Source organism: Suncus etruscus, chromosome 9 (genome assembly GCF_024139225.1).
Source record: "Suncus etruscus isolate mSunEtr1 chromosome 9, mSunEtr1.pri.cur, whole genome shotgun sequence".
NCBI classification, from domain to species: domain Eukaryota; kingdom Metazoa; phylum Chordata; class Mammalia; order Eulipotyphla; family Soricidae; genus Suncus; species Suncus etruscus.
In genome coordinates this window covers 31,566,712-31,799,005 of record NC_064856.1, presented here as the reverse complement: position 1 = coordinate 31,799,005, position 232,294 = coordinate 31,566,712, and the positions used below count along the sequence as shown (strand labels likewise).

Sequence of the window (232,294 nt, the reverse complement as noted above, 5' to 3'; positions counted from 1 at the left end):
TTTTCTTTTCCCATTAATTAATTTTTAAATTCTTTTTTTTTGTGTGTGTGTGTGTTTTTTTTTGTGTTTTTTTGGGTCACACCCGGCAGTGCTCAGGGGTTATTCCTGGCTCCAGGCTCAGAAATTGCTCCTGGCAGGCACGGGAGACCATATGGGACGCCGGGATTTGAACCGATGACCTTCTGCATGAAAGGCAAACGCCTGGGCCCGGAGAGATAGCACAGCGGCGTTTGCCTTGCAAGCAGCCGATCCAGGACCAAAGGTGGTTGGTTCGAATCCCGGTGTTCCATATGGTCCCCCGTGCCTGCCAGGAGCTATTTCTGAGCAGACAGCCAGGAGTAACCTTTGAGCACCGCCGAGTGTGGCCCAAAAACCAAAAACCAAAAACAAACAAACAAACAAAAAAAGAAAGGCAAACGCCTTACCTCTATGCTATCTCTCCGGCCCCTTAAATTCATTATTAATACATACATGTATTCTCTTTGCAAATGTTCTAAAATGTTGGAACCAGATTGATAGTCCAGCAGGTATGGATTTTGCCTTGCAAATAGCTAACCTAGGTTGGATCCCCAACATCCTATATGGTCCCCTAGCCCACCAGGAGTGATTCCTGAGTGCAGAGTAAGCCTTAAGCATTGCTGATTGTGGCCAACAACAACAGATATACTAAAGTTTAGTATATCAGCGACAATTTAGCTGAAGTTCCTTTGATGACCACCTTCTTGTCCAATTCGCTGCCACCACCACACCCACACACCCATGGAAACCTCAGCCCTCTGTTTGAAACATCGAACCTTTCAGAACCTTCCTTTTCCAGACATATTCACCCCCAGAACTGCCCCTGGGAGAATATGGAGCCGGGTTTCTATACTCTCTGTGTTTGGTCTGGCCACTTGCTCTAATCACATAAAAACAGACTTGTCCTAGGCCCATCTTCCTCTTTAATCCTGGGAGATACATATCTCTTCTTGGCAGAAGAGGGAGCATAACCACCAGTGCTGGAGGTTACTTTTGGAAATGCTCTATGTAGTGCTAGCTACCAAACCAGATCCAATATTTCTATGTTTTGGACATCTCCCATAGCCCTGTTCATTGGAAATTTTATGATTTGGGTCTTTACAGTTTTTCTCTTACCACAATGGCACTTGTGCCCAGGGAACTCACTGTTCATCACTGTTTTGAAAGTGACTGTGATCCAGAGCAACAGGCAATAGAGAGGCCAGTACGTCTGGCACCTTAAATGCAGGAGCCCAAGAAGCCAGTGGATTCTTCTGGGTTAACTGTGCCTGTAGGGAGAGAGGTACAAGGGAAAAGACCAGAGAGTTCAAACCCTGTCCCACCAGCTTTGGAATTGAGCAAAGCCTGTTCTAGGCATGTTCACCCACCCCGCCTGGGAGAGGGGATATGAATGATTCTGGGCCCATACTGTGAGGCCTCTCTCTGACAACAGGGAGCCCTCTAGAGAGGTGAACACTCACACTGGTGAATGTTTGGCCTGGAGCTCAGTGGTCCAGCACTTGCATTTGTTTGTTTGTAAATGAACCACACCGAGTGGCACTCAAGGGCTACTTCTAACTCAGTTCTCAGAAATCACTCCTGGTATTCTAGGGGACCATGTGGGATGCTGGGGATGAGACCCAACCTCTGGTTGCCACGTGAAAGGCAAATACCCTACCTGCTGTGCTATTGTTCTCACCTCTTGCAATTTTTGTTTTTGTTTTTTGTTTTGTTTTGTTTTTGGCATAGCTCCTGAGAGGCTCGGGGGACCACATGGGATACAGGGATTCAAACCAGGGTCTGTCCTGTGTTGACCACATGCAAGGCAAACACCTTACTGCTGTGATATAGCTCTGGCCCCTCTTGCAATTTTTTATTTTTTTAAAAAGAGCCAGGGACGGAGGGGGGGGGGAGGGGGCGGAGAGATAGCACAGTGGTAAGGCATTTGCCTTAGATGCAGAAGGACATCCCATATGGTCCCCCCAAGCCTGCCAGGAGCAATTTCTGAGCATAGAGCCAGGAGTAACTCCTCCTGAGCGCTGCCGGGTGTGACCCCCCCCTCAAAAAAAGAGCCAGAGACCAGAGGAATAGCACAGCGGTAGGGTGCTTGCTTTGCACACTGTCAATCCAGGATAGCCCTTGGTTCGATCCCCGGCATCCCATATGGTCCCCCAAGTCAGGAGCGATTTCTGAGCACATAGCCAGGGGTAAACCCGGAGTGTCACAGGATGTGGCCCAAAAAAAGCAAAAAAAAAAAAAAAAAAAAAAAAATCAAATAAAATAAGAGGCTGGAGCCGTGGCACAAGCCATAAGGCATTGCCTTGCACACGCTAGCCTAGGACTGACTGCAGTTTGATCCCCCGCATCCCATATGGTCCCCAAGCCAGGAGCGATTTTTGAGTGCATAGCCAGGAGTAACCCCTGAGCATCACTGGGTATGGCCAAAAAACCTAAATAAATAAATAAATAATAAAATAATAAATTAAAAAGAGTCAAGTGAAGGGATCAAAGTGATAGTACAATGGGTATTTCATTTGCCTTACGCACAGATTATATATGGTCTTCCAAGTTTGCCAAAAGTGAATTCCAAGTACAGAGCCAGATGTGAGCCTTGAGTGCTGCTGGATCTGGCCCCAGACCAACGACAATAGCAACAACAATAATAAAGAGCTGAGTGAGTGGAGGCTGGAATGACAGCACAGTGGTAGGGCATTTGCCTTGCACGCGGCTGACCCAGACAGACCTGGGTTTACTCTCTGGTCCCGTATGGTCCCCCAAGCCAGGAGTGCATAGCCAGGAGTAATCCCTGAGTGTTGTCACCGTGTGTGGCCCCCCCAAAAAAAAGGGAGGGCCTGGGGCCGGGTAGGTGGCGCTGGAGGTAAGGTGTCTGCCTTGCAAGCGCTAGCCAAGGAAGGACCGTGGTTCGATCCCCCGGCGTCCCATATGGTCCCCCCCAAGCCAGGGGCAATTTCTGAGCACATAGCCAGGAGTAACCCCTGAGCGTCAACCGGGTGTGGCCCAAAAACAAAAACAAAAACAAAAAAAAAAAAAAAAGGGAGGGCCTAAGAGATAGCATGGAGGCAAGGCATTTGCCTTGCATGCATTAGGTTGGTGGTTCGAATCCCGGCATCCCATATGGTCCCCTGAGCCTGCCAGGAGGGATTTGTAAGTGTGGAGCCAGGAGTAAAGCCTGGGCGCTGCCGGGTGTGACCCAAAAACCAAAAAAATAAATAAATAAATAATAATAATAATAATAATAATAATAATAATAATAATAATAATAATGCTTTACTAATGAACCAAAATGCTTTTTTTTTCCTTTGGTTTTGTTTTTATTTTGGTTTTTGGGTTGCTCCTGGCAGGGTCGGGGGACCATATGGGATGCTGGGATTCGAGCCACTGTCCTTCTGCATGCAAGGCAAACACCCTACCTCCATGCTATCTCTCCTAATGAACCAAATTGCTAACCTGAGCACTTGCTTTGCATGTGTGAGGTCCTGAGTTTGATACCCACCACCATAAAATAATGTATCTATGTTATTAAAATAATATCACAATAGGGGTTTTATTTATTTATTATATTATTATAATAACATCACAATAAAGGTTGCAGAGATAGTACAGTGAGTAGGGCATTTGTCTTGCACGTGGCCAACACAGACTCAATCTTTGGCTCAATCTCTGAGCACTTTCATGAGTGATCCCTGAGTACAAAGCTAAGAGTAAAACTTAAGCATTGCCACATGTGGTCCAAAGTCAAACAAGGGGCCGGAGTGATAGCACAGTGGTAGGGTGTTTGCCTTGCATGCAATCAATCCGTACGGAACCGGGTTTGATCCCTGGCATCCCATATGGTCCCTCGAGCCCACCAGGAGCAATTTTTGAGAGCAGAGCCAGGAATAATTAACGGCTGAGCACCACTAGGTGTGGCCCAAAACCAAAAAAAGAAAAAGTCAAACAAAATTATACATAATAAATATTGCATATATAAATATATATTACACATAAATATTACATATATAAATATTACATATATAGTTATGTTCCTTTACCCCATAGGATAACAGGTGTCCCACTTGGACTTTTCAAAGTTCATGCTGGCATCTCTACCTGGCACTAAAATAATAAACGCTTTATAAAAAAAATTGCAGTTTGTACACCAGCTGAATGTGGGGACCCAAAGCACTGAAGGGGTGACTTTCTAGGGGCTAATCCAGGCGCCATCCCAGGCTTTTCCCACTCACTCCAAGCTGACAATTAATAGGAGCCAGGAAGAAGGGCTAAGTACCAATTCCCTCTCTCCTGGCACTCCAAACATCTGAAGGCCAACCCTTTGCTAATTGCTGTCTAGACAGTTTATGGTGGCAATAAGATCAAAACCCAGAATCCTAAGGTTTGTGGTATGAATCGTGCAGACTAAACAATTGTTTTATTGCATTTACAGAGAACTTGATTTATCATGTCACCCTGTAATAAAATTCCTTCATGGTTTATCCAAAATAATTTTGCTCCTTTTACACTATTCTGTGATAACCCCACCTCTCCAGGCTGCAACAATATATCCTCAAAGTTAAACAGCTTCTTATCAGATCTCTTGTCATTGAAGCCTGGTTTCAACAGTGCCTGGCAGGGTGGTCTTTGTCACCCATTGGCAGAGTCACTTCTACCCACACCTGGACCTGTGGCAGTCTTCAGACCCCACTTGGCTAGTTTGCTAGCCACGACCTGGTGAAAGACTCCACAAGCTCTGCCAGGAGTTACTCCTGAGCACAGAGCCAGGAGTGAGCCCTGAGCACCAACAGGTGTGCCCCACCAACCAGATCCTGGATCAGATGGACCAAGCATTGGGATCTGTGGTGTGCCTTGAAGCAGCTCCACTAGCCTTGCTGGCATTTCTGCATCCCACTTCAATGCCTCAGTGCTCATCCTGGCTGGCCTCATCTCACAAATGCACAGCCATGAATGCCCCTGACACATACAAGCTCCAGGTCACACATGCACTTGATTGCCAGTGATTGGGGTTAGAGAGATAGTAGTACAACTGGTAGGGCAACTGCCTTGCACATAGCCAATCCAAGTCTGATCCTAGGAACCCCATATGGTCCTCTGAGCACCACTTGCAGTAAGATCTGAGCACTGCTAGCTGTGATTTTCTCCATACTACTCCCACAAGAAATGGTGCCAGTGATAGAGATTATGCCCAGGGCTCTGAGGCACTTGTCTTACAAGCAGTTGATCCCCAGCACTACATATGGTCTCCTGAACACTACCAGGAATCATGCCTGAGCATAGAAACAGGAATGACCACTGAGCATTCTTAGCTGTGGTCCAAACAAAGCAAAACGTAAATAAAACAAAACAAAGAACCCCGCCTCCATCAACAAGGCTTGCTCCCCTCTTTATCCTTCCTGTTTTTTTGTTTTTGTTTTTGTTTTTTACTTCTGGCTCTGCTCAGAAATTGCCCCGGCAGACTCGGGGACCATATGGAATCAAACCACCATAGGACATGGGTTGGCAGCATGCAAGACAAACACCCTACCACTGTGCAATCTCTCCAGCCCCACTTTTATCTTTCCTTTAACTTTTTTTGTTAATAATATCTTTATTTAGGGGCCGGAGAGATAGCATGGAGGTAGGGCATTTGCCTTGCATGCAGAAGAACTGTAGTTCACATCCTGGCATTTCGTATGGTCCCCTGAGCCTGCTGGAGTGATTTCTGAGCACCAGGAGTAACCCCTGAGCACTGCAGGGTGTGGACCCCCCCCCAAAAAAAAATCTTTATTTAAACACCTTGATTACAAACTTTTTTTTTCTGGTCTTTGGGTCAAACCTCGCAGCGCTCAGGGGTTATGCTCAGAAATCGCTCCTGGCAGACTCAGGGGACCACCATCCAAACGCCCTACCTCCATGCTATCTCTCCGGGCCCCATAATTACAAACTTTTTTTTTTTTTTTTTGGCTTTTGGACCTACCTGATGGGGTCACTCCTGGCTCTGCACTCAAAAGTTACTCCTGGCAGCCTCAAGGAACAATATGGGATACCAAGGATTGGACCTGGGTCAGTCACATGCAAGGCAAACACCCTACCTACTGTACTATCACACCAGCTTCCTTCCTTTAATGTCTGACAACCACCAATTGATCAGCATTCTGTCTCCCTAAATTGACTCTCTAAATTTTTTTTAGGGAGAGAATCAAGTACTGGAGAGAGAGTGCAGTGGCTAGGGCATTTGCCTTGAATGCAACTAACCAGAGTTCTATCCCCAGTATCCCATTTGGGTCCCAGAGCCCACCAGGAGTGATTCCTGAGTGCAAAGCCAGAAGTAAGCCCTGCCTTTGCTGGATGTGGCCCCAAAACAAACAAATAAGCAAAAGGAATCAGAATGTGTGATCATCTGTGACTAGCAGCACTCAGCATCCTGTTTCTAACATATCACATTATAACAGGACTCAGGTCTGCATTTCTTTCTGTGGCTGAGTCAAATTCTGGTGCTTATGTAGAAATGTTTTGGGGGCCACGCCTGATGTTGCTCAGGTACTATCCCTGGCTCTGTGCTCAGGATTGACCCCTGGTGGTGCTCTGGGGTATCATATGCAATTCTGGGGATCTAAACAGGGTTGGGTACATGCAAGGCAAGCGCCTTAACTTTTGGGAAACTATGATCAGGTGTGATATGTATACATGTACTTGTCTTTGAGCATTTGTTTTCTATTTTAATGAGCAAAGACCTCTAAGTGGAATTGCTGATTAAGTAGTAATTTTCTAGTTACCTAGCTTTTTGAGGAACCACCGAGCTATTTGAGGGTTTTGTTTGTTGTGTTTGGGATCATGCCAGGGATTACACCTAGACCTTACACACAGAAGACAAGTGCTCATGGGCTGAGTGACATTTCAGGCTCCCTCAGTTTTTTTATTTGTCTGTTTGTTTTTTGGGTTACACCCGGCAGCATTCAGGGGTTACTCCTGGCTCTATGCTCAGAAATTGCTCCTGGCAGTCTCCAGTGACCATATGGGATCCCGGGATTTGATCACTGACTTTCTGCAAGCAAGGCAAATGCCCTACCTCCATGCTATCTCTCCGCCCCTAGTTTTGTTTTGTTTTTCTCAGCACAACTTTCTGCATTCCTCTAACACTTGACAGGGTGCCAGTTCTTTCTACAGCCCTCCCACTGCTTACTGTTTTCTAGTTCTTTGGATTTAGGTAATAATGAAACAGATAATATAAAACAGGGAACAAATGGTTCTTTCCAGTTTTGCTTTGTGTTTCCCAACTGGCCAATCATCATTGGTTGTCAAGAAATTTTTTTATGGGGGCCAGAGAGATAGCATGGAGGTAGGGCGTTTGCCTTGCATGCAGAAGGACGGAGGTTGGAATCCCAGCATCCCATATGGTCCCTTGAGCCTGCCAGGAGCGATTTCTGAGCCTAGAGCCAGGGGTAACCCCTGAGTGCTGTTGGGTGTGACCCAAAAACCAAAAACAAAAAAAAGAAAGAAAGAAATTTATTTATAAATTTATGGGAGATTGTCTTTAAAAAAAAAAGTATCTTACTGTTCCGGTGGGGTGGGGTGGGCTTGAGCCACACCTTGCTTTGCTCAGAGGAACATATGAGGTGTCGGGGATTGAACTCAGGATGGCAGCCTACAAAGCAAACACTTGACCTGCTGCCCGATGGTTTCAGCTCCACCTGGTTTATACTGTGATGGGTTGTTGAGTTCTAAAAGTTCTTCATATATTCTGGAGGCCAGAGGCTTCTTGGATGGTGATTCAAAATCATTTTCTCAGACCAGAGAGATAGCACAGCGGTAAGGCGCTTGCCTTGCAAGCAGCCAATCCAGGCCCGATGGTGGTTAGATTGTGGTTAGAATCTCGGCATCCCATACGGTTCCCAGTGCCTGCCAGGAATGATTTCTGAGCACAGAGCCAGAAGTAACCCATGAGCACCATTGGGTGTGACCCAAAACCCAAAAACCAACCCCCACCGCCAAAAAAAGAATCATTTTCTCTCAATGGGGGTCATCATTTACCTTTCTTCATATTGTTTTAGATTTTTGTTTTGTTTTTTGGGGGGTAGTATACCCAGAAGTGCTGGAGAACCTCAAGGTTGTAATAGGGAGTCATGTGGTACAAGGATTGAACCAGCCTTATACACTGCAAGCATTTTACCTCTCTTCTTTCTCCCTAGCCCCCATAATGTTGTTTGAGAGGGGGAGCATTCCTGGTGGGACTCAGGGGTTTTTCCTCACTCTGTACTCAAAGGTCAATCCTGGCAGTGTTCAGGAGACTATATGTGGTAATGGGTTTGGCTGCATGCAAGGCAAATGCCTACCCCCAGTACTTTCTCTCTGCCCTCCATACTGAGTTTTTTATTTTGTTCTTATTTTAGGGGGGCACACCCAGTCATTCCTGAATACAGAGCTATGAGTAACACCCAAGCACCACCTGGTGTGGCTCAAAAACCAAAAAAAAGAGAGAGAGAGAGAGAAAATAAAGAGCATACATAAAATTGGGGGCCCCATGCTGAAAACTAGTACTTCTCCAAGTAAGGGAAGTGACAGATAACCTGCAATGCCACTAATAAAGAAAACAAGTCCCGAGACCTCAAGCACTAGGATGAATTTCCAGAGGATTCTATAGGGGAGGGGAATCAGTAATCCCCCAAGGGTACAGATTATATGATCCGACTTATGTCATGTCTTTGAAATGAAGAAAACTAGAAATACAGAAGTGAAGTAGCCTGGGGTTAAGGAGTGGGTAGGAGTGGAAATGGTGGGTGTGACATAGGGTGGGAAATACTGGAAATATTCTGTCTCTTTTTCACTCTCTGTCTCTTTGTCTCTTGTTTTTTTGTTTTTTGGTTTTTTTTTTTTTTTTTTTTGGTTTTTCGGGCCACACCCATTTGAGGCTCAGGGGTTACTCCTGGCTAAGCGCTCAGAAATTGCCCCTGGTTTGGGGGGGACCATGTGGGACGCCGGGGGGATCGAACCTCGATCCTTCCTTGGCTAGCACTTGCAAGGCAGACACCTTACCTCCAGCGCCACCTCGCCGCCCCTGTCTCTTTGTCTCTGTCTCTCTCCCTCTCTTCCTCCTCTCCTCCCACTATCTTGTCTTCTCTCTGTCCTCCCCCTCTCTCACTATCCTTTGTTCACTCTCTCTTTCTCTCCCCCCCTTTCTGCTTCCACCCTCTTTCCTCCTGTTATTCTCTCTTCTATGTTTCTCTGTCTCTATCTTTGTCTGTCTGTCTGTCTGTCTGTCTGTCTGTCTGTCTGTCTGTCGTCTGTCTGTTTTTTGAGCCATAGCTGGTGGCGTTCAGGGCTTATTCCTGGTTCTCTGCTTAGGGATCACTCAAGTTTCAGAAGTCAGGGATTAAATACAGGTCTGCCTCATGCAAGGCAAGCACCTTACCTGCTGTGCTATGGCTTCAGCTCCAAAAATAATACTCTTTTGATTGAATCAACACCCCATCTAGCTGTGATATGGAAGTGATCTATTTTTCTTTTTCTTTTTTTTTTTTTTTTGTGGTTTTTGGGTCACACCCGGCAGTGCTCAGGGGTTATTCCTGGCTCCAGGCTCAGAAATTGCTCCTGGCAGGCACGGGAGGACCATATATGGGACGCCGGGATTCGAACCGATGACCTCCTGCATGAGAGGCAAACGCCTTACCTCCATGCTATCTCTCCGGCCCCTCTATTTTTCATTTGTTTTTTTTTTTGGGGGGGGGAAGGAGGGTCACACCTGGCAGCACTCAGGGGTTACTCCTGGCTCCATGCTCAGAAATCGCTCCTGGCAGGCTCAGGGGACCATATGGGATGCCAGGATTTGAACCAATGACCTTCTGCATAAAAGGCAAACGCCTTACCTCCATGCTATCTCTCTGGCCCCTATTTTTCACTTTTTTGAAGTTGAATTTTAAAGGATGTCAACAGTAAGGGGACTAAGTGAATTACAGGGGTCTCTGCATTTCCCTACATTTATCTCAAAATGGAAGTTTAAGTAAAATACATATATTCAGGACTAAGGAACTAGTACAGGGGTAAAGGCACTTGTCTTGCAGGCAGTCAAACCAGGTTCCATCTCCAGTATCTCAAAAGCCCCCCAAGAGGGCCCGGAGAGACAGCACAGCGGCGTTTGCCTTGCAAGCAGCCAATACAGGACCAAAGGTGGTTGGTTCGAATCCCGGTGTCCCATATGGTCCCCCGTGCCTGCCAGGAGCTATTTCTGAGCAGACAGCCAGGAGGAACCCCTGAGCACTGCCAGGTGTGGCCCAAAAACCAAAAAAAAACAAAAGCCCCCCAAGAGGAAAGCGCAATTAGGGCAGAGAAAGGGCCACTATGACAATAATAATTAGAAATCCTCACTCTGGACAAGAGCTAGGAACTGAAAGAGAAAAAAGTAATGTACATGATGGTTCTTCAGTATTGCAAGCCAGGGTGTCTAAAAAGAAAAAAAATGGGCAAATAGAAAGAAGTCGGGTATCTGCAATAGAGGTAGACTGGTGTTGAGGGTGGGGGAACAGGAGGGAATCTGAGGTAACTGGTGGCAAGAAATAAATACTAGTGAAGGGATGGGTGTTGGAATGTTGTATGACTGAAACTCAATTACCAACAACTTTTTTTTTTTTTTTTGATTTTTGGGCCACACCTGGTGACGATCAGGGCTTACTACTGGCTATGCGCTCAGAAATTGCTCCTGGCTTGGGGGACCATATAGGACGCTGGAGGCTTGGTCTGTCCTAGGTCAGCATGTGCAAGGCAAATGCCCTACTGCTTGTGCCACTGCGCCAGCCCCTTACACCAGCTTTTTAACTATCTTAAGTGATTTAATTTAGAAAATAGAATACGGGCCCGGAGAGATAGCACAGCAGTGTTTGCCTTGCAAGCAGCAGATCCAGGACCAAAGGTGGTTGGTTCGAATCCGGTGTCCCATATGATCCCCCGTGCCTGCCAGGAGCTATTTCTGAGCAGACAGCCAGGAGTAACCCTGAGCACTGCCGGGTGTGGCCCTAAAACCAAAAAAAAAAAAAAAAAAAAGAATAAATAAAATAGAATTTTTTGCCACATTAAAAAAAAAAAAAAAAAAGACCTCTGAACCAAGCCAGGAGTGGTACCTGATCACAGAAGCAGAGCCTGAGCATTGCTGGGCATGGGTGGTTGTTGAAGTGTGGTCTGGTGGCCTGATATTGTCACTAATATACAAAACAGGCTATTTCCCCCCATATACATGGTAACATCTAACACATAATGGCAAGGACCTTTCCCATTTCTTATTACTGTTCACTGACTATTTGGCAGTAGTTACACAGCAGCCTACCACTGCAGAAACACAATGCCACAACAGAGGTGGCTGGCAACAACTTGGACAGTTTCTTTTAAAGGATTGATTAATGGTGGTGGGTGTTGTTGCTGTTGTTGTTGTTGTTGTTGTTATTTTGAGGGTTGGGCCACATACTAGTGTGTGCAGGGGTTATTCCTAGCTCTGTATAAATTACTCCTGGTGGTGTGCTATTACTTTGGCCCCTAGTTTGGTTGTCCTCCTTCCTTCCTTCCTTCCTTCCTTCCTTCCTTCCTTCCTTCCTTCCTTCCTTCCTTCCTTCCTTCCTTCCTTCCTTCCCTCCCTCCCTTCCCTCCCTCCCTCCCTTCCTCTTTCCTTCCTTCCTTCCTTCCTTCCTTCCCTCCCTCCCTCCCTCCCTCCCTCCCTCCCTTCCTCTTTCCTTCCTTCCTTCCTTCCTTCCTTCCTTCCTTCCCTCCCTCCCTCCCTCCCTTCCTTTCTTCCTTCCCTTCCCTCCCTCCTTCCCTCCCTCCCTCCCTCCCTCCCTCCCTTCCCTCCCTCCCTTCCTTCCTTCCTTCCTTCCTTCCTTCCTTCCTTCCTTCCTTCCTTCCTTCCTTCCTTCCTTCCTTCTTACTCAGGGTTTATTTGTGGCCTAGCTCACTGTTGAACCCATATTATTTAGGCTTTTTGTTTGTTTGTTTTTAATTTTAAGGGATACACCTAGCAGTGTTCAGGAAACACTCAAGGATCATTTCTGAATGGATTCCCGGGACCCTATGAGGTTCCCAGGAATGAACCCAGGTGGAATTGAACCTTTTTGCAAGACAAGCAGCTTAATAACTATATCTTAGGCTACATTCTTTCTTTTATATATACAATATTGCAATAAATTTGTTTGTGTATCATTTGTTCCAGGGCAGAGCTGTAGGATCAATTTCCAGCTGAATCTTAGGTCAAAATTATGCACAGTCTTTCATTTTAGTAGGTTTTTACAAGTAGTCCCTATTCCAATTGCCACCTCCAGACACCTTATTGAGAAAACCAGTTTCTCTACAAAGACAGTGTTATCAAATTTGAATAATCTGACCTTTTTCTTAAACAAAAAAAGGATATCTCTTAGTAATTTATATTTGCATTTTTTATAATGCCCTGGGTCAAGAGTCCTTTCTCCTATAATCTAGAGATTACTGATCCCATCCACAATATATTTTTGCCTTGAGGCAGGGCTCACAGCTAGCAATGCCCAGGGGTTTTTCCTGGCTCTGCGTGAAGGAATCACTCCTGGTGGTGCTCTGGGGAACATATGAGACCCGGTCAAGAGCAAGGCAAACACTGTTCTCTCTCTCTGGCCCCATCCCCACCCACAATGCTCATTTATGGGACTTTAGCTTATATTTTTGTTTATATTTCATTTTATCTCAGAGTATTTGCATAGAGTGCACTTGCATATTGGGGAAAATAGAGGAATGGTAGGAGATAGGAGATTAATTGCCACACCTGGACAGAGTCCCACAGGAGGACCACACCCTCACCTCCTCCCTCTCCCCCTCCAGGTACAATAGACAATAGACAAAATGATAATGAGAAATCAAAACTGCAGAGGTTAAAAAAGAGTAAATGGGGGCCAGAAAGATAGTCCAGGGGTATTGAAGGCTTTTGATCTCATGACCTGAGTTTCTTTCGGTCATTATATACATGGTTCCCTAAACACTATCGAGTGACTCTGAGCACAGCTGCTGTAACTGCCAAAAGATTCAAAACAAAAAGCTTAAGAATTGTGTTTTCTGTTTGTTTTTGTTTTTTGGATTTTTAGTTTTTAAGCCACACCCGGCGATACTCAGGAGTTACTCTTGGCTCTGTACTCAGAAATCGCTCCTGGCAGGACCAGAGGACCAGATGGGATGCCAGAGATTGAACCCAGGCCTGTCCTGGGTTGGCCTTCTGTAAGCCAATCACTCTACCACTGTGCTATCACTCTGACCCCTTCCCTTTTTTTTTTAAAGTTTAAGAATTGGACTGAAGGGTCAATTTCCCTAAAAGGATTGCTTTGTTTGCACTTGCATTGTCCTTATTTGTATTAATTGACTAATTTAGTTTTGAGAACCCTAATTAGAAATTGTGCTCTGGGCCCGGAGAGATAGCACAGCGGTGTTTGCCTTCCAAGCAGCTGATCCAGGACCAAAGGTGGTTGGTTCGAATCCCGGTGTCCCATATGGTCCCCCGTGCCTGCCAGGAGCTATTTCTGAGCAGACAGCCAGGAGTAACCCCTGAGCACCGCAGGGTGTGGCCCAAAAACCAAAAAGAAAAAAAAAAAAGAAAAGAAATTGTGCTCTGGGCTACTTAGGACTCTGCACTTTGTATTATTTCCAGCAATGATGTGGGGTTAGGGAATGGATCTGTGGTGCCAGGGATTAAATTTGGGGTTCCTGGGGTGAATCACATGTTCTATCTCTTTGAGCATCTCCCCAACCAGTCAGAATGTTTTTTTATTTGTTTGTTTGTTTTTTTAATTTTTTTTGTCCCTCAATTCACAATACAGACCATGCAAAGGGCCTGGATTGAGGTGTATATAGGATTCATTTACTGTACCTCCTCTTTCTATGAAGTCAGTATAAAGAACACAGCCTGTGGTAAGAATTGGGAGGCCTTATCTTTTCTTTCTTTTTTTTTTTTTTTGATTTTTTAATATATATATATATATATATATATATATATATATATATATATATATATATATATATATATATATATAAAATCCTTCACCAGTGCAACATTCCCATGACCAATATCCCAAGTGTCCTTCCTCCGCACCCCACACAGGCCTGTACTCTAGACAGGCTTTCTACTTCCCTCATTCAGTCACATTTTGTTATTATAGTTTTCAGTGTAATTATTTCTGTGACTGTACTAAACGACCCCTGTGGTGAGCTTCATGTCAGGAGCTGGACCCTCCAGTCCTTCTCTATTTTGTCTCTGAGAATCATTACACTGAAAGAAGTGAAAAACATATTTTCCCCTACACATTCCTGATGGGAGTTGTCTGTCTCTTTCTCATGCAATGCAATGTTCCCCCCTCAACCTCCCCTCTGTGTTAACTACCTGCTTGTCTTTTATCTACTGAGTTACAGGTGCTGATCCATTTGCTGGCTCCCCATGGTTTTACAGACCCTGCATTAATTGTGCTGAAGACATCTTGGAGACTTAATGTCTGGATCCCGCTCACTTGGAGACTTGAAGTCTGGACCCTACTCACACCTACCCCCAAAACCTCCGGATTCCCCCATATCAAAGCCCATTCCTGTTTCCTCTGTAAAAATAACACAGCCCACCTGAAAACTGTATAAAAACCCCTTGATTTCAGACTTTGGGGTTCGCAACCTCTGCTCTGCTCTGAGCACGTTTCGAACCTCTGATCGATCAGATTAAACTTGGAACTTGCCTGCAATTTGCTGAGCACGTGCCTTTTTCACTATTCTGTGCTGGGCAACTGGGGGGTCGGGTCGTCCGGATTTTTCATTTTTGGCGAGCCAGCCAGGAGACCCTTACACACCCCACCCGAGCCGGACGAGTGAACAAGGTCTGCTTGGTGAGTTCCCTGGGATCCCTTCTCCCTCCTCCTCCCCTTAGCTCACTCTCTAGTTCCCCGTGTGCTTTGCTCTGGGTTTATCTGTGGGAAGCGCTATTGCAAACAGACCTGATAATCGACTAAGGGGCTTAGTCGTGGAAGTGTGTGACTTTGGAATCCCAGACTGAGGTTCCCACTCGATGCGTATACCGAGTGGCAAAGGAGTTGACGAACTCCAACGCAAAGTCACATCCCTGGCCGCGCGCACCAGGGTGCCTAGGAGGCGATTTAAAGCAACGGGGAAGACGTTCCCTGGTTGCAGGAAGGAGGTCTGTCTGTGTAAAGGTTTGTCTGCGTCGTAGGTTTGCTTTCTGTCGCTATTATTGAATTTGAAACTGTTGTTGGAATATTGGCTTGCGATTTGAGTTGAATATCTGGCAATTCTGATATCGTCATTGTGTTTCTCTATTGTGAGTCCCTTGGGGCTCGTCCTTTGATTGTTGAGCCGAAAAACTTTCTGTTTAAGATCTCTCACTAACTGTATCTAAACTAACGCTACTGAGTCCGACCGCAAAAGTCCCCCGGAGCCAGGTACCCCGTCTTCTCCATAAAAGACGTGGTCCGATAGATAAATCCTGGTGAAGAATAAAGGGTCTCAGTCAAGTCTCTCCAGATAGACTTGCCCTCCAGCAAGACAAACTGAGCTCCGGTTAGGAACACATTGGTTTAAGCAATACACTTCTCCCTCAAGTGGTCGGACATTCTCTTTTTCTATGTCTTCTGTGACTAGTTCTTTCTGTCCTCTTACTTGTAACTGGACTAATCCAGCCTCATATTCTGGTACACTCATCCCAGTTTGTTGTTTTCTCTCTACGGAACACCCTACCCTTGTTTTCGTGTTCCAAATCGGACTCTGTATTGTGTTTTTTTTTTATTCCTTGTTGGTTGTTACACTGTTAGGTGTGGAAAGAGGGCTTGATATATTGCTGTGTGAAAGAGAGGCTTGGTAACAGCTGTTTGTGCATAAGGCTGGTGAGACCAGGCAGCAATGGGACAGGTACAATCCACACCACTTGCTCTTACACTAGAGCACTGGAAAGAAGTTAATAAAAGGGCAAAAAAACAGTCTTGGGTTATAAAGAAGAGAAAATGGCAGGCATTTTGCTCTTCTGAATGGCCCTCCTTTGGTGTAGGGTGGCCTAAGGAAGGCTCTTTTCATTTGCCATCGGTACGGAAAGTAAAAAGCGTTATCTACCGCGCCAAACCCGAGGGACACCCAGAACAGGAGTCCTATATTCTTGTTTGGGAAGATTTGTGTGAAAGCCCCCCGGAATGGATGCGCCCCTTTCTGTTTCCAACAGCTCCCGACAGCCTGGTCGCCTTGCCGCCTGACCCTGAGCGCTCTTCCTTACCCCCACCTACTAACCATAGCATTCTTCCCGTAAGAACCCAAGAAGGAGGCGCCCCGGAGGAGATAACGAAGCCAGCCCCTCCCGGCTCACCTCTATGCCCACCACAGTTCCCCAACATTTATCCAGATACAACTGATCTTCTTCTTTTCGAGCCCCCCCCTTACAGGCCCACAGAACGGAGATTCGCCCAGCCTGCATCCACACAACGGGAGGCACCTGTCTCCCCTGCGTCTCCCTCAACTTGCGAAAGTTCAGAGAAGCAGGGAGCAGGTCAGGGGGCGTGGCCGCTTCCCGGGTCTGCAGAGCGGGGAGCGTCTGCCCAACCTGCGTCTCCCTCAACTTGTGAAAGTTCGGAGAAGGGAAGGGCAAACGGGGGGGCGTGGTGGGTCACCCCAGCGCCTGCCTCGATCTGCGGGAATGCAGGAAGTGCAGACCAGGGGACGCTGCGGCTCACCGCAGCGCCTGCATTTGGGAGAGGGGAACCATCCACACTGTCAGCTCCCACTGCCCCTCCCCAGCCACCACCACCACTATTAACCAAGGGGCATGACCGGGCCCCTTGCCTGCCTTCTGTTTTAACAACAGACGGACAGGAATCATACTATCCACCCTCCCCCCCTGACTCAGAGGGAGGGGATGGACGCACAGGACCAGCTGCAGGGACCCGGAGCCAGCTAAGAGGACAAAGCTCTGCCCCTCTTGCAGCATCTATAATGCCACTAAGACCAGTGGTCCCCAACGTTCCTTTGCCCGATGGGCATGGTGGAAATATGCCTACCTTACAGTACTGGCCTTTTCCCTCCTCTGATTTGTACAATTGGAAGCTAAATCATCCTTCTTTTTCAGAGGACCCTACTAAATTAATCAACCTTTTTGACTCCCTAATGAACACTCATCAACCAACCTGGGATGATTGCCAACAACTGATAAAAACCCTCTTTACTACTGAGGAACAAAATAGAATCCTGGCCGCAGCACGGAAAAATGTGATTGGGAATGGTGGTTTAATCACCGACAGGCCTGATGAAATAGATGACATCTTTCCTTTGCGCAGACCTGACTGGGACCCCAACGCTCCTGGAGGTAGGGAACATCTGTCCACTTATCGCCAGACACTCATGAGAGGTCTCCGGGAAGCTGCTAGGAAACCCACAAATTTAGCCAAGGTAAAAGAAATAATACAAGGGCCAGAGGAGCCACCAGCTGTCTTCCTAGAAAGACTAATGGAGGCATATAGGCGATATACCCCATTTGACCCTGCTTCTGAGGTCCATCAGGCATCAGTAATCATGGCTTTTGTAGGACAGTCAGCAACAGATATTAGAAGGAAGTTACAGCGGCTAGAAAACATACAAGGCAAAAATTTGCAGGATGTGTTAAAAGAGGCAGAAAAGATATATGAGAAAAGAGAAACAAAAGAAGAGAGAGAAGAAAGGTTAGAAAAGGAACGTAGAGAGTGGGAAGAAGAGAGAGAAAAGCGTAAGAAGGAAGAGGAAGAGAAAGAAAGATTAGAGAGAGAGCGGAAGGAAGATCGGAGAGATTACAGGAGAACTAAGCAAATAGCAAGAGCCCTGGCCGTAGCAGTCAGTGCAGAAAGGGCAGACAGGGACCTGGGCCCACGTAAGAACCCGGGATGGGGCTCAGGCCCGCGTCGCGATTTAGGATCACGACGGAAGCCGCGCAAGCTCGAGAAGGACCAGTGTGTTCGATGTGGACAGATAGGGCACTGGGCACGGGAGTGCTCCCAACCCCCGAAACCTCGCTCAACAAAGACCCTAGCAATAGACTCCGAATGAGGGGGTCGGGGCTCCAATCCCCTCCCGGAGCTCAGGGCTAAGTTTAAAGTGGAGGGGACTCCCGTGGATTTTGAGTTAGATTCAGGAGCAGTATATTCAGTCCTGAAGAAACCACTAGGGCCATTGGCAAACAAAATAACTTTAGTACAGGGAGCAAATGGAAGCAAGTACAGACCCTGGACTACTAGTCGTACAATGGATCTGGGGAGAGGAGAAATAAAGCACTCCTTCCTGGTCATTCCAGACTGTCCTTCACCTTTAATGGGTCGAGACCTATTAACTAAATTAAGGGCACAAATTACTTTTGAGGAAACAGGCCCTGAGGTAATTTTTAGGAATCCAAAAGTCCAACCTATTGGAACATCCATTTTAACCATGAGAGCTGAAGACGAGTATAGAATATTTGAGGAAGAAATCCATACCTCCAAAACAGATCTGGACTGGTGGTTAGAAATAGCACCAGCAGCATGGGCCGAGACTGCTGGACTAGGGCTGGCAAAACTACAGGCACCAGTAGTGGTGGAATTAAAGGCAACCGCAACCCCTGTAAGAATCAGGCAATACCCCATGAGTCAAGAAGCAAAGCAGGGAATAACTCCCCACATCAGAAAGCTCTATAAGCAAGGAATTCTGGTAAAATGCCAGTCCCAATGGAATACTCCACTCCTCCCTGTCAAGAAACCTAGCTCCGGGGACTATAGACCAGTACAGGACTTGAGGGCAGTTAATGCCCGGGTGGAAGACATTCACCCTACGGTGCCCAACCCCTACAATCTGCTTAGTACCCTCAGTCCAGACAGAATTTGGTACACTGTGTTGGATTTGAAAGACGCCTTCTTCTGCTTACCCTTGCACCCAGCTAGCCAGCCGTTGTTTGCTTTCGAGTGGACAGACACGGAGGCCGGCATCTCAGGCCAGCTGACATGGACACGACTCCCGCAAGGATTTAAAAACTCCCCCACCATTTTTGATGAAGCTTTGCATCAGGACCTAAGTGCTTTTCGCGAACAACACCCACAGGTAACTCTGTTAGAGTATGTCGATGACCTGCTGATCGCTGCCGAAACCGAGGGCAGTTGCAGGCAAGCCACTCTAGATTTGCTACAAGAGCTAGCCCAGCTGGGATACCGGGCCTCTGCCAAGAAGGCCCAATTATGCAGACAGGAGGTAACGTTCCTAGGATATACCCTACGTGATGGCAAACGATGGCTGACGGAGGCTCGGAAAAAAGTAGTTGCCCAAATCCCGCCACCAACAACACGGCGACAGCTGCGTGAGTTCCTGGGAACAGCAGGGTTTTGCCGTTTATGGATTCCGGGTTTTGCCAACCTGGCAGCACCTCTATACCATCTCACAAAGGGAGATGCAGCATTTGAATGGACTCCTGATTGCCAACAAGCCTTCGATGCAATCAAGACGGCCCTGCTGTCCGCCCCAGCGCTGGCTCTACCTGATGTGAGTAAGCCATTCACTTTATTTCTGGAAGAAAGAGGCGGGGTGGCCAGAGGCGTCTTAACCCAAACACTCGGGCCGTGGAAAAGACCGGTTGCCTACTTATCAAAGAAATTGGACACAGTAGCCAGTGGCTGGCCCAAGTGCCTTAGGGCAATTGCAGCCGCGGCCCTTTTGGTAAAAGATGCTGACAAGATCTCCCTTGGGCAAAAGCTAACTATAGTAGCCCCACATGCACTGGAAAGCATCATCCGCCAGCCTCCGGACCGGTGGCTCTCAAACGCAAGAATTACACACTATCAAAGTATTCTGCTAGACAAAGACAGAATTCATATCGGAGTACCCGCCACCTTAAACCCGGCCACTCTGCTGCCTGAAGAAGAAGCAGAGCCGGTACTGCACAAATGCCAAGACATACTGGCTGAGGAAAGCAGTACCAGAAAAGATCTCCAGGACCAGCCGTTAAAGCAGTCAGATGTGATATGGTTTACAGACGGGAGCAGTTTTGTAAAAGGAGGAGAAAGAAGAGCCGGAGCAGCAGTAGTAAGCAATCATAAAGTGGTTTGGGCCCAACGGCTGCCAGATGGAACTTCTGCTCAGCGGGCAGAACTAATTGCATTAACAAAAGCTTTAAAATTAGCAAAGGGGAAGAAAGCCACCATCTACACAGATAGTCGGTATGCTTTTGGAACCGCCCACGTCCATGGCATAATTTATCAAAGACGAGGGCTGCTGACTTCAGCGGGAAAGGACATTAAAAATAAAAAGGAAATACTGGAATTATTATCTGCCCTTCAACTCCCCAAAGAACTGGCCATCGTTCACTGCCCCGGACATCAAAAAGGAAATGGAGCAGTAGCAGCAGGGAACCGAAAAGCAGATGCAGAGGCAAAGGCTGCAGCTGAGGGACTACTGCCCTGCCCCGTCGCAGGACCAAGGCCACTTCAGGAGGAGGCATTAGTATGGGTCAGAGAAGACATCCCTATACCTCCACTCAAGCCGGAGTGGAAAACTACAAAAATTGCTGAACTAGATCCGGAAGAAATAGAAGAGCCTGACCCAGAGGCAAGAAGGTTGTTGCCACTCAAGGAAGTACCTAGACAAGAGAAAACTTCAAGAATTCAAGAGTACCTAAAAACACTCCATCGCCTCACCCACCTAGGGCCCAGGAAAATGTTAGAAATTGCAAGAGACTGGCTGGGGGACACGCGCCCCGAGGAAATAAAAAGACTTGCAGAACAAGTTGTTAAGTTGTGCCAGCCATGTCAGCTGGTAAATGCCTACCCTGGAAGAATCCAAATGGGAAAACGATTAAGAGGAACACGACCTGGACAGCACTGGGAGATTGACTTCACCGAGATCAAGCCCACCAAATATGGACTGAAATACCTATTAGTTTTTGTGGACACTTTTTCCGGCTGGGTAGAAGCCTACCCCTGTAAAAATGAAACTGCGCAAATGGTATCTAAGAAAATTCTAGATGATATTTTCCCCAGGTTCGGACTTCCCCAGGTAATCGGGTCCGATAACGGACCTGCTTTCGTGGCCCAGGTAAGTCAGGGATTGGCCAGGGCTCTGGGAATCAATTGGAAGCTACATTGTGCCTATCATCCCCACAGCTCAGGACAGGTAGAGCGTATGAATAGAACTATTAAGGAGACTTTAACTAAATTATCTCTAGAGACTGGCGTAAGTGACTGGATTTCCCTCCTCCCTTCAGCCCTTTTCCGGGCTCGAAACACCCCTCTCCCCTCCCAGTGTAGTTTAACCCCTTTTGAAATCCTATATGGGGCTCCTCCCCCAGTAAAAGTTATAACTGATACTTATGAACCTTCTCTTGCTTCCTCTTCCCCCTTGGCTGCCCGACTGGCTGCTGTCACCACGCTGCAAAAGTGCATCTGGAAAAATCTTCAGCAGGCATACGAGCCCGGGGACCTGACAGTACCACACAACTACAAGCCAGGAGACTCAGTCCTCGTGCGGCGACATCGTGCTCTAACACTAGAACCCAGGTGGAAGGGACCGTATGTTGTCCTCCTCACGACCCCTACTGCAGTTAAGGTAGACGGTATTGCGGCGTGGATACACGCCTCACATTTAAAGCCAGCACCAATAGAATTTAATCAGAATGAGTGGGCAGTGGAGCGAGCAGAAAACCCGCTCAAAATCCGGCTTAAACGCCAGCAAACTGCTCCTCCTGCCTCAACTCCTGTGGTTACTTCTAATGCCCCCAGTCTTAGGGGGGTTTGATCGGCCAGTGGAACACCAAAAGCTGCTAAGGACTCTCTACGGTAACCCCTGTGACTGCCCCGGAGGTCATCAGTTCAAACCTGAGTACCGAGCTACACAGGCAGTCGACTGTGGCACTAAAACGGCCTATCTCCAGCTCAAGCCAACAGCTTCCACAGGTGAAATCAAGGCTCAGTGGGTATGTAAGCAAAAACCCCAACCCCTTCCCCCGGACACGAAAGGAACCTGCCCCCCAGGATGTGTAGAGCTAACTCAGGTACACTCACGGTGCTATAAAACCTATCAGCAGTGCGTTAAAAATGGCCAACTCTACCTGGTGGCGAAACTAACTGATACCTACAAGGGGAGCACTGGAGGTGAATGGGGTCCTGAAACTTTTAAAACTCCATACGGGGCAGCACATTGTCTAGCAAATATTGGAGATGTGGTCTGCTGGCCTCTAAAGGCCCCTTTACATATATCAGATGGGGGAGGGCCCACAGATCAAGAAAAAGAAAAGGAAGCCATAGAATGGGCCGAAAAGGAAGTTTATAACCTAATGCCAAACTGGCCCAAGCACCCCTCCCTTCAAGCTAGGGTGCTAAATGAGGATCTGGATTCAAATATACACGAGATTCTAAAGTACACTCACAAGCTCTTAAATCAAACCAACCCAAGCTTAGCGGCTGACTGCTGGCTATGCATGAAAATGAGTAACGATTGGCCATTAGCAATACCTGTGCCTAAACCAAATATAAGTAGCTTTTCAAACTGCACCTATACCAAGCCCTTTAAGGTAATCCCTCAGGAATTTGACTCCTCCACTTGCTATGTTAGAAATTACTCACTAACCATAGATTTAGGGCAAGTACCAACAACAAGGTGCTCTAACATCTCCGAAGTCTCGTTGGACTTGGGATGCCTCCCCCCAGGACAGGTCTGGGTCTGTGGAGGAAATTTGGCTTATCCAGTGTTACCCAGAAATAGCACAGGCATTTGTGCACCTGCCTTCCTGCTACCCAACATTGATGTTCTCCCAGGAACTGAACCAGTCCCTCTTCCCAGCATAGACCTCCTGGGAGGACACCGAACTCGAACTCGTAGGGCTGTAGTATTACTACCCCTGCTGGCTGCGTTAGGTGTGGTCGGAGGATTAGGAATGGGAGCTGCAGGGTTAGGAGTTTCATTGGACCGGTATAATAAGTTATCTGATCGACTGGCCTCAGACATCCGGCAGGTTTACAAGTCTATCCAGGACCTACAAGACCAGCATGACTCACTCGCCCGGGTGGTCCTGCAAAATCGGAGGGGACTAGACTTAATCCTAGCCGAGAAAGGAGGATTGTGTGTAGCTTTACAAGAAGAATGTTGCTTTTATGTTAATAAATCCGGAATAGTACGAGACAGAATAAAGAAACACCAGGAAGAATTAGCAAAGCGAAGGGAGGAACTCTATGATCAACCGTTATGGTCTCTATGGGGAGGAATCCTCCCCTACCTCCTGCCTCTACTTGGTCCACTGCTAAGTGTACTCTTAATAGTTGCAGTAGGACCCTGTATCGTAAACAGAGTTGTAACTTTTATCCGCACTCAAGTGGGGGAAGTTAAGCTAATGGTGCTAAGACAGCAATATCAGGAAGTACCCACAAAACTCTGAGTAACCACTTGCTGCACCTTGAACTTAACCCCTGAAACCAACTCCGCCCCACCTCAGCAGGAAGTAGTTACAGAAGAGACGTCTGCCCAAAATCCCTTCAATGTTCTTGGCTAGCAGTGGTTACTTCGGTTACTTCTGTGTTAATTCTAAGAATAGAATTATTAACAAGAAGGAGTGGGAAATGAAAGAAGTGAAAAACATATTTTCCCCTACACATTCCTGATGGGAGTTGTCTGTCTCTTTCTCATGCAATGCAATGTTCCCCCCTCAACCTCCCCTCTGTGTTAACTACCTGCTTGTCTTTTATCTACTGAGTTACAGGTGCTGATCCATTTGCTGGCTCCCCATGGTTTTACAGACCCTGCATTAATTGTGCTGAAGACATCTTGGAGACTTAATGTCTGGATCCCGCTCACTTGGAGACTTGAAGTCTGGACCCTACTCACACCTACCCCCAAAACCTCCGGATTCCCCCATATCAAAGCCCATTCCTGTTTCCTCTGTAAAAATAACACAGCCCACCTGAAAACTGTATAAAAACCCCTTGATTTCAGACTTTGGGGTTCGCAACCTCTGCTCTGCTCTGAGCACGTTTCGAACCTCTGATCGATCAGATTAAACTTGGAACTTGCCTGCAATTTGCTGAGCACGTGCCTTTTTCACTATTCTGTGCTGGGCAACTGGGGGGTCGGGTCGTCCGGATTTTTCAACACAAATGCTTTTCATTTTTCTCAAAACCCATAGATGAGGGAGACCATTCTGTGTTTATCTCTCTCCCTCTGACTTATTTCACTCAGCATAATAGATTCCATATACATCCATACATATACATATACATATACATGTATAGGAAAATTTCATGACTTCATCTCTTCTGATGGATAATGATGCATAATATTCCATTGTGTATATGTAACATAGTTTCTTTAACCATTCATCTATTGTGGGGCATCTAGACTATTTCCAGAGTCTGGCTATTGTGAACAACGCTGCAATGAATATAGATGTGAGAAAGGGATTTTTGTATTGTATTTTTGTGTTCCTAGGATATATCCCTAGGAGTGGTATAGCTGGATCGTATGGGAGCTCAGCTTCCAGCTTTTGGAGAAATCTCCATATCGCTTTCCACAAAAGTTGGACCAAACGGCATTCCCACCAGCAGTGAATAAGGGTTCCTTTCTCTCCACATCCCCACCAGCACTGCTTGTTCTCATTCCCAGTAGGAATGTTTTTACAGGCTATGGGGGGCAGTGGGCGCAGGGCCTGTCAGCTTAGCACATGAACCATAGAAAAGTAAAGAATTCACAAATGGAGCCAGGAAAGTTGTTAAATAGTAGAGCACATACCTTGCATGTGTGAGACCCTAGGTTCAATCCTGGCACTATGACAGGGTGGATGTTGGAGTTCATTCATGGCCACACAATGTAGCCTCAAGCTAACACATACCACAAATCTCAAATTAGTCTATTAGAGCTTTGCACCCAGAAACTAATTGGGGGGGCAGGGGAATTGTTTTGGGGCACACATGGCAGTACTCAAGATTTATGCTGAGCTCAGGGATCACTCCTGCAGGACTCAGGGAATCATAAGGGATAACTCAGATTAAACCTGGTTTGTCCATATGTGAGGACTGTTCCCCTGTAATGGGAACTCTCCAAGGGACTATTTTTTGTTTTGTTTTTTGTTTTTTTGGGTCACACCTGGCCGTGCTCAGGGGTTACTCCTGGCTCTATGCTCAGAAGTCGCTCTTGGCAGGCTCAGGAGACCATATGGGATGCCGGGATTCAAACCACTGACCTTCTGCTTGCAAAGCAAACACTTTACCTCCATGCTAGTATCTCTCTGGCCCCTCAAGGGACTATTTTTTAACAAAGTCAATGGCTATACATTTCATTTTAATTTTTAGGAAGACTTTTGAAAACATGCAAGTATTGATTCCTTTTCTTTATCTCCTAGTGTGGTCCCCATAGCCTTCCAGGCCCTGCAACCCTTTTATTAAACAAAACCGGCACATTGTATGCTAAATTATGGTATGCTTAGGCCTGAGTCCTTCACAAAAGCCCATTGTTTGGAGATTCCCTCCATAAACTGGAACTCTCAAATGCTGCTCCTTCTTACCAATTATGTTTACCTAAACCAGCAAGATTTTCTCTCTTCTCTTATCTTCTTTTTCCACCCTGCATAATTCAGATCTCTGGAAGGACAAGGGAGAAAGACAAGACCATTACCAGTAAACAATGAGGTATTTCTTTATTTTTATTTATTTTTATTTTTTTATTTTTTTGGTTTTTTTTTTTTGGGTCACACCCGGCAGTGCTCAGGGGTTATTCCTGGCTCCAAGCTCAGAAATTGCTCCTGGCAGGCACGGGGGACCATATGGGGCGCCGGGATTCGAACCGATGACCTCCTGCATGAAAGGCAAACGCCTTACCTTCATGCTATCTCTCCAGCCCCCAATGAGGTATTTCTATCTTTCAGATTTTTATTTAGTGCCTTGTACCCCTTTTGCTCAGACCCCAAATAAGGAAGAACTCACTTTATTCCTCCACCTAGGAGACTAAAAAGTTGGACTTTTGTCCCCCTTTCCTTTGTCTATGGTTCTTGTTCTCTTTCATTGCTTACTTCTATTTCTGTTCTTGGGAAACAAGAATAAAAATCCTAGTAATTCTTGTTCTACTATAATAGGATCAGTATTGTTTCATTCTCTTGTTTTTTTTTGTTTTGTTTTGTTTTGTTTTGGGCCATATCAGGGAGTACTCCTGGTTCTGCACTCAGGAATCACTCCTGGCAGGCTCAGGGAACCAGATGGGATGCTGGGGATAGAACCTGGGCTGGCCACTGGGCAAATACCCTTCCTACTGTATTATCACTCCAACCCATGTTTCATTCCCTTTTTAAAAAATGATTTTTGGGGGACGGAGAGATAGCATGGAAGTAAAGTGTTTGCCTTGCATGCAGAAGGATGATGTTCGAATCCTGGCATCCAATATGGTCTCCGGAGCTGCCAGGAGCAATTTCTGAGTGTAGAGCAGGAGTAACAAAAAAACAAACAAACAAAAAATAATTTTGGGGGGGAGGCTGAAGTGATAGCATAGCAGTAGGGCATTTGCCTTGCACGCAGCAAACTCTGCGTGAACTCCAGTTGGATTCCCTGCATCCCATATGGTTTCCTGAGGCTACCAGGAGGGACTTTTAAGCACAGAGCCAGGAGTATCCTCTGAGAGCTGCTGGGTGTGACCCTTCCCAAAAACTGAATTTTGGCTTGGGGTCTATACCCAGGGTGCTCAGTCCTCAGGGTTACTCCTCACCAGTGTTCAAGGGACATGGGAATGTTGGATATCAAACCTGGAGCTCCAGAAAAAACATTTGCTCAATCCTTCAAGTTCTCTCTAACCTTTAGTGACATTCACTTTTATTTTGGTGCAATTTGTAATGCCTTTGATGGGAACTTTAAAAAGAAAGTCTAGCCTTATAAAAGGGAAACAGAAAAGGAAATAAAGATACAGGGATCAGACAAAAGTACAGTGAGTAGGGCACTTGCTTTGTATGCAGTCAGGCTTGCTACCAGAATCCCATATGGTCACCTAAGCACAGCACAACACTGTCATAAGTGATCCCTGAGCCCCCAAACCAAAAATTAACAATAAATATATAGAACATCTCAAGGAGAGAATGGGTGAGGTTCTTTCAGGTGGAAAAAGTCCCTGTCCTTCCTATTATGTCCTTCCTACATAATTAGGTTTATAATATGGAGTTAGTTTCCAGGAGTGAGGTCTCAGGAATAAAAGGAACTCTAATCTTCTGTTTCTGTTTGTTTCTGTGAGCAAATAAAACAGCAAAGAGTGTATTGTTGTTGTTGTTGGGTGTTTTTTTTTTTTGGGGGGGGGGGTCACACCTGGCAGCCCTCAGGAGTTACTCCTTACTCTACACTCAGAAATGGCTCCTGGTAGGCTCGGGGAACCATATGGGATGTCGGGATTTGAACCACCGTCCTTCTGCATTCAAGACAAACGCTCTACCTCCATGCTATCCAAGGAGTGTATTTTTGAAGCAAAGCACTAGTACAATAGAGAGGGCATTTGCTTTGTATGTGTGGCCAACCTGGATTCAAACTCCAGCGTCCCATATGGTTCCAAAAGTGATCACCAAGTGTGTGCTACTCCCTGTACACCCACCCACCCACCCACCCACCCACACACACACACACACACACACACACACACACACTCACACACACACACACACACACACACACACACACACACACACACACACACAAAGGGGAAAAGTCTCTCTAAGTACAATGGGCAGTTCAAAGGGCTGGATATTAGCTCACTGTGGAAAGAGGAAGGATTGAGTGACCCATGATTCTCAAGACTGACTTTTCATGCCTCAACTCTAACCCCCTTAATATTTACATGGAATTTGCCCTTACAGTAAAATTTATAAAGGATTCAGGAAACATGAAAATGAGAAAGTATTCCTTGAATTCCACACACACCTCTCTACCTTTCCCCATCACAGTCACCCTCTCAGAATTAGTCACTGTGAAAATCAGGAGTGAATATAATTCCAGACCCTCTTTTGTTTGGCTTTTGTTTTGCCAATCATTTATGGATTCCTTCTTTGTGTGTTTTTATTTGGAGGCCTCATCTGACAGTGCTCAAGACTTACTCCTGGCTCTGTGCTCTGGAGTCACCCTAGTGGAGTTAAAGAGATCAGGAGGCGTCAGGGATCAACTTCAGAGTTATCTGTGTGCAATGCAAGCACTTGACCCTCATACTATTACTCCAACCCTGTCATCTGCATATTTCTAGGTGAAGATAACTAGATAAATGAATGGATGGGTGGATGGATGGATAGGTGGGTGGGTGGATGGATGGATGTATTGATGATGGATGAATGGATGGATGGACAGATGGATGGATGCATATGTGAGTGGATGGATAAGTGGGTAGGTAGATGAATGAATGGATGGATGGAGAAATGGTTGGAAATGCATGTTTAGATGGATGAATGTATGGATAGATGCGTGAATGGATGGATGGGTGGATGGAGATGCATATACATGGATATATGTATACATGGATGGATGGATGGATGGATGGATGGATGGATGGATGGACGGACGGAGGGAGGAAGGGAGGGAGGGAGGGATGGATGGATGGTAGATGGATGGGTAGCTAGGTGAGTGGATGAATGGGTGGATGGATGGAGATACATAGATTGATGAAAAGACAGGCAGAAGGATAGTGGGTAGACAATGCATGAATAGACAGATGGATGAAAGAATACACATGAGTGTTTGTATTTGTCATATAAATAATAAAGTTCATTGTAGTGCTTATTAAACTTTTACATGCTGAAGAATCAGCTGTAAATTTTGTCTCTGTGGTTGAGTAGATGACTCAATGTGCTGGAACTTGATCTCTGATGCTACATGGTCCCCCAAGTACAGCTGGTAACAATTATTGATCCTTGAGTCCAAAGTAGCCTCAGAAAACTATCAGGTATAACACTCAGGTATAAACAAATAGACTGGAGCAAAGTACAGAAAGGTAAGATGCTTATCTTGTGCATGGCTAACCCATATTCAATTCCTGGCACCACATAAGGTCCTTTGAGGAAAGGCAGGCAGGCAGGCAGGAAGGAAGGAAGGAAGGAAGGAAGGAAGGAAGGAAGGAAGGAAGGAAGGAAGGAAGGAAGGAAGGGAGGGAGGAGGGAGGGAGGGAGGGAGGGAGGGAGGGAGGGAGGGAGGGAGGGAGGGAGGGAGGGAGGAGAGAGAGGAAGGAGAGGGAGGCCCATTTCTGTAGATATGAAATAGGATCTGAGATTCTTCATCTTGATAAAAAAAAAAAACTTTCAAGTAATTCCAATGTGGCTGAGTTTGAGTGTGTTTTAGTTCTCGTATGTGCTTTTCTGTTATTTATTTGGAAGGGGTTTGGGAATCAGGTGGTTCTCCTGACTCTGAGCTCAGGAATCACTGTTGGCAGAATGCAGGGAACCTTATTGGATGCCAGGAATTGAGCCCAGGTCAGCCACATGCAAGACAAGTGCCCTCCCTGCTGTGCTATTGCTCCAGCCTCCTCAGCAACTCCAGCCCCTAGCATTTGCTTTTCATTTATTTGTTTTTTTCATCAAGGAAACCTTAACTACTTGTTGCCCAGCAACTTACTTGTGTTGTTGTTGTTTTGGAACATGCACAGTGGCGCTCAGGGGTTACTCCTGGCTCTGTGCTCAGAAATCACTCCTAGCAAACTTGGGAACCATATGGAATGCCAGGGATTGAACACAGGCGGCAGTGTGCAAGGCAAATGCCCTACCTTCTGTGCTATCATCACTCCAGCCCCCTCAGCAAGTTATTTTTGTGTGTCAAGGTCATTGGGGAAATTTATGTGGATAAGACCTTGTAGAAAGAATGAGCAGTGTGTACATATTGATACTATAAACTTTTTTTTGTTTTTTTGGGCCACACCCAGTGGCACTCAGGGGTTACTCCTGGCTCTGTGCTCAGAAATCACTCCTGGCAGGCTCGGGGGACCATATGGGATGCCAGTGATCAAACCTGGGTCCGTCCAGGGTCAGCCGCATGCAAGGTTAACGCCCTACTGCTGTGCTATCACTCTGGCCCTGATACTATAAACTTTTTTTTTAATTCTTGACATTTTTTTTTATTGTGACTGAAGATACTATAAACTTTTATGAAAGAACAATCACTTGAAGCAATCTCAACCTGGGCTGCCTCTGAGACCTTCCCACATTGATTTAATTGAACTTAAAGGCTTAGTGGTGAGTTGTCTGGGATGAAGCTCGGTGGTAGGGTCTTGGATCTTCCATGTGTGAGGTCCTAGGATCGATCCCTTGCACTGCAAAATAAGTCACAACAAATAAAGGACCAGTGGTGGTATTAGAAACAGTTTTATTTGCTAATAAAATTAAACTTCTGATGCTGGAAAAGTTGTGTCTAATTGGTTCATTATTCCACGTAGCACAGAGCACAATGAGTATTTGATTGCATACAGTCTTGTATTCAGGAGTTCTGGGTTCCATCCCAGGACCACACAGTCCTCTTAGCCAAGAGTGGCTTCTAAGCACTGGGAGGAGTGGCCCAAAAGTAAAAAAAGGAAGAGTGAGTAGGACAGATAGTACAGGTTAAACCTGGCAAACCTGTTGTTCTATCTCTCCAATGCCTGAAATAGTCTTCAAAGTAGCAAGATTTCTCCCATATATGGATCCTTTACATCATGCACAAAATTAGACATAAGTACATATGCTTGACACATCCTAAATGTGTAGGCCTAGATTAAAGGTTCTGAACACATTCATCATAATTTCATATATGTTGAACTATTAGGCAGCTATTAAAACGAATGACAGGTCAGTATAGCAATTGCCTTGCTTGTGCAAGTCCCTGGGATTGATCCCTGGCACCAATAAATTAAAAAAAATAAGTAGGGCCGGGAGAGATAGCACAGTGGTGTTTGCCTTGCAAGCAGCTGATCCAGGATCAAAGGTGGTTGGTTCGAATCCCGGTGTCCCATATGGTCCCCCGTGCCTGCCAGGAGCTATTTCTGAGCAGACAGCCAGGAGTAACCCCTGAGCATCACCGGGTGTGGCCCAAAAACCAAAAAAAAAAAAAAAAAGTAAATAGGGGTTGGAGAGATAGCACAGCAGTAGGGCATTTGCCTTGCAAACAGCTGACTTAGGACCAATGGTGTTTCAAATCCCAGCATCCCATATGGTCCCCCGTGCCTGCCAGGAGCGATTTCTGAGCACAGAGCCAGGAGTAACCCCTGAGCGCCACCGGGTGTGGCCTTAATAACCAGAAATCCAAACAGCATATCATCTACTTTTTATAATTGTTCATATAGACCTGGTTTGTTTTTTGTTTGTTTGTTTTGGGTCACACCCAGCTGTGCATAGGGCTTACTCCTGACTGCTCAGGATCATTCCTGAGGGGCCTTGGAGATCCTACAAGGTTCCAGGGATTGAACCCGTTAAGCCACATAGAAGGCAAGTATTAATACCAAAAACAAAAACAGAAAATAAATAAATAATAAAAGAATGAAGGGCCATGGCATCAGTTCAGGGCAATAGTACACAAGCCCTGCATGTTAAAGGCCCCGAGTTTGGTGCTAAGCATCCTATCACACCAGTAGATGTGCCCTTAAAATTAAGATTCAGGATCTGAAAGAAAAAAAGAAAAAAAGAGAAAAAAAAGAAAAGAAAAAAAAATTCAGGATCTGGAGAGAGTGTACAGAAAGGAAGGTGACCAGATTGGTTCAATCCCCAACACTGCAAAGGGTCCCCTGAACCCCACCAGAGTGATACCTGAGCATAGAGACAGGTATCTATAAAAGAGCCAGATAAAAACATGGCAGGTTTCCTTGTGACCCTGAAAAGTTCAGTAGGCTACCGTGAAAATGAGATGCAGCTCTGTTTTGGGGGGATACCTGCTTTCCTTCCTGAGAACCCAGATTTTTGTCCAATCCCTGTCTAGTCTAGATGCCTCACTCCACTTGCCTCCCTTGTTTCATCTGTGAAATGCAAAGAGCTTTACCTTCTCTGTAGCATAGCAGTATCAGTGCAGACTGAACTGTCTTCTAGAAACATCAAGAAACTTCTAGAACCATCATGGGCTAGAGAAGGCTTCTAAATATATTGCTTCTTTAGGCTCTTTTTGCCACCTGAAAGTCATTCAGGAATCCATAGCACTGGGATTCGGAACAAGAAAAAAATAAAGCTTGATTCCAGAGATTGCTCGAGAATTCATCTGTAGAGGGGCCGCCCCAGGTTTGTGGCTGGGTCCCCAGCTCTGAAGAAATGGAGGTGAGTTTCTGCTGAGGCCAGAGCAGCTGGAGGAGGCCAGGGCTGGGGCAGAGCTGGGCCATTCATTTCCCTTCCCAGCTGGTCCTTGTGTTTACACTACCCTGTTTAGCTTAATGCGGGGCCCCAGATTACCCCCATGCACAGCCTCAGAAATGTTTATGGAAATTCTTTATAAGCAAACGGCTTTATTTCCCTTGAGTAGCTGCAGATACAAAGCCGCGGCTTCTTTCTTTCAAGGATAGATTTAGCCACCTCGCCGCACCCCAGCCCCCACCCTGAGTGGTTCTGGCACCCCAGCCCACCCACGCTTCACGCTTCCCGAGTGGAGTGGGTAACACCCTAGGTCTCCATCGCGTCCTCCGGCATTCCTGGCCCCTGCAAGTTCATCCTGGAGTGCTCCTCTGTGCTTTGGGCTCATCTCTCTGTAGGTTGTTTTGTTCAAGTAGCTGGAGGAAGGTTGAGAAGTGACTTCTCAGACAAAACACGAATCATTTGGGATTTTGGAGGTGATTCAAAGGACTGAGCCTGGGCTTTGTTTGCAGGAGCTCAGCTCTGTCCCTGGCACCAGGGGAACAAGCTCAGAGCAACATGCAGGACTGATTGGTTCCTGAGGTCTGCCAGGTGAGACCCAGAAACAAAACAAAACTTTGAGGTTCAGAAGACAACTCAGAGGGCTGAGTGTATTACTTTGTATTTTGGGATGTCTGGATTCAGTCCCCAGCATTATGTGGTTTCCAAGCACTACTAGCACTAGTGACACAGAATTAGGAGTAACCCCTGAGAAAGCTGCGGTTACCCCAAGAAATACCCAAAGGGGTCAAATCGATAGCACAATGGGTAGGGTGCTTGTTTTGCACACATCCGATCCAGGTTTGAAAGAAAGGAAATAATTTTTTATTTGGTTTGTTTTGTTTTTTGGGGGGGCCTCATCCAGCTGTGCTCAGGGTTTACTCCAGCCTTTGTGCTCAGAATTCTCTCCTGGAAGGCTCTGGGGACCAATGGGGTGCCGGGTATTGAACCCTTGTCGGCCACATGCAAGGCAAACATTCTACCCACTGTGCTATTGCTCCGGCTCCTTCAGGAGTAATTTCTGAATGCTAAGCCAGGGGTAACCCCTGAGCACCACTGGGTGTGGCCCCAAAAACAAAAACAAAAACAAAAAAAGAAAAATAACCAGAAATCCAAACAGCATATCATCTACTTTTTATAATTGTTCATATAGACCTGGTTTGTTTTTGTTTGTTTGTTTTGGGTCACACCCAGCTGTGCATAGGGCTTACTCCTGACTGCTCAGGATCATTCCTGAGGGGCCTTGGAGATCCTACAAGGTTCCAGGGATTGAACCCGTTAGGCCATATACAAGGCAAGTGTTTTTTTTTTTTTGTTTTGTTTTTGTTTTTGTTTTTTGTTTTGGGTCACACCTGACAGCTCTTAGGGGTTACTCCTGGCTACATGCTCAGAAATTGTTCCTGGCAGGCTCGGGGAACCATATGGGATGCCGGGAATCAAACCACCGTCCTTATGCATGCAAGGCAAATGCCCTACCTCCATGCTGTCTTTCTCGTCCCAAAGGCAAATGTTGTCTGGCTGTACTATGGTCCCCAGAGAATGAGAAATGAGACACAACCTGGGAGTATTAATAGACAGGTGCTTCTCACCTATGCACTGCCTATGCGCTCAACTTGGCCTCCAGGTTTGGGTTGATGTGACTGCTGGGTGGATCCACTGGAAATCTCTCAAACCAGGGCTCCCCTGTGCAAAGCCTTAGTCCCTGCATCAGGACATTTTTGCTGAACTACTGAGGTCACTGAAAAGTAGGCCGTGGACAAGCAGCCCTGGATTATAGGATAGGCGTTTGGGGCTCTGACCTGACTCTGAGTCAGAGTCCATTTCCCACTGGGCTGGAAGCTTTAAGCTCCTGCATGACTTGATTTCCTTTTCCTTTTTTTTTTAATTGGGAGAGAGCCACATTTGGAGATTCTCAGGGGTTACTCCTGGCTCAGCACTTAGGAATCAATCCTGGCAGTGTCCTGGGGACCATATGGGAAGCCAAGGATAGAACCTGGGTCAGCTGGATGAGGGCAAATATCTGTTGTACTGTTGCTCTAGCCCCTGCATGATCTGAGTTTGCATGACAATGAGGTGGAAAGATGTGTACCTCAAAATAGATAAACTTATAAAAGCCTGGCAGATGTTCTTTTTGTTGGTTTTTCTTTGGGAGCCATACCCAGCAGTGTTCTGGCTTTACTCCTTGTTCTACACTCAGGAATCATTCCTGGAAGTGCTCATGAATCCTGTGGAATGCAGTGGTCAAACCTGGGTAAGTATAGTGCAAGGGATCGCCTTCCCACTGTACTATCTCTCCATCCCCAAATCCCAAGGTTCTGACACAGGGTAACTGAGCAGAGTAGCAGAGTTTACTAAAGGAATATTTACCAAAACCAGGTCTAGAAAATTATCAGGGCTCAGAGTATCTAGAGCTCTGAAAATGGGGAGCTCAGTGGGGTTGCATCCTCTAGACTTGAAAAGGCTCCAGGAGGGAATAGTGAGAGAGCTCTGACAAAATCTGGAGAGAGAGAAAGGCCCCCATTCCCAGGCAGGGCCTGTAGCTCTGGGTAAAACATGGCAGCGTTGGGGCTGGGAAGGTGGCGCTGGAGATAAGGTGCCTGCCTTGTAAGCGCTACCAAGGAACAGACCGCGGTTCGATCCCCCGGCGTCCCATATGGTCCCCCCAAGCCAGGGGCGATTTCTGAGCACATAGCCAGGAGTAACCCCTGAGCGTCAAACGGGTGTGGCCCAAAAACCAAAAAAAAAAAAAAAAACAACATGGCAGCGTCATGCCACCAAACTACAGTGTCAGAGGTCCCGATTCACAGCCCCTACTCCCTATTGGTTGCAACCAACAATACCTGGATGTCCCTGAATCCAGTACCTCTTGGTTCCCACAAGTCTTCCTTCTTGGTGGAAAGCAGGGAAGAGAAAGGAGAAGAAAGTTTAGGAGAACTCAAGAAACTCCAGCAGGTCAGTCTGCTCATCTCCTCAGCCATATCCTCCCCCAGTTATTTATATGACCACCCTTCTCCCAGAAGCACATAAAATATGGTGCATGCTTTTAAAACTCCAAAATGTAACAAAGCCAAGATGTCTCAGCAAATGCGCTGGACAGGCAAATCCAGCTGAGAAGCAGTGCTTAGCTGACGTCAGGACCCAAGGCACCTACCTCTTCCTGACCCACAAGAGGCCAATAAATTCATCCCCTAAGTTTCCCAGCTCTGAAGCTGCTGGCATTGCACTCGAGGATATATCTATTCCTTCATTCACTTCCTGCCAGCCAGTCTTTCTACTCTTTGAAACTCGAATTTAACCCATTAGAAAATGCGCTGCTGGGCCCGGAAAGATAGTACAGTGGCGTTTGCTTTGCAAGCAGCCGATCCAGGACCAAAGGTGGTTGGTTCGAATCCCAGTGTCCCATATGGTCCCCCATGCCTGCCAGGAGCTATTTCTGAGCAGACAGCCAGGAGTAACCCCTTAGCACCGCCGGGTGTGACCCAAAAACCAAAAAAATAAAAAATAAAAAAATAATAGCAGTAATAATAATAATAAAAATAATAATAATAGATGTAGGTCAGGGCTGGAGGGCTGGCACCACATAGTCTCTGAACACCACTAGGAGCAGCAATGGAGAATCCTGAGACCACCAGTGTGGCCTGGCTGAACCCCAGTACTGCAAGGCCCTGAGCAGCACCACATCTTCAAACCCTGGGGTTGATCCAGAGAGAATCATAGCAACGGGTCTCCCTGACCTCCTCAACATTGCTTAGAAGGGGGCCGGAGTGTTATCACAGTGGTTAGGGCATTTGTTTTGCAAATGGCTGACCCAGGTTTGATCCCCAGCATCCTATATGGTCCCCCAAGTATCACCAGGAATGACCCCAAGTGCAGAGCCAGGAGTAACTCCTCCTGAACACCACTGGGTGTGCCCCCACCCGAATCCTCAAAACAAAGCAAATAAAAAAGAACATTGTTTGGAAGATTAAATTCAGGTCATTCACATATAAGGTGAGTTCCTTGACCCTGGCTTCTGGTCCTTGAGCCCTAGTTGAAACTCCTTTTCATCAACAGCCTCACTCACAGGCATGCACTTAAGAGCTTGGGCAGGTCGCCTCATAGTGGGCCTCAGTTTAGAGACATTTTCACGAGAGACAAACATTCCAGCAAGAATGCTAGAGAGATTTTTTTGGGTTTGCTTTTGGGTCACACTCAGAGATGCTCAGTGGTGACTCCTCACTCTACACTCAGGAATCACACCTGGTAGGCTCATGGGATACTGGGAATCAAACTTAGATTAGCTGCATGCAAGGCAAGTGCCTTTCTGCTGTACTATCACTCCAACTCTACACTAGCTATTTCTTGCTAGAGACTTCCCTGGGTCTCTGCCAGCTGCTCCTATAACTCCTAAACTGTATTTTCCCCAAGTCCCTCCACCCTGGATTCTACTTTAAAAGGTGCAATAATTGGGCTGAAGAGATAGCATGGAGGTAAGGCATTTGCCTTGCACGCAGAAGGATGGTGGTTCAAATCCTGGCATTCCATATGGTCCACCGAGTCTGCCAGGAGCAATTTCTGAGTGTAAAGCCAGGAGTAACCCCTGAGCACCTGCCAGGTGTGTCCCAAAAACCAAAAAATAAATAAATAAATAAATAAAAAGGAAAGAAAAAAAAGACAAAGGGTGTATCAACTTTTGAGGAGGGCTGTGGGCCTCACCTGGTGATGCTCATGGGGCTACCACCCAACCCAGTGCTTGGGACTCCTAGTGGTGCTGCTCAGAGGACCTTGGGAGGTTGGGGATCATACCAGGATCCTCTGTCCCCCTACATATAAAGTGTGTACTTAGGCCCCTTGAGCTGGCTCTCTGGCTTTCTGGGGTGTGGTTGCTGGAAACTGAGCTGTGCTGTAAAGGTGGATCCTGGAGACTGAGCTAGGGTAGTTGCAGGGGACAGACTCTCAGCTGAGGTGTGAAGGCAACAGGAGGATGGCAGGGGAGTCCTTGGCTGCTGGTTCCTGATGGAGCATCTGCTCTCTGCCCCCTGCACGATGTGTCTCTACATGCCCAATAAGGAACTATTGGTAGGAACCTTGACCTTGCCAGTGTTTGAATGGAGAAGCCAGTGTGCAAGTAACCCCCTGTGAGGGTGCTAAGGCAGGGCCGTATAGGGGAACTCATTTTTATTTGGAGTGATAATGCCTGAAGTCATACTCCCAGCATACTCTTTGCTTATTTCCTGCACATTCATCAGTCTTGAAGGAGATTTTTCAATCTATCAAGGCAGCATATTAGCCTTCACTAGGGATGGGTTTTGATGAGCATTGCTTTTATTCACATCATCTCTCCCCACCTTGCAGACCAGTTCTCTCCCTTGTTTCTCACATTCACTCTTTCCCCTTTCTGGGTTTTTGCCACCAATTTCAGGGACAAAACAGACTCAGCTGCTAGAGTCTTCAACTCCTTCTTTCCCCAGCTCAGTTGCATGCACCCACATATTCTCTTTACTGACAGCATGGGAAAACTGTGGGTTACATAACCCCTTTCTCTGCCTCCCTGAACTCACTGTCTGGTCCCTCTGCTTTTCACTACTAATATCATCAACAACTGTTGCACTCCTTGGGATCTTCCCCTCCTCATCCAACACTTGCTGTAAGACCATCTTGAAACCCGCCTGCCAGGGCCCAGAGCCATAGCACAGCAGGGAGAGCACTTGCTTAGTACGTAGTTGACCCAGGTTTGAGCCTCAGCATCCCATGTGGTCCCAGGAGCACCACCAGGAGAAATTCCTGAGTGCCCAGGAGTATGTCTTGAACAGCATTGTGTGTGTTTCCTTACTAAGATAAAGAAAGTTAAAAAAAAAAAGTTGCCTTGTGTTAATTTGGTCATCCTGGGAAATGCCTCTGTGCTCTGAGACCTGAAATAAAACGAGGGGAGTGGTAAAAAACTTTAATTCTTTAATTGGGGTATAGGAGACATAGAGAGATGTGTATGTGTTAATAATGCGGAAGTAGGGAGATGGGTAGGGAATAGGGTTGTGTGTAGTTATATGGGGTGCAGGGGATGGGATATTTGTGTAAGTATGTGAGGGGACAGAGTGTAGGAATGAGGGGCCTGTGTTAGATAGTTGGGGGTAGGGTGTTTGCCTTGCAAGCAGCCGATCCAGGATAGACGGTGGTTCAAATGTCAGCATCCCATATGGTCCCCAGTGCCTGCCAGGAGCGATTTCTGAGCACAGAGCCAGGAATAACTCCTGAGTGCCACGGGGTGTGACCCCCCCCAAAGAAAAAGATAATTGAGGGTGTGGGAGATGGGGTATATATATATTTGGGGACATGAAGTCCAAGAATGTGTGTATAGATATTTGGGGTGGACAATGCTGTACAAGCAAACACTCTACCTGCTGTACTATCACTCCAGTCCCTATATAGGTTTACATGTTATTGGTTTCAGGGATCCACTTTTGAATTTTGGGGGGAAGGGTGTTTGGGCCATACCCAACTGAGCTCAAGGCTTACTCTTGGCTCTGTGCTTAAGGATCACTCCTAGCAATGATGGTGACCCTATGTGGTGCCAGAAATCAAACCCAGGATGGCTGTGTGCAAGTCAAGAATCTTACCCTCTATTATCTCTCTAACTCCTAAAATCACTTTTATTTATTTATTTATTTATTTGGTTTTGGGGCCACACTCTTTGTGCTCAGGGGTTACTCTAGGCTCTGAGCTTAGAAATCGCTCCTGGCAGGCTCAGGGGACCTTAATGGGATGCGGGAATTGTACCCAGGTCTTTCCGGGGTCAGCCACATGCAAGGCAAATGCCCTACTGCTGTGCTATGACTCCTGCCCCTAAACTCACTTTTTTTTTTTTTTTTGGTTTTTGGGTCACACCTAGCAGCGCTCAGAGGTTATTCCTGGCTCTACACTCAGAAATCGCTCCTGGCAGGCTCAGGGGACCATATGGGACGCCAGGATTCGAACCACCGTCCTTCTGCATGAAAGACAAACGCCTTACCTCCATGCTATCTCTCTGGCCCCATAAACTCACTTTTTTTTGTGTGTGTGTGTGCGGTTTTTGGGTCATACCCGGCAGTGCTCAGGGGTTACTCCTGGCTCCAGGCTCAGAAATTGCTCTTGGCAGGCATGGGGGACCATGTGGAACGCTGGGATTCAAACTGATGACCTTCTGCATGAAAGGCAAACGCCTTACCTCCATGCTATCTCTCCGGGCCCCAAACTCACTTTTTTTTTTTCAGTATTTTTTTGTTTGTTTGTTTGTTTTTTTGGGCCACACCCGTTTGATGCTCAGGGGTTACTCCTGGCTAAGCGCTCAGAAATTGCCCCTGGCTTGGGGGGACCATATGGGACGCCGGGGGATCAAACAACAGTCCTTCCTTGGCTAGCGCTTGCAAGGCAGACACCTTACCTCTAGTGCCACTTCACCAGTCCCCAAACTCACTTGTGTGTGTGTGTGTGTGTGTGTGTGAGTGTGTGTGTGTATGTGTGTGTGTGTGTGTGTTTGGGTCACACCTTGCAGTGTTCAGGGGTTATTCCTGGCTCCAGGCTCAGAAATTGCTCCTGGCAGGCACGGCTGGGATTCGAACCAATGACCTCCTGCATGAAAGGCAAATGCCTTACCTCCATGCTATCTCTCCGGCCCCCAAACTCACTTTTTTTTTTTTTTTTTTGGTTTTTGGGTCACAACCGGCGGTGCTCAGGGGTTACTCCTGGCTGTCTGCTCAGAAATAGCTCCTGGCAGGCACGGGGGGACCATATGGGACACCGGGAGATTCGAACCAACCACCTTTGGTCCTGGATTGGCGGCTTGCAAGGCAAACGCCGCTGTGCTATCTCTCCGGGCCCGAAACTCACTTTTTTTTTCTTTTTTTTATTTAACCAACTTTATTACATACATGACTGTATTTGGGTTTCAGTCATGTAAAGAACACCACCCATCACCAGTGCAACATTCCTGTCACCAATGTCCCAAATCTCCCTCCTCCCCACCCAACCCCCGCCTGTACTCTAGACAGGTTTTCTATTTCATTCGTACATTCTCGTACATTAGGATAGTTCAAAACGTAGTTATTTCTCTAACTAAACTCATCCCTGTTTGCGGTGAGCTTCATGAGGTGAGCTGTAACTTCCAGCTTTTTTCTCTTTTGTACCTGAAGATTATTATTGCAAAAATGTCTTTCACTTTTCTTAAAACCCATAGATGAGTGAGACCATTCTGCGTCTTTCTCTCTCTCTCTCTCTCTGACTTATTTCACTCAGCATAATAGATTTCATGTGTATAGGAAAATTTCATGACTTCATCTCTCTTGACAGCTGCATAATATTCCATTGTGTATATGTACCACAGTTTCTTTAGCCATTCATCTGTTGAAGGGTATCTTGGCTGTTTCCAGAGTCTTGCTATGGTAAATAGTGCTGCAATGAATATAGATGTAAGGAAGGGATTTTTGTATTGTATTTTTGTGTTCCTAGGGTATATTCCTAGGAGTGGGATAGCTGGATCGTATGGGAGCTCGATTTCCAGTTTTTGGAGGAATCTCCATATTGCTTTCCATAAAGGTTGAACTAGACGGCATTCCCTTTTTTAATCTCAAAATTTTCAGCATATTGCTCCAAAAAATTCCTCAAGGAATTAATGATGAATGATCAAGTAAATAATAGAACCGACTCCCAAAGGATCATGGGCATTGTGGATCTACCTGTGAAAAACCTTAGATAAAAATTCCTACTAGTGGGGCCGGAGAGATAGCATGGAGGTAAGGTGTTTGCCTTTCATGCAGAAGGTCCGTGGTTCAAATCCCGGCGTCCCATATGGTCCCCCGTTCCTGCCAGGAGCGATTTCTGAGCATAGAGCCAGGAGTAACCCCTGAGCACTGCCGGGTGTGACCCAAAAACCAAAAAAAAAAAAAAATTCCTACTAGAGTCTGGGCATGTTCACATGGTAGTGATAGATGTCTCCTGAAGACCAATGCTCTATCAGACAGGAGGCAAATCAACTCAAATGTTCTTTTTTTTTTTTTTGGTTTTTGGGCCACACCCGGTAACGCTCAGGGGTTACTCCTGGCTATGCGCTCAGAAGTTGCTCCTGGCTTGGGGGACCATATGGGACACCGGGGGATCGAACCGCGGTCCGTCCAAGGATAGCGCAGGCAAGGCAGGCACCTTACCTTTAGCGCCACCGCCCGGCCCCAACTCAAATGTTCTTAAGTCAAAGCCACAACTAGAGTTTAGTGTGCCAGGAAGAAAACAAAGAGTAAACAGAAGATGGACAATACACTTTTAAGCAGTTCTATGTGGATGTCCTTGTCTGGCTGCAGATTTAAGAAGTGAACTCTTGGATTATTGGTGATTCAATAATTTTCAAAAATATACTTGTTACTGAACTTTTTCTTTCCTTTCTTTTCCATCTCTTTAGTTTTTCTTTCAATTTTCTATTTTTTTAAATCATGTTGCTTTTAGTCTTCCTGAAACAAATGTATTATGATCAGTTATGTCAATTATGTGATGCATTTTCTTTAAATAAATAAAAAATATTAGAAAAGAAAAAAGAGGGGTTGGCGAGGTGGCGCTAGAGGTAAGGTGTCTGTCTGCCTTGCAAGCGCTAGCCAAGGAAGGACTGCGGTTCGATCCCCCGGCGTCCCATATGGTCCCCCAAGCCAGGGGCAATTTCTGAACGCTTAGCAGGAGTAACCCCTGAGCATCAAAAGGGTGTGGCCTGAAAAACCAAAAAAAAAAAGAAAGAAAAGAAAAAAGAAGTGAACTCTTGGAGCTGGATTAAAAGCACAGTGGATAGGGTGTTTATCTTGCATGCAGCTGACCTGGTTTCGATCCTCTCCTCGGCATCCTGGTTCCAACTGCAGCCTGCCAGGAGTGATTTCTGAGTGAGTAAACTTTGAGCACTGTCTGGTGTGGCCCCCAAAACAAACCAAAATAAAATAAATGAACTATGTCTTGTATGTATCTGCTCCCAATCCCAGTCCTATGCTAGGAACTTCTAGGATTGAGCCCTGAGCTCAGAGCTGGGAGTAATCCCTGAGCATCGCCAGATGTGACCCCGAAATCAATCAATTTTCAATAAATTAATAAATAAAAAGAAATTGGTGCCAGAGAGACAATACAGCAGGTAAGATTCTTGCTTTGTATATAGCTGACTCAGGATTGATCTCCTGTTCTACCTAGGATCCACTAAATCTCACCAGGAGTGATCCTTGAGTGCAGAGCCCTAAGCTATTGATGTGGCCCCTAAATCCAAATAAATAAAATGAAATAAAAATAAATCAAATCTAGGACCTTAACATTGTAAACAGAAGCAAGAAAGAAGTTTTTGGTTGCTCAGACCAACTCCCACTGTGCATAAGTTTTTCCATTTTAGCTTTTCTTCCTGGGAACCCCCTGCCCCCTCCTTCCCTCCTTCCTTTTCTTCTCCAGTGATTGCTCTGGTCTGCCCACCCTGTTTTCTTCTCCTTCCCTCCATTTCCAACCTCATCCCTTTGAACCCGACCAGACTAGGCCCATCATTTGTTTATTTGGGAGTCTGTGCTGCGGAAAGAAGTTAAAAATCTCTCTGCACATTAAAACAAAGAAAGGAACATTTTATATTCCCTTTCATGGTCAAAAGATGATCCTTTGTTCCCCAGTCACAAAATCCATTTAGGTGTTTATAGACCAGTAATCTCAACAATGACCGTCTTTGCTTTTCTCTGGGTGTCAATTAACATTCTTAATTGCCCAGTTCGAACTGTCTCACTTTTTGTGTGTTGGGTAGACTCCTCTGACAAGTTTATTTTCAATTATAATTTATATTGCAAAGATGGATAGGTATTTATGACAGTAAACTTTCCGGCCAGCCAGGCTTTTAACTCTCAAAGGTTTGTTATAATAAAGCAAGCTGGTGGCAAGAGCCACAGAAGAGCCTTCTCGGTGATATTTTTTTTTAAAGATAAACTTAACAATGGGTACTTTGGGGGAGAGGGAGAAACAGATTGGGGTCTGGTATATTGGCAAGAGTGAGAGAACTTTCTGGAAGGAACTGATAGGCAGTAGCTCAGAAATGTTTAAGAGCAGATCAAAACTGCTAAATGGGATTGAAATGAAAAGCTTTTGCAGCAGACAAAAATTGTTCAATCAATTGAACCTTTGACTTGTTTTTGAAAATCTATACATTTCTCCTGCCCAGTTACGAAATCTGGGAGGGTCCTGATAAGCATGTTTATGAGCCTACCCATTTGGCCTGATCGCTTGCACAAGAGCCCACTAAGGGAATAAGATAGTATTTAACCCAAAAAAAAACAAAAAAACAAACAAAAAAAAAAACTTGAAAGTTGTGAATTTGCAAATCACCAGCATTCAAAAAGACTCTGAACTGCAGACCTTTTAGAAGGAAATCTGAAATCTGAACGGGGCTCTCAGGCTTACTGAAAAGTTATCTACAATAATGACCAGCAACTCCTGTTACTAATATGGGCTGGTAATGTTAAATTACAAGTTCATTCACAAAGTGAAAACATAATTTCATTGACATTGAAAACACAATTGCAAAGATTTTTGTCCAGTGGCAGAAAGGCTTAGCATATCCAATTTATGGAAATAAACAGACCTCCAGAATGTATTTTTAGTAGCTCTCAATTACATAAAAGTTAAGATGCTCACCAAAAAAATATGAGGAGATTTACTAAAAAATTGCCTTTCTCAGGGCCAGAGTTGATAGTACAGCCATTAGGGCACTTGCCTTACATGCAGTCAATCTGGGCTTGATCCCCAGGCATCCTATATAGTCCCCTATGCACACTGCTAGGAGTAATTCCTAAGTGTAGGAGTAAGATGAGACTAGTGTGGCCCCCCAAAAAACAAATAAATAAAAAGAAAAAAGAAAAAGAAAATATGCTTTTCTCTCTTTTTGCATTATTTAAGTGCTTTCAAGAACGACAGCACATAGTGTGTCATCTTTGTGGCTTTTTATTTTGTTTTGGTTTATTTTGGGCGGTGACATCCAACATCTACTGACTCAGGGAATCACTGGCTGTGCTTGGAGCATCATATTGGGTGCAGGGTACAGAGCTCTGGCTGGATACAAGGCAAGCACCTTTTCCACTGGACTATCTGGCCCCAGGAGTCTCAGATCTTTGATGGTCAGGCCAGAATGTCTGGGTTCATTAGTTAGAGGTTTACAAGGTAGCTGTGGAGATGAGCGAATTGGAACTGTGATTTTTTTTTTTTTTTTTTTTTTTTTTTTGGTTTTTGGGCCACACCCTGTGATGCTCAGGGGTTACTCCTGGCTATGCGCTCAGAAGTTGCTCCTGGCTTCTTGGGGGACCATATGGGACGCCGGGGGATCGAACCGCGGTCCATCCTAGGCTAGTGCAGGCAAGGCAGGCACCTTACCGCCAGCGCCACTGCCCGGCCCCGGAACTGTGATTTAATACTTTAATTTTTTTTTTTTTTTTTTTGGTTTTTGGGCCACACCCAGTAACGCTCAGGGGTTACTCCTGGCTATGTGCTCAGAAGTTGCTCCTGGCTTGGGGGACCATATGGGACACCGGGGGATCGAACCGTGGTCCGTCCAAGGCTAGCGCAGGCAAGGCAGGCACCTTACCTTTAGCGCCACCGCCCGGCCCCAATACTTTAATTTTTTATCAGAAAGAGTTTCTACTACTACTACTGTTATTATTATTTTAAAGTATTAGGGCTAGGAAGATAGTGTGGTGATTATAAACCCATGACTTGCTTTGTGTGGGTACTGGAATTTGATTCCAAACACTACCTGTACATTCTCTCCCCAGTTCTGTGGCATTATTGAGCACTATGGCATGAACAATACCTCATCACAAGCCAGAGCATCAAACTGTTTGACCCAGTTGACCAAGTATTACCAGGAGTGATCCCTTATATAATGCTGGAAGTCAACTATCTTCTTGCAAAAAAAAAAAAATTGGAATACCCTAGTTTGATCTCCAGAACCTCATGTGGTCCCCAAAGTACTACCAGGAGTGACCCCTGACTATAGAGCCATTAGTGAGCAACTGCCAAGTGTTGCCTCAAATCCTACTCCACCCCTAGCCTGGCATCCCATATAGATCCCCCAACTCTTTGCCAGGTGTGATCCCTGAGCACAAAGTCCTTACCCCAAAACAAAACAATTAAAAACAAACCAATGATTGGGCTAGTATAGCAGTCGGGTGTTTGCTCTGTGTGAGGCCAACCTGGGTTCTATCCCTGACATCCCATAGCTCCTGAACCTGCTAGGGGTGTTTTCTGAGCGTAGAAAGCCAGGAGTAATCTAATCCCTGAGTGCCACAGGGTGTGGCCCCCAAAAACTCAAAAGATAAAATAAAATATACTGCAGGTCTCTAGGTTCAATAGCTCAAGCGCAGAGTCCCAGAGCGCAGCAGTCAGCATCATGACAGGACAGGCATTTAGAAAATTTCTTCCGCTCTTTGACCATGTATTAGTTGAAAGGAGTGAGGCTGAGACTGTAACCAAAGGAGGGATTATGCTTCCAGAAAAATCTCAAGGCGAGGTGTTGCAAGCTCCAGTGGTTCCTGTTGGTTCGGGCTCCAAAGGGAAGAGTGGAGAGATTCAGCCTGTTAGTATAAAAATTGGAGTCAGAGTTCTATCAGGCACCAAAGTGGTTCTAAATGACAAGAATTATTTCTTGTTTTGAGATGGGGACATTCTTGGAAAGTACTTAGACTGAAAATGCCATGTTTGAAATGGCATCCCATGAAGCTACCCATTCCACTGAAAGACTGAAATCTCTCATCATGTAAATAATTTCCATGTCTCTTATAATAAACTAATGATATTCAAACTAATGACATTGGTCTCTAACTTTTATTTTCAATGTACTGATATAAATACTTCTAAATAAAAAATAAAAATAATATAAACCAATAAGGAAGTCCTAATAAAGACCTTAAAATCATACTGTCCAGACACCTGACTTCTCAACCCTGGTGCTGTGGACAGTAGAGGTCAGATAATTTTTTGTTGGGACGTGGGGTAAGAGATTATCTTGTCCAGATTATTGTATGATGTTAACATTATCCTGGTCCTATCTGGGGAATCAGAAACTCCCAAAACTGCTCAAGACATTGCAAATGTTATCTTGCTAGGGTGTGAGTGATAGTAAAGGGAGTAGGGTATATGTTTTGCACAAATTGACCCAGATTCGATCCCCAGCATCTTAATGGTCCCCCAAGACTACCAAAAGTGATCTGAGTCCAGAGCCAGGAATAAGTCTTTATTTATTTATTTATTTATTTATTTATTTATTTATTTATTTATTTATTTTTGGTTTTTGGGCCACACCCAGCGGTGCTCAGGAGTAACTCCTGGCTGTCTGCTTAGAAATAGCTCCTGGCAGGCACGGGGGACCATATGGGACACCGGGATTCAGACCAACCACCTTAGGTCCTGGATCGACTGCTTGCAAGGCAAATGCCGCTGTGCTATTTCTCCGGGCCCAGGAATAAGTCTTGAGCACATCCGGATATGGCCCCAAAACAAAATAAACCAAAAAAAGAAATAATGAAAAAAAAAATAGTGTCTGGTGGGGAAAAGGCAGAGGCAGAGCCACGGGAACTCCCCCCTGTAGATTTGGGAATCTTGTTCTCTGCTGCTGGAGCATGGTCAGGACTGACCAGACACTGAACAGAAGCAGTTCCCCCACTTTCCACTCTTAGCCCACCTCATTTCCAGCAGTTATAGACTCTCATTTCTGACATCATTTGTGTTTTTCCTTTTTTTTTTTTTTTGGTTTTTTGGCCACACCCAGCGGTGCTCAGGGGTTACTCCTGGCTGTCTGCTCAGAAATAGCTCCTGGCAGGCACGGGGAAACCATATGGGACACCGGGATTCAAACCAACCACCTTTGGTCCTGGATCGGCTGCTTGCAAGGCAAACGCCGCTGTGCTATCTCTCTGGCCCGTTTTTTCTTTTTTTGTGTGTTTGTTTTTACTTTATGATCCATACCAAGTGATGCTCAGGGGTCACTCCTGGCTCTGTGTTCAGGAATCACTCCTGGTGGTGTTCAAGGGACCATATGGGATACCAGGGATTGAACCCTTGTCAGCTTTGTACAAGACAAGCGCCGGGCCCGGAGAGATAGCACAGCGGCGTTTGCCTTGCAAGCAGCCGATCCAGGACCAAAGGTGGTTGGTTCGAATCCCGGTGTCCCATATGGTCCCCCGTGCCTGCCAGGAGCTATTTCTGAGCAGACAGCCAGGAGTAACCCCTGAGCACCACAGGGTGTGGCCCCCCCCCAAAAAAAAAAAAAAAAAAGACAAGCGCCCTCCCCGTTGGCTGTACTATGACTCCGGATCAATTCCTAGTTTCCTGAACTTGCTTGAATATGTACCCTTTGTTCTTCTGTAAGATATAGTCATGGGTTTCAATATATTACTGACAACTAGGAAGACTAATTGAAGTTATAAATTATTTGATACCAATTTGGGGGATAATAAGATGGTGTCAAGAAGAGAGATCTCAAGACATGGGGAGCAGGGAGAAGGGGGAGAAACATCATTAGTTAAGTGGGAATTATTGCAATTAGCAGAATTTGCAGACATAAATCATTCTCAGGAGGGCTCTGGGCCAGGACATCGAGAAAAGTGGACATTTGGCCCTATAATAAAGCACTCTCTGTGACTTACAAGCTTTGTTTCTGGGTGATTTTAGCTCAACCTCTAAATCTCAGGAACCAGAAGCACTTCACCGGAATGAAGTCTCGGTGAAAGGTGGGTTGGTAGTCAAATCAGTGAAGAACCATGACCACCAAGGTTGATCCAACAGAGCAGCATACCTTTCCCCCCTTCCCCAAACCATAGCAGTAGTATGACCCCTCATGAGTTCATGGAGTCCTCATTTGGCCATGGCTGAGCTGACTAAAGGAGACCAACTTCACAGCCTGTGTTATTCTCTGGGAGCTAGAAAGCCTTGTGTATTTTCTATGGGCTCTTTCAAGTGCAGGGAGTCCATTAAGGAACTTTGCACAGGAGCGATAGCACTGTGGTAAGGCATTTTGCCTTGTATTCGGCCAACACAGGACAGACCCCAAGACTGCCAGAAGTGACCTCAGAGTGCAGAGCCAGGAGTAACCCCTGAGCGCCATCGGGTGTGACCCAAAAACTAAGAAAAGAAAAAAAGGACTTTGCAAAAGTCAAAAAGAAGTGTTTTTCTCCCACCCCAGAAGCCTCACTCAGTGAGTTGGCCAGTGCTCTTGATAAAATGCCTGGCTTCCTGTGGTTTCTCATTCTGTGTTCCTTTTGTTTGTTTGTTTGTTTTAGAGCCACACCTGCACTCAGAAATCACTCCTGGCAGGCTCAGGGGATCATATGGGATGCCGGAAATTGAACCCGGGTCCATCCCAGGTCTACTGCATGCAAGGCAAACACCCTACCGCTGTGCTATCACTCTGGCCCCTCATTCTGTGTTCCTGAAACTCTACTTTCATTGCACACTAGCTCCCTGATTGCTTATCTCACTGGGTCCCTGCACCCAGGGTCACTGACTCAGCTACTCGTTCCCAGGTGGTAATGGAAGAAGAGTCAGCATGGTTCACTGTTAGTGATGCTTCAGACAGTATGATGTGCCCTGATTCAGCCACATTGGAGCATTTGCCAGAATTTCCTTCCTTGCTTACTTTGAGAGAGCAGGTAAGGTCATCAGATGTCTTGACCACATTTGATTTATCCATTTACCTGTTGGTGAGCTCTTGTGAGGCTTTTGTGAATAATGCTGCTATGAACATGACTCTACAAATACCTCTTTAAGCTCCTGCTTTCAGCTTTTTTTTAAGACATAATTCATTTAGAGATGCTCTCAGTGCACTCAGTTGCGCTCAGGGCTTACTCCTGATTCTGTGCTTAGGGATCATCCCTGGTGGTGCTCAGAGGACCCTATGCAGTGCTGGGGATAGAAAGAGAATCAGCTACTGGCAAGGTAGGTGCCTCATTCACTAAACTATCTGTTTGGCACCACAACTTTGAATTCTTTTTATTAAATATTATATGTTAAACATTTCAGCTTTCCGCAGCTGCACTGTTTTACATTCCCACCAACTATAATCCCCTTCAGTACTTAAAAGTCACTCACAGTTGACTTATTTGTTTATTATTGTTATGAAGTCTTTGATCTGTGTGTGTGGGAGGAATGTTGAAAGTGCTTGTAATGAAAAGGTGATTAAATCTGGGTTTTTTTGTTTGTTTTGTTTTGGGCCACACCTTGTGGTGCTCAGGGGGTACTGGTACTCCTGGCTCTGTGCTCCTGGCAGGCTTGGGGGACCATTTGGAATGCTGGAGAATGATCCTAGATCCGTCCAGGGTTGGTTGCATGCAAGGCAACCACCCTACCACTGTGCTATCTTTTCAGCCCATAAATCTGTAATGATACTTTTTTGGGGGGAATCATACCCCAGCAGTGCTCAGAGCTTATACTTGGCTTTGCATTCAGGGATTACTGCTGGAAGTACTCAGAGGATCAAATAGGGTGTTGGGGATCAAAATAGAGTCACTGTGTGCAAAGCACACTATTTCTTCATCCCTTAATGATACTTTTTTAATTAAAGGAATATTGAATTTTAATTAAAGGAATATTAAAGAAATGAGCTGGTTGCCAGATATAGAAAACACTGACAGGTAGATCTAACTTGAGCGAAATTTGAACCGAGACTTCAAGTTTGTGGCTTTAGTAGCTATGAGCCAGGTGAAAGTAGGCAGTGGAGAGTGAAGAAAGTTCCTTGCAGAACAAAGTTGAGGTGGGCTTAAGTGAAAAGATCTTCATCTGAGCTTTACCTAAACCAGTGTCTATTACATGAAAAGTGATAAAGCTCATGCATACAGCATACGTTTGAGTTTGTTTTCCTATCAATGGAAATCAAAAAGGATTTTGATGAGGATAAAATGGAACTATGGATCTTAAATTTAATACACAGTAAGGTTTCAGCATTTCTACATAAGTGAATTTCCCTGGGTTGGATTTTCCAAAATCAGTTATTCCACCAAAGGCATTATAAAGTTTAATTAATCATCTTTTCTTACTCTAAATCTGGTCCCATCCAGATCTTTGAGTTAAGGAATATTCAAGAATCAAAGAATTTACCAGGGATTAGGTATTAGCCTTCAATTTGCCCAGCTATGATCTCCCATCCCACTAACTCTGGGTTGTTACCTTGTTACCTAGAGGTAACCTCTTGGTTGCAGCTGGAAACTTGAAAAGATTCCAGCTATAACTATGATGATCGTTCCTTAGTATGAGATCCACGGCAGATCTCCATTTGAGGAACCACTTCTTTTAGATTTGGTTTATAGAAGTTATTTCCACAGACCTTGCATTTTCCAGGATAAGCTGAATGGAACATGTTTTATTAGACCATCAATTTATTCCCATTTTGCGCTCTGGTGTATATTCAGCTGCAGTGAGATGGTGTGCATAGGGGTGTGAGAGGAAAAAGGCTGGGGTTTAGGGATGGATCAGCGAAAAGACCACTTCCATCACTGACATCTTGGAACACAGGTCCTCATTTTAAAAGGGGACAAAAACAAAATTGGGAAAACACAATGGGTATATGTATTTCATGCTGCCTATGGCACAAGCAGGGTTTAATCAATTTTCATCACCATCACATGGAGTGGTACAATTTTAGTCCCTTGATCAAAACAGAAATAGTTGCTATTAAAGCAATCACCAACAAAAGCCAGTCAATGTAACTCATATCTTAAATGAAATTCCCTTTAAGTCACTAAGAATTCTTGAGTTATGAACCTATTGTACATCCATTCAGATCTGTCAGTTACATCTCCTGCTGACTATACTCTTACACAGAAAAGGTGTTGGGAATATTAGTAGATTAATCAGCAAGGCAGCTGTTAATTGGTCTTTTGACTCAGTATGCTAATTCTCCATGGTTGCCATGTATTATTAAACTAAATACTTACCGTTCCAACTTGGGCTGTTGGTTATCAACCTATTTTTTTTCCACTGTAGGGAACTTAGGCAAACAATGCAAAACTCTTTTGAACTGTGTCACAAACTTTGGAGGTTAGCCTTCCTCCTTTCAATATGTTTTCACTAATGATCATGAATATCAGAAAGATGGTCAAACTGATTTATTTTTGCCTTGGGTTGTCCAAGTGCCCAGGTGAACTCATTCAGGAACAACCCAACCCCCAACCCCCATACTATTTGGCTTGCATTCCTGATCAACTTACAAGTAACTCTTACAAGCTGGGAACATGATGAATAATCAAGAAAATACAAATGTGAAGGAAGGGGTTATATATGCACAGTTCTTTACAATGAAGCAAATGCCAAATGAAGATAGAGCAGTCACGAAAACACAATCAGAAAAGGCTGAAGTGTTAATCATTCATTCATTTTTGGGAGCACTTGATAGAGTGGAGAGCAATTGGTGGAATACAGAGAATAAATGTATAAATGTATAAGATACACAACTTTAGAAAATTCCAAGTACCTCTGTGGCCAGATAATGCAATCATTTATTCTTTTCTATAATGAAGTCCATATTGCAAAGAATTCCAATAAGTAACAATAATGATCAGTAACAGCAATGTCATTGCTATTCCCTGGAAGATGTAAAGGCATTGTCTCAGTAATAAAATGTGATGTTATAAGACATTTATTGCTCATGAGGGAGAAATGCAATTGCTTGTTATTTTGATTTTATCACTGACGCTACTGGCTTTTAATCTGCCTTTTCTATATTTGGAATTCATTCCTTTTAAAATGTTTAAAATAAAAAACACACCCCCGGGGCCGGGAAGGTGGCGCTAGAGGTAAGGTGTCTTGCCTTACAAGCACTAGCCAAGGAACGGACCGCGGTTCGATCCCCCGGCGTCCCATATGGTCCCCCCAAGCCAGGGGCGATTTCTGAGCACATAGCCAGGAGTAACCCCTGAGCATCAAACGGGTGTGGCCCAAAAACCAAAAAAAAAAAAAAAAAAACACACCCCCAAGCCAAAAAAAAAAAAAATCAACGCTGCATTGTAACAAACCAAGCTGTGTAAATATGAATCCTGGGAGCTATTATTTACCACTTAGAGAAATTAAAATGTGGTTAGGGACTAATCTGGAATTTTTGAAACTGAAGGCTACTTTTTTTTTTTAACTTTATGCATTCTTTTAATTGCATTACATTTTTAGGGTTATTATTGGATGGTGTTTTATCAATGATCACTGGATATCATAGGCTAGGTGAAAAATTTATATATATCAAGCATAAATATAAGTTGAAGGCTACTTTTTAATAAGAATGGAGTGGAGATGAGGTAGGATGGCATAATTCCATTCTTCAGGCATCTCGAAAAAAGACACCATCAATATTTCCACCAAAAATAAAACGGGAGGGGCCAGGGCCTTTTGTTGTTTGTTTATTTGTTGTTTTTCTGGGAGATGCAAAAGCAATCCACCGTAAAGGATCATCTTTCTCCTCGCTAGCTGTGGATCTGAACTTCTAGAAGGCATTCTTTGGAGCGCACTATCCATACCCAACTCCTTTCCAAACCTTTCCAGAAGCTACTGGGGGCCACTAAGTAGACAACTATTTGGGCTTTTCTGGTTTAGGACTCAGAAAAGCGGGGCGAAGACGGTTCCCCCCTTCGGGTTTCGTCCGGGACCCAACCAATGTGAGTCCGGATGTTAATGAGTTGCGCTCCCATGATGAACACGCCTTTGTCGCCGGCCAGGCCGGACTACAAGGCCCAGCATGCCTCGCCCCTCCCTGATCAATGAGGGTTTATTTAAATGATCTCTGAGGTCTTGGACCCAGGCCAATCAGCTGTCAGGGCTCATGATAAATCGCAATGCATTATTGATAATAATAATTACTGGGACATGCGCGTTCCGGCCGAAGGGGGGTACCTTTCCCAACTCCAGGAATTTGGGACGGAGTGGGCAAATCCTCGCGGTTCTCCCGGCGCCCCCATGCACGCACCATGTCGAGGCGCAAGCAGGCGAAACCCCAACACATCAACTCCGAGGAGGACCCAGGGGTGCAGCAGCCGGCCCCGGACTCTGCAGAGACCGCCCCAGCGGCGCCGGCGGCGGGGCAGCCGGGTGAGCGGGGCCAGGGCGGGCTGGATAAGGACTTGCGGGATGGGATCCCCGGGGACTTGGGCTGGGGGAGAGCGAGCTGCTTTCCAGAGCTGAGATCTGGGGGTGCAAAAGAGGGGGGAGTCGGTGGAAGGAGCGATTCAGGCTGCGCGCCCGCGCTCCGGGGCAATTTTGCACTTTTCTCCGCGCTTCTGAGTTGGTTTTGGGGGTTTTGCGCTTAACTGATTGTGAAGTGGACCCCCCCCATTCCATTCCTGAAAGTTCCTTCTCCTGGTCCTCTAGCCCCCCTCTCTTAATTGGTTCCACTCCCCTCACCCCCACCCTGCAATTTAGGGCCCCCCTCCCTTGGCTGGCTTGTAAAAAAGAAAAAAAAGAAAGGAAAGAGACCCCGGGGGTTCCCACCTTTTTTTCCCTTCTAGCCTTAGGGGTTGTTTCTAAGCACCCCGGCTGGACCCCCCTTTGCTTGAATTAAATCTGCGCGCCACCCCAATGAGGCTGGTTGGGGGCCACCCGCGCGGCGCTGGGGCATCGGAAGTGAGCGGTGCTGGGGGCCTCCGCTGCCCTTTTCCTAGACCCACCCCGATCGGGGTCCGAGTGAATTCTCCCTCCCGGGGCGCCCGGACCCATCTGCGCCCTAACCTAACCTTTCGGGCCTGATGACCTCCAGCCATCTTTGATTTCCGACTTCCTAAAAATAACCAGCCGTGGCCTCGCCGGGGTGTGGGTGGGTGGGTGGGTGCGCTGGACCCCGGAGATCTATAGACCCCCCTTCCCTGGGCTGAATTTGGGGTGCACCAGCCTGCGCCTCACTAGGCTAGTTTTGGAGAAGTGCGCTGCTGCTCCCCACCATCCGGTGCGTGCGCTCCCGGCCGGGGTGCCCGCGGGGAGAGAGAGAGAGAGAGAGAGGTCGGGCGAGGGCGCGTCCCAGGGTGTGCTTGCAGCCCACGCTTCCGCGGGGCGCGCGGTGCCCGGGTCAAGGCGAGTTCGAGACCCCCCCAGGTCCTGCAGCCGGAGCGGGAGCGGCAGCGCAGCCAGACTCCCCTTTGGCTCCCGAGCGCTGCTGCGCCCGGGAAGTTGGGGATCGGGGTCGATCAGACCCTCTCAACCCCCTCCAACCCCCAACCCGGTCCGGCCCGCCAAATTGTCGCCCGATAAGTTGGTGGCTCCGGCGTGGGGGGAGGGGACTCGGGCTCTCCGCCTGCTTTCTAATTCTGCGGTTGTCCCAGCACGCTTGGGAGACTCAACTCATGCTTTTAGTTATTTTGGGGTCAGTGTATCCTACTACCCCCTACTTTTTTTTTCTTTTCTTTTCTTCCAGGCAGTATAATAAATTGCCTTTATTTTTTTTTAAATGTACTCGGGCCATGCATGCAATCCTCATTCTCCCCACTCTTGGCCGGAGAGGTCGGCTTGGAGGGGTGGTGGGCGTTTTTCTGGGCGCCCCAGATCCCCGGGGAATTTAAAAAAAAAAAAAAAAAGCTCTTTGTGCCCGGGGGGAGGGGGAAAGCTATGGAGAGTTTCTTCGCGGCGCCCACCTGGAACAAAAGGGTTAACCCTCCCCCCGCCGGCTTCCTCCCTCCCTCTCTCCCGAGAGGAGGGGCGAGGCGAGGCGAGGCGAGCTCCTGGCTCTGACCCCTCCCCTGATCCCGTTCTGACCTCCCCTTCCCCCCCTGCCCCCAGCATTTTGGGTGGGCGCGCATTAGGGGATTTGGGGTGGGACCTTTTGCAGCGGGGGAGAGAGCTCGGTTCACTGCACGGGGCTTGGGGGCCTTCTGAAAGGAACTAACTCGGGCTGGACTTTGGGATCTCTTCATTCACCCGCGCTGCCATAGGATCAGCCTGCCTGGCTTGGCCGTGCGCGCCCTCCAGGGTTGGGGGGCGGAGGGGGTCGCTATTGATCGCTGGGGTCGGATCCGAATGCCCGGCCGGGTTGCGCGCGGGTGCCCCCTGCAGGCCTAGCCTGGAACGGCACCATGTGCTGAGAGGCGGGTCCGGGTCCCTTTGCCAGGTACCCCGCTCGCACCTTGATGGGATGGGGTAATGGTAATGGGCAGTACTGGCTGAGCCTTGATGCTACCCCCTGGACACTTCACTGCGTTTTTGCCATCGCATCCCTAACCCGGTAACTCAGGAATTCTTGGAAAGAATCCCTCGTCCTAGAATGTGTTAGCGAGTTGCCACCGTGGAAAGGAATGTCGTTTTCCCGAGGCAGTACATTTTAGTGATTGCATTTTTCATTGCAAAATATATGTACATATATATACATATAAATATAAATACAAACGCACGCAAACACACACATATATATATATAATAGTGTGGTACAAACGACTTAGCAATTAAAAATCGGTCGTTCTTCTCTTGCAAAGCTCATTTGAGACCCACTTGTAAGGAATGTAGCATTTGAGAGGAAAATGAGATCCGGGGATCAATTAGCAGCTCAAAAAAAAAATCTGCAGGTGGGCAGAGAACTCTCCACACCAGAAAATTAGCATTTTCTCAAAAGAGTTTCAAATGCCCTTTATGCTAAACTGGATTACAAACCAACGATTAAGATTTGCCAAATTTCAAGTTAACTGCCTAGCCTCCGTAAGGAATGTGAAAGGAAGCTCATTCATGCCGTAAGGATCTGCTAGGGCGCTTTGGAAGCTTCGGTTTTAATTGAGAGAGAGGGAATCTCGTTAGTGCATTCGTTAATATAATATGGCAGAGCTGTTTTTCTGCTTTCCCAAACCTGTAGCTTTACCCCAACATCCCCTTTTGTTCTGCTAAAAATGCACAAGTCAAGATACTTGATCGTGCAAGGCTGGTCTGACTTCCTCCAGGTTGGCGGTGGGGATGTGGAGAGGAAGAACTTTTTCTCAACCCTCTAAATGAGAAGTGAGGTGGTGGTTAGTGCGATGACGACTGGGTTTTGGCTAATGTTTTGGAGTAAACCCTGTTCCAATCGGTTCTATGGTTTTCAACCCTTTGAAACTCAAGAGCTTTCTTTGAGTCTGACTTCTTCCTACAGTGGAGGTTCAGCATCTTGTTTAGATCATTTCAACTATAAGAGGCCTGCTGTGTACTGATTGGCAATGTGGTTAAGAAAAGATTTTGTCCAAAATAACTAAAGTAGTGGCTTTTTATCACTTAAGTTTTTAAGGTGCCTGTTTTTTATTTGTTTTGTTTTGGGGGCACACCTGGTGGCGGCGCTCACAGGTTACTCCTGGCTCTCCACCCCTGGCAGTCTGGGGGGGGACCATAAGGGGTGCTGGGAATCGAACCACCATCACCTCCTGAGTTGGCTGCTGTGCTATCTCTCCAGCCCATAAGGTGACTTTTGTTTTGTTTTGCACTTTTAGATTAAGAGGACTTTGGGAAGCAAACTGGAAATAAGGCATAATTGGAATTTTCTGTACCTTGGAAAAATGATGGGAAAAACATTTTAAGAATCACCCAATATGGAGGGGGCAAGAACTGTGGGTAGGGTGTTTGCCAAACATACAGGCTACCCAGGTTCAGTCTTCCGCGCCTGGGTTTATTCTCAGCCTTCCCCCCTCCAATCTCCTTGAAGCTGGAGAGAGAATACAGTAGCAGGGAGGTGCTTGCTTTGCATGCAGTGATCTGGGTTCAATTCCTGGCACCATGTATGGTGCCCTGAGCTCTAACAGGGTTGATTCTGGATCACTGACATTCAGGCATGGCTCAGAAAGAAAAAAGTTTTAAAAAATTAAAAACCGGGCCCGGAGAGATAGCACAGCGGTGTTTGCCTTGCAAGCAGCCGATCCAGGACCAAAGGTGGTTGGTTCAAATCCCGGTGTCCCATATGGTCCCCCGTGCCTGCCAGGAGCTATTTCTGAGCAGACAGCCAGGAGTAACCCCTGAGCACCGCCGGTAGTGGCCCAAAACCCAAAATAAAATAAAATAAAAAATTAAAAACCACCCTTTATTAAAATAAATTTTAATACATTGAAAATTTAAAATATGGGCCGGGCGGTGGCGCTGGAGGTAAGGTGCCTGCCTTGCCTGCGCTAGCCTAGGATGGACCGCGGTTCGATCCCCCGGCGTCCCATATGGTCCCCCAAGAAGCCAGGAGCAACTTCTGAGCGCATAGCCAGGAGTAACCCCTGAGCGTCACAGGGTGTGGCCCCCCCCCCAAAAAAAAACCAAAAAAAAAAAAAAGAAAATTTAAAATGAATTTTGAAATCTAAATCAAGACCCTCATCTCAAATTGGTTTTTTGTTTGTTTGGTTGGTTGGTTTTGTGCCACATCTATGGGATATCAGGTATTTTATCTGGGTCAGCCAGAGGCAAGGCAAGCAGCTGAACTGCTGTATTATCATTCCAGCCCCTCAAGTTGCCTTTTTTTTCCTTTTCCTTTTTTGCACCACAGCAGGTGGTCTTAGGGGTTACTCCTAGCCTGGTTCTATGCTTAGAAATCACTCCTGGGGAACCATATGGGATACTGGGGATTGAACCTGGGTTGACCATATGCAAAGCAAGTTCTCATTCCAACCCCAAATTTGCCTCTTTAAAACAATGAATTCATACCTTACTCTCACATGGTCCTCTGGAGAAGGTGAGCACAAATGCCTGCAGAGGGGGCTTCCCCATATCTGGGAAACAGCAGAGTCTGCACATCTGAGAATCTGGAAAGCCTTTAAATGTTAGATTTATTTTCCTTTTTTTAAAAAGGAAAAAAAAAACATTTAAGGGCTGGAACGATATCACAGCGGGTAGTGTTTGCATTGCTTGAGGCCAGACCCAGGTTCCATCCCCAGCATCCTATGTTATCCCTGAGCCTGCCTGGAGTAAACTGAGCACTGTCAGGTATGTGGCCCCAAACCAAAAAAAATTTATATATTTAAAAAAAAATTACTTTGGGTTTGGAACCATTCTGATGGTGCTCAGGGAGTTACTCCTGTGAGGCTGAATTGGAAGCCTGGCTGCCCATTCTGTGTTCCTGCCAGCCTGTGAGCCTCGCAAGGGTTTCTAGATTATGATTCAAGATCCTTTTATTTTGTTTGGGGGCCATGCTCAAGCATGAGTGCTCAGAAATTATTACTGTTGGTGGGGAATCATACAGGTTATGGGATCAAGCTTGGGTCAGTCATATAGTCATATACAAAGCAAATGCCTTACTCCTTGTGCCTATCTCCCAGCCTTCTGAAATATTTTAGCTCAGAAAATTTATGAATATTGGGGGGGATAAAAAAAAGAAAATTTATGAATATTTAGGTATCAGTGGCACCTAAAATTCCATCTAATTTGCCATCTCTGACTTAGATTTATTTCTCAAGTTTGGTGAATTCAAGTGTGAAAGGAAGCTGGGAAAGGGTACTTTGAACTTTTTTATACTCTTGGACATTTCATTTCCTTTTTTTTCTTAACTGCTTACCCTAGGGTGGGGGTTGGGAGTGGTAGTTACTGTGTGCTTTAGATAATCTACTCATTGTAGTTCTTTTAATATTGGAATGGGGGGAGAGAGATAAGCTGGGATCCTAAAGCCTTTCTCAAGATGACAGGTTTTTTTCTTTAAAGCATTTTCGAATCTCCTGGATCCCATTGGCCCCTATTAGATGAGCTTTCTTTCTATACAATAGTAGAGTATTTTCTATCCATTTGGTAGTGATTGAATCTAAGAGCCCTGCTGGGTTTACTGCATTCTTCCAACTTATTGGATAACTAGATGCTGAGAGATAACATTCCTAAAATTCGGAGTGGGGGTGGGGTGGGGGCAGTCAAGGCTGGTTGCCTTGTAATCCCTCTGAACTTTGCTTTTTTCCTTTGGGGAAGGGTTAACCTAAACATACCCAACAATTGTTCATAACTGAACCCTCTTACTCTTGGGCAAATAGAACTTCAGTCTTTGCTATTGGTGGTCTGGATGTTGAGATCCTTTTTTTTACTGCAGGAGCAAACAGAGCTGCTGCTGTTTTGAAGACACCAATGAGATGTTGGGGGGTTTGCTTCCAGGCTGCAGAGGAGCGAGCCTTGTGTATACAGTGAAGGCGAATTGGTATTCAGGCTGTAAATCACTCTTGGGACCTGTTAGATCCTTTTAGTCAGTGGAGCTTAACCTTTTTGGTGCCAAAGACAACTCCTCGACTAAAGTATTAAAATGGGAATGCCAAGGAAATCATTGCCCGGAATAGAATTTTAGGAACAAGACTTGGGTGATAGGCTGCTTTTCTGAAGCTAGTAAACAAAAAGCCTGAGCAGCAGATGGGGGACCCCAGGTTGACAGGGACAGATTGAACATTTTAAAAACCTGCTTTTGGGGGCTGCAGAGATGGTACAATGGATAGAACTCTTTCTTGCCTTGTATTTGGTTGACCCAGATTCAATCCCTGGTATCCCACATAGTTCGTTCCCCTAAGCACTGCAAGGAGGGATCTCAGAGCACAGAGCCAGGAGTAAGTCCTGAGCGCTGCTGGGTGTGGCCCTAGAACAACCAACCCCAACCCCCCTGGTTTCCTGGATGATGAAGTTGGGGTTCTGGGAGTTTTCACTGAGTGCTCCCTAAGTCCAGAATGGGAAGGCTTGTTCGATGATAGCTCAGGTCGATGACCCAAAGCCTCCTTTCTGCTCTACTTTTAGGGTTTGAAACAAAAGGAGGTTGCTGTAAAGGGACTAAATAATATTTTTTCTTTTTTGAAGGAACAAAATAATGTTTTGATACTGAGTGGTTTGAGGCCTACCAGAATTTTGTGCCATTAAGATTTGCATGGGGGTGGGGGTGGCTGGAGGCAGGAGAGCTTTATGAACCTGTATAGGGAAATAAGGGATGAAAGGTTTAAAAAGCTTAAAATGCATATATTCAACTATAAAGTTGAATTTATAAATTAGGTACAGTAGGAAATTTAACAGAGATCATTCCAATACAATGCCATACAATATATATTTTTTTGTTTTGGGCCACCCCAACTCCCCAACCCTCTCAACAGGGCTTACTCCTAGCTTTGCACTCAGGAATCATTCCTGGTCTTGCTTGGGGGACCATATGGGATGCTAAGGGTTGAATCCAGGTTGGCTGCCTGGAAGGCAAGTGCCATACCCATTTCCTGTTTTGTATTTTTTTGACCTTAGGTCATGGAAGTCACAGTACTGGAGTTGTTTATCTTTATCTTGAGGCTCTGATCCCCATGACATTATAGTGGAACACAGGTGTTTGGTTTTTGACTATGAAGATGACTTAAGAATCCAGGGTGTTGGGGTGTGGAGGATGTTGTTGGGAGATACTGATTCTGTTAAGGTCATGGGGCATCCCAAATTTTTTGGCTTGCTGCCCCTTTTTAGAAAAAAACTTGTGCTCCCAAATCTAACTTTTTTTTTTTTTGGTTTGCTCAGGGGTTGTTATTCCTAGCTCTGGGTTCAGAAATTACTATTGGCATGCTCGTGGGTCCATATTGGGATGATGGGGAGCGAACCTGAGTTGGCCTCATACAAGACAAACACTCTACCCTCTGTGCTATAGCTCCAACCCCCAAATCTACCTTCTTTAAGCAAACAGAAAGCATCTCCCCCTCCCATCATAGACACTAGAGTTTACTCCACTCAGGATGTTTACAGTATAGGGGAAGACAGGATTCCCTACTTTGTACACCTGATTTGGTTCTTTTTTTCGGGGAGCAACACCTGGTGGTGGTCTGGGGGCCACTCCTGGCTCTGTATTCAGGAATCACTCCCAACAGGGCACTAGAAATTCTCTGGGATGCTGAGAATGGAAACTCCATCCCCACCCCCAACCTGTGTTTGCTCTGGCCCCAGAAAATTGAATTTCTAATAAAGGCATTGCAAGTTCTTGATACAGAATTGCTCTTCTGCCCTTCATTCCGGCCTTGCAGATCCTGGAAAAGTCTCTGGATTGATACTTACTAGCTGAATGTCTGGGAGTTGATATTTGTAACCCTTTTCCTCCAAGGTCATGTCAGAGGCAGGCTGGGGCAGGGGTGGGGAGTCCCTGGGACTCTACCTGCAGTTGACCTGGGCCCTCTACCTCCTAATGCTTTTGAAGACATTTCTGGGAGTCCTGGAAAGGTAGTTGTAATGTGTATTGTAGAGCCATCCCCCTTTTCAGTAAGCTGCCTCCATCCAGTCTGCTTTCCTATGGTGTTTTATGAGAGGAAAGAATGTTGCAGTTCTCAGAAGGAAGTGAACTGGGTTCAAAGGAAGGTCTGGGCATTGCCTGCAGGCTTCAGGAAATGTTGATGTTCCTTACCTCAGTTTCCCCTCAATGAAATCACTATATTGAGTGAGTGTGTGTGGGTGTGTGTGTTTTGTTTTGGACCCACACTTGACTGCTCGGGTTATTCTTGGCTCTGCACTCAGGGATTACTCCTGGTGGTGCTTGGGGGATCCAGAGGGATGCTGGAGATAGAACATGGTTATAGAACATGGTTAGTTTTGTGCAAGACAAATAAACGTCTTGAGCCACACCCGTTTGAAGCTCAGGGGTTACTCCTGGCTATGCGCTCAGAAATTGCTCCTAGCTTGGGGGGACCATATGGGACGCGAGGGGATTAAACCCAGTTTGTCCTAGATTAGTGTGTGCAAGGCAAATGCCCTACCACTTGTGCCACCACTCCGCCCCCACCTGTTGCATCTTGAAGAGTGGTTCTGGGGTTCTTTTCTCAAAAGGAGCCCTCAAAAGAAAGAAATAGGAGATGGGAGGAGCTAATGCCCACTGAAATTTAGTGGTGTGTGTAACCCCTGCAGTGAGTGAATACAAGCCCACCTGGAAGTGTCTGCCAGGATTGGTAAACCCCCTGCTGTGGAAATTAAAAATCTGGTACCATAGGAGAAATGCTATTTTGAGTTGACCCCTCCCACACTGTTCTGGGCTCCAGGGCTTCTGGAGCATGTTTTTTTACTCAGGACCATATGCCTAGTCCTGTTCCCAGCCACTTGAATCAGATCTCTGGCCCCCACATCTTAAGAGTATTTTTGCTTGCTTTGACTTGGGGGCTACACCCAGTCATGCTTGGGGGACCTATGGCACCAGAAATGGAACCTGGGGTTCCTGCCTGAAAGCATGCTTTAAAGTGCTCTACTCATTGGGCTCTCTTACCAGACCCTTACTTCATGGTTTGGAGATGGAGTTTGGTAGAAGGGGTTAATGAGCACTGACTGCTTTATGCCCCTCCCCATCCTCAGGATCAAACCCCATGAATTTAAGTAGTGTTATTAGCCAAGAAGTCAGAAGTTGAGGCCAAATATTGTGAGCTTTCCCTTATGTGTCCCCTGGCACACTCCCTTCCCAAACCCAATTTGTATGCTTCAATTAGGTCTTTGAAACACAAATGGTCCCATTTTATAATTGGAAACTTTTTTATTTTAATTGTGTGTGGGGCCACCCCTAGTAGTTTTCTTAAACTCTTTTTTTTTTTTTTTTAATTTTTGTTATAGTTTTTTGGGTCACATCTGGCAGTACTCAGGGGTTTACTCCTGGCTCTACACTCAGAAATCACTCCTGGTAGGCTTGTGGACCATATGGGATGCTGGGATTTGAACCACTGTCCTTCTGCATGCATGCAAGGCAAACACCCTACCTTCATGCTATCTCTTCGGCCCCTAGACTTAAACTCTTGACTCAACTCTCAGAGAGCATTCCTGGTTAGTGCCTGATCAAACCGAGGCTGATTGTATGTAAGACCAACACCTTAACCCCTGTGCCATCTCTCTCCAGCCTCATGGAAGCTGATTTTCATCTTTTTTTTTTTGGGGGGGGGGGTCACACACAGCAGCACTCAGGGGTTACTCCTGGCTCTGTGCTCAGAAATCGCTCCTGGCAGGCTCAGGGGAACATATGGGATGCTAACATGTGATGACTAGGGGACTGGGGAGATGGTAAAGTAGGTAAGACAATTGCCTGGCATGGGACCTACCCAGGTTCAGACCATATACAATCCCTCAAGCAGTCACAAAACAGTTGTTTTAGGGGCCAGAGCCGATAGCACAGCAGGTAGGGCGTTTGCCTTCCACTCAGCTGACCTCATCCCCAGAGTTTGCCCCAAATGGATTTCTTTCTGTGCACAGAGCCTGAGACCTGCTAGACATAAAATGTCCCAATGCCAATTCCACAACCAGTGTGACCATCCCTTCCACTAGTGTTCCCAGTTTCCCACACACCACCCTAAGTCTGCCCCTTTGCGTGTACAAATTTATATTGTTTGTTACAACACAAAGGCAAAGAATTATTACTTCGTATATCAATAAGGGTCAGCTTGGTCATTGACACCTGGGCCTTGGTCATAGTACAAACATCTGTGTGAGCTGTGTGACTTTCCACTGGAAAACTAGGCCAATGAGTTAATCGGAGTCATCAACCAGAAATGAATGTCTAAAGCCTTTGTGAGCCTCAGAACCCACATACCTGACAAAATCACTGTCCCCAGAAAAGTAAGTGATCTGCAAATTGGCCCCACCTGTTACAAAAGAAACAGCGCCTTAAGGGCTCTAGCCACTGCATGCTTGGGGCAGGATTTGATATAAGAGAAATGTAACATTCTCAATCATAAATCCCTGTGAAGCATAAATCTCTCAGCCTTGAGGAATGAATTTAGAGCACCCACCCCACCCTCTCTTCATTCTTCTAGTTCTTCCTCTCTGAGGTCTCACTGACCATCCTTTCTCAGGTCCTTGTGAGGTTTGCTGTAATCCTTAAGATCTCAAGTATAGCTTCTTTTGTTTGTTTGTCTAAGGGCTACACCTGGACATGTGGAGGGTATATTCCTAGCTCTGCACACAGGAATTAGTGAAATGCCAGTGATTAAACCCATGGGCACATGCAAGGCAAATGCTCTACTTGCTGTCCTATCATTCCAGCTTCAAGTGTTGTTTTCTATGAACATGTGTTGTACAATGCAGTCCTTTTATTTTTCAATGCACAGTCTTCCTAGCGTTGAGGGTGAACTTCCCAACAATGTTCTGGGTTCCCTTGTTCACTGACTCTCTAAGGGATGCAGACCCTATCATTTTTTGTTTTGTTTTCTCAATCTACACCCAATGCTATTCATGGGTTACTTTAGGCTTTGCTCAGGGATCACTCCTGGTGGTGCTCAAGGGATTGTATGCTGGATCAAACCCGGGTTGGCCACTTGGAAGGCAAGTGCTCCACTGCTGGACTATCTAGCCCCTTATGACTATGACTATGCTTGGACCTTGTGATGTGATGATGCTGTTTTGGCCTAAAGGCTAACTACGCACCTGCCCTGGTGGTGCCTGGAATGAAGGGTGGGGCCTCCCCAGGATGAGCAGCTTCCTTGTCCTCTTTTTGGCATGTGATCTGAATTCCAGTGTGCTGTTCTTGTGGCTATACCTGGTGGTGGTGCTCAGGCTACATACTCCTGAGTCAGCCCTACTCCTCCTGACAGTGCTTGGGAAATAAGGGTACCTGGGACATTAACACACACTATCACTACAATCAAAGTATTTTCCTAGCTGTCAGCAATCTCACAGCTCTTTTCACTATTCTGTTTTTTTTTGTTTGTTTTTGTTTTTGTTTTGGTTTTGGTTTTTGGTTTTTGGGTCATACCTGGCGGTGCTCAGGGGTACTCCTGGCTGTCTGCTCAGAAATAGCTCCTGGCAGGCACGGGGGACCATATGGGACACCGGGATTCGAACCAACCACCTTTGGTCCTGGATCGGCTGCTTGCAAGGCAAACGCCGCTGTGCTATCTCTCTGGGCCCTTGTTTTTTGTTTTTTTGTTTTTTTTCTTTTCTTGCGGGATTGGGGAGGCATACCCAGTGACGCTCAAGGTTACTCCTGGCTATACGGTCAGAAATCGCTCCTGGCTTGGAGGACCATATGGGACGCTGGGGATCGAGCCATCCTTGGTCAGCCGAAGTAAGCCCAGAGGGGCCGGAGCAGTAGCACAGCAGTAAGGCATTTGCCTTGCACGTGGCCAATACAGGATGGATCCTAGTTAGTTTGAATTCTGGCATCCCATATGGTGCCCTGAGCCTGCCAGGAGTGACTTCTGAGCTCAGAGCCACCAGATGTGACCCAAAAACCAAAAAAGAAAAAAGAAAAAAAGCCAAGCATCAAGTTGTGTGCAGTGCTTACTCCTGGCAAGGCTGGGGAGCAAACTTAGAACAGGCTGTCTGTGCACTACCTGTTATACTATCTCCCTAGGAGGCCTCCACACCCCTGTAGTCTTCCTATTTTAATGAGCACTAGTGGTAGAATTCAGTAAATTTGAGCCCTCCTAGAGGGAAGACTTCCTTTGCTTAGCTGATTGATTGTTTTTGAACCACACCTAGCAGTAGTCAAGGATTCTTACTAGCTCTGATCCTCAGATCACTTCTGGTGGGCTTGGGATACAGCTTCCAGGGATCAAATCTGGCAAGGCATGTGCCCTCCCTACTGTACTATCTCCAGCCTTTGGTTGACTTTTTGCCCTTAAATGCAGCTCCAAATGTCTGCTGGGTTTGGTTTGGGGGCCATACCTAGCAATGCCCAGGGCTGACTCCTTGGTAACTTTCAGGACTTACTCAGGGGATAGGGATAGAGCAACCATAATGGGCCTGGGGATGGAAACTGCATTGGCTGCAAACAAGAGAAGCAACCCCTTCCTTCTATCTTTATTGGCTTCTAACACATGCAGAGCAAGAGCTGTACTGTCGAACCCCAAGGAGAATTCCTTGGCTGTTTCGGGGTGATACCCTGAAGATATGGTTTATTCTTCCCTTACCTGCTCTCCTGCCCTTGGCACACACACTATCGCTAATCGCCGATGTTTAAATTATTAGAGTTTTCTCTGAGATACTCCCCTCATTCTCCACAGAATTCTGAGCTGTTTCTCTCCTTTTACAGGGGCTTCACTGAGTCAGCCCAGTGGGGATGATGCCAGCACAGAGGGAGCAGTGGCTAAGCGGCCCCGGCGGGAAGAGACGCATGTCTGTGAGAAATGCTGTGCTGAGTTCTTCAACTTCTCCGAGTTCTTGGAACATACGAAAACTTGCACTAAACTCCCACCTGTCCTTATCATGAATGACGCCGAGGGTCCGGGGCCCGCTGATAACTTGGCAGGGGTCATAATGAGCCCCCCCACACCCAGTCCTGGCCGACAGGATGGCCCCTGGGAAGACACAGGGGTCAGCACCAAGGACTCGCGAGAAAAGGTGCTCAGTGCAGAACCCTACTTGAAGACAGAGGGGGGTACCCTGCCTGTCCCCCCTCAGGACATGAGCTATCTCCCCAAAGGCAAAGTAGCCAGCACGAATGTTACCCTGCAGGCATTGCGGGGCACAAAGGTGGCGGTGAACCAGCGGAGCGCAGATGCCCCAGTCACCCCCTTGCCTGGGGCCAGCAGCCTCCCGTGGGTGCTGGAGCAGATCCTGTGCTTACAGCAGCAGCAGCTCCAGCAGATCCAGCTCACCGAGCAGATCCGTGTGCAGGTGAACCTGTGGGCTTCTCATGCCCTACACGCGGGCGCCGAGCCCCTCAAGACACTGAGCGGCCACATGTCACAGCAGGTCTCAGCGGCTGTGGCCTTGCTCAGCCAGAAAGCGGGGACCACGGCTCTGTCGCTGGACACCCTGAAGCCAGCCAAGCTACCTCATGCCACCCCACCCTCCGCCAGCCGGGAGGTGTCCCAGGGCTTGGCCGCCTTGGCCCTGAAGCCAGATGGACCCCGTGTGGTCCCCAGCGTTCTGTCGCGGCTCCCCGGCGCGTTGCTACCTCAGGCCCCCGGCTCGGTGCTCTTCCCGAGTTCTTTCTCCACCGTGGCCTTAGACCCATCCAAGAAAGGCAAAGGGAAGCCCCCCAACATCTCCCCGGTGGATGCCAAGCCCAAAGATGAGTCTGCCCTCTACAAACACAAGTGTAAGTACTGCAGCAAGGTTCTGGGGACCGATAGCTCCCTGCAAATCCACCTCCGCTCCCACACTGGAGAGAGACCTTTCGTGTGCTCGGTCTGTGGCCATCGGTTCACCACCAAGGGCAACCTCAAGGTGCACTTTCATCGCCACCCCCAGGTGAAGGCCAACCCTCTGCTCTTTGCTGAGTTTGTGGGCAGCAGCGGCTCCCCCACTGTCCCTGTAGATGAAGCGAGTCTCACCTTAGACAGCAAGCCTGTCCTGGCTACAGGCACCCCCCACGTAGGGCTACCTCAGAATCTCTCCTCCGGGACTCACCCCAAGGACCCCCTGGGCGACCCGCAGCCTGGTCCCTCTCCAGAAAGCGAGGAGGGCGCCCGGCTCTCCGGGTTGGGGCCCTCACATCACACTTCCCCACGGGGCTGCGGCTTCCAGGGCAGTAGTCGGACCCCTGAGCCGGGTTCCGAGACCCTGAAGTTGCAGCAGCTGGTGGAGAACATCGACAAGGCCACTACCGACCCCAATGAGTGTCTCATCTGCCACCGTGTCCTGAGCTGCCAGAGTTCCCTGAAGATGCATTACCGAACCCACACCGGGGAGAGGCCTTTCCAGTGCAGGGTGTGTGGCCGCGCCTTCTCCACCAAAGGCAACCTCAAGACGCACCTCGGGGTCCACCGCACCAGCACGGTAGTCAAGATGCAGCACTCCTGTCCTATTTGCCAGAAGAAGTTTACCAATGCCGTCCTGCTGCAGCAGCACATCCGCATGCACATGGGTGGCCAGATCCCTAACACGCCTCTTCCTGAGCCACCCTGCAATCCTGCGGGGCCTGAGGTGGTGGCTCTAGCGGAGACCGGAGCCACCACGGGCCACGACCACAGTCCTCTCGATTGTCTCGAGGGGGATGAAGGCAGTGCTCAGGATGCACCCAGCAGCTCCTCCAAGGTGCCTCTGCCTGTGCCTCTGCCCAGCCTCCACGCTGGCTCACCTAGCCTGGGGCTGCCCGTGCTGCCGCCCTTGGATGCCCCAGGGAAAGTGGGTCCTGCTCCTCTGGTCCTGCAGAGACAGAGTAGCAGGGAGAACGGCTCAGTCGAGAGTGACGGCTCGTCATCCTCATTGATGGGAGACCAGGAGTACCAGAGCCGGAGTCCAGATGCCCTGGACACCTTGCCCTTCCAGGCCCTCTCCCCGGCCACTAGCCAAGCAGAAAGTGCTCGGTCCAGGTCTCCTGAGGCTGGCGGCAAAGCAGAGGGCTCCGAGAGTGGCCGCCTCGACTTGGAAGGTGATGAGCCTTCTTTGCATTTTACTCTGTCCCATTTTGACCATCCCCGAGGAATGGGGATTGAACTTGGCTCGTCCCAGAGCAACACCTGTAGGACCGCTGGTGTCTCTGGCTAGAGGGAACTAGCCCCAAAGAGAAGGAGCTCTTCCTTGTAGCAGTTAATACAAGTTGGGTGTGGACAGCTCAGTTGTGTTCTGGGACATGAATCCTAAGAGGACCAAGGGGTAGTTTGCAGTAAGTGCTCTCCAATCCAAGAGCGAGGAAGGTGGGGAGTCCCCTGGGGCCATAGTGTCCTGATCCCAAGACCCCCCCCCCCTTAGAGCTAAGGTCATACATACATGGATAACTTGGGAGGAGAGAAGACTAAGCAATTTTTACTTGCCTAGATAAATCCGAGGTGTTCTTCATGGTGAGATGGGGGACAGGCATTGTATGGTAGAACCAAGGCACACCAGGGGCACCCAGAAGGTAGCTCCATGTGCAGGAAATTGAACCTGGTTATATGTGCTCTGTCTTGGGTTTTCTTTCACCTATCTCCACGTTGGAGGTGGTGAATTTTATATTGCGATTGATGAATCTGAGAACCTTGATATATGAATTGGTTGAAAGCCCACCAGCAGGGGAGTTCTGAGTGGGCTGTGCTGAGCTGGGTTTGGAAACCAGAGCTAAGATAGATTCTAACAGTTTGACTTTCTTTGTTTTCTCAGTATCAGGTCGGAGCAGTCTCCCCTCAACGCTAATCCGATCACAGCCCACGCATGTCAAAGTCGAAGTTCCTGGTACCTTTGCTGGACCCGGAACCCTGTCACCTGGCCTGACTCCTTTGCTGGGGGCCCAGCCACGCCGTCAGGCCAAGCAACATGGCTGTGGGCGGTGTGGAAAGAACTTCTCATCGGCCAGCGCGCTGCAGATTCATGAGCGTACCCACACGGGGGAGAAACCTTTTGTGTGTAACATCTGCGGGCGGGCTTTCACCACCAAAGGCAACCTGAAGGTGGGTTTTGGGAAATATGGGCCTGGGCAGCCCTGCACCTGCGTTCATCATCCACCAGGAACTGGGGCTGGCTTGTAGTGGACTTGGTTTTGGTTTTGGGGGGGCCACACCCAGCTACGCTCAGGGCTTAACTCTCCTGGCTCTCACTCAGGAATCATTCCTGGTGGGCTCAAGGATCTTATGGGATGCAGAGGATCAAATCTGGGTTTGCAAGAAAAATGTTCTACCCACTGTACTTTCTCCAGCCCCTCATAAGTAGACTTTGTTTCACCCCTGGTAGGAACCATGTACTGGGGTCCATCCTTTAGGTTGGTCTTGTTTTTCCCTCATCTTAGTGGCACAAAATGATGGTTTGACAGTACCATGACTAGAGGTAAAAGGACACAGGTAGCTCCTGTCTTTAATGTGCCACCTCACGTGGGGTGGGGTGCTTTATTTAGCTGGACAAGGTAGTGATGACTTTTTTTAGCCAGAGTGGTATCATTGACTGTGATGTTGGACTGAATCTAGTCAGCTGCTTGCAACGCAAGTGCTGGACATCCAGTACTATCTTTGCAGCCACAGAGCTATTACTTTGAAAGCTGGAAATACAAGTGATACTCAGGGTTTGGGATTAGTATTGAAGTCATTGTGGATTAGCACCTGGCTAGACTTTTTTTCTTTTTTGTCCCCCCCCCCCTCCTGTCTAGACTTTACCTCACAATATTTTTTTGTTTGTTTGTTTGGGGGCCACACTTGGTGTTTGGGAGCATTTCTGTCTCTGTACTTGGGCATTACTCCTGGAAGGCTTGGGGGGACCATATAGGATGCTGAGGATGTAGACCCATCTGATCTTTTCAGTCCCTGATAGGTTAAAATCAGTACTAGGAGAGATATATATATATATATATACATATTTTTCACATATGCATATAAATCACTTTGGTTTTGGGCCATAACTGGTTACTTGGGCTTATTATTTTTGTTTGTTTTTGGATTACACTCATCAGGGGTTACTCCTGCCTCTGCTCAGAAGTTGTTCTGGAATTCCATATGGAATGCTGGGATTCAAACTGGAGTCTGTCCGGGGTTGGCCTCGTGAAAGGCAAACACCCTACCGCTATGCTATCACTCTGGCCCCTTATTCCAGGTTCTGTTCAGGGATCACTTCTGGTGGCACTCAGTGGATCATATGGTATGCTGTGGCTACTCAGATCAGGGCCAGAACAATAGTACAGCAGGTAAGGGTGCTTGCCTTGCTGACCCAGCTTCAATTTCGGCATCCCAAGTGGTCCCCTGAGCACTGCCTCATGATCTCTGAGCCACCACTGGGTGTGTGATTCCCTCATTGGTAGCTTAAAAATGATCTGTTTTTTGATCGATTTAATGTGGCACTGGTATCAGTGTGTTCATTGAACTCATGGGCTCTTAACCTGTGGTTCATGTCTTCATTTCATAGACCTGGGGTGGTAATGGAGGTAGCTCAAAAGGGCTTTGCAGGGATTGGAGAGATGATAGTCTAGTCGCAGTGGTCCTCAAACTATGGCCCGCGGGCCACATATTGTATTTGTATCTGTTTTGTTTCTTCGTTGCAAAATAAGATATATGCAGTGTGCATAAGAATTCGTTCATATGGGCCCGGAGAGATAGCACAGCCGCGTTTGCCTTGCAAGCAGCCGATCCAGGACCAAAGGTGGTGGGTTCGAATCCCGGTGTCCCATATGGTCCCCTGTGCCTGCCAGGAGCTATTTCTGAGCAGACAGCCAGGAGTAACCCCTGAGCACTGCCAGGTGTGGCCCCAAAACCAAAAATAAATAAATAAATAAAAATAAAAAAAAATAAAAAAAAGGAGTTCATTCATAAGTTTTGTTTTTACTATAGTCAGACCCTCCAATGGTCTGAGGGACAGTGAACTGGCCCCCTGTTTAAAAAGTTTGAGGACCCCTGTTGGGTAAGGTACTTGTACCTTGTATACAGCCAACCCAGGTTCAATCCCTGATATTTCATATGGTTCCCTGAGCACACTGAGGAATGATTGTGCAGATCCAGGAGTAAACCCCTGAGCATCACCAGGTGTGGCCCCAAAATGAAAAGGGGGTGGGGAGGCTTTACTTTACATTTGGGTGCCCTGGGTCTTGCTTGTGGCATTGCATGGTTTCCTAAGCCACCACCAGCAGTGCCCTCTCCCACCCCCACCTAGAGTAGGTACTATTTGGGCAAAATCCAGTCCATACACATAGCTGTGGTGTTGACCCTTGGGATCATCCTTTGTCCCTGACCCCACAGGTCCACTATATGACGCACGGGGCCAGCAACAGTTCTGCCCGCCGCGGGAGGAAGCTGGCCATCGAGAACACCATGGCGCTGCTGGGGGCTGACGGGAAGAGAGCTCCCGAGATGCACCCCAAGGAAGTGCTGGCCCCGGCTGTGAACGTGGACCCCGCCATGTGGAGCCAATATACCACCATGCTCAACGGCGGCCTGGCCATGAAGACCAATGAGATCTCAGTGATCCAGGGTGGAGGCATCCCCACGCTGCCCGTGTCACTGGGCGCCAGCTCCCTGGTCAACAGCAGCCCACTGGCCAAGCTCGATGGCTCCCAGGCAGCCCTTGGGGCTGAGGTGGAGAAGCCTGAAGCAGCCAACAGCCTCCCCCCGCACCAGTTCCCCCATTTCCTGGAGGAGAACAAGATTGCTGTCAGCTGAACCCTGGTTGGTTCTGGAAAGAAATGTAGAGTTGGACCTTTACAGCGATATCTTTTTGTTGTTGTTTTTGTTTTTATTTTTAATTTTTGAAACAAAAATGCCTCTCCCTGTTCATTTTCTTACTGATGTGCAAATAATGTTTACAGTTGGCGCTGCAAGCAGTCCCTACAATCACCAGTTCTCAGTGCTGTTTCTCAAAAAAAAAAAAAGTGGTGGGAGAAGTGACCAAATTCCCTTAGTTCTCTCTCCCCTCCCCCAGTTTTTATTATTTTTAATTATTAAGGAAGTGGGTCTTGCAAAGCAGCTTTGTGACTTGCAGCAAACTGCAGACAACCTTGTTTTCAACTTCCAGGCCCAGATCCTAATTTTCAAAGACTAGATGTGAGGTTGCCACTGAATGGATGAGCCCTGAATACTGATGGACGATGCAAGGGCTTAGTGTAGAAGGAGGGGCAGGGGCCCCTTGAAATTGTATGCGGGTAATGGACAAAGTCTGTAGTCTGTTAGGGACCTGTTTTGTATGCTTCCTCCCCACCCCAGTACCCAGTTGTTTTTTTGTTTCCTTTTTTGAATGTACTTTAAAAAAAAGAAAAAGAAACAGGTTTGAGAATTAGATGGTTTCCTCTAGCCTGAGAACTCTAGCAGAATGCAGTGCTCCTAACACAGTCCAGTGTGTTTGCTGCTTATTTAAATAGAGTTTGGGGAGCCCACCTCTTCCTGGTCACCAGAAGAGGGGGCACCTGAGCAAGGAAGCTCAGGCAGCTGAGGGGCACCAGTGCTGGCAGAACTGAGTTTTTATTTTATTTTTTGTTAGGCCACCATGGCAGTGCTCAGGGCTTACTCTGCACTCAGTGATCACTCCTGGCAGGGCTCAGGGGACCATATGGGATGCTGGGGATTGGACCTGGGTTGGCCACATCAAGGCAAGCACCCTCCCCACTGTGCTATCACTCTGACCCACCCTGGCTTTTCAGTCTTTCAGATACATGTAGCTGACAGTGTTCAGCTCCCACCTATTAACTGGTGTGGGGGGAAAAAATAAAGCCCAGGGTGGAGGGAAGTTTTTCTTTTCTTTCCCCCCACTCCCACCCCATTGCATGAAGCTACAAAGGTGGAGCAAGCCAAGTTGAAAGCTTTAATTTATCTACCTCATTTATTTCTAGCCTTAGTCCCTTTTTCTCTCCAATGACCAGCAAAGTGTTTCTGGACCCTGTCTTAATTAAACCTCAGAGCCAACATGCTGGATGTTGGCAAAGTTTGTGATTTCTTTTTTTAAAACCCTTTTTGTGTCTGTAATACAAAGCAATCGATGAAAAGTCGCTCTCATGGCTTAATATAAAAGGAGAGAGAGCCTGTTCTCCAGATGGATGAGATCCTTTCCTCTCTGGAAGATCAAGACTGTTTCTCTCAGTTATTGCACCTGACTTGTGGATCCAAAAAAAAATAATTGTTGCCAAGTTGTGCCTTTCCTTCTGGAATTGTCGGTGAACACGATGCTAGCTCCTGTTTACACTGAAGTGGAAGCTGTTACAGAGATCCCAGGCTTTCTTCCTCTTAAGCTAATGATGCCTCGTGAATGTATGATCTACGGAAAAACCCTGTAGTTTTACCTGCTGATGCTGTCTGTCTGTTGGAAAATAAAATTTGGATGTTTTCCTTAAACCCCCACCTACTGTGTATGTGTGTTGATCTGGTTGTATTTGTCCCATATCTGAGAATCTTGACTGGTTTTGCTCTTCTGGTATCAACCTTGTTGATATCTTTGGGGGAGTTGGTCATACTCTCTAGTGCTTATGAACATCTCAGCTCATTCCTTAGTGCTGGAACCCATATGCATCACAAAGAAAGCAAATCAAGCATCTTAAACCCTGTACTGCCCTGGCTCCAAAGAAATTCTGAGGGTGGTAGGAGAGAATAAGATCAGATTCTTAAAAAAAAAAATCAGATTCTTTTGGTGTCCTGCTGTCCTTGTAGTTTTTGCAAAGCTACTAGAAGACCAGAATTCAGTTTTGGGTAAGTCTTAATGGGTAGTCATGCAGCCCCTTCTGTTGCCCTTAGGGAAGAGGAAGATGTGAGGCCTTTGGCCTGATACAGGGAACATCACCACCACCAACCTCAAGGTTATGTGGCCACCTTTTAGTTGGATAAAGCAGCTACTTTGCTTGGTGTTGAGGCCACATCGGGTGGAGCTGTTTCTGATTCAATACTTGGGGATTGCTTCTGATTATGTATGTCAGGTAAAGGAAGATGCCAGGGTTTTAACCAGGTTTCCCGTATGCAAAGCATGTGCCCTGCCCCTTGTACCATCTCACCCCGAACAGCCAAAGGCAAAGTTAAGAATCATGAAGAGAGGGGCCAGAGAGCATGGAGGTTGGTAGTTCGAATCCCGGATTCCCATATGGTCTCCTGAGCCTGCCAGGAGCAACTTTTGAGCATAGAGCCAGGAGTAACCCCTGAGCACTGCCTGGTGTGACCCAAAAACAAACAAAAACAAACAAACAAAAAGAGAATCATGAGAACTGAAGGACTAGGTTGGTGTCCTCGTAAGTTTCCATCCTACCTAAATTTTATTTTTGTTTTTGTTTTTTGGGTCACACCTGGCAGCACTCAGGAGTTAATCCTGCCTCTGCGCTCAGAAATCACTCCTGCCAGGCTCGGGGACCATGGGATGCCAGGATTTGAACCACCGACCTTCATGCATGCAAGGCAAACACCATACCTACATGCTATCTTCTCCAGCCCTACCTAAACTCTAGCCTGAATAGGTTTTTGCATCTTGATTGGCTTTGCTTAAGTGAAACCCTTACTCTTACATATTAGCTTTAGGGCCTCTCCTGATAGTGATTAAAACTCATCTCTGCACTCGGAGATTACTTCTGGCAGGACTCAGGACCAAGTAAGGTGCCTGGATTAACTCGGGGCAGCTGCGTGCCAGACAAATCTTACCCACTGTACTTTATTGTCCTCTTCCTAACATCTTCCAATGGTAAAATCTGGTGCTGGCCATTAAAAAATATATATTTGGGGGCTGGAGCGATAGCACAGCAGTAGGACATTTTCTTTGCTTGAGGCCGACACAGAATGGACCTGGTTTGATGTCTGGCATCTCATAAGGTCCCCTGAACCTGCTAGGGACGATTTCTGAGCACAGCTAGAAGTAACCCCTGAATGCTGCTGGGTGTGGCCCAAAAGTTATATGGGGGTGAGGGTGTGTACTACTGGCTTTGTAGTCAGGAATCTCTTGCCAGGCTTGAGGGACCATATGGGATGCTGAGATCAAACCTGAGTTGGCCATGTGTAAGGCAGGTGCTTTTTCCCGCTATAGTATCTCTCCACCCTTAGTCTCCCCTGCCAAAAGAAAGTTCTTGCCACACTCAGCTGCCATTAGGGCTTATTCCTGCCTGCTCAATCCTGACATGGCTTGGAAATGTGATGCCAAGGATGGTTCCTAGGTTGGTTTTGTGCAAGGTCAGTGATTTTCCAACTAATCACCCCAGGCCAGGTCTACTATAGACACTCAAGTTTCCTATCTATTTTTTATTTGCATAATCAGAATCTTTGAGGCAATTTTTCTTGCTCTTGAATGAGCTCCATTCAGGGTTGTTGGTGAAAGCAAAGTTGAATTTCCACGTGGGCTTAGGTCTCCGTGAACTTGTCCCATTTTTGTGTGCAGGTGTCCTGCTATTTTCTCTAATGAGGAGGCTGTTGGGCCTAGAGCAGTAGTACAGTGGGGAGGGCATTTGCCTGGCTTGTGGGATCCCCAGCATCCCACGTGGTCCCCAGGCCAAGATAGTGCAGGTCCATGCATAATCTAAGCTGAACCTATGGCCCACAGATCCCCAAACTACCGTTTTCTTTTTTTTCTTTTTTGGTTTTTGGGTCACACCTGGCAGCGCTAAGGGGTTACTCCTGGCTCTAGGCTCAGAAATCGCTCCTGGCAGGCTCGGGGGACCATATGGGGTGCCGGGATTCGAACCAGTGACCTTCCGCATGAAAGGCAAACGCCCTACCTCCATGCTATCTCTCCGGCCCCTACCGTTTCTTAAGCTTTTTCTACTTGCAAACCCTTTCTGCTTCCGAAATAGTATGACCTGGTTATATTATATATTAATATATATATTATATATCCACTGGGGCTGGAGTGATGGTACAGTGGGTAAAGAATTTGCCTTGCACATAGCTACCCAGGTTTAATCTACAACATCCATATGGTCCCCAAGACAGCCAGGAGTGATCCCCAAGTGCACAGCCAGGAGTAACCCTGAAGTACCACTTAGAAGTAACTCCAAAACCAAAATAATAGGTGTACTGGGGCCAGAGCGATAGTGCAGCTATAGGGTGTTTGCCTTCCATGCGGCTGACCCAGGACTTGGGTTCAATTCCCAGTGTAAGTCAGTGATTTCTGAGTGCAAAGCCAGGAGTAACTCGAGCATCACTGGGTGTGCACCCCCCCCCAAAAAAAAAAAAGGTGTACAGGTAGAATACAGAACTAAGGATGCTCCTTGTAATAGCTTACCTAAATTAATTCTCAGCAACATATGTACCCATGAGGACTGACAGTTTTGGATCACACCCGGTGGTTCTTGGGTTACTCCTGGCTCTGCGCTCAGAAGTCTTTCCTTGCAGGCTCAGGGGACCATATGGGATGCCCGCACTTGCAAGGAAAACACCCTTCCTCTGGTATCTCTCTGGCCCTCAGAATCTTGAGTTGGGTCAGAGGTAGTAGAGTAGGTAGGAGGTTTGCCTTGCATATGGCTGACCTGCCATCCCTTATGGCTCCACAAGCCTGCCAGGAATACTTTCAGGAGTAACCACTGAGCATCACTGGATGTGGCCCACAAGCCAAACCAACCAAACAAGAGTCTTGAGACAACTGGTTTTGGCTTTTTTGCATTTTAAAATGATTTTCCCTCACAAAACTAGTTTGAGTTTGATGGGCTTGTTTCAGGAACAAAGTCAACATAGCACAGAAGTGTTAGAGTAGAGAAAGGAAACAATGACTCCATTCTCTTGTAGAGTCTAACTCACACTTTTTTTAATTTGGTTTTTGGACCACACCCAGTGACACATAGGGGTTACTCCTGGCTATGCACTCATCTCTCCTAGGGGGCGGGGAGAGATAACATGAAGGTAGGGCGTTTGCCTTGCATGCAGGACAGTGAATCCCGGCATCCCATATGGTTCCCCGAACCTGCTAGGAGCAATTTCTGAGTATAGAGTCAGGAGTAATCCCTGAGCGCTGCATGGTGTGACCCCAAAAAAAGAAAAAAATCTCGCTTGCCTTTGGGGACCATATGGGACGTGGGGGGATCGAACTGCGATCCCTCCTAGGTTAGCTCGCACAAGGCAGATGCCCTACCAGCCTCCTAAATCACACTCTTGAGGCACATCTGTGAAAAGTTGTCTGGAGTTATGCATGGCCAATGCTTTTGATGTTTTATTTGGACCCTTTGTCCTGTTTGGAGTCTTTGCTGATGGGACAGATTTCCCTAGCTTTGAGGCAGGGAAGGGTAAAAGTCAGATGACACATTCATTTTTATTTTGTCTTGGGGGCACACACCTGTAGTGCTCAGGAGTTACTCCTGGCTCTGCTCAAAAATCACTACTGGCAGTCAGAGGGGACCATATGGGATGCTGAGGATCAAATCTGGGTTGGCCACATGCGAGGCAAACACCCTCCTGCTGGGCCCTGCTCTGGCCTGAACACAATTATTTTCTTTTTTTTTTTTTTGGCTTTTGGGTTACAACCGGCAGCTCTCAGAGGTCACTCCTGGCTCTAAGCTCAGAAATCACTCCTGGCAGGCTCAGGGGAGCATATGGGATGCTGGGACTTGAACCACCGTCCTGCATGCAAGGGAAACGCCCTACTTCCATGCTATCTCTACGGCCCCACACAATTTTTTTTTTTTTTGGTTTTTGGGTCACACCCGGCGGTGCTCAGGGGTTACTCCTGGCTGTCTGCTCAGAAATAGCTCCTGGCAGGCACAGGGGACCATATGGGACACCGGGATTTGAACCAACCACCTTTGGTCCTGAATCGGCTGCTTACAAAGCAAACGCCGCTGTGCTATCTCTCCGGGCCCACACAATTATTTTCTAAACCTGCTGTGTTCATTCTTGTTTGTTTTGTTCTTTGGGCCACACCCAGTGATAATCAGGGCTTATTATTTGGTCCATTTTTGAAGGTGATCCTGCTAGTGAACCACATTGTACTTGAGGGTAGCTGGTTGGAGAAATAGCACAGCAGGTAAGTCACTTGCATGTGGCCATCCTGGGTTCGATCTCCTGTACCACATATGGTCTCTGAGTCCTCTTTCCAGCTGGTGTTCTTTTATTGGGGGGAAGGGATTGGGACACAAGTGGTGATGCTCAGGGGTTAACTCCAGGTGCTGCACTCAGAAATTGCTCCTGGCTGGGCCAAAGCGATAGCACAGCGGTAAGGCCTTTGCCTTGCACGAGGCCAACATAGGACGAACCTGGCTGGAATCCTGGCATCCCATATGGTCCCCCGAGCTGCCAGCAGTGACTTTTTTTGTTTTTTTGGGTCACACCCAGCAGTGCTCAGTGGTTTCTCCTGGCTCTACGCTCAGAAATAGCTCCTGATAGGCACGGAGGTCCATATGGGATGACAGGATTTAAACCACCGTCCTGCATGAAAGGCAAATGACTTACCTCCATGCTATCTCTCCGTCCCCCAGGAGTGACTTCTTTTTTTTTTTTTTGGTTTTTGGGCCACACCCTATGAGGCTCAGGGGTTACTCCTGGCTATGCGCTCAGAAGTTGCTCCTGGCTTCTTGGGGGACCATATGGGACGCCGGGGGATCGAACCGCGGTCCGTCCTAGGCTAGCGCAGGCAAGGCAGGCACCTTACCTCCAGCGCCACCGCCTGGCCCCCCAGGAGTGACTTCTGAGCTCAGAGCCAGGAATAACTCCTGAGCTTCACTTGGGTGTGACCGGAAAAAAAAAAAAAAAAGAAAGAAAGAAATTGCTCCTGGTAGGCTTGAGGGACCATATGGATTGCTGGGGATTGAACCCAGGCCGTTCAAACCAAAAAAAAAAAAACAACAACAACAAAAAAACCTGTGCTCTTGCTCCATCCCCTGGTGTGGTTTTTTATATTCATAGTAGTTGGAGGAAGTTAAAAATAAAGCTCTGGGGCCCAGAGAGATAGCACAGCGGCGTTTGCCTTGCAAGCAGCCGATCCAGGACCAAAGGTGGTTGGTTCGAATCCCGGTGTCCCATATGGTCCCCCGTGCCTGCCAGGAGCTATTTCTGAGCAGACAGCCAGGAGTAACCCCTGAGCACCACCAGGTGTGGCCCAAAAACCAAAAACCAAAAAAAAAAAAAAAAAAAAATGAAGCTCTGGGGGCCAGAGAGATAGAATGGAGGTAAAGCATTTGCCTTTCATGCAGAAGGTCATCGGTTCGAATCCCGGCGTCCCATATACTCGAGTCTGCCAGGAGCGATTTCTGAGCATGAAGCCAGGAGTAACCCCTGAGCACTGCCCGGTGGGACCCAAAAACCAAAAAAAAAAAATAAATAAATAAAATAAAAAATAAAATAAAATAAAAAATGAAGCTTTGGGGGCCGAAGAGATAGCACAGCGGCGTTTGCCTTGGACCTAAGGTGATTGGTTCAAATCCCGGCATCCCATATGGTCCCCTGTGCCTGCCAGGAGCTATTTCTGAGCAGATAGCCAGGAGTAACCCCTGAGCGCAGCTACGTGTGACCCAAAAACCAAAAAAAAAAAAAAAAAAAAAAAAAAAGAAGCTTTGGGGGCCGGAGAGATAGCATGGAGGTAAGGCCTTTGCCTTTCATGCAGAAGTTCGGTGGTTTGAATCCCGGCATCCCATATGGTCCCCCGTGCCTGCCAGGGCCAATTTTGATGAACATTTTTTTTTTTTTTTTGGTTTTTGGGCCACACCCGGCGGTGCTCAGGGGTTACTCCTGGCTGTCTGCTCAGAAATAGCTCCTGGCAGGCACGTGGGACCATATGGGACACCAGGATTCAAACCAACCACCTTTGGTCCTGGATCGGCTGATTGCAAGGCAAACGCCGCTGTGCTATCTCTCCGGGCCCTTGATGAACATTTTCCACGTGCTACCTGGCTGCACTAAATTCTCCAAATAATTATAATAAATGCCTCTGTACCATTTCTTTCTCTGATGGCATCTGCATGCAATTAGGCTATTTAATCTACTTCAGCAATCCCATGAGACCAGCACTCTTCAGATGGAGAAACTGAGGTCTCATTTCCAAATGTAAGTCATTCAAGATATACAGCTGTAAAGCAGTGGAAATATTAGGAGCTTGAATGAGGACTAATGGTTTTGTGACTGAGGGTACCACCTGATGAGGGACTAAATAGGATTTTACCTGAATTAGAGGAGCTAAAAGGGGCAGGGATTTGGGGCTGGCATGGTGGGGCTAGAGGTAAGGTGCCTGCCTTGCCTGTGCTAGCCTAGAGGTTCGATCCCCTGGTGTCCCATTTGGCCCCCCAAGCCAGGAGCAATTTCTGAGCTCATAGCCAGGAGTAACCCTTGAGCGTTACCGGGGATGGCCCAAAAACCAAAAATAAATAAAGGGGCAGGAATTGGAGTGAACATACACCTAAATCCACACTGTGGGTTCAGCTGATCACAGGCCCTCTTTCCTGCCTTATGCAATGGCAGCTGCTTCCAAGACCCTCCTCCCTTGCTAATGGGCCTGGCTTCCTACAGGCAGGTCCCATTTATTTTCCTGCCACGTGATACCAAGTGATTGGTGAATTCTGGAACTGAGACATTTGCTTAAAACTGCATCAGATGTTGGGATTATAGATTGATAGCACAGTGGGTAAGGCACACGCCTTATGTGTGACCAACCCAGATTCAATTCCCCAGAACATAGTTTCCTGAGATTGCCAGGAATGATTTTTTTTTTATTTTTTTTATTTTTGTTTTGGTTTTTGGGCCACACCTGGCAGTGCTCAGGATTTACTCCTGGCTCTACACTCCTGGCTCTGTGCTCAGAAATCGCTCCTAAAAAAAAGTCGCTCCTGGCAGACTCAGGGAATCATATGGGATGCTGGGAACCTGGGTTGGTGTGTGTTATCAATCCGGGCCCCTTTATTTTTTGTTTTGTTTTGTTTTGTTTTGGGGCCACACCTGGTAATGCTCAGGGGTTACTCCTGGCTATGCGCTCAAGTTGCTCCTGCTTGGGGGACTATATGGGACGCCAGGGGATAGAACTGCAGTCCATCCTAGGCTAGCTCTGGCAAGGCAGACACCTTACCTCTAGCGCCACCATGCCGGCCCCATCCCTTTTGTTTATTCTTTTCTTTTCTTCTTTTCTTTTTTTTTTTTATTTTTGTGTCAGACCTTGCACTTACTCCTGGCTCTGCACTCAGGAATCACTCCTGACTCTGTACTCAGTAATTACTTTTAGCAGTGCTCAAGGAACCATATAGGATGCCAGAGACCAAACTTTGGTTGGCCTCATGCAAGGCAAACTGTACTATGCTGTACTATGCTCTGGCTCCAGCCAGGAGTGATTCTTAAGTACAGATCCAGAATCAAGGGACTGGAGAGATAGTACAGTGGGTAGGGTATTGCCTTGCACATAGCCAACTGAACTTCCACTTTTTACTCCCCATATGGTCCCTTCATATGCCAGTTCCACCCCCATCATCCCTTATGGTCCCCTGAGCCTACCAGGAGTAATTTCTGAGTACAGAGCCCCTGAGCATCACTGGGTGTGGCCCCAAAATAAATAAGTTCAATTGTACCTCCAGGATGCTTGAGAAAAAGTCAAGTGTCTGGGGAGTGGGCAGAGGGTGTGGTCCTTCAGATCTCTTTTGTTACTTAGTGTGATCTGGGCTGAGATCAATGGACTTTGAGGGGTAACTGCTAGGTTGCTGGTGGCTGCCAGTGGGCTGCCCTAATGCCACAATTGGAGTGCTGGATGTTCTCCTGCCTGCAGCATCTCTGAGCTGCTCTGTGCTTAGCAGCAGGAGACAGCAGAAGGCGGAGCCGACAGGTGGGCCTGCCCCAGAATGCCCTGCGCCCTGCACATTTGCCAGGAAGCAGTTTGTAACACACATCTCCTGAGTAGTTTCACCAGACAGGAAATAAGTTGAAATAAGTCAGGCTTCTGTTTCATTTCTGCCCCAAGGCCCCAGAGGTTTGTGTGTGTGTGGCTGTCTTCAGGGCAATCCAGTGAAAAAATGACAGGAGGTGTGACATAGTGAAAGATATTTGACTTAACTGAGGGAGTGACCAAGTCAGGTGTGGAGGCTCCTTAGCTGCAAATGGATGGGGATATGCGTGGGGGGTTATAGCGGTAGTGCTCAAAGAATACTCCCAGTTCAGTGCTCAGCAATGCTGCCATGCATGGGGTTCAGACTTTCAACATGCCTGCCATGTGCTCATCCATTTGGCCAACAAATAATTTCTGATTTTCACTGTCTGTTTTTCCCTCCCCCATCTCCACTTTTTCTTTCTTTCTTTCTTTCTTTCTTTCTTTCTTTCTTTCTTTCTTTCTTTCTTTCTTTCTTTCTTTCTTTCTTTCTTTCTTTCTTTCTTTCTTTCTTTCTTTCTTTCTTTCTTTCTTTCTTTCCCTCCCTCCCTCCCTCCCTCCCTCCCTCCCTCCCTCCCTTCCTTCCTTCCTTCCTTCCTTTCTTTCTTTTTTTTAATAACATAGAAATGCTCAGGGCTTACCTCTGGCTTTGTGCTCACAGGCCACTCCTGACAGAAATGGGAGGCCATCCGCAGTCACCAGGATGGGATGAACCAGGGTAGCTGTGTGCAAGGTAAATAAATACACTACCCAGTGTCCTGGCACCTAGAAATGGATTTATAAACCTCTTTCTTTCCTCCAGTTCATTTTTTTTTACATCCTAGACATAACTGGGTCGTGGGAAAGGATGTGATGTGGTGTGGTGGTGGTGGTGGTGGTGGTGTGTGTCCGTCCCAGGGTTCAAGGTGGGATAGCGGATACTGGGAGGTTCAGTAAGTTTTTGGGTGGGTTTCTGGCCCCCTTGGTGTGAGGCCTGGGTGGGCGTGCCTGTGAGTCAGGTCTAAATGTGCATCTGGAAGATCCAGCGGTGATGGGGGGGGCGCCTGGCAGGTGGTCTCTAGTGCCCTGGACTTGCGAAGACGGGGGTGGGGGGCTGCGAGCTTCTGCAGGTGCCCTGGAGAGCTGCGTGCCTGCAGGTCGGAGATGGGGATGCGGTGTCCGGGCTGGCGCGCGCGCGCACGGCGGGGCGTGGGCGGGGGGCGCGTGGCCGGTGGGTGCGCGTGGGGGGCGGGACATTTTCTGCGGCGGCGGCGGCGGCAGCGGCAGCGCGGACCGGGCCCCCGGCCGCCCCCCGTGGCAAGAGCGGGCGCGGCGCCGAGTTCGGGGCCCGTCATCCATGGTGCGGCCGTGTCCGTCGGTCGGGCCGCGCGGGCGGCTTCGCGCGTGGCCCGGCGCTCGCGAGCTCGCCCCGTCGCTGCGGACCCGGCCCGCCCGCTGCCGCCGCCTCCTCCCCCGGGGCGGCGCGGAGGCCGGAGCGGGCGGCGGCCCGGGCGGCGCTGGGGGCGCGGCGGCCAAGGCGGGTGGCGGCGCCGGAGACATGACCGACAACATCCCGCTGCAGCCGGTGCGCCAGAAGAAGCGGATGGACAGCAGGCCGCGCGCAGGGTGAGCGGGCCGGCCCGGCCGTCTTTGTCCACAAGCCCGCGGGACCCTGCGAACGAACGCTCCGGAGCGTGCGGGTGGCGGCGCCGGGGCTGGCAGATCGGGGGCTCCGGGCGTGGAGCCGAGGCCCGGCCGGGCGGGCTGGACTGGGCCCCGCGCGCGCTTTCCTGCGCTCGGCCACGGCAAGCAGGCGCGCGGGCCTGGGCCGCCTCTCCCCGGCCACGCCGTCTCCCACGGGCACCCCCGTCTGCCCCGGTCCCCGCCGCCTGCCACGGCTCCCGCTGTCTCCCTCGACCCCCTCCGTCTCCCCCATTCTGCGCCGCCCGCCCTTGTCACCGTTGTCTCCCCAGAGTCTCACTGTCTCTCCAGATCCCCCGTCGCCTCCCTGGGTCCCCACCGCCTGCGCCGATTCCCCGCTGTCCGCTCCGGTCCCCACCGCCAGTCTCGATCCGCGCCGCCTCCCCCAGATCACCGCCGCCTGCTCCGGGCTTTGTCTGCCCGGCTCCGGCTCGTGTCCCCGGGACACCGCGCGCTGCTCCTCCGAGGCCCGCAGGCTCAGGCGCGTGGGCGGGTTGAGGACCCCAGGAGTGTGGATCGTGACCCCTTCAAGCCCCAAGGGTCGTGGAGCGGCCGTGCTGGGGTTCCACTTCTGCGTCCCGCACGCCCAGGACGGCCCCAGCGGGTCCCACGGTCGCCGGAGGGGGTGGGGAGGAAGGCGCGGCCTTTGCGCCCTGACGTTTGGCTGATTCTTGGGAAAACGGGGTGACCTGTTGAGGTTTAGCGGAGTGGGGTGGGGGGAACTGTCTCGTCTCTGGCTGCAATGATGGAGGCAGAAGGTGGAGAGCAACTGCATGCTCCAGAATTGGCGAGTCTGGAAATGTGTATTTCCCTGGGCTGCGGCTGTGGCGTGTGGGAGAGGCAGGTCTTTGGACAGGCTCGCCCTGTCGTCACCCCCAAACCTGTTCCTTCCCCGCGGCCTGTTGCCTGTCCCCGGGGCACAGCGCCTCCCGGGGGTGGCATTGCCAGGTATCTGCGAAATCAAAGCGAGCCAGAGGGATATATCAGCTGCCATCTTGTAGGGTCTTTGTCCCTGTCCTCCTTGGGAGGAAGGAAGCCAGGGAAAGCAGCTCCTGGTGGTCCCCGGGGAAGACAGCGTGGAATGGGTGCAAGACACAGGTTTCCTTCACACCGTTCCTCACCCCCAAGCTGGGGGCTCCTGGCACCAGCCTGGAACTTGAGCTGGGTCACTGAGAACCTCAACCTGAGCTGGAAGCCCGCCCGCTAGCTCCTAATTTGTGCCAGGAGAGAAGAGGGATCCTGGGACCAGCATCTTTACAGGCGGGGATCACCTGGGAGGGAGATCTTGAACCCTTCCTCCCCTGCCAGGTTTTGGCCCTGAAATAATTGCCCACGTGATGGGGTGGGTGACTGAGCATCTACTTGACTTTTTCCAAAGCTGCTCAAGATGATTTCCATATGCAGACATTGTTGAGAACTTCTGGCTTCATTCCTAAGAGAAATGCAAATGATTAGCTCGAAGAGTTGCTTACCTGCATATTGAAATAGGCATCATTCATTTGAGGCCCAGAGGGAGCCCTGGTTCCAAAAATAAAATGAGGATTTCTCCTTGGTGTTGAAATGGAGGATCATTTTCCCCTTTACAAGTTGCCACTTTCCACTTCGTTTCTATCCAAATAGGGAAATATCATGATATTTCCCGACTGGAAGCCTTGGAATTTGTGTCTATGTTCCAGGACTTGCAGAGCAAGTGTGGGGGAGGAATGAGGTAGATGTGGTACTCTTAGTGTTTACAAACAGGTCTGGAAAAAGAGAATGATGAAGAGGCTGCCTGAGATGTCAGATGGAATGGGGTTTGGGGGAGTTGAAGAAGAAGCTAAAGGTCGAAGGTTGCCAACTCCCGGCTGGAAATTGGAGAGTAAGGTTTCTGTTCCCGTGCTTTATAGTGACTGACTTTTGGGGGTTATTTTTCCACTTAAGGGTCAGTGATGTTAGGTTTCTAGTACACAGAGACTGTATGTGAACCTGGTCTACTAATAGGTATAGGAGAAGAGGTGCAAGGGTTAAGGCAACTTGCTTTGCATGGGCTGAGTCTAGTTCAGGCTCTGGTCCCCCAGCACTGCTGAATGTGGCCGCCACACCAAAACTACTACCAGATTTTTCATTTGATGGCTCTAAGTCATAGGTTGGAATTTTGTGGGAGCATACATTTCGCTGTGCTAAGGGACCAGGCCAGGCTCAGAGGAACATGTGTGGTGCTGGGGATTGAACACAGATCGGGTGTGGACATGTCAAACACCTTAGCCAGTATCCTGTATTTCTGATTCCTTTTTTATGTTTATTTTGGAGGTGGGGTATACATGATTATGATCAAGAATTACTACTAGGGGTATTTAGGGACCATATGGGATGCTGGGGATTGAATCCAGTGAGCTGCATGCAAGGCAAGCTCCCTACATGCTGTACTATTGTTCTATGCCCTGGATTATTTCTACTTATATTTAGTTATTTATTTGGGGTTACATCTGGTGGTGTTCAGGGGTTACTCCTGGCACTGAGCTCAAGAATTAGTCCTCATGGGGTATAGGAGACCTTATGGGATGGTGGGGATCCACCCAGATTGGCCGTGTGCATGCAAGTGCCCAACCTGCTACAGTTCTAACCTTAAGTGTAAAATTTTAAGACAACCAAGGCACTGTTCCCTTGTTTCATCAATAAAGCTGGCCTCATTTGGTTGCTCTTTGGTGAGAGAGACCAAATTTCAGATCTTTTAGCTCTTATTAAGCTGCCAACTTGGCCAGGCTGCAGGTGGTAGTGGCACGCCAAGAAAGCCTGCTGAACTCCATGCTTCAGCACATGGAGGCAATCAAGGCCTGCTGGTGTCCAGCAGTGATAGAAGGAGGCCCACATCCCTTCTGGGTAATGATTTGCAGACATATACACATTTGACCATGCTTAACACACACACACACACACACACACACACACACACTTCATAGGACAGAATGTAAAGTCCTTTTTGTGTAAGGTGGTGCCCCTTTGGGCCTCAGATGCTATCATTGTCAACTAGCCCATAGGATAGCTATCACCCTACAGGGCAGTGGGAATGATCCCCACTAATAGCCTGGAAGAAGGAGGTTTCCTTGGACTGCAGACCAGAGTTTTAGGCCAGCACCTCTTGGTGAACTCAAAGACCTCATTTCCTGGAGCAGTGTCCACAACTTCTCACGAGAGTGCTTCCACCTCTTTGCTGCTGCTGTAGCACCGCATTCTTTTTTTTTTTTTTTTTTTTGGTTTTTGGGTCACACCCAGCAGTGCTCAGGGGTTACTCCTGGCTCTGTGCTCAGAAATCTCTGCTGGCAGGCTCAGGGGACCATATGGGATGCTGGGATTCGAACCACCGACCTTCTGCATGCAAGGCAAACGCCTTACCTCCATGCTATCTCTCAGCACCGCATTCTTACTCACTCTGCATATGGGTGTGCATATGGGTCACCTGGTCTGTTTGTAGCCACAGGGACTGCTCCCAGAAGAAAGCTTTCTGTTTTATCACACAAAAGTGGGCCCATCTTTTATTTTTGGGGGAGCCCTGCGTGGCTCCTTCTGGAAGTTCTCTGCCCACCAGGCTGGCAGTGTGAGGGTATGAGGCTATGATGCCACGAAGGCTCTGGGGTGTGTGGGGTCATCTCAGCAGTGCTTGGGGGAACCTCAGGCCTATACCTATCTCTACGTTCAGAGGGTCTTGTGGTATCAGGGATTGAAATGGGGTTGGCTGCAGGCAAAGCAAGTGCCTTAAGTTCTTGATTCTGTTTTTCTGGGCCCTCACAGTTGGATGATCTCAAGAAGGTCAAGGCAGGAGGGGATAGTACAGGAGTTAAGGTGCTTATCTTGCACAATTAGGTCAATCCCAGTTCAACTCCTCACACTTCATCTGGTTCCCTGAGCACTGTATGACCCAAAAATTAAAAACAAGAAGAAAAAAATAATAACCTCACCACCAATTCACAATTGTGAATTTCACAAATTATCTTTACTGTGTCATCTGTCACAGAGTTTAGTTCACCAACAAAACTGCTATTAATTTTTAGATTTTTTTGTTTTGTTTGGTTTTGTTTTTAGCAGGGGTGGGAACCCACACCCGGCAATTCTCAGGGGTTACTCCTGGCTCTGTAAGTCAGGTGGGCTTCAGGGACCATATGGGATTCCGGGAACCAAATTCATCTCAACCATGTCTAAGGCAAATGCCCTCCGTATTATACTATCTCTTCGTCTCCATGGCTGTCACTGGCTAGCAGGGACAGCCAGATAAGTGGGCAGGTGTGAACATCGGCTGTCTTGGGGATGCCTGTAGGAGAAACCCCATTGATTTTTGAAACTATATATAGGGTGTGTGCAGCCCTCACCACAAGTTTCATTTCTGGACATTCTCAGCTCTCCTGGTGCCTGGAGCTTACCCCAGGGCAGCAGTGGTTTCTGTCCTGTATGTCTGCTCATCTGCTTGTCTGCATATTCTGTAAGAACATACCCAAGGGATTGACTTGGCTCTGTCTGCTCTCACTTTGCCGAATGGCTTTGAAGTTTTTTCCTGGCTATTAGAATTCTATCTAGCCGATATACCACATTTGTTTATCTGCTCAACAAAGAGACTGGGCTCCTTTCCAGTTTGGGGCTGTTTATGATAATGCTGCCTCGAACATTCCAGACTTGCTTTCATATGTGCTTTCATTCTACTTGTTCACAGGGAGGTTCTAAGGGGATGTCTAACAGTGTTCTGCATTTGGTCCAAGGCGCTTCACCCTCCTCTGTCTCTAGTGAAATATTCCGCTTGCTGTAAGCTTGGTACTGGCGCACCTTTCCCCTATCTAGAACATTCTGTACCCTAGACTTCAGTGGGCCCACATGCAGGCACCAAGAGCCTCTATTATTTGGTACACATCACACCATGGTCCTAGCTGGCTTTCTCCTTATGGCAGACCAGGAAAGGTGATCAAATGTTCAGGGCAGAAGCTTGAAATTCCAGCATCTTCCCTGGTATCCCTATCTTCCTTCTCTCACTCCCTTTCTTCTTTCCTTTTTTTCTTTTTGGACAAAATCAGGCCAGTGCTTAGGGCTTATTTACTCCTGGTAGAGCTCAAGGGGCCATAATGGATTCCAGGAATCAAGCCTGAGTCAACCATATATAAAACAAATGCCCTGCTGCCTGTACTATCTCTGAACCCCCAACCCCCAATAATTTCAATCCATTTTGTTGTTTGATTTTGGGCCACAGCTACCAATGCTCAGGGCTTACTCCAGGCTCCACACTCAGGAATTACTCCTGGGAGTGCTCAGGAAACCATATGGGATTCTGAGGATCCAACCTGGGTTTCAGCAGTGTGCAAGGCAAGCACCCTGTAATACTATTTCTTCTGCCCCAGTTTCTATCCTATTAGCCTTCTTTCCCTTTGAGGGGGATGGCCACACTTGGTGGTGCTCAGGGATCACTTCTGGAGGGGCTCAGGGGGGCCTTATGTTGTGTTGGGGATTGAACCTGGGTCAGTCACCTGAAAGGCAAGAAGAACCTTGTCCTTTCTCTGGGGCTAAGGTCTCCCACTTCTGCTATGAAGGTCAATCGGGCTGTCCCCAATTCCCTGAGCAGCACTACTCTTCTGGATTCTCAACCTCAGCTCCACCCCTGGCCCCTGTATCCCTGCTATTGGCTCTCCAGGGAGGCAGTGCCTATCAAAGTTGGCTAGTAAGACCCAGGGAGCCCTATGACCCCATGTCCATCAGGAACTAGCTGACCCTGTGTGACATTCAGTTTATTCAGTCATTCATTTGAAATGACTAGAGTTCAGGGCAGAAGAGATAGTACAGCGGTAGAAGGTTTGCCTTGCATGCAGCCAATTTAGGACAGACAGTGGTTCGAATCCCGGCATCCCATATGGTCCCTTGTTCTGCCAGGAGCAATTTCTGAGCACAGAACCAGGAGTAACCCTTGAACATCAGCGGTTGTGACCCAAAAACCAAAAACCAAAACAAATAAAAAGAAAAGAAATTACTAGAGTTCATATGGCTTAAAGATACTTTTTGTTTTTGCTTTTTCTTTATTTTGGGGCCACACCTAGTGATTCCAGGGGTTACTCCTGGTTTTGTATTCGTGAATCACTGTTGGCAGTGCTCTGGGGGACAATATGGGATGCTGAGGATTGAACCCTGGTAGGCAGCATGCAAAGCAAGTGCCCTACCCACTGCACTATCTCTCAGGCCCCTGAGCACTTGCTTTGCATGAGGGAGACCCAGGCTCAGTCCCTAGCACAACATGGTATTTTGAGCACTGTAGACTTTATCCTCAGGTATACTCATGGGTGTATGCTACGCATGGGTGGGTGCAATGGATCAAGGCCTGAACAACAGAAGGTAGGGCATTTGCCTTGCATATGGCTGATCTGGGTTCCATTTCTAGCATCCCATCTGTTCCCTTAACCTGCCAGGAGTGATTCCTGATGACACTCAGGAGTTACTCCTGGTTCTGCACTCAGAAATTACTCCTGGCAGGCTCTGGGGACAATATGGGATGCCAGGGATTGAACCTGGGTTGGATGCATGCAAGGCAGATGCCTTCCCTGCTGTGCTATTGCTCCAGCCCCAAGATTCAGAATTTGCTTCTCTGCTTCCATGGCCCTCCACATCAGCCCCAGTCTCCCTGCCCACACTGCTGAGTCATGTATTGCTGAATTGGTCCCTGGGTCCCCAGTACTGCTTTGGGGAGTTCCCCAAAAGAAAACTCCACCAGACCTGTATTTTAGCCCAGGCTTTGTGTATGGTTGATCTAAGAACACCTGCTCTTAAAAGACTCTCAACAATTTTACACCTTGTGAAAAATTGTGAATGCTAACTTTGTGGGTGCCTGTCCCAGCACCCTGTTCGCCTTTGGGAAGCATGCCTGGGGGCAGGTTTTCCCTGGGTCCCAGTGACTGGTGGGCAGGACTCCTTCTACTCTGGCTCTGGCTCACCCAGAATTGAGGCTTTCTAAGAGCTGATTCTGGTTTGGGGCCAGCAATCTTGATGATCTGCTTTGTTCTTTATTCTCTTCCTGATAAGGAAACTGAGGAGAGGAGAAAGCCTGCTGTTCACCAGGGCCAGAAGGAATGGTAGAACAGTCCTAGTACAGGGGTGTCAGATTCCAATTCAAGAGAACAGGGCACTTCCGGGGGTGGGACTGCACCAGCTCACAGTCCCACAATGCTCTGGATTTACTGTTCTTCCCAGCACCAAGTTAGTTCTTTTTGTTTTGTTTTTTTAATTTTGAAGCCACACCCTGCAGTGCTCAGAGGTTACTCCTGGCTCTTTGCTCAGAAATCGCTCTTGGCAGGCTCGGGGGACCATATGGGGTTCCTGGAATAGAACCTGGGTCCGTCCCTGGTTGGCCGCATGCAAGGCAACTATTCTACCCTCTACTGTTGTGCCATCGCTCTATCCACCCCCACCCCCACAAATTAGTTTTGATTTTGTTTTTGCCAGCAATGCCAGAACAGAAAGTTGGGACCTGACAGCTCTGAGGGTATATTGAGAGCTACTGTAAGAAGAGAGATAAGAATGTGGCAAATGAGAATTCAGGGGTGTGGGTGTGGCTAGGGAGAGGCTGGGGCTACTCTCCTGATCTGGGCCCATCAGTTTGGAGGGCTCCATACTCAGTTCTGGTATTTGATGCCGCTTACACCCGTAGTACCAGAGATTGAGCTGGGGTCCTTATTCATGTATATCCATCTCTGAGCTTTCCCAAGCCCTACTACTGTTTTATTTACTTTTAATTTTAATTTTTTTATGGTTCTGAAAAGAGCTTTTGGAATAAATGCGGGGTCTTGGCCTTGCAGCTTATGCCCTCTCGCCTCGGATACGCCTGGCTAGCTGGATGCCCTTGGGAATGATGGTGATGAGCTTGGCGTGGATGGCGCAGAGGTTGATGTCCTCAAATAACCCCACCAGGCCTCCTGCAGCGCCATGACTGCAGAGCTCTGGAAGTGCAGGTCGGTCTTGAAGTCCTGCACGATCTTGCACACCTGGCGCTGGAATGGCAGCTTGTGGATGAGCAGCTCGGTGGACTTCTGGTAGCGGTGGATCTCGAGCAGCGCCATGTTGCTGGGCCAGTAGCGGTGCGACATCTTTTTTTGTTTGTTTGTTTTTTTGTTTTTTTTGGCTCACACCCGGCAGCGCTCAAGGGTTACTCCTGGCTCCAGGCTCAGAAATCGCTTCCGGCAGGCTCCGGGGACCATAAGGGATGCTGGGATTTGAACCACCGACCTTCTGCAAGCAAGGCAAAAATGCCTTATCTCCATGCTATCTCTTGCAGGCCGCCTTGGTGACCAGCTGCTTGCTGGGAGCCTTCCTGCCTGTGGATTTCCGAGCAGTTCGCTTGGTACCAGCCATCCTATAACTGGTGCTTTGGAAACAAGACACTTCCTACTACTGTATTTTATTTTTTATTTTTTGGGCCACACCAACAATATCTACCTCTGTACTCAGAAATTACTTCTGGTAGCAATGAGCTTTGGAGTACCATACGGGATGCCAGGGATCGAACCCAGATCAGCTGCATGCAAGACAAACGCCTTACCTATAGTGCTATCACTCCAGCCCCTCTACTACTGTCTTTAAAATCAACATGGCCAACAGGTAACATTGTGGTAACACGAGGCTGGTTTCAAGGTTTTTGGTTCTGCACTCGGATCGGGGGACATATTGAAATAAGAGGTTGGCTACTTACAAGGCAAACTTCCTACCTGCTGTAATGTCTTTTGGGCCCCTCAATAGTCAGTCTTTTTTTTTTTTTTTTTTTTTTTTTTGGTTTTTGGGTCACACCTGGTGGCGCTCAGGGGTTACTCCTGGCTCTTCGTGCCTGACAATCGCTCCTGGCAGGCACAAAGGATGCTGCGTTCCTGGATTGGCTTCATGCAAGGCAAACACCCTACCGCTGTGCTATCTCTCCGGCCCCATCAATAGACAATCTTTATTAGTAACCTTGTATACAGAATAGCCGAGAGCTGGTCCAGTAGTGTCTCAGGCACCCACCCATCCCACGTCAACTGCAAATCTTTTGTTTTAATTAATTTTTGTTTTGGATCTCACTCCCTGATTGTTGCTTGGGGGGCATTCCCAACCCATGGGGCACTCATACAAAGCTTCACTCCAGTTCTTAGAGCCATTCCCTAGCCCATGGACTGTCCTTTCTTTCACCAGGATGGAGAGAGTAGTAGCTATGTAGTGAGGTTGGTACTCATCATAGGCACTGATCATGTTCTAGAAAATTCCCACTGAAAACCTCTGCTCTGGTGGGGAAGATAGGCCAGGTATTTCAGCCAATGGCATTTCCATCAACAGAGCAGCGCAGAAGCCTGCCTCCTTCCTCTGGAGAATGAATCAACTCTGACTCACCTTCCTCTCTGCTCAGCTCATTTACCCTAGCATATTACATAGAAATCGCAAAGCAGAAATGGGACTGGGGTGGGGGGAACAGGACCACCCAATTTTGGGTCTAAGAGGGATGCAGGGGAGCCTGGTTGAATCTCGGTGCTGCTGGAGTGAAGGACTTGGAGCACTGATGGTCAGTGATGGCCTTGAAGCACCCATCATGGTGTATGTGTGGGGTATCTTCCTTTTTTTTTTTTTTTTTTTTTTTTTTTTTTTTTTTTTTTTTTGGTTTTTGGGTCACACCCTGTGACGCTCAGGGGTTACTCCTGGCTATGCGCTCAGAAGTTGCTCCTGGCTTCTTGGGGGACCATATGGGACGCCGGGGGATCGAACCGTGGTCCGTCCTAGGCTAGCGCAGGCAAGGCAGGCACCTTACCTCCAGCGCCACCGCCCGGCCCTGGGGTATCTTCCTTTAACACCAGAGGGTATGTGTTTCAGGGAGTGCTGTCCCCCTCAGTCAGCTTTTAGCTCTCCTGGGCTGGGACCAGGCCTCAGGGGTGACTGTAGTTGCAGCTCTCTGCCCGCCCCCATTCCCAGTTGCCCATCCAGTTCCCATTTCTAGATTTTTTTTGCCACCCCCCCTCCCCATCTGCTTGGAGCTCCTGCCTATATTAGTCCTGACCAGGGACTCCAGGGATGCTCATGACAAGTGTTGGCAGTAGCTGTGTTGGGGGGCACCTCCAGGAAGGCTGAGGAAGGGGGTCTGGTGTTCCTTTGCTGAGAAGCCAGCTGACAGGTTAGAAGAGGTGGCAGACATGGCCCTGTCTCTCTGGACTTGGGACTGTATTTGAACAGGAAGTTCTTTTTGCTTTGTTTTGTTTTCAGGGCACACCCTGTAGTGCTCAGGGCTGGCTCTGTGCTCAAGGGTCATTGCTGCTTGGGGAAGGATTTTATCAAACAAGGGTCTATGCTCGCTCCTTCTGGCCCACAGTTCTTTTGATCTCTTAGCCCTGATGCAGATATTGGGGATCCTTAATGGGAGGGGGCTGGTCTGTGCTGATGGCTACTTTGGGAATCAACACAATGTGTCCCTAGCTCTGTATATGACAGGGTGGCAGGGAGGTACCATTGTTTAATTTAGACAAAGGACAAAGGCTAGGTCATTTTTTGTTTGTTTGTTTGCTTGTTTTTGTTTCTTTGGGCCATACCCAGCAGTGCCCAGGGCTAACTCCTGGCTCTGCATTCTGGCATCACTCCTAGCAGGGCTCATGGGACCCTATGGGATGCTGAGGATTGAACCTGGGCTTACTAACCATGTGTAAAGAAAACACCTTACACACTTGTCAATCCCTTTGTCCCCAAACCAGGCAACTTGTTTGTTTGTTTGTTTGTTTAGTTGGTTGTTTTGGGGCCATATATAGACATACTCAGGTCTTCTTCCTTGATGCTGGGCCTAGCAGACTCTGCTTTGACACTAAAGGGGCTCAGCTTCCTCTTGGGACAAATGATATTTGATTTTCTGTGGTCATGATCAGAAGTACATTTAAATATATAAAATTTGACTGTTAGGCATATAGCAATTTTATAATTATATGTTGTACAACATAATAATCTAACCCATAATGTCCATTTTGTGGTATATAACAACGTAATTATAGGATGCAAGCGATATGTGATAGTGTACAAATGAATGTCTAGTGATATTATGAATGTGTTGTTGTATATTAAATATGAGGCACAGAGTTGGAGGCCAGGAGGTCGCTCAGAGGACTGGGGTGTCTAGCTGATGTGACCCTGGAGTCCAACCCGGCCTCTGTGTGGCTTCTCAGGTATTTCCAGTTGTGGCACTGGTGGCCCACAATATTACTGGAGAGGCCCACAATTCACGTATCACCTTAAAAGTAGGATGTTTGGCAGGTGCCTCTCTGTGCCCAAGAATCACTCCTGGGACTCAGGAAACCCTATGGGTTGCTAGGGATCGAACCCAGGTCAGCTACCTATTGACCTGGTACCACCCTCCCTGCTGTACTAACACAGCATTCCATGTTATACTATTTCTCTTAGCTTCCCCGCCTCCCCTTGCTTGGCCAAGCTGTTTGCAGAGAGAAGGGTGATTTGTGGACAATGGTCCATTCACCAGTGCTCTTTGATTTTGGTTGAACAGTGGAGGATTGTGGAAGGCACAGCTGGAAGTGGCAGAGGAAAGAAAGAAAAGGGTTTCTTGTGAGAACAAATGAGGTGTGTGCTGCCTGCACCCAGTGAGTTCCCTGGCATCGGCTCAATGCCCTGATGAGCCTGGTGATTAACCCTCCCCTCCTAGAAGGAGGTAAGCAAGGTCCCGCACCCCTACCAGGAAGGTGGGCTGCTGCTCAGCCTGGCCATCTTACCATGTTGGTGTTGTTGTGGGTGTAGGTGTGGATCATTGTTTGTCATTCATTCCTCTGACCTCTGACCTCTGGCCCATGGTAGGCCCCGTGGTAGGTATGAGGGTTTCTCTTTCTGTCTCTCTGTCTCTGTCTGTCTGTCTGTCTGTCTGTCTCTCTCTCTCTCTCTCCAGCCACATTTCCATTTATTATCTTTTAAAGGTGCTGTGTCCTGTCATTTGATGGAGAATGACAAACCTGCTGGACGAGAAATTCCTGTTGCACTTTCCTTAGCTAAGTTCAGCTTTCTGATTTAGTAACTGGCTATGTCTTGGACTGTTGGGTGAGGCCATGGGACATGCTCGGGGCTCGGAGAGACCACAGAACACTGGAAAACTGTCTGGCATGCAGGAGTCTACAGGTTGGATGCCCAGAGCTGCATGACAACCCTGCCCCAAAAGCTTTGCCTTGGCTCCAGCTTTTTTTTTTTTTTTGGGCCACACCCGGTAACGCTCAGGGGTTACTCCTGGCTATGTGCTCAGAAGTTGCTCCTGGCTTGGGGGACCATATGGGAAACTGGGGGATCGAACCGCGGTCCATCCAAGGCTAGCGCAGGCAAGGCAGGCACCTTACCTTTAGCGCCACCGCCCGGCCCCAGCTTTTTTTTTTTTTTTTTAACTTTATTTATTTATTGTTTTTTGGGCCATCCACCCCACGGTGCTCAGGGGTTACTCCTGGCTCTATACTCAGAAATCACCCCTGGGAGGCCAGGGAACCATATGGGATGCTGGGAATTGAACCGGGTCCCTCTTGGGTCAGCCACAAGCAGGGCAAATGCTCTACTGCTTCGCTATTTCTGGCTTCATGGCTCCAGCTTTGAACCCCCAGCTGAGTTGGCTGAGTATCTCTGAGTGGCCTCTGGGCCCTGACCAATGCTTGTCTACCCCCTAGTAAGAACAGAATATTTGGGAAGTATTTGGCGTCAACTCTTATCTCTATGGTCACAGATAGGCCTCTGTGAAGCAAAAAGTTAAACCATCAGCATCATGACTGCTGCTCAGGAGAAGAGATGGGGACCCAGGGGCATTCTTGGGACTCAGAGTAAAGGTGGTCTGAGCTCATGCCTAGAGTGTGCCCCAAAGACCTCTTTTTGTGGTAATCCATTGATTATGCACAGGGCTAAGCTGCTGTTCAGCCAACACAGCAGCATCTCATTCTTGGTAATTTGAGCAGGTTTGGTCTCTTTGGTATGTTTTTGTTTGATTGTTGGTTTTTGGACCACAAGTAACTGTGCTCAGGGATCACTCCTGGAGGTGCTTGGGGAACTATATGTGATGCCAGGGATCAAATGAGCGCCTGCCACCTGCAAAGCTTTAACCCCTGTACTAGCTCTCTGACCCTCTGGGTGATATTAATCAACCTTTATTTTTAGGACTAGGGAGATAGCTCAAAGAACTGGAGCATATGTTTTGCATGTGGGAATCTTGGGTTTAATCTGGCACTTCATGATCTCCCTAAGCACCTCTAAAAACACCCTCCAAGTACTGAGCTGGGTCTGGCCTTAAAACTAAAGCAATATAAGTTTTTGTTTTATTTTGAATAGGGGACACAGTTGGTGGTGCTGGGGAGTACTATGCTGTGCTTGGGAGTATCATGTGGTGATGGAGAGTATCACGCAGTACTGGGAGTAGCATGAGGTGCTGGGGGACACTATATGGTATTGGGGAGCACTATGTGATGCCTCGGATGTTGTCCAGGACTTCCATGTGCACTTCTGCCCTTTTTTCTTTTTGGTTTTTGGACCACACCCAGTGACACTTAGGGGTTATTCCTGGCTATTCACTCAGAAATTGCCTCTGACTTGGGGGGTCATAATGGACGCTGGGGGAATCAAATTGCAGTCCGTCCTATGTTAGCACTTGCAAGGCAAATGCCCTACTGCCTGCGCCACCGCTCTGCCCCCTCACTTCTGCTCTTTAAATGTCCTTCCCCCTTGGGCTTAGAACCTTTATCATTATTTTTTCCCAGCAGTGCTTAGGGCTTATTCCCTAAGCATTGTTGGGTGGGTGGGGAGCGGCCAGTCCACTCTCAGGAGTGCTCTGCCTGCCCCCACCGTCTGTATTTGAAATAAATATTGAGTTCTTAGCACCTTTCTCTACTGTTGGTCTGGAGTTCTTGCCCCCCTCCCCTACAGCCTAATTCAAGAGCTCCCTGAACTCTGCCAGCACATGACCAGATGTTTCTGTCTCCTGCAAGTTTATGACAGCCACATTTCCAGACAGTGCATTTCCAGGAGGGCATATTCCTCCCCTTTCTGTTGTGATGTGAGGGCTACACACTCCTGGTGCTGCAGGATCTCACTATCAGAGCTGAGGATCACAGTCTGTAGTGTGGGGTGGGGTCTGGGGTTGAATTTGCAGCCTCAAACATACAAGGCAGCCAAGCAACACTGAGCACCTCCCCAGGCCCCTGGGTTTTGTCTTTTTGATTGTGCTCAGTTCATTTGATAGGAATTGTAATTGCTAACTCCAATTGTGCACTTATTACTGTCCAGAGTTGTTCTAAGTCCTATGGATCATCATAGTTAATTCTCCTGAAAATCCCCTTTAACATGGAAAGTGCAAGAGAGATGGGTAGATTTTGCCCTTTTAGAATAGTTTGGGTTTAAAACAGGATTTTTTGGGTGACATTTTTCATATCATACTCCTTTTAGTGTGAAAAAGTGTAAATGAGACCACAGCTGCTACAAATGGATTTATTTCACTGTTGATTTTGATCTTTGCCTGTTCAGAAACTTCATGCTGTTGCCAGATTTTTCTCTGCATTTCTAGGGTTTGGAATGACAAAGCCCAAATTTCTTTTGGGTTTTATTTATTTTGGGTTGGGCACATAGCCACAGTGCTCTGGAGACCATGAGGTAGGTGCAGGATATAAAATCTGAGCCTTTCGGGACTGGAGAGATAATAAAAGCAGGAAGGGCATTGCTTTGCTTGTGGCTGGCCCTGGTTATATCCTCAGGACCACAAACAACTCCCCCCCCCCCTCACTTAGTCCACTCGGAATGATTCCTAAGTGCAGAGCTAAGAGGAAGTCTTGAGTACTGCTAGGTGTGCCCCCCCAAACCAAAAATCAAACCAACAAAATGCACACAAAAGAATCTCAAAACCCCAAGCCTCTTGCATGCTAAGTAGTGTTCTGGCCTGATGAGCTATTTCTCTGGCCCCTAGACTGGAATATAACTGGAATTTACGCAGAAAGTTGAATTTGACCATGAGTCTGCATGCTCTCTGCTTTATGAATTCTTTTGTAGTATCTCTATAAATGATTTTCTTTCTTCCTTCCCTCCCTACTTCCCTTCTTTCCTCCATCTTCCCCTCCACTCCCCTCCCTTTCTTTCTTCAACACCTGTGATGTTTAGGGTTTTTACTCCTGGCAGATACAGGTGACCATATGGGGCACTAAGGATTGAACCTGGGTCAAACCCTAACCTTAACCTGGTCTGTTGCTTATTCACCCTTCTTTCCTTCATCGCTCTGTGTTCATTTTTTTTTTGAGGGGGGACAACACATGGTGGTGCTCAGGCCTTAATATGGCTCTATGCTCGGGGGAGGGAGTTCAGTCCTGAGCATAGAGCAAACTTGGGGATCATATGAGATGCCAAGCATTGAACCTGTTTTGGCCCCATGCAAGACAAGCATCTTGCCTGCTGTTTTATCTCGCTGGCCCCTCAGGAATTGAACCTGGGTCAGCAACATACAAAGCAAGAGTTTTATCTGCTGTGATAGTTTTCCATCCTGAGATGATACTGAATGGAAAGAACAGAGTTTGTGAACATGGGGTGATTTGACATTGTGTATATATTCTGTTGGTCCTGATGAAAGCTGAGAGTTTGCAAGCATGATGTGACAGAGGAAAATTCTAGAAGCTTTGAATTATCCCAATAACTATAAATTCTTCAGCAACAGTATCTATTTACATATTTAATTTAAATCTTGATCTTGATAACCTTCCCACCTCCTCTGTGTGAGAGAGGCTCTGCTAATGAGTAGAAAGTCTAAAACTTGTATTATTTCTGTTTACTTTTATTTCTTTGGATCATACCCTGGCTCAGGAGAGTGATCAGGACTTATTCCTGTGTCTATGCATAGGGGTCATTCCTGACTGTGCTTAGGTCACTCCTGGTGGGGCTTAGGGGACTGACTACATGGGGTGCCGGGGTTGGAACCTGGGCGCATGCAAGCGCCCAACCCAGTATAATATCCCTTCAGGCCCAGCACTTGTATTTCTATATTTCTACTCAATACATAAGGAAATGTGTTAGGATTTGAGTGAGTCACTATCAAAATTCAAACAAAGTAATTTAATTTAGTTAACTTATTTCGGGAGACCACAGCCAGTGATGTTTAGGGTTTAATTCTGGCTTATGAGCTGGGGATGACTTTGGGTAGAAACTAGGGGATCATGTATGATGCTAAGAATGAAACTGGGTTCAATGTGCAAAGCAAACTCCCTACCCACTATATTCTGGTTCTGGCCCCCAAATTTCTTTTCTCTCCTTCCCTACCTCACCATTCCTGCTGTGATTACAGTGATAGCAATCCACACACTATGCCTCTTGGCACTCCAAGTGGTATCAGGATCCAGCCCAAGCCCACTACTCAGTGGGTCTCTCCAAGTGACCTCCCTCTTGCAGTAGCAGCAGCAGAGACTCAGGCCCCAAACCCTGGCCGCTCTTATCAAACTGTGCTCCAGTTTGAAGTTGAAAAAATAATGAAGCATGGACTAAAGCGATAGTGCCATGGGTAAGGCATAACCCATGTTTGCTTCCTGGAACCCATATAGTCCCTTGAGCCCATCAGGAGTAAGCCCCTCCCCCCCAATAAGAAAGAAAGATGAGGAGCTGGAGCCATAGCACAGCAGTAGGACATTTGCCTTCCACGCGGCCGGGTTCAATCCTTGGCATCCCATATGGTCCCCTGAGCCTTCCAGGAGTGATTTCTGAGTGCAGAACCAGGTGTGGCCCCAACCCCCTCCCCCCCCCAAAAAAAAGGATGAAAAATGCAGCCTCTGTACTGGGGCCAGGCTTTCCCATTTGTGCCTCAGATCAGGCCAGACTCTCTTCTGCACCGCCATTAGGATGGTCTCTAGTCTGGTGTACAAAAGGGGTTGCTGTGTGTACAGTTTGCCCCAGGTCAGCTCCCAGCATTCTCAGGTCAGTCATTGAAGACCCTGGTCACCACTGGGGTATTCCAGGTTATTCAGCTCTGCAGGGCTCTACAGAACCACTATTTGGGTGCTTGCATTGAGCCTGAGTGGCTAAGAATCGCCAGCAGGCTTTGGGGCCTCTTTCGTTTTGGTTTGTTTGAGCCAGTGCTCAGAACTTAGTCTTGGTTCTGTGCTCAGGGATCGATGGAACATACAGGTGACCCTATGTGGTGCTGGGAAAGAACCCAGTTCAGTAGTGTGCAGAGAAAGCGTCCTTTCTGCTGTGCTAGTGCTTTGACCTGATTATAGGCCTTCTGAACACTGTTAGGGATTCCTCCTTAAACAAAACAAACACAGGGGAGAGGAGAGTCCTGCAGAAAAGCTGCTCTTAGGCTCCTTTCTGGGGATGTCAGGGTTTCTTTTTGGTTTTGGGGCCACACCTGGTGACACTCAGGAGTTACTTCTGGCTATGCACTCAGAAATTGCCCCTGGCTCAGGGAAACATATGGGATGCTGGGAATCAAACCCAAGTCCTTCCTGGGTTAGCTGCATGCAAGGCAAATGCCCTCTGCTGTGCTATCTCTCAGATCCTGGATCTCAGAGTTTCATGTAGCTGCTGCCCCAGTTTCTGAGCGTGTCTCCAACTGGAACAGATTTAAGTCTGGGTGGGAGCTATCAGCTCAGAGCCACAAATGCCACCAGCATGGAACTTCCCACTGGTCAAGCCCATGTCCGCTCTGCTGGCTTCTCTGTGCCAGCGCCACTGGCCTGGGGCATGTCAGTAGATCAGAGGCACCAGTATGTTCCCCTGATACTGGCATTCGTATGTTCCCTGAGGCTGAGATAGTTGTGCAAGAGTCCAGCTCTGGAGCTTCCGAGTCTTCTCTTCTCAGGGGTTCCACTCGCCACCTACTCTTCACAGAGATCTGCCACCATCCTCCACTCCACTCCCCCCAAAATAAGAACAGGCTCCTCAAACACAGTGCTGGCACATTGTAGTGTTTGGCACTAAGATGGACATGTAACATTTGCTCAATAAGTATCGCTGGCTGGCTGTGGGAGTGAGGAAGGAAAAGCATAGCTTTGATCAAAGCACGGGCTCTGTGCCCTGAGTTTTTGGTTTTCATTGTGTGCACGTGGTTTTTGCACCACCCCTATTGTGTTCTGAGGTAACTCCTGGCTTGAAGTCTGGAAGTACTAGGGGATGGTACAGTGCTTGAGACAGATCCTCCTGCAAGCAGAGTGATGACCCTCATCTAGCCCGCTGCATTCTCCAACCCAGCTTTGTTTGGGAATATCACTCCACAGATCGTTTTGTTTTGTTTTGGCTTTTGGGTCACACCCAGCAGTGCTCAAGGGTTACTCCTGGCTCTATGGTCCTGGCAGGCAGGACCATATCGCCTTACCTCCAGGCTATCTCTCAGGTCCCAGATTTTTTTTTTGGGGGGGGGGAGGGCTTTTTTGGGGGGGGGTCACACCCGACGGAGCTCAGGGCTCTACATTCAGAAATCGCTCATAGCAGGCTCGATGGAACATATAGGGTGCTAGGAATCAAACCGGAATCCATCCTGGGTTGGTCACATGCAAGGCAAACACCCTACCACTGTGCTATCACTCTAGCCCCAGAACTGTTTTTCTTTCTTTTGAGTTAGGTGCTCACTGCTCAGAATGGGGCCTCTTAGGGAGCTGAGTCAAGGGGCCAGAGGAAGAAAAGCAATGCAACCCCCCTTTTTTCTTTCTTTTTTTTTTGAGGGGAAGGAAGGACACACAACATTGCCTAAGGCTTCTGGCTCGGGGATGATTCTTGGCACGCTCCAGGCTTGGGGGACCATGTGGGATGCCAAGAATAAAAGCCACCTCGGTCATATGCAAGACCTCTGTCTCTACAGCCCCTGAGAGCCCTGGGCTTCTATGCACAGAGAGAAAAGGGCTCCACACCCTCTCCCTTCTCTCTCTGTAACACTATTTCTCTCTCTCCCTCACCCCCCCACCCAGGTTTCTTCCTTCAAGGCCACAGCCCCAGAGCAGCCCCAGGCTTTTGCCTGAGGCCCCGAGACAGCTTTCCAATCTATCCCAGACTTGCCACTTGGCTGGCAGTGCTTCCAGACCAGCTCTCGCCATTTCCAGCAATTTATAATAATCTCCATTATTTCCCTTCCCCTCATGAGTGCTGAGCTCTGTGTGAGCATCACTCCAGCTTCATCAGCACTGAGGTGGGGCCTAGAGGCTAGAGAAGGAGCCAGCTAAGCCACACTGCGGAGGAGGAGCCCAGAGTCCTGCCTGAGCACCCTCTTGGCTCTGGAACTCCCTGCTCAGCCCTGAAGCTCAAGCATTTTATTCTTTAGTTGTGAAAAAGAGAATCCTGTTACAGAAAAGCAGTAGATCCTGTTACAGAGAAGTTAAAGGAGCAATGGCTGGAATTACTTGGAGACCAACCCACCCTGTTAGCTTTTAGGGACTATAAATTGAGGTTTTAAGTTTTGGTGTTTGTTTGCTTGTTTGGGAGAGGGGCTTACCCAGTGGCAGTGGTGCTCAGGGTTTTCTCCTGGCTCTGTACTTAGGAATCACTCCTGGCAGGCTTGGGGGACCATATAGGATGCCAACATTGAACCTGGGTCTGTCACATGACATGCAAGGCTAATGCTCTCCTGCTGTGCTATCACTCTGGGCCCTTGAACTGAGATTTTATAGGGAGTCACAGGGGCCGGAGCAATAGTACAGTGGGTAGGGCATTTGCATTGCATGCATCCCCTGATCTGGGTTTAATCCTTGATATCCCCTGAACATTGCCAGAGTAAGTCCTGAGCACTGTTGGATGTTGTCCAAATAAACAGCATAGGTGCTGGGGAGTGGGTGTGTGGTGCCTAGCATGGAATGCAGGGCCGTGCACGTGCTGATGTGTTCTTTACCACTTGAGCTGTCTTCTCCATCTGCATCCTTACTTAGTGACTCACAGACCACGGTTCCTCTTCATTCTTGCTCATCGGAACTAGAACTTAGGGAAATCATCTCATTGCTTGAACTTTATGTTTTGTAAAGCTCCTAGGCCAGAACCTGAAGTTTCTGGTGGCAAGTGACATAAGTCAGTTCAAGAACTCAGTACAGGGGCCAGAGAGATAGCATGCAGGTAGGGCATTTGCCTTGCATGCAGAAGGACAGTGGTTCGAAATCCCGACATCTCATATGGTCTCCCGAGCCTGCCAGGAGCGATTTCTGACCGTAGAGCCAGGAAGTAACCCCTGAGCGCTGCTGGGTGTGACTCAAAAACAAAAACAACAACAAAACAACAACAAAAGAACTTGGTATAGTTATTTGGCAGTTTTGAAAGGGCCTGGTTTTCTCTGCCAGATTTGCCTCTGGTGGATGGATGTGGATTGAATAGAATGGATTCTACACCTCATTCTGGGTTGTAGGGAGTTATGCTCCCTTTCCCTGCTGAGTCCTGCTCATTCTGCAGCTACTACTGTGTGCCTGGCACAGCTAGGCGGTGTAGCTCAGACCTGTGTGACCGCCTGTGGGCAGGGCCAAGTGTCAACACAGGCAGGGCAGCACTAAATGCCCTGGATGCTGGGTGTGGTCTATTGAGAGGCATCAACCCCCATGGCACCTGAGCACCATCTGTATACAGGCCTGTGCTCTGAGGAACATTTGGTCTTCTCTTAGCCTGTGGCCAGACCTATACACAATTTAGGCCTCACTTGGCAGTGCTCAGGGATTACTCCTCGCTCTGCGCTCAGAAATCACTCCTGGGGCCCGGAGAGATAGCACAGCGGCGTTTGCCTTGCAAGCAGCAGATCCAGGACCAAAGGTGGTTGGTTCGAATCCCGGTGTCCCATATGGTCCCCCGTGCCTGCCAGGAGCTATTTCTGAGCAGACAGCCAGGAGTAACCCCTGAGCACTGCCGGGTGTGATCCAAAAACAAAAACAAAAAAAAGAAATCACTCCTGGCAGGCTCCGGGGACTATATGGGATGCCGGGAATCAAACCAAGGTCCATCCTGGGTCTGCCGCATGTGAGGCAAACGCCCTCCCACTGTGCTATCTCTCTGGCCCCTGAACCATCTCCTTAGGTAGTCCCTGGGCCAGGCCCTCCTGCTGGGGCTGTCGACATTTAAAATGGGGCAGGCCTGTGCTGGTACACTGGGTGGTTGGTTAACTGAATCTCCCCACCCACCATCCTCTCTGAGCCTACCGTATGGACAAGTGTGAACCACCCCCTGCACCTGGTTAGGACCCCCAACTGCAGACTGTGATCTTCATGATCTTTCCTTTCCCTCCCCTTCCTTCCTGTGTGAATGAGACTGACTCTGGGGCGTCTGCCTGGCTGCAGATAAGCGAGTGGTGCAGCAGAGACTCTGGCTCGGCAAATATTGACCCAGTGTGGAGGCAGCTCCTTGCTACATTCGGTACCTTTTCTAGAAACATTGTTCCCTTGGAATTCTCCAGGAATGTTGACTTCTCCCTGACAGTTCCGCCAGATTGTGAAACCGCCTGCATAACTGCTCCACTGGCTCCAGGTGGCTTAAACCTTTGCTTATCCTTATTTCATTTGGGCCAGAGAGATGTAACTCGGGGATAGAGCGACTGCCTTGCATGTGCAATTGAGCTCTGGCACTGCTAAAAACGATACAAAAATAAATTGTGGGTCTCAGCTGCTTGGACCTTGGGTGCCATTCCCAGTATAGAAATGGGTGTGTGTGTGGGAGGTGAGGGGAGTCATTCATTGCAGTGCTCCGGGGCCATCCCATGCTGGGATCAAACCTGAGGTCTCATGTGCTCAGTCCTTTGTGCACCAACCTTGTCCTCATGTTTCTTTTTGCTTGTTTCTTTTGAGTTTGGGGGCTTTGCCTGTGTTGTTCAAGGCAATTCTTGGCTCTTTGGCTCAGGAGTCATGCCTGGCAGTATTTTAGGGGGACTTTATCTGGTATCAGGGATTAAACTAAGATTGGCTGGTTGCAAGGCAAATGCCTGACATCCTATTTCTTCAGCCCTTTTTATTTTAAAGTCTAATGGTAAGAAAGTTCATTTTGGTTTCCTCTGTATACGTGGGTGAAGGTGGAAGCATGCATTCTAAATTCTGCTGCAGCTTCTTCTTTTTTTTTTGGTCACACCCAGCTTTACTCACAGCGTATTCCTGGCTGGTTCCATGCTCAGAGATCACTGTTGGTAGTGCTTAGGGATCAGATTTGATGCCAAGGTTAGTACCTGGTGGCGTTTGGGGGAGTTCAGAGCCATCCCTGGTAATGCCTGGCCAAGTGATGTAGGCTTGAGGGTGAAACTCAAAGTTCACCAGAGCTACTCCCAATAGGGGCCACACCAGAGATGGAATTCAGGACCCTGCACATGCTAGCCATTGAAACATCTCCCAGCCCCTCTTGGGCAGAGCATCCCCCTTGTTAGTCTTACCTCTGTCTCTCCAGTCCAAAGCTACTGGCTGTGGGGCTATGGGCTGCATGTTCCTAAGCACCCTGGGAGAGCCCCATTATTCCCCTCCCAATTGCCTGGAGAAAGTGAGGAGCTGGTTGTAAACTTAGAAATGTATGTGGGATCAGGCTGGCTGGCTGAGAATTAGAGTGAGAAGTCTGCTGGCAAAAGCTACCAGGACGGGCCCGGAGAGATAGCACATCGGTGTTTGCTTTGCAAGCAGCCGATCCAGGACCAAAGGTGGTTGGTTCGAATCCCGGTGTCCCATATGGTCCCCGTGCCTGCCAGGAGTTATTTCTGAGCAGACAACCAGGAGTAACCCCTGAGCACTGCTGGGTGTGGCCCAAAAACCAAAAACCAAAAAAAAAAAAAAAAAAGAAAGCTAGCAGGACGGTAGATTATTCTCTCTTTTTTCCCTTTGTATTCTGGGTTTTGGCCTAAACCTGGCTCCGTGCTCAAAAGTTGCTTAGGGGATCATTTGGTGTAGGAGACCCAGTGATAGAACCCGAGTCTCCTCCTACATGCCAAGTGTGTACTCAGCCCTTTGAGCACCCCTTCGCTCTGCACTGCTCTCCACCCCTGTTGCTCATCATGAATGACATTCAGACTCTATTGGAACCCACTGAGCCAGGAGATGCAGTGCACTGCTGTGTAGACAGAGACCAGCTAGGACCAGCAGAGGAAGAGGGAGTGAAAGCAAAGTGTAGCCTCCTAGGTCCAGGCCCTTCCTGCTGTGATGGCACCTTCCTCCTTGTGGTTCCCCAGAAACTGGAGCCAGGTTAGGCCCCACACCAGGCTTGTTTCCTGCCTCCTGCCCCATTCTCCACATTAAGGGCACCACTTCTCTGGTACTCTAGAGAGAGTCCAGCCAAGGGTTCCCTGGTCCCTCACCAATCCACCTGGGGGCCTGAGCTCTAGCACTTAGCAGTGGACAGTAGCTTTTCCACTATGTTATGGGAGCTGGGGCTCAGCTCAGAGGATTTGTCACCACGAAACAAAGTCATGCAACCATTAAGTAACAACATCACAAAAATAAAAGCAAGGGCCTGAGGCTATAAAATGGTAGGAAGTATGTTTGTTTCCTTCCTTCCTTCCTTCTTCCTTCCTTCCTTCCTTCCTTCCTTCCTTCCTTCCTTCCTTCCTTCCTTCCTTCCTTCCTTCCTTCCTTCCTTCCTTCCTTCCTTCCTTCCTTCCTCCCCCCCCCTCTTCTTTTTTTTTTGGTCACACCTGGAAGCACTCAGGGCTTACTCATGGCTCTGCACTCAGAAATCGCTCCTGGCAGGCACGGGGAACCATATGGGATGCCAGGATTTGAACCAATGTCAGTTGCTTGCAAGGCAAACGCCCTAACACTGCTATCTCTATAGCTCCAGATGTTTTCTTTATAAACAGCCAACACAGGTTCAATCCCTGGCATTCAGTGTGAGCACCACCAGGAGTGAATCCTGAGTACAGAGCCAGGAGTAACCCTGAGCAGTCAGGTGTGGCCAAACAACTCCCCCAAATTAAAGTGAGTTTTGTTATTTTTTATTTCACTGGACCTCACACATTGGTGCTTGAGGAGTAGTCTAAGCTTTGTGCTCAGGGGACGAGGCAATACCCTGAATCAAATGTGGGCCTCTTAGGTTCACAGTGTATTTTCAGCTCATAGAGCTCTCTGTTTACAAACATTTTATTTTATTGTTTTGATGTTTTGGGGCCACACCTGATGGTGCTTAGGACTTATTCCCGCTTCTATACTCAGAGATAACTCCTATTGGGGCTCAATAAATCCAGGGTTCAAACTCAGGTTGGCCACATGTAAGGCAGATACCCCACCTTCTATTACAAACATCTTAAATGAGGATCCCAATTCTCACATATTACGTCCACTAATAAATGAATTACCATGATACAGGTCATGTCCTAAGATGATGATACATTTACATGATATAGGAAATGTCCTAAAGATATCGTTCTATGCCATGTCATTCCATGCTACTAAAAATCCATTTTATATTTCCTTTGTGAGAGTATTTCTCTCTAATACCCTCTTAGGAATCTATGATCTCATCACGCTTTACTGCTGCTGTGACTGTCTGACTCACATTGTTGTTGATGTGGTGACATTGGGGCAGGCCCAACAGGCTCCCATCAGGCCATGCTGCAGCCATCTTCAGCATGTGGGCAGAGCTGGGCCAGCCCCACTCTGGTTGGTCAGTGGCCAAACATGCCACTTCCTCAGAGCAAATCTCAGTCCTGTTTCCTACCCCTGCTCTTGCTCACTGTGGCATCCTGTCTGCTGGCAGCCAGAGGAGCCTCGAAAATGCAGGGGCAAGGGTCCTGCTCAAGTGCTCTTCTACCAGAATAAGGCCCTGGGTTTGATCTCTGGTATTCTGTGCCCCTCTCTCCTGCTCCTACAATGTTGGGTATAGCCCTGGTGAGCCCCAGTACCACCAGCCACAGCTCTCCCTGCCCCAATCTGGTGAAGTATTGCTGGGTGTGACCCTCATTTAAAAAATGTACCTCAAGGGGCCGGAGAGATAGCATAGAGGTTTGCCTTGCATGTAAAAGGACAGTGGTTTGAATCCTGGCATCCCATATGGTCCCCCGAGCCTGCCAGGAGTGATTTCTGAGTGTAGAGCCAGGAGGAACCCTTGAGTGCTTATGGGTGTGACCCAAAAACCAAAAAATAAATAAATAAATAAAAAATAAAAATAAAAAATGTACCTCTAGGGGCTGGAGAAATAGTACTTGCTTGCCTTGCACATGGCTGGTTTGATTTTGACCATCCCATATGGTCTCCCAGCACCATCTGGAGTAATTTCCTGAGTGCAGACCCAAGCATCATGATGTGTGGCTTCAAAGCAAAAAAAAAAAAAGGTAAAAATTGTAAGATAGTACAGCTGATAGGGTACTTGCTTTGAATGCAGCCAGCCTGAGTTCAATTTCTGGCATCCCTAAGTCTCCTGAATACTGTGGAGTGACCCTAAGCACTAGTCTCAGCCCAACTTAAAAAATAAACCTACAGGCCAGAGGGCTTTGGGTCCCTTGCAGAGCTTAACACAGGCCCTTAACATGCTGAGCCCTGACCTTGTTCTATCACACAGAGCCTAATGTAGTCCCAGGTACCCTCTTAAATGGCCCCCAAATAGAAATAAAAGCATGTACATGACATGCCTCCCAGCTGCGCCCCTTTGTCTGTCTGGACTTCTTGTTCCACCAGTGTGTTGCTTGGTTCTTCCTTCCCATTGCCCCTAGTATTGTAGCTCCTCTTGCCCAGGCCCTGTGATATTGGGGTACTCACGTACTGTGCATCTCCATCCCTGACCACTGATCAGGTGGGAACCCTGGGTGTGCAGAGGCAGGTAAGGGTCAGGTCCACTACGGGCAGTAGTGCTAATCTGTCTTTTTTTGGGGCGGGGACATACTCAACAGTTCTCAGAGGTCATTCCTGGCAGTGCTCAGAGGACAATATGGGATGCCAGGAATTGAACCCTGATCAGACACATGCAAGACAAATACCCCACTTGCTGTATTATCACTCTGGCCTCTCACTTAATTTATTGCTTGCTTTTTGGGTCATACCAGGTGATGCTCAGGGGTTACTCTTACCTTTGCACTCTGGGATCATTCCTGGTGGTGCTTGGGAGACCATGTGAGATGCCAGAGATCAAAATCAGGTCAGCCATATGCAAGGCAAATGCCCTACTCGCTGTGCTATCTGGCCCCCTGCCTGTCTTTTTTTTTTTTTTTTTTTTTTTGGTTTTTGGGTCACACCCAGCGGTGCTCAGGGGTTACTCCTGGCTGTTTGCTCAGAAATAGCTCCTGGCAGGCACGGGGGACCATATGGGACACCGGGATTCGAACCAACCACCTTTGGTCCGGATCGGCTGCTTGCGAGGCAAACACCGCTGTGCTATCTCTCCGGGCCCGTGCTTGCTTGTCTTAATGCTGTTGTGACATGTCAGGAAACAGTGGTGCTGGGAAGTCCTATTGACTGTGAATTGAAAATGGGTGAGCTGCAGCCTGTGTAAGGTGCCAATAAGATGCCTGTCCAAGGAGTGAAACTTCTTTTATAAGCAAAGAGACTTAAAGTCCTTATTGTATTCGGGTGCTACTGTTTGTGGCACAGTGCCGGGATCAAACCTGGAGCTCCTGCATGCAGGGATTGTGCTGTACTATAGTTCTCTGAGCATCTGCCTGGCTATGATACCTTATTTTATCTTGATCTAAATACCCAGTTTTGTAATGTAAGGGGGAGGAAGGAGAAGTCCTCTGCCTTAATACTTAGTGTTTGAGTCTAGCTAACAGTGCACTGGAAAATCATAATAAAAGTAACTGGGAAAGGGGACCAAGGGGGCGGAACCATACGACAGTGTGTAGGGCATTTTACTTGAACATGACTGACCTGGGCTTGATTCCTGGCATTTCTTATGGTTCCCTGAGCACTGCTAGAGAGTGATCCCTGAATACAGAACCAGAAATAAGTGCTGAGCACTGTTCTCTCCATCTCCCCCACCCCCCAGAAAGAGAAAAGTAACCTTGAGGGCTAAAAGGAGAGTAGAGGGTCAGAAGGTAAGGTACTTACCTTCTGGGTTTGATCACCAGCCACACACATAGTCTGGGAATAACTCTGAATGCAAAAGCAAAGAGGAAGCCCACCAGCCCCTAACCAAATAACAGCAATAAAGAAATAAAAAACAAGCACATACACTTAAAAAATAGGATGGGTTGGTAAGCAGAAGGGGAGAGTCCATGGAGAGGAACTTGGTCATTTGTGCTGAAAGCTTATAGACACTTTGAGGTGATCCCCCAAGGCATACTATCGCAAACCTAGAACACATTATCATGTTCAGCTGAAAAGAACCCACCCTGGTCAGCCCAGTCAGCGGAGACACAGCATGAAAACCCATCCTAGTCAGGGGAAACACACAGCCTGAGCTTCACTTTCCCTAAACCCTCAGGGAAGTTTCTGTGTTTCTGGAAGCATCTACATGCTGTTATTTCCTCCAACTCTCAGGCACAGAGCATCCAGAACATAACATTCAGCTGTGCTTTGAGGTGTAGCTATCTTTTTTTTTTTTTTTGGTTTTTGGGCCACACCCTGTGGTGCTCAGGAGTTACTCCTGGCTGTTTGCTCAGAAATAGCTCCTGGTAGGCACGGGGGACCATATGGAACACCGGGATTCGAACCAACCACCTTAGGTCCTGGATCGGCTGCTTGCAAGGCAAACGCCACTGTGCTATCTCTCCGGGCCCGAGGTGTAGCTATCTTTTAATAACCCAGCTTGCTCTCTCTTAACTTTTTTTGTTTGTTTGTTTTTGGCTCATACCTGGTGGTGCTCAGGGGTTACTCCTGACTCTGTGCTCAGAAATCGCTCCTGGCAGGCATGGGAGACCATATGGGATGCCATGTTTTGGGATTCAAACCACTGTTCGTCCTGGATTGGCTTCTTGCAAGGCAAATGCCCTACCACTGTGCTATCTCTCCGGCCCCTCTTTCTTAATTAAAAACAAAAAACGAAAAACTTTTGGCCACTCTAAGCAGTGCTCAGAGTTTACTCCTGTTCTTTTGTTGTTCAGTGATTACTTCTGTTGATGCTCAAGGAATAAGATGGGCTGCCAGGGATCCAACCCCTTGCATACTCCCTACCCATTGTACCATCTCTTTGGTCCCTGCATGTGCTTGTGCATGAGCATGTGTGCACAAACAGACATACACACACACATTTGGAGGACCATACCTGGCAGTAGTCAGAGCTTACTCCTGGTCCTGATAAAGGGATCACTCCTGGCAGTGCTCGGAAGACCATGTGGGATGGGAGCGACTGAATCCTGGGTAGCCATGTGCAATGTAAACACCCTACCCTCTGTGTTATCTCTCTGTCTTCTGCTCTTCCTAATATTCCTTGTGGACTTAAGTGGTGCTCAAGTAGCCCAGAGTCCCCTTCCAACAGATTTTGGTACAACTCAATGCAATGGTGTGAGGCTTGTGGTGTTGTTAAGGCTCTGTGGAGCTGGGGATTGAAGCCAAGGTCAGTACATGCCAGGCAAACACCCTAAGCACTATACCATTTCCCTGATCCTCGCCCTCCCCCCTCTTTTTTTTTTTTTTTTGGTTTTTGGGTCACACCCAGCAGCGCTCAGGAGTCACTCCTGGCAGGCTCGGGGGACCATATGGAATGCTGGGATTCGAACCACCGTCCTTTCGCACGCAAGGCAAACAACTTACCTCCATGCTGTCTCTCTGGCCCTCGCCCTCCTCTTTTAAAGACTGTTGGGGGTACCTTTGTCCCTTGTTTGCAGCCCCCTTCAAGGAATAGTTGCTTTTTAGCCTTTGTTGCCCACCCAGAAGGAACAGCAAATATCCTGCTACTTGGTTCTTTCATCAGAACCTTACTTCTACAGCAGAAATAACAGGAACAGAAAGTGCAGAGGTTTAGGAACTTGCCTTGCACATGGCTAACAAACCTTGGTTGAATCCTTTGTATCACATGTGTCCCCAGCCTCCTCCTAACATCCTCAGGAGTTATTCCTGAATACCAGCAGGTGTGGTTTGACCACCTTCTCTGTTTCTCCTCTCACCCCCCAAAGAAGAAAGAAATCATATAAAGTGAACCCACATGGGACCAGAGAGTACAATGGGAAGGGCACTTGCCTTGCACATAGCCGACCTGGGTTTGACTTCCAGCATTATCATTGGTTCTTCCAGCACTGCAGTGAGTGATCTCTGAGCATGGAGCCAGGAGTAAGCCTGGAGCACTGTCAGGTGCAGCCACAAAACAAAATAAAAACAAAGTGAGTCCACCTGGCAGTAGGTGGCTCCCTTAATTCACCTTTTGGCTTCCTTGAAAGTTAACCGAGGGAGCCATCGCGACAGGATTATTATGGGCTGGCGGGAGTTGGCATCTGCCCAGAGAGCCGGGTGCTTCCGGCCTTCATTCATTGTTTGCTGGGGAGTGCCAGCAGCCTTCAGGCTTGTGGGTGCAGCTGGTCTTTGGACTGATCCGAAGGGTCCTCTTTGCCCAGATGAAGGGATGAAGTAGGGCTAGGAGAGAAGCAGGTGCTTTTCCAGTGCACCTCCAGTTTGGAGCGGGCAGCACTGCCTTACCGGAACGAGGATGCTATTTTTAAGAGGGCGGAGAGAGAGTTGTGTTTCATCATGGAAAATTTGAGTGTCTCAGTGGGCAGCTTGCTGGCTGGCTCATCTTAGGAGTTCTGAAGCCCAAGGACTGAGCTGGCTGGGCATTGTCGCCTTTACCCCAGCAGAAGAGGGGAGGAGGCGGGCCCTCGCCCACCAGCAATTATGTAAGTTGTGATCTCCAGGCTGTTTGGTTTCAATTTTCTTTGCTCTGCTCTGGGCTGGGATTCTCTGCCAGGTGAATCTGTGGTGGGATGTTCTCAGCAGCTCCTAACAGCAGGCAGGAGGGAGACCTTTATGGGGAGTTCTCAGTGATGCTTTATTTTGTTGGAGCTGTCCTGGGAGGGGGTGATCTAGGAATGCTGTGCTCATGGGCTGCTTCCTCTGCGCACATCCAGGTTGGGGGAAGGGTATGGACAGTGGGTATGTGGACAACTGGCATGTTATGCCAGGCTGATCTGAGTCTCCCTGGCATGTTCCTCCAACGTGCTGCTAAAAAGGAGATCTGGGGGTGGAGAGTCTTTCCCCCTTTCCGTCATAATTTCCTGGTAACCAGCAATGTTAACAGCAGGGTGGAGAAAGGTACCACTATAGAAAGATGGGTGTTAAAGCCAGGGAGATAGTACGGTGGGTAGGACCTGCCTTGCACACAGCAATCCCTGGGACCCCATACAATCTCCTGATTCCCACCAGGAGTGATTCTTTTTTTTTTTTTTTGGGGGGGGGCCACATCTGTTTGACGCTCAGGGGTTACTCCTGGCTATGCACTCAGAAATCGCCCCTGGCTTGGGGGGACCATATGGGACGCCGGGGGATCGAACCGCGGTCTGGTCCATCCTACGCTAGCGCTTGCAAGGCAGTCACCTTACCTCTAGTGCCACCTTCCCCGCCCCAGCAGGAGTGATTCTTAAGTGCAGGGCCAAGAGTCAGAAAGCCCTGTGCACTGCTGGGTGTGGCCCCAAAACAAACAATAGAACAGAAGAGTAAATTCAAGGAAACACAGCATTACTTTCACCCTGGCTGCACTTAACTGCCTCATTTTTCTTTCTCTTCCTCTCTACTTTAAAATGTACAAGTATTACAAATATTTGAAATTATTCTGCACTGTTCCATCTGTTTCTGTAGATATGTATCCCCGTAGCATGGCTGTCATGAGAGAAACCAGATATATGATGGTACTCCTCTGTATGCTCTCAAAAATGGAATGAATTGGGGCTGGAGAGATAGCATGGAGGTAGGGTGTTTGCCTTGCATGCAGGACAGTGGTTCGAATCCTGGCATCCCATATGGTCCCCGAGCTTGCCAGGAGCGATTTCTGAGCTTAGAGCCAGGAGTAACCTCTGAGCGCTGCTGGGTGTGACTCAAAAACAAAACAAAACAAAACAAAAAAATCCTGCCTCATTTAAACAACTTATTATTTTTTTTTTGTAATAATGATTACAGTCGTTTGTGCTCAGGGCTTGTTTCTAGCTTAGCACTCAGGGAACCTATAGAATGTCAGGGGTTGAACCTGGGTCAGCCAGGTGCAAGGCAGCTAGTACCCTGGACTATTGTTCTGCCCTATTTTTAAATTTGTAAAATTTTAATTTTAGGCAAAACAGTTATAATATTAGAGCTAATGGCAGGATTTCTGCAGAAATCATACCAGTACTGTAGCACCCACCAGAGTATCCTCTTCTTTCCACCACTACCCCAGGCCTCCCACTCCCCAACTTATTCTCCAATTTTTTTTTTTTTTGGTTTTTGGGCCACACCCTGTGACGCTCAGGGGTTACTTCTGGCTATGCGCTCAGAGGTTGCTCCTGGCTTCTTGGGGGACCATATGGGACGCCGGGGGATCGAACCGCGGTCCGTCCTAGGCTAGCGCAGGCAAGGCAGGCACCTTACCTCCAGCGCCACCGCCCGGCCCCCATATTCTCCAATTTTTATGCTTTATGATTGACACTAGAATACAAGAAGATTTATTTTGACAGCCATAGAGTAAAAATATCAACATGCCTCAGAGATGGAGTGATAGGGAGAGCAGTTTTTCTACATCTCTGCATTTGTATTTTAATTGAGTAAAAAATAAATACTAAGCCTCTCTGGGAATGACCTATTTAAAATACTTCTTCTTTTTTTGTTTTTGGGCCACACCCGGTGGTGCTCAGGGGTTACTCCTGGCTGTCTGCTCAGAAATAGCTCCTGGCAAGCACGGGGGACCATATGGGACACCGGGATTCAAACCAACCACCTTTGGTCCTGGATCAGCTGCTTGCAAGGCAAACACCGCTGTGCTATCTCTCCGGGCCCAAAATACTTCTATTTTCTTGGTTTTTGGGCCACACCTGGTGGTGCTCAGGGTTACTCCTAATTCTGCACTCAGAAGTTGCTCTTGGCAGGCTCAGGGGACCATATGGGATGCCTGGGATTAAACCTGGGTCTGTCACCGGTCATCCATGTGCAAGGCAAATGCCCTAATGCTGTGCTATCATTCTGGCCCCAAAATACATTATTATTTAGGCATAATAGCATAGTGGTACAACATTTGCCTTGCACGTATCTGACCCAGGATAGATCTGGGTTTGATCCCTGACATCCCATTTGGCCCTCCAAGCCTGTCAGAGTAACCCCGGAGCACTGCTGCAAAAAAAAAAAAAAAACTTTATTTAAAAATTTTTGTGGGGCCGGAGAGATAGCATGGAGGTAGGGTGCTTGCCTTGCATGCAGAAGTATGGTGGTTCGTATCCGGCATCCCATATGGTCCCCCGAGCCTGTCAGGAGCGATTTCTGAGCCTAGAGCCAGGAATAAGCCTTGAGCGCAGCCAGGTATGACCCAAAACCAAAAACAAAACAAAACAAAAAATGTGTGTGTTTGTGTTTTACCACACTCAGAAATGGTTGGGTTACTCCTGGCTCTGCCCTCAGGAATCACTTTGGCTGGGTTACTCCTGGCTCTGCCCTCAGGAATCACTTTGGCAGTGCTTGGGGGACCATATGAGATGCTAGGGATTAAACCTAGGGAGTCTGTGTGCAAGGCAAGTGTCCTACCTGCTGTACTATTGTTCTGTCACAAATTATTATTTAGTTTTGGGGCCACACTCAGCTACACTCAAGATTTACTCCTCTACATTCAGTGATCACTCCTGAGTAGAGTTTGAGGGACCAGATGGGGTGCTAAGATCAAATCTAGGTCAATCATTTGCTAGGTAAATTCCCTACCTACTGTACTATCATTCCAGTCCATTCTCTGCTCCCTTGAACCCTAAGACAGAAAAATAAAGACAAAAACATGTTGCCCTTATTTGCTCTGTATGTGTGTACTTTTTTTTTTTTTTTGGTTTCGGTGCTCAGGGGTTACTCCTGGCTGTCTGCTCAGAAATAGCTCCTGGCAGGCACGGGGGACCATATGGGACACCGGGATTCGAACCAACCACCTTTGGTCCTGGATCGGCTGCTTGCAAGGCAAACGCTGCTGTGCTATCTCTCCGGGCCCTGTATGTGTGTGCTTTTAAAAAAAATCACATAACTTCTTTGTTTAAAATTCTAAACTCCTTGTTTTAACTAAGTTGTTGATAATATAGTTTTTTCTGGCACTTGGTGTTCCAATACCAATCTCACCATTAGTATAACTTTCCCTTCACAGCCCTCCTCCCCAAGCCTGCCCCTATGACAGCCACAATTTGCTTTAGATTGCTTGTTACAACGGATAAGACACAATGGTTTTACTAAAGTCATTGTCTGAGAAACTTGTGTTACTGTTTTTGCTCATTGAGCCTAGTGAGCTGCTACAGAACTTTCCCATCTAATTTGCTATGTTCCTACAAGACTGTTAATACTGTGAAATTTGGAGGCATATTTGACCATGTGTTCTAAGAGCCATGAAACTAGGATGATTTAGCAGCTTAGCATCTCTCTCAAATTATTCATGGAGTTGTGTTGCTGGGCCTTTTATATGTTGAATGTAGGTGGTGTACTGGACCTTCCCACAGGATTCTTCTCCCATCTTGTGAAGACTCCAGACAGCCTAGAGACCCAGTTTACCTGGGACAATTCAGCACTAGGAGATTAGTTGTAGAACTGTTAATCACATAACTTTTTTTTTTTTTTTTTTTGGTTTTTGGGTCACACCTGGCAGCGCTCAGGGGCCACTCCTGGCTCTGTGCTCAGAAATCGCTCCTGGCAGGTTCTGGGGACCATATGGGATGCCGGGATTCGAACCACCATCCTTCTGCGTCTAAGGCAAATACCTTAACACTGCTGTGTCTCCAGCCCCAATCACATAACTCTTACTATTATTTGAACCCCCAAGGTAGTGCTTTGAGTGGCAGAAACATTCCTGTACTCCTCGTCACTCTGCCAATCGGTCAGATGGTTCTATATGGTCCCTTGGCATAGTAGTGATGCTTAGTTAACCCCAGCAGTGCTGGGAATGGCTTTGGTCCAGACCAAGTGGTACTGGGAAGCGCATGTAGTGCTGGGAAATGACTGGAGTCCCTGCAGCGTATATGTCTTTTTTTTTTTTTTTGGTTTTTGGGCCACACCCGGAGGTGCTCAGGGGTTACTCCTGGCTATCTGCTCAGAAATAGCTCCTGGCAGGCACGGGGGACCATATGGGACACCGGGATTCGAACCAACCACCTTTGGTCCTGGATCGGCTGCTTGCAAGGCAAACGCCGCTGTGCTATCTCTCCGGGCCCCAGCGTATATGTCTTTGACCACTGAGCATCTCAATGATCCCAACTCTTATTATTTTTAATTAGTATGGTGTTCCTAGGAGATCCCAAGATCCCAAGGATTCTCCTGGTGCCATACTCAGTCAGCCAGGCTGGTGGCTCAGGCAAGATACAGTAGGCACAGAGCTTAAAGATGGCAGGCGTGGGGGCCGGAGAGATAGCATGGAGGTAAGGCGTTTGCTTTTCATGCAGAAGGTCATCAGTTCGAATCCCAGCATCCCATATGGTCCCATGTGGCTGTCAGGAGCAATTTCTGAGCATGGAGCCAGGAGTATCCCCTGAGCACTGCCGGGTGTGACCCAAACCCCCCCCCCCCCCCACACACACAAGCAAAACAAAGATGGCAGGTGTGGTCTCGAGGTGTGGGTATGGCCTCCAAGCCTTAAGGTTTGGCTATCCTCTCTATCTGTGGCCATGGCCTTGACTGTGGACTTGTCTCCCTACAGGTGTTGTGAATGGCTGAGATGCTGTGGTGGAGGGGAGCCCAGGCCCCGCACTGTCTGGTTGGGGCATCCGGAGAAGAGGGATCAAAGGTACCCTCGAAATGTCATCAACAATCAGAAGTACAACTTCTTCACCTTTCTCCCTGGGGTACGTATGAGCTGCTTGGTTTTCTGGGAGCACTTGCAAGATAAGCCCTCAACTTCTTTGCTATCTCTCTGACCTCTGGAAAATTTTTGCTGATAATTATTCCACTTTAATTATTCATTTTTCTTTTTCTTTTTTTTTAATTTTAAATCTGGGCCACACCCGGAGGTGCTCAGGGCTCACTTCCTGCTCTGCGCTCAGAAATTACTCCTGGCTCAGGGGACCATATGGAATGCCGGGAATTGAACCCAGGTCCGTCCCGGGTCAGCCGCTTGCAAGGCAAATGCCCCACTGCTGTGCTATCTCTCTGGCCCCTCACTTTACTTCATGTTTTACTACCATAGTCACCCCATACTAGCTTGTACAATTCCAGGGTTGTGGACCTGCACATCTTACCCCAAAACATATCAGTTAAATACCTTTTTTGATGCAACATGGCCCTCTAAATTTTTTTTAGAAATAACATCTATTAATTTCAGTACTGTAAAGAAAAATCATTGTCGATTTATTTTTTCACTGTGTGGGTGTCTGCCATGGGATTTTTCTAACCCCATTTACTTTCAACATTGTAGGACTATAAGCTTCATGCATTTTAAAGTCTGGAACTTTGTGCTTCTGTATTCATGTTTTTGTTGTTAACTGTTCCAAACTACACAGAGCTAGGGAGGCTGTGCAGTGCCTGAGATGCAACCGGGGGCCTTGGCTGGGAGAATGTTCTCGAATTCTTGCTTTCCCCACTTGGACCCCTTCTTGGGCCAGCCATGATTCTCCCTTTTCTCTTTTCTGCCTTCCAGGTGCTATTTAACCAGTTTAAATACTTCTTCAACCTCTACTTCTTACTGCTTGCCTGCTCCCAGTTTGTTCCTGAAATGAGACTTGGAGCCCTCTATACCTACTGGGTCCCCCTGGTGAGTAGACGCTTCTCCTCTGTTCTGGGGGTCCAGATCTGTCTCTCAGTGGAGGTTCTGACCTTGGCATTTGAGAGGGAGATGAGACCCTCAAGCTCCCATATAGGGAGCCCCAGGATTTCCTTGCTGAAGTTCCCATTTCCTCTGGTATTGAAACCCAGTGCAGGGGGCAGAACAGTAGTACTGCCCTGCGTTTGGCTTGCATGCAGCCAACCTGGGACAGACTAAGGTTCGATTCCTGCCATTCCATATGTTCCCCCGAGCCTGCCTGGAGCAATTTCAGAGTGCAGAGCCAGGAGTAACATGCCTCTGGGTGTGCCCCCCCAAACAAAACAAAACAACCAACAGAAAGATACAAAAAGATAGTTCAGGGTTAAGGCATTTGTGTGATTTGACTGTGTTGACTGATGTTGGTTTAGTATCTTGTACTGCTTTAGGTCTGCTGAGTTATAACCAGGGTTATTCCTGATCACAGAGCCTGGAAGAGCTCCTGAGCACCACTGGGTATAAGTCAGCATTCCTTCCCCCCCCAAATATTAACACTTCACCCAGTTTGGGGCCGGAGAGATAGTACAGGGGTTAAGGCACTTAACTTGCATACAACTAATCCCCATTCAATCTCAATGACCACAATTGCTTCTCCAAGCACTATAATGAGGTTCCCTGAGCACAGAGCCAGGAATAAGTGCTGAACAATGTTCAGTATGGCCCCAAAACAAAATAAGAAGCAGAAAATAGGGGCCGGGAAGGTGGCGCTAGAGGTAAGGTGTCTGTCTGCCTTGCAAGCGCTAGCATAGGACGGACCTTGGTTCGATCCCCTGGTGTCCCATATGGTCCCCCCAAGCCAGGGGCGATTTTTTTTTTTTTTGGTTTTTGGGCTACACCCGGCGGTGCTCAGGGGTTACTCCTGGCTGTCTGCTCAGAAATAGCTCCTGGCAGGCACGGGGGACCATATGGGACACCGGGATTCAAACCAACCACCTTTGGTCCTGGATCGGCTGCTTGCAAGGCAAACACCGCTGTGCTATCTCTCCGGGCCCTGCCAGGGGCGATTTCTGAGCGCACAGCCAGGAGTAACCCCTGAGCGTCAAACGGGTGTGGCCCCCCCCCAAAGGAAAAAAAAAAAAAAAGAAGCAGAAAATAGAATCCGAGACAGGGGTCTCAAACTCAATTTACCTGGGGGCCGCAGGAGGCAAAGTCAGGGTGATCCTTGAGTGCAAAGTCAGTAGTAAGCCTTGAACATTGGGGGGTGTGACCCAAACAACTAAAACAAAACAAAACAAAAAAAGATTCCTCTAGTTTAGGGCAAGGCCACAAAATGTTGTACGGAGGGCCACAAACGGCCCATGGGCCGCGAGTTTGAGACCCCTGGTCTGAGAGATAGTACAGTGACTAGGGTGCTTGCCTTATATGTGGTTCTATTCCCAGCACCCCATCTGGTCCTCCAAGCACTGCAGGAGTAATCTCTGAACACAGAGCCAGTATTAAATCCTGAGCACTGTGGGACTGACCCCAAAACCAATCCCCACTGAGTTAAGCAGCTGTTGCTAATTTTAAGCTGCAGGAAGTGTTCAGACCAGTGGTTGGCACCCACTGCTTTAGCTCATGGAGTGTGTGACCAGATAACCAGCACCCCTCTATGCTCACTCACCCTGGCCTTCTTCATTTTCACTCTCCCCTTTGGTAAAGCATTGTTGTGTGTCTCCTCTGTGCCAGGCTGTTGCTAGGTGTGGGGTACAGCAATGAGCTTGTGAGCTACTTCTTTCCCATGGTGAAATGTGCCGTGAAGGCTTTGGAGTAGGACCCAGGAAGAAAGAGGGAGTTCCCAGGCACAGTGGATGTTAGTGGAATGGTTCATGTGGGATGAGAGGTATGGCTGTCTAAGCCCAGGGATCAAGGAGGTGATGATAGGAGAGCAGGGCTGGGAAGGCTGGGCATCCTGGAATCTGAGATGCAAAGGCCCTCTGGTAGGTCTATGCTTGGCATTTGGAAGAACAGAAAGAAACCCTGTGTGATGAAGAAAAAATTAGGTGTCTCCCTTAGTAGCCTAATTTGTGTCTCCAGATGGAGACTTACAAAATAGAATTGCTGCTTATATCTCTGTAAATCATGCTTAAACAGACACTCCATGCATAAGCTATTTTATATTAGTTGAAGATCACACCTATCTGTGTTGAGGACTTACCCTGACACTGTGCTCATGAATCACTCCTAATGGGGTTCAGGGGAATTGACCTAGGTCTGCTGCATATAAGGTAATTTCCTTAACTTATACTTTCTGTGATTCTGCATAAATTCTAATACTCTTTGTCATTCAAAGAAGACAGATTAAAGGAAAAACATCACAAAAAGGATGAGATCTTTTGTTCATTTGATTTTGGATTTTAAGCTACACCCAGCTGTGCACAGGGATAATTTTTGGCTCTGCACTCAGGAATCTTCTTCTGTCTTCTGTCTTCTGGCAGGCTTGGGGACTATACAGGATGCTGAGGATTGAACCTAAATTGGCTGGTGTAAGGCAAGGGTCCTCCCCACTGTACTATTTCTCTGTCCCCATGAGCTTGATGTCTCTTGAGCTCTATTCCAGTTGCTAGATTTCTCTTCTTTCTGTAAGTATATCAGAGTGAGAAACTCCTTTGGAGACAGCTGAAATAACCTGTAAATGATATATAGTATATTTTTAGATAACATATAAAGGAGTTATAGTTACAGATGCTATTGTCTCCCTAGAATTAAGTATAAATGTGCTGTGCTTTGAGTTGCCTGACGTTCATCAATAGCCCTATAAGCTTTAGGACACAGAACATTTATACCACTTTAGAAAATCCTCATGCCTCTTCTGACCCAAAACCCCTCTCCCTTGCCAACCAGGGTGTATGTGCCTGGTGTGTGTGTGTGCCAGTAATGGAACCTAGAACTTTACACATAGAAAATGCAACTGGTGTTTCTATTTTCCTCTTTATGTTGATGTTTATCTTTTAGGCCACACAGTGCTCGTGGGCTACTTCTGACATAGTTCTCTGTGGGCCTTATGTGGTGCCAGATATGGAACCTGGGTTGGCTGCATATTGGTAGCAAGTGTTTCCCCATAGTACTGTCTCTCTAGCCCTAAATATGTTTATATATTTCCATTATTAAAATAGGGAGTATTAGGATGAGGATGAGGTTACCCCATCCAGACTCCTTTCTTTTTTGGTCATATCCAGTGGTGCTTAGGGGTCATTCCTGGTGGACTTGGGAGGCCATATGGTGTACTGGGGATCAAAACTTGGTCAGCTGTATACAAAGCAAACACTTCACCTACTATCTCTCCAGCCCCATTTCTTTCTTTAAAAATTTTTTTTTGGCTGTTTAAGTCACACCTGGCAATGCTCAGAAGTTCCTTCTGGCTCTGCACTAAGGAATTAATCTTGGTAGTGTGCACAGGGAACTATATGAGATGCCAAGGATTGAATCTGGGTCAATCACATGCAAGGCAAGTGCCCCACATGCTGTACTATCTCTCCAACCCTCATTTTCTTTCTTTCTTTCTTTTTTTTGGCTTGTTTACTTCTATGCAGAGGGGTCTGGCCAATCAGTTGAGAAATTGTCACAGGACACAATCTTTGTAGCTGTTCATGAAAATATCAGAGAAGGCATTTTGAGAGGGCCTGTCCCCTCTGCACCTGTCAGAGGGAAGAGGAGAGCAGTCATTATTCAGTCTTTTTACCCTCTACCTGGCTGGTGTAGACAGGGGCTGGGTACATGCTGTGCTTTTGTGGCATAGGTGCATAGGAGGGCTTGCTTGTGACATTGGGGGGGGGGTGTCACCCTGGCATGTGCATTTGGAGATGGCAATTGGCATGTGGATAGTTCTTTTTTTTTTTTTTTTTTTTTTTTTTTTGGTTTTTGGGCCACACCTGGCGGTGCTCAGGGGTTACTCCTGGCCATCTGTTCAGAAGTAGCTCCTGGCAGGCATGGGGGACCATATGGGACACCGGGATTCGAACCAACCACCTTTGGTCCTGGATCGGCTGCTTGCAAGGCAAACGCCGCTGTGCTATCTCTCCGGGCCCGCATGTGGATAGTTCTGAGGGTTGAACTCAAGGCCTCTCACTTGCTGGACAGGTGATCTTTCTGAACTTTCCTAGCCCTGATGTCCATCCTCCTTTGCCTCTTCCTGGGCTCCTAGAATGTGGAGAGAGTGATGTGGGAGAGCTGGAACCATGGATCTGAGTACTGGACTCTTGCATTCCTGTCTGCCTTCAGTTTTTTTTTTTTTGTTTTGTTCTTGAGCCACATCTGGTAGAGCCAGGGGTTACTTCTGGTTTGGCACTCAGGGATCACTATGAGGGGACTATACGGGGTGCCAGGGTTTTTGAACCCAGATCTGCCACTTGCAAGAACCCTACCTCCTGAACTATGTCTCCAGCCTCTCATGATAATTCTTTGCCAAGGATCCCTGTGGGGATCCCTCATCTGGTGTGGTGCAGGAGGGCTCCAACAGAACCTGCTGCTGTTGTGGAGGGAACCAGCTTGAGTGTATTCCCTCTCCTCACTCCCCAACAGTCCTTTGTCTTTACTGGCCCAGGGCCCCATTGTCACCCTCTCCATCACTCTCTGGTCTCTTTACAGGGCTTTGTGCTGACCGTCACCATTATCCGTGAGGCTGTGGAGGAGATACGCTGCTACATGCGTGACAAGGAGGTCAACTCACATGTCTACAGCCGGCTAACAGCACGAGGTCAGATTCTAGATGGGCAGTCAATCATAGAGTTCAAGGCCTGGCTGGGTATGGCTGTGTGGGTATTCTATTCCCCTAGGAAATTGGGGGTGAGGTCACCTGGGACACTTGAGAGTTTGGTCTTAGAGGCTGAGTTTGGTTCTTGGCACCAGCCTGCTCATTGGCATCCTGTTCTTGGCCTGTGTTTGTGTGTGTAGGGGCATGGTTAGGGCATCAGAGCACTCCAGCTGTCCATTTGTTTTTGGGCTATAACTGGTGGTACTCAGGGCTTACTCCTGGTTCTGCGTTCAGAATCGCTCCTGGCAAACTAGGGCAACCATATGGGATGCCAGGAACTGAACCCTACTCTGTTTTGGGTTCACAGCGTGCAAAACAAATGCCCCGCTGCTGTGCTATCGCTCTAGCCCCAAGGCAACACATTTCTGCTCACAGTACTAGGCATGCACAGCTTTTGTTTTGGGTTTGGGGGTCCATCTGGTGGTGTTCAACAACCAGTTTCTGAGTAAAGGAGAGGAATTTATCTGAAGCCAGAAATTTAGTCAGTCAGGCACAGCGACATCTAACATCCAAAAGAACCAGATTTGGAACAGTATAGGGGGTCAGATAAGGTGGAATGGCATTGAGCTCCTTTTGCCCTGTGTATTTCTTCTGCCCGGGTCTTTCTATCATAAACTCTGCTCCAGTTAGTGTGTATGTTGAAGGGCATCAGATGTTGTGTGTGTGCTTGTGTCTTGAACCAATGGGGATTCCCCAAGAGAGAATCTTGGTGGAGACCCAGTATTGGGAGTATCTCTAAAATACATTTGCCACCCTGGGGGTCAGAATTCAGCTAGAATTTTCTTTCTAGGAAAAAAAATGTCAGCTTGATATGTTTAGACTTCAGAAACAGAACAATGGACATTTTAATAAATTCCCCGAGGTGCCAAGGATCTTTTGTTTTGGTGCATTTGAATAGATCTTCAGAGTTGGTGGTCTTAAAAAATTTGCAATTCTCTATGAGGGGGGATTTAGAGAAATGCTTTATTCTTGCTAAACTACTGTATGTAGGGCACTTTGCTATTTAAATGAAAAACAAAACCAAAACAGCCCCACTATAATCTTTGTGAAGGCAGGTGGTCTGGGCTTTCCGTGTGGGTAATCAGAAGACAGCCCTCTCTAAAGGGAGTTTTGTGTGTGCGAGCTTATGTCCATGTGTGTGTGTGTGGCTTGTGTATATTAAATCTCCCCTAATAACATATTCTTACTATAACATTTAAAATGCTTGGCAACAGACAAAAGCCCCTTGGGAGCGGGTGGGAGACCTCTTTAGAGCAGGAGGAGGGGCCCGGGGGCTTCTATTCACATCCCTGTCCAGCCGCTGACCCTTCTTTGGTTCTTTTCATATTGCAATTGCTTTTCCCGTGAGTGATTTTTCTCCCCTCCCCTGCAAACCCCCTTTTCAGCCCCCGCTTTAACTTCTCCCTGTTTTTGAAAAGATCCTAAGGAGAATTGGCAGATGGCTCTAGCATTAAAGACTTGTCTTCCTTTGTTGCTCTCCATGGAGGCCAGAGAGTCGTATTATCATGCCAATGCAGGGTCTCTGGAAGAGAGAATAGACTCAGGAATATTAACCCGGGCTTGAATTTTGCAATTTGTTTGGAAAGCAGTGTCTCCAACCCCCACCCAAGCATAGAATCTGATTGAAGGGTGAGGGAGGTGAGGCAAGTTATTTGATAAATATGGGGGTTGGGGTAGGGTGGAGGGGTGACCAGGGTAGAAGCCTAAACTGGAAGATTTTAATTTTATAAATTTGGTTATTTTTGTTTTTGTTTGGGAGTCGCTCCCCACAGCCTGGCTCTGTTCTTAGGGATCACTCCTGACAGAGCTTGGAGACCCCATATGTTACCATGGATCAAGCCTGAGTTGGTACAGTACAAGGCAAGTGCCTTAACCCCTGGTATTATTTCTCTGGTTCTATCTTTTTTTTTATTTTTTGGTTTTTGGGTCACACCCGGAAGCACTCGGTGGTTACTCCTGGCTCTATGCTCAGAAATCGCTCCTGGCAGGCTTAGAGGACCAAATGGGAAGCCAGGATTTTTTTTTTTTGTTTTTGGGCCACACCCGGCGGTGCTCAGGGGTTACTCCTGGCTGTCCACAAGTTCCCAGATTGTAGTACATTATAACATTTCTTAGCAGTACACAAAGCAACCTAAAGCCATGAGATTTATGTGACTCCTTAAACATTGAAGGCATAGTATTTTTTTATATTTTCATGCACATACATATTAGTTTAAGTTAACATCAAAAGTTTAAGAGGTTTTTTTTTTAAGGGTTAGTCAAAAGGGCACAGTAAAAACAGTGTTAGAGTGGCAAATATTGTTTACATAGGCCCACCAAAATATGGGGGACATGGAAAGGAAAAGCCTTGGTCTAAATACAAGGAGACCACTACCCCTGAAGTTTCCTGGCATAAGACCAACTCTAGGCTCCAGGCAAACTAGTTTATTCAATACAAGTCATTGTCTGTAGTGCCAATACAGTTTTATTTTTCACGAAGTCCTATTGTTGGCATCAGGTTTCTGTATTGAAGATCCTGGAATCTGCACATCCTATGTTGAAGTCAGGCTGGTGTGGAGTATCCTCTAGTTTCACCTCACAATTAAGGGGCAATACAGAAAGCCCTGTCCAGTAAGCAGGTCATTGTTGTTGTTAAGTCTTCTCAGTGTTAAGGGAAGTCTCTTTTGAGTAGGTCAATGTCAGAGCAGCGATAGGGTCTTCCTTGGTAGAGGATTGCCTCCAGGTGATGTTATAGACAACCTTGGATGTTTTGTAGATGTCTTCTCTAGATCAGGGGTGAATGGAGAATGCCCATTCTTCTGAGTGATGACCATTCTGCTTCATATTTTTCCTAGAGATTTTATCACCCTAGAAGTCATTAAAGCAGGGGTCTCAAACTTGTGGCCCGCGGGCTGTTTGTGGCCCTCTGTACAACATTTTGTGGCCCACAGCCGGCCTTCAAATATCGGAGTTCCGTTTGGGGTATGCAAATGTTTAATGCGATTTTTTTTCTTACTAATGCGATTTTTTTTTTTTTGTGTGAATATTCAGTAAGCGAAATCCCTTATGAGGCCCTGCCTCACCCTGACTTTGCCTCTTGCGGCCCCCAGGTAAATTGAGTTTGAGACCCATGCATTAAAGGGAACGTGGTCGAAGATCAATTTTCTGTAGCTACTTCAGGCTGGCAAGGGACTGTAGTTTCAATTTCTAGACAGGATGAAATCTCATATTTTCCTAAATGAGCAGTTAACTGGTTTACTTCTGCAGTCTTGACACCTGAAAAAGGATTAGATTAATTAGGTAGGGGAATATTACTTAGCCCAGTCAGGTCCTGGAGCAGTAAATGGAACAACTTGAATGGCACAGCTGTCCTTATTGTCTGTAATGATAGCACAAATTAAACACCAATAATTAAAGCATCATAGTATTATTAATAAACACAGCTTTGAGTTACTTTAGTCAGACTAATGCTTGCATTTGCAATTTATGATCTGGTCTAGTACAACTAGTAAGAACATTTTCACATAAGTTACTTCAAAGAAGTGGGTTTTAAGTTAGGCCCACTAGAATTTTAATTAGCTACAAAAATAGTTTTTCTCTTTACCTTTACCTTGTACCTTGCCAGATATTTGAATAACTTTTGGCTTTTTCCTTTTGCACAATATACAGCATTGTTGGAGAAATATCCATCTGGGGCACCCCCACTACTTACAGAGCTTTTCTGAGGATAGGTTGTAGACAGAGCAAGTTTATCATGTCACAGTCACTCAGGTTTGGCTGATGAGTTGGTCAGTTCAGCATGATGATCTTGAGGATGGCTGTGGGCATCTCACCCTCTTGCAGGAACATCCAGAGGTGGCCTGTCTATTCTACTTCTCTTCAGATTTGGAAGAGACTGACCTTGAATCCTCTTCTCTTGAGACTGAGGGTAGAGGTGAGAGTAGGGCCCACAGGCTGTGGCCAGTTAGTGCTGCTTCAGAAACTCCTAGGAAATCTCCAGTTTCCTTACTCAGGCCATTCATCTCAGTATCTTTTCGGTCTTCACAGTAAAATGCTTAAGGGTGCCTGCTTGTCACACCACCTCAACTCCAATTATTCCTCTGAAGAAGGGCTTTGGGGTCCCCTCACTAATTTTAAGATTTCTTGTCTGCATGGGGATCACTCCTCCATGCAGAGAGGAAAGCCATCTGCTTGTATCTTGTGCAAAGCAACATGATGCCGTGACATAAAATGGTACTGAAAGGTTCTAGGAAAAGAGAAAAGGCAAATATTACTAAACCAAATAGAAAATAGAAGTTTACTTAGTCTTCTGGCCTTGGTTTATAGGCAGAAGGCATCAGCAGTTTACATTACACAAATTAATTCTAAATACCAGGAAGAATGCTCACTACTTCTGGCAGATTTAGACTTTTAAAGAATTTATAATTAACAATCACCAATTTTCAAAAACTTTTAAACTGAACCTTAATGATTCTTTTAAATTCTTGACTATTTTCCTTAAAATTAGCTTTTATTTTTTTTTATATGTTCATAAGATTTCTTACTAACCCATTCTTCACTCAATAGCATGAAAACACTATAACATGCTTAAAACATTTGCACTTTTTTTATGTTAACCTAAAGGCATATCAATAATAATCATTTAGTTTGATTATACAGATTTTTCCTAGTACACATTTTTAATTTTTTTTGCACATCCTTAAACTTTCTGCATTCAGCCACTTTCCTTTCTGCATGCAAGGCAAATGCCCTACCTCCATGCTATCTCTCCGGAACCTTCTCTTTCTAACTTTTTCACTCATCCTCTGGGGCAGTCTTGCTGCCAACGACCCCTCGTGCACCCAACTTAGAGCCAGCCTTTTTAAAGGATTAGCTCCAAGATAACCGTCTAGAACCCAGCACTTGGGCCCTAGGAACAGAAGCTATAAATTGTTTACTGCCAATTTGGAACCACTTTGCTAAATATTCTCACATCTAGCAGGACCAAATTTCTCTCATGGCACTTATTAAAGATATTTTACACAGTTATGTTGATTTCTTTCTTTTTTTTTTTTTTTTTTAGATATTTACAACCTAGTACCATCAAAATTTTCACATTAAAGCTATTTTAAGACCCACTATTAAGTTTGGTTAGATAAGAAATAGAATTCAATTGCTTTAACAATAACATGCATTTCACAAAATGAACAATATTGTTTTAAAAAAAAACCCACCATGCTCAATTTTTTTTTCCTTTTTGACTCCCAGTCTTTAACTAAATAAAGACTTTCTTACTTAGCTCCAGTCCTTTCTTTGATTTTTTTTTTTTTTTTTGGTTTTGGGTCACACCCGGCGGTGCTCAGGGGTTACTCCTGGCTGTCTGCTCAGAAATAGCTCCTGACAGGCACTAGCTCCTGGCAGGCACGGGGGACCATATGGGACACCAGGATTCGAACCAACCACCTTAGGTTCTGGATCAGCTGCTTGCAAGGGCAAGCACCGCTGTGCTATCTCTCCGGGCCCTTTTCTTTTAAAGGACCCACTGGAATTACTCTGTCTATACCCACACCCCTCCCCCCCCCCAGCCAGATGAGTCTGGGAAGACAATAAATAGCCCCTGCCTTGGGGCTGGGTAAATTCCTTTTTTTTAGATAAACTCCCATCTCTCCAGGATGGGGAGTTAAAAAAAGCACTTTTTTTTCTTTCCAGCCAAAAAGCGGCCAGTTAGCCTTTGCTCCTTTCTCTAGTCACATGTTCATCTTTTTTCTGGCCTTAACTAACACATGGCAGGAAAGCTGAGTGATTGCAAAGTCCAGAAATTCTCCAGGGAAAATTTATCCCTGATGGCCATTGAGAAATCTGGGGTTTACAATCTCCAATACCCTCTGCCATGTCCCTAGAATAACAAAGCTGGCTTAACACACAATTTTTGGCCTAAGGAGAGGTAGCATTTTTCTAGAGTTTCCCTCCATGTTTAAATCAGACAAAGAAAACACAGAACACAGAACCACAGACAAAAAACAGACAGATTGATGACAGACTGACAATGGCGCCACACTGGAACATTCCCAATAAATGCATTTCTTAACACTTTTAACCTTTAGAGTCAAGTCATTATGGAATGACCCCCTAGCTGGCCATCCAACCTTAAAAGTGGGCCACTCTGCTACACAGGTGGTTTGCCACTTTCCTTTCTTGATGACCAGGGAACGATTTCGTGCGCGAGTCCTTCTGACCAGTGGTCCAGAGTAAAAGACAAAGGGGTGGTTTGCTGCTGACCCATAATGGGAGAAATAGAAAATCAAAGGAATAGATGAGGGAAAGATGGGAGGGGACAAAGGAAGTGAAGAAAGAAGAGTTCAAGGAGGGGACGGAGAGATAGCACGGCGGTAAGGTGTTTGCCTTTCAGACAGAAGGTCCTTGGTTCAAATCCCGGCATCCCATATGGTCCCCCGTGCCTGCCAGGAGTAACCCCTGAGCACTGCCGGGTGTAACCCAAAAACCAAAAAAAAAAAAAAAAAAAAAAGAAGAGTTCAAGGAAATAAAGCCAACACACAACCTACACACTTACACAAAAGAGAAAACAAAAATCTCAAAACAAAGATCTCCAATGAAAAGAAATAGGGTTCACCATGGCAGCCCGGGAACGTCTTCCCGCTGTGGCAAAATCGAACTCCTGGGGCGCCTCCAGGGTCGTGACCTATAGTTTTTGAACCCATCAGTTCACTACCACCCGGAATCCACGTCGAGTGGGGACTCTCAAGTCCTCAGTCACACTACCATTCCCCTGTTTCTATTTCCAACACACATCAAATCATGACCAAAAACACAAGACACACTGCTATTTCCAACACACATCAAATCACGACCAACAACACAAGACACACTGCTTAGAACCCACCGAGTTGTCTGTTCACTACCCCGCTCCAGACAGATCAAGGACTCCTGGCTCGCCAAAATGAAAGGCTCGGTAGTCCAGATGCTGCTCTGATGCAGAGAAATGAAGAGACAGTCACTCAGGCAAAAGCTCAAGTGGGTTCTTTATTCTGGCCAGCCAGGGTCCAGTGCCCATCCAGAACCAAACAGAGGCAAAGGACCACGTGGCTTTCTTTGTTCATCCTTATATACCATGAGAAGGGGAGAGGGGAGTGGGGGTAGGGATGATTCCCTTATAAGGGCATAACATCCGCTGAGACATTCTAAGGTAGCACATGAGCTTAGGGTTGGTATAAACTTCCTTTTTAGGACAAAAAGGGTTAGATACAAAAAGCAGGTATAAGCATAGAAAATTACAGAATTCTGGTTACAAAACCTGACCTTTAAGTTCCATGAGCTATAGCAGTGGGGGCTGGTGTAACTAGGTGTTGACTTCCCTTTTCACTAGCATACTGTTCTGTTGCTTTTTTCCAAGTACAGACTCTTGTTTCCATTTGAAAGGGATACCTTCATTTTTCAGCTTAGGTTTCTTTTTGTTGGGGGGGGGGGTATTTGTATTTGTTTTTGTTTTTCGCTACACCCAGCAATGTTCAGAGAATCACTCCTAGTTGTGCTCAGGGGATCACATGGGATGCTGGTAATCAGATTTGGATCTGCTGCGTGCAAGCAACCTCTCTATCCACTGTATAATCTCTCCAGCCCTTCAAGATCCACTTTGGACCATTGTTTAGGTTTGTAATTATTGTGATTACATTTTCAGATCTAAGAACATGGTTTTCTTTGTGGGAGGTAAATCCTGGTAGAGTGCATGTGGGGAAGTGGAATAGTGTAAGATGAGGCACTCATTAAGGGGAGACACTTAGCTAGTAGTTCATTAGTAAAACTGGGTTCCTAAACTCATCTATCCATTTTGTGTTTAGGATATGTTCAGTTCCAACAAGGGAGACACTAAAATATGCGTTAATTTTAAAAAATGTTTTAAGGTCTGGACAGATAACATGGAGGTAGGGCATTTGCTTTGCATGCAGAAGGTCGGTGGTTTGAATCCTGGCATACTAGGTGATTCCCCAAGCCTACCAAGAGCGATTTTTGAGCGTAGAGCCATAAGTAAAACCCTGAGCGCTGCCAGTTGTGGCCCAACCCCCCCCCCAATTTTTTTTAAACAGGGACTGGAGAGCTAGCACAGTGGTAGGGCATTTGCCTTGCAAGTGGCCAACCTAGGACCAATGGTGGTTTGAATCTCGGTATCCCTTATGGTCCCCTGTGCCTGCCAGGAGTGATTTCTGAACAGAGAACCAGGAGAACAGAGAACCTGAGCATCAGGGTGTGACCAAAAAACAAAAAAGTTTTAGATAATTTGGGGAGCTAAACCCAGCAGTTCTCAGAGCTTACCCCTGGTCTGCATTCAGTGATCATTCCTAATAGAGCTCAGGGCACCATTTGTGGTGCCAGGGACTGTACCCTGGTTGGCCACATGCAAAGCAAGTACTCTGTACACTATGCTCCTGCCCTCTAGAATATTTTAAAAATATTGAATCACATTAGTCATCTTCTGATCTTGTAACAAATGATTGAACAACCTTTATGAAGGATTTCAGACAAAAGTTTAGGAAGCAAAGAAGCCTCCTTCCCAAGGCCCTCCTTATGATTCAGTGCATCAGTCTAAATCTTATTTAAAATCTCTTGCCAAACACTGCCAGATATGATATTGTTCATTGCAGATCCATTAAGGTTCCTTCTTCCTTTCAAAGTACTCATTTTACTTGAGCACAATCATTGATGAACTGATCTCTTAAAAACATAAAATGGACCAGAGAGATAGTGCCATCAGGTTAAGGCATTTTCTTTAACGATGGCTAACCTTGGTTCTATCCCTAGCATCACATGATTTCTGAGCACCACAGGAGCAATTTCTCAAGCACAGAACTATGAGGAGACCCCATGTTCTGTTCTACCACCCCTAAAAATTATTTCCCTGAAAAGAAATCTCACTTCAAATCTATAAGTTATCATTCCCAAAAAGCATTTCAGATTTGCAAGGGACATTGGACTATTCATCATTATTGGGCACAGGAAGAAGGGACAATCATTTACATATTTATTATAAAGCCTCTTTTGAGTCAGAACTTGTTGAACTCTAAACTATAACTTACACAAAGGCCTCTGGGCGTGGCTGTGGGGCTTATCTCACTTTCCAACCTTTTTTAGCCTGTTTTCACATAAGTCTTTCTTAGGTTTGGGGAATGTTAGACAACACTATTGGAGTCTGATAATTTCAACTTTCAACCTCTGAATACAGGGGCTGGAACAATAGCACAGTGGGAAGGGTGCTTGTCTTGTACATGGCTGACCCAATTTTGATCCCCAATGTCACATATGGTTTCCTGAGCATCATCACCAGGTGTGATCCACAAAAACAGAACCAGAAGTAAGCTTTGGGGGCCGGAGAGATAGCATGGAGGTAAGGCGTTTGCCTTTCATGCAGAAGGTCATCAGTTCGAATCCCGGCATCCCATATGGTCCCCCATGCCTGCCAGGAGCAATTTCTGAGTATGGAGCTAGGAATAACCCCTAATCACTGCTGGGTGTGACCCAAAAACCACACACACACACAAAAAAAAAGAAGTAAGCTCTGAAGTAAGCTCTGAACACAGCTAGCTATGATCTGCCCCCACGAAAAAATAAAATAAAATAAAAGTACTCAATTTTGAACACTGTTGGGTCCCCAGAGGCATTTAGTGCCAAGCCAAAAAGTGACACATGTTGCAGAATTCAGTGTTTCTGTGACTGTGAATCTCCAATGCACCTTCAAAGGTGCTGAGTCAACCAGGCCCGAACAGGGTGAGCTGTTAACAATCTCTCCCGGGCTGGAGAAATAGTATAAAGGCAAAGCATTTGCCTTGCATGCAGAAGGTTGGTGGTTCAAATCCCGGCATCCCATATGGTCCCCTGAACCTGCCAGGAACGATTTCTGAGCATAGAGCCAGGAGTAACCCCTGAGCGGCACCGGGTATGTCCCAAAAACCAGGTAAAACAAAAAGCAACCAAAAAAAAAAAAAAAAAAAAACAATCTCTCCCAAAGCAGCAGTGTCCTCCAAGAATGTTGATTGCAGTTAGAGAAATAACTGCACCAACAGCTACCCCGACAATGATAATGAGAAACAAAAAAAGAAGTTTGTGGGGGAGGAGGGAAATGGGAACAGTGGTGACAGGAAAGTTACACTGGTGAAGGGTGGTGTACATTTGATCACTGAAACCCAACTATGAAAATTTTGTAACCACAGTGCTTAAATAATTATTTAAAAAAGGTTTATTTAAAAGAAAAAAGCAGCGGAGCTGGTGGTTCTGGGGGGGGTGTCCTGAAATAGGATAGTCTAGCACCCTAGGTTTAATTTTGGGGGGAGGTAGTCTGTTCTTGCACTTTGAATTGTCAGTTGCTTGTTTCCACTCAGGAGAAACATCTGGTTTCTCCCTGCCGCGTAGACAAACTGCTCTTATTCGGAAGCTGTCATCCATGAAAAGTATGTTCTGGCCGCACCGGGTTTGCTTATGAAAGGCTTGGGGGTCCGTCGCTACAGAAATAAACAGCTCGAGTAACTGGAAGTTAGTTCCCTGTTAAAAATGGGCTCAGGGGCGACTTGGGAGAAGTGGCCACGCTTTTCTTTTGCATTTCTTTTATAGAAGGTGTTGAATGATTTAGGATGTGGCTGGCAGGGAATTTTCCACTTAACTGTGTAAAACTCTTTCCCACTTTCTGTAGCCTTTCTGCATATGCACTGAAAACCCGAGCCTAGAGGTGTGGGGGTGCTGGGTGAGAGAAGGGGGTCAGGCTTGAGCATTGTGGAACTTCAGTTCCGAGTACCGGGCTAGGCGTGGCTGTGCATGTCATACAAAAGGGGGTGTTAGTCAGTTATAGATCAGCTATATGAGGTGAGGGACCAAATATAACCTGGAAACATGGGATTCTTGTGAAAAGTTATTTATTTTTTAAATCATGATATTTATATGGGCCCTGAGAGATAGCACAGTGGTAGGGCTTTTGCCTTGCATGTGGCTGATGAAGGACCAACTGTGGTTCAATTCCCGGCCTCCCATGTGGTCCCCCAGCTTGCCGGGGTGATTTATGAGTATAGAGCCAGGTGTCCTGAGCGTCCCCGGGTGTGACCCAAAACCAAAAAAAATATGATAATTATATATTTTTCCCACACCTGGTGGTATGCAGGGTTCCCTCTTGTCCCTGTGCTTAGGGGTTACTCTGGTGCTCTGGGGACCCTGTTAAAACAATATTTCCCGGGCCCGGAGAGATAGCACAGCGGCGTTTGCCTTGCAAGCAGCTGATCCAGGACCAAAGGTGGTTGGTTCGAATCCCGGTGTCCCATAGGGTCCCCCGTGTCTGCCAGGAGCTATTTCTGAGCAGACAGCCAGGAGTAACCCCTGAGCACCGCCGGGTGTGGCCCAAAAACCAAAAAAACAAAAAACAAAAAACAATATTTCCCCTCGTACTCCTGAAGCTAAAGAGCCCTGAGCACCTCTGAGTGGCCCACAAACAAAACAAAACATTGAAACTCATTTAAAAAGTATTAGTATTATTTATTTGATGGCTATACCTGATGGTGCTCAGGGGTCACTCCTGGCTCTATACTCAGGAAACACTCCTGGCAGGATTTGGGGAATGAAATGGAATGCTGGGGATCAAACCCACATTGGTTACGTGCAAGGCAAATACTCTACCTACTGTACTATTGTTCTGGTCTCTAAAAATTCTACACTATTAAAATAGATTTTTAGGGGCCGGAGAGATAGCATGGAGGTAAAGCATTTGCCTTGCATGCAGGTCAGTGGTTCGAATCCCGGCATCCTATATGGTCCCCTGAGCCTGCCAGGAGCGATTTCTGAGCATAGAGTCAGGAGTAATCCCTGAGCACTGCTGGGTGTGACCCAAAAACCAAATATATATAGAGACTTTTAAATGCCTTAAAAAATCTATATTTTGGGGCCAGAGCGGTGGTGCAAGTGGTAGGGTGGTTGCCTTGCATGCGCTATCCTAGGACCGACCACAGTTCCATCCTCCGGCATCCCATATGGTCCCCTAAGCCAGGACTGATTTCTGAGCGCATAGCCAGGAGTAACCCCTGAGCATCATCGGTTGTGGCCCAAACCCCCCCCCCCAAAATCCCCAACTATTTCCTAAAAAAATAAGTTAAAAAAAAACACAAAACCAACAACCTGTTCCCTGCAATGTAGAGAGAATTGAGCTCGGGCCTCCTGCCTGAAAGTATTGGCTCCATCCTGTGAACCAACTTGGATTTTGCTGGAAAATGATTACGAATTTTCAGATGTTAACTGGTTCACCACAAGTGTATGGCAGATGGGCTCCACGGGGGCTGGCACCTTTTAACTCAGGAGCAAGGGAAGAAAAGAAGGGAGGCTATGGGGGACAGCCTGGGGCATGGGCTGTGATTCTGGAGTATCCATGGATTCTCTGCCTTTTGATTGAGGAAATAATCTCCCCACAGGTGATTCTTTTCCCTTTTCAGGGAGGAAGATGGGAGCACCTCAGTGCTCTACTCTGGGTTTGCCTTGATTCTTCACTTTTCTTTAGTTTGGAGGCCACACCCAGAGGTGCTCAGGGGTTACTACTGGCTCTGCATTCAGGGATCACTTCTGGTGGGGCTCAGGCAATTATATGGGATGCTGGGGATTGAACCAAGGTCAACTGCATGTAAAGCAGATTCCCTCCACACTGAATTATCGACTCTTCCCAGAGACTATTCCTGGCTTTGTGCTCAAGACTGATCTTTGGGGGTGGAGAGATAACATGGAGGTAAAGTGTTTGCCTTGCATACAGAAGGACGGTGGTTCGAATCCCCGCATTCCATATGGTCCCCCGAGCTAGCCAGGAGTGATTTCTGAACGTAGAGCCAGGAGTAACCCCTGAGTGCTGCTGGATGTGACCCAAAAACCAAAAAAAAAACCCAAACAAACAACAAAAAAACAAAAAGCCAACAACACTGATCCTTGGCAGTGCTTGAGCACTAAATGTGGTGTAATGATTTGAATTGGGGATGTGGGTTGCAAGAGAGTATAGTTCTTCTGCACTATCCCTCTGCCCCAACTTCCTAAATTTTTGGTTTGCTTTTCAGAAATATTTATAAAAGATACAAACATAAAGAGCTCTCTCTCTCTCTCTCTCTCTCTCTCTCACTCTCTTTCTCCTACTTCTCTCTCTCTCTCTCTCTCTCTCTCTCTCTCTCTCTCTCACACACACACACACACACACACACACACACACACACACACACACACTATCACATCACATCAGTACTTTATTTGGGCTACTCTGTTAATCTCCAAGGCTTGTTCATCCCTGGCAGTGCTCAGTGCTAATTCCTGGCTCTATGTTCAGGGGGATGCCAAGGATTGAACCTTGGTCGGCCTTGTGCAAGGCAAATACCCTCCCACTGTGCTATCATTCTGGCCTCTCACACTAGCCCTTTGAGCCACCTCCCTGTCCCCTCATGTTTTTATTCTGTAACATCACCAGGAGGACATTGGTCTCCTTTGGCTGTGCTGGTCCTGCCAGCTCCCAGCCCCCAGCTCCATTCGGGGATACCCCAGTCAAGGTTGCTGCTTCTCTTTCAGAAGCTTCCCTTTGTTCTTGACTTTAGCTTCTCCTTCATTTCTCTGGTTTGTTCTGCCGTTTTTTCCCACCATAACATGTTGTCAAATGCTCTCTAGACATTTGCCATATGCCGTAGCTCAAACTGAACAGTTTTGGGCCCCCCATACATGGAAGCCAAACATGGAAGTCTAGATTTAGGGTCATGCTTGTTTGTGGCTCAGTGGAGTGGGCAGGTCTGAGGATGGCCAGGCTCTGGCTGAGGCCGGCCTGTAAGCATTAGTGAGAAACCTCAGCAAACACAGTGGATTAAAGAGGGTTTTTCTTGGGCTAAAGCAGATGGACAGAGAGGCAGAGTTCAGAGGAGCTGATCGTAAATCAGGACCTAAAGCAGAAGAGAAAATCTAGGCCTGTGCCTTGAAGTCAGAGCTAATTTAATTCATGGCTTCTTTTTTTCTTAGAAAAGCACCTTTTGGGGTTGGAGCATCAATAGTGCAGTGGGTAGGCTACTTGCCTTGCTTACAACTGACCCAGGCTCGATTCCTGGTTTCCTGTAGGGTCCCTTAAACATTGCTAGGGGTGATTTCTGAGTGTGGAGCCAGGAGTAACCCTGAGCTTTGCTGAGTGTGACCCTGAAATAAAACAAACCACAACATTTATTATTCAAAATTCCTGGTAAAGGACAGATGGCTGGCTACAGGCTTTGCCCTGGGAACCTGGACTTTTTCCTGATACCATATTTTTTCCTGATACCATATTGTACCTTTGTACCATATTGTACTTTTGAGTTAGCTGTGTTCATGGCAAGTGCCCTGCCTATTGGCCCGCTGGACACTCTCAGCCTTATAGGAGAGGGGGATACTTGCTTTGAGATACCAAGAGAAATTATAGCCCAGGTTCATGTGGGCCAGGCCTATAGCTTATTCCTAGGTCGAGAAAGCAGAGACAATGTGTCACCTAATGTTGGGGCAGGGAGAGTATATGAGTGCCTAGAGCAGGGGTCTCAAACTCAATTTACCTGGGGGCCGCAGAAGGAAAGTCGGGGTGATCCTTGAGAGCAAAGTCAGTAGTAAGCCTTGAACATTGGGGGATGTGACCCAAACAACTAAAACAAAACAAATTCCTCTAGGGCAGGGCCACAAAATGTTGTACGGAGGGCCGCAAACGGGCCCGTGGGCTGCAAGCTTGAGACCCCTGGCTTAGAGCATCTTCCAGGACAGCCCAGAGAAGCTGCTGGAAAGATGGGTAGGTCCTTGCCTGCTTCTCTTGGCGCCACCTTCTGGCTTAGCAGGAAAAAATCTTGTGCACTTTGTATTATCAGAGCTTCCTTACTCTGACCAGCTTAATGGAAATAAGTAAAACCATTTGTGGGGTTTTTGATTTTTTTTTTTTTTTTTGCTTTGTTTGTTTTGAGCCACTCCTGGCAGTGCTCAGGGATATCTCCTGGCTCTGCACACAAGGATCACATCTGGTGGGGGTGAGTGAGTTGGGTGGGTCTGGGTGAGGGTGAAGATACACATGTAGTGCCTGGAATCAAGCCTACGTTGGCCATGTGCAAGGTGAGCATCTTGTTTTTGGGGGGGGAGTTGGGTCACACCTGGCAGCGCTCAGGGGTTACTTCTGACTTTGTGCCCAGAAATTCTCCTGGCAGTTTCGGGAGACCATATGGGATCCCAGAGATCAAGCCCGGGTTGGTCCCAGATTGGTCTCAGGTCTACTTCGTGCAAGGCAAACATCCTACCTGTTGTACTATCACTCTGGCTCCAAGGTGAGCATCTTTTTTTAATGAGTTGTTTTTGTCCCCCTCCAAGGTGAGCATCTTAACTAACCCTGTGTGCTCTCTCTTGCCCCATGCTGCACCCATTTGTAAGTGAGAAGATGAATGAAATAGAGCAAACCTCCAGCATATAGTTGAAGTCAGATCACTTGAAACATACTCAAGAATACTCAATATGGGGGCCGGAAATATAGCATACCGGTAGGGCTTTTGCCTTGCATGCAGATGAATAGTGGTTTGAATCCCAGTATCCTATATGGTCCCCCGAGCCTGCCAGGGACGATTTCTGAGCACAGAGCCAAGAGTAACCTCTGAGCGCTGTTGGGTGTGACCCAAAAACCAAAAAGAGGGCCTGGAGAGATAGCACAGCGGCGTTTGCCTTGCAAGCAGCCAATCCAGGACCAAAGGTGGTTGTTTTGAATCCCGGTGTTCCATATGGTCCCCCGTGCCTGCCAGGAGCTATTTCTGAGCAGACAGCCAGGAGTAACCCCTGAGCACCGCTGGGTGTGACCCAAAAACAATAAAACAAAAACCAAAAAGAAGGAAGGAAGGAAGGAAGGAAGGAAGGAAGGAAGGAAGGAAGGAAGGAAGGAAGGAAGGAAGGAAGGAAGGAAGGAAGGAAGGAAGGAAGGAAGGAAGGAAGGAAGGAAGGAAGGAAGGAAGGAAGGAAGGAAGGAAGGAAGGAAGGAAGGAAGGAAGGATACTCAATACTGCAGTTGAGTAAAATCATTATACCTGGGGCCAGATAGGGTGTTTTCCTTATACTCAGCTGACTCAGGGTGGATCCGAGTTTGATTTTTATCATTCTATATGGTCCCCTGAGCCTGCCAGGAGTGATTTCTGAGCACAGAGGCAGGAGTAACCCAAATCCAAAACCAAACAAACAAATCATTACACCCAAATTTAGTTTCTAGTGTTGAATCTTTTGTTATTCTTTACCGGAGGGAAGGAGGAGGGGGAGGGGGGAGAGTCATTGTGCCTTGGCTGCTTTATTCTTATACTTGTGTGACTGGCTGCCCGTTGAGATTCATTCTTTTGCTTGCATTTCTTTTTTTTGTTTTGTTTTGTTTTTGGGTCACACCCGGCGGTGCTCAGGGGTTACTCCTGGCTGTCTGCTCAGAAATAGCTCCTGGCAGGCACGGGGGACCATATGGGACACCGGGATTCAAACCAACCACCTTTGGTCCTGGATCGGATGCTTACAGCCGCTGTGCTATCTCTCCGGACCCTTGCTTGCATTTCTTGAGAGCCAGCTGTTCCGGGATGATTCCTCTCTTTTTTTTTTCCTGGATGATTCTAAGCACGATTTCTACTGCCTGCATATGACTTAGTAGTACTACTGTAAAGTCTGGTGTGAGTTGGGGCCTGCCTATATTGACTGAATGTGCTGTTTCTCAGTGTATTCTTTTTTTTTTTTTGTATTTTGGGTCACACCCGGTGAAACTCAGGGGTTACTCCTGGCTATGCGTTCAGAAATTGCTCCTGGCTTGGGGGACCATACGGGACATGGGGCATCGAACCGCAGTTCATCCTAGGTTAGCGCGTGCAAGGCAAAGACCCTACTGCTTGCGCCACCACTTTGGCCCCTCAGTTAATTATTTTTTAATTGGGTGTGCTGTAATTTAAAAAGTTATTCATGATTGAATATCAGGTTCACAATGTTTCAACACCAATCCCTTCACTCTGTGACTTTTGGAGTAATGGAGGCTGGAGGCTGATGGAGCTCAAGCTTGCCAGGACTTGGGGCACTGGATTGACTTGGCACTGGCTTTATGAAAACCAATACTTACCTAGTTTGTTAAAATATTCAGACTCTGGAATTTGGTCCCTGAGCGCCTTGGAACAGGTCTAGCTCTTCAGCTGTTTCTGCATCTCTCTAGAAGTCTTCAGCATTGGTGCACAGCTCGCATGGTTCCTGCTCTGCTGATTATAATCATGACAACATTTAATTCATATACACATTAGCTAAAATCAAACCCAATTAGAGTTGCTTCAATAGCAATAATTTGAATTGCTTTGCAAGATCTCAGTGGTGCTGAATATGAAAGACATACCAGTCAGTTCCATGGGAAGCATACAGGGTAGGGGGAAATGGTACAAACGAGAGTCATGCATTCGATGATTTCATTAGTAGCCTTTGGTTCTTTCTGGAGCCAGAGACGCTGAAGCTTGAAACCTGAGCCTGTAGGCAGGGTGCATGGGCAAGGAGGGAATGCAGAGATCCTGTTGCATTTGTGCTCTGGGCACATGTGTCCCTGAGATGCACCCAGAGACTTCACGACTGTTTCTCTCTTGTGGCCCCACATGTGTGAGTTAAATGGACTAGTACATTTAAAGATGCTGACAGTACAAAGATTATATAGGGGTGCTCCCTTGTGCAAGAATTTTGCTGTTGTTTGTTTTGGGGTTATACCCAGTCGGGTGCCTCTCCCTGCTTCGAGTTTTTTGTTCCAACTTCTTGGCCCTCATGAGGGAATTTGTCCCATCCCTGGAACACAGGTAGCTCCTCTTTGGGCCTGCAGGCATGCATGCAGATACATACCTACACTCCCATGCATGATGCACACACACTCCCATGCTCTCATGCACATATGCTCTCTTGCAGGCATGATCTCTTATGCTCCACACATGTTTTTACATGCGTGCATACTCATCAGCTTATGTTCATACCCACTTGCACACATGCTCACAGGCATGCTCCTGAACTCTTATGCCCATACACACACATACAGCATAATTGGCCCCCTGCAGCCCTCCTCCCTCTTTCATGTGTGGGTCCGGCCTTCCTTGCAAGGGTGTCTCATGTCATTTAAAGGACTGTCCTTTGCTGTGCTTGCCAGTCATCAGTGTCCTATGTGAGACTCATTCTGGCCTCTGCTGTCCTAGAAAGTCTTGGCTGACAAATGTGTCCCTGCCCTGTCCACTTCTTGTTTATTTCTCCCTCCTGCCAATCACTTTCAGTTGTGGGAGGGACCCCATTCCTGCCTACTCCTGTGGGAGCCTTGACACCCCCAACCCACACATCGTCTGTCTGGCTTCTTACCAGCATGTGGGGTATCATTCGCAGGCTCTGGGCCTTGCTGTACCTGCTCTTCTGTTTGTCCCAGAGCTGGGTACAGATTTTCCCTACTGAGAAGTCAAGTGAAGGGGCAGGAGATGCATGCAGCAGCCCCTACATGTTGGGCCTAGAAACATGGAAGTGGGGAGTGGCCCCCTGGTTCCTGAGTACCACCAGGGAGGAACACAAACTGTAAAATAGAAAAGTGCAAAGACCATTAGCATTTTGGGTTGGGGGTCCTTGTTGTGGTAGAATATCACCCTTTAAAATTTTTATTGTTGTTTCTTTTTGTTCTGGGACCACATTTGCCAGTGCTCAGAGCTTACTTCTGGCTCTGTTCTCAGGTGGTGTTTGAGGGACCATATGGGATGCCAAGGATTGAACCTGGATTGGCCACATATGCAAGGCAAACAACCTCCCTTTGTCCTATAGTTCTGGTCTCAGGTCTTTTTAGTGCTACTAAAGAGTCAGTTCAGCCCAGGACCCTTAGAGATGAGAGATCCTTCTTAGGGATGTGAGTGATTTAGTCCTTGAGGGAGGAAATTAACTTCCACCCAAGTGGATCTGGCTTTAGGCAGCCAGATGGAATTGAGGGTTGAGGGTGAGGGATGTTACTTACCTCAGTAGCAGATCGCACTGTGGGTGGATTTTGTGGGTGAATGGCCACGAATTCAGGCCCTCACCTGCTGACTGGCCCCTTGCTTTGCAGGGACAGTAAAGGTGAAGAGCTCCAGCATCCAGGTGGGAGATCTCATCATTGTTGAGAAGGTAAGTGAGGGGTTCTCACCAGGGAACTTGTGCAGGGGTGTGGATGGGGCTGAGGCCACTTGCCAGGATCCTGAGGTGAAGTCTGATATCTGGTCAAGTATCTGATTGTAAGTGACAGAGAGAAGGGTTCCTCGTGGGGAAATCTGTCAACCAAACTTTAAAAAAAATATTTTTGGGTGGGTCATACCCAGTAGTGTGCAGGGCTTATTCCCGTTTCTGCACTCAGGAATCACTCTTGGCAGTGCTGGAAGTGCTGGGGATTGATCCCAGCAAGACAAATGTGCAAGACAAATGCCCTATCTACTCTAGCCCTATTACACTTTGTTTGTTTTGTATTGCTTTGTTTGGGGCTACAACCAGTGATAGCTCTTGGCTCTGTGTTCATGAATCACTCCTGGCATGGCCAGGGACTTGAGGGGACAGGGGAGATAATATTTGCTGTTGGGTACCAAAATTGGGATTTGTTCCATGCAAGGCAAATACCTAAACCCTGTACCACCCCTATATTCCTGTTGCACACTATTTCCTGGAAGAAAAATTCTTTCCCTTCAGATAAACATTTTCTTTTTGGGACACACCCTGTGGTACTCAAATGTTACTCCTGGCCCTGTACTAGGTATTATTCCTGACAGTGCTCCAGGGACTATAAGGGATGCCAGAGAGAGAATTTGGGTAAGCTGCATGCAGGCTAACCCCCTACCCACTGTACTATCTCACAGCCCTTTCACAAAACTGTTTCCAAGTTTCCTCATGGATTTAGCCACCATCCTGCTTACAAATCAGGAATACATTTGATTTCTCATTGACTGGATTTGTAGTTTTGAGGGTTTTTTTTTGTTGTTGTTTGTTTGTTTTTTGGGCCACACCCTATGACTTGCGGGTTTTTTTTGTTTTGTTTTAAACCTATGAGTTTAAATGGACTAGACATCTACTACCCTAGACATCTACTTGCTACTTAGCCACTTAAAATATAGGTGTGATGTCCCTAAAGAGTGTTGTAGTTCAAATATTTGCAACTCTGATTTACCCTGGTAAAATCACAAAAAAGCCCCAAACCGTATTCATTTATTTCCCTTTGGGAAATCTCAGCTGGAGGTTTTGATTTAAACATTTGGGCTCTTTGAATTCGAGCATCTCTGGCCTGAGGGTCATATAAGAATCCCCCAGAATAGCTCTAAAAGGTAGCTCCTGTTGATAAGTTCGTCACTGCAGCCAGCTCTCATTTTTTTTTTCTTTTAAGTGGGTATTTTGGAATGCATTAGACTTCCAGGGAGGCCCAGAGAGTCTCAGAATAGGATTTAAAAAGGCCTGTGCTGAAAGTAGGGTATCAACTCTTTTAAAGGATTAAATGCAAGAACCTGTGTTAATTTGAAGCAAAGAGAAGCTCAGACACACATCCCACACACCCTGGGTGTTATCACAAACTTTTCAGCTCATAATTTAAGGCTGGGTGCTGGAAAATGGGTCTGAGCAGAAAGCAGGAGAGAGATTTTATGGGCTTCGTTGGTTCTAGTAGAGATGCTGACCAGAGAATGTCCAGGGCTGGGTGTGGACAGGCCTTGTGGGGTGGGAATGAAAGGACATGAGCTGTCAACCTTCTCTTTCTGATTTAAGGTTTTAATAGGTAATTAGCCAACAGCAGTCACAAGTAGAGTGTTCAAGATTTGCAACAAAATCCCTGACTGGATCTGCCTCTAGACAAAGGCTACAACTTGAAAGAGGCTATGGGTTTGCATTGTGCCTCCCCCCACCTCCCCCCATCAGAGGCTGGGGTGGGGGGACGGATAGAAACCCCAACAGTAACTCTCTTTCTTCTTGCAACCCAGAACCAGCGTGTCCCTGCTGACATGATCTTCCTGAGGACGTCGGAAAAAAATGGTAAACATCTGGGATCCATTTTGAAAATAACCATTAACCTTTCAGTGGTAATTTGGCAAAATAATCATTTGAAAATGGAACAGAAGTAGATGATCATTTTTGGAGCCATGGAGGCGAATCAAAAACATCTTCTTTTAAAAAGCATGGTGGGGGTGGTGCCTGGCAGGCTCAGGATGTCAATCACCCCTGAGAAATGGTAGCAGAGTCACAGCCAGGAATCCCGCAGCCTGTGGAATCTTTTCCCTTTAAATGTGGGGGGCTGCAAGGAGCAGATGGTGACATGCCATAGCCCCCTGTTTTTTTTTTTTTTTTCTTCCTCCTTCTTTTGGTTTTAGAGCCACACACAGTGGCGCTCAGGGGTTACTCCTGGCTCTGTGCTCAGGGATCATTCCCAGAGATGCTTGGGGGAACAATATGGGATTTAGGGAACAAGGCAATTGCCCTCTCTGTTGTACTGTCACTCTGGGCCCCTCTTTTAGGTTTTTTATTGTCCCAGTCACCTGATTCTGGGCTGTTTCAGACTTTTAGGGCCCTATTTACTGCCATTGTGACCTAAGTGACTGGTATTTCTTTTTTTTTTTTTTTTCCTATTGTAACTTCTGAGAAAATGGGACTTCCTTTGGGGGACAGGAGGTCTTGGGCCCACCTGTAGCAGTGCTCAGGACTTATGTTTGTCTCTTTGCCCATCTCCTAGAGGTGCTTGGGGAACAAAATGGGTTGAATAAGTGCAAGGCAAAGTGCCTTACCCACTATAATATTTTTCTGCCCTCCCCCACCTGCTGTATTTTGAGTTTTTGTTTGTAGTGCCAGGGATAACCCTTCCTCACCCTCACACATGTACACACATACATGCAAGGCAAGTACTCTACTGAGCTACATCCCTGCCTTCTCAATTTAGGCAACTTTGACTCCTGAAAAACCCAGATATATCTGCCTTTGAAGTCACTGCAGCTTTTTGTTTGTTTGTTTGTTTCATTTTTTTTTTTGTCTTTTTTTTTTTTTTTTTTGGTTTCTTGGGCCACACCCAGCAGCGCTCAGGGGTTACTCCTGGCTCTTTGCTCAGAAATAGCTCCTGGCAGGCACGGGGGACCATATGGGACACCGGGATTCGAACCAACCACCTTAGGTCCTGGATCAGCTGCTTGCAAGGCAAGGGCCCGTTTCATTTTGTTTTTTGGGTCACACCCAGCAGTGCTCAGGGGTTACTCCTGGCTCTACTCTCAGAAATCGCTCCTGGCTCAGGGGACTATTTGGGATGCCGGGATTCGAACCACCATCCTTCTGCGTGTAAAGCAAACGTCCTACCTCCATGCTATCTCTCCGGTCCTTACTGCAGCTTGTTTTATTCGGAGTTAATTATAAGGACAAATGAGATTTTGTACTAATAACAAATAAACCAGAGGGGGAAGATCAAAGATACAAAATAAAAACAATTTTTTTCCCAAAAGCTGCAGCTCTGTCTTCAGATTAGGCAGTGTGTCCTTCAGCAAATGGGACATTTGGGTTGGGGTCCTCCTGCTTCTGCATCCCAAACTGCTGTGCAGAGCTCGAGGCTCCCCTGTGTGGCTGCTGGGGCTGGCACTTGCACTGCTCATTGTCCTGGCATCCAGAAGCCAGGCTTGGGTCATAGTCAACTTGTGGTCACAGGGTTGTGTATGATGACACTTCCATGTGTCCCCGAGTCCCCATTTTATTCTTTATGAACAAGGTTGTTGCCTCATTAATAGCATCCACATATGAGGAAACCCGGCTTGTAATGGTCAAAGTTACCCAGGCAGTGGTCTGGCTCCCGAAGGCTTAATTGTGTGTGTGTGTGTGTGTGCGTGTGTGCGTGCATCCTCAGAGGGCAACTTCCCTATGCGGTCTCTGAGGGCTCTCTGCTCTGGTGTGTGTGTGTGTGTGTGTGTGTGTGTGTGTGTGTGTGTGTGTGTGTGTGTGTGTGTATGGCTTCTTCCCATCTGCTGCATGGACAGGCAAAGGCTTAGCAAGATCAGAAAGTGGGTGCCAGAGGAGATGACCCTTTGTACCCTTCCTCCCACAGGCTCTTGTTTCCTGCGGACAGACCAGCTGGATGGGGAGACAGACTGGAAGCTGAGACTCCCCGTGGCCTGCACACAGAGGCTCCCCACTGCCGCTGTGAGTACTAAGTCCCCCATTCTCCCACCCTTGATTGAACAATCTAGAGCAGCCGGACCCTAAAACTGGCTCCCACAGAGGTGCTCAAGGGCTGGATGTGGGAGATCTGTGTATAGGTGGTATTGGCCCTCCAGAGCCTCAAACACATTCTGGTTCCAAGTAACGTATTTGCATGTCACATGAGGGGCCCTGACACAGAAATTGGAAATCTGCAGAGACCCTGACAAGGTACCAAGCACTTACCTCACTTCTGCCATCTGGCTGGGCTCCTGGCAGGGCATGATCTCACTCTCTGCTCCCCTGATGCCCTTATGTTTCCTCTGCTGGCAGCAGCTAAAGCCATTTTGCACAGCTCTATTCATCAGGCCATGCAGAAATCCCTGCTGTCCAGGGCAGGAGCATCTGCAAAATCCAACCTTAGTCCCCATTAAGCAAATGACGCTTAAAAAAGACCTGATCTTTTTCGTTTGTTTGAACACCACACCTGGCAATGTTCAGCCATTACTCCTGGCTCTGCACTTAGATGGGCTCAGGGGACCTTATAGGATACCAAGATTGAACTCCATTTTCAAGGCAAAAGCCCTCCCTGCTGTATTATCGCTCTGGTCTCCTTCCCCCTGGTCTTAACTCCTCTGCTTGTTCTGGACAGGACCTTCTTCAGATCCGCTCATATATCTATGCTGAAGAGCCAAATATTGACATCCACAACTTTGTGGGGACTTTCACCCGAGTAAGTAGGTGCAGCTGAACATGGAATGAGGGGGTAGGGAGGATGGCCTTGCTGGTGGGGTTTTCTGTGTGGGTGCTGGCCTCCCTGCACCAGGCCTCACTCTATTGCCTTCAGTGCCCACTCGTGCATTGGCTCCATCTTTGAAGGGCTGTGCCTGAGTCTGGGAGCCAGTGTCCAGAGCCTATATTTACAACTCCTTCATGCCATCTCTGTCCATTTTCCTAGCCCAGGTGCTGCCTGTCCTGGCCAAAACCGTTATGCAACCTTCCGTCTTTGAGAGTGGTGCTGAAATTTGGATTTCCTTGTTTCCAGTGAATAAGAAAGAATGTGATTGAATTATAACAAAACTTGGGATTATTTTAGAAACATAAGACAGTTTATGGAAACTAGTGAAATTTGTCTTGTTCTTTCCTACCACCAGGGCTTTCTTCCTACATTTGTTCTTGCTTTATCAGACACTTGCTCTGGGTTTGAAACTGCCTTCCTTCCTTCCTTCCTTCCTTCCTTCCTTCCTTCCTTCCTTCCTTCCTTCCTTCCTTCCTTCCTTCCTTCCTTCCTTCCTTCCTTCCTTCCCTCCCTCCCTCCCTCCCTCCCCCCCTCCCTCCCTCCCTCCCTCCCTCCCTCCCTCCCTCCCTTCCTTCCTTCCTTCCTTCCCTCCCTCCTTCCCTCCTTCCCTCCCTCCCTCCTTCCTTCCTTCCTTCCTTCCTTCCTTCCTTCCTTCCTTCCTTCCTTCCTTCCTTCCTTCCTTCCTTCCCCCCCTTCTTTCTTTCCTTCCCCCCTTCCTTCTTTCCTCCCCCCCTTCCTTCTTTCCTTCCCCCCTTCCTTCGTTCCTTTCCCTCCCTCCCTTTCTCCCTCCCTCCCTCCATCCCTTCCTTCCTCCTTCAGGAGACTACATGAGGTACCAGGGATCTAAACTGGGTCAGCCATATTTTGTCATCAAGTACTTACTGGTGCTCTCTCTCTCCTCTCTCTCTCTCTCTCTCTCTCTCTCTCTCTCTCTCTCTCTCTCTCTCTCTCTCCCTCCCCCTCTCTCCTCTTTCTCTTTCTCTCTTCCTTCTGCCCTCCCTCTTTCATCTTCTCCATCTCTCCCCTCCTCCTCCCTCTCTCTCATATAGGAGAAGCACACAGATTATAGGGCATGAACCTATAATCTGTGGACGATTGGGGAGTGGAGAGTCTCCCCACTGGGGACTGTTGGAAAGTGGGATGTCTCTATTACTGGGGCCACTGGCGAGTCAAGTGTTTCCTCTCTGTTTGGGAGGAACAGGGCTGGGCAGCTGTGTGAACAGGGCTGGGCAGCTGTGTGTTTGGCCTCACTGCAGTGGTGACCGTGTCCTGTGTCTTCCAGGAGGACAGTGACCCTCCAATCAGTGAGAGCCTGAGCATCGAGAACGCTCTCTGGGCGGGCACTGTCATTGCATCCGGTGAGAGCCTGGGGGCTGTTGGGAAGTTAGTCTTCAGGTTTTTTCCTCCAGTTTCTCCCAGAACGATCATGGCTTCCAGTTCCCCTGCCCACTCCCTATCTAGGAGCAGCTCTGTGGTTGGGCTCCCTCCTGGTATTTGCCCTGAAGAATTCATTCCAGTCTCCTTGAAATGGGTCCTGCTTCATGAAGCGCTTGTTCCCAGCTCTCAGCTGGTCCCCACAATAGGCTAGTCTAGACTTTACTGAGCATGCTTGTAAACATGCTGCATTTGAACCTGCTTAGAAGTGAATTAGCTCCATGGCTCTGGCAGGTCCAAGGGTGGGTGGCCTCGGGTGGTTGGTGGCCCCTGGTTCTCTGGCATCTTCTCCATAGGCAGTACCTTCAAGCATCTTCTCTCCTATGGGCCTCTGCTCAGTGTGAGTCTGGGAGGGACCACTGGCCTGACCATCCCTGTTCGGCATGTCATTGCAGGGACAGTGGTGGGAGTCGTGCTTTACACTGGCAGAGAGCTCAGGAGTGTTATGAACACTTCCAACCCGCGGAGCAAGGTATGTGGGGTTCCAGGTACCCTCCAGCATGCTTGTGAGGGGGTATGTGGGTATTGGGGGGCAGAGCTGCTGTCCAGCTTTACTCCTTGCACCACTGCGGTGCATGACTATGGTGGTTCTGGTGGTCTCTGGGGCCTCTGGCAGTTAACAAGCATTGAACTCTTCAGCCCAATTGGCTGAATAGTGCCAGGATTGGCCCCCAGGGCCATTTTATCTGTGCTTGGGAGTTCCTCAGCATCCCCTAACTCTAGGAACTCCTGATAGTTTCACTTCATGTTCACATATCTGAGTATTTTTGTGCAGATGTATAGGGATCTGTACATGTATGTATGGCCACACACACACACACACACACACACACACACACAGAGCATATGTGATACCATAGATTTGTGATAGCATATGTGATACCAAAGATTTTTTTTTTCCTGTGCTCAGGGGTTACTCCTGGCTCTGTACTACTGAATCACTCCTGGCAAGCTCAGGGGACCATATGGGATACCAGGGGTTAAAAACCCAGGTTGGCCATATGCAAAGCAAATGTTCTTTCAACAGTACTAGTTCTCTGGCCCCCATTGCTAGCTTGTTTTCATTTTTTCTTTTGGACCTGGGCTGGAGCTTAAAGGATGCATACATACAAGGTATTTGCCCTGAGCCACCTCTTTGGCTAATTCTGAGTTTGGTACTAAGACATTTGTCACGCGCCTGAGTCCTGTTGTCCTCACATGGTCTGGATACATACACTCTCCTTCCTTTACTGTTGCTTTTCATCAGTCCAGGCACTCTCCCAGCTCCGCCCTCTACTTTGTTTTTCTCTTTGGCCACACCCAGGGGTGCCTGTTGATTGTGGGGTCTCTCCCCTCAATGCTGGGGATCGAGTTCCAGACTTCCTGTATGCAAACTATATTATTTCCTAGTCCCCTCCCCCACCTCTTTTTTTTTTTGTCTTCCCAAGTGCTGCTCAGGATCTTGGGGAACCCTCCAACTTTTCCTGACACCCCAATGTGAAAAGGTAGCACTGCTTCAATATCTTTAATATCTGGGTACAGGGACTCTGGGGCCACACAATGCCCAGGATGGAACCTGGGCACGACCTGTACTCTCTCTCTCTTTGATCCCCTACATTCAGTATGGAAAAGCTGAACAATATGATGTCACTGACATTTATTTTATTTGGGGGTCCATATCTAGCTGTGTTCAGGGTTACTTCCTAACAGACTTAATTAGGACTCTTATGAGGCTACCAGCCTAGGCCATCTGCATGCAAGACATGCACCTTCCTTCCTGAACTTCTTTTCTTTCTTTCTTTTTTTTCTTTTTTTTTTTTTTTTGGTTTTTGGGCCACACTCGGCTGTGCTCAGGGGTTATTCCTGGCTGTCTGCTCAGAAATAGCTCCTGGCAGGCACGGGGGACCATATGGGACACCGGGATTCGAAACAACCACCTTTGGTCCTGGATTGGCTGCTTGCAAGGCAAAAGCCGCTGTGCTATCTCTCTGGGCACTCTTTTTTTTTTTTGAGGGGGAGGGAGACATACCTAGCAGTGCTCAGTTTACTCCTGGCTCTACTCTCAGGAATCATTCTTGATAGTGCCGGGGGATGAGCATATGAGGTGCTAGGGATTGAGCTCATCATGTTGGCTGCTGTAAGACAAGTGTTCTACCGATTGTCTTATCACTCTAGCACCTATATTTTTTGTTTGTTATTTTGGGTCACACCTGACGGCGCTCAGGGATTTCTCCTGGCTCTGTGTCCAGGAATCGCTCCTGGCAGGAATGGGGGACTATATGGGATGCTGGGATTTGAACCACTGTTCATCCTGAAATGGCTGCATGCAAGGCAAACGCTATACTGCTGTGCTATCTCTCAGGCCCCTTTAACACCTTTTTTTTTCTTTTTTTTTTTTGGTTTTTGGTTTTTGGGTCACATCCGGCAGCGCTCAGGGGTTTTTCCTGGTTCTATGCTCAGAAATCGCTCCTGGCAGGCTCAGGGGACCATATGGGATACTGGGATTCGAACCACAGACCTTCTGCATGCAAGGCAAACACCCTACCTCCATGCTATCTCTCTAGCCCTCTAGCACCTATTTTATTATTGTTGTTGTTGTTTTTTGGGTCACACCTGGCAGGGGTTACTCCTGGCTCTGCGCTCATAAATCGCTCCTGGCAGGTTCAGGGGACCATATGGGATGCTGGGATTCGAACCACCATCCTTCTGGATGCAAGGCAAATGCCCTCCTCCATGCTATCTCTCCAGCCCCTCTAGCACCTATTTTTAATGTTCAGTGCAGCCACAAATCCATAAAGAAAACTTGACATATTTAAAAGATGAAAATGAAAGAGCTGAGATAGTGTGGGGTGATTTTTGTCAAACTCAGGAAGAGATGTTCAGTTCTCCAACTTGGGTCATTTTCCTCCCTGTGACAGCCATCCTATAAATAGAATGTCCTGGGAGGGATGTTTGTGTCTTCATCTAGTTCATGGGAAATTAGAGTTGGGAATACAGGATATGCTTGCCAGAGGAATACACCTTAAAATGAACCTGTTATAATTAAAATGTGGATGCTGAGTTATGAGGCTTTATCAGTGATTTCCCTGGAACACTGTGTGGGTGTGAGAGGTGCAGAGTAAGGATTATATTTGGGATCCTTGTGCACTTGGCAGAGGTCAAGTAAATGTAGCTTTGACAGGTGTGTGTCCCCCATCAGTTGTGTTAAAGATTAAAATGTAAGTCAGGTGGGGGGAGAATGACAGTCCAGTGGGAGAAGGCATTTGCCTTGCATGCAGCCTAACCCAGGTTTGATCCCTAGCACTGTGGTCCTTTGACCTCAGGTCCTTTGACCTGAGTGCAAAGCTAGGAGTAAGCGATGAGCAACACCAGTTGTGGCCCAAAAACCAAAATAAAAAGTAAACAGAAGGGCCAGATGAAAGTGGGCAGAGCATCTTCCTTGTATGCAGTCAACCCAGATTCAATTCTCAGCATCCCTTATAGCTCCCCTAACCTACCAGGAGTGATTCCTGAGTTCAGAGCTAGAGTAAGCTCTGAGCCTCATCGGGTGTGGCCCCAAAACAAAAAGAGACAAACATGCAGAAAATGGTAAGCAGGGCTGGAAAGAGAGAACACTGGGTAATATGCTTGCCTTGCATGCAGCCAACTTCGGTTCAAATCTTGGACTCCTGGAGCCCTGCTGGTAGTGATCCCTTAGCACAGAACTAGAAGTAAGCAAGCCCTGAGTACTGTCAGGTGTGGAAAGACTAAATAAACAGAAGACAAAAGAGCAGTTTTCTCTGAGGTTCTGGAATATCAGTTCAGAACCAGCCTGCAGAGCTGGTTGGCTTCTACCAATGGGTCCCACTGTTTCTAGGGGAAGGACGGTCACTATGGGGGTTGTGGGCCCAGTCAGTTCAGTGAGTCAGCAGCTTACCTTTGTGTCCCACTCCAGATCGGCCTCTTTGACCTGGAAGTGAACTGCCTCACAAAGATCCTCTTTGGTGCACTGGTGGTGGTGTCGCTGGTCATGGTGGCCCTCCAGCATTTCGCTGGCCGCTGGTACCTGCAGATCATCCGCTTCCTCCTCTTATTCTCCAACATCATTCCCATCAGGTGAGCAGAGCAGCAGTGCAACTGCAGTGCTCGGTTGTGTGGTGCTGCTTTAGCCTTCAATACCAGGGATTGCTGGTGGTGGGGAGGGAGCTGGTGTCAGCGTGGGGCATGGAGTTGTCAGGGGCAGCAGTGTGAGCTCAGTGATTCCACTTTACATTGAGGGGAGACACCTATCTAAGTGCATTTTCAAGCATCTATCTAGGCACCTGTATGAGCCCCTGTCTGCGCACCTGTCTTAGCGAGCATTGTCATGTGGACTGGTGGCTACTAGCTGTGGTGCTAGACCTGTGGGTTTACACACCTTTCCTGCCTGAGTCCTGGCAGTTGGTTTTTATCTTTGATTTTGGGCCACACCCGGTGCTCAGGGGTTACTACTGGCTGTCTGCTCAGAAATCACTCCTGGTAGGCACGGAGGACCTTATGGGATGCCGGGATTCGGACCATCATTGGTCCTGGGTCAGCCACTTGCAAGGCAAACGCTCTACCACTGTGCTATCTCTCCGGCCCCAGTCCTGACAGTTGGAAAACTCACATAAGCAGTAGGTTTCATAGAACAAAACAAAGCTTTACATTAGCATGAATCTAAAATAAAAACTATCCTGTTATCTCACAGCAAAGTGATAATTGCTGTTAATATTTGGGGCTTAATGTTTTTCGAGATTAGAGAAAGGGGGTTTTGGAGTCAGGGAGGTAGTACAAAGGTCAAGGCACTTGGCTAGCAGCTGTGACAATGATGTGAATCAAATCCTGGCACACATGTGGTCCCCTGAGCACTGCCCAGTGAGATCCTTGAGTACAGAGCCAGGGTTTGTCCCTAAGCACAGAACAGGAGTGATGCTTGAACACAGAGCCAGGGGTGATCCCTGATCCCTTGAGCACAGAGGCAAGAGTGGGCCCTACACACCTTGAGGTCCGACTCAACCCCTTCCTCTGAAAATGAATATAAGATTAAAAATATGTCACTTGGAGGGACCGGAGAGATAGCATGGAAGTAAGGTGTTTGCCTTTCATGCAGAAGGTCATTGGTTCAAATCCCGGCATCCCATATGGTCCCCTGTGCCTGTCAGGAGCGATTTCTGAGCATGGAGCTAGGAGTAACCCCTGAGCACTGCCGGGTGTGACCCAAAAATGAGAGAGAGGGGGGGGAGAGAAAGAAATATGTCACTTGGAGCAATTTGTAAGAAGTTAACACTAATGAGGCAGGAAAGATAGATAATACAGCCGGAAGGCTTTGCATTGTATGTGGTTTTGCATGTGGCTGACTCAGGTTCCATATCTAGCACCACATAAGGTCCCCCAATCCTTGCCAGGAATGATTCCTGAGCACAGAGCTAGGAGTCAGCCCTGAGCACTGCTCGGTGTAGCCCAGAAACGGAATAAGACTGACATAGAGAGAGACTCGGGATCCTGAAAGACCCAAGGCCTTCTGGCTTCTGTTGGATCTGAAGGCAGCAGTGCGAGGCAGGAGATGGTAGGAGCCTGCAGTGTCTGATGCTCCCACCGACACTCCCTCTCACCTGGGCACTTCATTTTCTGCTTATTAGCCTGCGCGTAAACCTGGACATGGGCAAGATTGTGTACAGCTGGATGATTCGCCGGGATTCCAAAATCCCCGCCACTGTCGTGCGCTCCAGCACCATTCCCGAGCAGCTGGGCAGGATCTCCTACCTGCTCACAGACAAGACAGGTAGGTTAGATACTGTGGTGGGGTACAGGCTGCCACATGAGTCGCTGTCTTCCCTCCAGAAGTTTTGAGTATACATGCTCTAGGGAGGACTGCCAGCAGGAGATATTGCCCAGGATTGTCATGAAGAGTGCCTACTTGGTCATCTAGTGATTTTAGCCCTATTTTACAGAAAGAGGGGAGTGCTTGACCAATAGAGGGTAGCAGTTGTGGAAACTGGTTTTGAACTCAGGGAGTCTATTTTATGTGCAGTGAGTGGCCCTGGGTTTGAACTTCAGTAAATGCAGTTCAGTGAAAGCAAAGGAAATGCAATGAATGCAGATTGAAAGCAATTTAGTTATGCCTTGAGTGGTGCTGAAATCTGGGAGGAGCTAGTTTTGCCAGGAAATGACAGCCCTGTGGGACTTCACTTCCCTTTTCTTCTAGTACCTGCTCCAGGTTCACAATAAAATATGTTGTTGGCTCAGCAGTAGTATCTGATTGGCTCAGATGGACCACCTTCCCAGCCAAAGGACTGTGTTGGGTCACTGTGTCACTTACTCCTTGACTGGTTATCGATGGTTCCTCAAAGAGCTCCTAGAATGAGAAATTGATTCCCATTCCCCTATCCCCTTGGAGGGGGAAGAGATCTTGGTGATATTTATCCACGGCAAATAATCCACACAGCCAGAAGGTTGTAAAAGGGGCAAGAAGGTCGGATGTAGAACCCTTTGTCAGCTTACCACCAGCACCAAAAAACCTCGAGCCAGCTAGTAAACTGCTCCAAAAGACCCCGAGCACCTGGCTCCCAAAATATTTATTAGGCTCTCAACAGCGCCCCCCACCTGGCAGAACGTAAGTGGGAGAACAGGAAGAGATAATCTTAAGGAAATGCTTTCATACATAACAGGGTCCATCATCCACTCCCTCAGGTTCAGCCCATAATGATGATATTTTCTGTCCTTGCTGGTGGTTCTGTGTGATTTTGCTGCTTTATCCCGCAGTGCTGGGGATTGAACTGACTTTGCCGAGTGCAAAGCACTTTGCTTGACCTTGTACTATCTCTTTGGCCCCAGGATGTAACTTAGTTAAAAAAAAAAGGGGGGGGGGCTAGAGCAATAGCACCTCAGGAAGGTTGTTTTCCTTGCACATGGCCAACCCAGGCTCAATCCCTGGCATCCCACATAATTCTCCCCAGCCCCAGCCTGCCAGGAGTAAACCCTGAGCTTCACTGCCACCAGGTGTGGCCCAAAACAAAAATAAATAAAAAAGACGTCCAGGGGTGCTAAGGCCAACTAGTGACAAATGGAAACATCTCGACAAGGACCTTCTCAGGACATCCCCCTCTTGACTTTGCAAGAAACAAAGCTCCTACCTGCTGACCCAGTAACCCAGTGACTGTCTTGTTCCAGGAACCCTCACCCAGAATGAGATGGTTTTCAAACGGCTCCACCTGGGCACTGTAGCCTACGGCCTGGACTCCATGGATGAAGTTCAAAGCCACATATTCAGCATTTACACACAGGTACTGCTGCTGCCCCACCCTTAACCTCCTGTGTGGAGTTGGTTACCTTGTCTGGCACCTTTGAGCAGAATCTGTGGAATGCAGATGCCATGAATAACAAACAGTTCTTCCTTTGGAGACTGGAAGGGTAGTTTTTGGCTCCACCATGTGACTGGGAAATGTGGTTGGAGGACAATATAACACATGCGGCATTTACTGAAAGCACAAGCTTTTTAGTGTAAACACTGAGTTGTATAACCATCCCTATCCACTGTCTTTTTTTTCTGGAGGGGTCGCCCATGAAAACTTCTCTCTTGGGGGCCCAGAGATCACTCCCTCTGTTTCTCAGATACCAGGCTGGATGTTTTTGTGCTTGAACATAGTGATGAGGTGTGGCTCAGGGACTATAGTGTTGGAGACAACTAGATACTTAGAGACTACCATAGCCATATCCAGTGGTGTGAGGCGACCTTGAGATTGTTGGAGTTTTTTTCTGGATCTCACACAGGCAAAGCATGTACTTCTGATCCCAGAATTATCACCCCAGCCTGGACCCCAACAATATCTGTTTTTGTGTGAGAAACACCTGGTGATGCTCATGGGTTATTCCTGGCTCTGCATTCAGGGATCCCTCCTGTCCGGGCTTGGGGACCATATGGGATGTTGGGGATTGAATCTGGGTTGGCTGTATTAGATGGCAAGTTCTCTACATGCTGTACTATTAGTCATTCTATACATCCATATCTCCTCCAAAATTCCCTTCCTTTTGCTTCCTCCAAACGCTTGTTTTTGCTTACTCTTTACATTTTATTTGTTTTGGGGTCACACAAAGCAATTTTCAGGGCTTGGTCCAATTCTGTACTCAGGAATCACTCCTACTGAGCTCAGGGGACTGTATATGGTGCTGGGGATTGACCATGAGTTGGCCTCATGCAAGGCAAACACTTTCTCTCACTGGTGTACCATCTTTCTGTTTGAATAAAATTGCAGTTAAGATTTTCCCCATTTCCCTGCTCCCAGGATTAACCTGCTTTACTAGAACTGACCAGTAAGAATGTAAAGAAAATGTTTGCCCATTGACTAGTTCCAAAGCAGCTTTCAGAGTTAACCAGTGGGTTTTGCTGCCAGTTTTTGTCTGAGTTAATTTTTTTTTCTCTCTGGCAATGTAATGGCCAGAGTAATGGTCCTTCCATGGCTTACTGTGAATCTTTTGTGTTATCCATTAAGCTTTAGTTTCTTCTCTGCATGCCTCCCAGGAAGAGCCTTGGAAAGAAATGAATGCTTTAGCGAGAGGTTCACACCTATCTGAACTGGATCATTAGTCTACATCTGAATGTTCCTGATGGACCACTCTGGCATTCTTCTTAGGGATCCAGATTAGTGCTGCATAAGCATAAAACCAAGGAGCTGGAGAGATAATCTAGCAGAAAGAGTGCATGTCTTGCATGTGGCTAACCCAGGTTCAGTCTCTGGTACACCACAGTATCCCAAGAACCCTGCCATGAATGATGTTTCAGAGCCCAGAGCCCAGAGTGAGCCTTGAACACTTTCAGGTGTGGCCCAATTAAAAAAAAAATAAGCAGCGAATTTTGTTTTGTATATTTTTGGCATGTGCTCAGGGATTACTCTAAGCTTGTGCTCAGGGTTGACTCATGTCCTGGCTGGAGTTGAACCCAGACTGACAGCATGTAAGGCAAGCACCTTAACCACTGCACTGTCTCTCCATCCGTGTTATGTACGCTTTTACATTCCTATTTTTAGGTCACAGTACTGGGGTAGGAAATGGGGGTTTCTCATAGCTTTGTGCTTAAGCATCATTCCTGGTGCTGCTCAAGGGATTATGAAGTGTTGGGGATTGAAGCTGGGCCTTCAACATGCAAAGCCAGTGCTCCAACCCTTTGAGCCCATCCTCTGACCTGATTGTGTGCATTTTATATTTTTAATTTTGGGGGTCACACCCGGCAGCACTTGGGTTACTTCTAGCTCTGTGCTTAGAAATCACTCTTGGCAGGCTCGGGGGACCAGATGGGATGCCAGAGATCAAAACTGGGTCTATCTTAGGTCAGCCACATGCAAGGCAAATGCCCAACCACTATGCTATCACTCCGGCTCCTGAGTGTATGCATTTTAAAAGACAATCCAACAAGCCCCTTGGTTCCAAAACATCCAGTGCCATAATGTGTGAGGTGAATGCATTTGGAGATAGAAAATAAAGATGCCATTTCTTGATTACATTTCTCTTGCTGTTTAATAATTTCACTGTCTGAAGGTCATTTAAAATGGTGAAGGAAAAATTTCTGCCCAGAGTTAAAGCCTAAATCCTCAAATTCCTTGTCACACTGTTATGTTTGACATTTAATTTTCTGGAATGTTCACTGGGGAGGGGGGCGGTATGATGGTTTTCCTGGGTACTTCCCTAACCACCAGAGCTGCGTGCAGGAGCATGGCAGGGGCCTGGGCTTTTAGTGAGGCCAACTAACCAACTCTATCTGCACTTGTCTCACACACCAGCTGGAAGATCCCGGGCTCCTCTGAGACTCTTTGGTTTGGTTTCTGGGCCACACTTGGAGGGACTCAGAACTTCTGGCTCTGTGCTTAGGGATCATTCCTATTAGTGCTCAGGGACCATATGGGATGCCAGGGATCAAACCCATATTGACTATCTATGTGCAATGTAAGTACCTTTTCCACTGTATTATCTCTCCATTCATAGTGTTCAACTTATTATTATTATTTTTTTTTATTTTGGCGACACTTGGAGGTGCTTAGGGCTTACACCTGGCATTGGGCTCAGGAGTCATTCCCTGGGAGTGTGGATGCAGAGGACCGTATTTGGTGCCAGGGCTTCTCTGGAATTCAGCCATGTAGCCTCTTTTTCATCGAGTCTCTGCACATCATGCACATGTGTGTGGTGGAAGGACACAAAAGCATTGTTTCATACGAGCCACTGTCCTCCTCTCCCTAGCCAAGCCAGTGGCCTATGAGTGTCTTTAGCTTCCTCTCCTACCCGCAGACCTCCTGAGGGCCATCTTGCTCCAGCTCTGTGAGACAACCCAGGACTCCCCTGGGGCAGCGTGTGGGAACCTGCCTGATGAATGCCACATCTGGTTTGATTTTTCCCTGGTATTTTTTAAGTAAGGAGAAAAGTGTGCAGGTCACAGGGCCTGTGGGTGAGGCTAGTGATGAACATGGCAGGCCATGAAACTGTTCCATGTGTGAGGGGGTCTGAAGGCTGAGCCTGGCCAAGTCCTGGATCATTATACTGGGAAGTGCAGGTGCCATTACTTGAAAATGAGGAGATTCTTTTGGGGGCACTGTGGGAGGACCCCGCCTCCCTTGACACTTTGGGATGAGGACCACACTGCTTCATGCCTGAGGAGATGAGGTTTTTGGGCTGACTGGGGTTCATAGTCCTCCTTTTTTCTTTTTTTTTTTTTTTTCTGGGCCACACTAGGCAGTGCTCAGGAGTTACTCCTGGCTCTGCACTCAGGAATTACTCCTGGCAGGACTTAGAGGACTGTATGAATGGCAGGGATCAATCCTGGGTCAGCCACATGCAAGGCAACTGCCCTACCCATCATGCTCTCTCTTTGCTTCCTTCCCTTTTTCATTTGTTGTTTGTTTGTTTGTTTGTTTTTGGGCCATGCCCTGTAGTGTGGTGCTCAAGGATTAACCCTGGCTCTGCACTTAGGAATCACTCCTGGCAAGCTTGGGGGACCATATGGGATGCCATGGATTGAGCTGGGGTCAGCTGCATGCAATGTAACTACCTTACCTGCTGTAATATCTCTGCTCCCTCATGTGCCCACCTACTAATTATTATTTTTTAAATATGGAACGCTTCTCGAATTTGCATGTCATCTTTGCGCAGGGACCATTCTAATCTTCTCTGTATCATTCCAATTTGTGTTGCCGAAGCGAGTACAACCTACTAATTCTTGATCACACACACAATCCCTAAGAGCCCGAAGCCTCTGTATTTCTCCATTGCCTTGTTGGGCCTCAATTTACCTGAATGTAGGACCCCAGAGTGTCCACATCCTTTACTCCCCTTAGTGAATATTTATGTCTTCCAGGGGCAAGAAAATAGGTCTCAGACTGCAGCGTTGGGACAGTGGATAAAATGTTTGCTTTACATGTGACTGATCTGGATCTGACTCCAATAAGGTCTACCCTGAGTATGGCCAGGAGTGATCCCTGACTCCAGAGTCCAGAGTTATCCTTAGGCATAGTACGTGTGGCCCTAAAAGAAAATTCAGAAGTCAGGTTGCCTACCAAATCTAGTGTCAAGGAAGGCAGTCCTCACCCTACTGTCTTTTCAAACCCTTGTTAGGAAAATTTTGCAGCCTAGCCATTATTTTGCCAGAGCATAAGTCTTGCTCTGGGCCCTGATGTTAGACAGTAATTTGGTCCAGGTGCTAGGAATGTGGACAGACATGGAGGCCCTCATTGGAGCGTGAATGCCAATTACTGAGCTTTGGAAAAGTCTCATGGTTCACGCTCCCGGTTCAAGAGAAGCCTCTGCCAGTCTTTCTTCTTGTTGATCATTTCAGAGTTAAATTCTTTATAATTAAAAGCACTTGGTAAATAATGATTCATTTAAGCTAGAGTTCTGATTCATGACTCTAATTATTGTTACCATGCTGTGCCCTTTGACCTGGAAGTGAAACACGTGTCCTTTGACACCGGAGGTTAACAGAGCAGGAAGCCAGGGCGGTATGTGTGCCTGCGTGACCAGAATAATTCAGTAATTGTCTAATTACCCAGGGAGTCCAGGGCTGGGGCTAAAAATAGTATTAAAAAATGAAATGAAAGTCATTTTCTTGTTTCTTGTAATGCATCTGTTCTCTATTTTGGGCAGCCATGTGCTCATGGGTATAAAACCCAAAGCATCATTTCTCCTCCTGGTGCATAAAGGATTTTTTAATGAAATGTGGCAGTCAGTGAATCTGTAAACACCTCTAGTTTCCAGGATGCAGATAATAGTGCTGGATTATTATTACAGGACCCCTGGAATTTAAAAGCTGGAACTGTGAGGCTGGAGAAATTGCACAGAGGGTAGGGCACTTGCCTTGCATGAGGCCAACGTGGATTGGATCCCAGTCAATTTAATAGTTATTTCTTCCAAGGAAAAAAGGATTCATTTCCAGAGGGGTCTCCACAACTCTCACCTTCGGAACACTGGGTAGTTTTTGTGTTCATAAGTTCAGTGCTGGTCCTATTCTCACCAGATCTAAGGATGGGACCATTTGCACTGCACCAGCTGTTCTCCTGGCCCAGCCCATGTTCTCCAGATGCACCAGCTGGTGTTCAAGTGGGAAAGAGCAAAAGGGGAGGAACCTGGGCCCAGATGGGGCCAGCAGAACTGCATGGATGGGCCTTTAAGGAGGGGCTCAGCTCTGTGAGGTGACAGCTCTGAACTGAGACCTGATTGGTGAGGTGAAGTGAGCCTGGGCCACAAAGAGCAGGAGGTGACCAGACTGCCTGTGCTGCTCCTGAATGTAGCTCGTAGGCTTTTGAAAATATTCACAATGCCCCTTGGTCCCTTTTGGGCTCTCCTCTAGAAAGTATGGCTAATTTTGTTCTTGGCAAGCTCTTCTCCCCAGACACATTCTTTAGCAAGCCCAGCCTGGTTACCCTAGTTCCCTGGCCCCAACCTTGTCCCAGCATCCTTGAGCTCTAGTCTATGTTCTTTTGTCTCTGCACATTGATCCAGTGGGTACACACGCTAAGTCTATGTTCTTATTTGAAGGAATCCCTATTACTGAAAGTAGATGATTGATTACTATTACTGTAGTATTAGGAAAATATTGTTTGTGCTGAAAATTCATTGCCATTTGGTACAAATGACATTTGTTCTTTCTGGAAAGAGAGATGCCCTCAAGTATGTTTGTTCACAGACCCTCACAGTGGCAGCTCTGGAAAGACAGTGACTGGAAGTCACATTCAAGCAGGCAGGCAGGCAGGCAGGTAGGCAAGTCTCCAGGTTGCCGTGCCTGCTGTTGAAAGAGCTATGGCCTCTTCCATTATTTCAGCACCCTCCACCTTGACTTTACCATGTGTTGGCATTAGCAGGCCAGGACACACATACTAGCCATGTGAGCACTGCATTAGGTATGCTTAAAGACAGAGCCCTGAAGCTCTGTCTGGAAGCAGACAAACTTGCTGGAGGAGGACTTCAGCACAGGCTGGTATGCATGGCCCTGTGAGCATGTTCCAGTTGGTGTAGGCAAGACCTTTAAGAGTAGGTAGAAAGTACACACTTTTTCTCTTTGCAAGTTGGTAAAAACAGACTGTTGCAGGAGTTTGTTTTTTTCCAGTGTCATTCTGATTACCCTGGGAAGCATGTTTTCACCCATCTTAGAGCACTCTGGGTTTAAACGGTGCCCTTTAGTTAAAAAGGGAATTTTTTTAAGTACTCTCCAGGTGAAAATGATTTTTTGAGGGTTTTGTTTTGAAGGTAAGAGATGGAAGGGGGAATTTACTCTTTTAGTTTAATATTACATTCTTTGATAAAGTATTTGATGATTAGTAACCTCGCTAATAAGTTTTTAAGTTCTCAGAAATAATTGTAATATCAGTACAGTACTCTTAGTTATGGCAAAGACAGTTGTCTTAAGGTGAATGGTTAATATTTTGGTGCAGTATTTGATGTTCAACACAAAATGTTACAATAATAAATAAACATAAGCCAATTCTTTGAAAACAAAAACATAGAGCAGGAGATAGAGTTTCAGATAGGAGCCTCCAGGCAAAGGGCCTGAGGCAGGAAAGAGGTGTGGCCACAGGACTGAAAGGCAGGGTAGCTTCTTGGTAGCTGTGGAGACTGGGCTGCAGCTGTCATGTGAACTCACTGGGTGTTCACTGACACACAGTAGCCAAGCACTGAGAACCATGCTCAGCACGTGGGCGGTGCCGGGGTTCCCATGGGCAGCTTCATGTCTGCAAGGCTGACCCTATGCCTACGGACCATTTCCCAGTCCTGTCACTTCCTGTTTGAGATATAGACAAAGGCACATTTGGGACAGTGGTCTCAGAGTAGGGTGCTCTTACTTTGTAGGGGATATTTATATGTCTTGTTGCTTGTTAGAATTGGGGAGTTTGTGAGGGCTAGAGCAATAGCACAGCAGGTAAGATGTCTGATTACACAACTGACCTAGGTTCAATTCCTGGTATCCCATATAGTCCCTGAGCACTGCCAGGAGTGATTCCTGAATGCAGAGCCAGGAGTAATCCCTGAGCATGGCCAGGCATAGGCCCAAAATAAACAAAAGAATTGGAGGTTTGGTCAGGCTGCTGCTGCCAAATCTCCTGGGGGTCCCAGATACCCACTAGAACCATTCTCCTTGAAGCTGAGGCTGGGGATACTTGGGGAAAATTCCCAGAGTGCTCTGGGAGAGGAGTATCTACCCAGCTGTGGTACCACCCAAGGAACAACCACCACATGTTCCTCAAACTGGCCCCATTTCCTGTGATTTCCTTCAGAATACTGACTTTTTTGGGGGCAGTAGGGGCTTTTGGCCAGTCCTAGATGGTTGAATCCCTGAAAAGAGTAGGGCTTGTCCCTGAAGTCTGTAGCACAGCAGTGGCAGAATGGAGAGTGAGGTCCATTGCATCATTTCCTCACTTCCTTCTTTTCCCCTTGCAGCAGTCCCAGGACCCTCCTGCTCAGAAGGGCCCCACCATCACCACCAAGGTCCGGCGCACTATGAGCAGCCGTGTGCATGAGGCTGTGAAGGCCATCGCGCTCTGCCACAACGTCACCCCTGTTTATGAGTCTAATGGCGTCACCGACCAGGCCGAGGCTGAAAAGCAGTATGAAGACTCGTGCCGCGTGTACCAGGCATCCAGCCCCGATGAGGTGAGGCCAGCCTATGGGGCAGTGCAGCACACAGATAGATGGGCACCTCTCACATGCATGCATGGATATACAGGCATGTAGTCATGTATACAAACATGTGCACAGAGACATAGGCACACAATCAGGCATGTGCTCAGGTAGGCACATTGTGCACAAGATACCCACAAATGTATGCATGCATATATATAGGTAAGAATGCATACCAGGCACATATACACATAGGCATGTATGTACATAAGGCACAAACATGTGCACAAAGCTACACAATGCAGGTATGTACAGACATGGACATAGACGCACACACATGGCACAAATGCACACACACTGAGCACAGGTATGTGCACATGGCATGTACACAGATGTATACACAAGGCAATGCAGGTACATATGTGAACACACAACAGGCACACATGTACACACAGGCATGCATGCATATACAGATGTGTATGCACATGGACGCCTGTGTGTGAAGATACATACATTCAGGCATGCACACACAGTTATGGGGACACCCAGGCACATAGGCATATAGGTGCATGTGCTTGCTCGTGGGAGGGAGTCTATCGGGAGATGGGGCTGTAGCTGCAGGGAGATGATTTTCCCCTGCAGGTTTGCCCTGTTGAGCCTCGGGAAGAGGCGAGCTCAGCCTTGAGCTAGAACTAGAAAGAGCCACTGTTCGGGACTCACCTGTGATTCCAGCACCTTGGGCAGAGCCTTTCCCATCCTCCCACTCACCTCTGGGGCACCAATCCAGCACCAGGATGATTCTATGCTTTCGCTTGGTAGCTTGGTGCTGCACAGCCAGTGGTGCTCGGGGGTCAGTGGTGTCCATCATGATGGTGCTGGTGGGTCAGGCCTGTGCAGTTTGAGGGACCCAGCTGGCTCCACACAGCTGCCTGGCTTGCATTCCAGCCTTTTATGCGATGGCCTCCATGGCACTCTCTTTTGAGAGCAACAGTTTTGGCCATTCAGATTAGTAAATGTGCGGATTTTGCCACTATTGCTTTCACTGGTCTACAAGGAAAGACTCTATCTCTCTCCCTGGATCCCTTGCCCTGCACTCCTACCTATGCAGACCCTATCAGCTTGTGGGTCTTAGCCTGGCCTGCTCTGGATATTTCCGTAAGGGTGTTGGTGGATATGTAACCCTATTTGCTGCTTCTTGCACTTAGTGGGTGTCTGGCACAGTGTCCTGCCTCCTACATCCTTGTATGTATGTATGTATGTATGTATGTATGTATGTATGTATGTATGTATGTATGGCTTCTAAGCCACACTTGGTAGTCTCAGGGTTTATTCCTGGTTCTGCACTCAGGAATTCTGGCATTGCCTGGGGGACCAGATGGGATGCTGGGGATCAAACCTGTGTCATCTTCATGCAAGGCAAACAACTTATCTGATCCAACCCCCCTTCTGCCTTTCTGATACCAGCCCTACTCCACTTGTGGAGATGTACTGACTGTGTTTTGCTTTTCTTTTTTTGTTTTGTTTTGTTTCGTTTTTGGGTCACATCTGGTGGCACTCGGGTTACTCCTGGCTCTGTGCTCAGAAATTGCTTCTGGCGGGTACAGGGGACCATATGGAATGCTGGGATTCGAACCACTGTCTGTCCTGGATCGACTGCATAAAAGGCAAATGCACTACCACTGTGATATTGCTCTGCCTCCCTGCCTTTTTTTTTTTATTTAATTTTTGTTTTTGGGTCACACCAGTGATGTGCAGGGCCTGCTGCTGGCTCTGCCCTCAGGGATCACTAATAGTAGCATGGGCTCAGAGGACCACAGGCGGTTCCAAGGATTGAGACTGAGTCAGCGAGTGTGAGGCAAGCTCCCTGCTGTCCTATTGCTACAACTTGCTTCGTTTTCTGTTTTGGGTTTTTTTTTTTGTTTTTTGTTTTTTTTGTAATTGTGGACATGCTGCTAGGTGCATTTGAGTTCTGGGCCCTGAATTGACCTGACCAATTCTCTGGGTGCACAGGAATGGGGTGGTGGGTCCCATTGGACCTTGGGATGACCATCTAAGCTCACCTACCGGATGTTTCCCTCCAGGCCTCTGACTCTGCTCTCTTCCCCACATTGCCCATTGCTGGAAGGCTCTTGTTCCCTCTCTGTGAACAGGCCAGACATTCCTGGGGCCTATGGCTGAGGTCCCAGGAGGCGGCAGCACTTTCATGCACCTGTTCTCCACCTTCCCTGGAGAAAGCCCTTTCTCCAGCATGGCCCATTCTGACCTGTGCTCCATGCTTGGCTTTTCCTCAGTTCCCAGCTCAGATTCATGCAGTCCCTTGCTTTTCCCCTTGCATGACTGAGAACCTCACATTCTATAGCCATATGTATGAGGTCATATGACATACTTGCCTCTTTCCTGATAGTCTGTGACAGTTTCTATGGGCTCTCTCTGTTAGGACCAGCTCCTTTTTCTGCCCAGGTGCAGGTGAGAATTTGCCCAGATGGAACTGGTACCCCACCCTTGATCCCTATGGGGCCTCCCTTCTTGCCATTTTCCTGTGAAGCCCTTTGTGCTGCCTGCCCTCATCTACATCTGAGCACCATGACCCAGAGAATGCTTCAGAGACAGGGACAATTTCTGGCTCTGTGCTCAGGGCCCATATGTGGGACTAGGATTTGCATAAGAGGCTTGGCAGAGGGAGCTGCTGTATCCCCAATGCTCGCCCTCCTGGACTCCCTCTCTGGCTCTATGCCTTCATTCCTGGCTCATTAAAAATAGTATGAGCCCTGCTGGGTGTCACCCTGGCCATGTCCTTGGCATCAGACTCAGGGCTCAGTAGATGCCCTACCACAGAGCCACAGCCTGGGGATCCCCAACAATGAAATCCTGAGGTGGAGTTTGGCTGCTCAGAGGAGCATGGGAGGCATGCTCAGACTCTCTAGTAGAGAGTCTGAAGGTGGCTGCTGGGATCCAGCATGAGCCCCTGCTGGAAGAGCTTGTTGGGGAACTGTGGGTTCCAGTGTTCTTACCCCTGGGATGTTCATTGCCCAGGAGGGGCTGAGTGGTCATTTCTTCCCACACAAGGTCTTGTCTTTGCCCATCTTTCTTCCCTTCAACCTGATCCGAGCCAAGTGGTGGCAGACAGAATTTCAACCTAGGGACATGGGAAGCGGCTTCAGCCAGCGCCTTCATGGTCTCACCTTGCCCCCTTGCTCAGAAGCCAAATGACCTGTTTTGCTGGTTCCATCCTGGGTTTCAAAAGAAAAAATCTGGCAGCAATATTTAAAAATCACTTTATGGGGCCAGAGAGAATTTACTGGGGTTAATACTAGATAATAACATGTAGCTGACCTGGATTCAGTCCCCAGCATCCATATGATCCCTGAGTCCTACCAGGAGTAAATCCTGGACATCATGGGATTTACCCCCATTGCCCCCCCCCCCCATCACTCCATTTAATATGAATTCTTCTTCTTTTTTTTTTTTTTTTTTTTGGTTTTTGGGCCACACCGGTGGTGCTCAGGGGTGACTCCTGGCTGTCTGCTCAGAAATAGCTCCTGGCAGGCACGGGGGACCATATGGGACTCCGGGATTCGAACCAACCACCTTAGGTCCTGGATCGGCTGCTTGCAATTTGTTTGTTTGTTTATTTATTTATTTTGGTTTTTGGGTCACACCCAGCAGTGCTCAGAGGTTACTCCTGGCTCTATGCTCAGAAATTGCTCCTAGCAGGCACGGGGGACCATATGGGACACCAGGATTCGAACCGATGACCTTCTGCAAGAAAGGCAAACGCCTTACCTCCATGCTATCTCTCTGGCCCCTCAGTTTATTTTTGATCTTTCCTTGACTGGTCCTGTCCACTCACCTGAAGTCCCATGAGTCCCATGACCTGAAGCAACAGCCCTGTGTGGATCTGCCTGTGATTCAGCCAAGAATACAGTGCTGTGGGGTGCTTCAGGATGGGAGGGAGACCCTGAAATCTAAGGATATTCCAGAGTGTGGGGAGCACATCCTTCTTCAGGGAGGCTCTTTTGAGGAGGGGCCAGAGCTCTTTTTCTAGTCAAACCTTGAAGGGATGCTTGGCCTTTAGGTCCATTCTAGAGGGGCCTTGGAGGATGGGGAGTGGGAACTTGATCTGTTTCCTGACTCAGCTGGACCTGCTCCTCCCTATTTCCTCCAGTCCTCTTCCTTCCCCTCTGTCTCCCTTTCCTCTTTCCATCCTCCTTCCTTCTTTACCCTTCTTTTCCTTCACCCTTCTCCTCTTCCTGACCTCCTCCCTTCCTCCTTCCCCTCTCCCCATCTGGGTACCAGCACTGGATCATTGGAACTAATGTATTTATTCGCTCATTAATCTTGACAATATTTGTTTAACTTGGTACAGTTTCGTTTGGTTTCTTTGCCCAGGAGCAGGGAGATAACAGGTCTGCTCTCAGTGATATTACATCAGCCCAAGTGGGTGGTTTGTACTGAGGCCGGGCCAGACCATACATGAGGCCCTTGGAGCTATCTCCTGACCCCAGTGGCGTGGGTTCTTCCAGGACGCACTGTGCTCTTGTCACAGCTCTGGCATTGAGGCTTGAACCTTATTGGGCCTGGAGAACTAACTGGGCACATCCCTGGGCTTGCCACCTTGCCCAGGGACATGGTGACATTTGCTGCCCTGACGCCTATCTGTCCCCTCCATGTTTGCATGACTGGACTGGCTTGCTGTAGCTGAGCCCACCCTGCACTCCTGTAGGTGGCCCTGGTGCAGTGGACTGAGAGCGTGGGCCTGACCCTGGTGGGCAGGGACCAGTCATCTGTGCAGCTGAGGACCCCTGGCGACCAGATCTTGAACTTCACCATCCTGCAGATCTTCCCATTCACCTATGAGAGCAAACGGATGGGCATTATTGTGCGGGTGAGTGCTGATCTTCTGGGGAAAGGAACCTCTCTTACCTGTCCCATCCCGTCCCGTCCCCCCCATGTCACTGTCCCTGGCCACACAGTCCATCTTCCCTATTTTATGATGCCTGGAACAGAGGAATGTTACCCTTGGGTAGAGAGGTGACCAGACCTTTTTCCATTTACCCTGATCTAGAGCGAAGTCAAGGAACGAGACTGTGGGATTCTATTAGTTACCCAGCCCTACAGCAGGGCTCTTAAGTAATGCCTTAGTGATTTTTGGGAGGTGGGAGAGTTTGGATACTCTTGGCTTTGTGCTCAGGGAACATTCCTAGTGGTGCTTGGGGGGACCATGTGGGATGCTGGAGATTGAGTGTGGTTCAGTTTTCTGTGCTGTCCTATCACTCTGGCTTGGGGGACCATGTGGGATGTCAGTATTCAAATTACCCTCCATCCTGGGTTGGCTGGGTCTCTCTGGCCCCCTAGAACCCCTATCTTAAATGGTTCTTCATAAGATTTGCTTTGGTTGAAGAAAATTCAGTCTCAGATCATTAAAAGTTTTGGTTAAGATTTATTTTTCTTGGGAGCAGAGTGATAGTACAGCAGGTAAGATGCTTGCCTTAAGACGAAACCGCAGGGCCTGAGAGATGATAGCACAGTGGTAGGGCATTTGCTGTGCATGTGGCTGACCTGGGAAAGACTCAGGTTGGATTCCTGACATCCAGTATGGTTCCCTGAGCCTGACAGGAGCAATTTATGAGCACAGAGCCAGGAGTAACCCTGAGTGCTACTAGGTGTGGCCCCCAAACAAAAACAAAACAAACAGAAAAAAGATGAAACTGCTTGTCCTTTGTGGTAAGATACAAACCAGCTTGACCTGGTTTGGTATCCAGCATCACAGCATATGCCACCCTTCGCACTGCGAGTAGTGATTCCTGAGTGCAGAGCCAGGAGTAAGCTTTAAACATCACCAGCATGACTCTTTTTTTGGGAGGGAGAGGTAAACAAATGGTCATCTCAGCCCCCTTTACTCTCCGTGTGCTCTGTGCCATGGGAACTCTGTGCCCTGGTTCTCTGTGGTGAGCAGTGACAGTGGTGGTGATGGTTGACAGTCCAGGATGATTGACTTGATAGAGAAAAACACTGAGGTGACCATGGCTACAGAGATGGCACAGGGGTTACAGCCTACATGTAGCCAACTCTGGTTTGATCCCTAACACCACAGAGCTTAAAACCAGGAGTGATCCCTGAGCACTGACTGGATGGTATGCCCTGCCTCCTTCACCAAAAAAAAAAAAAAAAAAAAGGAATAGAAAATTGAGGTGGTGAAGGCCTCTCTCTAAAATTGCCCAGCTGAAAAGTGGGAGTGCTGGAATTCTACCCCAGGCTAACTGATTCTCAGTCCATGCTTTCATGCACCAGGTCATAGGAAGTGGGGTGAATGTCAATGGGAGGTATATAGGGGCACAAGCTGAGCCCTCAACTACAGGGTATTCTGGATGTATCACCATGCAGCCCCAATTCCCCCCATGTTAGGGACATTATAGAGGTTAAATTCAGAACCATCTCTCAGGCTCAGGAAGTCTGGATGGAGCCCCTGGGCACCGCTGATTGGGGATCCCAGGGTCAGTGGGGAGGGGCCGCTTGCAGGCAGCTGCATTGTGCTTGGTGGTAACCAGACTGAAGGCCACTGATTGCAGGCTTGAGATTTCCCTGCTTACTAATGCCTGGTCATTGCTTCCGGAGTCATTTGCCAAGTCCAGGGTGGTTCTGGGAGAGCGAACCCAAGAGATGGAGCCAGAGCAAGTGCAGGCGGGCTGGGCCTTGTCCTTTCTTTGGCAACAGGTGCTGGAGAAGTAAGCCAGGCAGGATGTGATGCTCAGGATGGGGAGACTGCAGAGCATTTTTGTTTTATTTTGTGTTTGGGTCACACCCAGCAGTGCTCAGGGATGATTCCTGGTTCTGCACTTAGGTATCTTTCCTGGCTGTGCTTGGAGGACCACATGAAATACTAGGGAATAAACTTGGTTTGCACATGCAAGGCTGTGCCTTACCCACTTGTACTATCTGGCCACCTTGGGAACATTTTAAAGAGCATAGCAGCTCCATGAGCCTCTGCTACACAGGTCCAGGCTAGGACAGTGCCAGTGGGACTTTCAGAGTCACCCGGACACAGAGCTTGGGGATAGGACATGGGGTCAAGGGCACTCACAGCCCTATTTGGGGCCCACACCTGCAGCTCTGCCTGAGCACCAGTCTGGGGTCTTTCCTGTTGCCCACGGGGGCTCTGCTGGCTGCTTCCAGCCTTTGTTGCCATCTACAGTATTAGATGTGGCTTCTGCAGGGGACAGATAAGCTTTGGGTGGCCCAGGCAGAACTGGGTTCCCAACTCTCATTCCCAGACATGCTATGGTCTGCGAGTCTCAGACATGGTCTGAACTGTAGCTGTGAGGGCATATGGAATTGCAGGGGATCCTGGGATCTTTTGGGTTTCTGTAGTGTGTCCCCTTTCCAGGCTGTACAAGAGCTTAGGCCATTAGAAAAGAATAGACAGCTGGAACAGAGAAGCCCCTGCTTCCTGCTGCTTCCCACTACGCCCTCTTCCCCAGGAGGAGGAGGTGATGAGGTGACGGTGATGAATTGTCTCATTCCCTTTCCTTTTTGGGCCACAACCAGTAGTGCTCAGGGGTTACTCTGGCTCTGTACTCAGGGGTCACTCTAGTGGGCTTGGGATAATATCTGGTACCAGGGATCAAACCCAGGTTGGTACTGTTTCTCCAGCCCTCATGTCTTCTATTCTAGAGGGCAGTGTGGGTGGAGGGGTACCTTTCTCAGAGGCCATGTGCCCATCTGTGCACAGGAAAGAAAGACCCCAGGCCTTTTGCTATCCTTGCCCTCTGCATCCCACCCTCGGGTGGAGCTCACGGGCCTTTGAACAGGGGCCAGATCCCATCCCAGTGGGAAGAGACAAGGCCCGAACAATGCCAGGCCTCGGTCAGGCCCCGCGTCAACACAGCGGCTGTGGGAACGGAGTGGCCCAGGGATGAACCGGGAGGAAATGACTCACGGGTGGGGATGGTGATGGGTGTTTGTACTGGACAGAGTGCTGGCCTCCCTGGAGCCCCTTCTGCAGAGGAAGCTGGGAGGGGACGTTATGGCTGACTCTGGAGTCCTGCTGGAGCATTACAGGAGGGTGATGAAGACCCTTCAGTGCTCCCCAGGTGCAGGTCTCTGAGGGGGGGATGATGGGCACAGTTTGGCTGCCCTAGGACAGGTGTCTTCCCCCAACCCTCACCCCCATCCCCATACTCAGAGCTGGGCCATGTGAGTCAGCCTTTGCCCCGTGTCCACACACAAGATCTGTACATGACCTGGGGCTATGCTGTAGGGGGTGGAACAGGCCAACAAAACAGTTTCCCTTGCGTCACTTAAGGAGAGATTTGGGGGTTGGAGTATTAGCACTGCTCATATCTGGCAGTTCTCAGGGCTACTCCAGGCTCTGTGCTCAGGAGTGATCCTGGCAGGGCTTCTGGAACCATCCGTCATGTGAACCAAGGCTAGAGCCTTACTCTCCGTACTCTCTTTGGCCCCGTACATTCATTTTATTTTATTTTATTTTATTTTATTTTATTTTATTTTATTTTATTTTATTTTATTTTTATTTTGGTTTTTGGGCCACACCCAGTGACGCTCAGGGGTTACTCCTGGCTATGTGCTCAGAAATCGCTCTTGGCTTGGGGGACCCTATGGGATGACAGGGATCAAACTGAGGTCCATCCTGGGCAGCTGTGTGCAAGGCCAATGCTCTACTGCTGTGCTGTCATTCTGGCCCCTTATTTTAAAACAAGATTTTATTGTTTCATTTTTTGTTGGGTCATGCCTGGCAATGCTCAGGGGTTATTCCTGGCTCTGTACTCAGGGATAACTCCTGGTAGTGCTGGGGAGACCATATGAACACTGGGGATCGAGTATGGGTTGGTCATGTGCAAGGCAAGTACCCTGTCCTCTGTATTATCACTCTGGTACCTAAAACAAGATATCTACAACCTTCCTTCATAGCAGGTTGTGACCAGGTTTAAGAAACTTGTATTTGTTGTTGTTGTTTTTTTGGGCCACACCCAGTGATGCTCAGGGGTTACTCCTGGCCATGCGCTCAAAAATCACTCCTGGCTTGGAGGACCATATGGGAACTGCAGTTCGTCCTAGGCTAGCACGGGCAAGGCAGATAAATGCCTTACCGCTTGTACCACTGCTCCGGCCCCAGGTTTAAGAAACTTTTGAGAGTGTTTCTCAGTTGAACAGTGGCCCCCCCCCCCCCCCAGGATACAGTTTTGTTTTGTTTTTTTGAGATGTTTGGGCTGTCATTGTAGGGAGCTTCTGTCATTTCCTTCTTCACCAGTGGAGGCCAGAGACACTGCCAGAGACTTAGAAACTCTCAGATGAGTGCAGTGGTTCCTGGTCAAGAATTTATCCCCTTCAGGGGCCGGGCGGTGGCGCTGGAGGTAAGGTGCCTGCCTTGCCTGCGCTAGCCTAGGACGGACCGCGGTTCGATCCCCCGGCGTCCCATATGGTCCCCCAAGAAGCCAGGAGCGACTTCTGAGCGCATAGCCAGGAGTAACCCCTGAGCGTCACAGGGTGTGGCCCAAAAATCAAAAAAAAAAAAAAAAAAAAAGAATTTATCCCCTTCCCCCCAACTCCTCGCATAAGCTCCAATGGAGGGTTGGGTATGCCCCATTCCCATGGGTGCTCAGGGAGGCCCAGTACCATGCCAATCTCTGGCGTGTGCTCACTGGCCTGATTCCAGAATGGAGCTGTCATCCTGTGGCCAGGTGTCTTATGGCTGCTGATACTTTCCTAAATGCCTGTTTTCTGTGGCCTAAACCTAAGTTAGACCTCACCCCCGGCCCAATGCTCTTTTCTATCTTGTATCCCTGGAATGGGCTGTCACAACCCACATCCTGCTCAATCATTGATGTCTCTCTCCTGCCCACAGGACGAAAGCACGGGTGAGATCACCTTCTACATGAAGGGTGCAGACGTGGTCATGGCTGGCATCGTACAGTACAATGACTGGCTGGAGGAGGAGGTAAGCAGCATGTTCTAGAATGCTTGAGTCTAGAATGTTCTAGAATCTGGTGCAGTAGGGTGTAGCAGTGACTGTCTGTATGCATGCATGACCTGTGTCCCCCACACCTTAGTGGAGCTCTGAGTTGCCCATACTTAAGTTTTAGCCTTTAGCTCAGGAACTCTTTTTTTTTTTGGTTTTTGGATCACACCTAGCAGCGCTCAGGGGTTACTCCTGGCTCTACTCTCAGAAATCGCCCCTGGCAGGCTCAGGGGACAATATGGGATGCCGAGATTTGAACCACCATCCTTCTGCATGAAAGGCAAACGCCCTACCTCCATGCCATCTCTCCGGCCCCAGCTCAGGAACTCTTATGCCCCTGTTCAGATTTTTTTTGGTGTGTGTGTGTGGCCTCTCAGCAGACTCAGTGGGAACAAGCTCCACATCCTCACTCACCCTGGGATGCGCTCAGTCTTCTCCTATTTCTCACACCTGGCATTTGCCTCAGGCAGGTCCTGGCTAACCCCATTCTGGGCATGGGGCAGGGAGGGATGCATTTGCCATCTGCCCTGGGAAGGTCCTTTGCCCCAGGTCACTATCTGCCTGGGGCAGATCATGAGAGTCCCATGATTACTGGGGTAAGGCCCTGAGGGGTGGCTTTATGAAGAATGCCCAAAGGCCCTTGTTGCCTGTGCCACAGGAGGGATGAACAAGCAGGTGTCCCAGAACTTTACTCATTGATGTAATTTGTTTTGCTTTGCCATATGTGGCTGTGCTCAGGGATTTTTTTCCTGGCTCTGCCCAGAGATCTCCCTTGGCATTGCTCAGAGAACCTTACTTATGGGGTGCTTGGGATTGAACTCTTTTATCTCATTTGTCTGGTTTGATTTTTGATTTGGAGGGATATTTATTTTTTATATTTTGTTTTGTATTATACCCAGCGATACTTAAAGATTACTCCTGGCTCTGCACTCAGGTGTCATCTGAGCTCAGGGGTCAGGAAGTTCTCGGAGGATCATTTGGGTGCTGGATTGGCCGCATACAAAGCAAACACTCTATCTGCTATCTGTTCTTTTTATTTTTTTTTTTTTTTTTTTTTTTTTTTGTGGTTTTTGGGTCACACCCAGCAGTGCTCAGGGGTTATTCCTGGCTCCCAGGCTCAGAAATTGCTCCTGGCAGGCACGGGGGACCATATGGGACACTGGGATTCGAACCGATGACCTCCTGCATGAAAGGCAAACACCTTACCTCCATGCTATCTCTCCGGCCCCTTCTTTTTTTTTTTTTTTTTTTTTTTTTTTTTTTTTTTTGTGGTTTGTTCTTTTTATTTTTAAATGAACACCCCTCCCCCCCAGTGTTGAGGGATCTGGAGCCCGTCCTGGTCATTCTTGGCCACCTGGGTAGAGTTAAGTGCTTGGACCTGGCCATGGTAGACAGAACTACTGGGCTCTGTGGTGATGGGAAGTGGGGTGTCTGTCTGTAATACTAGGGGTCAGACTAATACCTTGTGCTCATACTGGTGCTCTGCTACACCCTCTCATCACCCTTTTCAGCTGGGCTCAGTCATGTGGAGCCCTTTCTGTTCAATCGGGGGCTTGTATCTCTGCAAGACCCTCAGTTGGCTGCCTTGTTCTGGGTGGGTGTGGGTGCAGCACACCCCCACTGCACTGACCGCACCTTACTCTGCCCTGCAGTGTGGGAACATGGCCCGAGAGGGACTGAGGGTGCTTGTGGTGGCCAAGAAGTCACTGGCTGAGGAGCAGTATCAGGACTTTGAAGTAAGTGTTTCTGCTGCCCCACTTCCTTCCTCTCCTGTCTCTCTATTCCCCCCAAGCTCCTCTACGGCAACACAGTAACCGTCCCACAGTCCCAGGCCTTGTCTTTATTTACTAGAGGTCTCAGCTCTATTTCTTCAGGTGTCAGATTTCCGGGAAATCTTCCTGGACTCTGGTATCTCAGGCAGTCCCATCTTATCTGCCACCCTCCACCCATCACCCCTTTGCACGTTCATCATGTCTCACCTGCAAGACCTTTGTTTTCATTTGTGTCTTGACATTGGCAACGTGTTTAGTGTAATCAATAAGTGGGAATCAGGGGCTGGTGAGGTGGCGCTAAAGGTAAGGTGTCTGCCTTGCAAGTGCTAGTCAAGGAAAGACGAGGTTCGTTCTCCCGGAGTCCCATATGGTCCCCCCAAGCCAGGGGCAGTTTCTGGCGCTTAGCCAGGAGTAACCCCTGAGCATCAAACGGGTGTGGCCCCCTAAAAAAAGTTGGAATCAATACATAACCCAAGGCCATCATAGCACCTCCTTTCTTGACCAGAAAACTCCTGAGGACAGCACTATGAGTATACTTTGCCCTGTGACCCAGTAGTAGTCACTGGCATATGATTTGCCTTCTGGAGAGTTTAGCATGAGCCCCCTGCAGCCTGCGTCTTTGCAGGGGTGAGGAGTCTTGGAATTCACATGGGACTCAGATCATTGTGCTACAGACATGGATTTGCACCTTCCTTGTCCCTTGTCCGTGTGTTCTAGTGTGTGGTGGGCAGGGGTGAGGTGGGCCCAACTGCCTCTTGCATTTTGGGGTTTTTTGTGGCTTAAATGAGACTTCCAGCCCTGCCGCAACTACTCAGTACTTTCATTTCTATTTTGGTCACTGATTATGGGGATCATTCCTGGAGGTTATCTAAGACCACCCCACATTGATGCTGGGGTTCGGACTCAGGACCTCATATATTCTAGGCATGTGCTGAACCCCTTGGGTCTCACGTCTGGCCCAGCTTCTCTCAGTTTTTTTTTTGCCATGCCTGGCAGTGCTCAGGGGTTACTCCTGGCTCTGTTCTCATCAGTTCTGGTGAGACTGAAGATCGAACCTAGGTTCGTCATGTGCAAAGAAAATGCCCTTCCCGCTGTACTATTAGTCCAGCCTCACTTTGCACCACATTTTTATTTTAGACTTAATGAAGTTTAATTTTTTCCAAAATGTATAAATCGGACCTGTTCAAGCATCTTCCCCACAGCTGGGGCATCCCCTCCCTTAGCATTTCTGGTGTAAATTTACTTGAGCTCTGTGCATTGACAACAGCTTAATAAATCTTTTTCTAAAGAGCTCTTGAAGGGCTGCTATGGCCAGGGATCCCCAAATTGTCAGCCTTTCGGACACAACAGCAGGGGTTATGAGTTTATAGCTGGGATTTCCTTGCAGTGCTTGTCACAAGTGGCTTTGTCAGATAAGACTAGGTTATTAAACTTGTCCTGAATTTGCTTTTGGACCACTTTTTTTGGCTGGGGGTTAGATTTTTTGGGTCACGCCCAGACACTCCTTGGTTACTCCTGGCTATGCACACAGAAATTGCTCCTGGCTTCCTGGCTTGTTGGGGGGCCATATGGGATGCCAGAGGATCAAACTGTGGTCTAATGGCTTACAGCTTGTGTCACCACTCCATTGGACCACTTTTTTTTCACCATGACTTGTTTATTGGGTCTTTGTCTTTCTTTTATATTTCTTTTTTGTTTGTTTGTTTGTTTTTGTTTTTGGGCCACACCCGGCGTTGCTCAGGGGTTACTCCTGGCTGTCTGCTCAGAAATAACTCCTGGCAGGCACGGGGGACCATATGGGACACCGGGATTCGAACCAACCACCTTTGGTCCTGGATCGGCTGCTTGCAAGGCAGACACCGCTGTGCTATTTCTCCAGCCCGGGTCTTTGTCTTTCTTGGTTGACTTTTCAGTATCTTTCTTTTCCTTGCTCCTGGGAGGCATTGCAAAACTCCTGCTTCTCTCACCTTTAAAGGCATGTGCTGTGCTGGGACTTGGACTTTCCTAGGTGTGTGCTGGTCCTTCACAGTGAAGACCGAAGGGTCAGCCCAAGTAGCGTGGAAAGTGGGACTTGGTTGAGGTCCTGGTGACTGGCTTTTCTGGTAGCAGAGGTGATGCTGGGTTACATGGGGGAACCCACAATGCTTGGGGATCTTTGCCTAGTGTGGAAAACACTCAAGGCTTACAGAGGCCAGAATCATACAATAGGAGGGTGGACAAGGCAGGACTTGGGGATTTGGCTGGCTCCGTCCAATTCCAGAAGCAGGAAGCAGTCCAGAAGTTTCGTTTGTTTGTTTGTTTTTGTTTTTGGGTCACATCCGGTGGCGCTCAGGGGTTACATGTGACTATGCACTTAGAAATCGTTCCTGGCAAGCATGGGGCACCATATGGGCTGCCAGGATTTGAACTACCATCCGTCCTGGTTCATCTGCGTGCAAGGCAAATGCCCTACCGCTGTGTTATCTCTCTGGCCCCAAGCTCAGAAGTCTTAATTTCACCCCCTTGAGGTCCAGCCACTGTGCTGGGGTGCCCTGCCCTGGGGGCAAGGCTTCTATACTGGACACAGATGGTGGCCCGGTGGCCCTTTCCATCAGCAATGACCATGTCGCCATGTGTTCAGGCTCGCTATGTCCAGGCCAAGCTGAGCGTGCATGACCGCTCCCTCAAAGTGGCCACGGTCATTGAGAGTCTAGAGATGGAGATGGAGCTGCTGTGCCTGACCGGGGTGGAGGATCAGCTACAGGCAGACGTGCGGCCTACGCTGGAGACCCTGAGGAATGCCGGCATCAAGGTAGGCGCCCAGAAATGTTTGTCGATATGCCTCGGTGTGGAGCCCTGCATTTCTTCATTAGCAACATGGACATGCCAGAGAACAAGAACAATATGAACTAGGGCCAGGAATGCATGGTGGCTAATAATTGCAATTCACGGCCCACTGCCCCCACCTCCCACCACATAGTCCTGGGCTGTCCAGGTCATCCTGGTCCACCATCCAGGCTGTGGAAAGCAGGATTCCAGGTCTCTGTGCCTGTGCCCTGTCCAGCTTTTGTGTTTTCCGCTTGCTGTCTTGTGTCTGGGTTGATTGAGTGACAGTCCAATGGATTGACTGGGCAGTCAAGAGTGGTAGATGATGGATGATAGATAAGATTCCTGAGGAGGACTGTAGAGGGCGACAGAGGACAGCCTTCGAAACTCACTGGTGGAACTGTGTGTGTCTCTCTCTGTCTTCCTGCCTCTTTGTCTCTCTGTTTCTCTGTCTTTCTACCTTGAGGCTGTTATTTGGCAAAGGGACCAAATGAGCAGGATAGATCAAATGGGAAATAAAGAAGCTTCTGCCGCTTCTAAACTGTGGAGCATAGAAATGTGTATCTGTGTGTCTGCTCTCCTTGTATGTGCATATATAAGTAGTCTCTGCATCTGTGTATTCTCTCCATGTATTTATGTGTGCCCCATGTGTGTGCATGTACACATACACAGGTTCTGTGTGCATCTGTGCCCTCTAGCACATGTTCGCATGTGCTCTCCATACATGCACGTGTGTTCTGTGTGTTCTCCATGTGTGCATATGTATATGTACCCTATGTGTATGCATGTATGTATGCACATGTCTAGAGGGCCCCATGACACTCACCGTCTTTGCTGAGAACCCTATGTCTTTTGATTCTTGCTTTGTCCTGAATTTTTGCTCCTTCTCAAGATACTTTCTAGGTGGATCCCTTCTTTGGGTCCCATCAGATTCAGGGAGTAGGGTAGCACTGGGGTGGCGGCATAAGGGTGCAGTGGGCAGGGCAGGGGCTTCTTTAGGTTTTTTGTTTGTTTGTTTGTTTGTTTGTTTTTTGGTTTTTGGTTTTTGGGTCATACCCGGCAGTGCTCAGGGGTTACTCCTGGCTCTATGCTCAGAAATTGCCCCTGGCAGGCACAGGGGACCATATGGGATGCCGGGATTTGAACCCGTTCTTCTGCATGAAAGGCAAACACCTTACTTCCATGTTATCTCTCCGGCCCACTTTTTTAGGTTTGGGTGCTGGGGTGAAGCTCAACCCTGATGTGTCCCTGCAGTGACCCCTCCACCCAATGGAGCCAGGGTCGTATGTCAGGATTTTCTGGTGCTCTCAGCTCCTTGTTCAGTTTTCAGGATTTGCTAACAGTGAACCTGGGCCAAACTGCCAAACCAGGATTGCTCAAAAGCATATTGTTGTAGGGACCAGAAGGGATGTTGGGCTGGAGGTGAAGGATTGGTTGATTGGTTGATGCCAGGCCTGGTGCCTCGATCCTGCCTCAACTGCTTGTATTGGGCTAGCTTTAGAAGTGCTTTCGAAGGGGAAGTGCAGACGGTGTAGTTGGACTCGCAATTCTGCAGCATTAGGTGGCTGGTGAACCCTAGAGGGCCTGCCAGAGTGGGCTTCCTCCTGCAGGAAGGGAAGATAACTCATGGCACTGTAGCCTGGCCCTGCTTTGGGACTATTTGCAGCTTCAGCAAGTCCCCAGAGGCTGGCTATAATGTCTGAGGTCCCACCAGGAGTTGTGTCCACTGACACGAGGTTGGGGTGGGCAGAGTCCAGGGCTTCTGCCTCCAGCAATGACTCAGGTTCTAATGCACTGGTGAGGCATTTCCTGTGAGGATGTACATGTCCCTATGTACATTGAGGTCAGTGGGACACACCAAATTCAGCTCAATCCTCCTGAAGGCTTGACAGACACATGCCGGTGCCAGGCAGCTTCCAGTGCTAGCAGGGCCTCTCCCCATGACCTGGTGCAGGTTTGGATGCTAACAGGAGACAAGCTGGAGACAGCGACCTGCACAGCCAAGAACGCACACCTGGTGACCAGGAGCCAGGACATCCACATCTTCCGGCTGGTAAGGCTCTGCTACCCCATCCAGGGGCAGCGCTGGCCCCCTTTTGGGTCTGGATGAATATGGGGCTTGTTGAACTGCTGACTGAGTCAATGAGGTATCCCTTGGGGTTGGGGTGAGGCTCCTTGTGACCTCCCCTGGTCCTTTTTTTTGGGGGGGTTCACACCTGGCTGCACTCAGGGCTTATCCTGGCTCTACTCTCAGAAATCACTCCTGGCAGGCTTGGGGGATCATATGGGATGCCGGGATTTGAACCACTGCAAGAAAAATGCCCTACCTCTATGCTATCTCTCCAGCCCCTCCCCCAGTCCTTTGATGGGATGGAGAGATCTCTGGGCCCAGACAAGCCTCTATGGGTCAGTTGTTTGTCTGAGCCCCAAATGTAGGAGGAGTTCTGGGAGGAACCACTAGGTCACAGAACTCAGACTCCCTTATTCCTCCCCTCTCTTCCTTCCTTCCTTCCTCTCTCCCATTCTCTTTCCCTCTCTCTCTTTTTTTCTCTTCTCCCTCTCTCTCCATCTCTTCTCTCTCTCTCTCCCCTCTTGTCTTCTAAAAGTTTTATTTTGTGGGGGCCATGCCCAGTGCTTAGAACTTATTCCTGGCTCTGTGCTCAGGGACACTCCTGTTTGGGGAACCTAATGCATTGCTAGAGTTGAGCCAGGGTCAGCCACATGGAAAGCAAGTGCCTTAATCCCTGTATTATCTCTCTGACTCCTTTCCAGTGAGTGTTTCCCACCCCACCTCCCTTTGAGATCATACCTAATAGTGCTCAGGGCTCATTCCTGGCATGCTCAGGGAACTATGTGGGGTGCGGTGATCAAACTCAAGTTGGCCACATATACAGAACAGCCCTCCCTGCTGTACTATTGCCTTTCTTTTTTGGTCATACGTGGCAGTGCTCAGGGGTTTCTCCTGGCTCTGCACTCAGGAATCATTCCTTGCAGTGCTTGTAACTATAGGGGATGCCAGGGATCAATCCCAGGTCAACCGTGTGAAAGGCAAGTGGCCTCCTCACTGTGCTGTCACTCTAGTCCCTCTATCATTGGTTTTGAAAAAGGTGTTGGAGGGGGCAATCAGTTGGAGCAGCTCAGATGCTGGGGGCTGGAGACTGAGGGCATTCTACTGGAAGGACTCCTCTATTGGAAGACACTATGATAGACAGCTGGCAGTTCTGGAGGGTCTGGTGGTATCTCCTATCTGGACCTGCCTGGGATCTAGAACATAGATCTGAAAAGCATTTTAGGGACTTGCCCAAGAAGCATCTTGTGGAGATCATACAGATACTTCCTTGTCTATCAATCATGGATTCTGCATCTTTACACTTGTCCCTGCAGAGGGTCAATTGTGTGGCTTTCCAGAGAGCTGGTCCAAAGTAGTGGGGTCCTGCTGGGCATGGATTCTGGAACTATTGGTACTTGGGAATCACTCTGGGGTTTTTCAGCTGGTCCCAGCAATTAACTTCGGGTGCAGGAAAACTGCACCCTTTCCTGAGATTAGCATCACTGTTTGAGTACTGTCTTCTTTCACAAAGGGAGAGAGTGGGGTTCCGTACTAATGTGTAAACAGAGAAGATGTGGTCAGACAGAAGACTCCGCCTTCTTTCCCCAGGGGTTAACGGTCACCAATGCTTTGCCAACCTGGATTCAGTATTCAGCACCCCATATGGGAAGCACCCCTGAGCACTGCCAGAATGGTCCCTGAGCACCTGAGTATAGCTATCCCCCAGGAAATAAGCCCCCCCTCCAACAAGTTATTGTCAGAGATCTAAAGGATTGAGTATATTTGGTAGAATTTGCCCTTGCATTTGTGTGTAAAGTCAAGTTGTATCTGAGGGTTCAGGGTGATGGCTCAGAGGACTGGAGTGCATGCTACACTTTCGACACCTGGGTTCAGTCCTGGCAGGCACTGCATAGGGATACCCAGGCACTGAGCTGGGAGCAGCCCCTGTGACACTGTGAGTATGGCCTCCAGGCCCAAACAAAGAAGTCTTTGAGTCCTGCAACACTGTTGGTGGGTACATCTGGGCATAGTGGAGGTAGGTGACTAGAGCAGGGATAGAGCCTGTGGGGGTCAGTCCCAGCCTCTGGAGTAGTGGGATGTGCCATAGCCTGGCACAGCATCAAAGTCCTGATAGCAGATATTTTTACCCTGCGGGGCTGAGCAGCAGGAAGTGGAAGGTGGAAGTGGGGCCACCGGCTGGTGCTTGTCACGGCATCCTGACCCATGGGAGCTCTGGACACTGGGCTGGGCAGAGCTGGGGCCCCAACTAGGTGGCCATTGTCTTCCCTGGGCAGGAAGCACCTTTGCTGGCTAAGCAGCAGGTGTCCCTCACCCCTGCAGGTGACTAACCGTGGAGAAGCACACCTGGAGCTGAATGCTTTCCGGCGGAAACATGACTGTGCCCTGGTCATCTCGGGGGACTCCCTAGAGGTAGGTGAAGGGACCCTTGGGGAATATGGTGGCAGTGGAAATAACCTGGGGTGGGGGCAGGGACCCTGGGAGATAGCCAGGCTGACCTCCTGTACCCCCTAGGTCTGCCTCAAGTACTATGAGTATGAGTTCATGGAGCTGGCATGCCAGTGTCCAGCCGTGGTCTGCTGCCGCTGTGCACCCACCCAGAAGGCCCAGATTGTGCGCCTGTTGCAGGAGCGCACTGGCAAGCTCACCTGTGCTGTGGGTAGGTATTGCCAAGCTCTCCTGTGCTGTGGGTAGTACTGCAGGATTAACCTGTGCCATCGTTCCTGCTGGGCTCACCTGTGCTTAGGTCCTGCTAGGTAAGTCCTGGCAGACTGGCTGAGTCCTGTCTTCCTACTCTTTACTAGCTGGGGACCTGTGGAGGCTGGTCCAGCATACCTGACTCTCAATGCTTGATGTGGAATCAGGGCAGTAATAGGTGTTCTCAGTGGGACTCCAGGCTGAGGGCTGGTTCTAGAACGTGATCTTCCTTCCTGTCCCCTATGGCTGGTTCTAGGAGATGGTCTTCCCTCCAGACCTGGTGGCTGGTTCTGGAATGTTTTCCCTCTGGAGCCCCAAGGCTGGTTTTAGAAGGTGTTCTCTCCTTTGGGCTGGGGAGATGAACACAATGGAGCATGTGCCTGACTAGCTAATAGTCCCACTTCTTTTGGCACTTGGCACTACGGGACCAGGCCCATGCTGGTGTTTGGCCCCTATAGAAAATGAGGGGCTGGTTGTGTGTCCCAAGAAGAGCTTTGCCCTAGCACCACCCCATTGTCCCCTTAAGGTGCTGCAGTTCTGATTTTCCTGAGACTGGGTTCTTAGCACTCAGGACTCAGCCCTGGGCAGCTGCAGAAACATTTGTGATGTCACCCACGAGCCTGGAGCAGTCTGTCCTGTCCAGTACCAGGTCCAGCCACAGGTCTTCTAGGATGCACAGTGAGCCTGGACCAGACACCCGGCTCCTAGCCTCCCCTCATTGCCCTCTTCTCTCTTCTATGTGGTACAGGTGATGGAGGCAATGATGTCAGCATGATCCAGGAGGCAGATTGTGGCGTAGGTGTGGAGGGGAAGGTGAGTCCTCAGTGTCAGATGCCTGCTGGGTGCTGGATGAGGGGATCAGGCATCCATATGGGCTGGCGTGTCCCTCCCCTGAAAGGCATGCATTCCCGACCAGCACACATTCCCAACCAGCATGTGAGCCCCAGCCTTCCCATATATCTCCTGGAAGCCACAGCTACACTTTATTCTCCACCTTCTAAAGGGGGGTTTGTCAAAACCCACATTAAATGGGGAAAAGTGTCTTGTCAAGCTTAGGGTCCAGTCTACAGAGCAGACATGTTGGAAAGGCGTGAGCTAGGCCTGGGCCTCACTGAAAGACCCCAGCTCCGTTTTAAGGATGCAGCTGTCAGGTCTTGGCTGTGTCTCTTTCCTGTCCCATCTGTTAAGTGCAGATACTCTTTCCTCTCTCCTGGGCTCTAAGTGGCAGTGCTTAGCCTAAGGACTGGGATGGAACTGGCCCCTGTGTGCTGTGTGCTTCCCCTCCCCATGGCCCTTAAGTGCAGGCATGGAGGTGCACTCTCTGAAATTTATTTATTTAGGTTTTGAGTTTTGGACCATACCCTTTGATGCTCAATGCTTATTACTCTTAGCCCTCAGGGATTACTCTTGGAATCTGGAAACTGTATGAGGCACTGGGAATTGAACTTCAGTCAGCCATGTCCAAGACAAATGCCTTACCCACTGTACTATCTCTCCAGCCCCCATACCATAAAGTTTAATATTGTTGTTATGCAATTCCATGTAAAGTACATTTTTTTTTTACATTTTCTTTTCTTTTAAAAACGTTATCACGGGACTGGAGCTATAGCACAGCGTTAAGGCATTTGCCTCTTATGCGGCTCATCTGTGATGGACCTGGGTTCAATTCCCAGCATCCCATATCCTCCGAGCCTGCCAGGAGTGATTTCTCAGTGCAAAGCCAGGAGTAACCCCTGAACTCTACCAGGTGTGGCCCCCAAACCAAAAAACAAGAAAAGCCCCCCCAAAACAACTATATCTGGTTTCCTGTATGTATGGGTGTGTGTGTGTGTGTGTGTGTGTGTGGTGTGTGTGTGTAGTCTTAAAATAATAAGACTCGGGGCTAGGAAGGTGGCGCTAGAGGTAAGGTGTCTGCCTTGCAAGCAGTAGCATAGGATGGACTACGGTTCGATCCCCCCGGCGTCCCATATGATCCCCCCAAGCCAGGGGCAATTTCTGAGCACATGGCCAGGAGTAACCCCTGTGCATCAAACGGGTGTGGCCCAAAGACCAAAAAAAAAAAATAAAATAAGACTCACTGTAAGAAAAATAAAGTGCACAGTACGTGATTTTATTGTATCATTAAAATGTGTGATGTTGGGATTGGAACCTGCGCTGCACATATGTGAGGCATGTGTCTGAGTCCTGAGCCATCACCCTGACTGACCTGGTCAACAGTTGTTTGGGTGGTTTCATCTGTGTAGAATAGCATGCTGGACATCTCTTCTCTGTGTGTGATTGTATAATATGAACACACATATCTGTATGTTCCATAAGTACCCCTTTATCTTTTATGCACAGATTTAGAAAGCATGAATGCTTTTTGCATCAAACCTGGGTTGACTGTATGCAAGGCAAATACCCTACCTGCTGGAGGGTCCCAAAGTATGTACTTTTCCATGCCATCCCACTCTGCTGCATTTTGTGTTTGCACAGCAGAACTGCCCATTCAGCATGCTAACTTTCCCTCTTTTTGTTTTGAAATGTATTGTTCTTTAAGGAGAATTCAAAAAGCATAGCAAGCCTGTATTCCAAACTCAAAAAAGGTGTGCTTTCTCCTCTCTCCATCGGCTTTCAACGGGTTGTAAGCATAATACCTCATAACCCCGAATGTACCAAGAAGAAGGATCAAAGACCCTTTCTATGGAAGCCCAGACCCTAGGTGCCTCCCACATGGCAGCCACTAGACCTTATTATTTGACAGCCATCATGGGTTTCCTCTTGGGCCTTAGAATCATACCCTGTCTCTGTTAGTGTGGCATCACACTTCCTCATTCTCTCTGCTCCCTCTTTTTGGGGGTTCTCTTTCATGACACTGATTTATGACAGTCTGGGGGTAGTCTCCACTTTTGGCAATGGGGCAGCTGTACCCCAGGTGTGAGCAGCTGGGAAGACCTCTTGAAAATGAGAGTACTATTTTCAGCAGGCCCCAATAACCCCTGCCTGCTGAGCTGTGGACTCAGGGTCTATCCCTTCATATCAGCAGTGTCTAGTTGCTCTTTTTGTTGGGTCATTTCCCAGGGATAGAGCTTGAAACATGCTATCTTTGAAAGAGTCTTTATTTCTTTTTTTTTTTTTTTTTTACTTTTGGGGTCACACCCAGCGGTGCTCAGGGGTTCCTCCTGGCTGTCTGCTCAGAAATAGCTCCTGGCAGGCACGGGGAACCATATGGGACACTGGGATTCGAACCAACCACCTTTGGTCCTGGATCGGCTGCTTGCAAGGCAAACGCCGCTGTGCCATCTCTCCGGGCCCAAGAGTCTTTATTTCTGATCCACATGTTAGGCCCACATTCTGTCTGTCTGAGCTCTGAATTAGAACTCTATTGGACAGTTTTTAGCTGAAATAAACCCCACTTTTAGAATGAAATTGAGATGTGGGCCATGACTATGTTCATCCTGAACTGAGTGAGTCTAGAAGATTCCAACACCCTCAGGCCTGTTCCCCCATGTCTGCCTCTCATGTATCTCGTGGCCTGTGTCTCTGGGTTGCAGGAGGGAAAACAGGCCTCCCTGGCCGCAGACTTCTCCATCACACAGTTCAAGCATCTCGGTCGCTTGCTTATGGTCCATGGGCGGAACAGCTACAAGCGCTCGGCTGCCCTCAGCCAGTTCGTCATTCACCGGAGCCTCTGTATCAGCACCATGCAGGTGGGCTGGGGAGGCTTCAGGGGGTTTCATTGTGGGGGCATCTGTGGGGAGGGGCATTGGGGTTTCTGGGAGTGTTCTGGTGGGTGAGGATCTGCGCAGGTGCCTTGGTTGAGCCATGCAGGGAGGCCAGCAAGATTCATGAGAACTAGGCTGCTCCCTTGGGGAGCCATTATGTGGGACAAGTGCACAGCCATAGATGAGGTAGCTCCAAGTATCTGTGCTGACAGGATTGTGGGTATGGGTGTCCATGTGGCTGCTATGGACCCCACACACCCAGCAAGATTCCTCCCATACAGGCCGTCTTCTCCTCCGTGTTCTACTTTGCCTCAGTCCCCCTCTATCAAGGCTTCCTCATCATTGGGTAAGGCCAGTGTGGGGCAGGCCTTTGCCCTGCCTCCCTGGGACTCCTCCTGTTGCTGTGGGCTGCCCCTTCCCCATGTACAACTGTGTCCCTGTCACTTGCTCAGGTCAATGACCGCAGGGCCTCACTGGCCTTTCCTGGTCATGCTGGGCTGGGACTCAGCTTCCCCTGTCCCTGCTTTTGCCCACTGCTGTCTGCAGGGCTGTCAAATGGCCCCTCAGGGACACAAATCTTGTCCTCCCCATGTCCTCGCATGCCCCATAGACTGTCCTGTGTCAGGCTCTGAACCTACCCCAATGCTTGACCAGGTACTCCACCGTCTACACCATGTTCCCCGTCTTCTCCCTGGTGCTGGACAAGGATGTGAAGTCAGAGGTGGCTATGCTGTATCCTGAGCTCTACAAGGATCTCCTTAAGGTCAGCCCAATGGAACCTCCTTCTGCCATCCTCTTCCTCCTACATCCTTTCTCCGTCTTCTCCCTACTCCCATCTCCTATGACCCTCTTCCTTCTGCCTCTACCCTTCTTCCTCTTCATCCTCCTCCATTCTCTTTCTCTTCCATCTTATCCCTCCTCCCACTCCTTTCCTCCTCTCTTCCCCCATTCATCTTCTCACTTCCCTCCTTCCACCCTATCTCCCCCTGCCTCTTTATTCCCCATCCTCTATCCCTCTCTCTCCCTCTCCCTTCCTTTATTCCTCCCCCTTCCCCTACCTTCCTTCTCCTCCCTCTCAGTTATTTCACACTGATCCTCCACATTTGATTTTAGCACACTTGGACCGCATGACTTTCAATGCTGTACCCTGGGCCTGGGTGGTGTGGGGGACCATGTAGTGAGGCATTGTCCTCTTGACCCTCCAAGGACTTCCTTCTTCTGAGAATATGGGATGTGAGTGTGTCCCCTTGACCCTTCAAGGACTTCCTTCTTCTGAGAATATGGGCTGTGAGTGTGTTTTAGTTGTTGTTTGTTTGGGGGCCACCAGGGTTACTCTTGGCTCTGTGCTCAGAAATCACTCCAGGAAAGCTTGGGGAACCATATGGGATGCTGGGGATTGAACATGGATAGGTTGCATGCAAGGCAAATACTCTGTCTGCTGTGCTATCATTTTGGCTCTGTGAGTGTGTTTTTCCTTTTCCTTTTTCTTTTCTTTTTTTTTTTTTTTTTTTTTTTTTGGTTTTTGGGCCACACCCGGTGACGCTCAGGGGTTACTCCTGGCTATGCGCTCAGAAGTCGCTCCTGGCTTGGGGGACCATATGGGACGCCGGGGGATCGAACCGCGGTCCGTCTCCTAGGCTAGCGCAGGTAAGGCAGGCACCTTACCTCGAGCGCCACCGCCCGGCCCCCCTTTTTCTTTTCTTTGTTTTTTGAGCCACACCGGGTGATGCTCAGGGGTTACTGCTGGCTATGTGCTCAGAAATTGCTTCTGGTCTTGGAGGACCATATGGGATGCTGGGATTGAACCCAGGTCCATCCTCTCAGCCACATGCAAGGCAAAGGCCCTACCACCGTGTTATCGCTCTGGCTTCTGAGTGTGTTTTTTCTTAGAGAAGTTCCATAGGCTGTGGGAAGTGTGAGGCACCATGATAGACATGGCTGAAGCCAGCCACAGCCTAAGCCAGGCCCACAGCTTCTCTGCTTTCTACCAGGGGTGCTGCAAGTCTGCCCTATCCTTCATGGATAGCTGTGGGGAAGGATTGTGTTGGGCTCATTTTTGTCCTCAATGGCATGTTCACCCTAATTTACATATCCTTTTAAAACACAACCTTTGACAACGGAGATGTGGGTAGGTACTTGTGTTGCATACTGCAGATCTGGATTCAATCCCCCACATCCCATGTAGTTCACCCCGTCCACCAGGAATGACCCCTGAGTGTGGAGCCACTCTGTAAAAAGAAATAGAATAAACTTGTCTTTGAGGTTAGAGCAGTAGTATAGTAGATAAGGTGCTTTTCTTGCATGTGGCAATGTGGGTTGAATATCCAATATCCCATATGGTCCTGTGAGCACTGAGCCAGGAGTAAGCCCTGAGCATCACCAGGTATGGCCCCAAAATGGAAACCAAACCAAACAGAAACAGAAACAAAAACAATAAAATATGTCCTTTGGCTGATGTATTACTCAGCACTAAAGAGGCTCATTGGGGAATAGAGAGGGGACAGGCAGGCTTATGAGCAAGAGGGAGTGGGAGGCAGCTGCCCCACCTTGTATACCCCATAACCTGCTCCTTCCTCTCCTCTAGGGGCGCCCACTGTCCTATAAGACCTTCTTAATCTGGGTATTGATCAGCATCTACCAAGGTGAGCCTGGAAAACCCCCACTTGTCCTGGTCTCTGGGCCTCTACATGTACCAAAGACTCAAAGAGCTATAGCAGGAACCTGAAGTAGCACCTGGAGGACCGGGCATGCCCCACCCCACACACCCTAAGCATCTTCCACCTTCTGGGCATTCAATCATTAAACCCAGAGAGATAGCACAATGAGTAGAGCACTTGCCTTGCATGCAGCAGACCTGGGTTTAAACCTGGCATCCCATCTGGTCCCCTAAGCTTGTCAGGGGTAATTCCTAAGTGCAGAGCAGGGAGTGATCCTGAAACCACCAGGTGTGGTTTCCAAAAAAAGGAAAGGAAAGTAATGTGAAGGGTAGAGTGACCTTCACAGGGAACCATGTAGGGCCATCGGAGGAAGAAGAGGAGGAGGAGGAGGAGGAGGAAGAAGAGGTGTGTGTTTGGGGGGGAGGCAGAGGGTAGCCGGCCCAGTGTTCTCTCCTTCCCAGGGAGCACCATCATGTACGGGGCGCTGCTGCTGTTCGAGTCGGAGTTCGTGCACATAGTAGCCATCTCCTTCACGGCACTCATCCTCACAGAGCTGCTCATGGTGGCTCTCACCATCCAGACGTGGCACTGGCTCATGACGGTGGCAGAGCTGCTCAGCCTGGCCTGCTACATCGCCTCACTGGTGTTTCTGCACGAGTTCATTGGTGAGGCCCGCCTCACTGTCCCCACTGGGTCCCCTGGGCATGTGAGGCTGGTGGCACAGCTCACTGTGGAGGGTTTTCTTCCCAGACTGACTTGTCATTATTAATGTTATATTTGGGTTGGGGGCTAGGCCTGGTGGTGTTCCAGGCAGTGCTGGACTGTGGAACCTGGAACTTCTAGGTAGCAGGTGGTGCTAGGGCGGAACTCAAAGCCCCCCAGGGTACAACTTGGAGCCCCCCTAAGGAACATTCATTTCTTGGGACAGAATTTAGAGACCCAGGCAAAGCCCTACTTCAGCCTTTTGAACCCCTAAGCATGTTTCTTTCAAACCACTGGGTGCTGGGGTCTGAGATATTGTGCTCAGGTAGATGCTGGTTGAACAGCTCACTCAGAGTCACACCAGGGTTTGTGGCCCTGTCCTGTGATTGGCAGGTCACCCCAGGGCAGATTGGGGTTCCTAGAGCAATCTAGAGGTGCAGACTGGGAACCGCTCACTGTCCCCTCCTGATCTTTCAGAACAGGCTGTGAGTTGTCTGCTTTGTGTGCAGAGGCTAGAGCACAAAGTGGGTAACCCGAAGGTGGGTGGTCACCTTGGACATTGAGCCACTGAAGGTCCCACCTAAAACTTGGGGTAGCCCAAGCTTGGTACTGGGTCTTGGGTACAGCTGTGTTTTTGGGTGCTGGAAATGGGATTGCATTGACAGGCTACTGTTCTCACCCCGAGTCACCTCTCAACTGGCAACATTGGATGGCCTCCTGCAGCAGGCAGTGGGCACTCTGTGCCCAGAGGAGGCTGTTTTGACCTCACTTTTACTTAAACACAATGGGGAGAGACCAGGAAGTAGTGTAGGTGCAGTGGGCAGCTTTGAGCCAGGAGTAAGCCCTGAGGACTTGTCCCAAACAGACAGAAAAAAAAAAAAAAAAAGGAAAACTCCTTGAAGGGACTGGGGTAGAGCTCAAAGATAGAGTTCAGGACACCCTGCAGGTGGGTCCCCTATAAGAACCCCAGGGTTTGGGAAGGAAGGTCAGGAACCAGAGAAGCTCTTCATGCTGGAAGCTCTGGTCCACAAAATCTGGTGTATGTATGAGTGTGTCGGAGACCCAGGTGTGTGTATGTGTGAGAGAGACCATGTGTCAGAGACCTGATATGTGTGTATGAGACAGAGACAGACTGTGTGAATGTCAGAGAGGGACTGTGTGTATCTGTGTGTAGTGTGTCAAAGAGATATGTATGTGTGAGATGGAGACAGACTATGTGGTATGTCAGAAAGACCCCACGTGTGTGTTTGACAGAGACATACCCTGTGGTATGTATATATAAGAGAGACCTTTTGTGTGATGTGTCAGAGACCTATGGATGTGTGTGTGTGTGTGTATGAGAGAGAGAGAGAGACAGACAGACTCTGTGTGTGGTATGTCAGAGAGAGAGCCAGTGTGCATTTGTGTGTATTTCAGAGACTTGGATGTGTGTGTATGTATCAGAGAGGGTCAGGTGAATGTGTGTATGTGTTTATATGTGAAGTATGCTGGTTTCCCCTGAGAGTTCTTTCCCATATCTAGAACCTTCCACTTCTCACTGCTGTCTCCTGTTGCCCACAGACATGTACTTCATCGTCACCCTGTCCTTCCTATGGAAAGTGTCCGTGATCACGCTGGTCAGCTGTCTCCCCCTCTACGCCCTCAAGTACCTGCGCAGACGGTTCTCTCCCCCCAGCTACTCCAAGCTCACGTCCTAGGTGCAGGGGTGCACGGCCCGGGGACCTCGTCTCTGTGCTTTTCTGATGGACAATTTCGAGTTCTGTTTCTCACTGATTGCACCCAGGGGTCCCAGTCTACACGCCACACCCAGCTGGGACCCAGGATGGCCACACCACAAGGACATCTGCCCGGGGGTCTGTGGCCTGTGTACACCTCTCAGAGGCTCTGGTTTGAGCCAGTGTGACTGTCTCCCCAGGATGGGGCTCACAGTGAGATTGTCCTGGCCAGCCTGATGGTGTCATCAGTGATACGTGTCTGTGGCACTAAGGGCCATGGCAGCCTGTGGTGACTCGTCTTTCTTTCTGTAACAGTCCTGATATGTGTGCTCTCGTCCTTCTCACTTTCCACAGCTGGCTCCAGGAAGCAGACACTGGGGTAGGCTCTGGAGATGGGTATCCCTGTTTGGAAGTGCTCAGTGTCCTCTCTGAGCAGGACAGTCACTGTTGTACTGGGGCCATGGCCCAGGTCCGCTGCCTGGGCTGCCACCAGCTCAGCACCAATGCGGAGGTGGAGCCCACAGAACTCAAACCTCATAAGGTGACAAGGCAGTGTCTGCACAGGAAACAGGTGCCAGAGAGCCCCCCCCCCCGCATGTTAGGGGGCACAGTAATTGGGGGATCTATAGGCAAATGAAGGAAAGAGGGAAGGATTTATGACTGGTACAGAGGTGTATTTCTTGGTGGGAGGAATTCAGGACACAAAAGGAGAACATCTCTGGGGCTGGGCAGTGGCACTAGAAGTAAGGTGCCTGCCATTCCTGCGCTAGCCTAGGATGGACCACGGTTCGATTCCCCGGTGTCCCATATGGTCCCCCAAGCCAGGAGCAACTTCTGAGTGCATAGCCAGGAGTAACCCCTGAGCATCACCGAGTGTGGCCCAAAAAACAAACAACAAAAGGAGAACATCTCTATGACTTCCCTCCTCCCTGCAGCTTTGAGGGTTTGGGGTAGGTGGCCATGGAGGAGGACCCATAGTAGCTTCGATGCCTGGGCTCCTGCCACTGTCCACTGATTTTAAGACTGGCCAAGAAGCAACCTGGAGCAGACAGGGCTGGCAGGCGCCTTTCTAAGAAGGGAATTTTAGAGGGGAGGTAGGGTTGTGCAAGGCAAAGCCTGCTAGAGGCTGGAGTTCCTGTGGGCCACCCCTGCCCCATGCATACAGGTAGGTCTGGGTGAGTGTCTCAGAGGTTGTTGGGTCTGTGCTGGAGTCAGTGTGAGTTTCAGATATGATCTTGGGGATCCCGGGGCAGTTGTGGAGGCAGGGCTGGAGCGGTGCCTTCACTTCTGTTGAGGCGCTGTGGTTCCAGCTGGATATGACTGTGCTCCGGTGGTACTGGTGTGGGGAGGCAGAAAGCTGGCCCAGGCCTTTCCCAGGGATGGAACCTGTCTCACCTTTGCAAATGTGGGAGCTACAGCATGCCTGGGACATGATTTCATGGACATTGGGGTATTCTTCTCCTTGTGGGCAGTACCATGGTCCTTGTGAGGAAATCATGGGGTGAAGGGGATGTCTGTCCAGAGTGGCAGCAGCTTATTCTCAAGTCACCCCTGCAGTGTCACTGGCTTGAGGAGGGGGGTGCATGAGAGAAGGGAGTTCTCACTCCCTCAGTGCCTGCCACTGACTTGCCTTTTACTGGGGGCTCAGCCACACATGTAGGCCAGGCAGGATGAAGGGAATGGAAATCCAAGCTGATATATCCCCCACATGATAAGACCCGCATCCCCAGGTGCTCAGGAAGGAAGGCTCATGCTGTGCAGGGCGCTCAGGTAGTAGGAAGTGCAGGTTCCTCACCTGCTCATGACCTCAACCTGAGTATATGTGGCACTGACAGGTTCCTTGGGACGGAGAGGGGGTAAAGACCACAGGAACATGATTCCAGTCTGGAGGGGACAGGCCAGTGCCAGGCACTGTTGCCTCCCTTAGATTTAGTCTGGGCTCCGAGGTTCTGAGGCTCCGAGGCACATGGGTTCACTCTGCTTAAACACTTTTCTTTAAAGCCAGCCGCCTGTTTCCTGCCTTGGTGCCAGAGTCAACACTCAGAGGTTCCTTTCTGATTGTTGATGGTGGCTGAGTATGCCAGCGGCAGGCAGAGATCTCTCCGCTTCCCCTCCCTTCCTTCCGCCCTTTCTCTAAGAAAACCAGGCCAGGCCAGTGCCCCCATCTCATTTCTCATATTTTGACAGTTGCAAGTTAGCCTCTGAGAGCATATGTGTCTGTCCATGGTGTTGGAGCAAGGGAAGGGGAAAGTGGGATGGGAGAAAGGGAGAGTGGGGAGAGGGAAGGGGATAGGGTGCAAGGGAAGAGGCAAGGGGCTTTGCCTCTGCGTGTGTGCATGTCTGGGTATCCCGGGAGCATCTTGACCCTGGAGCCCTCCACCTGTTGGCAGCCCACTGTAGCAGAGGCCCAACCGGGACCCCTACCGTGTGTGACATGATCATATCCAGATCCCAGATTTGCTCCTGTGCACCCCTTTCTGCAGCAGTGATCTCAAATACCGTCATCTGTTTACCATTTCCACAGTCTGTTCTCTGCTGGAGATTTCCTGGAGATACTTCTGAATGTAGTTTGAATTTTGTGCTTGTTGCACGTCGACAGGACTGATGCTTCCCCTCTATTCCCTCCAGATTTTATTTATACCTTATTTTGTTTTTGTTTTTTTTTTCCTCTGGAGTAGGTTTGGGGCTCGCCCTCTCATATCTTTTGGGAGACAAGATTTCAGACCTGCCACAATTTGAGATGAAACCGCCTGGCATTTCTGCCTGATCCTATTTCAGGCAGACACCTGTTAGCCTGTTTCATCTCTGACCTTTGTGGTGTGTTGTGAGATGTGATCTCAGACTTTTTCAGAGAAACTCAGTTTTCAGATTGCTTCAAATGTGTCTCCAGGCTTTTCTTTTCATTGACAAAATAGAAAAGGAACTTTGTAAATATGACTGATTTTCTTTATCTCCCTGTCCCCCACCCCATTCTCTACAGACCTGTTTCTTAAGAAAAATAGTTCCATGAATTGTGTCTATTTCATCTTGGAAGAAAAGTATATATAGTATGGTTTGGAATGGAACTGAAAACCGTGTATGTGTGTGTATGTATATATGTATGTATGTATGTATGTATGTATGTATGTATGTGGTATGTTTGTGTGGGGCAGGGGGCTTTGTGATACCATGACACTTGGAACATTTCTCATGCCAAAGCAGCCTTTCCTGGGGCTCTGTCTTCTCCATCACTGGGGTGGGTGGGTTGGGGTGGGGGGCAGTGCAGTGTGTGTTCATGTTGCTGAGCAATATCAGTGAATATTGTGTTGGTGGGTGGGGGGTAGGGGCTGTGGCATTTGCCAAAACAAAAACAAAAAACCACCAACTCTGTTAATTATGTTGTTGCTGGGAGACTCCTATGAAGCCATGACTATACCTGAGCTTCTTGATCTGCAGGCACACACCAGGACCATGCCCAGGCTACGTCCACGACTTTACAGTGGACTGGGGGCTTGAGTTCATAGCAGCAACTCCTAGACAATTCAAATTCTCCACTGGCGCTGGCTCCTATGTAGTCCCCCAACTTTCCTAGTGGCTCTTCTTTATTGTCTGCCAGCGTGGTCTGTTCCTGTTGCCCAATAAAGCTTGTGTACTTTATGCCTTCGGGGAGCATTTTGATTTGTGCAGAAACATGTCTTCTGGTGTCAAAGGGAGGGTGCTGGTATCCCTTCCATGCACCACTTTTGTGCTTATCTCTTGGCCTCCGAAATGTGAAGCCTTTTCCCCAGCTAAAATGATTTTGACTTCAAGCAAAAACAGAACAAAGTCTCTTTCAAATTCACACCTTATTTATTATTTTGTACTTTGTTTATTATGGACTTGTCAGCATTTCACTATTACTGAAATCCTATTGGTTGTTATGATATGGTGCAAAAGAAGCCATGTTCTCTAATTCTTGTTTATACTTAATGGCTTTGTCTCTTATCACTCTTATTTATTTGTTTGTTTGTTTTTGGGCTACACCCGGTGATGCTCAGGGGTTACTCCTGACTATGCACTCAGAAATCGCTCCTGGCTTGGGGATCATATGGGATGCCGGGATCGATCCCAGGTCCATCCTGAGTCAGCCATGTGCAATGCAAACAACCTACTGCTGTGCTATCACTATCACTATCACTCCGGCCAGCCCCTCTCATCACTTTTTTAAAAAATCAAGTGATAGAATGTGGTCACTGAAGTTTCAGGTAAAATAGGCATTTACAGGTTCTGTTTCTCTGTTTTACCAGAAACAGGTTCTTAACAAAGGGGTGCTTTTGTCTTCCAGGGGACCTGTGACAAAGTGGAAGTCACTGGGAGGTGGAGAAATCAGGTCTGTCTGTATGCATGACTCTTACAGGCCTCTCTATGCCTATCTTCTGAAGTCATGTCCACCTCCAGTTATTTGCCCACTTGCAATTTTGGGGAGTTGGGTATGTTATACCCATTGGTGCTTAGGGGTTACTTCTGTCTCTTTACTCGGGAATTACTCCTGACTGATTCAGGAATCATATAAGAAACTGGGGATCAAACCTGCAAGGGCCACATGCAAGGGGAAGTGCCCTCCCCTCTGTACTATAACTCCACTTGGTGCAAAGTGCTGGTTTCCTTCCTCTCCTTCGCCTTTGTCCCTGTAGATGAGAGAGATGTAAATGAGCTGGATGACCATCAGTAGTGGCCCGGGCAGATGAGGGACACATGCCCTCTGAGCTGTGACTGGGATTCTGATGGTACAGACTGACTCCTTTTGCTTTACCTGTGCTCCCCACCGGAAGTCTAGAGACTCTCTTCTGCCAGTAGTGAAGTTCAGTTCCGGTGCAGTGCTCCAGTGCAGTGCTCTGTGGGCCACTAGGGGGGGCTTGAGGACCGGAAGATCTTTCTATTCCAAGTATGCTCAGATCTGCTTTCCAGAGCCACAGAGCTTCAGGGTGCCTCCAAAACAGACATTCCTTTTTATGTTGTTCATTAGACTATTTTGCTGGACTGAGTTAAAAAAAAAAAAAGAAAAAGAAAAAAACTGGTGTGGGGGGGCATTTGTGGGTGGGAGATGAATATTTATTTGATCTGGGACATTTGCATTTTTGAATAATTGGCAACTGGAGAAAGTTTGCCCTGCTCGCTCTTCAAACTAATAAGCTTTCGAGACGAAATGTTCCAACTGCCCAAGTACTTTAACTGTTTTTGTTATGAAACTTTTCAGGGTGACATGAAACGCTGTGGTATTTGTGAGTCCATCTATAAATGATGGATTTGCTCACCTCAAAATAGCATGCCAGTCGCTCCCAACTTTCCAGAAGCCTGGAGCACAGTAACAGAATTCATTCAGGACTCACTAATTTCCTACTTTAAATGGGTTACATAACAGAGCCGTCCCGCCTTCACGCCTTAGGACTCCCCGTGCAGTGGAGGGGGATGTGTCATAAAAATAGCTTTGCTAAACTCTGGGAAAAAGATGCATGTCTTTTCCCCGATATCCCTTCCCCCGCTTTTCACCCAAACATTGCATAATGCTAAAAAAAAAAAAAAAAGGCAACTCTTTCCATGGGATTTAATTTCATTCTCCATGTGGCTGTGGTCGGAGCGGGTAATTTAAGCGCTTTGGGGCTGGCGGATTTTTGGAGGATCACGCAGTCCCAGATCAGCTTTCATCTGAAGTCTTAGCAGAGACATTCACTGATCCTGGGGTTTCTCCTTCCCCTCCTGCCCCACTTTTGTGGACGAGTTATCTCCAACGTAGCGTCTTTTCACAAAGCCTGTCTACTTGTAGGGATGCCAAATCCAAGCCGCTGGTGGCTTTCCTTCTTGAGGTTTGATTCTGAAATGGATTCCCCCTAACATTTGGGGTAACTGAGTCATATGTGAAGTCATCAGCAGCCCTGTCACCTATGCCCCATGCCCACCCAGCTTCCTTGCCTGTCAGATCAGCCAGCAGGTTCTGTTTGCTCCAGGATCTCAGTGGGCCAAGCATCTGCTCTCCATTCCCAGATTTTAGAAGAAACGTTTTGAGTCCAGATAATTCAGGGACTCTTAATTTTCTCTTAAGAAAGATGGTAGGCTTTCAGAGAACAGGAGTGGGAGTCAAGTGGGACATGCCCACTAGGAATCTTCAAGCGCCTGCTCTGTTGCTGGTGCTTGGTTGGGGGCACATGGAACGGTGTGTTCCCATCCTCCTAACACTTCATTATGTCAGATAATGGTCACCAGTGTGGAAGTCCACAGCCTCCCAAGATGAAGCAGGGCAGAAAGTATGTGGAGAGTAAGCCCATAAGAGGAGGGATAAGGGGGCCGGAGAGATAGCATGGAGGTAAGGCGTTTGCCTTTCATGCAGAAGGTCATCGGTTCGAATCCCGGCGTCCCATATGGTCCCCCGTGCCTGCCGGGAGCAATTTCTGAGCATGGAGCCAGGAGTGGCCCCTGAGCACTGCCGGGTGTGACCCAAAAACCACAAAAAAAGAAAAAAGAAAAGAGGAGGGATAAGGAAGTGTGTCCAGGAGGGCCTTTTGGGGGTCTGGGGATGTCCAGGAAGGCCCTGGGGCTGCTGGTGACGGACAGCTGTGAAGGGAGAAGCCATGGGCATTCTGAAAAGCTGGTGTCTGAGCAGGAAAATTAGCAAAGAGCCTGGTAAGGAAGGGTTGGGTGGGCACATCAGAGGGGCAGGCAGAGGGCATCGAGCTGGAGAAGAGAGGAGGGGGAAGAATAAAGAGGAAGGATTGCAGGGAGGGGAAAGGAGGAAAAGAGTGAGGAGAGCGGTAGGGAGGAGGAGGAGAGGGAAGAAGAGTGGGGTACAAGGATAGGGAGATAGGTGGCATGACTGAGAACAAGCCCATGATAGAAATCCATCTATCAGGCATGAACTGGGGTCTTAGGAGCACCCTGTATGCACCCTCCCTGCCTCTTCTCAGTGCCCTAAAGGTTCAGGGCATCCCTTCTTCCTAGACCCTTACTTGACATCAGGTGCTGAGCATCAAGGATTGGATAAAGAGCCCTTTAATTGTCTAATTGTTCCCAGGGTACTCTACTGGGTGCCTGGGGAGGGGGTGCCCATGATGAGGGCCCTGGAGAACCAGAGTAGTGGGGGGCAGGCAGGAGTGGGCGGCCCTGGCCCGGAGTTCCGAGGCTGTGTCTCTGGCTCCTGCCCACTGGCTTTGGAAGAGGAGATGTTGCTCGCAGCCCTGGACCCCAGGAGCCAGGCTGCACTCAGATCCCTCCCAAAGAAAGAAATAACGAGAACAGGCTGTGGAAAAGAATGTAGTTAGTGTCTTAAAGATGGGCAGAGATTCATTCTCATTTGTTCTTTGATGTGAAACAGACTTTTTTAAAAGGCAGTTGGAGTTTTAACGACATCCAGAACCCCCTTGATTCCAGGGGGTGGGAAAGGTTCAATGGGCTCAGAAGACTAATCAAGCCCCAAGAAAGAGGTGAGTTGATTACTCTGGAAATTGCACCGGAATTCTTCAAAGCCGTGGCCAGTAATTAGGGTGTAAGATGCTACTCTCTATGCACATAACTTAGCATAATTTTTTTTAGGCAGCTCATCACTAGCAGAATCCAAGAATGGTGGGCCAGAAAAAATGCACTCGCCAGCCTCGCTTTTGCAGACATGGAGCTATTCACTCTAAGATGGCTGGAGCCAGGCAGTAGGAATATAGTCTTTCTTCTGGGTCCTGATGGGAAGCAGGACAAAAAAGCACCAGGATTTGGAGATATGCTGGAATTGGGGGCAGGGAACTTGGGCAGTGCACCCAGAGGAGCCACTGATTGAGGTTGGAGTGTTGTGTGGGGTGAGCCAGTCCCTCATCCAGTCTCAGGAGCCAGAGCCCACAAGGCAATGCAGAGGCCTCAGAGCAGCCCAGCTGTGGCCAAGCTTGAGTCCTTTCTGAAAACTGAGACCCCTGAGGGGCAAAGAAGACTTGAGGTGAAGGGGACAAAAGGACAGTGGAGGTGGTGAAGTACCACCAACACCACGAGCGTTTGTGCTATTGTGGCCACATGATTTAAACAACAGCAACAGCAACAACTAGTAATAAAGGACATGACTTTGCAGATGCTCCCTTCAAACCCCAGGGGCTCCATCTACATAGTTTGGAGGACTTGCCCACTTTAAGTCAGTTTGTCCATGCCTCTTTGGCAGCATCTGCCTTCCAGGATCCAAACCCACTCATCTGTTAGGGCTAGCGTTTCATACCTGCTGAACCCCGAAGAGTGCTGAGAGGCACTCCTGGGCAACTGATTGGGGATTTGGGAAATAGGAGGTAGAAAGTTGAGTTAGCACATCTCTGAAATGCCCTTTTACCTCTTTTGATGTAGAAAATTAGGGCATTGTGGGAAAGAGGGCAGGTCTGAGACAACGAAAATATTAGAGGCTGAGAAAAGATGTTGCTGCTGTGTTTATTTTTCTGTGTATGTCATGGAGTGGGGTTCCCTCTGGCTTTGTTTTTCTGTCTGAGGGTGCAATGGACCTTTGGGGAGGTGCTGGTCATGGTTTCATACTCAATCAGCCCTGGGTCAGAGCTCAGTAAACCTGAGTCTTATCAAGCATAGATCTTTTTAGAAACTCTTCTAGAATATGCACCATCTTGCTGGAATCATTTTGTTCATATCTGAGTGCACATTTCCAGTTTCCCCATAGTTTACTCCAAAGGACAAATTCTGGAAGGTTCAGGCAGACAAGTGCAGGGCCACATGGACCTAGCCTGTCACAGTTGTCAACAGCTTACACATACCTACACTCTGCACTTCGATGTGTGTACAAAGCCACAGAGAAGTGGAGGTCACTCCCAGCCCAAGAGCAGTAGGTGTCACAGCAGCCCCATGCACAACTGTACCAAAGTAGAGGCCACCCAATCGTCTCTTCACTATCCCGACAGTGGGATTAAGCTCAGTATATGGAGAGAAGGAAGCAGAACCCAAAGCTGTATTTTTTGAGTTTCATGTACATAGAGAACAGCAGAACCCTCCGTCTTGGGGAGATTTGTAGGTGGTTACCTTATAGGTGGGGAAGGGAGGTGAAAGGGGTGCTTCTGTGGGGCAGCACGAGAAGCTTTCCAAAACATTCTAGAATTACATTATGATGGTAGCTGCACAATTGCAAGTCCACTGAAAACCATTAAATTTTATAAACTCTAAATGGCTGTGTTTTATCCTCTGTAGTCTCAATGACACGAAGAAAAACCTGCTAGGAGCATAGGGATCTGGCTTAGGGGAAACCAAGCATGATGCCCAGAGTTCCAAACATCTGTGCTGCAGCCTTGATGGTGCTGGACACTGATCCTGCTGGCAGAGAGAATTCTTGTACACATGGGTCTCTGCCACGGAGGCATAGTCCATTAGGGCCAGAGACAGTAGATGTCTGTTCTGTCTTTATCTTCCTAGGTGAAGAGTTTCATCTTTTTCACCCATTTTAAAATAGATGTTCTCTCTATTTTTGTTTTTGTTTGGGGGTTGCACCCAGTGGGGTTCAGGGATTACTCCTGGTAGGCTGAAAGGATCATATGGGATGTCAGACATTGAACCCAGTTTTGCTGCAGTGTGCAAGGCAGTCACGTTACCTGATGTGCTATCATTCTGGCCTCATATACATTTTTATTTTTTATTAGATTTGTTTGAAGAAAACGTATCACATAGTTGACATAACTGATCATAATACATTTGTTTCAAGATGACCAAAAGCAGTTATTAAAAAAATAGAAAATGGAAAGAAAAACTAAAGAAATGGAAGAGAAAGGAAAGAAAAAGTTCAGTAGCAAGTATATTTGTGAAAATTATTGTATCACCAATAAACACATTAAAACAATGGCAGGTTTAGTAAGCTCTTTTTTTATTTTTTAAGGATAAGAGTTAAATACAGTAAAGACAGTGTGAGAGTGGCAATTGTTGTTATTTGCATAAATCCAGCAAAATATGGGGGAAATAGAAAGGAAAAGCCTTGGCCTAAATACAAGGAGATCTTACCCCTGAAGTATTCTGGAATAAGACCAGTTCTGGGCTCCAGGCATACTAGGTTGTTCAACCTCATTCTCTGTGGTCCCATTAAATTTTTTTCACACAATTGTGGTTGTTGCTGTCAGATTTCTGAGTTAGAGATCCTGATTTCTGTGCATATCCTACATCAAAAGTCAGGTTGATGTGGAGCATCCTCTAGTTTCACCTCACCATTAGGGGACAATGCGGAGAGCCCTGCCCTGAAAACAGGTGGTGGTGGTTGTTGCTAAGTCATCTGGGTGTTAAAAGGATCCTCTTTGGATGCCAGGTTAGCGATAGGGTCTACCATGATAGAAGTTTGCTTTCTAGTGATGTTATAGACAACTGGTTTTTTCTGTAGATGGTATCCATGGTTCAGGGTTGAATGGACAATGCCCGTTCTTCTGTGACCTCATATATTTTTGATTCTTGGTTTTGGGGCCATGCCCAGGAGTGTTGGGTATTGAATCTCAGCCTCTGCAGGCAAAGCAGGTAGTCTAAATCTTTGAGTCATCTCTCAAGCTCCTTAGATTATTTTCTGTCAGTTGAGTTCTGAGAGTTATTGTATGCTGTGGAACAAAGGACACCCCCTGAACTTGTCACTTTATCTTTTTCATCAATAGTTATTGCTGCATTGGTGGTGTCTATGATGTCACCAGGATGTCATGGTGACTCTAGAAGGTTTTAATAGCATCTGTGATGGGAGGGAGCAAGTGCACAGTCTGGGTTGGGAGTTTCCAGGATCTATACATCCTGGGACCTTTTCCCCCTCTGTGAGTTCTGGCTCCCCAGATTCACCCATCCTTAGGAGTGGGTTGAGGGTACGATGCATCCTGTTCAGGAAAGGCTGATGCTGAGCAGTGCTTGACTTCAGAAGACAGGGCCACTGGATCTGCAACGTGCTTTGGGGTCTTTGAGGGGCACTGTTGCTGCCATCAGGGCTGTGCTGCAGACTACAGATGTGTCCAGTCCAGGTAACATTGCTGAGAGGAGAACAGGATATCAAGTTAAGGCGTGGCTTGGCTGAAGCTGTGACTAGCTGCCTGCCCGAGGGCCAAGGCTCCCCTGAAGGCACCTGCCTCCTCTCTCCAGAACACTGCTTGGTTACTGCAGTGTCCCAGGCTGAGAAACAACAAAGAATGAATACCCCTTTATCTCATGCCCATCCACCCCTGCTCCAAGTCAGCTACAAAATAGGGTAGAGGCTTGAACCTGAGTCATGGGGTTTCAGAGGTGGGAGGCTGCGGAGGGCTCCCAGGAAAGAAAACTCCAAGCTGACCCCTACCCTGTTATGTGACTAAAATTTTAATTTTAATAGTGGGATTAACTAAATTGTTCAAAATACAATCTTCTCCAGCATTAAGTGTTCAAACACCAATCCTACCTCCAGGGTACCTTCTCTTCCCCAGTGTCTCCAATTCCCCACCCACCACCATAGCCTGCCTTCATATAAGTATAAATACATTTATTTCATATTGTTTGTTGCAACACAAAGGCAAATGGAATTATCAAAATTTAGATCAACAAGAAACAATTTTGAAATTATTGCTATAGCTAGTAAAATCAGAGTCTAGAGGATTTACTGGACTGAAGTTGGTGCTACTTGAGCCTTCTGTGTTCAGGCTCACTGAGATGGGTAGATTTAGATGTAAGTTTCCCATCAAATTTTCTGTGATACTACTGGGCTGACGCTACAAGTTATTAAGGTATTGAACAGCTATGCAGTTCAGGATTTATAGATCTGAATTCTGGTGGTTTAAAAGTTTGGTAAGGTTAAGTCACTGAGCTGGGCCATTTCTGTTGGACAGTATAAGCTCTGGTATTGGGCTGTTGTGGCTTATATAGAAAGGAAGGATCTGCCCCACTCCCCTTCTGAGAACGCCACAAAGGAATCAGCCTGAACCAGACTAGGAAGTCTTGGTGACCACTATTTTCTTTTGGAACTTGGTGAAGGAGCCGGACTTTTTCTGTTGGGGAGATAGTGGCTGTGGGAGGGGCTGCTGGAATGTATTTTTTTTTTAAAGCATCTACATGGTTCAGGCAGCTTCCAGGACCCCAGAGGTAACTATCGTGAATAGCCTTGTTCTCTCAGAGCTCCCCAACCATCAAACGTCACAGCCCTGTAACTTCCAGGCACCTGTTCTATGTCTGGCCACACTCAGCATGGAGGAGGTCCAATTCTCCTGCTTCATTTACTGCTCTGGGTGGTATATGGTAGGGGTGGGCCATATGGGGAATGAATGAAGCAAATGAAGCCAAATGTGGAGTAAAAAAAGATATGGTCATGCATTCCACCATGGTTCTTACTGCAGAGTGAGAAAGAAGGGGCTGTTAAGGAAAATGGCCAGAGGGAGGGAGGGAGGGAGGGAGGGAGGGAGAGAGGGAGGGAGGGAGGGAGGGAGGGAGAGAGAGAGAGAGAGAGAGAGAGAGAGAGAGAGAGAGAGAGAGAGGGGGGGGGGGGGGGGGAGAGAGGAGATCGGGTGAAGAGAAGCCTGGGACATTGTCTGAGATCAGTAGATTCTGAACTTAAGAGTGAAGGATATGAGGCACCCGCATGTAGCAAAGGGCAAAGATATGCTCCAGTATGCAGAGAATGTGCAAATTCCCAATGGCAGGTTGAGATGGTTACATCTGAAAGAGATGGGAGTTGGGAGTCATAAGCATTCACCCCTCCTCTTCATGGGCATCCCTTAGCCTTAGTAGCAGAAAGTGGGTGCCTAGTTGGATGACATGTTTGTATCACTTCCCACATCCCAATTCTATCTGCACCAGGCCCAAGCTGGCTGCTGTCAGACCTCTGAGACAGTCCCTCTTCCCCTGCAGTGCAGGGTCATTGTGGGACCCCAGATTCCAGAGTCAGGGATCCCAGAGCCAGGAATGTGCCAGATGTAACTTCTCCCAGACCGCAATACTCAGGTGAACTGTTTTCTCCTCTCCATCGAGACCTGTGGCTTTTGGTAGCTGGACAGCCCATGAAAAACTTGTTTCTACGAAGCAGTGAATTTCTCCCCAGGTATTATAAATGCCTCTCTTAAAGGAGACATCTCGAGGCAACCACAGGGATCCCTGTGGGTGGGTGGCAGTGTGGGGGTAGAGGGAGCATGTCCACTGGGAACCATGATGCTTTAGTGGGAAAGATTCAGCCATCCCCATGCAGAGCAAGTTGCAAGTTACTTTTATTCCAGGACCTTCAATTTATTACCACCAGTTTCTAGGTCATCAGCACAGGCAGAATTGAACTTAAGACACCTGTGAGGGTGTGCATGTGGGGGCATGGATGGGTGTCTGGTGTGTGTGTAGGGGAGTGGGTGGTGTGCATGTAGGCGAGTGCCAGCATAGGGCATACATACAGGGAGCCATCTGTAGCTGTGAGCTCACAGCCACCTGGTACCCTACAGCCAGACATGAAAAAGAAGAATAGATTCCCAGAAGGGGAAGGCCTCTCAGACTGAATCTCGGACTTGGACCAGACCAGAACCAGAACACACAGGTGAATTTGCTCCAAGTTAGGTTGCTGCAGCTTGTTTTATGGTGCCAAGAGACTTAGCACCTCACTTTCCTCTCTCCCTGCACTTTGCTTGAAAACAAAGCAAAAAACAAAACAAACAAGAAAAGAAAACAATCAGCCTCACAAGCTCTATTTGGGGGCACGTAGCAGGATATTTTGATGACAGACGGCTCCTACTATGGGGATGGATTGTTCTCCAAAGGAACTGTTTTCGTTTTCCTAAGAAGACAGGACAAATGCATCCAGGGGATCCAAGAACAGCCCACATCCACCCATGACAACATGTTGGCCCGGCCACTGAACTTCTTGCTCAAGATGTCTCTTAAGTTTTATTTCCTGCTCTTTTCGGAGAGGAACTGGAGTTCCGCTCACAGGTGATACTTAGGATTTCTGCGGAAACTTGAGAAAAATGTGGGCACGTTCTTTAAGCCATCCGCTTTGAGAACTTTGTTCCCCAGAATTCCCTCTTCTCATTGGCCAGGCCAGGGGCCTGCCCACCTCTAAACCAATCAAGGGCCAGTGGGAAATGACAACGACCAATAAAGTTTGGCTCCTGCCAGGAAATGGCATGGCCACTCTGCCCGCCTTTCCCGTTGGTGCACGTGAAGGGGACACCCCTGAACTTGCCAACCCTGTAAACCCGGGTCCTTGCTGGCCTGGCAGCTGTCCTTCCACAGCAGGTGGCTATGTGTCCCCCGCCAGATAGCACAGTTGTCCCAGCTATGAAGCAGACCAAAGTCAGTGGTGAAGGTGGAGTGAAAAGAAAGTTGGGGTGGAAACATCCAATAAATAAAGATTGTGGCTGTGCTGAGAAAAAAATAGAATCTCGTGCCAGGCCCCGTGACTGCCCTAGTGTTGACTTAAGGCAGGTTTTATATCTGAGTGTCAGGTAATCGCTGTTGTGTTTCTGGGGGCTGTGCGGGGCGGGCCCTGCTGTCAACTCCACTTACCTTGCAGCGAGCTGACAATGACATGGTGGCACTTTCCTACTCAGATGCGACGGAGCACAGCCATTCGTCTCCGAAGTTGGTAACTAAGTTGGAGGTGCTGAAAGAAATATTGCTATTGAAATGATGCTTGAGGGAATGTTTATATGCCTTGCAGTGAATTAATCTCTCCGACCCTCCCCCGCAAAAAAAAAACAAAAAACCAACAAAACCAACCCTTCTCGAAGCACAAATACATACTTTTGACATTCCTTTTTCGGCACGAAGGATTTTAACAGCAGTGTAAATCAGATTTAACAGGCCACATATTTCAAGTATGGAGTTCATTAAATGTGTGAAATTTGACATGTGCTTCAAGGCGTGGCCAAGGACTTTGGTAATGAATCACAAATTGTGCTGGGCTTTCTGATCAAATTCAATATGCTAATGCCCCTGTGGATTTTCACAAAGAGGCCATTTCTCCTAAAACTTTCCCAAGCTCCTGGGAGCCTGTCCATTGGAGCCAAGCAGTAATGGGAAGAAATGGTTCTGCCATCTTTTCTCAAATCGAGAAGTTTGTGCTACCTAGACTATTTATGGCTTTCTGAGCTGTATTCTTAGTTATCTAGTACCTCTGAACTGTCATTGGCCAGGAAAACACTCCAGAGTCATGGCCATTTACTCAGGCCCCTGTGCATGGCAAGCCAGGTATCATAGGGGGAAGGTAGTGCCAATGAGACACATAGTTTAGTAAACACTATTCATTGAATAAGTAACATTTAGGCAAATGCTGGTATTCTTACTAGGAAGGGTAATCATGTAGTACTATGAGGCCCCAGAGAGATGAAGATCTTCCTTTGATGGGAGTGTTTGGAAGGATCTTTCTGGAGGTCATAGTTAATTAAGGAAGGTGTGTAGTCTGTGGCAGGGTTGTTTGGGATTATAGTATGTAGGGCATGGGGGTTTCGGTAATACAGAGTCCTCAGCTGATCATGACTAGATAATTATGGCCACTTGACTCTGGGGTTATACTGAGGAGTAAAAAGACACAGAGCTTTGCTGGAACTCAGGGTTGTATGAGACAGATATTGGATGACTGTGGAATATAAGCATATTAGTTTGGGTGTGTGGTGTGGCTGGATCTAGCATATGCTCTTATTTTCCTGGTCCTACCTATTTTGCTCTTCATCTCCTCTTCTCTTCCTCTTCTTCCTCCTCCTCCTCTTGTTCTTGTTCTTCTTGTTCTTGTCCTTTTTATTCTTGTTCTTGTTGTTGTTGTTGTTATTGTTCCTCTTCTTCTCTCAAAAATCGCTCTTGGCAAGATGGGGGGGGGGGACCATATGGGATGTTGGGAATCAAACCTTGGTCCACCCTGGGTCAGCTGCATGCAAAGCAAATGCCTGGCCACTATGTTATTGCTCTAGCCCCTTCATTTTCTTCTTTTTCAGGATGATCTGCCCCATATGCTGGCCCCACAGCACAGTCTCTCATCCCTTTAGTTCTCCAGTTCCAGCCCACAGAATTCCCTTTATGTTAAATAGAGAGATTCATTTCCTGCGCTGAACACCTTGCACTCCTCAGCTGACTATGGTGGCTGGGAACTTGGTGCGTTCTGATTGTCCAGCTCTGATCACCTCTCATTGTTAGTGCCCAGGAGAGGGGTGCTGAGTGCCACCTAGGCCATCAGAGTGAGTCAGAGGAGGAGTGATCCTGAGGGAAACAATGTGAAAAGATAGGGTAACAGATGCTTGCAGGCAGGCAGAACATCTGGAACAAAGTTGAGACTAAGGACAAAGCTCAAAGAAAGGGTTTTTATGTAGTAGGCCTGAGTTCACTCCTCATCACTGCTGGAAGGAACTCCTGAGCAACAGAGCTGGGAGTAGCCCCAGAGTACTACTAGGTGTGGCCCCTAAAACAAAACAAAGCAAATAAAGACTTCAAATGAGTTTGGACCTGGAACACTTAGCTGCTTCTCTGAGCTTCAAGCTCAACCCTAGTGCTTAGGTGGGACTGAATGAGGATATGATGCCATGTTAGTCCCTCTTCTGGGACCTGAGTTCAGGGGAGTCAGTTCTTGATGCTTTAGGATCCGAGAACACAGAGCTGCCTGCTGGTACATAGTCATACGAATCCTGCCAGAGATATGCTATAAAGAATAATTGCTGCACTGGGCAGTATTTTGGATTATGAAACTACTAGAGTGAAGATTCAAAGCCAGGGCCATATGTATTCTCTCCACATACGTGTGTTTGCTGGGCTTGCAGAAGACAAGAGAAAGTAGGGAAATCCTGTCAGAGAAAGCCCCATAGACCAAGTGTTAGTGACAGAAACTCCCTGTAAGCTGTGCAGACCATCCAAAAGGAGGGGCGTAGGAATGGCTTCAGACAAAGCGTATCTGGATGCTTGAAAATGTCTTATTGGGGAGGCATAATATTCATTTTTTTCTTTATAATTTTGGTCATTTTTTTCAAATTATATTAAAATAAAAATATTTACGGAGGTAAAATGATTTCTAAGGCAATGATACTTTCCTGTCACATAATTCTAACACCAAGCTTATCATCTCCTCTTCAACAACCTCCAAACTCAATTGGGTAAATCAGTTCTCCTGTATGTTGCTTTTGTTGCTATCTTCAAGTTCTGCATATGAGAGACAATCTGTATGTGTCTTTTTTCTCACTTCACTCAGCATGATACCTAGTTCGATCCATATCATGGCAAACTGTATGATTGTGTCCTTTCTTAGAGCTTCTTGAAGATGTTTTAAAGAGCATAAGAAGAGGGGCCAGAGAGATAGCGCAATGATAGGGCATTTGCCGTGAGCGTCACCAGGTATGGCCCCCCCAAAACAAAAAAGAGCATAAGAGGAAGGAGGGAGGGAGAGAGAGAGGAGAGAAAGGGAGGGAGGGAAGGTGAGAGGGAGGGCGAGAGAAAGAGAGAGAGAGAGAGAGAAAGAGAGAGAGAGAAAGAGAGAGAGAGAGAGAGAGAGAGAGAGAGAGAGAGAGAGAGAGAGAGAGAGAGAGAGAGAGTTCCTCTTTTAATTCTCAATAATTCCAGTCAGCAGAGCCCTGGGGCCTGCTAGGTCACTGGGTCCCTCTGAACCAAATCCTTTGTTAAGGGAACATAGCTCAGAGATTAGTCCTATTTGAGTCTCTCAACCTCCTCTTGGACTTGGAACTGAGGACAACCCCCAAATCACTTGAACCACCCCCAACTCCCAACAAAGAAGAGGAATCAGTAGATATCTGTCAGAGTGAGGAGGTGTGGTTTTATCAGGTGACAGTGGTGAGCCTGAGGTTGTAGAGCTGGTGTGGTTATCATTTGAGCTGTTTTTTTGGGGGGGCAATAGATACCTTTGACCTTGATGGTGGGATGGGGTTGAATGAACTAGAAGTGGAAGTGTGGTGCTGGGAGAGGTGGCTGTGTGAATTGATAGGAGGGATAATCTGTCAGTCATTTCTATGCTGTCACTGGCTGAAGCGAGTGGCTGGTGGGTGGAATGTAGATGGGGTGGGATGCGGTGTGCCTGGGCAGGGCAGCAGAGAGAGGGCGGGAGGGAAGCTGGGTGCGGGCTGGGAGCTGGGGGAGAATCTGGACACGAACCCAGGCGGAGACAGGGCTTGGGAGGAGAACAGAGGGACAGTGTCTCCTGCCGAGAGCATTTGGGGGACAGTTACAAACTCCATGAGCCTTTGCGTTCTGACTCCGGAGAGGGTGGGTCCTCGGAGCAAGATGGCATTTTCCACAAAGCTTTCCAGATGTTCGCTCTGTTGGTTTGCTTTATTTATTTCTTGTTTTAAGTGGTAACAACAGAGAAAGCAAAAAAGAAGCAAAACCAAAGTTGAAAGTAAGGCGCCCGGGTGGCGAGGGGCCTGAGAATGGCTGAGGGGGATGGAAGCTGGAACTGGCCCCTATGTCTGGCCTTCCTCTACTCTCCTGCTGCCCTCACTTAACTGGCTGAGGTCGCTGTGTCCTGCCTGTCCTGGGAAACCTGGGGTGGGGGGAGAGGGGAGACAAGAGCCTCCAGAGTTTTCTGCTGATCCCAGCACCATTACCCCAATGTGACTCAGACCTCCAGAGACCCCTGCTTAGGCCAGAACTTCCTCAGAAGGGACCTGGAGCAGCATCTCTTAGTAGCAACTGCTAACCCCTTACAGCTCCGGCACTTAGCTGTGTCACGTAATCTAACCTCAGTTTTTCCTTTATAAAATGTTGTATACCTGGCACATGCATGGGTCATTGCTCAGTGAAGGGATCAGGGTCCCATCAGGTGACTATGGAGCTCAGCTGAGAGGGGGCAGGGTTTCCTGCTCCTGCAGGAAACAGAACTGGGCTGGCACCAGTATAGACGCTCAGGTTCAGAACTCAAACTCTAGACCCAAGTGGTCAAGGTGCCAGGTGAAACGTGGGCTTCCAGTCCTAGCTGGACTTCAGATCAATGCCCAGAAATTTGCTAGTATTAAGGATGCCACAGGTTTTGCAAGGAGCACAAGTATCTAATAAGAAGCATCTGTGGCTGATGTGGGATTCAGAATTAAGCCAAGTGCAAGAGGAGATCACTGAAGTGATTTTAGTCCCTTGGCGGGCTCAGGTTCAGAATTTAGGGAGTCCCACAATCTCTCTCTCTCTCTCTCTCTCTCTCTCTCTCTCTCTCTCTCTCTCTCTCTCTCTCTCTCTCTCTCTCTCTCTCTCTCTTTCTCCTCCCCTCACAAACAAACACGCCTTTACACAGACCCCATTTTCGGGGGTCACATTCGGCGATGCTCAGGGATCACTCCTGCGGTGCTCAGAAGACCATTGGGATACCAGAGATTGGGCTCGCTGTACTATGGCTCCAGCCACTCTCTCACCTTATTGGCTGTTTCACATTGCATTGACTTGACTCTGGTCTGTCTCTGCTGATCCCCCATGATCACATGTGCTACCTTCATCTCCCCGACCCTGGTTGGACCTTTCTGGTAACCCAGATGCTGGCCTGTATCATGTGCTCCTCTATCAGCCAATAAGAGAGGGGTGGGTGGGGCTGGTCCACGGGCTGATTGGTTTAGATCTTCATCACATGACTTCTGCTTCTTCTCTTTCCTTCTCTTCATACTCTTTCCTCTTCTCTTCACCTTTGCATTCCTCCTTCCTCTGCCTACTTTCTCTTCTCCTTCTTCTGACTGTGAAATTGCATATCATCAACTTTATTGTTTAAGTTTGGGGTCATACCCGGTAGTGTTCAGGAGTAACTCATGGCTCTGTAGACAGAGATTACTCCTGGCGGTACTTGGGATGCCAGAGATTGAACCCGAGTCATTGAGTGTAAGTAAGGTCAGCAGGTGCTCCAGCTCCAACATCATAATCATTATTATGCTTTCATTAGGGAATTTATGACGACACCAAGAAGCCCTTCTCTGGTTTTGAGAGCTGCAACATCTCTGTCTTGGGGAGACCAATGTCTTTTGGCTTTTGGGGTGCCCTTTGCATAGTAGACTGGAACTTTTTGTCTCAGTTGTCCTGGGGGCCCGGTTCAAGATGTGGGTGTGCACTGCATCCATTATCATCCACGTGTGGAAGGGGGTTTTGGGACTTGGATATTCTAGGACATGTCCTGACTATCCTGATTCTGCAGACATCCAGAATCATTGCTCTAAAGTTCCAGTGATCAGCCTGGAGCTCCTTCTACTCTAGATGGAAAAGCATGGCAGGGTCTGTCTTTGCCCTTCTGAGCACTGTCTCTGGGTGTGTATCGGATACAAGGAAAGGTTTGGAAGAGATCTTGATCATCAGATCTACTTCTAGGCACCTTCTTGACCCACGTAACCGGGTTTTAAGTGGAGCAGCCTCACCCACCAAGTGTCTACAGGGAGGGAAGAACTACCAGAGAATAGGGTGGGGTGGTGGTTGATTTGTCGGACTGTGACTGAAAGTGTACTGCCTTGGATCTCTGCTCCACATCTCCTGCCCAGCTTCCAGTTATCTCAGTATTTCTCAAGGGCTTCCTCCTCACTGGCAAAAAACCAATTCTCCACATCAAAAATGAGCGGGCAGACATGGGGAGAGAGGGCTGAAGCCTTTATGGTGTCAATGAGGTGGCGAGGTCACGCCAGATTTAGACACAGGACAGGATACCTAGTCTGCCACTCAGTCCCCAGGCTTCAAGTAGGCTGGAGCACTCAGGAAATACATCGTGTCTCATCTGGGTTTGCAGTGCTTCTGGCACTGCTGCATGGAATGTGAATCCCTGCCTTGGCTTTGCCCTTGGTTTGCTCTTGTCTTCCTTCCCTGGAGCACAGAGGCTGCCATGAGCCACAGGGGCAACATTATGAAATTCCAAACTCCTGTGCACAAAATAGGACATGTTGCAAGCGACAGAAATCTAATTCATAGTGACTTGGTAGAAAACACTTTCCTATAAGTACAGAATGATATGGAGTTTCCTTTGGCTCCAGGGGCTCAAATGGGGTCATAGCATTTAATCTCTTTCCATCACTTGGTCTTCCTACACTGATATATCTGACCTCACACTTTACTGAGGACAATGCTCTTTGAGAGCAGTTGCAGCCTCCATTCCACTTCTCTTCCAGAAAGAGAATGTCTGCTCCAATGAGTGTCTCACCTGCAAAGTCAGCTCCTGTGGCTAATCTGTGGATCCATACCAACACCTCTGAGGATGCTAATAAGCAATACCTAGCTTGTGTGTTTGGTTAGACTACCAAGTTGCATGAATGCAAGTGTCAGAAAAGTTTTGTTTCAAATGCAAGTGGGGGTTCTGTTTCCCAAAGAAGAGGGTATGGGTGTTGAGAATAGGGTCCAAACCAATGAAAATTTAGGGAGTGCCTCCCTACAGAAGGTTCCCCAGTAGTAGGTCATTAGAATTAAGTCCCCATCCCAGTCCCTCTTCCCCAGCCAGAAATTGGCTTTGGGACCTTGACATCGTCGCCTGCACTTCCCAGCTTTGCTGGCAGGCAGTGCTGTCTCTACAGCCTTCAACACGGAGCCTCCACTTTGCTTTTTAATGAGTTGTGTTGTAGTAAAAGCTGACTGCACTGCAGCTTTATGCTGTCTGCAGCTAGAGGCAGTGTCATAGAAGAGAATCGCTTGGAGGGAATCTGGCTCCTATAATGTTCTCAAGAGGAAAGAAATGGAGAGAGAGGGAGAATGAAAGGAAAGAATGAAGAGAAAGGGAAGATGGGAGCAAAGGAGAGGAGAGGGAAGGAGGAAGGACGGGAGGAAGAAAGAAATGGAGGAAGGAAGGGAAAAATGAGAAAGGGAGGAATAATAGATGGAAAAGAATGAAGGAAAGAAAACAGGAAGTTGGTTTGGTTGAATATATTTAAATATATTAAGTATATTTAAATATGAGTCAAGGAATCTGAGTATTTCCCCAAGGACGCCCTTGCCACCATGCTGCCTGGGGCTGACTTTTGTGGGAGGACTGTCCCCTTGATTTTCAGCTCAAGCCAGATGGTAGGTAGTTTCCACGTTACAGGCCACATGGCCTGGTTCCCCAAATGTACCACCCTGCCATTTTATCCTGAAAGCAGACACTGACAGTCTATCAGTAAGTTTTCATGATTGCATCCAAATAAAACTTTATTTCTAAAAGGGCAATGGGCCAGACTTGGTCATACATTGTGAGCCCCTGACCTAGACCAAAAAAACTTCAGGAACAATTTGTACCCTGAGTCAGGGAGCTGGTGTTTTATTTTTTCAGACAAACTTTGCTAAATTACAGTGTCCAGCCAATGAAGCACAGTTTATGTGTGTCGCGCTCTCAGTCTTCTCCAGTGCCCCAGTCAGAATAGAGAACATCTGTGTGGCTTTGGCTCGAGGCCTCTCCCCACCATCCTCTGCCAGGCCTCCATTTGATCTCATCTCCACGGTGCACATCAGTTTGGGCTGTTCCAAGATTTCATTCCTGTCTGGTCAGCGAGTCTGCCATGATGTTTTTCTTTTTCTAGTGTTAGGAATTGCACCCAGGATCTTCCAACTGAGGTATGTGCAAATCTGTCTTGATTTTATTTTTAAATTCTTTATATTTTTGGTTTGTAAGCCACACTAATCAGTGCTCAGAGTTTACTCCTGGCTCTGAACTCAGGGATCACTTCTGGCAGTGCTCGGGGGAACCATACATCTTATCCATACATCTATCCATCTACCTATCCATCCAGTCATCCACTCATCCATGTATATGTATACCATACATTGATTTACTATGCTTCCATCATCCATCCACCTATCCATTCACTCTTTGATAATCCATCCTCTTACCCATCCATCCACTCATTCATCCTCCCACCCATCCATCCATCCACCTATCAATTCATTCATCCCCAGTATCAATGCTTTTGATAGTCATATCATTGCTATTGTGTTGGCATGATTTACAGTTCTATTCTAAGCATGTTCCTCCCACTAGTGTCCCCATTTTACAGATGAGACAACTGACTCCTAAAAAGTTGCCCAAGCTCTTTGTCAGTTAGTGGTGGAACTGAGTAGGGATCAATATACTGATATGCCTGATCCACCTTGCTTTTTCTTGGAAAGACATCTGCATGTTTCTGGGGTGCACAGCCATATTTCACCTGGTACCAGAAGACAAGTCCCCAGAACTCAGAGCAGGAACATTTGAATGGGTATTGACTGATGGACAGACAGGCAGGAGAGAGTGAGGGTGGGCATATGCTACCTTCACTGTGCCCAGAAAGTCTTCCCTGAAGCCTTTGTCTTACTACTCATTCTAGAGCCTCAATCTCCCCATAAAGACAGCCTGCCATGGCAGGCCGTATCTCCCAGCTCAGAGAAGCCCAAAAAAACTGTTTCCCCAGGTCCAGGATAAGCTTTTTACTTTGGAAGCCTAGGCTGCTTTTGTAACACTCACTCATTGTTGCCAAGAGCCCCAAAAATACTTTTATTAATGGAAAATCAGGGATGGCTCCCCAAGGAAATATTTTGACAAGCCCAGAGAAGCCAGCAGGAAGTTCTCAAAACACAACCTAGGGAGGCTTGGGGCCTCTTATCTTCTATGGAAGCTTCAAAGTGTCCCCTGCTTCTGCCAGCTGGACACTTGCTCCATCATCACATCTCTAAGCAATGCTCTGGGCTGCCCTGGATTGGAGTGGTACTGGATTGGCACAGGGCTTTGCACTATAACCAGGTCCCTGCCCACATCCTGTTCTGGTGCCAGCCCTGCAGAGTCCAGCCACTCTACACCTGTCCCCACTGTTCTTTCTCTGACTGCACTGAAGACTGGGGAGGCCTGCAGACATCTTTCTGTGCTACCTCACAGCACTTGCCAGGAAAGGGAGGTTCCAAGATACTTTCCTAGCATCCAGGCCAGAATGCCCAGCTGCAGCTGTTTCTGAATCTTCCTGTTGTATGCTGAGAGCACCTTCCTGGGTGGATGCCACACCCCAGCTCTCGCATTGAGCCCCATTATGGATTAAAATACATTCGAAGCTCTAGGTTACCAAGTTAAAGAGAGCTAATACTGGTCCATAGCCAGGTTATCTGGCCCCAGTAATAGCACCTCTGTACTCTGCTCAGAGGACACCAACCCCAAAACTCATGTGGGATGGTGGTTTTCAATGTTCTTCATACATAAAGGCCCTTGGTTACTTGTAAAATAAATCTCTGCTAAGACACAAGTGAATAGCTGTCTTAAGATCCTCAAGCAATGGCTTCAATGTGATGTGTCTTTTTCTCTTACAGCAGGCCCTGAGAAGGAGGTCCGGGGTAGCTAAGAAGTTTCTGCGATCATTAGAGATCCATGGCCCTTCTGTCTGGCTGCTCTGTCTTTCCTAATACAGTTTCTTTGCCCTGGCTCAAAATGGCTGCTTGAGCTCCTGCCATCAAATTCCCCAGCTAGCAGAAAGAGACCAGGAGCAGCTGAGAGTGTGTCCTGTCTCTTTAAGAGGTTTAGGTTTAGGCCTTTCCACCATATGACTCAGAGTAAATCATTTAACTTCTTTTGTCAGCTGTGAAAGGAGAAAATATTTGAACTCTTTTCAAAGGTTATAAGGATTAGATGAGTTAATACATGTCAAAAACTTGGAATGGAGCAAAGTATGGAGCAAACACTCCTTACATCGATGTGCTCAGATCCCGATATCTGAAGGCCTTTCCCACCTACCTGCTTCCCAAGGTTGGATCACCAAGGTGCCCCTCACAGCACTGAAACTCAGCTATTCACAGGGTTCTTCCTCAGGCTCAGCAGAGACTTCCTTGGAGCCTCTGAACACCCATCCTGAAACCACATGTCTCCATGTATCTTCCAGGCAATCAGCATCCAGCTCTTGAACTTCAATCAGTTCTACGCAGTGTCACTGCTTCCAAGAAGCCTTCCTGACCACCCTGGCTAAAATTGCTGAGATTATCTCGTTAGTTCCTTTCCAGATCTTGCTCATAGGAGATAAAGTCATGACAATGTTGAACAAATCTACACAGTCACACAATAGCTCCTCTTGAAATATTTTAAAAGGAGGAGAAATGTTTATATTAAAGGCATCCAGTTCTTCAGCTGGAGCTGGATGAAGGGGAGCCTCTAAAGACCCCCTCAGGTTCCTCTCTCCCCACTTTTCTTCTTGGTCCACAGAAGGAGAAAGTTGTGGCCAGTGACTGTAGCTTGGGGAAGTCCCGCTCACTCCATGTGAGTGCTCTGGCTTCTAGGAAAATCCTGTCTCTAAGGGCCTGGGGGGCCCTTCTAGGGATTGTTATCACCCCAACACACACCCCACATTCCCAAGGGTGCCCAGGCTTTGAGGAGTCATGTGGAGCTAGGCCTCTGGAATCCTGCTGTCAGCAGCCTGAGGGCTGGCAGGGAGCATCTGGGGTTCTCTCACTTGCCCAGGGAACCTCCCTCTTGGGTCACATTCTGGCTCAGCTTCGGGGGGACCCCGGGATTACCCCGGGTGGCAGCACTTCTGAGCTGGAAAAACTGGCAGTGGGGTTATTTTGGGAAGCCAGTCATGAGAACCTCCCAGGCACATGGGAAGGCTGTGAAAAGCAAGACAATGTATTTTGGAAGCATCCAGCCTGGGAGACACCTCACACCGCCGCCACCGCGGAACGGGGAGTTCTTTCCGTATGAGGCGACCTTTCCACCCGAGCAGGGGACCTGCCAGCTGCCGCCCACTCTGCCTCCCCTGCCAGCCCCAGCTGGCTACTGGGCCACCTCCTGGGCCACGTGATGGGCGAGGGTCTGAGAGGGTGGCTGGATCGACATCTGTACATCCGTTCATTCATTCATTCATTCATTTATTCATTTGTTCAACAAGGCCCTGAGCAGCTCAAGAATGGGCATTTGGCTTTGGAGCCAGCCTGTCACTGATTCCGGCTTCCATTGTGCCTGCTGATGGCCTTGGTCTCTGTACCTGTTTTCCCACCTGCAGAATGGAGTGAGTCCATCATGATCTTCCTCCCCTACACTGGGTGGGTGGTTTGGATGAATGAGCTTGGAAGAGCATTTGGCACGGTCACAGATTAGGGGACTTTTGAAGGTACTTCCTGAATGTTGTCCCCTTGGACTACCCTGTCATCAGGCTCGTGCCACATGGGTGAGGACTGAGGAGGGAGATCTGCCGAAAGGGGCACCCAGTCCAGAACAGGCGAAGTCTATGCTGAGGTAGGAGGCTAGGTAACCTCTCCCCCAGACCCCATCTTATGCATAAAAGGTCCCTTTAAAGTAAATAAGGGTGAAAGAACGGAGGTAGGTGGAAGAGGAGCTCAAGGAGAGGAGACCCTGATGGAATTGTGACACTTGGACTCCATGAGAGCTGCTGGAACAAAGGGCTCTGGGCCAAAGTGGGAACAGAGCACCCAAGTGAGAGAGGACAAGGCAGGACAGGATGGCTGGGCAAGGGGTGCCACTGGAGGAAGAGGCAATGGGGTATGGCCTTGGAAGCCCCTCAGGTGATCATCTCCAGTCACTCACATTGCCCCATAATGACCTAAGAGACCCCCCTATGATAGCACAATTTGTGTTCAGCAGTGGCAATCTGGGGCCATTGGATCATGGACTGTCTAACTGCTCTCTCCAGGGCTGGTGGTTGTAGGCCTCAGCTGGTCTTCCTGGGACCTCTTCAAGGCATGGTATGAGATTCCCAGAAATGCAACTCAGCACTTACACCCTCAGGGGTTCCATGCCCCAAGGTACACCAGACCTTTCCCATCAGGCTGCCGTTAATGACCATGCAGAGGCCAGGTGCTCTGATCTGTGGGCTAGGGAGCCCTCACTGCAAAGGCCCTGCTGCTCTAGGGACTCTCACCTCACAACCCATGAGGGGATCCAGTACATCAGCACAGCTCTTGGTTCTCCAGCAAACTCCAACTCAGAGAGTACTTGTGTTTCCCCTAGACCCAGATTAGCACTGCCTCCTGAAGAGGGTTATCCAAGGCCCAAAGGGGGGTGGTAGGAACTATGGAGAGAAAGGATGGGTGGAGCAGAGAGAAGTTTCTCCAGGGCCCAATGGGGAGCAGGGCAGAGCAGGGCTCCAAGTAATCTGAAGGTAGGAGCATGGAGGGGAGGTAGAGGGGCAAGCTGAGCCCTGAGGCTGGGAGGGCATGTGGAACCGAGCTGTCATTGGACTTGGCCTCTGGGATATAGGCACCCTGAGCCATGGTGGGGTTTAGGTAGAGAAGAATACCACAATCCAGGTTCCTCTTGACTTCCAGAGTTGAGGATGAATCAGGCTGGGAAGAGTAGGCTCTTGGGCTTAGAGCGAGTGAAGCAGAGAGATCAGGAAAGAAGCCAGAGAAGGACCAGTGAGACAATACAGTGAGTGGGGGCCTTGCTTGGCACCCAGCTGACTTGGGTTTGATTCCCAACTCCCCAGAGCCTTCTCGCAGTGATTCCTGAGTGCAGAGCCATGAGAGTAAGCCCTGAGCATGGCTGGCTGTAGTCCCCAAACAAAATAAAAAGCCAGAGAAATCCTAAGAGGTGTCCAAAGTGGGTGGGCAGGGCTGGTGATATGGGGGGAAGATGGAGGGATGGACTCAAGGGGTCCATGTTTCCTGGTTGTGGCTGACCCTGGTTCCTGCCCCTGTGTCAGAGCTGGACTACAGGGAGCAAGCCTAAAAGCAAGTGGACACAGAGGGGGCATTGAGGACCTGGGGAAGCTCTTCCAAAACCCATCTCTCATTGGCTGTGCAACCTAGGCGTAGTTAGAACTCCTCTCTGGGCTGTATTTCCCCCTTGACCAAATGATAATCATAGGGCATTGACTCATAAGACAGTGTTCAATGAGCCATCATCCAGGGGACAGTTTTAATTTTTCCTGGGTTTTCAGGGGTCTCCACAATTGTCCACTAGATAAGGCTGGATGGTGACCAACAGGACACTTGGGCTGGCCAGAAAGAGAAAACGCTAGTGAGGCCTGTCTGAAGTTTCTCTCAGCTTTTAGGGTTATTGGGCTTGAATCAGTGCTAGAGAGATGGGCGTCCCTGCAGAATCCCCCTTTTCTAAGAAAGACTTGAGGGGACTTAGGTGCAGTGGTGGTGTGAAGGACAGAATAAATCTCCAAACCACTGAGTCAGCAACACTGAAATCAGGAGAGAGGCCCAAACTGTAACAACCAACCTTTAAAAGGTGCTGGGGGAGCTGGAGTGAGTACAGTGGGTAGGCCATTTGTCTTGTATATGGTTGATCCAGATTCAATCTTCAGCATCCAGTACAGTTCCTTGAACACCACCAGAAATGACCCCTGAGCACAGCCAGGAATAAACCCTGAGCAACATTGAATGTGGCCCATAAATGAAAAGAATAAATAAAAAATAAAAAAGTGCCTGGAAGTGGGTGGGGGAGGTATGGGATGGACTCTAGGACATTAGGTGGAGGGAGGTTGACACTGATGATGGGAATGGTGCTGAAATAAAAAATAAAAACATAAATCCCCCTTCCTGATTTATACTCTGCCAGGATCAGGAGCTGCCTGCCCTTCAGTCTTCCCTGGGATTCTGGTTCTCCAGCCAGCCAGATGGCCTGTGTCTTGAAGCCTCCTCCCTGTGGCCACCTGGACACCTCTTCTTGGCCCAGATTCTGCTTCTCTTGCGCCTTTTTTTCCTTCCAGCCTGGCATGCTCCCACCTCAGCAGAGAGCCTCTATTTTGGGGAGTTTTCGTGGAGAAATTTGTGGGTGGAAGGTCCCCACCCACCCCCCCTCGGAGCTTCCCTGCAAAAAAAAAAAAAAAAGGAAAAAAATGGAGAGAGTGCTCGGGAGAGCAAACAGTGGGCGGTGCAGTTCAAAAGGACAAAATCAATGGCTGGCCGGAGAATGACACTGACCGTGGGAGCGGGGCAGTGATTCAGCTGTGACCACCCCCTAATCCTTAGTCTAGGAGGGTCACTGTAAGCAAGGGGCCTCCTCTGGAAGGTGGCTAAGGCTGATTCTACCCATTCAGGGCCCCCCGACGACCATCCCAGTCTTGTTGAGCACCTGTGGAGGCCAGCCCGCCTCAGAGTCTAAAATTATCCCCGATAATGAGTCTGGCAGAGGGGGGCCAGCCTGCTCGTTTCCTGCCTGGCTTCTGGCCTCCAAGACCTCAGCTCCAAGTGAGGCCTCTGAGAGGCAGGATTGCCCACCAAGAACAGGGGTTTGGCTGCCAAGCAGTGCTGGGTTCAGATTCGGCAGTCAGTGAGAGTCTCTGTGTGCGCCTGTCAACAACAGGGGTCACTGCTCCAGCTTTGAGCAGCACGAAGGGATGCAGAAACAGGTGACAGCTCCCTCACAAATTGGCCATTGAAAGGGTTGATTTTTATGGCTTAGAGGCCACACCTGGTGGTACTCTCTGGTTACACCCTGTTCCATTCAGGGGCAGGAGGTGGGGGAAACTCCTAATGGTGCTTAACAGTGCTGGGAACTGAATTCGAGGATCCTGCATGAGAGCCTGTGTTCAACCTTTTGAGCATCTTAGACTGGGAAGGTTTTTTTTTTTTTTTTTGGTTTTTGGATCACACCTGGCAGTGCTCAGGGGTTACTCCTGGCTCCATGCTCAGAAATCGCTCCTGGCAGGCTCGGGGGACCATATGGGATGCTGGGATTCGAACCAATGACCTTCTGCATGAAAGGCAAACGCCTTACCTCCATGTTATCTCTCCAGCCCCAGGAAAGTTTTTTTTTTTTTTTTTAGTTTTTGGGGCCATACTAGGCAGTACTCAGGGGTTACTCCTGACTGCACATAGGGATTACTTCTGGTGATACTTGGGGACCATATGGGATGCTGGGGATTGAACTTGTGTCAGCTTTGTGCAAGGCAAATTCTGCTTTTCCTTCTGTATTATCACTCCAGCCTCCAAAATTGCTATTTATAACCCCTCTCCCCAGTATGATTGCAGTTCTCAGCTTTCTGTGCTTACATCCATGCTGATCAAAGTGTCCTTGTCTTGTCGACCAGGTAAGGGGGCAAGCATCATGACTCTGCTTAAAGGGCATCTAACCCTATGCTGCTTACTAGAACCTTCTAGAACTGTATTCAACACTGCAACAGGCACCTCAGTCTCCTTGAGTTGTGAAATGGCTTCTGCGGACTTGAAATGTGGCTCATGTGGCTGAAGAGCTGACTTGAATACTTTTGCCATAAACCTAATTACATTTTAGCAGCCCTGCCATGTGGGTGGCGGGACCACACCAGACACCACAGTCCCACCCGTGTTGGTGTCAGGGGTGACTTTGCTGAGTGTGGGGGCACAGAAATGCGAAGACCCTTGCTCAGGATGGGTGCACAGTAGGTGCTGAGTCGGGCTTACTACACAGAGTGTGATTTGTGCTGATGAACTGCTCGTCCCAAGCCTTTTTCAGTTTTCATTAAGAGGAAAAGTCCCATGTGCCAGAAAGCTCCTCCATCTCAAGCCACGCTGGACAGTGGGTCAGCCAGAGCTCAGTAACACTCTGAAAAGAATCCCTTCCATAGCTTTCATTTACACCAAAAAACTGCCCCCAGCCCCCTCCCCATGCAACTCTGTTCCCCCCACCCAAGTGGGGGCATATCCCATAACCCAGGGGTCTTAAACTCAATTTTCCTCGGGGCCGCAGGAGGCAAAGTCGGGGTGAGGCAGGGCCGCATAAGGGATTTCGAATATTTGCAATAAAAAATCGCATTAGTAAGAAAAAAAAATCGCTATGACTGTAACCCAACTATGATCATGTTACTTAAATAAAAAATATATTTAAAGGGACCGGAGAGATAGCACAGCGGCGTTTGCCTTGCAAGCAGCCGATCCAGGACCAAAGGTGGTTGGTTCGAATCCCGGTGTCCCATATGGTCCCCCGTGCCTGCCAGGAGCTATTTCTGAGCAGACAACCAGGAGTAACCCCTGAGCACTGCCGGGTGTGGCCCAAAAACCAAAAAAAAAAAAAAATATATATATATATATATATTTAAAAAAAAAAGAAAAGAAAAAAATCGCAAAAAATTGCATTAAACATTTGCATACCCCAAACGGAACTGCTCGGGGTATGTGAATGTTTAATGCAATTTTTTTCTTACTAATGCAATTCGGTAAGCGAATAATCACGAATACTGCGATATTTGAAGGCCGGCGTGGGCCACAAAATGTTGTACGGAGGGCTGCAAACGGCCTGCGGACTGCAAGTTTGAGGCCCCTGCCATAACCTCTTTCTTGGCAGAGAGCTGCACAGAATTTTGGGTAAGACGTCTGGTCTCTGAGCACAGAGGGAAGCAGGCTTGGCTGCCCTGGGGTCCAGTAGGGCTCTTTCACCCCTTTTCCAGTTTTGGGCTTACTCTGGTTCTGCACTCAGGGATTCCTTCAGATGGAATTTAGGGTACCCTATGGGGTTCTAGGAATCAAACCCAGGCCAACCATCTCCAAGGAAAGCCACTCTACCCACTGTGCTATCTCTCCGGCCCCTTGGAGTAGGCTTTAGGTGAGTTCCTGGTCCATGTGGCGGTGTCTCAATCACCTTGGGAGTCTCTAGGATGCAGACATAGTTGTCTCAGAGACTTCCACGGGGTTGCTGAGGGCTGAGGCATGAGACCGCAGCACTCCATCAGCTCCTCGGGGTAGCTCACAAGTTCACATCCCATCAGCTGTGGGAGGGAGAGGCACTGAGTCAGACAGTTCAATCAAAAGCTGCAGGGGTGGGGGCACGTATGGGGCCAGAGAAGCACCTCAGAGCCTGTGGGGGTCTTGTTCTGTGGGTGGCAGGTCTGTGGGGTATCCCTGACCCTGCTGCCCGGGCTGTGTAGAGTTCACGGCATCTCTTTCCTTTCTTTTCCTGTTTATTCAGAGCATGTGTAAACACATGCGTTGCTTGGTTTCCCGTCTCTTTGGCCATTTCATTCCTGCTGGAGCCTTTGAGCATCACTGGAAACCTGGGGTTTTCTAAATGAATCTAAAAATAAAATCCGTGAAAAAAAAAATCTTGGAGAGTTGACACAGGCAGTTTCTTTTCCCTCCTCCCTCTCCTTCTCTTCCTCCTCCTCCTCCTTTTCTGGAGCCCCCTCCACCTCCTCCCCAAACCTAAAGCCTCCCCCAAATCTGAGCAGTGAGAGACCCCCATGGGACTAGAAAGCTCCAACCTCCCCCTCTCCAGGGCACTGATTTCCTAGGGACGGGCGGCCAAGGGAATTTTCTTTGAAGTGTGCCCCCCCCCCCGGGAAAGGGGAGTCTTGGGCTTGCATTTAGGATTAGCCTGGGCCTGTAGGGTCCAGGTCGCAAGCCGCCCCTCCTTCCCTCCACTCCCCCGCGCGCCCTGCCCTCCCCACCCTGGCCAGGCCCGGCGTGGACACTTCGCTGCCCCCCACCCCCTCTCCCTGACTCGGCTGGAACAATCGAGGACTTGTGCTGGCTGCCGAGGGAGCCACGGAGCTGGCTGGCCGCGGAGTAGGCGACGTCATGGATTCCTGAGTGTGAAGTTTGCAGGAAAGCCCTTAGTTTTGGAGATGGCCGGGAGCCAGCGGTTTCCATGGCGCTGGATAAACAGGAGGAAACAGTGAGGGAATCCCGTTATTTTACTGCATTGAAAGCCTATAAACACGGAGCGCCGGGGAAGGAAGTCGCTGTAAGCCCGAGCTTACGGCTCGCAGCCCCGCGAGCGAGCATGCTTTAGAGAGCAGGCGCCCCTCGGCTGCCGCGCGCCCCCAACTCAGCTCTGCGCGCCGTGCGCCCGGTCCCCTCCAGATGCAGAGAGAGGCTACGTTCCGCCGGGGGCTCTGCCACCCGCTCCGCATCATGGGGTCTGTGGACCAAGGTAACCGCCTGCCCTTTTTCCTTCCCGCCACCGGTTCTTCCCTTCTGCTCCTGCCCCAGCGGCGCTTTGCAGCTCGGGACCGAGGTTGAGGTCTTGGGGAGACCCGGGAACCCACCCATTCAGGGCGCGCAGGTAGCGCCAGCACCGCGCACCAGAGCCGAGCCGGGCGCACTCTGCGTGGGGGGACAGCGACTGTCCCGCAGAGGGACTCCCCGGGCTAGTGGGTTCTCCCGGGTCTCCCCCAGACACGGGACACCAAGGAGGGGTGCTCGCTGCTAACCCTGGCTGCTTTTTTTTTTTTTTTAACTGTTTCAGCGCTCGGCTTTGGACAGCAGATGCGGGCAAGCTGTACTATTATTTATGGTGGTCCTTATTGTTAATCATGAGGAGTTATGGGTTCTTTAGCCTTCCCCCCCCCCCCCCATAGAATAGGCTTGATATGCAATTCAATTCCAGTGTCAATGCAGGCACTAGGCTGCCTTTTTAGCAGCCACAGCTGCGTATCGGATACTCTGGGACATTTGCACTCTTTCCTCCCACCCCCATAAATTTGATGGGCAAAATCCTTCATGCCACATCCCTCAAAAGGGCACGGTCCCTTCAGCATCTCTTTCTCTTTCTCTGATTTCACTCAAACGCCTGCGTTTCTGCCTCTTTCTCCCGTACCCCCATTTGGGAAGGCTATTCTGGAAGGATACCACTTGGGTTTTACCCGAGAATAGGGAGAATGTTAAGAAAGTACAATCAGAAATGGCCCCATCTGTTTGGGACTGGGTGGGGGTTCGGGTGGATTACCTTTAATTGTCGAACCCCAGCAACATGATGTTCTATTTCTTGGGGCCAGTTTGGCCCCGGTGGAGTGGGAGTGCGCTGCCCCAGGGCAGAGCCTTAAGAGTTAAGTGAACTAAATGCGCGTGGGAGGAGTTAGTCCCCTGTCTTAAAATCCCAGTTGAATGTAGGTTTTGTGCTCTGCGTGGCTGATTAAAGTTCTTGAGGGGGCGGTGCTTGGCGGGGGGTTGTGGGGGGGGGGGGAGAATGACAGTTTCAGTAAATAAACCTGAGGGTTTTTTTGTTTTTTGGAAACCGGAGAGAGGGACCCGGTGCACTTGCATAGGTGAATGGTTTATTTCATCACCGTAAATCCCAATGACACAGATTTTCAGCTTCGTTCCACTTTTCAAAGCAAGACGCTGCCAGCACTTAGAGCGATTTAACTGGAACCAGTTTCTTCTCTCAGCAAGCGGTCAAACTTATGAAATAATGTCTTTAAGAAAACCCATGAATATTGAATCATCTGTGAAAGTGATGGTCTCAGAGAGACAACAGATACATAATGGGGCGAATTGGTTTTTACTGGCATTCATGCTGGAGCATTTCGCATGTGAAGATGCTGGGGGCAGGGAGGGGGGTGTTAGTTAAGCTTAGGATGCCAAGCTGAAGTCTATTCAGAAGGAGACAAAGCTGGGATGAAATCTTGAGTTCTCGTCTTCCTGTGAAATTTCACAAGCACTTCACATTTGATGGTTGTACTCTATTCCCCTTCTATAGGAACCCACTTCTCTCTATCTAGGTTTGGAAATATGTAAATTTGGCCACTGCATGCATGCTTGGCCTCTTCTCCCCAGACTGTGCTCATGGCTGCAGCACTTATGAGTATATATATATATATATATGTGTGTGTGTGTGTGTGTGTGTGTGTGTGTGTGTGTGTGTGTGTGTGTGTGCAAAGTAAGCCCACAAATGTGCAAGACATGGCACCGTCTTGCCCTGGACAAGCCACACTCAGTCAGCCTTGGTCACTGGGCACCCTATAGCAAATACCAGTCTCAGAGGTAGCTGGCTTTTGAGCTGCTTCAAGTGGGCCCTGCATGGGGGCTCATGAGAGGAAGCCAAATGCCTCTTTAAGCTCCAGAACCACCAGTAGCTGAGGCACAGAGCCAGAGTGTATGGGGCCCATGGGCCGGATCGCAGAGCAGCCAATAGAAATATTTGCACGGTAAGAAAATACGGCACAGGCTGGGCAGCTTTGGGTCCCAGCCCTGGGAAAAAGCGAGGAGCAGGAGAGAGGTGTGCTCCGTGTTATCGGGAGTGGGATGATGGAAAGTATTTCAGAAATAAACAAAACAGGCAGGGTAAATCTGGCTGGCGTCAGACCCAACCTCCCTGCCTTCAGCTTGGACTCAATTTCTCCTGGGCTGCATTGCCCCGTCCAGAGAATGGGGATCTGTAGCCTTATAGTGCCTCTGCCTCCACATTTGTGGAATAGGTACAAGAACAATGATGCTCTTCTTAAAGGGCTGCTGGGAGAGTCCATGTCAACATACAACTCTAGCAGGGGAAATAGAAGTCACCGTCGCATTGTACAAAAGATGCAGAACTCCTGCTTATCTTGGTGGAGAAATGGGAGTTCACAGCAAACATTCTTCTTAGGGTTCTTTGTAATTTAGGGAGCTGCTGGGAGGGGGGGCAGTCACAGATTGTTGTAAAATCACAATTTTTTTTTTTTTTTTGGTATTTGGGTCACACCCGGCAGCGCTCAGGGGTTACTCCTGGATCTGCACTCAGAAATCATCCCTGGAAGGCACGGGGGACCATATGGGATGCTGGGATTCGAACCACCGTCTGTCCTGAATCAACTGTGTGCAAGGCAAATGCCCTACCACTGTGCTATCTCTCTGGCCCCAAGAGATCACAATTTCTTCATCAGTCAAAGGAGCTCATAAGAGTGCTGGCTAAGGTCAGAGAGATAGTTCAGGAGTTAGTGAGCATGTGGCTGAGCTGGTTGATCCCCATAATCACTTGGTCCCCCCAAGCAGAATCACATCTTGAGTTCCTCATATTTCATCTCTGGTTGGTTGAGAATCACTGAAAACAACACTTGGGAGGAATCAATAAAACTGAGGAGTGCACTGGCTTGCTTTGTTGTTACTCCCAAGTCAGTACTTGCTGGGTGCCATGCCCTTTGCTATTGTCATGAGAAGCAGCGGAGAGGCTGAGAGATGGGGGACAAAATAGGTTAGTGGCCCAGTGCTTGGCTCTGGGTGGCTCAGATTCTGTCTGTGGTAGACCATACACCCTTTGAGTACTGCTGTTTTCACAGCTGGCAGTGTGTATGGTCAGTCTTGAAACTGTCCTCTTTGTCACTGAGGGGCAGCACTTGACCAGTCTGGTCCATGGGGTCATGATATAGTTTAAGCTCCGGCTAGGTGTTCTCCCCTGTTCCCTGGATCCTAGACTCTCTGATGTAGCCCTGATTGTCTGTGATCCAATCTGACAGACTCAGGACACTGAGGCAGATCAGAACCTGCAGCTGGGCTTCTCCTCAGCACCTGTGGGGGAAAGAGAGATGTGGGAGGGGGGCAGTGCACACCTTCATTATAAGTGATGGGGAAGCTGAGCCAATAGTTGATGTATGGGTGTTGCCTTGCCCAGCCCAGTAGAGGCAGAAGGCTGTGTCCCAGAGAGAGGAAAGCATGACCTTTATGCCCACACTCTCTGCCAGGACTAAAGCCCCTCCTCTTGGGAGACCTCCTGGCTCCAAGGACCCCTTCTAGGCTCTCTTCCTCCTGGCTCCCCATTAGTCCGTCCTCCAAAGACTCCTCCTAGGCTTCTCTTCCAGAACTTCTGAGACATTCACTTGCTTTCCTAAAAGACCTTCTGGTCAAGTCCTCTTGATGAAATGAAGGTTCCTTCACTGGACTCAGGGCCCCTGAAAAATCAGGTCTACTTTCAGGACACTCTGAGGGTCCCAGGTGAGGGTTTGTAGCACAAGAGGTTGATGGTTTGAAGTCTGAGGGAAATTCACAGCCTGGGTTCTGCCGCATCCGGCTGTAGCACCTCACACAATTCTTCCCACCTATGCCTCAGTTTTTTCACAAGGCAAAGGATGGAGCATCAACCCTGCGACCTCTCTGAAACATAAGAGACTCTGTGGGAAGTTGGGTGGGGGAACAAAGACTTCACCTGCAAGCAAGTTCCCATCCTTGAGTAAATAGCGGTGCTGCATTCCACTCAACTAAGCTCTGTATGGCCTGGACATTCATGTAGTCTGTTCTCTCCCACCCCACCCCCTTCCATGTGTGTGTGTTAGTGCATGCACGTATGTGTAATTGTGTGTGTGTGTATGAAGGCTAGAGGAGGAGTGGTCAGGGCACCTCAGTGGCAGGACTCTGCAGAACCCAGTTTGGTCTTTGGGGTTTTGGGGTCTCCCCAGCAGGGTCACCCAGCCCAATGGCAGGCAGAGAGGGGCCTATACATATTCACACATATACAGAGACTCATGTACACATACACACATATACACAGACTCACACACATGTTTGCATATATATATACATCCACCCATAGAATGTGGATGTAGGGCTTTGTCCTCCCTTCCTCGTGCCTCTCTACCTGCCAGTCCTTCCTTTCTTGTCTACCCAGCTCAATGAAAAGGTCATGATGATTCAACTTGGGGGTCCTGTACCTTCACGTCCCTACCTCCCACTTGGCTTATCCTTCACAAGGCCCCTCTGTGCCCAGTGCTGAGTGCCCGTTTCAGCCGCAGTTCTACAAATTCCAGGTTTGCTCTTGGCCCAGCCAGGCTTCCTGCTGGCAACTTTCCTCCTGCTGCTATTGTGGGAGCTGCAGGGTTTCATCTCCTCCCAAAATGCCCCTTAGCTAATAATACCCCAGAGGGCTCAGCTGGGAATGGGGCATTCTGGCCAGCGCCAAGGCCTATCCAGGAGGCAGTGAATAAAAGTGACAGCCTTTCAGCTCAGACCCAGAGTGTTTCCATGCTGAGTCTCATGGTTGGGGTTGTGATGGCTGGTCAGGAAGGACGTGTTGAAGGCTTGGGACTTGCCAGCCATATGCTGCCACCACGACTGGCCATGTGCCTGGCAGGACCCAGAGGGACACAGAGTAGTAGGGGCTGTGTCCTCAGGGCTCTTAGGGCATTTAGGTGGAGATCTCAGAACAGAACGTCTTCGTGGGGTCCTGATGTTGTAGTCCCCATGAGCCAGTCAGTCCCACAGTCACACGGTCACATGGGCAGCCCTGTTGGCTACCCAGTCTACTGCCCCTCCCATCCCAATCCACTATTCCAAGATCCTTGAGTTTTAGAACAATGAATGTTTTGGTTTTAGCTATTACACACCCATTTTACAGATGTGGCAATCAAGACACACAAAGTTCAGGGGTCTTGCTTAAAGGGCCTGAATGAACTCGAGGAAAAATCTAAATTGTATCCCTTTCTTCCTTTCAGTTTTAGGCATGCTCCTTATTTTACAAAGATCTCCCCTGCCTTGTCTTCAAACCTAAGGTTTCCTTGGCTGGGCTTGAGTCCCTCCTGCCTCCCCCACCCACTGGATTTGCACCTCCCAGACTTGGAATAATGACCCCATGAACATATTTTTTAGAACATTCTCTTGAAACATTTTTCTCTCTTGTTTTATTGGGAAGAACTTCTCCTAAATTTGTGCTTGGGGGCTTTCTCCTGCTAGTGCTTAGGGGACCATGTGGTGCCTAGGATCAAATTCAGGATTCTCAGATCAAACTTTTAGTTCACAGAATAATTCTCTAGCTCAACAATTTCTTCTAAAAAAAAAACCCAAAACAAAACAAAACCTGTGCAGGCTGATTTTGCTGGAATTGGCAAGATTGATGAAATATTGCTTGTTTGGAATGATGACAGGTAATAGCCATGTTTGAGGGGGAGCTGTAAGCTTCCTGTGTGTGACCCACACTCTTGCCCACACTTCAAACCCAGAGAACTTGCCACTTGGGTTGTGAAAGAGACACATCTCCCTGCTGTTGAAAGTGTCCCTGTTGGCTGGGGCTGGAGAGATAGCATGATGGCAAGGCTTTTTGCCTTGCACACAAAAGGATGGTGGTTCAAATCCCAGCATCCCATATGGTCCCCCGTGCCTGTCAGGAGCTATTTCTTAGCACAGAGCCAGGAGTAACCCCTGAACACTGCTGGGTGACCCCTCCAAACACCCCCCAGAAAAGAAAGTGTCCCTGTTGGGATGAGGAAGGTGGACATAGTCACAGAGGAACCCAGGTTTCACAGAACTGAGGAATAACGGCAGGGAAGTGCAGGGTCCAGGAACTGGTCTTATGAGGCGATCCAGGGAGGGAACGCCTGAAAAAGTGACTTGTGAACTAGGAAGTGAGTATGGCAAGGGCATGGAATGGGGGTCTTAAGCCTCCAGACATGCACATGCTCTGGAAATTTCCAAGGAATGGTTTGGCGGTAAGAAGGGGGAGTCACAGATGACACCCAAGGGAGCTAGGTGGATGTAGCCTAATGAGAAGGAGGTCTGAACATTTAATCCTGACCCTATGAGCAAGGGAGACTCATCAGGAGCATGTGTGAGAGAGTCTCATTGGCTGCTCTGTCAGGCCACAGAGATGATTGTGAGATCTGGGTTGTCCAGGGAGAGGTCTCCAGGGTCACTGGGAAGGGATGGAGGGAAGGAAGAACAGTGTACTTGGGAAGAGGCTGCTCTGCTTTGTGCTTGGGAGTCAGAAAGAAGAGCTTTGTCTTTGGTTTGAAGGGGCTTATGTTTGAGCTGGTTTCTGAGCCACACCTGATGATGCTCCGGGATTACTCCTGACTATGCTTTCAGAAATCGCTCCTGGCTTGGGGGTCCATATGGGACACTGGGGATCGAACCCAGGCCCTTTTTGGGCAGCTGTGTGCAAGTCAAATGCCCTACTGCTGCACTATCGCTTCATGTTTGAGCTGGACAGTGGGAAAGAAAATGATATTTGTCTGAACAGGTCCAGTCTCAGATGCCCCTGCACACTCGCATGGGAGTACTGGGTGATGAGTTGTGCTTCATTTTTTGTTTGTTTGGTTGTGGGCATTCCTGGCAGTGCTCAGAGGTTACTTCTGAATCTGTCCTCAGGGATCACTCCTGGAA

The 232,294-nt window shown here is 48.1% G+C and overlaps 3 protein-coding genes, 2 non-coding genes and 1 pseudogene across 7 annotated transcripts; 3 read left to right on the top strand and 3 right to left on the bottom strand.

Annotated features, from left to right (window-relative positions):
• Positions 1-13,777: 13,777 nt before the first annotated feature.
• Positions 13,778-13,910, bottom strand: LOC126019407 (small nucleolar RNA SNORA51). The gene has a single exon (XR_007499126.1). It is a non-coding gene; the product is annotated as a small nucleolar RNA SNORA51 (small nucleolar RNA).
• Positions 13,911-45,656: 31,746 nt separating this feature from the next.
• Positions 45,657-45,920, top strand: LOC126019163 (10 kDa heat shock protein, mitochondrial-like). The gene has a single exon (XM_049781363.1). It carries the CDS (start codon positions 45,657-45,659, stop codon positions 45,918-45,920), a length of 264 nt encoding a protein of 87 aa, XP_049637320.1.
• A 7,288-nt stretch (positions 45,921-53,208) lies between these two features.
• Positions 53,209-72,090, top strand: SALL4 (spalt like transcription factor 4). Of its 2 annotated transcripts, none has more exons than XM_049781316.1 (4): positions 53,209-53,329; positions 66,126-67,136; positions 69,125-69,405; positions 71,671-72,090. In XM_049781316.1, exons 1-4 carry the CDS (start codon positions 53,209-53,211, stop codon positions 72,088-72,090), a joined length of 1,833 nt encoding a protein of 610 aa, XP_049637273.1. The 2 variants fall into 2 exon arrangements, with proteins under 2 accessions (XP_049637273.1, XP_049637272.1); XM_049781315.1 differs by having other exon boundaries at positions 66,126-68,411.
• Positions 72,091-83,602: 11,512 nt separating this feature from the next.
• On the top strand, positions 83,603-193,502 carry ATP9A (ATPase phospholipid transporting 9A (putative)). Of its 2 annotated transcripts, none has more exons than XM_049781311.1 (28): positions 83,603-83,752; positions 118,433-118,577; positions 119,369-119,482; positions 124,097-124,205; positions 143,320-143,378; positions 145,205-145,256; positions 147,298-147,392; positions 148,042-148,122; positions 149,471-149,546; positions 150,018-150,094; positions 153,536-153,696; positions 155,241-155,383; positions 156,772-156,884; positions 164,512-164,724; positions 169,415-169,576; positions 174,554-174,646; positions 176,320-176,403; positions 179,060-179,230; positions 181,199-181,297; positions 183,635-183,724; positions 183,827-183,971; positions 184,758-184,822; positions 187,543-187,698; positions 187,995-188,059; positions 188,368-188,476; positions 190,298-190,355; positions 190,832-191,035; positions 192,633-193,502. In XM_049781311.1, exons 1-28 carry the CDS (start codon positions 83,685-83,687, stop codon positions 192,767-192,769), a joined length of 3,144 nt encoding a protein of 1,047 aa, XP_049637268.1. In that variant the 5' UTR covers positions 83,603-83,684; the 3' UTR covers positions 192,770-193,502. The 2 variants fall into 2 exon arrangements, with proteins under 2 accessions (XP_049637268.1, XP_049637269.1); XM_049781312.1 differs by lacking the exon at positions 83,603-83,752 and adding an exon at positions 113,087-113,438.
• Positions 91,625-92,176, bottom strand: LOC126019160 (uncharacterized; annotated as a pseudogene).
• Positions 160,690-160,791, bottom strand: LOC126019929 (U6 spliceosomal RNA). The gene has a single exon (XR_007499534.1). It is a non-coding gene; the product is annotated as a U6 spliceosomal RNA (small nuclear RNA).
• Positions 193,503-232,294: the final 38,792 nt, after the last annotated feature.

Excerpts from the sequence above, each read along its gene's own strand:
- LOC126019163 (XM_049781363.1), top strand. The coding sequence starts at position 45,657 with ATGACAGGACAGGCATTTAGAAAATTTCTTCCGCTCTTTGACCATGTA.
- SALL4 (XM_049781315.1), top strand. The coding sequence starts at position 53,209 with ATGTCGAGGCGCAAGCAGGCGAAACCCCAACACATCAACTCCGAGGAG. Across the intron at positions 53,330-66,125 it reads GCCGGCGGCGGGGCAGCCGG|GGGCTTCACTGAGTCAGCCC; the intron begins GTGAGCGGGGCC and ends CTCCTTTTACAG. Across the intron at positions 68,412-69,124 it reads TGGCCGCCTCGACTTGGAAG|GTCGGAGCAGTCTCCCCTCA; the intron begins GTGATGAGCCTT and ends TCTCAGTATCAG.
- ATP9A (XM_049781311.1), top strand. The coding sequence starts at position 83,685 with ATGACCGACAACATCCCGCTGCAGCCGGTGCGCCAGAAGAAGCGGATG. Across the intron at positions 119,483-124,096 it reads ATACCTACTGGGTCCCCCTG|GGCTTTGTGCTGACCGTCAC; the intron begins GTGAGTAGACGC and ends GTCTCTTTACAG. Across the intron at positions 188,477-190,297 it reads TCTACAAGGATCTCCTTAAG|GGGCGCCCACTGTCCTATAA; the intron begins GTCAGCCCAATG and ends CCTCTCCTCTAG.